At 38.8% G+C, this 288,358-nt stretch overlaps 1 protein-coding gene across 2 annotated transcripts; it reads left to right on the forward strand.

The window, feature by feature from the left end:
• The first annotated feature begins 30,551 nt into the window (after nucleotides 1–30,551).
• On the forward strand, nucleotides 30,552–218,610 carry Mctp2 (multiple C2 and transmembrane domain containing 2). 2 transcript variants are annotated; one of them, XM_035441380.1, is made up of 22 exons: nucleotides 30,552–31,016; nucleotides 53,427–53,489; nucleotides 54,977–55,085; nucleotides 70,657–70,799; nucleotides 71,578–71,654; nucleotides 72,012–72,123; nucleotides 75,977–76,012; nucleotides 89,084–89,248; nucleotides 91,397–91,527; nucleotides 100,678–100,864; nucleotides 103,170–103,263; nucleotides 115,623–115,725; nucleotides 117,323–117,425; nucleotides 140,361–140,462; nucleotides 141,702–141,776; nucleotides 143,606–143,725; nucleotides 176,083–176,205; nucleotides 178,834–178,875; nucleotides 196,781–196,890; nucleotides 209,632–209,741; nucleotides 216,276–216,373; nucleotides 218,542–218,610. In XM_035441380.1, the coding sequence occupies exons 1-22, from the start codon at nucleotides 30,552–30,554 to the stop codon at nucleotides 218,608–218,610; spliced, it is 2,637 nt and encodes an 878-aa protein (XP_035297271.1). The 2 variants fall into 2 exon arrangements, with proteins under 2 accessions (XP_035297271.1, XP_035297272.1); XM_035441381.1 differs by lacking the exons at nucleotides 176,083–176,205; nucleotides 178,834–178,875.
• Nucleotides 218,611–288,358: the final 69,748 nt, after the last annotated feature.

Raw genomic sequence — 288,358 nt, forward strand, 5'->3', positions numbered from 1 at the left:
TGGCCGGTTGATTCATTTTCATCATCATTATGTTCAATTTTGTCTGTTCTGCCACTAAGAAATAGTGGGTCCTATGGATCAATCCTAGTCTTGTATTGTTTTCACTCTACACCCCTGTTAAAGTAGGAGCAAGGGCTTCCATCACCTACAATTCTATCTAGACTTCCTTCTTAACTTGACTCTGAATATCCAGATATACTAGATATGTCTGTCTCAAGTTTAGAAATTTATGAGTTCTTTCAATGGAACTCATTAAGCATGACACTCATCTCGCTCATGTCCATTACCTTTGCACTTGTTTCTCTGTGTTTAACTGGTGGCTATGATGTATTCCCTGCTTTTGCCTCAGCCCTCCCTCCCTAACATACATCATCAAAAAATGACAGTCGTTTCCTTATATTCATGGAAGTTTAGCATCAAGATCATTAAGGCCAGAGATGCTCAAGTCCCTTGTATAAACTACCATAGTATTTACTCACTACCATAGTATTTACTCATAGCCTCATACCTTCCTTCGTGCCTTAAACCAGGTTACTCACAATCACTTAATATATTGTAAGTCTTTTTGCTTGTTTGTTGTTGATTTTTACTGTGGTGCTGATTGGACTCCAGGACCCCAGTGTCTATTTCAGTTTTTAAATTCCTCTTTCAGAACTGAACCTTATTTATTTATTAGACAGGTGGGGTGATTTCCTCCAGTTCATGATGGCTGTGTAGCCCCAGAGCTGTGGTGGGGAAAACTGGGGAAACCATGGCACTGGCACTTACCACCTGATAACTTGTTTAGTATTTCTAATCTATATTTCCTCCTACATGAAACCAGGGTGAATTTATTCAGCTCTGCTATGTTTATGAAGATTCAGAAAACACATAGATTAAAAACCAAATGTTCAGGGACAAGTGAGATGACACAGTGGGTAAAGGAACTGGCCATGCAAGCAAGCCTGTGGCTAGAGTTTGATTCCTGGAACTCATCTGAAGCTGGAAGGAGAGAAATAACTCTCCAGTGTTATCTTCTGACCTTCATACCAGTTCTGACAGTGATTGGTCGACATATTCCTCTAATGAATAAAAGAATCTAAACCATACACTAGTTCTATGAGAGAAATCATTTATTTGTCATTAATGGCAGCCTTAAATGATTGGTGAACATTTCTTTAGAAAGCAATCATTTTACCAGAGACAATTTTCAAGCTGTCATTTTGTTAATAATTTAAACAATGTCTCCGTATTATTGTATTATTTATTCTGAAACTTGGAGCTTTGAGGTACCTTCCACCTGGCACTTTTATAAAGGATGAATTATGTTTGGGAAAGCCAATAGTTTGATGCAAGGCTTAGTAATGATGGATTTCATAAAGACAGAATTGTTTAGAAGTCTCTTACTGGGAAACAGGATATTTTCTAAAGATAATAGTAAGTAAAAATATCAACTAGTAAATTAAAAACAGTTAACATTTTTATTATTTTTAATTAATTTTCCCTGTAAGAGCAGTCTATTAAAGATAGAAGTGATGTCAAATATATTATTGTCATGTGGTGGTCTGAATGAAAATGACCCTCATAGACTCATAGGGAGTGGCATTATTGGAGGTATGGCCTTGATGGAGTAGGTGTGGCCTTTTGGGGATAAGTGTGTTACTGGGGGTGGGCTTTGAGGTCTCAGATGCTCAGGCAAGGCCAGTGTCTCATTCTCTCTTGCTGCTACCTGTCAATCTGGATGTAGAACTCTCAACTACCTCTCCAGCACCATACTTAATGCTATGATGATAATGGATTAAACCTCTGAACTGTGAGCCAGCCTCAATTAAATGTTTTCCTTTTAAGAGATGCCATGGTCATGTCATCTATTCACAGCAATAGAAACTCTAATAAAGACATGAGGGAGTTTTCTAATTTTCAGAATCGGTCATCCAGGTATTTCAATGACTTATTGTAGAAAGAAGATCACAACATCTGATAACTGTCTGTAGAAGAAATCCATGTGGAGGTCTTTGGTGTTAACAGTAGGTATGAATGGCACCATACTTAACTGTTAATTTTTAATTTTTTCACAACACTTTATTATCATTTGAGGTAATACTAGATTTTTTTTTTTTGAGTGAGGAGCTTTATTAGAAAGGGGAAGAAGGGAGAAGGAAAGAGGTAAAGAGACACAGAGACAAGGAAAGAGGTAAAGAGACACAGAGACACAGAGGGAGGACAGAAGAGAAGAGGGAGACAGGAGCAGAAAGACAGGAGAGCAGGGAGAGAGAAGAGATGGAAAGAGCAGAAAGAGAGCAAGAGCTACTAGTTTTGTTTTAATAAGTTTTTTCTTTTTCTTTCTTTCTTTTTTTTTTGTTTTTTTTGTTTGTTTTTCAAAACAGGGTTTCTCTGGCTTTGGAGGCTGTCCTGGAACTAGCTCTTGTAGACCAGGCTGGTCTCAAATTCACAGAGAATCTGCCTGCCTTTGCTTCCCGATTAATCCGGATTGCTGGGATTAAAGGTGTGTGCCACCACCGCCTGGCGTAATTTTAATAATTTTATTGTCACTCATTTTCTGGGTAGTAATACATCCCAATTAAAGAACAACAACAAAAAGCAAAAAACCTTCTCCATAGACTTACAAAGGAAGTTTAGACAACATCTGGGATTATGGTGATAGTTGTATAAGAGTGCTTGCACTTAAGCTAGCTGGCTTTAAAGACAGAACAAGGGAAGCAAGGACCAGCTCTGTATTGGTTCTCTCAGAACAACAATATCCTGGTGGTCTTTGTTTAGGCCAAGAATAAAATCCTTTGCCATTGCAACATAATGGTCTTCAGATGTGTTAGGCTACATTCATTACTATCCTGGGATGCAAGTGGACAAGAAATCACAGGTTGGACACACCAGATAGTAAGAAGAAGAATGAAATGCAACAGTGAAATTGGTGTGAACAAAATAATTGCTTCAAACTGTTTTGAGGGAGAGTGCTTATCTCATTTCAACTGTGGAATGATGATGTGAAAAGGTTTTCCTTTGTCCTTGAGGTTTGTCTGTTTGTGTTATACATCTCAGGCATTTTTTTTTTTTAAATAGGAGAGTTGATCTTTGCCTTCTGAAATGCCCCATGAAGACTTTTGCTTTGTTTGCCTAGCACTCTTGCCATTTATGGTAGGAATGATTGTACCCACTCCCCATATCTTTTAATGAATAACTCAAATTCACGATATGTTTAACTTTGTACTATGGTATTCCCCTACATAGAACAGAGCTACTTTCAGACAGAAGTGAATATTGTAGTAAATCAGTAAATTTACATGGCATTGCTTAGATTGAAAGGCTTATTGCAGCGTCACCAGTGAAGGTCAACAAGGCAGATCTCCAGAGAGGTTGGTGTTTATGCTGGGAGAGACTCAGAGGAGTGGAGAAACTCACTGAAAAGAAGTGAAATGTCCCCACATCTTAAATCCTGAGCAGACATTGCAGGCAGCATACAATAAGGGATGCATGCTGTCTATGGTGTCTTATTCTCGGCAGGGTGCAATTTTGAATAACCTGAATGCTAAACTGTAAAAACCAACCACAATCCCAAATAACCACGAGTCTTGCCCCTCAGCTGATGACCTGCCTGACCATTCTCCATGGTAGACACCGGGACAACTTGGACTAAGTGGACCTGATGATGTAGCTTCATTATTTTTTAAAGCTATGAAGTTGAGAGGTGGATGTTTGTGGGGGAAATTCCCAGACAGCTGGAGGAGGAAGTGGTTGCTGGGTATCATACATGAAATTCTCAAAGAATCAAAATTTTAAAATTGCCATTAAAATATAAATCATACAATCTCCTCATAAGACTCAACCTCTCTGTTTAGCCATGTCTACCTAAGCTCACATAGATGACCACTGCAGTCTCTACCAACTCCTGCCCTCTCATTGCTATGGTTTCTTCCTAATGACAGGTGAACCAGATTGTCTCAGATAAGTTCCTGTCTTTTTGGTATTAGAAGCCAGAGGCACAGTTGTGGCTTTAGGGTCTGGGGTGGATTTTTCCTTCTGTCTAGAATCCCCTCTTCCTTAAGTTGGCAGTCACTCTCTGCCTTGTTCTGACTTGAATATATCTTTCCATTTCATGTATTGGAAATTTAATCCGAAAATGTGTGTGTGCTCATGATACATGGAGATAGGTCCTCTGGAGGTGATTATGATCTGATAAAGTCATGAGTTGGGGGTCCCCAAAATGACATTACTGCTTGCATAGAAACTAGACTTGAGGTAGCATGATAACTCTCACCAATTGACCTCTCTGCCATGTTATGATGCAGCAAGAGGGCCCTCACTAGATCCTGGCACAATGCTCCTAAACTTTAGCCTCTAGACCACATAAGCGTCTACTCTTCATAAATTACAGTCTCAGATACTTGGTTCCAACAAAAAATGGACTAAGATACACCTTCTCTTGACTCTAGTTTCTCTTCTGAAGATGGAAATCTTCACTGTGGAAGCTTGTGTGGGTAGGGCCCTGTGTGATTTTTCACTCAACTGATGTGTGTAAAAGAAGTCAAGCCAGGCTTGGAACCATGAACCTGGAAGTGCATTCACAGGAATAATTTTCAAAGTATAAAATAGATCAGGTGACACTGAACCTTCTCTCATACATTTTGAAATTTTAGCCATGTGTTCACTACAATAATCTGGCAGCACAAAATGTAAAAGGATTTTTGTTTGTTTTTGTATTTGTGGAAATTCCACTTTTTAAGAATATTTGTTTTCATTATCTTATATTGACCTTTCATTCCCCTCAAAGGTTAGGACCATCCTAATCGTTGCTTACAGTGTCATGGCTGAAGTAAGTTAACCGGATGTTTCTATCCACACATGATGGAGAATGCATTTATTTGATGGTGTGAGTCTGAATGATGACTGCCCCCTGTCTCAGTTGAGTTGCTTGGTTACTTGTTTGATGATTCTTTCCACTCATAACACCCGAGGCCACAGAAAGGCATCTGCATCTACTTTTGAAAATACAAATTATACAAATGGAATAGAGGAAGCAAAAGGAAGCAACATACAAGGTAGTTTGCAAATATCACAGTGTGTTTAAGAGAAATGAGCTCACTTATTGAAATTAATGTCCCCAAGGGAAACACCCTTTTGTAGAGGTGCCAGCAGTCTTGCCTGAAACCCTTATTTAAATCACACCTGCGTGCTTTTTTTTTAATTGAATATTTTCTCTAAGCCCATCCTGGCTGGCTGGCAAAATGCTCTCTGCCTGATCTAATTTTTTGAAAAGAGAGACACTGTTCCTAAAATAGCCTTTGCCTAAAGGGGAAACCAAATTCTTTTCTGGGTATTGCTGCTGCTGTTGTCTTTTAAATTTGCTTCATCACAGACTGAAGGATTTAACTCTTGCCTGCTCTAAAACACTCCAGATTTTCTCAATCGTGTCCCCTTAGCAGCAGACATAGCGTCTGTGAGTTTTCGTGTTTACTTATGGCTCTGTGCGTGTTCTAGAGCGTGATGCTGTATTATGAAACATACACAGAAAGGCAGATGGGGGGACACATAAAGTCCTTCTGAATGGAGGAAGTTCTAGTATTTTCTTCTACTATAGAACCTCACTCCAGGCATACTTGGTCTGTTCTGGGGAACCCTGGTACGCCTTCTAGTCCAGGACAGGTTTTCAGGTCTACTGAAAGGTGCTCACATCCTGAAGATAGAGGCAGGGAAGAGAAAAGTTTGCTAGGATCCCAAAGGAAACTCATTGAATGCTGTCTCCTCCCACTTCAGAGAGAGCACACAGGGTGTGGCCTGGTGTCTGGTGCCAGGTGGTGGTCAGGGACCGGAAGCTGGTCTTCTGCATCTGTTGCTGTGGCTGGTTTGTGACTGCAGCTGTTTCTGCTGGTTTCTACACCACTTATTCAAAAACTCAACAAAACTTGTGAAAATGGAGAGTGCTTTTGTTTCTCATGGGCATCCAAACTGCAGCCTGGCCTCCTAGCTAGCCGTTTATGAGCTATCTATACATGCTAAGTGGTTTGAATTTTCATATGGTTGGTGGAATGAGTACTCACATGTTAAGCCTTAAATTCTGATTTCTAAAAGCTTGGCTGAAGATTTTCATCGAAGGGATCTGTGTACTGTTGTGTTTGAAACTTGTCACTATTCTATGGAGAATCATTCTCTATGACCTTTTATGTAGGATTCTGTAGGATTCATAAAAGCTTGTGATGTAGTTTAGGTCCTGAATGTCCCCCAAAGACACATGTGTTGAAGGTTTGGTTCCCACTACATGGTGTATTGGGAGGTGGTATAAGTTAGAAGGTGAGGCATAGTGTGTGTGAAGGGGGCATGGTTGGGTCATGGTCCTTTGGAAGATGTTATTCCGTCACTGATACCTTCCTTCTAGCTCTCTTTGCCTCTAGGTTGGATTAATGTGAGCAGGATTTCTTTTCCTTGTATTTGTATGATAATGCACTGTATTCCCACAGACCCAAAGCAGCAGAGTCTAAATGACCATGAACTAAACTTCTAAGATCAGAAGCCCAAACAAACCTTTTTTAAGTGGTTCACCTTGCATGTTTTGTTAAAGCAGTGGAAAGCTGATTGACATAGCTTGCTTAGGTATCTATAGCTACAAAACAAAAACCTGTTCACAGGGATTACTTGCTCCTTGATTATGATGGGCAGGCATAGTAGACAGCTCTAGATTAAACTCCACCCCATTCCCTTCTACCTGTAGTGAATCGTTGTTTTCAAATTCTGTTAACTATTAGCAAAGAATATGCTGACCTCTGGCATCCCTAGTCTCAATTTTTCTAGAAGCCCATTCTTCAAGTTTGCTTACCATGGGGCCATTTGCTTTATCTTGGGATTGTGTTAATGACTCTGTTTCAGTGTTGTCCTTCTGAAAGGACACCTTCATTTACACCATGTGTACCTGAACCCCTAGAACCTTCCTGGGGATTCAAATCACTGTAATGTCTGCAGCTCTCTAGAGATAAGGAAATGAAAAAGTTCTTTGGTCATGGAGATCTACTAGGGCTTTTTTCAATATGGTAGTTCAGTCACAGAGGTCTCTACAGTCTCTGTCATTCTTTCTCCAGGCTCCAGTCACCTACTGTCACTTAGCCTACAGAATTCTTGCTCTTTGATTGTGTACCATTTCTTTATCATAAGGTGCATCTGTCACTGAGAGGTTGGCATGATCTCTAGATTGAGGTTCTGAACCAGCTCTCTTTCTGCCTTCTCTTTCATCTCTGGCCACAGATACAAAGACTAACAATACAGATATAAACCACCCACAAACAAATAAAAGTTTCAAATGCTGCCATTTAACCTTTCAAATACTCCACCAAGTCTTCTCAACTTTTACAGTGCTCATCTATAAGGACTGAGTGACTCTGATTCCCTCTACTATATGGGCCCTATGTTAGTCAGCTCCATGTTTTTTTTTTTTAATTCTTTGTTATTCTGGAGAATTTCACATGTATACATAATGAAATATGAATTCCAGCCCACATTTCACTCCTCAAATGTCCTCCTGAATATACATCCCACTGTCTAGTCTTATTGTATAATTCACCAAGTCTAGGTAGTGTTGCCCATGCATACACAGTGGCAGCTGCATATTTTTAAAGAAAGAAAGAACTCTGCCACCCCAAAATAGCTGTGCCAAGAGTAAGCTATTCATGTATTAGTTCTTTAATTTGTAAACTGGGGTTTTCTAATTTATTCAAAATGTCTATGGGATTTTGATGAATATTATGCAATTATCTTCGTGACGTGTGTTAGTATCTCTTTATTTTGTCAAAATATGCAAGATTAATGAAAAAAAGGTTTATTTTCGTCACAGTCTCAGAGGTTTCTATTAATGGTTGCTGTGGTTGCTTTGGGGCCTATGGTTGGATGGTATGTCACAGAGGCCTGCAAATGTGGCGCAAGAGGCCTGTTTACCACAGGGGCAAACAAAATGTTAAGGGACTTGGGTCCCAGTATTTCACTCAAAGTTACTCCTCTAATACAGAATTTCCCCTCAGAACTAAGTCTTCACCTCTTTTTCTACCACTTTCAGATAGTTCCATGGGCTGGATGTGGTACTTTCACCACCAGGTATAGTTGGAATCTAGACTATGTAAGATATAAGTGAGTATATGCCAGGAACACATCAGGTCCAGTATCCCAACCCCACAAGCTATTCCTGCCAAGATCTGAACTTGAAATCCAGGCTTATAAAGTTGAAGCTTCTGTATTACGGAGAGACTCTATTAATAGTCTCAAATTCTGTTGGTTAGGTCATGCTAATAAAGAGATATGGGTTATCAAATAAAACCCTGCTGAACTGGTACTTATATCTGTTGTAAATGGACTCGGGAATTCATGTGATACTTTAACTTGAACAGAAGATCTTACCGAAACCTATTTAAGTCTGCGATGTAGAATGACTTTAAGGTTTAGATAGGCAGCATGTCACCAAAGACTCATGGTTTGAAGCTTGATCCCCAGCTGGAGTATCCAATCATCAGGTGATTGGATCATAAGGACTTGGACTTCATCAGAGGCTCAATTCCTTCATGTCTGTATAATAATACAGCAATGTTGAGTGGTGGTAGAAAATTTGCAAAATAAGAGGTCTTCTTATAGAACGTAGGTCATTAGAAGGGGGCCCTGGAAAATGCACCTTTTCCCTGATTTCCCCTCCCTCTGCTTCCTGGCCTCCATGAGGTTAGTGATCTCCCCCACAACATTCTCCCACTCCTCACACGCTGTTCTACCTCACCAAGGCCCGAAGTAAAGACATAGAACCAAATGTGGCCTGAAATATCCAAAATGATGAGCCAAATACATTTTCCTCTAAAACCCTCTCACTGGTATTTGTCAAAGCTCGGGGAAGTCTGGGTGATACACTTGATTAGAAAGCCATATTTACCTCAAGGCTTTGGGGAATCATTGCCATTTTACTCATAAGTCAATCTAATTAGACACATATTTAAGAACTTTGGAAACTAAGTATTTTATTTCCTCCCCTTCAATTGTCTTCACACATTTAATCCCATCCCTGTAATCAATGCATCCTTTTATTTGAGATAATTTAATTGAGCTTAGGAGATTAAAAATAAATTATATTTAAAGGGCTTTTAGTTGAAGTCACACAAATACTTTAGTATTATTAAGAGAAACTTTATAATAGTCTTCTCATGCAATTATCATAAAATATGCTCTTTTATGGTGGTCTTTAATGTGCTGTGTTTGCCAAGTGAACTTCATTTGAAAATAATTGTTTTAAGATTGCAGTTTTAATTTGTGCATGTATTTCTCAGTCTGTTTTCTTTACTTACCAATTTATAATGTGTGCCATTTCTTTTGCGATGTGACTGAGGCATTATCAGACACAGATTGCCCTGGCTTTGTTCATCAAGGTCAAAAGCTCATTAGCTCACTCATAATTTCTTAACTTCAAATGTGAATGCACACCCAGTAGTGAATGAGTAGAAGCTGTGTGGTAATGTCTGTAATTGCATATGCATTTGGAATACCTCTTCTCAATGCATTTGAACATGTCTGTGTTCTGTTACTTTACTTGCAAAATGATATGTAGACTTTTTATATGTAATTCCCTATGAACAAAAAATGTGGATTCTTATAATAGATTCATGGCTTAATCATGTATGTTCACAAATCACTTAATTTATTAAAGGACCTTTGTGTGTGTCTAATAGTTGAATACTGACAATGAGTTGTATTTGGTCTCTAGGTTCACAGTCATTGTATACTACAGAGCTAACAGAAGAAGTGAGTTACTGAACACTGATCAACTGAACCATTGCTTGCAGGGGAACTACACATTTAGACTCTTAAAACTTTATATTATTTTTGTTTATATATGCATATATGTTTTGCCTACATGTATGCCTGTGCATCAGAGGCTGGAGGAAGTTGTCAGGTCCTTTGGAACTGGTGTTACTGAAGGTTATGATCCGACATGTGGGTACTGGGGATTGTACCTGGGTCATCTGCAAAAACTGGCAAGTGCTTTTATCCAGCAAAGCATCTCTCCCATAGTTATATTCTTGCATATAGTTAGGTTCTGAGTTTGGTTTTATAAAAATCAGTAACAACTTGTGTAGCTCAAGTTACAACATATTTGTTTCTTAGTACATGAACTTATTTTCTTTGTGGTACTGTTAAAAACACCTCATTTCATGTACACATGTTCAATGGGATTCCTTAACATTGAGTTTGTGGCCAAAGCACTATAATTCATGCATGAATGAAGGTTGTCTAGCATACATTTGGTTTTCCTATAAGGCATATTACAGCCTTCTCCCTCTTAAGAATACCAGATGGTGCATCAGACATGTGTTTGGAGATCAGTTAAAGATGGGAAATCACCAACGGAAGGCACAAAGAATATGCACTCAGTAGACTGTAGGATGGTAAGCCTTTTCCAACATCAGAAATGAAGATGTTAAAAAACGTAAGGTACTTTCTCCTGTCATTACTCATCACTTACCTTGTAAAAAAAGAACATTATAGAACATTACATGATCAACATGCTTAATAATGTAATCATCTGACCAGGAAGAGCTCATACTAGGAGCATAGTTTCCCCTTGGTTGATACTTTGGGTGTGCCCCATTGTATTACCTTCAGTCTGGATTCTTTGTGAGAATTTTTCCCAGTAAAATGGGTCAAAATCTTAAAAAAAATTGGTAACTGGGGTGCCAGGATGTGCATGTACCTACACACACACACACCCACTGCACCCACACATGTCACATAGACACACAGTCCACCCTTCCTGCAGCACACACACACACACACACACACACACACACACACACACACAGCTCCCAGGATGATCCTGAGCACGTGGGCCCTGTGATAATGTCTGGTATGGCAAAATTCCCCATCTTCCTCCACAACTGCTCCAGTGGCTTGTGACTCACTGACACCTAGGTTTGGTAAGAGGACCACATTCTGTTTCCTGTCCTGGCAGTTTGTTTCTTCATTTGTGTCACTCACTATGTGAATTACAGGAAATGCGTATTTTTGGCTTTCAAAAAGTGTTTTGTTGATATTTCTTATGTCTTGTCTTCTTCCGTGCAGACCTTCTGCATCCAGTGTTTACTGTCTTGTTCCCTATTTTGTTTTCAGCACAGTGACCAAGTTCTTGACTCAGCCATAGGCTGGCTGAATGCTGCCAAATGAAGAAATCAGTTTTCATATTAAAGTTTAAAACCAGAAGACGGTCCTCAATGTTAAAATGAAAATAAACATAAGCTGATGATCTGATGGATGGGTTGTTAATGCTTCCTGGAGGAGGCTGGGTACATTTCTGCTTTTAGTCCAAGTGAAGAAAATACAGTTGAGAGTTGTCAGCCTATCTGAAAACTTGTAAAGCTGAGATGTGGGAATGGAGAGGAGAAGACTGATGTGTTTAGTAGCTGGGAAGTTGAGTGGCTGCCAGTATCTTGAACAGACCTTAGCCTGCTGCTAGGCAGGCAGGGCAGGCACACCAGACACAGTGATGGTCAGAGGTCAGCCTTTTGGCAAAGAACTTACAGAGTATGTTTTGGTGAGTGGCCAGTTTCCTGGCGTTTGATCTGTGTGTGAGTCAGAGCAAATTTATGTGTCTTCCTCTTTAGAAGCGTTTGGTCAGAAAATGAAATATGTGAGTTCAGTCCTCATCCAGAACAGTGGAGTCATGTGGGAACACTGTGCAGAAGGCGCTCTAATGGCTTCTGAGGGATGTGTAAGATCCAGAAGGGTGGCTTTTTCACAGGACTTACATGGATTGTGTTGTCTGGTGAATTTCAGCATTTGTGTTTGTTTTGAAGAAATCTTTTATAATTGTTTGAGGTCTTGTTGATTTAAAGCTCAGGTTTGATATAAAACTCTTATGAAGTAAACTTACCATATACATACACATATATAGGAAGTTTGAAGTTTAACTAATTATACAAAAATCTGTATGGACATCTCTCTCCATCTCCCCTCAATAAGTAGTGGTAAATGTTGCTGTTGGGTCACACAACTGGTAGATATTTAATTGCTCAAGAAACTGTTGAAGTTTTCCAGTGTATCTGTGTTAGCTTCTGTTCCTGTTTACAGTGCATGAGAATTTTAGTTTGCTAGGCATCCAGGCAATCTTACCAGCACTGTGTATTGCTGGTTTAGTTTTGGCTTTGCTCATTTGTTTATAGCCATTCCAGAAATTAGTTTAGTTTTGAACATAGTGGTATGTATTAGAACACACACACACACACACACACACACACACACACACACACACACACACACACACACACTTTGATGTCATTTTGTTTTTCTGAGAATATAAATTCCTCCTATTACTGGCTCCTGTTGTGTATACTTGTGTTTGATGCCGCATGAAAGCTGTTGGAACTTGTTTGTGATGTACATTAAAGCCAATTTTGCTCCTCATTGAATTCTTACTGTTAGATTATAAATTGTATGTATACAAGACTTGTACTATTCTGATTAAAAAAAAACCCACCAACAGATACTCACTGATGAGAGGATAGCTAGCTCAAGTCAGCCTTGAGAGAATTACATTTGATTATAGATGTGAGTTTCATTTTTTGTCTTCTTATATGCAATATTAGAGAATAATTTCTTCCTCTTTAGACCGGGTCTTATTATGAAGCTCAGGTTGGCCTGAAGTCCACAATTCCCCTGCCTTAGTTTATCAAATATGGATATTACAGGTAGAGCTTTTACAACCAAATGAGTTTTTCTTCACTTTTTTCGTTTAGATAAGTATTTTTTTTTTAGATTGTCAGTTTTGAATCAAGAATAAATTGATGAACCCCTGTAGCAACATTTAAGCTATCAATATAAGGATCTCTTACTGATCTGACAGCTTCAGTGTGTCTTCTTCACATAATATCCAATACTTTTCTAAAGCATTCAAGAAACATCCTCTGTTGATAAGGGTGGACCCTGTAGATGGATTTTTCTTTGGGCTGCCAGCTCACAAAATTCGACACGGAGACTTATTATTAATGATGAATACTTGTCCTATAACTTAGGCTTGTTCCAATAGCTCTTATAACTTAAATTAACCCATTTCTATTCATCTATGTGCTGTCACATGGCTCATGGCTTCCACCGCTCCTCCTGTTTGTCTTGCTCCCTCTGTGTCTAGCTGGAATCTCTGCCTTTCTTCTTCCCAGAGCTCTCTGTGTCCAAAAGTCCCACCTATACCTCTTGCCTAGCTATTGGATACTTAGCTGTTTATTAAACCAATCACAGTGTCATATCTTTACACGGTGTAATCACATATCTGACAACAGGACCCTGTCATGCTGGTTTCAAATCCTGCCAGCTTTCAAGCTTTCTTCAAATTTGGCTCTAAGGGAAAAAATAATGATACAGACTAATAGCACCACAGATTTGTCCCAATAACTTGGGTGTCTGCAAACCTTCCTATTTAATAAGTGGCTTATTAAAAATGAGCATGATTTTAAATTCTGCTCTTTAGTTCTTTACAAATTCAATTGTGTATCCAACTGATGTGCATATACCAATATAGATATGTACTTAAAACTTAGTGTATCTTGAATCATGTTTTTGTTCATTGTCATAAAATATGTGAAGCAGAGAGCTAATAATTCATTTTTGTTGTTTTGTGCTCTGTCCCATAAGCATAGCAGCTTTGGTGGAGTTTATTAGATTCAGACATGCATGATTAGTTTTGGCTGCACAATTCTCTAGAATTCTGTGCTAGTTTTTCCCACTCCAAGCACATTTTAATATACCTACGGTTCTGAATAAAATGTCCTTGGTTTTGAATATTTTTTCCCTGGCCCATTTATTACATTTCCAATTCAATAGTAGGTGCTTAATCCTGCAAGGACTCTCTGGGATCAGCTGTCCTTCTAGTGCAGTGCTTCTCAGCCTTCCTAATGCAGTAACCTTTTAATACATCCTCATTTTGTGGCGACCCCCATCGATAAAATTATTTCATTGCTACTTCATACCTGTAACTTTGCTACTTTTATGAATCATCATATAAGTATCTGATTTGCAGGATGTCTGATATGTGAGCCTCAAAGGGGTCATGACCCCTGAGAAGTACTGTCCTAGCATTTACTATGCTCTTTGGTGAGGTGGACAATTGTGTTCAAATACTAATTTGAAAATAACATTGTCATATTGGAATTTGAGGTAAGGGATGCCTAATGTAAAACCCTAAATAAATGGAGAAAACAGGCCAACTTGGTCATCCACACATCTTTCTAGTGACTCCTGCCTCTCCCCTTCTCTCCTGCTGACAGAATAAAGTCACAAGAGGCAGAGCAAAGTGACAGTTTGGGTGGGAAGAGTTCTGGTGGTTCCAGCTAGTTGATGCAGTGATCTCATTGGAGATCACTTTTAAAGTTATGGCTGCTGTATTTGATTGCCACTATGACAGGGATGTTGTTGATGCCAAGGAAATGATGACTGGTGACAACTTCAATGTATAGGAGAGCTCCACATAGATGAGGACTGGTGATAATTTCAATGTGTAGGATAGTCCCACACAATAACCCCTACACCACCCCCAGTGCCGACGACAATACCCACTATTGAGCAATGGTGAGGTACATAGGTTCAGAGTCAACTTCTGCAGCTGTGAACCTGAGCAAATCAAAATTTCCTCATCTGGCTTAAAAGTACCTAAGCATACGATGATCTGGAAGAATTGTTAATGCATGGACAACAATGGATACAGGGACAGATACACAGGAGGGACTAGTAGAGAATCCCGGGTACATATCTCCTGGCCTTCTGCTTGGATTTGTCTGTGTATGGAAGGCTCTTGAATTTCAGATCTCTCTCTCTCTCCCTCCTTCATATATTTCTGTTTTATGCTCTGGTACTTTATGCAATGGATGCCTCCCCAGTGCATGGACCAGAAATAGCATTCAGGCAACCTGGCTAGTCACAGACATCTTAGCACCTTCACTGTTGCTTTTTTTCTTCCCTTCACCTGACATATTAAATATGCATTTACTTATTGTCTGTCTCTTCTAAGTAGGATACAAATTCTATGAAATAAAGAAGTCTGTTTTGTTTCCTGAGTTTTCCGTCAAGGCTGGAATATCCCCTGAATACTTATATACCAACAATGTTTATTGAATGAGTAGATTATTCAGTAGCAGGATGGAGTAGGTTGTGATTGAATGGTAGCACTTGGTGATGTACATTTGGGGCTGTATATTCCTGTGAGAGAACATTTTTTTTATAAAAAGGTTACCTTTCTTCTAGTTAAACATTTTTTTTGTGAAGATGGCCAAACTAACAATTTGCACATGCCTGTCCATCTAAACAAATTAGCCAAATATTTTAAGTTATAACAACATGCATAAAACCATCCAAATACTGGATTTTCTGTTCCTCAAACTTTGATTTCCCCATTTATTTTAAATGAGAAAGCATGCTGCTGTCATTACTTTGCAGACATAGTGATGTGACTGCCTGTGTGTGTGTGGTTTGAAACTGGCTGTCAATCTCTGGATGATATCACTAGAATTACCTATGTCATATTGGAATTATTGGGGTTCCCTTGCCTGCCTGGAGGAGGGTTAATTACTCTTAGGATTTGCAGACAGACATGGGTGAGGATTTCCTTTACAAAGACCAGTTATGAAGAAACTACTTGTTTGATTGGGAAGCAAGGAAAAGACAAAGTGAGATCTTTTTAAGTTTGAATCTTTCAACTCTTGATAGATGCAGTCATATACCTGAAATACTTTGTTTCCACTAAAAGCAACAATAATTTGGTGATTTAAAGATACAAATAGCCATATTCACATTAGAAATAGCTTAGGAACATATACCCAACACTTCTCTTGTCCTAAAACATTTGTTTCCAGCTAAGTACTTTGACTCGCACTTAGTATTCTAAAATAGTTCAAAACTCAGGTAGAACAAAGTTTTATAAAAATGGTTATTGTCTTCCTATACTATTCCTATGGCAGGAAACCCTACCAAAACCTTCAGTGTAAGCTTTTTTCTGAAGTCAATTCCCAGGTTCAGTGTCAGATGCTGTTTTCATTGCTGTGACCACTTAGGGCAGGAAGGATCTATTTTGGCACACAGTTTGGGAGCATCATCCAGCACTGTGGGGAAGGCATGGTGGTGACAGAACTGTGAGTGTATGGTCACATTGTATCCATCTTCATGAAGCAAAAAGACTTGAATATAAATATAGACACTCAGATTTTTTTTCTGCCGGGACACCCACTAAGGGAGGTTGCTACTCACATTCAGGGTGTGTCTTCCCTCTGCTAATTCTCTAGAACCATTCTCCTCTACATGCTGTAAGTGTGTCTTCTAAGTGATTCAAAATCTAGTCACATTAATAATTAAGATTGACTATCATATAAGGGAAACCTTTAGGTGCAACAGTTTCTGGGTTTTCTGAAGTTTAGCAATTGCTTTGTAATGTAGCAACTAAGTGATGAGTCTGTGTGATTTACATGAGGCCAATAATGCAATACCATGAAGAAGTGAATTGCTTCTCTTCTATTTGGTAAATACCATTAGGTGGATTATAGTGCTTGGCTGAAATAAAACTCAACTCAATAAGTTGAGACTAGGTAAGGGAGTCAAGAAAGCTTGTATGTGTTTATGTTGGAGTGGGGAGTTTCTTGAGTCAAGGAGGGATTGCTGAGTGAACACTGCATTGAACCTTGTATGTACCTTTAGTAGAAAGGCTTCTTTTTATCTATCTACTTGATCATAATCGTGCCTCCCCAAGTGACCTGCATTTCTCATCCTCCTCAGCCCAGTTTTTACGTGCCATATAATTATTGTCCCTCTTCCCATCATTTCCTGGCTCTTCTTGCCTTACTCCACTCAGATTATTTTCTGAATCACATCATGAAGACAATCCCTGCCATGACTACTTACCCCTTTCATTTTGTCAGATTGATACTTTCAAGATTATTGTTTCTTTGTCTGTGCGTAGTACGTGAGGCTACTGACCACTTCCTCTATAAAACACCCTTCCTTTGGCAGCTCTGTTTTAGGTTCCAGTTGTCATACATGATACCACACCTTTTTATTTTCCTGCCTATGTCATTGTAGTTTCCTTTGTGAGTTTATTCTGCCACAACTGGCCATTAAGTGCTAGAGTTCCTTCAGGCTCGTGCCATTTTTATTATATATTTTCATTTGTAGTCTTTCTAATAAAGGACTGAATGCTAATCTCTCCAACATTAATTTCTAGACGTGATCCATCTCTTTGTTCTGCAATTGTGTTTCTAGATGCCAGCTTGGCTTCTTCCATTGGAAACACAAAACACAAAGAAGCCAGGACTAAATATCTGTGATATTCTTGTAAAATCCAGACTTTTCAGTAGTGGCATTAGTACATCGGGAATCACTTGGTTTCAACCTGACTTCTTCTTCCTTTTTTGGGGGAGGGGTTTGGGGGTGTTTCGAGACAGGGTTTCTCTGTGTAGCTTTGGATCCTATCCTGGCATTCGCTCTGGAGACCAGGCTGGCCTCGAACTCATAGAGCTCTGCCTGCTTCTGCCTCCTGAGTGGTGGGATTAAAGGCATGAGCCACTAATGTCCGGCCTGACTTCCTCTTTATTCCTTCAACTGAGTGCCATCAATCTCTATCATTAATATTGCTCAGAGAAGAAAATGTCCAATAAGAATACAAATATGAACAATAGAGTCAACCACCTCCAAATAATTGGCTGACACAGAACATAACAACTGGAGAATGTTTAACATTTTTTTATTTTTCTATTAGAATATTATACTTTATGATAAATCTCAGTATATGTTTGTATGCACTTATATTTCATGTTAGCATTTCACATGTAACAATTGCAATTTCCAAATTGCTTATTAAATTGTATTATTATTTAATTCTGGATAACAATAGTATATTCTAACTGGAGATTTTTTTCATGTTTATAATGCTTTGTGAGTGTTTATGCTATGTATATGTGTTTCTGTGCATTTTTATTTGTTCTTTAAAATTTTTTTGAGATTATTATTTAATCACAACTTTTCTCCCCCACCCTTTTTCCTCTATACCTTCCTATCTACTACTCTGCTCTCTAAATTCATGGTCTCTCCTTTTATTATTATTGCATGGATAAATGTATGTTTATTTACATACATATTATATATTCCTAAATATAATCTGCTCAGTCCATATAATGTTACTTGATGGATATTTTCGTGACCATTTGGCACTGAACAACCAATTGCTGTGCTCATCCCTGGGGAATGCAGCCTCTATGCTTCCAGCCTTTTTTTTGTTATACTTCTTTGTATAGGGTTGAGACCCAATGGGCTTTCTCCAGTTCTCTGGGTGTAGTCTTTGTTCAGTTTGTGTTCAGAAAGATATGTTGTTAAGCAGTGCTCTCTCCAAGAGCCAAAGACCACCTAAAACAATCCTAAAAATCATATTTGCGAAGTCCTCTTTGAGTTGGTGGTCAGGGCTGTCCTAGGGCTTTGTAAAACATACTGCCTATTGTTACTTCCCTTGAATGCCCCAATATGAGGAAGGTAAGTCCCTATTGCTAAAAGAGACCATACACTTCAGACACAGGGCCCAGAGATCACTGAGCTGAAACTGACATAAATGCTTCCTTCCTGTGAACTAGCTTTCATGGTCCCTGATGGCACCATGCAAACTTCCAAAGGATGGAGGCAACCAACAGTCCTACCTAGCTGTGACACCTATGAACCACACCAGCAAACAGCATGGCACAGTAATCCTAAGGGTGCCTTAGTGGTGCCAACAGCTCTCTAATTAGTCTTAATAACCACCCAATGAGAGGGAAACAGTGCCTGGTGCTAGAAGCAAAACTGACTACTCAGTGCTAATGAAGTCAAGGTTATAGAAGGATAGAATAATAAATTATCTGGAGAATATTTAAGCATCCAATTTCCGAAGACTGAAAATACACAGATTTTTTCCTGAATCAATCTTCAACAACAGTTAGATATCAGTAACAAAAAGATAAATAAACAACTCCTGTGTAGAAATTAAGTAGTCTCCTCAAGCCTTATCATTCTTTATGAGAGATTTGATTAAACTAGATATAGGAGGAAATTTTCTTATTCTGTTTTTAGTTTTTAAAACCTTGTAATTTTTTATACTTAAGTAATTTAAGTTTAAAAGCTTTCTCTCTGTGACTGGCTCCAACAGAATGAAGTCCCCTGGCAGTACTGGCATTAATCAACATGTAAAACAAGTTATGAATCTGTGAAAAAGAAAGCTGTGGCTTGGTCACAGATGGCCAGAATGTGTGAATACAGATACTGAGAGCAGTTACTGAATACCTTGTTAGAAGATATGTTTGCATGCTGATAGATAGAGAGAATAAGGTTAAAATGCAAAAATATGGTAAAATTCTAATTGTCATTAATAAAGGAAACTAGGACATCATTGACAGTAGCATCAAAATCATGAGAGATACAAAAATTTACATTGAAAGTTTCAAAATGTATTTGAAGAAACTTTAAAAATCATATTTATTTTTCCTATAGTTTTATGATTCCCCACTATCTAGGTTTCTTTTCCCAGTTCCTTATGTAATTGTGCATCCCTGGGCCAATAAATCAGCATCTTTTTTATTGGAGATTTATGACAGTTTTGAGACATTAAAGATTCAACCTCCTTACTTTCTTTTCCTCTAGTGTACCCCACTTATTCTGGACACTTTATATTTCAGAATACTTATTGTATTTTATCACCTGCATATGTATATGTCTCTGCCTGCCATGGGTACTAGGAACCAAAATCAAGTCCTCTGTAAGGGTTTACACATGCTTATCTGCTGAGCCATTTCCCTAGTTCCCACCCCCTTATACTTAGGTGCTTAGTTTTACATCAATGTGTAAAAAAGATAAGAGTAGACATTGATGAAATTGGAAATAATAATAGAAGAAAAATTGTCACGATATGGCAAGTGGAATATATTTTCCTGTTTCATAAGAATTTTTTTTTAAAGAAACATCTTTGGGCTCTATCAATTCTCATTATGAAAAGGAAAATAATACTAAAATAACATGAGTGTATTCATAGAGATTGAATCTGTAATAACATGAATGTTTTATGCTGACACATTTTGAACACTAGATAAAAACTTATACTTTCCAATAAATATATTAACCATCAAGAAATACAAGACATATAAAAGCAAGCACCTAAAACCAATAAAGAAACTTCCAGCCAATAGTTAAATAACTTTTCCCCCAAACTTCATGCATACACAACTTTACAATTAGGTTCTTCAAGGCTTTTAAGGAATTCCACTACTGTGAGTTTTATGTGCATATATGTGCATGTTGGGGGGTAGGCATGCATGTGTGTGTGTTTTATATGTATATATGAGGGATGACAAGTGTGTGTATGGAGTGATCATGCATGTATATGTGTGTATGTTATATGTGTATATATGTGCATGTGGGGGTGGGAGTGCACACATGTGTATGTGTGTGTATATTTATTTACATGCCTGTTGGTAGCTATGTGCTCTGTGCTCTCTCTCTCTCTCCCTCTGTGTATGTGTGTGTGTGTGTGTGTGTGTGTGTGTGTGTGTGTGTGTGTGTATGTATTTATATGCCTGTGGGTAGCTATGTGCTCTGTGTGTTCTTCACTCTCTCTCTCCGTGTGTGTGTGTGTGTGTGTGTGTGTGTGTGTGTGTGTGTGTGCTGTGTGTGTGTGTTTGTATGTGTATGTATGCAGAAGACAACCTGAAGTGTCACTTTTATCTCAATGGAGCCATCTTCCACCAGCTCCAAGAAATTCTTGTCTTACTTTAATGTTTTCTTTGCTGAAGGTGAGATAATCATGAGTCTCAACCTGAAATACCAGGAGAGGATTAGAAGTCCATATTAAATATGAAGTTATATGAACAAATTCTAAGTGAACTGCTTTCAGTTTGAATTTAGCAGTGGTTGAAGTTGTTATACTAATAATAAGAGAATTTGAATTCACCTTGGAATGAAATAAAATGTTCCACACTGGGATATCATTGTGATTTACTGCATTAACATATGAAAGGAGAAAAAAAACAACAATCATCTAAACAGATGGAGGAAGACTGTTTTGACAATTCAATACTTGTTTAGTTTTTAGCTTGCTAAACTAAGGCTATCTCCTTACCTTGAGATACCTCAAGAGACATTCAAGTGATTCCTGGCAGAACTTCTGTTACAATTGGATTAGATGCTCTGCTCATATAAAAAGGGAGAAAAATAACCTGACTTGATAAAAAGCTAAACAAAACTATTGCCACTTGGAAATGATTTGGTCATGGTGGTTAGTGTTAACTGTCAACTGGACAGGACCTGAGATCTCCCGAGAGACATGTGTGTGGCATATATGGCCTCTGGGATTATGTTGCTTTGGTTAACTAGGTGGGAAGATTCTAGCTCCCTGGGAGTGTACCCCAGGCTGTGAAAAGAGGACAAAGTCATCTCAGCAATGGCATTCATATCTCTGCTTGCAGCCGTGAATACAATCTGGCCAGCTGCTTCATGCTCCTGGTGCCTTGACTTTCCCACCACAGGAGACTGTGCCCTTATCCATGAACTGAAATAGACTTTTTTTTTCTCTTGAGTTGCGTTGCTGGGAGACTTTTTCACAGCAAGAGCAAAAGAAACTAAGACAGATGTCTGTCTATCCTGGTAACTAGAGATGATTTTAGTTGCTAGGCTAAATATTAGTGTTAAAATGATTTCAGTAAGATGATTGGAATTAGAATCTACATCTAAAGGCAGTTTTCTATATTCTAGTCACTGCAGTGAAATAAAACCACAGCATGAGTAGCTGTAAACCTGTGTGATACTCAGGCTTTGCCAGCCAAAATATGAGTAAGACTGGCTACTATAGAAACATTTAAACTGTAACTGATGTTTGTTGAAGACTGTACAATGTTGCCTTGCATAGATATCAGATGATCCTGTGATCCCTTCCCCAAAGGAATCAAACTGAAATCCACATAAAAATTCACATATGTGTGTCTATAGCAGCTTTACTCATATTGGCAAATAATAGAAACAACTAAGATTGCCTTCAGTTCATGAACTGGCAAAGTCCAGTTCATGAACTCCAAACAGTGGCATATTATGGAGTGATAAAAATCAAATGCATCTACAAAAGAGTGGAGAGAGGGAACCTTAAATGGGCTTTGCTCCAGTGAAACAGGAGAGACTGGAAAACATGGGACTTGAGATTTGCCATTCTGGAAACACAAAGCTAGAGACCCTTTAAAACAATTGGTGTCCTGCAAATGCAGAGGCAGAGGAGAGGGAAGACTAGGGAGCATAGAGGATATTTAGGTCAAGGGAGCAATTTTGTGTAATTGTTACAATGCTTTGTAAATAAACATTTGTTCAAATCCACAGACAGGCATAATACAAAGAGTGATGTCTAGGGAGAGAGTGAAAGGGGAGGGACACACATGTGAGGAAGAAGAATGTGGAAAGTACAGTTAAACTGCACAATATCCTTGAAGGAAATTATGTCTATGGAACTCACTGCTATGTTCAATGAATAAATACAACACACACACAAAAGATAAACGATAGAGGAGAATGACTGCAGGAAAGCAGCCTGAGAACGAATGTAGGTTGTTTACCCTGTACTTCCTGCCTAATATGTCTACAAATATAAAACTACTCAAACCTATTATGAAAATGACATACAGAAAGAAACCACATCTGTGACTAGGTAGATAAGAATATCATTTATTTGTTTTTATTTGGGGATTGTACACCAAACACAGGGGTGCTAAATGGAACAGCACAGGACAGGAAAACCAATTGGAAGAACTATAATAGTGGTTGACTTACCTATCTTGTTTCTAAATTTTAAGCCAATAGCTAGAATCACTGTATGCATAAAGTGGGTATAGATAGTCATTATAGACTCTGTATGGAAACTTTAGCCTTACAATGACTATCACAGGTCACTGGAAAGTGGGCTGGACATTTGCAGTAAAAGATGCTTTGAAATTTGATCATTCATGGGAGTGAAAAATGAAATTTCATTCCTATCTCAAACCAAAGAAAGCATAAAAATAAGAACAACAGAAGTTCACCTAGCAACACATGACCTGACCACGTCTGGAAAGCTTCGAGTGTAGTTCAGAGGTCTAGGCTCTGAAAATCACCAGTCTGAAGAATATGACAAACAACAGCATTATCATAAGCAAAAGGATTCTCAGACTACCCAAAGCAGGCCGAGTTAGAAAAGACTGACTCACTCCTCCATTAAGATGGGTGTTGAGCCGGGCGTTGGTGGTGCATGCCTTTAATCCCAGCACTCGGGAGGCAGAGGCAGGCCTGTGAGTTCAAGGTCAGCCTGATCTCCAGAGCGAGTGCCAGTACAGGCTCCAAATCTACACAGAAAACCCTGTCTAGAAAACCCAAATATATATATATGAGATGGGTGATGAGTGAACAATGATGAAGCACATTCTCTCTGTTTATTTAATACTGGCAAAGCACTTTAAATAATAGTATCATGTTGGGTTCAAGCAAGCATTATTGGCCAAAAATAAATAAATAAATAAATAACAAATAAATGATAGAGAGATAGATACATAGAGAAGAGCAGTGAACTGGGAATGAACATCTGTGATACTTGACTTGGATATGAGTGACATTTTAGGTTTATAAATAGACTTAACTACTCCATATACAGCTAAAATACACTACAGGTAAGGATAAAAATATCCCAAATTTTATGATTAAGTAGGACTTTCCACTTTGATCAAAATAAGATGTGCTAGAATACGTTGCCTATTACTCGGCCACAAGAATTTACATTTATGTTATAAAAATAAACCTACAATTTATTCTACAGAGTGGTGGTTCTCAACCTTCCTGATGCTGCGACCTTTTAATACAGTTCCTCATGTTGAGATAACCCCCAACCATAAAAATATTTTCATTGATGCTTCATAACTGTAATGTTGCTACTGTTATGAATCATAATGTACATATCTGATATGAAGGATATCTGTTATGTGACCCCTGTGAATGGGTCAATCAATCACCAAAGGGGATGTGACCCACAGGTTGGGACACACTGCTACAAAGGAACTGTGACAAGTGCTTAGAGTCCTTGTTACTGGCCAGTTGTTAAACTCATACAGAAAAAAAAAATGCCATTGTCACGCTGAACTCCCCTTTCCTTCTCTGTGATTCTGATTCCACTACTGGTGTGACTCAGGCTCAGTCAGATACTTTGAGGGCAGATGTTGATGTTTTTCTGTTTCCATTTGGGCAGTTACTTAGCTGCCAACTGTGGAGAACATCTGAAACTATGCTATAGATGGGAGTGCCATTAGTCTCCTTGGCTTGGGCTATACCTGTGAAAATGGTGTCCTGCCATATGCCTTAGAGGGGTACAGTGTGTTTTGTTGCTCATTTAGTGAAAGCTGAGGTTTGGAGCTGGATAGCAGAAGCATTTTGTTTTGCAAAAATATTAAACTTTGGTTGTTACTTTGTAAAAACATGAGTACATTCTTGCAGAGTTTTAGTGTATCTTTTTCTTCTGTTAGTACACAGTAATTATGATATTGAATGGATATTTGCCATATTTTCATATGCAATGTAAAATGACCAGACTTACTCTTTTTTATATTGGATATATTTGAAATCCACTTTGCTCTCTATTTGTAAACACTCAATTAACTGCTGGCAGCCATATTACCCTGCTAGGAAGTTTGCATCTTTGACTTGCAGTTTGTTGGGTGCTTCTGACAAGAGTCTTTGAACTTAGAACTTGAGAGAAAATGAAACATTTGGGTTTGCTTCAAATATTCTTTGAGATAAGTAAAATTGGATTATATTTAATATTCAAATAGGTGGGTTTATCTAACTGGGCTTTTCTTCAAATGTAAGTCCTCCTTGGATTTCTTCTTTTAGTATTCCTTAATTCAGAAGTACAAACTGTATAGTATAGGAAGTGTGTTTCTAGTCATGAAAGAGACCAAACTTCAGTTAGCAGTACACCTTTAAGAACACATTAGCTTTGTTGTTGTTGGTTGGTTGGTTTGGCAAGACAAGCTTTCTCTGTAACAGCCCTGGCTATCCTAGAACTCTCTTTGCAGACCAGGCTGGCCTCAAACTCACAGAGTTCCACCTGCCTCTGTCTTCCAAATACTGGGATTAAAGGCATGTGCCACCACACCAACCTAAACACATTGGTCTTTTCTTCTTTCTCTTGACAAATATTTTGTTGTTTGCATGCTTGTGATTCAGTACATTTGGTTCTAGTTACGGATTTGAAATGATGGGCAGCATGATAATTTTTTTGTGAAAGTTATTACAAAGAGTCCTGTCTTCAGATCAGATGGAATGTGGTAGAAAGGGAAGAACACTGCCATTGAGATCCCTCTGAACTAGATGTGCGTTAGGTTCTTCTCAGAAACATGCCACTTCTGTGATTACACCAGGCAAGTGGAAAGATACAGATCTTTTCAAAACCAGAAATAAACATGAAACTTGGAAGTGCCATTTAGAATAACAGCTTCACCAGAGAGAAGAGCTATTTCCTGTAACCCATTGTTTTGTGTGATCTTCAGTTCGTCACTACCTGGATCTTTTGTGGTTGTATATGAATTTTAGAGTAAGTTTATTACCCACACAAAACCCTGCTGTATTTTTATTGTCATTGTATTAAGCAACAGTACTTGGATTTAATATGTCTAACAGTGATGTGTTTTATCAGAATAGCTAAGCAATTCTGGAAAAGAGTGAGTTTACAGAAGTTTACATGAGCAAGACTGGATGCTACCCTGGACATCAGAACAACATAGTAGTGGAAAGTGATGGGTTTGTGGGTCAATGGAACAGAACAGACAGTTCAGGATACCTTCCCTCACAAATAGGACATGTTTCATAGAGACAGGAGATAAGTAATTCATTAGAGGAGGATAGTGTCCCAACATTAAGATCGGAATAAATTGTCATCTATGTATAAAATGAATTTTGACCTAAACCTAGTCCTATATGCAGAAATTCTGTTAAAATATGTCATAACTTAAATGTAAAATTTCAAAACCCCTAGAAGGAAACACTGGAGATCTCCTTTGTGAGTTGTGGTTAGATGATGGATTCTTAGATATGAAACCAAGTCTGTTGCATAAGACCTACTAAATGTCATCTTATTTCTAAAGGCTAATCCTTGATAATTAAGAACCCTTGATATGCAAAAGATATTAATAACAACATGAAAAGACAAGCTACAAAATTGTGGTGAATATTTGCAAGTTATGTGTTCAACAAGGCTCTTAACATTAAAAATATATAATAAACTCTCATAAGCCAAGAGGAGAACAAAGAATCTTACACTAAAACAAATGGATAAACTCTTGAAAAGACAGTTCCCTCAAACTACATATGAGTTAGCAAATTAATGACCCAAACCATTTTCAATATCACACACCAATAGGAAAATGAAAATGTAAAACTATTCTAATTACAAAAAATTAAGACTATTTTAATTTCTCTAATTACAAGAACCTAAAATAAAAGTACTAGCAATGTCAAATGCTGCATAAGATGTGAAACCTCACAGTTGTTAGTGGGAAAAACAATTCTTACAACCACGCAGGAATTATTTCCTGTGAAGTAAGCATTCACTTGCCATGTGACCCAGCAAAAATATAACTGGTCATTTACCTCAGAGAATGGACAATACTTCTACACAAACTTATAGAAGCTTTAGTTGACAGAACTTAAGACTAGAAAGGCCCCACCTGCCCCTCAAGAAAAATAAATCAGTCTGTGATCTACACACACAATGGCATACTGCTCCTGGAAATCAAGATATAACCCACTGCTGACAGGGCCAACAACTTGGGCGAATCCTAGTGCAGACTGATGGAGTCAACCTTGGGAAGTTATATGCTAGGTGATTCCAACTGGGAGATTCCTGAAGACAGAGCTGTTGTAATGGAGAATAGATCCATGGTTACCAGAGGAAATGAGTTTCTCCGGACAGTGTTCTAATGATCCCTAATATGCTCTTCCATCAACCTTCCTTGACCCCACCCAAACTTCAAGGAAAGGGTTATTTGTTGGCACAGGGTAGTTCAGCTTCATTGATGATAACCTTGCTTTCCCACGTGCAACTAGTTCTTCAGGGGTATGTTTTTAAAGAGCCAACACCACTTTACTGCATGAGTTTAAAAAAATAGATAAAAAGATTTCAAACCTCTCCTTTACTTGAGCACTTAATTCCTCTCATAGTTTCTTCTCAAAACAAATAGACTTCCCCACCAGGGAGTGCAAATCTCTTTTAAAGACTTAGATTCTAAACAGCGATTGCCAGGAAATTCTGTTGCAAAGCAGATTCTTAGGAATCGGGTTCATCTGATATATTGGACTTAATTATCCAAGTATCATGCAAATTGTTAGGTTTTAGTGTAGAAATTTCCAACAAAATTTGTTTTATTGTCCTCCTCAATGAGTCCATTTCAGATGGAAGAGGGGTATCTTTGAGAATCCTGGGAGTTTGAGCCTTTAGCTCATCTCTGCTTGCCTACCTCTGTCTCCTCCACTTTTATTACATGTGGGAAATCAAAAATGCCTCCTCCATTCCTTGAGCAATTTGTTTTCTGCCCATCTCTTCCCTGTGCTGTTGCATTTCTCCAGATCTCTCCTGGCATTTATGTTGTCTCCAGAACCAAGGTCATTGTTTTTGTTCAGAAGTTACTGGCATCCTTCTCCATTTTCATAAATTTTCTTTAAAATTCTCTTAGTTTAATCAGATTCTTCCCTTTCCTCTAACCCCTTCCATAGTCTTCCCATTTCCATAGAACTTCCCATAGTTCCCATGCAACTTCATGTTATTTCTGTTTCTCTAAACCAGTGGTTCGAAACCTTCCTAAGGCTACAACCCTTTAATGCAGTTCCTCATGCTGTGGTAACATCCCACCATAAAATTTTTTTGTTGTTACTTTATAACTGTAATTTTGCTACTGGTATAAATTATAATGTAAACATCTGTGCTTTCCAATGGTCTTGGGTGACCCCTATGAAAGGGTCATTCTGGGTTGCCACCTACAGGTTGAGAACAACTGCTCTAAACAAACAAACACCCCCCCCAAAAAAACAAATAAACAAACCAAACCCAAAGAAAACACACACAAACCAAACCCAAACAAAACAGCATGGAATCTGTTTGGTGTTGGTAACTACTCCTGAATGTGAGGCCTGCCATGGAGTGTGCCTCATATGCTCAGTGTCACTTCATTTGAGAAAACTGTTTTACCCTCTCCCAGTACCTGTACATTGCAAATTACTTCTTAGATAGGGGATTGAACTTTGTGCCGACTTCCCATTCTTTGTGTAGGGACTTTGTGAATTTAATTGTGCAGATCTTGCAGAGTTTATCACAGTCTCTGTAAGTTCATATGTGCATCATCCCCGGGTGCCTGACTCAGGTAACACAGACTCAGAAAGACAAACATTGCATAGTTTCTCATATATTTGGATGTTAGCTTTTATGCTTTAGATATGTGTGGTTTATTTTGTGTATTTTACTTGCAGTGTGTCAAAACCCCTCTTATTGGAGACTGTTTCTTTACTCTGCCTTTTTGCTGTTGATCAGAATAACATTTTTTTTTAATGTTAAGAACTGTAGCTGGTTGTAATTACTATGAAATTTGGATATGCTATTCCTCTCAGATGTTTTGCTCGTGTTGTATTGTTTCTATTTTTATGATAAATTTCTGGAAGTTGTGATTTGTACCCTGGATCACTTATAGCATCTGTGATATCATGACTATCCTCCATACATTTATCAGAATCTTTTAATGTGATACCATTTCCTCTGAGTAATCTCATGCGCACTGGAGAATTAAGAAAATGGGGATATAATGAGGTGACAGGACCCTGAAACAACAGCAAGGCAGTATGCAACAAAGCAGAATTTGAACCCAAAGAGTCTGTCTCTAGATCCCATGGACTTAGTCTGTAGTACTGGAGACACTAAGTGCATACTGGGAGAATGTCTTGCCTGTGATGATGGACAGCAGGTGTGGGCTACAGAGATCCATATTCTAATTTCCAGCAGGCTAATAGCCATGTGGATCTCAATTTATGGGGAGTTTTGACAGTTATTTCCACTATTTAAATACCTTGTCTTGATATGAGATGGTAAGAGACAGAAAAGCACTGAGGATTTCACTAGGCTCTCAGCTTTGTTCCTTAGCCAGATGTGGTAACATCAATACATTATAGTTCACAGTGTCCTGATCACATCAAAAGGATATTAGGAAGCATTTGGCACATAAGATAGGGTCATTTATCTAAATTTGGTTTTTATTGGCTTTCACATTAATCCAACCTGTTACATCTCAAATCACCATGGCATTTCCAGTGTGACTATCTAGACATGTGTCTTTGTAACTGTCCTCGCCCACACTCCCAACTGCATATGAGACACTTGTCAGTTCACATCATCAGGATGGGTCTCTTCAGCTTGCTTTATGGAAGGTTCCATTATGGAAGCATTGTCAGTTCTTCTGGTTAGGTTCAGGACTCTCATTTTGACAAAGGTGTTTTCTTTACCCTCAAGTGAATATGAAAGCATAGCTATTAAATGGAATTTAAGTTCCAAAGAGTACAATTTGTCCTTCAAAACAGACATAGAGTGTGAGGTGGTGGCTCAGTTAGTAGAGTGCAGGCTGTACAAGCACCAGGAGCTGAGTTCAGATTCCCAGCACCTAAAAAGGTAGAACTTATCTGCTATCCCAGGACTGGGTGAGGCAGACAGGAAGATACTTGGAGCTCATTAGCAGGCTGATGCATAGGAGAGTTTCAGTGAGAGACCCTGTCTCAAAAAATAAGGCACAGAGTGGCTGAAAAACATTCAACATCAACCTCTGGCTTCAATACACATGTTCATACATAAACCACACACACACACACACACACACACACACACACACACACACACACACACACCTGACTTTGCACAGGATGAGGTACATTTGCAGTATGGATCGGCATGTACGTAAGGTTTCATTTCAACATAGCAATGCTCTTAGCTATAGGTACTCTTTTATCATCTTTGATGTCACAACAACTCATTTTTTAAGATAACTACATCAGACATCACTCAATCCACAATGTCTAAAATGCCTATTACCATTCCAAGTTCAGCAAATACTTGGTGTTCCTCTATTTACAGAAGTATACATAGCTTCTCCCTTGTTTATGGTGAAGAAATGCTACAGTAACTGCTTTAGATTTGATACCCTTGAAGACGAATAAGTAGTCTTCCTATGAAGCTCATGTTTAACCCAATAATCCCATTCATTACTTCTCTATTACTGCTGACTTAAATATTCTGTTTCTTAAAAATGCTTTTTGTGATGTCTGTGAAATTATGACCTTACTGTTTTGCTTCCCATTAAGGGATCAAGAGTAAATTTTCTGTATAAATTCCCTTTGGGTATGCCCTTACACAGTAAGAAGACTCATGTCCTCTCCTTGTGCTCTATCTTGTAGGAGTTACCAACTATTTTCCACTAGAGGCACACTCTTTTTGAGGAGTGGAATTCTTGATTCTTCATGCAGTCATGGATCTGGATAAACCATCTGTCTGGGGGTCATTAAAACAGCGGACCAGACCATTGTTAATCAACTTGAGCAAGAAGAAAGCTAAAAAGAACCCAAGTAAACCCTTGGATTTAAGGGTGCAGCATCACCTGGACCGGCGACTCAGCCTCTCTGTGCCTGACCTCCTAGAAGCAGAGACCTTGGCACCCGAGGGCCGGCCTTACTCTGGGCCCCAGTCATCCTATACCTCGGTACCCAACAGCCTGTCCACAGCAGGCATCGTCCCCAAGAGCAGCAGCAGCTCCCTGAAGCAGTCTGAGGAAGAACTGGACTGGAGCCAGGAGGAAGTAAGTCATGTTCACGCGCTGGACACCGACTCTGAGGAGATCTATGCCTCTTCTGCAGAAGAGCGGCCGGCATCCAGCCAAAGTGGCTTGGATCTGCAGAAACATCCCCTTGGAGGGGATACTCCTGAAGAGCCAGAGGTGAGGCCTGGGCACTTCCCAGCTTAAAAAAATTTAAGGTGCAGTCATTGTCCTTGGGTAATTTGGGTAGGAGTTATTTTGTGGTTATACTGGATGGAAAGAATGTCATTTACGAGAATTTAAATTAATGTAATATTGATTGCACTTGTGTTCCCATTTGTTTTAGGGATGACCTCTATGTATTTAAAAGCTAGCACAAAAGAATCTTCAAGGACCGTTTAAGGCTTCAAAAGCCCTAGTGGGTGAAGTTTCATTGTTTCTTCTTCTGGCAAAAAATTTGAGGACATAACTTAAACCTTTTGTATTTCCCCTTCTTCTCCTCTTCCTCCTCTTCCTCCATTCTTTCCTCTTCTCCTTCCTCTCCCTCCCTTCTTCCTCTTCCTCTTCCACCCTTAATCTCAGTAGGTTACAATTTCCACACTGAGGTGAGGAGTGGCAACAAATGAGAGCAATAGAGCCTCCCCTCTACTATTATATGCTCAATCAGACTTGTAGATAAAGCATGCACACTGTGTTTTTCCCAATCTAGACAAAGCATACAGACCATTTTTAGATGGTGCGTATGTTTATCTTTGACCACTAGATCCCAAAGGATGCCCTTTCCTCCTGTGGTATCAGGTCTGTGTAAACTTATGCACAAGGTTGAACACTTGGTTTTGAGAATTTCCCTTACCTCTCTGCACAAAAAGATAGTAAAAGTCAATGATCAAACTTTCATTGATTGGTGGTTTTAGCAAAGTTTCAACATTTCAGGGAGGCTAAGTGGCCAGTGTAATGCCTAAGTTCATGGATATGGAAGAAGAGTTTAAATTCAGTCGCAAATCCCTAAATCCTGATTTGGATGATCAATTTAATCAGTCAACTTGGATATTTTTGTTTGAATTCTTAATTAATGATACAGAAATACCTTCCAATGTTGATCAGGCTAATTTTTTATGTCTTCCAGATTAATCTTAGAGTTGTATAAAAATTGATTCATCAGATGAAGGTTCTGGTTTTACTTTCAGATGATAATCTGTCGATCTTACAGTGTGTCTCGATTTCCTTGGGGAATGGACTCTGGGAATGGAGGATGCTGGGACTATGTTCTTTTGGACATTGTTACTCATTAAAGGGCTCAGCAATTTTAATTTTGACTTTAACACTTAGAAGATATTGTTTGCAAAAAATTTTTGTATTTAATATTTGTAAATTTGAAATATGTTTCCATTTTACAAAATGTTAATAAGGTAGATCTAATAAGCTTTGTCAGTATGTGAAAGGAAATCTGTTGATTATATCTTGAAATCATCTTCAACATCTTTGCATTTGTCTGAATCTGAGTGGACTTCTTGGCTTTGATATAGGAGCAATTTCAAATTAGAAGATTTTTGAGCTTTAGCCCTTCAGTACTCTTTGTTGAATAAATAGAAATATTTAAATCCATGCAACCTAAACATTGCAAAGGATATTATTGGAAACTGATTTATGTTATGATCATGGGGGCCAGGACTGGGAGTGGTAAAGTGTGTGGTTTGCACGGTGCCTGAATCTTCCTGGTCCCTTTACTATAAGATGGGTCTGTCTACTCCCTAACATTCCAGTGTTTATTATGCAGAGAGAGGCTCCATGAGTTGTCTGTGAGTTTCAGAGTGTGCATGGCTAGGAGAGGAATGTCTAATTTTTTCTTTTCTGAAGGCCTTGCTCTGTGCCCATACAGAGCATATGTGAAAATATGCTTAATTAAGAAAAAAATCAGTGATGTCAATTGACCAAGGTTAATGGAGTTGTATTTTGTGGGTTTTCAAAATTGATTTGTTAATAGTGTTTATTAGTTAAATTGAAAATGGCCTTCATGGTGATTTTCTTTCTCTGTAAGTATATAGTGTGTTCTGATAATACTGCTTTTGTTTACAGTCATTCCTGCGCTCCTTGATTCTAATACTTTTCTCTACTCACCCACAATTCAGTTCGTAAACACGTTTTTTTAGATGCCACATTTGAGAGGAAGTGTGTGGTCCCTGATTTTCTGAGACTGGCTTATTTTGCTTAATATGATCTGTACTATTTTTACCCATTTTCTTGCAAATGGCATGGGTTTGTTCTTCTTTATGCTGAATAATATTGCACTGTATATAGAGAGCATATTTCCTTTATCTGTACACCTGTGCCTGGCCACTAGACTTGTTCTCTAACTTGGATATTACAAGAAATGAAGAATTATACAATGGATGCAGCTGTCTATTGCATGCTCACTTTGAGATTCCTTTGAATGGCTAGACTTTTTGTTGTTATTTAATACTTGTCTACTTTTGATTTTGATCTTTGTATTTTTTCTCTTTTCTTACTTGTTTTTAATGTTTATACTATACACAATAGTGGCTTTCATTATGACATTTTTATAAATTTACATAATGTATTTTGATCATGTTAATTCATATCTTGTCTCTTCCTATACCAGATAATCCCCTTCCTATGTCCCTTCCATTCCCCGCCATGTGTTTTCATGGATTTTTTGTTGTTGTTATTGTTTTTTCTTTCTGTTGACCCATTGGGGTTGCTTATAAGAGCATGAATGGGTAAGGTCTTGTGTACAGAAGGATGGGCACCTTACCAGTAGCTTTGACACTGGACAAAATAAAAGTTCTCCGTCTCTCTCAGCAGCTATTAGTGTTTTCATCATGAGTTTTTTGTTTGTTTGTTGATTTTTTTTTGGTTTATGAGTTAATGAAATCAATACATCTTTCTTGAAAAAGTACTCTAAGTACACTATTCTATAAGATGTTAGCTGCAAGTGTAGAGAGGTACATGAAGGTGGATTATGTTCCAGCCCAAATGTGGTAAGAACTTGAAATCTGGATTTGTGAATTTTGCTTCATTTTATGAGAATAGAAATCCTGATAAGTTTGTGTCATTGGAGTCTTGATATTAGCTTATCTGTCTCCTGGATCTGACTCATGTTTGCCTTCCTTATAAATAGTCCACAAACATCTATAACTTTTATGGGATGGGGGAGAACTAATATGGATGCCACTGTTTGTCATGTGACGAGCCTGGTGTACAACAGGGAAATTAGAGGTTTTCAAGCATCCTTGGTGCAAGGTATATGGCGTGTATCTTTCCTGAGGCGGGGAGATGGTAAACTCAGTGGCCTAAAGGACACACTATGTAGCTGTCCTCCCTTGTTGACATCATCCTGAGCCTGCAGTCTTGTCGGAAGACCTCAAGTATCAAGTCTGAATTCTCCAGACACTTCCCAGAACCATCAGTGTCAGCAAGTAACGGGAAATGTCAGCTTATAGTCAGAACACAGAACGAGAAGACAAGCCGTGTGGGGAGGGATAAAAGGGAAGGGTATGAGTGGGATGTGAGGTTGCACAAGACGTGTAGAGGCAGGAACATCCACAGCAGCCAACTGCAGAAAAGAGCCTTAGCAGAGGAGAATTGGGAGAGCCGGGCTCCACCAAACTGGTTTTCATCCGCAGAGTCACATGTGTTCATAGCTCTGGGAAATATGGCCTCAAGTCTGTGACCGGAAGTCGTTGTCTCCCTAAGGGCCCTCACACATACATTGCAGGCAGCACCACTGTTATCTCTCTACTAGCTCAGACCCCAAGTGTTAAGGTTACATTGTTCTTTCTCACTGTGGGAAGCCTTTTTCCATCTCTCATCTATTTCCTGTTCCTTTCCCCGGTATTCTCTTTTTCTGGAAACCCTTCATAACCATCAACACCAGGTGAAAATTCCCTCTGTTACAGTGTTTTTCCACCTCTGCACCCAATGTCTTATCCTGTCTGTATTTTCATTGCAGTGTGCTTCTATGTTATTGGGAAATATCATCTTTCTGTTTTGGCTAGGAATCTGTAGAGATAGGAAGGAATTATTATGGGAAGAGGAGGTAGATAAAAAAGGCAAATTAGAGCTTGGCATGGTTGTCTCTGTGTAAAAGTGTCATTGACTTGAGGTCAGGAAGCTGTAAGATTGCCATTAACTACCTGGTGGCCATGCAGCTCTCTAAAGGACTGACTTCTAATAAAACAGAGTCATAAAACTGAGTTACAAGTGGAGATAACAACTAATTTACAATGGGAATTAACAAGTAGATCTCCGCTAGCATTATTTTTGCAATAAAGGGTCCATTCTTCATTTCAGTCAAGATGCTTAAAAGTCCAATCAAAATCAACATGATTGCTAATTTGTTGGGAGAAATGTGTGTCTCAGAGTTGCCATAGTGAATGGTAATTTTCAGGTTCATTTTCATGGCAGAGTTAGTGTTTGAGAGAAATCACTCAATAATTGAAAGGTTGTTGTATCTGAGTCCCAGTGAGAAGTGCAGATGGCTTACATGAGTGATGTTTATGTCAGCACCCATCCCACAGTGAGGGAAGAACTGCAGATGAGAACTTGATCCATTTTTCCTGGACCAACATTGTTCATTTCTACCTGGGATCTGGCCTGTCCTGTCTGATAAAACTAGAATTCTTTATGCTTTGTGGCATAGGTTGTCCTCCCTCTGAGCTTACCTGTAGTTACCTAGCTTTTTTATATGACACATTCTTGCCTGTCAATATGTATTTAGGCTATATATCAGTTACATTTTTTGTTGTTGTTCCTGAGACACTGAGAAAAGCACCTGAAGCAAGGAGAGGGTTAATTTTGCCTCACAGTTCAAGACTATAGACACGTCAAGCAAGTCATGCTGGAAGGAACTTAGGTAGCACATCACATGGGTTCTGCAATCAGGAAGCAGAGCAAGATGAATGGTGAGGCTCAACTCCAATCATTCTTTAGTCTGGGACCCTGGTTCATGAATGATGCTTCTTATGTTTAGAGTCAGCCTTATCCTCTTAATTAACCTAACATAGAAACACACTGAGACATAGTCCCAGAGATTTGTTTTGGTGATTATTCTAAATCCTAGCAAGTTGATAATCATGATTAACCATTGCAGGAGCTAGTACTCTGATGCAGCAGCCCAGGAACTACATGTCTCCTATTGTCACGTTGGATGTCTAGGCTTTGCTGGGGGAAGAGTCCAATTGCTAAGGATTGAGGTGTGTTCACCTCCCTCTGTTCATATACTGAATTGCTAATCCCCTATATGATTGTATTGGAGACTGGGCATTTAAGAGATGAGTAAGCTTTAATGAGGTTATAAGCATGGAGCCACTCATGGAATGTGCTGACATTTAATAACAGAGGAAAGTCCTGGACTTTTTCCATGTTAAGGCATATGGAGAAGACAGCTATCTACAAGAAGTGAATGACCTCATTGAGAACCAAACTTTCCAGGGCCTTGGTCTTGGACTTTCAGAGTCCAGAACCATGATATCAACTGTGTCAAGTCTCCTAGTCAGTGACATGGTGCTGTAGAAGCCTCAGGTGACTAAGGTAGTGTCTATTGGTCTTTCTCAGGAGCTGACTTCGTTGTTCTTGACACTGAGACTTGGAACAAAGGAGTTGGTCAAAAAGCCTTAGAATACTGAAAAACACCAGCCCCTAACATATTTATGTATGTGATTAGTTGTGTAGAAGACTTCCTTTCTTGAAAAATTGCAACCTCCAAATGGTTAGCAATATAATTTTACTCCTCCAAGCATTTGTGCAAATCTGCAGATATGGATATATGTATACATACATACATAATAATACATACATACATACATACATATATACATACACACATATTATTCACAGAAATATATATGTGATAGTACATACATAGATGAATATGTTCATGAAGTCTTTATTTGCGTTTCAAACTAAGGCCACCAAGAGGTACTCTGGTCACCATTAAGAGTCTCTATTGGGTAGGGAATGTGTTGACACATAGTGTTCCTTGGGACATAGCGTGTGTTCCAAAGCCCAGATTCCTAACTGTGGCATCACTTAACTGAATGTGGGGGCAAAAATAATTTGACAGTAGTGAAAGTTTCCTGGCCATGTAAAGATTGAATGGGTAATAAATAAAAAATATTTATGGCAGAGCTGACCTATGTTACCTCAGGACTTGACTTAGTTCTGAACACGCATGTGCCATTTGCATTTCATGTGCCCTTAGACCAAACAACACCAGCAAATGCTTCCTAGAGTATCTTGGCTCAGACATGAGAATATTGTATATTATGAATTGTGGTGTTTCTCTGTATAATATAATAAACTTTTCTGCTCTTATAAACTTATAATGGTTTAATTAAGGAAAACACATTTGCATTTTACTACCATCATTCTTCAGCATGTGTCAAATTAGTAATCTTTGTATTTTATTATGTTATAATGTTATATTTTACTTTTATAATTACTCTTTATTTATTTACATGTATATGCATGCATGTGTAGAGATAAGAGGATAATTGTGGAACCACTTCTCTCCTTCTACTGTGTGTGTTCTTGGGATCAATCCCAAGTCTTCAGGCTTTTCTCACTTAGCCATCTCTCCAGCCCAGAATATTTATTTACTCTTAAGAATTACTGTGCTTGAGTTGATAATGTAAGTTTTGAAAAGAAATTGTTTGGCTTGGGAATAGGGAGGAATTTCCAACAACCATTTATATAACACAGTGTCCTCAGCATTGACAAATCAAAATCATGGAACTCTGAGGAGTATTGGAGATGCTGTTCTTGTTATAGTGTCAAAATTCAGCCAAGTTTTAATTTTTTATTTGAAAAGAAAGTATCTCCATTTCATCGGCATATAATTTGCTTTCATCTTCTATTAGTGGTAAAATATTTACCTTAAGGAAATGTTGTAAAATATATTTCTTCATGATTTATTTCAGCAAATATTAAATCTGTACACCTGTTTTGTAGACCTATACATATGATGTGGTGTGAAAGTTTCTTGAAGAATGTCATGAGCAGGAGTGTCACAATCCCTGTTCTTTAGGTATGACAGCTACCCTATGCCCATTAAATCTCAATAATATGGGTATGTGTATGGCCTGAACAGTGACAATACCAGTTGACATGTCAATGTGAATGAGGGAAATTTCACTAGACTCCACTCCTAGATGAAGAGCTACATATAATTAAAGGCTGCAAGAAGAGGGATGCTCAGTCTTGTACAGGGAAGGAACCCCTGGCAGATTTAGTTCCAAAAGGTAATCTCTAAACACAAGTACATACGAGCAACACTAAATGGACACAAGAATATATACATATATACACACATATCTTTGTTACTTTTCTTTTTATTTTAATTAGAAAAAAGATTATTTTATAAGTTACTCCCAGGTCCCTCTCCCTGTCCTCCTCCCCTGCCCAGCAAAACTTATACCCTACCTATCCCTTACTCTATCTGCTCCCCAGGAAGGTGAGGCCTTCTGTAGGGGGTCTTCAAAGTCTGTCATATCCTTTGGGATAGGGCCTAGGCCAACTCCCTTGTGTCTAGGTTCAGGGAGTATCCCTCCATGTGGGGTGGGCTTCCAGAGTTCATTCCTATGCTAGAGATAAGTACTGATCCTCTACAAGGGGCCCCATAATTTCCGAAGTCTCCTTACTGACACCCACATTCATGTGCTCTGGATCAGTTCCATGCTGGTTTCCCAGCTATCAGTCTAGGGACCTTGTTCAGGTCAGCTGTTTCTATGGGTTTTATCAGCCTGGTATGGACCCCTATGCTCATCCTTCCTCTTTCTCTGCAACTGGATTTCAGCTTAGTTCAAGGTTTAGCTGTGGGTGTCTGCTTCCACTTCCACCAGCTGCTGGATGAAGGCTATACTATGGCATAAGAATTAGTCATCAATCTCATTATCAGAAGAGGGCATTTAACATAGCCTCTCCTCTGTTGCTTAGACTGTTAGTTGGTGTCATCTTTGTAGCTCTCCAGACATTTCCCTAGTGCCTGATTTCTCTTTAATCCGATAATGTCTCCCTCTATTATATTATCTCTTATCTTGCTCTCTTCTGCTCTTCTACCAACTCAACCTCCCTGCGCCATCATGTCTTCCTCACCCCTCCTCTTCTCCTCTTCTCATTCTTCTAGTTCCTTCTTCCCTCCCCCCATGCTTCCAATTTGCTCAAGAGATCCTGTCCCTTTCCGTTTCTCCAGGGTACCATGTATGTCACTCTTAGGGTCCTCCTTGTTTACTAGCTTCTCTGGCAGTGTGGATTGTAGGCTGGCAATCTTTTACTCTATGTCCAAAATCCATATATGAGTAAGAGCATACCCTGTTTGTCTTTTGTGACTGTGTTACCTTGATCAGAATAGTTTCTTCTAGTTCCATCCATTTGCCTGTGAATTTCAACATTCCATTTTTTCCCCCTGAGTAGTACTCCATTGTGCAAATGTACCACATTTTCTCTATCCATTCTTCAATTGAGGGGCATCTAGGTTGCTTCCAGGTTCTGGCTATTACAAACAACACTGCAGTTTACATTGTTGAACAGATGTCCTTGTATGAATGTGATTCTTTTGGGTATATGCCTAAGAGTGGAATTGCTGGATCTTGTGGTAGACTGATTCCCATTTTCCTGAGGAATCGCCATACTGATTTCCAAAGTGGCTGTATGGGTTGGCACTCCCACCAGCAGTGGAGGAGTGTTCCCCTTTCTCCACATCCTCTCCAGCATAAATTGTCATTGGTGTTTTTGATTTTAGCCATTCTGGCAGGTGTAAGATGGTATCTCAGAGTTGTTTTGATTTTCATTTCCCTGATGGCTAAGGATGTTGAACACTTTCTTATGTGTCTTTCTATTGAGAAATGTCTATTTAGTTCTGTACTCCACTTTTTAATTGGGTTATTTGGTGTTTTGGAAACTAGCTTCTTGAGTTCTTTGTAAATTTTGGAGATCAGCCCTCTGTCATATGTGGGGTTGGTAGATATCTTTTCCCAAACCCTGGGCTGTCATTTGGCTTGTTGACTGTGTCCTTTGCCTTACAGCTTTCCAGTTTCAAGAGGTCCCATTTATTAATTGTTGATCTCAGTGTCTGTCCTACTGGTGTTATGTTCAGGAAGTTGTCTCCTGTAGCAATTCATTCAAGGTATTTCCTACTTTTTCTTCTAATAAGTTCAGTGTGGTTGGATTTATGTTGAGGTCTTTGATCCATTTGGACGTAAGTTTTGTGCATGGTGATAGACATGGATCTATCTGCAGTCTTCTACATGCCAGCATCCAGGTATACCAGTACCATTTGTTGAAGATGCTTTCTTTTTTCCACTGTATAGCTTTAGCTTATTTGTCAAAAATCAGGTGTTCGTAAGTGTGCGGGTTAATATCAGGGTTTTCAATTTGATTCCATTGGTCTACCTGTCTCTTTTTGTGACAATACCAAGCTGTTTTCAGGACTATAGCTCTATAGTAGAGCTTGAAATCAGGGATGGTGATGTCTCCAGAAGTTCTTTTATTGTACAGGGTTGTTTTGGCTATCGTGGGCCATTTGTTTTTCCATATAATGTTGAGCATCATATTTTCAGGGTCTGTGAAGAACTGTGCTGGGATTTTGATGGGAATTGCATTGAATCTATAGATTATTTTTGGCAAGATTGCCATTTTTACTATGTTGGTCCTACCTAACCAAGAACATGGGAAATCCTTCCATTTTCTGGTATCTTCTTCTCTTTTTTTTTCTTTTTCTTTAAATACTCAAAATTCTTATGATACAGGTCTTTCACTTTTTTGGTTAGCGTTACCCCAAGATATTTTATGTTGTTTGTGGCAATTGTAAAGGGCTATGTTTCTCTGATTTTTTTCTCTACCCATGTGTCATCGGTATATAGTAGGGCTACAGATTTTCTTTTTGAGTTAATCTTCTATCCTGCCACTTTGCTGAAGGTGTTTATCAGTTGTAGGAGTTCCCTGGTAGAGTTTTTCGGTTCAGTTATGTAGACTATCATATGATCTGCAAACAGTGAAAGCTTGACTTCTTCCTTTCCAATTTGTATCCCCTTGATCTCTTTTTGCTTTCTTATTGCTCTAGCTAGAGTTTCAAGGACAATATTGAAGAGATATGGAGAGAGTGGACAGCCTTCTCTTGTTCCTGATTTTAGAGGAATCGCTTTGAGTTTCTCTCCATTTAGTTTGGTGTTGGCTGTTGGCTTATTGTATATTGATTTTATTATGTTCAGGTATGTTCCTGTTATTCCTGATCTCTCCAGGACCTTTATCATGAAGGGGTGTTGGATTTTGTCAAAGGCTTTTTCAGCATCTAGTTAGATGATCATGTTATTTTTCTTCTTCAGTTGGTTTATGTGGTGGATTACACTGACAGATTTTCCAATGATGAACCAGCCCTGCATTCCTATGATGAAGCCTAATTGATGATGGTGGATGACTTTTTCTGATATGTTCTTGGATTTGGTTTGCCAGTATTTTATTGAGTATTTTTCTGTCTATGTTTATGAGGGATATTTGTCTGCAGTTCTCTTTCTTAGTTGTGTCTTTGTGTGGCTTGGGTACTAAGGTAATTGTATCCTTGTAAAAAGAGTTTGGCAATGAACCTTCTGCTTCTGTTGTGTTGAACAATTCAAGTATTGGTATTAGCTTGTCTTTGAATTTCTGGTAGAATTCTGTACTGAAGCCACCTGGCCCTGAGCTATTTTTGGTTGGGAGGCTTTTGATGACTGCTTCCATTTACTTAGAGTTTATAGATCTGTTTAAGTTTCTTATTTGTTCTTGATTCAATTTTGGCAAGTGGTATCTGTCTAGAAAATTGTCCATTTCCTTTACATTTTCTAATTTTGTAGAGTACACATTTTCAAAGCATGACCTGAAGATTCTCTGGATTTCCTCAGTGTCTGTTGTTATGCCCACTTTTCATTTCTGATTTTGTTAATTTGCATGTTCTCTCTCTGCCTTTTGGTTAGATTGGATAAAGATTTGTCTATCGTGTTGATTTTCTCGAAAAACCAACTCTGTGTTCCATTGATTCTTTGAATTGTTTTCTTTGTTTCAACTTTATTGATTTTTGCCCTCAGTTTAATTATTTCCTGGTGTCTTCTCCTCCAGGGTGAATTTGCTTCCATTTGTTCTAGAGCTTTCAGCTGTGATGTCAACTCTCTGGCATGACTATTCTCTAGTTTCTTCAGGTGAGCACTTAGAGCTCTGAACTTTCCTCTTAGTACTGCTTTCAAAGTTTCCCATAAGTTTGGGTATGTTGTGTCTTCATTTTCATTGATTTCTAGGAAGTCTTTAATTTCTTTATTTCTTCCTTGACCCGGGAATGGTGCAATTGCATGTTGTTCAATTTCCATGAGTTGGTAGGTTTTCTGCAAATTGTGTGTGTGTGTGTGCTTTTTTTTTTTTTTTTTTTTTTGAATTCTAACTTTAAAGCATGGTGGGCTGATAAGACAGAGTGTTATTCCAATTTTTTTTGTACTTGTTGAGGTTTGCTATGTTGCTGATTATGTGGTCAATTTTAGAGAAGGTTCCATGTGATGCTGAAAAGAAGGTATATTCTTTTGTGTTTGGATGGAATGTTCTATAGATGTCTGTTAATCCCAATTGGTTCATAACTTCTGTTAGTTCCTTTGTCTCTTTGTTAAGTTTCTATCTGGTGGTCCTATCCAGTGGTGAGAGTGGGATGTTGAAGTCTCCCGCTATAATTGTGTGAAGTCTTATTTGTGATTTGAGTCTTAATAATGTTCGTTTTTATAAATGTTGGTGCCTTTGTATTTGGGGCATAGATGTTTAGAATTGAGGCTTCTTCCTGATGTATTTTTCTTGTGATGAATATGAAATGACCTTCTTCATCTCTTTTGATTGGTTTTAGTTTGAAGTCTAATTTGTTAGATACTAGGATAACTACCCCAACCCGTTTCTTGGGTCCATTTGATTGGAATATCTTATGCCAACCCTTTACTCTGAGGTAATGTCTGCCTTTGAATTTGAGGTGTGTTTCTTGTATTCAGTAGAAGGATGGATTCTGTCTTCATATCCACTCTGTTAGTCTGTGTCTTTTTATATGCGAGTTAAGACCATATTGAGGGAAATTAAGGATCATTGGGTGCCTATTCTTGTTTGTTTTTGATTCATTGTTGGTAGTGGTATTGCATGTGGATTTACCCTGCTTTTTCTTTTGGGTTTTGGTAAAGTGGGATTATCTATTGCCTATGTGTTTGTGAGTGTAGTTAATTTCCTTAGGTTAGAGTTTTCCTTCCAGGATTTTCTGTAGGGCTGGATTAGTGGTTACATATTGTTTAAATCTGGTTTTGTTGTGGAATATCTTGTTTTCTCTATTGATAGTGATTGAAATTTCTGCCGGGATGGTAGTCTGGGCTGGCATCCGTCTTCTCTTGGAGTTGTTAGAATATCTATCCAGCTCCTTCTGGCTTTCAGAGTTTCCATTGGGAAGTCCGGTGTAATTCTGATAGTTTTGACTTTGTATGTTACTTGGTCTTTTTCCTTTGATGCTCTTCATATTCTTTCTTCATTCTGTATGTTTGGTGTTTTAATTATCATTTGACGAGGGGATGTTCTTTTGTGGTCCCCTGTATTTGGTGTTCTGTAGGCTTTGCGTACTTTCATTGGCATGCCTTTCTTTAGGTTGGGAACGTTTTCTTCTATGATTTTGTTGAATATGTTTTCTGCACCTTTGAGTTGGGTTTCTTCATCTTCTTCTATACCTATTATCCTTAAGTTTGGTCTTTACATGGTGTCCCATATTTCCTGGGTATTTTGTGTTAAAGGTTTGTTGGACTTAAGATTTTCTTTGCTTGATGAATCTACTTCCTCTAGTTTATCTTCAAGCGTCTGAGAGTCTGTCTTCCATCTCTTGTATTCTGTTGGTTATGCTGGCATCTGAGATTCCTGTTTGTTTACTCAGATTTTCCCCTTCCAGCATTCTCTCAGATTGTTTTTTCTTTATTGTCTCTATTTCAGTTTTTGGGTCTTGAACTGTTTCTTTCAGCTGTTTAATCATATTTCCTTGGCTTTCCTTGATTTCTTGCATCTTTTGGTTTGTATTTTCTTCCATTTCTCTGAATGATTTTCTCATTTCCTCTCTTAGTGTCTCTATCATCTGCATGAAGTTGTTTTTAAAGTTGCTCTCTCCTGTTTCATCTGTTTCGGGATGTTCAGGCCTTGCAGGTGTAGAGTCCCTAGACTCTGATGGTGTCATATTGGTTTTCCTGTTGTTGGTTGTGTTCTTATATTGTCATCTTCCCATCTCTTCTTCCAGTGGGTGCAGGTGGTGTCTCTTCCTTTCCTGGTGTGTATGGGTCCAAGGTTCTCTTTCGGTGGGTGCAATTGGCTCCAATATTCTGATGGGTCTCAAGGTGGGTGCAGGTGAGTTCTAGGCACTTGCTGTCCAGGTTGGTGAGAGCGGGACTAGTGCAGATATGTCAGCAGACTCTGGGTTGCTTGGTCCTCAGGGGCAGAGTCGATGTACCTGCAGATCCCAGGTCGGGAGTTCTCAGAGTAGGCAGGCAGAAGTTGGGCCCAAGGCAGGGGCCAAAGAAGCTCAACTCTGCCCTACCTGGGGTGGGAGTAGTCCAGTGATCTCTGCAGAGTCAGGGTTGCTTGGTCCTCAGGGGCTGAGTAGATCTGCCTGAAGACCCCAGGTCGGGAGTTCCCAGAGTGTCTTTATCACTTTTCTATTGCCATGAATAAACACCATCACCTGTGAAGTTTATGACTTCAAGTTATAAGCCCCCAAGACCCCAAGTTAATTTGGGGCTCACAGTGGCAGAGAGTTAGAGTATATAACCACCATAGCGCAGAGCCTGGCAGCAGGGAGGTACGAATGATGTTGGAACAATAGTTGAGATCTTACATTTTTGTATGGAAACAGGTGTGTGTATGTGTGTGTGTGTGTGTGTGTGTGTGTGTGTGAGAGAGAGAGAGAGAGAGAGAGAGAGAGAGAGAGAGAGAGAGAGAGAGAGAACATTAACTAGGCCAACTAGGACAGATGGCATAGACTTTTGAGACCTCTAAACCCTGCCCATGATGACACATGTCCTCTAAGAAGGCCACACCACCCAATCCTTCCTAAACTGTTCTGCCAACTGGGGAGCAAGTATTCAAATATATAAATCTATGGGAACTGTTCTCATTCAAACTATCGCAGCACTTATACACATATTATATACGTATGTAACAATAGTAGATAAGAGGTCATGAATTTGAAATGGAGTTCCGGACACATGATAGGAGTTGAGGAAAGGAGAGGGAGAGGTAGAAATGATGTCATATAGTACCCATGTATGATACATGGGCGAGGGCCTGGGCCCTGTTCCAAATGATGACAGACTTTGAAGATCCCCCATGGACAGCTTCACCCTCCCTGGCAAGCCGAAAGGAGATGAGATAGGGAGCTAGTGGGGAGCAGGGGAGAAGGGGAAGTAGAGTGAATGGGATTGACATGTAGAAGCTTGTTTCTAATTTAAATAAAAAAAGAAAAATTTAAAATTAATTTCAAAAAGTCCACCTGCTAAGTGTCATCCAGCTAGTTATAGAACCAGGCTTAATCCAGGCATATCTGAGTCTTAAGCCTATGTGCAGAATTATATGGTCTACACAAATTGGGAAGTGGTTTTGCAAGTAGACAGATCCAAAACAAGACAACTGCAAAGGGAAGACAGTCATTTTTTTTTCTGCCTCTGTGTACCTCATCAGACACAAGGATTAAGGCAATGGTTAAAAAATAAATGCTGATGAATAGAAGAGTTAGTTCTTGGCATTTGGAGATGTAAACACTAGCTTTGGTGATATCTCCTAAGGTAAGTCAATGACGTTTCCTGCTTGGATGTTTCCAGAAGACCTGACTTCTAACCATAGAGTTTCAAGCTCAGTGACCACAGAGAAGCAATGTGACAGCCACATAGCAGAGCAAACATCCTGTAGCTTGGCAAAGGAAGCAAGTGCCTCAAGCTCACTATACTTCAGCTCTGTGGTCGTTATTATTTTTGTTTCATTTCAACCTTAGTGAGGTTAGTATATATGACATGTTCTAGGGGTCTTCATGGGCACGATCTTTCTTCTTCATTTCCATCTTTGGAGAATGGAGTCACTGTCTGTGGGCTGATAATCTTGGCAGTAGGAAGATAGCAACTGACAGTGCAGTCAAACTTCCCTTCCTTAGGGAGTTCCTATGATAAATGTGTGGATAATTTAGAAAGTGGTTAAGTGCCATCAGAAGCATTAAGTGGAAAACATCCTTAAAAGTACCGCACAGAGATGCTACAAAGAGTGGTCAGGAATGACATCTTCTGAGTAACCAATCCTCTTTGTTTAGTATTCCTACTAATTTTTTTAGTGGGGGAGCATTGGGAGTTAAACAGTCAATATTCTGGGCAAAGGATCTAAAGCTGAGTTAGGCTGCTAGCTCTGAAAAGACAATCTTCACATGAAGAGGAGGCAAGATAGCAATCCGTGTGTGTATCTGGAGAAGACTTTTAGGGGATGAGAGCAGCAATTTCGAAGGCTGTAGAACAGTGAGCTACCAAGAAGTGTGTGATCATTTCACAAAAAAAAAAAAAAAATAAGCAAGCATTGTAGCTCAGGAGGACATGAAGAGGGAGCAATAGAGGCGACATCAGAGGAGTCATATAGGTTACAGGACTGTAAGGCTTTCCTACTCTATAGGATGACTACTAGACTTCGGTGATGGCCTGGTACCCTATGTGTGCCAGATAGATGCAAATGAGACTGAGGCTTAATACCATGCTATTCACAGACAGTGCAAAATGAGTCAGCAGTCAGCAGTGTGTTGGCCATGATTCCCACACCTGCTTCAGACAATGGGGCTAGGCTAAGTATGGCTGACTGACGTAGGACAAGAGTTCTGTGGAAACCTGCTGACCAATGAGTAGCAGAGAATGGCCCTTCCCTCCTAATACTTTTATCACGTGAACAGCATCAGCTGGTGAAAATTAACCGAAGGCTTTGCTGGCCACCTTCACTTTAAAAACAGAAATTTTGGGCTGAGGAGGTAGCTCATTTGGGTATGAAATACACTTTAGTAGGTGTGAGGACTTGAGTTTCAGTCCCCAGAATGTACTGAGAAGCCTCAAATACTCTGAACTCTGTAGTTGTACTGTTCTATGGGATATAGGAAACAAACGGGAAAACCCTGGAAATGTACAGGGCAGCTAGCCTGGTATAAACAGTGTAAACACAATAGAGGCCCTGTCAGAAATAAAGCAGAAGGTTAGCATCTCTACCCAAGGTTGTCCTCTGCTCTTCTCATTTTTGTCACGACACCCGCCCATCCATACTCATACCCATGAGTGCCCACTCACCTCAAACACATATACACACAGAGAAATAACTTAATTCTTATTGTTGTGTTTATTTATGAAGTATAATAAGGTGACTCCATGCACATATGACTTTTAATAGTCCAATCAGGGTAGAGTGTTTCCACCTTTCGTGAAGTTTTGCTCTATACCTCCCAAACATATCTTCACCACCACCAATAATAATAGAGCAATAATAATAATAATAATAATAATAATAATAATAATGATAATTATTATTATTGTTATAACAATAACAAATGTATTAGCACAGTGATACCACTTTATTATTAGTTCCCGCAAGGAATTGTGCTGAAGTCTACCTCAGCATTATCTCACTGGAATGCATCAATTTACAAAGAGCTTACCTGGTACAGTATCCACCCTAAAGAAGTCATTTATTAAGAACACTTAGAATTTTTTCCCCTAAAACCTACAAAGTAAGTAGCCTGCTCTTTTCCTTTGGAAAAATGTTTCCATGTCTAGAAATCTAAGCAAAAGATTCAGAGACACACAAAAATAGCAGAAGTGGGTATGAGTCTAGGTGTTCCCCACCCAGATCCTTGTTTATTAAGGGATTTAAGTCTAGGTAGGCTTGAGCTGGATCCTTGTTTATTACTGGATGTTTCTGTTCCCAGTACATCTGGTGTGGCAGCTGTTATAGGTGCTTTTGACACAGTTGTGGTCTCAAGTGAGGAGTGAAGTGCTTAATATTTCCCCAAAGGACAAACCCTTGCTTCTCATTAGTGACTGTTTAGCCTCCTGGATCTGGATTCTTCATTGTATATTGGCAACATGATGACAACCTTTGGACTTCTTAATAAATGAGAATGTGTGTTTCTGTGAATTATGAGGTGATAAGTAAACATAAAGGGATGGACTGTTCTGCTAACACATCTCTTGCAAATAAGATGGAAAGTCATTTGCAAATATTACTCCTGGTTCAAGAAGTTTCTGGGAACTGGTCAACCACTTATATCAGGAATTGGCCAGTTTTTTCTGCAAACGTCCAGATATTAACTGTGTTTGATTTTGTGGGTGAAAAGGTATTTGCCACAACTCACTTCTGATGTTACAGCATGGAGAACATAGAAATGAGTAGGCAGAGCTGGAATTCAAATGAAAGGGCCACTTTTAGATATTTAGCTTTTCATCCCAGTTTGTTTTTTTCTTGTTTAGATAGCACTTTTAAATTCTTGCATTTTAGTAAGAAAGCTACCTTTTTACTGGATGTTAGCTGTTTATTGACCTGATACTGTAAATGGTCTGTTTGGGTCAGTAAAATTAGGTAACTCAGTGTTAGAAACAAGAGAAAAAAATCTTTTTATTTACTTTAAAAAAAAACTATGATATTTCTCAAGTTAATGGCAGTGTATCTTGTGCCACTGTGTTTCCAAAGTGTGCCATTTCTTTTTCTGTGATTCAAATAAATAGAAAAATTGTTCTGAAAAAGTAAAGAGAACAGAATGAGAGCTGAATGTTGTAATGGGTTGTAGTTTGCTGAGGGCAATTTTAGATCCTTGCAGGCATGTCTATGTTATGCATATAACATCATATATAACATCATCATATAACACTTTATATGATGAATGTTAGGTTCCATAGTATTCTTCAGCTTTGTTTTTGGAACAGTCTTGGGGGTGAAAGAATACTAAAGATAGACCTTTGACAGTATGGTCCTGAATCTCCTGGTAGTTTGTGTAGGAAGACTAGGTGGATGTGTAGCTGACTGGCTTTTGAACACACCTTCTGACTTTGCCCCAGTAGTCAGATGCCCATCTCTTTAATCTGTCACTGTTGCCAGTGATGGCTTAATAGCATATGTTGCCAGTCTGGCTATCCCATTCCTGTTGCTTATGGTAGTACTCTCTCTGCCTTGCATAGATGCTTGCATGTGAAGCTCTATTCCTAAACATTCATGGTATTCAATGCCTGGATTGGGTTATAGAATTTAAATCATATGGCATTTAATTCTCAGATACCCACTCATATTCATTCAGGGATTAGTTTTAAAATGAAATAATTATCTCAGCCAATGTCCCTTATTGTCAGCTTGTCTGCCTGGGGTTTATTTCTTGTTCTACTGAAATCAGGCACCCAGGGATGATAAGCCTTGTATTAGTTCTTGAGTAAATTGCATAGCAAGGTTCTCTGACAGCCACGTGGAAGGTGGCATTCATACAAGATCACATTGAGTCTGTGGAAAGGAAAAATTCAGTTGTTCACACCAATGTTTTGCTTTCAAGATTCTTTCTGGCAATATGGTGTGTGTGTGTGTGTGTGTGTGTGTGTGTGTGTGTGTGTGTGTGTGTGTATGTTTGCACATGCAAGAGTGTATTTACATTCATGTATGTGTAATTGTATGTGTGAAAGCATACATTCATGTCTGTACATGTGTATAGCAGTCAGAGGTCAGCCTCAGGTGTTGTTTTTCAAGAGATGATCTCCTTGATTGCTGAGACAGGGTTCCCAGTGGCATGGAGCTAACCCAATAGACAAGGCTGCTTTCCAGCAAGCTTCAGACATTTATTAGTCTCTATTCCTCTGTCCAGATTCCAAGTGTGCACCAGGATGCCCACCTCTTTACATGGGATCTGTAACTCATGTCTTTCCACTTGCTCAGCAAGCACTTTAACCAACACAGCCATTTCTCTGGTCCTTTGATGCATACACACACACACACACACACACACACACACACACACACACACACACAGAGTATACTCACTGCACACACCACACATCTGTGTTCACACATACATACACACACACTTATGTGTCCATCTCAAACTTACCTACACCCTTCTAGGTTTTAGTGAATTTTCACTCCTTGAAGTTGGGGATATACACCTAAAGGATACCCAAATTGTAGATTAGCTTCCCATGTATGGCAGTACACTAAATTAGATTGCAACCCCATGTATCTCTAAAGCCAAATAAAAAAAAGACACCTGTTTCTTTGATTGAGAGATGGATACCCCCATATGTACATTAAATAGGAAATAATATGCCTTAATATATTTTGGTGAGATTTATTAGATTTTATGATGTTCAAATATGATGTTCAAAATTATCCGTCCTTTGCTGAGTATGTGCTTAAAAACAATTTGTTTAAAATTCTAAAACTGATGCTCAATAGTTCATCAATCTGTACACTCACCTGTAAAGCAGTTAAGAGAGATGATAATGATGAGAACTTGGATGTTTTCAAAGACATTATGCAAAGTAAAAGATGCCATAAGTTGACCTACTGTATGATTTCTTTGACAAGATAATTTATAATTGATAATATAGCCTGTTGGAAATAGATCACTAGTTGCCTTGGGTGAGGAAGAGGAGGAATATTTTAGCATAGTGGGATAGAATGAAGGAGTTTTCTGAGTGGCAGAATTGTTGTGTATTCCAACCATAGAGCAGCTGTTCAAATCTACACCTCTTTAAAGGCACAGCACTCACAGCAATATGGTAATGTTACCTTGAGTTAACTTGACTTGTGATCTATTTTAGCAAACCCAATATGCCTGATTATTCTTATTGAGAACATAAACACCAACATCTAAGGGCAGAGGACTATCAGCCAGTCCTTAGACTGTAAGTTTAACTGTGCCCCTTTTACTAAGAGACAGAGTCATAACTCATGGATCTAGTTATTAGGTTTACAGAAGAGAGTGTTGCAGATTCTGCTCTGTGGATATTTCCCTGGGTTCTGTGTAAGAGTGCATGAGAGTAGTCCAAGTTATGTGTCTCCCAGCTGCTGTATCTCATCCTTCTGTGCATATGGAGTGCTTTTCTGTTCTTATGGTAATCATTTTCCTTCCTTCCTGTGTATATATAGTATATGACAGTTACAGTGGCTGTGGGAACCATAACTTTAAGTTCTGTGACTTCTGTGAGTAAAACCAGCCATAATGTTGAATTAATGTCATTGCTCACATGGAATTTTCCTGTTGTTATAAGTGGGAAACTTACAGTGTATTTAAATAAAGGCTTGACATTCATTTTTCAATAGTATATAAATTATGGCACATATGTAGACTGATTTTATCATTTAAATAGCATTACTACTAAATAGAGTAAGACTAGCATCAGAGATTATACACAGAGTGCCATACTTTAGCGTAATGTGGTTTAGCTATCCATACAATTTAAATGGAAGATAACGACCTAAAGAGATGGCTCAACAGTAAAAAGCACTTACAGCTCTTGCAGAGGATCCAGGTACAGCATACTAACTTCCCTAACTCCAGTTCTAGGGCCTCCAACATTCTCGTCTAGCCTCCAAAGGAACCAGAAATGCAAATGGTACACGGCATACTTGTAATACACATACATGTGCACACACCTGCACACCCCCACCTTCTACTCTCCCACATACCCCAAGAATAAATATTTAGAAAAAGTGGAAGATAGCAGATTACCATGACTCTCAGCAAATAACAAACTAGAAATCTGCTCCCAGCCGTGGTAGCTTTGTAGGATTGTCTTCAAACATGATTGGTCAACTGGAACATTAACCATTTACTAAAATGAAATGATAATGGAGACTTTCCAGACTGCAGAGCATCAGAGAGTACTGGTTATTGTTGCTTCTGAGTGTTGAAACATCAGTATTGGCATAGTAAATCAGATAGAAATTGGGACTTGCTAGTATGCAGTATAAAAGACATGCAAGGAATCCTTTGACATCAAGAAAGTTGGGTAAGGATCTAATTGTTGATGGCCCCACCTGTCTTTCCTGGGTGTCATTTTAGAAACAGTCAATCAAGGTGAGATCAAGAACCTGAAGGAGAGGTTTTCTTGGCACTGGTCCTGTTGTTGCATTCCTGTCTGTCATTAGGCTGAGCCTCACATGGGGTGTTGGGACACTGACAGTACTTATAGGGGTAGTGATTGTAATAAATGAAGTATATCAGCCCTAGAGAAAACTCAAAATAAAGAAAATTCCCCTTCCTCCTTCCTAGATGAGTTCTTATGAATTGACCATGATGTCTTCATGCTCTGGGAACATTGGACCTAGGGTGAGTGAGGACAGAGAAAAGTTTGAGAATAGTAGAACCAAGAGCTCCAGGGCAGCTGTTATTCCTGGCTGAAAGCTTGCTGGTAGGCAGGCTATTTCTGTATGTTATGGTCTCCTGGCCGTTACTGAATGCAGAGGTTGTGGCTCAGGGAGCCTTTGCTTATTTGTAACTATTCACCCACCCTTGTGGAGGATGAAAAATGGCCCTCTTGTGCTGGAACTGTCTCAAGGTTTGGGAGTGTATGTCTTAGCAAGGAAGAGTGTTTAACATATCCCCAGTGGGTAGGAAGCCTCATGTCATCTGTTCCTCCAAGCATGTCCTGCATATCAAGAGTCTTAATTCTAAGCAATCTCTTTAGGCTTCCTTGGCTCCAAACTGGATGATAACTTTGGAGTCACCCAGCTTTCATTAGAGCAAGACATGTTATCTTTGTTCATTGAAGTAATTACCGAGGCTAATGGGCCAGGCAAATGGCAGCATACTAAGATTTTCAGGAAAGGGGTGCATGAACCCTGTCCTCTCCTTTCTGTGTTTCCCTGCGAGTGTCACCCTCTCACACTGCTCTCCAACTCTGCAAAATCCTCAGCCTTTCTAGATGTTCCCTCATGTGCACACACATCTAGACCAAGCAGCTGCTGAGTGTCATACTTCCTATTGACAGATGTCAATTCTGTCACCCCTCCCTTCCTGAGCACGGGAGCATATTCACACTAGGAAACACATGCTACCCTGTAAAGTCATTCCTTGGGAATTCCTGGTTCCCACTTTTGGGCTGGCGATCAGACTGTTGCAGGACCTAAACAGTCTAGTTGGAAAAGATTTCACAAAACGCATAGTAAAGGGCTTCCTAGTTTGTGGATGTGCTGAATTCTCTGCAGGATGGGCAGCACAATTTAGTTTGCTGGTTGCAGGTCAGGCAGTCCCACCCTGGAAAAGGGACTTGGTTATGTCCCCTCCTGGTCATCTTCACAGGGAGTAAAGCAATTTGTTTGCTGTATGTGTGCAGGTATTCATAATCTAGTATTGGAGCCATGCTGTAATAAATAACCTAGGTCTCAGAAGCCATGGCCCAATCGACACCTCTGAGTTCACCTCTTCTTGCCACACAGCTAGCAAAGCCTCCCCCATACCTGAAACCAGGCATGCAAATATCAGATTTCCAAAGGGTTGAGGCAGGACAATGCCACAAGTCAATATTCATTTGCTTTCCTAAAGCAGAATATTCTTTTCTTTTACAGAAGTCACGTGGCAATGACGATCTGAATGCTTCTATGACTTCTCATCATTTTGAAGAAGAATCTGTGAGTGTTGTTCAGTACAAACTGGCACTGATGTCAGCTTGTAAATACTTCTCCTCTCCCCCGATTGTTTGTATTGCTTTGCTTCTTTATCTTTGAGATATATGGAAAGGTGCCCGCCTATAGAAACGTGTCTTACAAGTCCTAGCTGGAAGAGATTAATTTGGGTTTATTGATTGGTTAGCCTGGAATAGATTACTCTAAAAATACACAGTAACTATGCAGCTGAGTTTGGAAGGAAGAGGACAAAGCCCTTTGAAGCCCTCTGAAACTTTGAAAAGAAACTTGTCAAGGGCAGCTGCAGCCACAAGATCAATTGATTGAGTGCCTAATGAATGAATAATAAATCATTCCATTTGTTCTTTGAAGAAAGGTAGAAATCTGACCTGGCTCAAACATTGCGTGGGATTCAGACAATTCACAGGTACTCACAAATAGATGGATTTGTTACTGGGGCCCATGACAGTTGATGAATTCCCAGAGATGGAAGTTACAGAGCTTAGGGAATGGGAGAGCATGAGGGTCAAGCAAGACACCAGGGGAAGATACTGAAGAGGGAAAGTGACGTTTGTGTCTAAGCTAGAGAGCAAAGAGTTGAGACTGAGGACTCAGGTGAAGAGCCTGTGCCTCGTGGCCTGGAAGACTGAGACTAATGTTGAGAGTTGAAATTATAGCCCATGTGGAGGAAGCCTACTCTAGTTGGTGAGTATTGGGGGGAATGTAGGCAAGAAGTGGGAGACAGTCTACATCTGACGTGGATATGTGAGCACCCCGTGGTGGGAGCCAACCCTGCTCTCCTCTCGTCATACTGTTTCTTCTCCAGTGTTTATTCCTCACCTTTTTTTTTTTTTGTGTGTGTGTGTGTGTGTAAGTATATATGTATGCATAGCTGTGTATGTGGGTGCACTTGCCTTTATGCATGTGGAGGCTGGAAAAGGACATCCCCTTTCATCACTCTCCACTTGTCCCTTGGAGACAGAATTTCTCCCTGAACCAAGACTCATAGAATGTCAGCTAGGCTAGAAACCAGCCTAACATAAACAGCCTCTTATCTCCACCTCCCTCAGAGATGGACTTGGAGATGTGCATAGAATGTTTGGTTTCTTATGTGGGTGCTGAGACTGGAGCCCCAGTCCTCGTAATTACACAGCAAGTGCCCAACTGCTGAGTCATCTCTGCAGTCCAAGTATACAGTTTTATAAGAACAAATCTCACAATGAATCAAGGAGTATAGAGGTTTCAGACATTGACATGCTATTCATGTAATTGTTGGGAAGTTATATTCATGATTCCATCTGAATTCAGATACAATCCACTGGGGGAAAATATAAAGTAATTGGCTGATAATATAGTTAATGACCATGATATCAAAGCATGTTACAGCTGGAGTTCTTACTTGACCACCATTTCTTTTGTCTTTCCAGATTAGTAAGTAGTGTCTCTGCTTAGGCCACATTTCAGTGACTTAGATGCCTTTTCCATCTGTGCAGACTCTTGGAGAAGCTGGTGATTGCTTGAGTCACCTCCCCAGCCCCTTCGCATACCTCCTCACCATACACCTGAAGGAAGGACGAAACCTTGTGGTCCGGGATCGCTGTGGTAAGGGTCTGTTGTGCGCTTGCTCAGTAGCCTTAAAGGCCCTCTCTGTGTCTTGGTATGAAGGCTTGAGTCAGCTGTTGCCCATCTCACACTAGAGAGGAGCTCATCTATCACACTGGAACCCCAACCTCAGTCTCTTCCATATACATTGACTGTGAGTTATTTAAAACTGATAAATGCTGGTATACTTGAAGAAAAATAGTAATAATGCATAAACATATTTTAGAATGAAATAGTTAAGATAATTTGTATTTGGCATGTAGAAAGTGGTTCGAAAAAATAGTCACTTGGTCTTAACCTTTATTGAAAAGAGTGAATGGTTTTCTTTTGTGTTTGTTTGTTTGTTTGTTTGTTGTTTTGTTTTTTGAGACAGGGTTTCTCTGTGGCTTTGGAGGCTGTCCCGGAACTACATCTTGTAGACCAGGCTGGTCTCGAACTCACAGAGATCCGCCTGTTTCTGCCTCCTGATTGCTGGGATTAAAGGCGTGCGCCACCACCAGGCAGTCAGGTTCACTGATTGATGCAAATGGCCTTTAAACTTCTTCCTTCCTGTCTTGAGACCCATAGGATACCTCTTATACTCATTATGTATTTGTCTTTTCTTTGTCTTTTATACAAGTCTCTTTACATTTCTATATATATTTAAATTAAATTGAGTCCGTGATACCCATCTTGTTGTACAATAAGCCGTGCTTTTTACTCTCCAATGCATCTTCAAAATAGACCATGGTTTTCTGTGCAAATATACTTTCTCTTTTAGGTTCACCATGTTACTGCATGTTCTTTGCATATGTGTCTCCAAAGAAGCTTGTTCATCCTTTCTGTGTCCTTGGGCCCCCACTTATGGATGCCATCTTTGTTCATGGTGGCCTGCCCTCAGTTAAGACATGCAGCTGGGCAGGGTAAACAAGTAGTTCTTGTTGTTGTTGTTGTTGTTTTTCTGTTCTACTTTGAGCAGCTCTTGCCATCTGCCATTTAAAGCCTTTCTTTCTGGCTTACTGCCCATTCTGTCTGTTCCTGTTTGACCATGCATGCTTTGCTAATCCTTGTGTAACATCAGTGGACAAGGGAGTGCCCATCCATCCTCTGCTATGTAAATACTGTATCCAGGCCCTTGTGCTCAATTGTACATATGTCACCTTCTACATCTTGTATCTGCCACCTCCAAGCCTGGAGCATGGCTAGCTCATCTGTCACACGCATTCTCCTCCTATTCACCCTACCTCCACCCCAGAATCCTTACTACTACCTCTCAATACTGCATGTATTTGTGCTGTCAATTCTTCCACAAATCTGCTCTCACCTATATGACTTCACACAGAACTGTGTGGAATATATCCTTTCTTTCTTTCTTTCCTTCCTTCCTTCCTCCTTCCTTCCTTCCTTCCTTCCTTCCTTCCTTCCTTCCTTCTTTCTTTCTTTCTTTCTTTCTTTCTTTCTTTCTTTCTTTCTTTCAAGATGGGGTTTCTTGTGTAGCTCTGACTGCCCTGGAACTCTTGCTCTATAGACAAGGCTGGCCTCAAACTCAACAGAGATCCTCCTGCCTCTACCTTCCAAGTGCTATGATTAAAGACATGCACCACTACCACCTGACATATCCTTTCTTCTTAATAAAAATTCTCTCTTCTCATATTAGTTTTCAAAACAGAGGATATTGCATTGTATTTGATCGAAGTCTATTATTTTTTATTCAACATCATAATTTCTTATCTGTCATTTGAAACATGTGTGTGTTTTATATCTGTCATAAATACATCCATATCTATAGATACTTTCCATTCCAACTTAATGAGAAGGGTCACCTAGATCTTCATAGCTGAGATGGCATCTAAGAGATGTGATCCTTTATCAATATGAGTGACCACTTACAGAGAACCTGACTCTGGACCTGCTAAGTGTCCCAGTGACTGCTATGTCAAAAGATACCACTATCAAGTCCATTTTGTGGCAACTTCCTCAGATGTTAAGACTGTTCCTGACAGAGTGTGTTTAACTTTAGAGGTTCACAGAATATATATATATATATATATATATATATATATATATATATATATATGTGTGTGTGTGTGTGTGTGTGTGTGTGTGTGTGTGTGTGTGTGTGTGTATTATACATATGCATATATATTTATATGTCTTTAAATTTGGACTTCAACAGCCCCCTTTTATGATATTTTGATTCTCTCTTATGTATGTAAGTTATGTAGCCAGCCCATTCTTGGTGCCTTGTTCTAATACAATCAAAGCACATCCCTATAAGATGGTCAGTGTAGCTGAGTGATGAGGAACCTATTGCCATGTCAGAAAGAGAATTAAGCACTGGGGTTCATATGTACTATTTTCATACTTTGCTGTTTTAATTTTTATTGACACATATTTATTTATAGGGTATTAGGTTTAGGTATGTAAAAATGTATGTAGTGATCATATGTGGGCAATTTGCTTAGACACCACCTTATACACCTCTCAGTTCATCATTGTAAGAACATTAACTATCTTCTCCATCTGAAACATGTTGTGTTATAGTCATTCCGTTAGGCAACATAACCCCAGAACTTCTTGCCCCACATAGCTGTAACATTGTGCCTGTGACTAACCTCTGTCCCCCTTTCTCTTCCCCATATTCTTCTTGTCCCGTGATTTACATCAGTCTACTCTCAACTTCTCTGAGATTCTATTCATAAATGGGAACATACAGCATTTGCTTTTCTGAGCCAGGCTTATTTCCCTTAACATACTGTTCTTCAGGCTCAATCCCCTCCTTTTATCATTGGCTACTGTACAGTCATTATTCACAAGAGATGTGTATTTGTTATTTCCTTTTCCTTAAATGGAATAATACATTCAATTTTTTAATTTAAAAATCCAAATGCATGTAATTGATCAGATGGTAACTTCTGATTATGATGGGGGTTTTCCAAAGTATCCAGATGTTTGAGTTACCCCTTTGGCTCACTGGAATAGCTAGAAGATTGGTAATTTCCATGCATAGTTTCCATTTTGGAGGTTTTTCTACTAGAAGTTATTTTTGATGAATCATTCTCTCTTACCAAAGACCTCAACATTTTCTTTGAATTGTTACAAAATCATTCCTGTTTATGAAGCTTTCTGTCTAGATATATGTTGGCCAACAGTTTATACACAAGGCCCAGTAATTGGTATTTTAGGCTTTATGACCCATGAGTGACATCTATTCAACTTGTGTTAATATAGTGGGAAAACACCCTTGTGCAAATGAACATGATTACGTTCTGCTATAACTGCATTAATATAAGCAAAATAACGAAAAAGTAGTCATTGGGCCGGAATGAACCCACGTACTAAATTTGCTGACTTCTGACTAGAATATTATGATCTGATTTTTGGATTCATCTTCTAAAAACATGCTTTTAATAGCATAGTGGCTGAAACTAGTGCTTGACTAAAGAAGGCGTGTTTATTAACCAATCATGATTTGAAGTTTGCACTTTTAATAGAGCTATCTAGGAAGCATCTTGGTAAAAAGGCAAAATGCTGAATTAATACCTGGAGATATTAGGCAGCCAATGGTAATGTTTTAGTATTTCTTCTGGCCTTGGGGTGAAAACTCAGTTTCAGGAGAAGACTGCTTAGACAGCATCAATAAAGTACAAAGCTATGCTGAAAGGAGTCTTGACCCACAGGAAGCTAGGGAGAGGAGCCTCCCTGGCACTTCAGTGCCTCTGTTTGCCAGGACTGGGAAAAGTACCCTGCTGATGTTGAATCCTATGCTTTTGTCTTTGAAGATGTTGAGACTTTCTGGGATTTTTTATTTTTTTGCAGTTTTTAATGCACAAGGTTGTCAGGTGGTTTTTGGAAAGATTTAGGAAGAAACCTGTGGTTCAGAATGCCTAACAGGAGCAGGGATCTGCAGCTGCAACCCAGAACCCCCCATGTTCTCTCTCTCTCTCTCTCTCTCTCTCTCTCTTCTCTCTCTCTCTCTCTCTCTCTCTCTCTTTCCCTCCCCTGCCCTCCCTTTGTCCCTAAGTCTCCCTCTCCATCCCTTGTAAACATGACTATACACATGTGAATAAATATGGATGTAAAAGCAATGTCATGTGAGGCCAAGAGCTTTAATTACACAGTATTACAAGTCTGGACACATATCAACTATTTCAGTGGCAGGACTCTTTCTAGTGTAGCATTATTTTCTTTGAGTTCCTGGCATGTCCCTTTGCCCACGCCACACTAGATCCAGCAATGGGCATTGTGGGCCTAACTAAGGGATTCCTTTCTCCTTTTTTTCTGTTTTGGCAGGCAGTTCTGCTTGCTGTAGTGTGAGCCTGAGATGCAGTGCATTGGGTGGGCCTGGCCTTGAGCTCATTCTTTTAGGAGAAACATCATGGCTATTTTCCTCTCAGTAATTGCCTGTTTGTCCTTGCCTGACCCTCCTCTCCTTTCCTCTCTTTGTTCTTGTATTCACCTCTTTACAACCTCAATTTCCTAACTTATAGCCCAAGTTTTTTCTACCATGGGGCTGTAAAATTACACCTGTTGTATTCTTTTGGAGCATACAAGACTTGGCTTTTTCTATGGTTTTGGTGTGGTCCTGATCCAGTGATTTTAAGTCTTTGAGATACAGCTGAAGTGATACAACATGAGCATCTCTTTTCAGCACAACTGCTTCATGATTTGGTTGATGCATAGAGGAAACTGGATCATGACTCAGTTTTACACAGAAAGGAATGTGACTGTCAACAGTGTACCCCTAGAACTCAGGCCAGCAGCCTTATCTTCTGCACACACAGGGTCCAGGGATTTCTAATATAGACAGAGTCTCTTGACCCTGGGGAAAGTCCCATTTCCTGCCTCTACATCATTATTCCTGGAAATGAACAGCACCCACATGAAAGCTGTTTTCCCCTTGATTTTAGGCTAGCCCAAGTCAACAGCAGTGGCTTTAAAAGAATACTTGGGTTGCTGGTGCCCTCTCCTGGCTCCTCTCCAGTATTGCAAAAGGAAAATGAAATTCACTGTACCATCCCTAGGGCCATAACCATCGCTCCCCCTGTGTTGAGGGCTAATGGTTTTCTTTGTGATGTGAGTTTTTTGAAAATTCATGAAGAGCTCCAATACAAAACATGTCTCGTTGTTCATATCTGGAACAGATAGGTATTTGACATTTGTTTAAGGAAAAGTGATGGGCTTCCTCCCTAGATGACAGGAAAAACTTCATCAGAGGTCAGTTTTGAAAGGGATGACTTTAAGACCAACCCAGCACCAAGACTGTCACATGAATTTAGAAAGTTAAAAGACTCCTACAAAAGCGTTCCAATGGTCAGCACCTCTAATTTAAATCTGCTCCACTTAGAATGCTAAGTGTCATGATGGTATATTCTCTTTGTAACGACAACATAATCATGTTGGAAGTGCAGACAAACATAGCCTCCTTGTGTGGCTGTAATGATGGACAGGCAGGTGTTTCTGGAACTGTGTTGCAAGAAGAGCGGCATCATTCAAAGGGCACTATTCGAATTGGTGGTAGTATTAAATCCTCCACTTTAACTTTGATTCAGGAAATGCTCCTCAATATATAGAGACCAACATGTGGGTTGTGGATGAGGGCACCACCAGGTCCTTACTAGAATTTTAAGATGAATCTCCTTTTGCTGATATAAGTTAGAAAATGGGTTTTCCTTTCTATAGTATAATAAACCCTAATTTTGGGGATGCTCTGTCACTTTTTTCCCCCATGTGTATTGTTCTCTATTACAAAATATTTAAGAAGAAAAATAAAACCTTAGAGACATCATGCTTTGTTGAATTAACGTTTCAAATTAGGTTATTAGCAATAATTTCAAATTAGCAATATTTTTATTGCTACTTATTATTATTATTATTATTTTGTGTGTGTGTGTGTGTACTCACATGTATGTGCACGCTCCCATGATGTGTGTGGACACATGTACACCATAGCACGTGTGTGGAGGTTAGAGGACAATATTGGGGTGGTCAATTCTCTCCCAGTGCTGGTTCTGGCTATTGAGCTCAGGTCACTAGGTCACCAGGCTTGTGTGGCAAATATCTTTACCTACTGAGCCATCTTGTTGCCCTGCCCCCAATTTTTATTATTACACACCATGCTTCCACAGATGAGCCTACGTCTTAAACTGTGTGTACAGCTTTGGTCATAACTTCTTTGAGAGTCAATTATTGATTTGCATCGATTTTTTTCATTCCTGCAAATATCTGACTTGTTCAGTGTTCTCATTACAAAATTGGACGTTTGCTCCTAAGAAAGGCTTACTCTCACCACAAGCAATGAAGTGACTCACTTTCTATTAACTACATTGACTATAGAATAACTTTGTTAATTGGGTGGAGGAAAAAGAAACACATTATCTGTTTTCTTGCTTAAATCTGTGTTTGCATCAATAATTTTGGACATTTAAGCATGTTTGTTCAGATTCATTTTTATCTTTGCAAGCCTTCTGCTTCCACAGATAACATCACGATTTGTCATTGCATCTTTGCTTTTATTTCTGCGACGTCTGCTGTGAAAATCTTGCTGGTTTTCACTTCCTATTCTGAATGGCACCCACCTCCATCTCCATGTCTACAGAGGCCCAAGACCTTGTATCACTCACATTAATCCATATGTCTCAGTCTGTTTGCTTTTTCATTTCTCATTTGAACTTTTTGTCTGTCTCCATTTTTTCCATATTAGAACCTGAATAGAAACTTTAGTTTTTCTTTTTCAAAATGACTTCCAGATAAAGGAGGACAAATCTTTGTTTCCCTGATGACTAGACTGCTGTTTTTCAACAACTATACATGCAAGTGCCATATATACCAGAGTTTGCTTCCTGGGCTTCTATTGGATTTCTGCTGCTGCGTTCTTTAGAGCAAGAGTCAAGTGCACCTCGCAGTCTTACATCATTCACACAACCCAATTAATTCTATATTTTGCAAGCTTCCAGCTTTGCTTCTCACTGTAGTACTTGCTCTGAACACCAGATGGCATGAGATCCTTGCTATGCACGTACAGCAGCAGTTAAAAACCTATGGGCCTCTGTGTCAGAAGGCAACCTGAAGGCAAGCTTGCTGGGATGCAAACCGCATCCAGTGGTGAGGGTATCAGTCTTCTCCCCCCCCCCCCCCCGCCCCGAGGTGTTTTACGTTAAGATGCTAAAACAGATGAACACAGCTGAGTTTGGAATTCTGTGGACCCCATTCCCACCCTGCCTAGATCATACAAGACAGGCTGATCCTAAAAAAGGCTTTGTGTATTCCTATTTCCGAGAGCTTCTCTCTGGGGACAGTTGTGGCTTGGTTTTACTTTGGGACTCCATACACTCCTGGGTTGACTGGGATGTTTGTTGTTTGCCCCTTTGTTGATCCAGCTTCCACTTAATCTTTCTCAATGCTAATGAAGGGTAAGGAAAGGGAGCCTGGAATGGCTCCTATGCTTGCTGCATCTACCTTGACCATCTGACCCTGCATGATTTTTATCCGCTTGTGAGAGGCTTGCCTATGTGGGTGGTTGAAGGTGTCTATTGTCAGTCACAGTGTGTTATGTGATGGCTTCCATGCTGTGCTCCAGGTGTCTTTTGAGCATCTTGTTCCATTGTCTGTTGTACATGTATGTTCTACCTGTGAAAATGTGAGTTTCTGTCTTCAAGCCTTCTCATTTTACTTGGACTTCTGCTTCTAGTGTTACAAAGATGGCCATGCAGGATATTCACAGAACATGTGTGCTTCTGGTTGCCTATAAAGAATAGGGATGCAGGCGTAGTGTCTGCATGGCCATTCCACCAAAGCCTAGCTAGTTTGGTAATTTGCTGAAATGACTGAATCTATATATATTGACAAGTCTTTCAGCTATCAAAAGAGTTATGATAGTTATATTCATATATATACGTCATATATTAAAAGTCTGTGATACAGACTTTTAAAATAGCTGTGAGATGTATCTGACTCATTAGCAATGGGTTATGAATTCAAAATCAAAGTAGCATCTTAAAGAATATTTTAATTTTTGTTTAATTTAAATGTATTTTTATTTTATGTTTATGAGCATATTGCCACTTGTATATATGGGCACCCTGTGCATGACTGGTACCCATGGAAGCAGAAGTTGGTGGACCCCAGAAGAGGGTGTTGGATGCACTTGGAAATGGAGGGATAGAAGGTTGTGAGCCTCCATGTAGATGCTCTAAATGGACCCCAGGTCATCTGCCAGAGCAAGTGCTCCTAGCCGCTGAGGCATCTCTCCAGATCTTTAAACTGTTATGCAAACAAAGTGACAGGGACAGGGTATGTTGTAGCATAGGCTATGGAGCCAGAAAGGGGAAGATTAGCGATAGAAAAAAAGACAAAGGAATCCAGGTGATGAGGGACACAGATTTTCAGAAGGTAGAGACAAAGGAAGTATAGGATGTGGCTGGAGGAAACTTATGGGAGGTCATATGTTTAGGAGAATCCAAATGCCCCAGGAAATGCTTACTTTACTGCAGCATTGCTCGACTCTTGTTGTATATTTCATGCAGGTTTTTATAAACTTTATAAACAACTAAAGGAGGTTTGTGGTAAAATTTCGACTTTCAGATCATTAATTCTGCCATAAGCTGATTCCTGGAAACTTGTTGAGTAAAAGTGGCTATTTGTGTTTTGTTCTGTTTTGTTTTTCAATCATGTATATTTGCATACATGACCGTTGTATCTCAAGGTCCATCAGGGCCAATCCTTGCTCAAGGGACCTCAGGAGGTTTTGTACATATGGTCCTCTTAGAGGAGAGAGGCTGCTCCTATTAGTTAGGGTGGGTATATTAGCAATGCATCTTTTAAAGACAATTGACCATTAAGGAAAACACAGCTCTTCTGACTTTGAAGATGGGGAAGTAGATCTCAGAAGCAGATAGCCTCGATGTACAGAAGTACCCTGAGCTGGGACCTAGTTGTGTTCCCTGCATTGATACAGGAGGACCCTTGGCTTGGGATTCTTCAGAACTCATATGCTACATAGGAAACCATTGCCAATTTTCATAGGACCAAGGAAACTGCTCCTTCTCTTTCTCAATTGCCCCTTCTGGTTTCTGAACGGGACTGTTAAGGATGCAGTGTGCAGACAGTTATTGTTGTATCTGCATGGCTTCACTGTGATTCTGTAGGCACAGGCTTCTATGCAAATGTCACAACTAAAATACCTCCCCCATTTTATGTTTTGTTCTGGAAACTGTCTTGTTCTTTTATTTAACCACCCTCAAAGACAGAGTTCATGGGCCCCATACTGCCAGGCTAGATTTTCAGAGTGTCCTGAAGTCCACAGTGAATGAGCTATGGATTTTTAGATGAAGAAGAAGCCCATGTTCCTGGGGATTTCAAAGTTTCAATTTTGTATACAGCTGTTTCCGTCCAGAACACCTAAGAACATTTCAGAGATGTTTTCCTGAGTGTATGGAATTTCTGAAAAAAATAATTTAAGCTCACAAGTTTTTTTTTCTTCCTATCTCCCTAAAAGGAGGTGTCAAAAAATTCCATACTGTCAGAGATAGCACTAAAGAAACTTTATAGGGAGGAAGGAATTAGTCATTTGAATTATCTTGGGCATTAAAATAAAGTAAATGGACATTAGGACTACCTAAATGGATATATGCTCTCCCTTTTGTAACTTAACTGAATCATGACGCAAAAAATAGCAGCCCTTACAAGGAGGCATTCTCCGTAAATTCTGGAGCTGGCTACCATTAAAGTAGATTGGTTTATTTGTTCTCAGAGGACTCCTTTGAGAATGGTGGTTTTTTCACATTACAAAGGAGAACAGGATAGTGTAAGGTAATTGAGTGAATTATTCAAGATTGCACAGTCACTCGAAGGATACAGGATGGTTCTGCACTAACTTGAGCATTCCTGGATGTGTTGGGTACCCCTAGGCATATGTCTTTCCTTTCAGGAACTCTAATGTAGATGAATTTAATATTATATCTGTAGATGGTTCCAACCATTGTTTTCCATACTCAAATGATTTTAAAAATGCCTTCCCTGAAAGTTTTAAGTTGTATTTATATTGTTGTGCTTTGTGTCCTGCATCTGTTAGTGAGATTTTTATTTTGTCTTTATTTGTGTGTGTGTGTGTGTGTGTGTGTGTGTGTGTGTGTGTGTGTGTGTGTGTCTATGCATGCTGAGGCATTTATATGCAGGTCAGTGGGCAACTTTTGGGAGCCACTTCTCTCCTTCTACCATGAGTTCCAGAGATCAATTTCTTAAGGCATTTACAGCAAGTCCTTTTATCCACTAAACTGCCCCACTGGCCCTGCTAATGGAACTTAATATTTTGCTGTACATTTTGAAAATTCTGGCTGAGAACACTGGGGAGCCATCTCCAATGGCTCTGGTGAGATATTCCTTCCAGTCCGCAGAACATCTCTCCTGATGATAAGGATATCTGGGTACATTGTTTTTTATTTTCCATTTGTAAAAGGCGTGTGTGTGTGTGTGTGTGTGTGTGTGTGTGTGTGTGTGTGTGTGTGTGTGTGTGCGCGCGCGCACGCGCGCGCGCATGCATGTGTATGAAGGCCCCAGTGACAGGAATCATCTTCTTTATTTCTTTCTCCCACTTATTCTTAGGCAAAGACTTTCAATCAGAACTAGAGCTCATACAGATGACTAGCTTCCTCTGGAGTTGCCTTGCCTCTGCCGCAAGTATGGAACTATAGATAGGATGCTATGCCCTATTCATACCCTGACCAAACCTGGGTTCTGGAGATCTGAACTTGAGTCCTCTCACTTGCTCAGCAAGCACTTTAACGACTGAGCCAGCTCCCTAGCCTCCTTCATGAGGTTTTTAGTGTCTGAGCTCAGCTTTGTCCTCTAACCTCAGCCTTCTGCTGCAGCTTTCGGCCCAGCTCCCAGGTGTCCTTGCTTTCTCCCCATTCTCCCTCATCTAAATTATAAGCTGCTGTCAGATTTATATGTGCAAAGCTTGGCTCTAATCACTTTACTCTCCTCCTGAGTGAACCTACATTTCCTTCCTCTTCATACTAAAATAACTCCAGATGGACCAAAAAAAAAAAAAAAAACCTATAATGTAGAAAAAGAAAATGTACAAAAATCAATGGGAAGAAACAAGACTGAATTAATTTAAAATCTTACAGTAAAAAAAAAAAAAGCTTCTATGCAGGATGTGAAAGTACAAAGGCAAAAAGTCAGACCTTGGCTAATTTGATGAAATAAAAAGGAATATAACTTATTGCCAGTAACAACTTGTTAAATTCTGACAAGACGCAGAGTCGGTGAGCCGTTTCCATTAGAAAGATCCCTTGCAGTTGTAGCCAGAAGACAAGCTAAGTCCACTGAAAGATAATCACATAATAACAAGAATCTGATTGACAAACACAAATAGAAGTCACAACAGCAGGAGAGTCCCTGAAAGTGTTACAGATAAGGGGACAGACAGAGGTATTTTTTTTTTATCCCCTCACCCACCCACATATTAAAATAAAGGTTTAAAATATTATGTGTTAGAGAAATACAGAAAGAGATAATAACATTGTATACTCTATGTCTGATAAGCATTTGAAGAAGATTTATTTTATATTTATGTGTAGGTGTGCGTGTGCCTGTATATACCATGTATGTGGGTGCCTGAAAGGCCAGAAGTGGTTGTTGGATTCCCCTATGAGCTGCCCAAAATGGATATTGAGAACTGGGGTCCCCTGAAGGAGCAGCAAGAAAGACAGCAAGCCCTCCAACCCAGAGGTCCACCCTTCCTACCCACGCCTAAATTTGATAAGCTTAGAAAACAAATTTATAAGGTCTGTTAGAACCAAAACGAGCCACTGTCACACTTGAGTGTTACAAACTTACTGTAGAAAAGGGATTCCAGGATAGCTACATCAGCCTGCTGCCTGAACTGCTGTCTACAGCTGGGAAAATATTAACTACTTGTCTACACCAATACAGCACAGTGAAGATGTGTTTAGTTGCAAAGACACCAGTAGGTGCATATTGCTGGTGTGGCCCCAGCACTATGGCATACTACTTGAGAAAATGCAGTCATTTAAAAATGATTCCTGCACATATTTTCTCCTGTAAAACACCCAAGAAACTGCTTATGGGTATCAAACCAGACAAATGAGTTCAGGGACCACTCAGAGGGTACAGACTTTGTTTCATTTCATGTGTTTCAAAGTTTGCGGGCATATATTACTTTTACTTAAGCAAAATTAAAAAGGCCAGGAACAGGAAATAAAACACCCGCATTTCTTGCAGAATAATAACTAACTCTTTATTGTGTATGTTTAAGGCACTTTGGTCTCTGACTCAAAACAGCCTGTTGTAATCTATTTCTTTCTCTTTTTTTTTCTACCTTAATTTCTGGGTTCACTGAAATGTTTGCTTGGTATTACAACATCAGTTATTTTTGGGGGGTCTCCTTCCCTGCTCCATTGACCCCAGTCTTTGTTCTTGTTTGGCCCCAGGTTTATTTCAACTCCTGTCTCCTTGGTTTAAGCCCTCACTGACATGTGAGCTAGGAACTACCTTTGCTACCTACTCCTGAGCAGAACTGCACACTGTGTTCACTTCTTTTGAACATTACCACCTGGGACCCCATGCTGTGTTGTGGGGTGCACATACCATTAGGTGCAGAAGAGCTGGGTCTTGTGTCTTAGCAACAGCTGGGGTATCTGGCATAGAAAAAGACTTGGAAAAGACCAGAGGTATTTGTGGTCTGGTAGCATGATTGACAGACAGGTAGCATGACTGACAGGTACAGGTCAAGGAAGAGTAACCATCTGTAGGTCAGTGGGCAGGAACAGGAACCACTGGGATTCCTGCGGTTCTTAGGAGGGGGATTTGGTGCCTCTGTGCTGCAAGGATTAAGACTACAGATGCATCCATTCCCTGGAATCTGCAGGGGGATATTTCCAGTGCCTCTGGTAATACCATAATCCATGAATGTGTAAGTCCTTTATATAGAATGCAGTATATAAACTGCCATGCTTGCATATATATAGTATTATATGTAAATGATCATAAAATCATATATAACTTATGTGCACCTCCCCTTATCTTTTACTTCATTTGTAGATGAACCACACAATGTCAATACCATATAAGTAAATTGTTATGTAATGTTTTGGATAATGACTAGGTCAGGAGTCTGTACTTAACTCAGTAAGGACACATTTTATATATTGAAAAATATGTTGTGTCCATGGTTGGTTGATTCTGTGCATGTAGAGGTTCTGTTTATGGAAGCTCCAGTCTGTGCAGTGTGGGAGAAGACGACCGGCCCTGGCTCCAAGTGTCAAGAGTTTCAGGGTCTGCCTGGACACAGCCTGGTTTCTAGGTCCCCTGATTCCTTCTCCACTCAAAGCACTGACTACCACAAGAGTCTCTTTGTATCCCAGGCTCCCAGTGAGGAAGGTTAAAGTCCACCCATTCAGGTGTCAGCTCACCATTTGTATAATCTGGGAGTCGCATTCCAGAGCTGCTGGCCCCTTTTCAGAACCTGCCTAGTTGAGATGCCACTTCCCTGACAGTCAGGCACTTAGGCTCCAAGAGAGAAAACCCCCTCCTCGCAAATTTTCTCGAACAATTAACACCGCACTAACTTGACACCCTCTTTCCTTATTTGGCTTTGTAAACCCTGGTCCTTTTTTTCTATTAATTCCAGACATTAATATTTTCTTTCACGCAACTGCCGCCATTCACCCGTGAAACAGTTTGAACATTATGTAGCTGTCAAGATGCTTGGGGATTACCCAGTATGCCTTGCCTGTGAGAAAGTGACACCACTGAGGCCGAGTTTTGAGATGTTTATTTTGAGAGTACGCTGACAAGCATGAAGGCCCTGATCCCAGAGTGGCAATTTCATTTAATTAAAGGCCTCTTTTTATTATAGTTTCTCCCCACTTTTTTTATATATATATATCACGATGATTGTTAAAGCCTGACCAGCCAGAGGTGTTCTCTCAAGCTGCTGAATGGGGGTGGGCAGATGCTCACTCACCAGTGAGAATTCCACCGAGTGCCTGTGAATGCATTTATTTTTTTTTACTAGCCCTGGAAAACTGCTCAGCTTGGGTACGTGTTTCAAATGAAGGCTGGGCTTCCATTCCTGCTCTGCCAGACTTAAGATGGTAGAATTGGACATGTCTGATATTTGTGGGTTATTTTGATTTCTTTGTTTAAAGTCAGTGCCCTTGTATTACTGGAATGCTAACTCGGAAAATTCCTGCTTTAGTAAGGCTATCTAATAATGTATGCTGCCTTGTTCCATAGTGATGACACCTTCCACTCAGATAGCTCAGGAGTGTATTGCCTTTACTTTCTGTGTTTTTGACTACTGGGGCCACATGGAACAGAAGGGGCTTATGTGACAAACTGTATAGAATATTAGTTCCCAGTGATGTGCTTGCAGCAAAGTACAATTTTGGGGGATTAATTTTTGATAGAATATTTGTAGATGGTATTGGCTTGAATCTCATATCAGAAATTCACTTCAGTGAATATTCATGGAACCTATCTGGGGCCCCAAATTAGACAGTGGGGCTTCTTTGCATACATCCTCATAGGGCTGTGTTTCAGGATGGACCACAATGCTATCACTCTGCAAGTCACAAGTTTTATCTTAAAGCAGGGCTTCCCTTATCTCTCTGCTAATTGTTCATTTGCTCACATTTCTGTACTCACCTGGTATGGATGAGCAAGTATGCCCTTGGCATGTTAGATGACATACACATTCATGTAACATATAGGCACAATGCACAGTTCATGCATTATGTTTGTGAGCTTTTTTTCTTTTCAATTGATCTAAGAAATGTGGAAGAGGATCTACCATCAGTTGTGTGTGTGTGTGTGTGTGTGTGTGTGTGTGTGTGTCAGGGAGATTGCAAGTTGAGGGATATTATTCATTCTCTTTGGCATCCATTTCAAAGCACCCCAGGAGGGGCCACTCAGGTCAGCTCTGAGGCCAGCTGAGGGCCTGGCTCATGTGCTGGTCCTGGGTGGGGACAATGTGTGCAGCTTTGGTGCAGGTGCGAGGAGGCAGCAAAGAATGGCCACTCTGTTGACTTAATCTCTATGCCCCTGGTTGCAGGCTGAGTCCCCTCACATCATCCTTTGAATGAGTGATTGCAGAGGCTAATTTATTTGTTATGATTATATTTTAAGGTATAAGATTGGATTGAATCGACCATCTGCTAAATATTTGGGAATGGCTGCTTTCCCTTTTCATGGACTTTATGCTGATCCTAGGAGGGGCAAGCTTCTCTCCCTGGGGTTCCTGACACTGACTTGATTTTTTTGAATTTTTGTGGGTTATTGAGGGGTGACATATCCACAATGAAACCACATAAAAAGCTCAAGGAGCCCATTCATATTCAACCATAGAAAACAAAACGGAATTAATCATTTACCCTTAAGTTGTCGCATTTCTCCCTCCCCAGGACACCTCTGGGGCTTCACATCCCTCCACAGAGAGACACAGATCTCAGTGTGTTCTCTGGCTTGCTGCAGGCCTGGGGACTGTGGGAAGAATCTTGACTTGGTAGAATTGTTAGATTTTGTGTGTGTGTTTGAAATTCTGTCATGTTCTCTTTTTCCTTTAAAGGCACGAGTGATCCGTATGTGAAATTTAAGCTGAACGGGAAGACTCTGTACAAAAGTAAAGTCATATATAAGAACTTGAACCCGATTTGGGATGAGATAGTTGTGTTGCCCATACACAGCCTTGATCAAAAGCTTCGTGTAAAGGTAATAATCAAGTCAGCTCCTTCCTTCAAAATATTTATTCTTCTGTAGTTCTCAGGCCGACTTAAAAGTGAACTTGCCTCAATTAATCCCTCCATTTTTACCCCGAGGCTGGAGTGAAATATATAATACTGTAGGAGGAATTGTTTTAGGCTCTTTATGAAACTGTGTTTCCCTCAAATCAGGGAGATACATATGCTACAAAGTCACCATGCACTGTGTAAATAATGTCCTTATTGGCTCTATTTAAACTTACTCAGTGTGGAAGAATTATTACTGGTCTTGTAGTGGTGACAAGTGTAGACACTGTTCTCATTAGAAAGAACTTTATATTTAATAGAGCTTCAAGCTACCAGGTGTAAGCATCAATTACCCCAACATCTGGGTTTAAACTGTAGGAGCTGAGTGCAGAATGAGATGGCTGTACAATAGTTAGCAAATTTCTATTTAATTGGCAGATCTGCTCACTATGGAAAATGCTAAGTTTTTAATGAGAGGCCAATTAAACTATAGGGAGGGTCCATTGTGTGTAATATTTGGTTGTATTTGACCACTGCCTTATAAGGCTTTTTTTTCCTATTGTTTTGAGCATGGCTAGTATAATAGGTAAGATTTTTCTTTGTATAGGCTTGATTATATTTTTATTCAACTTCACTGTGAAAATTATTGTAAGGACTAAAAGATGGATTTGCAAGGCCCCAGTCTGTTCTATATTTTAGTCATTTGACAAAGCCAGATGGTTTGGGTGGCCCCATATGCTAATATCCTCCTCCTTTTCTAGGTGTACGATCGAGACTTAACCACATCTGACTTCATGGGTTCTGCCTTTGTCATTCTCAGGGATCTGGAACTTAACAGGTATCCTACTTTTACCTAGAATCATTATCAGGGGAAATCCATATTCATATTAAATGGTACTTATTTAGGTTTTTAAAATATTGAGGTTCATAATTTAACTTAAAACATGTTTCTACACTTTATTTTGGTGGGTGGTAGAGCAGGGAAATCAGTTAACCAATGTTGAAATTGACAATGTCAGAAGGTTTTTAATTTTCCCCAGAAAATATTTTCATTAAATGTGGTTCTGTATTCTCCGCCCCAGCCCCCCACCATCTAAGCTTAGGTAGCAGGCTTTTTCCTTAAGCTTCGGATGTACTGTCAAGCCTGCAATATTGCCAATTAATGTTAAAATCACGTGTTGTGTTTTGCTTGCAGGACTACCGAACATATTTTAAAACTGGAAGATCCAAACAGTTTAGAAGATGACATGGGAGTGATTGTGTTAAATTTGAACCTAGTTGTAAAACAGGGTGATTTCAAGAGGCATGTAAGTGGGAACCTTTCTGTTTAACCTCTCCATTGGGTGAGTCTTTGATGACTGGCCAGAAGACAGGATGACCGTCAATTGTATATTAAGGGGAGAAGTCAAACAATTGCATCAAGTATCAGTATGTATTTATCTACATTCTTTCTCATGAACTGCTGGCCAAACAACGTAGGTAATAAATTACCTGGCTGGTGAAGGTATGGTTAGGATTGCTATTATGCTCACAGACTATATGTGTTTTGCCTGGATAAACCATTTGAAATATAGTTTCCTTAAACATTAGGGTTTCTATTTAGTAATTTTTAGATTCTGAGCAACATTCACATATTCTGTTATTTAGGCAGTTCCCAGAATTTAATGTTTACGTCATGAATTGTGAAGTGATCGAGTATCTTCTTGCAATATGTAGAGTCCTTCGCCTTCTTCACTGGCTGTTGCTTTTAGCTGCTACCTTTTCCATTGGGTGTGCTTTTATGAAAAATGCAAATTTTAATGTTCCCTATTCTATCACATGGAAATTTCTCATTAACACACTATATGTCTGCACTATCAGTGAAGCATTTGATTTTGTTACGATAAGATAGAAAGTCTGCTCTTACAAGTAAACATACTGATGGAAATCATAATCTCATTTTCATATTCACGGATTGTGCATCATAATTCCAATAATTAAAATAAGAGCACAATGTGTTTGATTGCAATTTTACTGAAAGATATTTTTTAAAGCAAACTAAAGCAGTTACTAAAGGAAGAATAGATGTGTTACATTTGAACCTGCATGGAACCCAATGTGAAAATCTGAAGCCTGTTTAGAAATTAGACTTCTAATATTATTTTCTAAATTGAGGTAAATATTCTTCATTTTAGCTGTTACTTAATCTTTCTGATGTAATGAATTTCATAATGAAGACAACAACTAGTTTACTAGTAAACTCCTGGAAGCTAGCTAGTAATAGGTATAGGAATACCAAAATTTTTATTACAAATTTTTCAATTGTGAGAGTGTCAAGTAAATATTTGCTTTTCAACATTTGAATTTCTTAGATTAATTTACTTAAAACACAACAGGCTAAAACTTTACTTATACTTAAGGTAACACTGTTCATTCACACTTGGGACCTCAGTGAAACTGTGACTATGATGAAGACAAGCATTGTCTTCTCTGTACTTCTCTGTCCTGGACTTTTCTTTACCTTCTTTTTTATCCTATTGCTGTTGCTTCTGAATCTATTCCCTCTGACTCGCTGTTCAAGTGTATAGTTGGTGGTGGGCAACTTGAGGTAGGTGCCAGTGTAAATTAATATCCAATATTAATAAGTATTTGAACCAGGTGCTCATGATGGATGGAACACTTGACAGTCAATGTGTTCTAAACATTTCTTTGGTGACTTTTGTATAGTTGATGTTTCCAAAGAAAATAGCCGCACCATTTGAATTTTTACACAGCTCACTAGACTATGCTCAACAATCAGATTGTACTTTGATGGCATTTAATATCGCCAGATTTGGAATTTTAAAGTAATAGCTCTCTGATTTCAATTTATCTCAAACTACAGAGCAAATAATGCAAGAGGCAGCTTGGAATTGCATTTGTGATACATCTCAAAGTGTGTCTTTTCAAGGTGTTGAGAGTATCCACTGTCTTCATCTCACTTGGCCTGACCACTCTTAGCACTTGAGTACCACCCACCACCTCCTTTGTTGAGATTGCCAGCGCCTCTGCTTCCTTGTGTGTTCTCTTATGCATTGCCCAGCAGAAGCCAAGTGTGCAATTTATTTTATATAATAAGAAAGCAATATCACATGAAAGACTGCCTATCTCATTTACTTTGCTTTGTAATTTCCCTATTCTATTTACTTACTTGATCTAAGCATAACCAAAGAGTCAGTAATGGAGGAATGACTTGTTGTAAGTCATTTACTTACAAGACTATCAGGGTCCCTTTGAGTATCTAGACAGAGGAAAACATTTGCTCTTTTTTTATTAAACTTAAGTGGATATTAAAAGGCATGTTTATTTGGGGGTTTTAAGTGGAAATAACAAGCCCTTGGACCTAGATGGCAGTAGATTTATGTGATTAGAATGCTTGGTTTATGCATTGCCACTTATGTGTAAACTGTGGAGAAGTTCCACTTTGAATTCTCAGTTTTGCAACCATTTTTCTTTTCCATCAGTGAGGCAAATTTTGTTGCTTTAGAACCAAACTGACAAAAAAAGAAAGAAAAAACCTTAAGATGTGCAGCTAATCTCTGTGGTGGTCATCTGTGCATTTCCCTGACTGAGCCAAGTGAATTGTACTTTCTTTGTCTTGAAGAGGAGTAGGAGCATAAGTAAAATTGTTGACTTCTCATCAAGTTGTCTGTGTTTGACTCCTAAATTGAGTAGATTTGACTCAGTCAAATCCACAGGGTTAGTTAACCTCCCTGAGGAGTTTCCCTCATGTGTGAGATAAGAATGAGGATACCTGTTTTATAGAATCATGGAGAGTGACATGATCAACCACAATGCCAGGCATGTTAGAAATACTCAGTATATGGTAGCTTGTAGCATTACAGTAAAGTAGGTGTCATGTCAGTATCCTAATCTGTTTCATCTTTTATGATGACTACCAAAAAAATCCAGTCTTTATACAAAAAAGGACTCAATAGCTTTGCGACACCATAAGGGTGTCATTAATTTCTGTGATTGGATTAAGTGGGAATACTTGGTATTTTTATTGAGAAAACCCCAGATAGTTTTATTTTAAACCTTAGCTGTAGCACCTGTAACTGTGTCAGGTGCTCAATGATGACCTTCCCATTTCCCCAGGACAAGTATTAATGAGAACCTTAAAGTTCTTTCTGTCCTGTCCTAAGGGCTGACTCATGGAACTTAATTGGACTTCTCTTGAATATTGTTCTTTGTTGGTTTTCTTATTGATTGAGGAGAAATAGTAGCAAAATAGACATGTCATTTACCTGCATTTTTCTGTGTCTTGAGCATTGTAGTAAATGTGGTCTGCTTGATTAGATTTCATAATTTAATTGCTGTATCCTGAACATAAGCACTTTTAACAAGCAGTTAGCTAGTGAGTCAGCCAGAGCAGGGCATTGCCCTACTGGATACTGATTTGGGAGAGGAGATGGACTTTGCTGAAAGAAAATTTCAACTCTAGATGAAATTGAGAAGCGTTTGCGTGACAAAAGAGGGATCAGAAAAGAGTGGGGTGAAATGTGTTGGCCTTCAAAACTTTTTTTTCTTTTTTCACACATGTGCTAGATCAGTTAAATTAATTTAATTGGACAAGGGTGATCCAAAAATTTTTAGTGTTTTTTGATTAGCTTACAAAATAGCAAATTTATATGGTATAAGTTCTGCATTCTTTTCTTTATTTTGACTATGAAGTTTTAACCTATGAAAGTAAATAGAATTCTGTTTTCTGTTACCAAAACCTATAGATGACCTGAACATGAACTCATATTAGTTAAGAATTTACAAACATTTTTACAATGCTGCTTAAACACTGTGCATAGGATAAACCTGATTCTCCTACTTGAAGATGAAATGATACTATTTTATTTAATTTAAAAAATGTTATTGAGATAGAATGACATCTGTGCCAGTGCTGATCTGCTATGAATACCCAAGAAAATGATGTGTACAGCCGCCTAGGCATGATATGCCTGACTATCTTTTTGTTTAAATGAGCTTTGTGTGGGGAGGGTTAGGTGATGGCAGAGGCTAGTTTTCAGATTCGGGAGTTGATAATCTAACTATAATCTGCATCTTATGTAGTGTAAAATAGTTTAATTATATTATTGATGATCCAATGTTTCTCTGTTTCATTTTTGACATCTTCACTGTACAATGAAGCGTTGGTCAAATCGGAAGCGGTTAAGTGCCAGCAAGGTAAATTTACTTGTTCTTATCATCTGAATAAAACTGTGTATTTTTCACAAATACATTATTAATGTATATACCTACATATGTAAAATTAGTATTGTTCCCACTTGATTTGTCTTGGCATTCTGTACCTCTTATTGTCTTAATGAATCAAAAGGGAAGGACCTTTCTTTAGAGATTCATTAAGTGAGGGCATGACCAGATGTTGGAACTTGCACTTGTTTGAGTGCTGACATTTTATATGTACCAGGCATGTTAGAATTTTACACTTTGCTTAGCTTGGAACACTTAGAATGTGGAATAGTTAGGTGCTGTCCCTTCAGGAGGTTATTTGCCATGAGAAGCTAATGTGAGTCCTCAGGGGTAATGACATGAAGACTTGAAGAATATGTGGCAGCCATTATCTGTCTCCCCATATCTCCTGAAACAAAACTATTTCTCAATGTATAATGATAATATTTTAAATATATCTTTATGGAGTACTGGTGGGTTGTACATCATTAGTAAGTCTGAGCAATTGTATGATATTTTCAACTTCATATAAGTGGGCATATCAGCGAAGGCATTCAGAATTTAATCATTTATTAAGGTAATAAATTAGAAAATTATAAATTAGGTGAAATTGTGAAGATTACTTTAGAAGTAAACCCCAAAGTATTTTTTAACTCGTCAGCAGTTTTATCAAGAGATGTAGAATTCTAGTTAAATGATATGGTACATTAGGTTCTTTGTCTAATTTGATTTCTGAATTTGGGGGCTAATCTGTGCCTGGGATAAAAAGAGGTTGTGCAGACAATCAATTGTACATGCATGAGTGTACACACACACACACACACACACACACACACACACACACACACACACTTTTAAATTTTAGCTGTACAATATCTCAGTTGACTACTTACTGTACAATGTAGGGTCTGCATCAAGAACAAGAATTCTCAATATTTCTGACAGAAAGAAAGATAGCAAGAGCATGCCCACAAGAGAGAGAGGGGGTGAGGTGGGGGTGGGGCTAAGACTGTCTTGCATCCAGAAATCCATAGGAGCCAATGTTCTGATGCTACACACCCACTATAGTGTATCCACACTGACTATAGCGTGTCTGCATTTTAAGCATGTCAACAGAACTATAAAAGGATCACTGGCCATTCTCCCAAGTCACTAGGTTCCTTGCACTCTGGTCCATCTTCAGAAACAGATGAGGCCATGATTAATAATAGCGAGCTGCCATATCAAACATTCTCCATCCTTGCCTTGTCCCTTTATAGTCACTAGAGGGTAGGAGAACATCATTTCTCACCACAGAAGGGAGTCCAGCTCTCCCTTTCTGTGTTAAGAGTTGCTGTAACCACCCAAAGCAGTAAAGTTTCCCAGAATGCCTTGGTGAAGCCTGACAAAGCAGTATTTTCTCCTTTATTGATTCGGCTGCTGCACTAAAACACTGGTACTGTACATCAATAACCATCTTTAGTTAGGGAGCCTCAGTCTGTGGAAGAGCACTGGCAGTTTGTGGGAGAACATAAAGTCGAGAAACAGAAATTGTGAGCCTGGGGAATATTGGAGCCTAGGGAGGACAGGAGAGGTTATGGAACAATGGCCAAAGGAACTAAGAGGGGTAGGAAAAACGTCGACGGCTCGGATAAAGATATCAAAGTTATGAAGGGGACAGAGGATCCAGAGAGCTGTATTTATATATAGACCCTACAGAGTTATGTGTTGAGGCTGAACTGTCGCTCTTATTTTTCTCTTTCTGGAATTTTCACTTCAGTGTGCTGGGCTCAGGAATGTAATAAATGTCCAAAGCCAGTACATACATTTAGTCAAATTCCAGACAAGTAAAGCTTGATGAGCACTAGAGATATTCGTATGTGAGACATGAAGATTATACATTGGTGAACACTTAATGATGCTGCTGCTTTCTTTGCATTGGAAGGTATGCAGTTTCAGGAGGAAAGTGAGATGGCTTGTAATTTGAATTACAAGAAAGAGTCACTGGGGAATTAGACACCCACTGCCACTGCCATTAACACTGTAAAACGTGGATAACTCTCTGATCATCTACCTTTTGATATTTTAAACCACAAATTTCTTTCATTTAAAAATAGTGTTTTGTTATTTTTTGTGTATCAATGTTTGCTGAATGTCTGTCTGTGCACTACATGCATGGCTGTTGCTGGAGGAGGCCAGGGGAGGCAGTTGCATCCTCTGAAACTAGAGTTCCAGATGGTTGAGAGCTGCCATGTAGAAGCTAGGTATTAAACTTGGATCCTCTAGAACAGTGGTTCTCAACCTGTGGATCAGGGTGTGACCCCTTTGGGATCAAATGACCTTCTCACAGGGATCACATATCAGATATCCTGCATGCATATCAGACATTTTCAATGAAATTCATAACAGTAGCAAAATTACATTTATGAAGCAGCAATGAAATAATTTTATGGTTGGGGATAGCCACAACCTGAGGAACTATATTGAAGGGTCACAGCATTAGGCAGGTTGAGAACCACTGCTCTAGATGAACAGCCAATGCTCTTAACTGCTGAACCATTTTTTCACCCTGTAAAAACTTCTCTTTTAAGATTTTTGTATTATTCTTAATGTTAGGAAATGTCTGATGTAAAGAATACTTAGCTATCAATATAGAAAATTATGCTTCTGTGATACTTATGGCATAACAGGGATTTTAACTGCAATCTGATTCATATAATGCCTTTATTTAGATAGATGCTTCTTTTCCTATAACTCTTATATTTCCATGTTACCTCAAATGTTCCTGAATAAGAAGTGTGTCTTTGACATTATGCATGCCCTAGATTTCAATGTGGTAGATATATGGGGATGGTATTTAAGATAGGCTTAGCTTTCTCCCAGAAAATCTTTTAAAATGAGCATCTAATGGAGAATTTAGGGTTTGATGTGATAGATCATGGACTGGCATCTGTGTCTTTTTGCACTGTTGCTGTGCAGTATTCAGTGTGGCCAGGGCTGCTCCAAGACTCATTTTAGTGTATTGTGTTGCCTGCTACAGCTCTACACAGGAACACTCATAGCAGTTACCACCATCAGCTTAATGCAAGGAGGGACAGAAAGGTGACTAGAAGTGGAGGTAATTGTATCTGTGACAGTACCTTGTAGCCTTGTAGCTCTATTATCCTCCCTGCCTCCCTTCCTCCCTATACACACAACACACACACACACACACACACACACATACACACACACACACACACACACACACACACACACACACACACACACACGCATGCACGCACTGATGCGGGCACGTGTGCACGCACACACAAAGAGTTGGAGGGGCTGTCCTCATTTGCTTTGTGAAGCTGTCTGAACACATGTTTCTTTAGCTATGCATTTCCTGTGCGTTTCATGCATTCTCATTGGGATGATGATCTACCCACCCTTCCAGGATTCTTCTTTTGACCTTCTGACTGACGCATTAATATGTTGGCTCTCTAAGATAAGAGAGGACCTACACTAGTGTAACATTTTTATTGTCTGTTACAAAATTACTTGACTAGTAGTGCCAGCTTTTGGCCCGTTTGGCTTTTTTATCCTTTTATTGCAGTTTCTGTCTGTTATTGTGGAGGCTGAGCCCTGCAGGATATACTTTCTAGGTCCCCTAATCATCTGTGCTCCAGCTGGCTTGGTACTGAAGAGAAATTGGCACCAAGCTTGTTTCATGTAGAACTTAGATTGAAGGAGGAGAGTGAAAGAATTTGAAGGGACCCTTGTCTGTCTGTCTGTCTGTCTGTCTGTCTGTCTGTCTGTCTGCCTGTCTGCCTGCCTGCCTGCCTATTGTCTGTCATTAATGAACTGTTCCCGGACCAAATCTCATCCAAGAAGATGAGTGAATTTAGTGATTGCTTTGTCTGTTCATAGTTAGGGTGTAGAAGGAACTTCCTACCATTTCTACACAAATGGGTGTCTTGTCATGGACTGTCTGGATCAACACTTCTCAGAATACACATTTCGTGAACTCCACATGCCTTATTTGTGTGTGAGCCTGGGAGTAGTCAAGGGAACCCCTGCTGCAAGAAGAAGCATTCTCTGCCAAGTACTGGTGTCAGCTCTCCCATGGTGGAGGGGCACCAGCTTTCTTGCTATAGTGACTAGTGAGTTGCAGGGCCAGCTTATCTCAGGGACAGTGAGAGACAGGGCTTGATCAGCATGGCCAGCTCTTGGATTTCAGCATTCATAGTTCCTATAACTCCCTGTGGCAACATGAGCTTTGGACTTCAGCCTACCCCTGGCTGCTGTTGGGCCATGGACCCAGCCAATATGCACAGCAGCAGTCTGGATCCAGCCCCATGTGGGCTTCACAAGCCACTGAGATTGGTAAGTCTTTCATGATAGTGAAGCCTTTGGACACCAACATGGCCACAGGTGGTCACCCAAACTCCTGGCATTGGCATTGCCTTTGATGGCATCAGGAACCACAGACATCAGCATAGACCTTAGCTGCTGTAGACCATGGACCAAGACATGGCACTTGGAAGTAGCCCTGGCTCAGATGACACCATGGCCTCAGTGGCAACATGGTCCTTGGACACCAACAAGGCCATTAGATGCAACCTAGACCCCAGGTATCTGTTTGGCCTTTGGTGGCACCATGGGTCACAGACATCACAGACCCTGACTGTGGTAGGACCATCGATCCAGACATAGAGCCATGGAGCAGCACAGGCTCAGATGTTACCATGGCTGCAGGGGGTAGCACAGCCCACCCAGATCAGCATGGCCTCTGTGTCAGAGAGGCCCTCAGACACCTACATGGACCCAGATGACAGCCCAGACTCCTGACATCAGCTTGGTCTTCAATAGTATCAAGAGCCACAGACATCCACTCAGACCCACCTGGCTGTGCCACCCTGCCCCACAGACACGGGAGAGCTGACCACAATGGCATGGACCTAGGAAAGTTAGCTGTGTCTTACCTGACAGGGTGGTCCCAATGACCCAGAGTGACCAGCTAAACTACCACCCAGAACCACATCCTGGGCCTTGAGTTGGCCTGCCCTAACAGCTGGCCCATCTTTGACCTGCTGGAGGGCATGAAGGGACTGGACTGCAGAACAGTAACCGCAGAATCCCCATGACTTTGGGTTACAACTGAATATCTGAAAGGAGTTTGATGAGGGCCCAGCCCAGTGATGTTGGTATACCAGAAACCAGAGGCCTTGAACCAGAACAAGGGCTCATTGCAATGAACATTTTGTGGATGAGGCTAATTGGACAAAAGAATGCACTGAGTGGCACACCACAGCTTCTAATGCCACCAGAATGAATGAAGAGGTGTTGGAAAGATGAAGGAGTGAGGTGGGGTGGGTTTTTTTGGTTGTTTTGTTTTTCATTAGTTTGGGGGGCATACTGTAGGGGTGAGGGGCAGATACGAAAGGACTGGGAGGTGAGCAGGATTGGGGTGAACGATGTGAAATTTTCAGAGTCAACAAAGAATTGTGTATGAAGAAGCAGCAGCAGCAGCAGCAGCAGCAGCAGAAGCAGCAGCAGCAGCAGAAGCAGAAGCAGAAGCAGAAGCAGAAGCAGAAGCAGAAGCAGAAGAAGAAGAAGAAGAAGAAGAAGAAGAAGAAGAAGAAGAAGAAGAAGAAGAAGAAGAAGAAGAAGCATTCATGGAGCCGCAGATAGAACATGTTTCTTGGACCACTCTAGCGAACAGAGTGCTTCTTGCTTATTGCCTTGCTCATTTTCATTTGTACATGTTCTTCAACGTAATACAGTTGCACCATCTCCTCTTTTGGTTAAATTCAAAGCCATGGAATTATACATTCAGACCACCATGCATATCTTATTAGTCCATGGAGATCTGTCTCTGCATGTCTGGATATTTATTTATTTATTTATTTATTTATTTATTATGTATACAACATTCTGCTTCCATGTATATCTGCACACCAGAAGAGGGCACCAGATCTCATAACGGATGGTTGGGAGCCACCATGTGGTTGCTGGGAATTGAACTCAGGACCTCTGGAAGAGCAGTCAGTGCTCTTAACCCCTGAGCCATCTCTCCATCCCTGGATATTTATTTTTTAATCTAATCCAATGGATCTATACACCTTTATCTAATTTCTCCAAGTAGGTATTATCTGTCATCTGTCACTTTTCTCCTTTCAACTTTTTTTTAACTCTTGGTGCTAGGAATAGAACCCCAGGTCTTAGGCTAAACACACACTTTATCACTGAGCTCTACCCTTGCCCTGTATTTGTCTATTCTCTGTCTGCTGTCTGTGCATCTAGACCCCATGCTAAGTGTCTCTACTCTGACTTCCTGCTGTCTTAAGGAACATGATGTCAGCATGAGTTTCTAAATACAGTGACTTCTGGGGCTTTCTGGAGGCTACAGCTGTGCTCAGATCGGGTGGTCAATCTGCTACAGCTCTGTAAGCTTATATGAGCAGAGAGTCAGAGTCCTAGCCATTTCATCACGTCTGTCTTCTCAGTAGCATTAGAGTCAGTCTTAAACTAAAATTCATCACAGGACATAGTCTTACAGAGGAAATGCTGTCCTGGAATGTAAACACGTTGAATTACAGAATTTGAATGTGTGGTGTGAATATTCAGGTCCATACAGCAATACCCTCTCTCAGTCATACAGGTGGGTGGGGAGAGCCCAAGGCTCTGCGTGGGGAATTTCAAGAATACTGGAGAGACTGTGAGGAAATGAGACATGGAAGCATGGAGATGTGGCCATTCAAAATAATAGAGTGCTGGCCAAGAGCCAGAGACTATATGGCTTCAAACAACCTGTGCTTCTAAATGTAACCCATGGACCAGTCACAGCTGGGATATGTTACAATTACTTTAAATGTCTATTTTAAAAACTTAATTTTTGTTTGTAAGGTTTTTTAATTATAAAAATGATAAAAATGTATTTTTTAATTTTACATACCAATTCCAGTTCCCCCTCCCATCCCGTCTCCCACTCTCCCCCTTCCTCCCATTCTTCCCACCATGATCCACTCCTCAGAGGGGGTAAGACCTTCCTTGGGGAGTCAACAAAGTCTGACATATCAAGTTGAGGCAGGACCAAGCCTCTCCCTCCAGCATCAAGGTTAAGCAACATATCCTACCATAGGGAATGGGCTCCAAAATGCCAGTTCATGCCCCTAGGATAGGGTCCCCTCCCTGCAAGAAATCAAGTCACTTTCAGAGGGTCTATCCGTCCCATGCAGGTTCCCCTCAGCTTTTGAGACAAGTTTTCTTTCTTTCTTTCTTTCTTTCTTTCTTTCTTTCTTTCTTTCTTTCTTTCTTTCTTTCTTTCTTTCTTTCCTTTCTTCCTTCCTTCCTTCCTTCCTTTCTTCCTTTCATTCTTTCTTCTTTCTTTCTTCCTTCCTTCCTTCCTTTCTTTCTTTTTTTTTTTTTGGTTTCTCTGTGTAGCTTTGGAGCCTATCCTGGCACTCTCTCTGGAGACCAGGCTGGCCTCGAACTCACACAGATCCTCCTGCCTCTGCCTCCCGAGTGCTGGTATTAAAGGCATGCACCACCAACATCCTGCCAAGTTTTTACTTACATAGTGTAGCTGTGACCAACCTAAAACCCATTACATAGATGAAATTGGCCTCACAATAATACTGCTCCTTTACATCAGTTTCTCCCTGCCTCCCCACAAGGACTAAGATTATGGGGATGCACTGCTATGCCCACTTTAAATGCAACTCTTCTGCTCCCATGTCCTTTTACTTCTTGAATCAAACTCTCTGATAACTGGTACCAACCCTCTTAACTGGCCCTCCAGGTAGCTCCAAAGCATACTCCAGTCTGAGAGCTATTGATATGAGGCAGAAAATGGTGCAGCCTCCTGGAGATAGTGGAAGTTGAAAGTAGAGATGTCAGGAAGGGTGAATGGCGTGGTCAGTAGCTCTACCTGCTAACTCTTGGAGGATAGGAGCAGGGATGGGGTTAAGATGCTGCAAGGAGGTGCTCAGGAGCAAAACAAGAAGATGCTTGGGATCTGGTGCTGGCCCTGCACCTTCAATCACCTAAGAGTGAGACCAGGGCCACATACTTCGTTTTAGGTCCAGAATATGGGCACATTTGCTATATTTTAAACTAAGGCAAGAGGTAGAAAAACACAACAGACTAAAAGTCTAAGGCGGTTGGCATAAAAATAAAATATGAGATTATAAATAGTGTTGCACAATGTTTGAGTTCCCTATAGGTTGGGTTAAAGAAATAACCTTTTGGATCATGTGATCTTTGTCGTTTTACCCTGTTAATAATAGAAAACATATATTCCATGTCCCAAATTTAGAGTCCTTGAGCACTTACATTCCTTGTCTATTTATTACATCTTTTATTAATTTAGTTTTTATTTTCTAGTAGAAAACACAAGTGATAATATTTCCTTGTAACTAAGAACGTGAAATGAATACAGCACTTCCGTAATTTATACACACAGTGTTGTATAAATATATCCTTGGAACTTTTGATTAAAGTGCATCTACAAATACAGACCTCATTTTCCATGTGCATGCATGTGTGGGAAATGTAGAAAATTTTCTTTGTGTCCTTATATGAGGACCCAGGACCCTCTTCAGATGATGTAAGCATCTGCGGAGGAGGATCTGTTCTGGAAGCTGGCTCCCTACATGCATGGATTTGCTCTCTCATACTGTAAAGCTGTTGACAGGAAGCAGTAGTTTTACATGTTGAAAACACTTGAAAGGAATATTTCAGTGAAGTCTTTTATAGACCGAGTGCTTTCCCTCAGCGTCTCAAAGAAGCAGTCACCAGAGTTGGAGCCCTACTTTGCTAATCATTTTTCTTACAGTGGTGGTTGTTATTTTTTTTTTCATGCATTTGCTTCTGTTAGCCACCTGTGTTGTCACAGAGACTTTAGGAGTTTAATGGATATGTCAAAAACAGGATGTATTTGCAAAACACAATTTTTATACTAGCATCACTGAAAAAATTTAAAAATTAATTAGAAAATCAAAAACTATATTTGCCACTGCTTTGTCTTGTTACTCTATTTATTCATTGTGTACGTGTGGTGTTTATAAGCATGTGGCCTATTAGCCTATGTGCATGTGTGCCTGTGTGGAAGTCTGTGGAAACCTTTGGTTGTCATGCTTTATCACTCTTTGAGGTATTCCCTTGAGACAGGGTGTCTTACTGAGCCTGAAGTTAAATCTTTTGACCAGAACTAGATGGTATTTGGCCCCAGCCATTTTCCTGTCCCCGCCATCTATACTGCTATCATTTGGAATACTCATGGCCCTGCCCATCTTTTTATGTGAGTGCTGTGCTGGGGGATTGGAACTCATGTCTGTATGCTGGTGAAACAAGTGCTCTTAACCACTGAACTATCTCCCCAGCTCCTTGTTTTCCTTTATCTCTCCTTCCTTTCCTTGTTTCTTCTCTTTCATTCTCTGCTATCCACCAGCACATTCCATTCTGGAACTTTCAGGAACAGTTGAATGTAGCCTTGCTGTTGATGGCCACAGACTGTCCTCCTAGCTCCTAACTCCATGGTCTATCTTGAGCTGGTGTTTCACCCATCAGTTAATGCCATCACATTGCAAACCCCTGCATAAACCCCAAATAAACACATTCACTCTGACACTCTATTCCTGGATGAGAACATTTTGAGATTCTGAAGTGTCTCTTGGAGCCTGCTTGAAGTGAGCCCAAGTTTCGTAACATACAGACTCCTTTTCTTGCCTCTGAGCTCTTCTTGTGTGGTTATCATGACTTAAAATGTAAGGAAATCTTTGGAGGCTTGCTCCATTTGCATGCAATCCAGCACAGTTAATAAGATGAGTACCACACCTTGTTTTTATTTTCCTATTCATAATTGATATATGCACTTTCAAAGGACATCATTTTTTTCTTCCTAAGAAGAATGAATGTGGATCACATGCAGTGGGGGCCCAGACACAGAGAGATGAATGGATCACATCGAAATACTAAAAGGTTCTGATCCTTGGGGAGGAAGGAGGGAAATAGCACAACCCCGATGCGCTATATTTTATCCATCCTGTCTGTGGAGGAATTAGGGTCAGGCCCCAGAAACTTTGCTCTATCAGCTGGTGTTTGTTTCAGCTCAGGTGGGGTGGGCTTCCCCTTTGATGGGTCATTTCCTCCTCTCCTATCATATTCCAGGCTGCATTAAGATGACAAATTCTCCTTAAAGACAGGGACATAGACATGAAAACTGGAGCTGTTTGGCAAACTGAGTGAGTGCAGATGAGCCAATTTATTGTGGGGAGAAAGGGGATGTTTGAAGAACAAAATAGATTTTGCTAACCTGGCGGTGCTGTAGAGCACACCCAGGATGCCTGCTTCTGCCCTGCTCTGTCTCCTCTCTTTGGGTAGGAATGCCAAAGAAAGTATCAAGAGTGTGGCGTGTGCAAGCCGAATGCTTTTTAAGGTCAAATAAGTACAATAAAAGTCTTACTTTCTTTCCTATCTGTGAACTCTGCAATAAATAATTCTCTTTAGAAGGGAGGGGTTAAAAAAAAAAGAAGAAAACTTGGCCAGTGAATGAGAAAGTCTATCAGATCAAACATGGCTGTGTTAAATACTAAAATGTTCAAAGTCCGACTGAGATAGATAAAGGCTTTGATGGAAAGAGGATATTTCCCAGGGATATTACAAGCCATAATCCAGATGTTATGGTGTAATGCAACGAGTGTCCATGGATAGATCAGGAGCTTCAGCCAAGCCGCTCCTGGTGCAGGCCTCAGCCTTGCCCTCTCATGCTGTTCTGCCATATGGAACCCATCTCCAGTCCCCTTAATAACCAGCTTTGGATTCCATTTTCACAGAGCTCATAGAGCTAAGTGGGACTGCTTTATGGACAAGTTACATAGAGGTCTTTCCAAGATAAACATCCAATTTGAAATTAGGACATACTGCACTGCAAAATTATTTTAGGGCATATTTCATGGACATGCTGCCATTTTTCTTAGGCAATTGCCAGGCTGTAGGATGCCCTTTGATCCTTTGTGGACATTACTCCCTGTTTTATAAAAGGGATTTTGAAATAGTTGCAGTGTTGAGGGAGGAATATATCTGTCGGAACTTTGAAGCATGGCCATGGGACAGGTCATGCTTTAGCTTGTTGGTTAGAAGTCAAACTTTTAAAAAGGAAAAGGCAGCAAAAGAGGGAATTACAGCAGAACTTATGAATCAAAATCTCATTTTTCCTTTAAAGGCAGACATGTCAGCTTGTGCACTCAATAAACTATAAAATGTGTAAGTGTATATTCTGTGTTTGTATGCACACGTGTAGATGTGGACAGACACAGATGTATGTGCTGTGTTATGTGCTGCTTTTGTGATGACTTTAACAAAGTCACTTAACTTATGCTGTTTTGTATCTTTTATTATTGAATATATCGTATAGAAGACCAAGTGACAATTAAGAATTAAGAAATAATCTTTGTTTGCTAGGAGAATAGTTTCTCTATTTAATTGTTTTCCATTTTCATTTTTAGTCTCTCTCTGTCTCTCTGTCTCTCTGTCTCTCTGTCTCTGTCTCTCTCTCTCTCTCTCTCTCTCTCTCTCTCTCTCTCGTGTGTGTGTGTGTGTGTGTGTGTGTGTGTGTGTGTGTGTGTGCATGTGTGTGTGCCTGTGAGTGTGAGTAAAAAATTCTCATGGTCATCATGGATAAAAGTTGGGAGTACACCTTTCCTTAAAAATTATTTTGTTTATGGTTATCATACAGTGTTCAGCAAAATACTCAGAGTAGCATGGAAACATTTCTTGAGAGTGGTGCAGTGACACAGTTGGATCAAGTAGGCTGATAGAATATTAATATGGACCTAACATACTACTTGTTAAGATAAATTGTGACTGGTGTTTGAGCAAATTGGCATCTAAATGACTACAAAGACGTAGTAAGAAGATGATGGGAATGCCTGCACGGAGTTAGCAGTGTGCTGCTTTGTTCTGATGCTAGGTTCCATTGACAGCCTTCACTCTGGTGATTTGTCCTCTAAAGAAACCATTTGTACTTGTTTCAGTTCTCTTATCAAGCAAACATTGGAAATGAGATCTGCCATCTAGACACAGCCTGTAGATCAGGAGGGAATCCCAATCCAACCAACTAAGTAGAGAGAAGCCACTCAGAGAGCAGGACAATGAAAGCCTCAGGGGGTGCTGATCATAATTGTGGCATTTTGGTTTTATAAAAACAAATGTGGATTTTCTTTTCCTAAAATGTTTTAGCGAGACAAACTGATGAAGGGAGAGATGAAATTAGATGGGTGGGATGTTGAATGTGGTGAGTAAGTGTATGAAGATTAGTTCCACCACTTTTTCTTTTTACTTTAGGGAAAGCTTAAAAATTATATAATGGGGCTTATAAATAATGCAGCCACCATCTCTATTGTTTAAGAATAGATATCTGTCTTCTTTCTATATGGTGTTTAAGGTATATATAAATAAAACCTTTTAGAAAAGGAAAAAGATAAGCTAAGAGTTACTGAGCCCACCTGGGCTTCAGGGACTCGGAGATGCTTCATTCGCCCCTTCTCACCTCACCGTGTCATATCTCCCCATCTGGACACACACAGCTTGTTTGGCCAGGTAGGTTATCATAAGCTACACTTGGAGTTGTGGCTCCTCTCACAGTGGCATGGGGATTTTTAAACACTAGCCTGAAGAATGAGGGAGAGGAAGGATACATTTTTTAATATGATAGATAAAATCACAATCATTATCGGTAAATATCCAGAAGTGTTTTGTCCCCCAGAGCTCTGCTTCTAAGGGTGCCTTCTGCCCTTCCAACAAGTCAAACAGCCAAGGCCAAGTTCAAGGATGTCTATGAAAGGGCTCATCTGAGTGGGAGTGCAAACCAGAGCCACATCCACGTGTTGTTTGCACCTATCTTTTGCTAGATTGGAAGCAAGTCACGGAACTGGGAGCATGCATTTGCAAAACCAAGCAATATTAAGGCTTTTCCCCAAGCCAGAAACAACTTCAGGCTGAAACAGGGAGGTGGGCTGGAATTCCCGTGACTGCCAGACTCACTTTCAAGAGCAATCAATCTGTTTACATGATTTATTTATTTATTTATTTATTTATTTATAGTCCTCTTTGATCCGCAACCTACGTCTCTCAGAGTCCCTGAGAAAGAACCAACTCTGGAATGGGATTATAAGTATAACTCTGTTGGAAGGGAAGAATGTCTCAGGAGGGAACATGTCAGAGATGTTTGTCCAGTTAAAACTGGGAGATCAGAGATACAAGAGCAAGGTAAGTTCTGTTAATTAGTCAAGGATGACATTATCTTTCCAAGCGATAAAAATGAAAAATTTTCCTGCTTTATATTTCTCAAGAGGGAGCCAGCTTATTTTTAGCCTTTCCCCAGCCATGTTAAGTAGCATCCCAGAAAACAAAGTAACTGTATAGATCAATTAAACTGATATAAGTATTGCTTAGTGCCATTTGTTTTTAGAGTATTTCAGAGGTAAAGAATTTATATTCATGCATTTCAGATGTAAAGAATCTTATTAAATTATAGTTCTGGATGTATGTTCTGTTTTCAGTTAGAGAAGAAGCAATGTGGTCTTCAAAGAACTATAGGTAAAGGGTAGTTGAGTGTTCTTCATTACTCTAAAATAAAGCAACACACTATTTGATAACAATCAAATGTTGGAGATAAGTTAAAATAGTTTTCAAAACTGTATGTCTGTTCCCCTGTTAGTCTTAGCACCAAAACTAGATGTCTGTTATTTCTGCGTTTTGCTTTTTTGTTTGTTTTGTTTTGTTTTTTGTTGTTATTGGTTCCCCCCCATAACAAATCACATAAAGTACTAAAAGATAACCATGCTTTTAACTGTTTTTTTTTTTAAATAAATTGTCTGATCCTGTCAACCCAAATGCCATATAGTTCTTAATCTTAGGAATTTGGTGTGGATTGAATTAAGAAACAATCATTTTTAAACCATGGAAATTAATTAGTTTTCATCTTTATACAACTGTTTAATAACTTCTAGATAGGAATATCTTGCAAGTTTTATGAATTAAAGGGTCTAGAGTGGTTGAAAATTTTGCCACTTTCCAAAGCCCCCCACCCCCAGAATCCTAGGTCTTGAAAGAGCACCCGAGGATATTTGCACTGGGCTTCTTGGCATCCAGGAAGCAGCCAAGTTGTAGACAACTTGGGAAAGGAGACAGGAAGGCAAGAGGTTGGGTGCTGCCTAAATTTCAGTGCAAAAATCCAACATTTGACATCCTTTACTCCATAGTAAAGGAGTGGGAAGACAGGCACACATCAAACAAGTATGTACAAAAAAAGGAAAATCAGTGTGAGTCAGATCTGAAATATACAGATAATCACTTCTAACAGATCATTTCAGGCAGAGCCAGTCACTGAATATACTGGAATGATCACTTCTCTCCATTGAGAAGTCTTCAGCCACTGGTGGTCAGGCTTAGCATTTCTGGACAGCTTATTCATCTCTATGACAATTAGCTAATCAGTAGGAGGTGAAGTGTAGAGTTAACCAATGTCCAGCACATTCCCTATGGGAAACACTACATTGTATTTTTATTTCGAAGACATGTTTTCTTCTTAGAACCTAAAGTCTGTGACCTGATATGATAAAAATGGTATAAACCCAGCTCAAAAGTGTTTACGTGACATGACAACAGCTGAGGTGTGAGCTGCCCATGCTTTCTCATGCATGGAAGTAGTTGGTGCTGACTTAAGAGTTGATCCGTGGGCTTAGAGCCCAGACTCAGTCACCAATGCTTAAAATACTTATTCACAAATTAAATCTCTATGAAAGAAAGAAAAATGAAGAGTCTTTCAGCAAAGCCATGCCATGGGCAATTTGTTCACGCTTAGAGAACACGGGAACATGTATGCGATTTTCTATAACTTGACTAATTTTCCAGTATTATAGAGTGGAATTGTCTAGTTTTCCCTTTGCCAAAGCATTGCAATTCAGTATCTTTGGACTGAAAAGAAGTCAGCTCTGTGCTACTATATGTTGTAGCGTTCTCATTCAATGTGTCCACCAAGTGTTAGTTTATCTGATGCTTAAGCCGGGTCTGAAATATGCACCAACACAGACATTGCTTGCATTTGTCTAAACAGTTAAAAATGCTATCTTCTGTAGGAATGGGCCATTGCAGATTATTTATATGTATCCACTGTATGTTTGTGTGCTTTTCTACAGTTTCTTATGTTAGTCTTTTTAACTTGATGGAGAACTTGCTGCATTTGGGATCAGTTAAAAGAATAGTCATATTTTGCTAAATCCCAAAGTTAAGTGTACTTTTGCTAGGAGACCCATCCCATCATGGTGACTTCCTGCCCTATAGACATGACATGTTGCTGCTGTAGCCAAGAGCGACCTTCTGAGAAAGTAAACCCTGTAACTGCATGTTTTCTAGACACTGTGTAAGAGTGCAAACCCGCAATGGCAGGAACAGTTTGACTTTCACTACTTCTCTGACAGGATGGGCATTTTGGACATTGAAGTGTGGGGAAAGGACAGCAAAAAGCACGAGGAGCGACTGGGCACGTGAGTCACTCTGCTACTAATGGGGTGGGAGCTCCTGTCTATAAAGTGCTAGCTCTGAAAGAATGTCTTATCTGTTCAGGGTGGGAGTGGACACCCATCCCCTACCTCAGGGAGCAAGCAGGAAGCTGGGTAGCCACTTAATGTTGGAGGGGTATTAGTCAGTTTTCTCGTTGATGAATGCAATTCAGTATTCTAGTCAGGTTTTAAAAATAAGAAAATAGAATTGTTCCTCCTCATCTATGGGGAGCTCATTCCAGGAACTCATGATTGTAATAGCATATTCAAAGGTCAGAGTGCATGGGGCATGTGCCCTATTTGCACCAGGTACCACAGATGCTTGTTCATCTTACATGATTTTATCTCTGGGTTACAAGTGATACCTAATATAATGTAAAAGCTATGTAAGTAGCTGTTAGATCCCAGGGTGACTTCATGCGGTTACTATGGACATATTGTTTAAGGCAAATATTTTATTCAAGGTTGGTTGAATCCATGCATGTGGACACTGTGTACTCAAAGGGCCCACTGCAGTCTGTCCATCATGAAGTCTCCAGAGGAAGTTATGTGCCGTCTCAGACCATTGGGACAAGTCCAGAAATATTTGCATGATTTCATTTGAGTTTTACAACATATTGTGTGATTTAGCGGAGGAAGACAGTGAGTTGTTCCCCAGGATAGAAAAGTTTCAACGTCCCTGATGTGTTTGGTGATAAACTATCATAGAATCTGAAGCAGCTAAAGGTACTACTCTATTATTTGTTTACTTTAGAGGTGGTCTAAAATAAGCAACTCAATTGAGGTGGTCACTCATAGGTAAAAGATTATAAACATGATAATTATAGTTTCTTCATAGGATTGTAGTGAGTAATGAAATAAAATCTCAAGCACCGTGCCTGGCCTGTAGTGGGCACGGGGGAAACACTGGCAGACGTTCACCTTATGTCTGATCTCAGACAGCAGAACCCTACAAGCTAGGGAGAGCAAGTTGTCCGGTGATGTGGCCTTGGGCTTGTCAACCATGAATTTCCCCGGCCAGGATTTGGGATTTTTAAGGATCCCATTCTTTATATCAAATCATTCCCTTTAGTTTTGCCCCATAGATGTATAATTTGTGAACATACCTTAAATGATAAACACAAATGTTTAAAGGGATGCCAGAAGCTACTGGTTGTCGGCTTCCAGCCTGGAACCTCAGCTCAAGGCTATGTGCCGAGCCACTGCTAAGGGAGGAGAGAGAAGCTTTCTCCTCTCCTACATAGCCAGTATACCTCGATATTTGGGATGCCAGCCAAAGACAGGAATTTATTACTCAAAACTAAAAATAAAATAACTTATATACTTTAATCCATGCATTTTACAATGAGGGAATGCTAAACAGGACAGTAAGGAGTTCTGAGGGATACTTGTCATTGGGCCTGCTAAGCAATTCTTCAGACAGTCTTCTTTTTCTATGCAGCTCTTGGTGCAGGGTGTGTGACCCTGCAATGCAGTGTTATCCCTTCTTTCTGTCTCTATATCATCATTTCTGAGGCAGTTGCAAGAGGAATTCAGCATCCACAGAATTCCTCCCTTGTTTCTCAACACAGCTTTCCTTTACATGTTGTTCCCTGACATGTAACAAGATAGTGGTAGCAGACTGCTGGCTGTCAACCACCTGACACCAGTGACTTCCCATAGTTACCCAGAAACAGGAATATGGCTGTGCACACGATGTCTGCATTCTATTATGCATGACCAGGTACCCACTAAGGGAATAGCCAGCCAGAAGCATGGCAGTTTCATTTCTACCTTTCACCCCGTACTTGCCCAACACCATTGGCTTTGCCTTGCAGATCTTCTCACGTATACTCTGCTGCCTGTCTGCTAGGCAGCACTCATGACTTTTCTAGGTCCACTGTGCTAACTGGGTGCAAAAGCATAGCAACCTGGACCATGCCACATATCACAGATCCAGCAGTAGTGGGCTGGTGTTTGACAGTCACTTCATGTCCAGTCACTAATCTGATCTTGCTTCTTTCCCAGTATCTCCAACATCCTCAGCTCTCTGACATGCCAGAGCCCTTTCAGTATCACGGGCAGTAGGATCAGAAAGTTGGGATAAGGCTAAGTTAGGAAACTCAGGGAACTCTCTGTCCCAAAGTATTATCTGCACAGAGGGTATATTGGGCCTCCTGTGATGAATGGCCCAGAGTTATTTTAGTAGGCGCAAATAATAATGCCTTGCTTGTCTCATGTCATTGCATTGTCATGTTTCCGTCACATAATAGGAAATGCTTTTTCAAATGAGTGTTATGTGGCTTTGCAGAGACAAAAAAATAACTGAAGACGTCCTGTGTGGCCTATGTTTTGTCATTTGGTTATTCATTTATTATTTTAGCCATTTCCTGTTTGTAACTGAGATGTATACCTGTCTTCGCATAATTCTGTACTTCCTCTTTGCTGATTGGAAAGGGTTTTATTTCTTTTTTGGGCATCCTTTTCCTTTTTCCAATCTTGCAATTCAAAAGATAACAAAAGAGCCTTTTGGGAGAACTGACTCTGGACAGCATAGTATTGCTGTGAATATAGGTGGACAGAAGTCTTTGCTCACATAGAATACCCCTTCTCAGGTTTAATGAAGACATAAGGGCAGGACAAGGTGCCCTGGCTTTTCTAATTCTACTACTCAAGAGGCTAAGCAGAGAGGATCATGAGTTTGAGGCCAGTCTGGGCTGCACAGAAAACCCTGTCTCATAGATAAGCAAAAACACAAACCATTGTACCAGCATGCAGTTATTTCAGGCAAGTTACTTATAGACCATCCTTATGACTTTATTTTTTAGTTTCAACTTTAAAAAATTGCACAGCAGTGTCTGTATGTGCAGGTTTGTATATGCCAAGATGTTCAGGTGGAGCTCAGAAGGCAACTTCCGGGAGCTGAATCTCTCCTTCACCATGGGCTCACAGGTTCAAACTCAGATCAGAAGGCTTGGACAATAAGCACCTTGAAAGTGTCTTTACCTACTGAGCAATCCCACCAGCCCAAATTTTCAACATTTTTGTTCCCCACAGTTTATTTTCCTTTGTATTATTCACTGTAAGACTTAGCTATTCTTGCTTCAACTATTCAAAATCTAAGAGTCTATAATAGTGTAAACAGATACTCACTGTATCCTGATACCCATTTTCCATTTTTTTTGAGAGAACAGTTGTGTTAATACTTTCAAACCTCTCTAAGGAAGTTCTCCTTTGTGACGATTCCCATTGTAGATAATTTGATATGGGAAAGAAACATCATTACTTACGTGATTTTGGTAAAGAACTCACTGTGTGTCTATTTTTCTGTGTAATGGAATTCATGGCCAACATTCAGGCCAAAAACAGTAGCAATCTCTGCAGTTTCATTTCAAATATTTTAGTTATTAAACACTGAAATAAATCCAGCCTTCATCTACAGAAAAACAAAATCTGAACCATTGTATAGTTAGAAAACTTGAAAGAAATGTAAACTTTAATCTTCTTGATTTTCTAGGTTTTTTTTAGGTGTAATTACTTAAATTAAAAGAGATAATTTAATTATGTCTATATAATCATCAATAGCATATTTGAATGACTTTTAAAAAGTATATGATACCATAAAAAAGAAACAGTAGCAATATTCATTGATGTAGTGTACAGTGAGCGTTATATTAGTGTTAACAATTTTGGAAATTTGCTATAAAGCAATTATAGATCTATATAAAATTTAAAGCTAAAACTATTTAGTTCAAGTAAATTAAATGTAACCAGTAAAATTCAGTATGTTTTTTAAAATGTAGACTGTGTGTGTGTGTGTGTGTGTGTGTATGTGTATGTGTGTGTGTGTGTGTACAGAGGGCATGTTCAAAGATATTTACTGACTGGAGGATGAACAGCACCATTCAAGATTCAGGGGTAGGGTAGCCTTTGCTTATAGGAGCTGGGCTCAAAACACAATGGTTGTTTTTAGATTGCTTCTTCCCTTCGTCTATGTTTGGAGGTATCTAGAGCCAGACTTCCTCTCTGCTATTGCATACCCACCCACAGGTTATACTTGACCTTTAGTAACTCTCAAGAGGGGTGGAAGACTATGTTTTCAGGGATCATTTCTATAGTTCGTCAAGATGGGGTGGATGGAGCCCCAAAGATGAACTTGCGTTCAGCAAGAGCCAATCTCCCTTGAGAACGCACTATCTAACTCACTATTTTATTTATTGTTTTACTGGCAAAGCAACTATAAAAAGAAATCATCAGATCTGAGGCAGGGTGCGTGAACTTTCATAGAAAGGAATACATAAGCCCAAGAGAAGCCAGTGCCAGCTATGTGTGCATGTGTTACAATATAACTAACAATACAAGCAAATAACAAGCCCTAAGAATCCTCCTACTACCACCGGCCCCCAGCACAGAGTTAGTTGTGAACACTATGCCCCCTTTTATGTTTGTGCTGAAGGTCTGGAATCCTGCTTCAATGGCAATAGCTTTACCTGCTCAGCCATCCTCCAGCCTCTGTTATTAATGAAACGAAACTGTACAAAAAAAACCCAGAATATCAATTATTCCATTTCTGTGCTGTTTCAAAGAAATCATTTTCTTAATGGATACGTTCCATTTCACGGTGATTGTAGAGATTCTGTTTCGTAGAATAACTCTGAACTAAGTTCGCCGAGGTTTAGACTGAGAATGCACACTCCTGTTTTGATCTGCCTCCCAGTCATTCCTCGGTCCCAGATGGCGTCTTAAAGTGGCTCTGACATCCTACCAGTTTATTAGTGGCTTTGAAGCAGTGAACAATCCAGGCTGGAATATTTCTCTGGACAAATTGCAGCCCATGTCGTTGATCTGCTTTTACAGCCAGGCTTGACACATTCCCCGTTCTCTTCCTGTTCGCCCACATCCTCGGTGCCTGAGATTTACAGCTTTTCAAACTGTAGCACTTTCCTGCCCCTTGCATTTAAGCTAAAAGCCGACCAGTCTGTAATATAAAACATGGAATTATGTTAATGAAGAAGAGGTTAAAAGCTACCAAGGCAAGTCAAAGTTGGGCTGGTTTGGCTGACTGATATGGTAAAATTATGTGTTGAATTAAAACATTAAAATGTTGTGGGATTAATGGAGAAAGACAAGAATGGGAGGTCAGAAACAATGCTAAATCAGCACTTTAACAGCCTGTAGAGAAAGAGGGAGGCTCTACTAAATGTCTGTTGTAGGAAAAAAAATAGTAAGAGTAATTCAGTCTCCGTTTCCTTCAGGTAAGGAGACGTGGAATTCTCAACCTCAAACCCAGAAAATCCATTTACTTCAGCTTTTTCTTTTCTATTCTGGGGAGGAATGATGGCTGTGAAATAATTAACCAAAGGGATAGGTTTCTATCATTTGAAATTGGGGGAGTAGTTTTTCTTACCCCACTGGCAATTGTTCGTTTGAGCATTAGTTTTTTTCATCAGTACAGAGCCCTCTTGTGTTCTGCACAGGCTTCAAAGCAGTGAGGATTCATTATGAAGTAATGAGCGCAAATCTCCTGCCCTTATGTACTAAATTTTTGGTGGCTGCAAGGAGCCAACAGTGTCTCTAACATTGGTGTGAAAGTTGTGGATCCCAGAATCATGCAAATGACCTTGGGATTCTGGCTAACTGTGGACAGCATTCCGAAACAGGGTGATATAAACAGAGATTTGTAAATTGAGTTAGCTGAGATGAGGGGAGTGAAGGCTGGAGGGATGGTGCCATGGACCAAATGGCTTGCCATGTAAGCATGGAGAGTTCAAATCACAATAAGCAGTGTAAAAGCCAGATGTACAGTGTGAACAGCTGGAATCCCAGTACTGCTATAGGGAGGCGGAGATGGAGATGGGGGAGTCCCAGGGAGCTTGCCATCCAGTCATCCAACTGTATTCCACAGAAAAAGAACAAAGAGATCCTGTCTGAAACAAGGTAGGACCAGTTGCTGAAGTTGCCTTCTGACCTCCACATGTTCCCCGTGGTAGACCCACCTAGGAAGTCAGTACAAATACAGGCAGGTGCCTTCAGAGGAGACGAGCTCCTTTGTTCAGTAGAATCCAGAGAGGTGGGAAAAGGCTGATAGTGTCTCTGGATGAAGTTGAAGAATAAGGCAGGGCATGTAGCCATGGAATCCTATGTCATATTGATGAATGCAGCAACTTCTCTCTAGGTGTGCATAAATCAGTGACCATTCTGCCTTTATTTCCACAAGGTGAATCTTTGAATTGTACCCATATTCCTGTCAACTCCTTTTGCTAAGATCTGAAGATAGAATGTGTGTTTTCTGCTTCCCCACAGGTCCTGTGGGTTGAATATCCTGTTTGTCTAGAGAGGGTCACTAAACTTGCACAAGAAGTAAAGCATGACACTCTGGTGACAGCTATACTTCCTTAATGGTCATTAATCAGATTTCTTATCAGGGAATTCTGAGTGGTTGAGTTTCTTACAGAGCAACTTTAAAATAGTGTTTCTCTATCTCTTTCTATTAGCAAACAGATCATTGGGTATTTTTGGCTCAGCTTCGTAGGGTATAGTGGGATAATATTTTTTTGATTTCTTAGGTTAATGTCTCCCATGCCTTTGTTGTTCTGACTTTATTCCCTTCAAGCAACCTTGCAATTAAAAGTACTTCCACTGGTGTAGTTCACCACAGCCCAAATGACAGTACTCCTGTGCATCAAGACTGACAAATAGAATCCAGGAGTCAAAGCCTGCTTTTGAGTCAATGAAGCTTTATTAGAAAACAACCTCATTCGTTTACATTGTTGTACTGTAACTTTTGTGTTATAAGAAGAGAGTAGAGTAGTTCCAGTCCAGATGATGGTCCACAAACTACAGCGAATGATTTCTGCGTCATCACAGAAAAGAGTTCACTCCATGTGAGAATATCCTGAATGCTGCCCATAACAGGCCAACAGGCTAATTCCATGACTTGCTCATAAGAGGTAGAGAGGATGATTTTTTTAATCATCCTTGTATCTGGTACAGGCTAATCCTGTAGCTACGTACAACAGTTAGTGGGGGAAAAGAAAACACAGGAGCAGCTACAAGCAAGCAAGCAAGCAAACAAACAAAAACTGAACTAAAATTATTTTGTATATTCTCTGAGACAAATGCATTGCAGTAATGGGGATGAAAATGTTCCAAATGTAATGTGTGAAATTCTCAAAGAATCAATAAAACTATTTAAATACACAAAAAGAGGATCTTGGATTTTAAGTAGTGAAGACATCTTTAATTGATTTTTAAACATATAACTTACATCTTGAGGAGTTTAGATTTGCTTTGTTAATAAAGAACACAAGCATACCCTCTCACAATGAGCCAAAAAGGTATTTCCTCCAAATCTTCAGATTTACATCTTAGCAGATAACTAGGAATTGGTAACTGAGCATCACATGGAGCAATGGCAGTTTTAACACTCATGAATAAGCAGACAAAACATTTCCAGTTTGATTAATTTAGGGAAAGTGTGTCTGCCTTCCAAACCAAAGTTTCCTAACAATGGAAAATAATACTCATAGGTATATATACTCCTGTAATATTAATAATGTGGGAGTTTTTAGTTTTTAAAAGATGGCATATAATACTTGTTATTTTTCTATTAAGCATATTTGGTTTCTCCACTTAAACAATTGCTTATAAAATAAAACTATTAAGTAACCCCTGTTTTCAAGGGCAGAGGTATACTTTATTTTACAAAGGCTTCTTATTGCTATAGAAAATATTACTTTCATTAAAAGCATGGAAAATTAAATATATTTATATTATAAATTTTCTCTAATAGAAACATTTGAGACTTTACTATATACTATATATAATATAAACTAATATAACATAAATCATGTATACCACATATAAAACATCATATATTATAAATATATAATAAAATAAATATAAATTATATATATAAAATAATCAGTACCCCTTCCTATAATTGGGTTACTTTACATAAATACCAACCAAAAACCTATGCATGCTTAATGTTAGAGTCCCTGGTTAGCATGTGAATTTTGATCTTGTAATGAAAATGGAAATAGATTGGTAACTTATTTTCCCCCTTTTTGATTGTGAGGGAAACCGCAATTGTCCCAGTTAATTGCTTTCTTTACTGTAAGCTTACCTACTCCTGCTTTTCTGCTAACACACAAAGTCCCTTAAAAAGTTAGAATAAAATCTGTGTTAGCTCATTGTGAGAGGCAGTGCTTCTGTTCTTTCCAAAAGTCTTGAATATTCATCATATTCATAATTGTACAGAGTCTCTGAGAATTGTATAAAATAATTAAATCTCAGTGCTTCTATCGCCTGCCTCCACCTGCCCCCCAGTGCTTTCTCGGCTTCTTCATCCACCTGCATCCTTAAACTTAGAAGGTGTGGTTCAGGCAAAGCAGGAGCTTTCAGTGTGGAAGCCAGCAAACAGCTCAGCACCTAAGTGTCCCCCTTTGGAGAGTTTGCTTCCATGTTTAAATACGCTTGAGGTTGGCTCTTAAGAGGAAAAAGCTCTGCAATTTATAGCAGATGAGTACAATGCTGTCAATGCTGCAGAGACAGATCAATCAACAACCCTTCTTGCTTCATTTGCCCATGAGAAACTCACCTGGGGAAGCCTGCCTATTAGGAAACCACCTCAACATATTTCTATAACTAGAAATTTGCCAGTTGACTTTAATAAGTTGGGAAGAAAATGATTTCTGCATCCACTCTGCCTCCCCATGTGGTAATCCTGACTTTTCTGTTTCCTTGTGCAAACTCCTGAGCTTTATTTAGGGTAGGGAAGTCACAGGGAAAACTTACTCCCATGCTCAGTCACACTCCACAATACTCCTCGCCCTCATTCTTGATCGTACTGTCATCCTTTTGTGGCCCTTATTTGGCAAAGACCTGGCATCTTTTTTTTTCCTTTGCCATACTCTATTATTGCTTTTTTTCATTTTTTCATTGTCTTTAGTGAAAGTGAATCTTTAATTTAGAACACATTTGGTCAAGAGACTACCCTGAGCCAAAGGAGCTCTGGCAATCTTCCCCGATCAATAACCTGTATCCAGACGGTGAAGTTTGGTTGTGAGGAAATATGTGTGAGACGGGGTCTCTGGAGGTTCGCTATGGCATTGGATTAATCCCTGCTTTCCCTATCTCCTAAAATGTTTCTAGGTGTAAAGTGGATATTTCAGCACTCCCGCTGAAGCAAGACAACTGCTTGGAGCTACCTCTGGAGAGCTGCCTAGGGGCTCTCATCATGTTGATCACCCTGACTCCCTGCTCTGGAGTTTCTATCTCCGACCTCTGTGTCTGCCCCTTAGAGGATCCCAGCGAAAGGAAGCAGATATCCCAGCGATATGTGAGTGCATTGCCTGGTCATATTGCCCCTTCCTCCCTCGATTCTCCCACCAACTTGCACTTTGAAGTTGAAACCAAGTCAGGCATTTAAGAAACTACCAACAGAGATCTTGGGGGCAACTTCAATTCTATGTCTCATAAAATAAGACAACACATGTTGGTGCATTAGAAAGGAGTGAAGGGAGGCTTGGAGTTGACCTTGCTGTTGCAAAACAACAAAAAGCTGTTTGCAAGTTGCTGCAGGATACTCTAGGAATACTAGTTTAGCCTGTCTGTGGATGTGAGTGGATATTTGAACAGAAAGAACTTCATTAGAGGAAACTTTCTAAGCAACTATAAATGTTCAGCATGTTTTATAGAGAGAGTTTTTTGTTGTTTGTTTGTTTTTTAGGATGGGGGGCTGTGCCTGGTTAAAGCATGAGGTTGATGCAAAGGACTTTATTCTATACCACCTTGATGGTGACATCAGTGTATGACCGTTTCTAAGTACTGTCATGTGCATTTATCTGTCGATTTCTTTCTTGAACGATAGCCTTCTAGGTGTCTTTATTTCCATCATTTTTTTTCTTATTTTCTCTCCCCCTCTTGGTAAACAAACACATGTTATGTATTTTTTTCCTTGGAAGAAAGCAGAGGCCTGGAAGGCAGAACCAAGATGAATCTTTATTCAATGGCCACATTGTTCTCAGGATAGAGTTTAGTACCTCCAGAAGTCTTCGTTGTGCAGGTGTTTTGAATTGAATAATTAATTTAATTAATTAATTAATTCAATCTTCCTGAGGGAAAATTCTAGACCTGCATGTCATGTCAGCATGGAGTCTGTGTGTCCGTTTGTTATATTCTGAAGATGTCTGGGCAGAATTCACTATTGATGTCCCCTCTGAGGACTTTATTTAAGTCAATGGAAGGTGAAAATGAATATGTTCCTCAAGTGGACAGTGGATTGTGAAATTTATGTGGATTGAAATTCAAGGGCATTGTGAAATTGATGAAGCATGCTTTATATTTATAAAAGAATGTTTGTGGCATCATAATGACTGCTTCAAATAATGTCTTAGAATTCGAGGTTACTAAGAAAGTAGACATCCTGAGTTTCTTCAGTGAGCCAGCATGTTTGAGAGAGAAAGAATCCACTATCACATGGTCTTTACATATAGCTCAGGCTGTCCTAGAACCAACTGTGTAGCCCAGACTTGTCTCAGAACACAATCCTCCTACCTCAGTCTTAACATTGGGATTACAGGTACACATGGCCACCATCCTGGCAGAGTAGTGTAGAAAACATTTCTGTCTTTACATTATGGAAATACCCATTCCCAAAGCTTCCGTATAGCTCAAAAACTAACTGGTTGGTTTGTCTAGAGAACAAATACAGGGAGACCATAGTTTTCAAAAGTTCTTAGAGCTGCCTCATGTTAGATTAGGCTAAAAGTACTTATTATTAAACTTTTGATGTTTTCCCCTCACAAGCCCAAATAGCAAGGGTTTTACTATTGTCTCTTAAGTTTTCAGAGCCTGCTTGTCCCACCCTTTTGGCTATTTAATAATGATGGCAACAGTGTTGAAGGCTTTGAAGCTACATTTTTGTTTTCAATAGACGACTTTTGTAAGCATGGGAATAGGTACCCGCTTATCTCTGATACATGTGTTTTCAAGGATGCTGTGTAAGTACAACTAAATTCTTCGGTATCAGCTTCAGAATCATAAGTAAATGTGGACCATGTTAAATAAAGATTAAAGAGAATGTGACTACAGGGTGGTACTAGAAGCCCAATTGTTCATTTAATGAATGGAAATGGTTGAATCATAGATCAGGAAACTGAGTCTAGTTCTGTCCCGGATTTCTTTCCCTTAGTAGTAAGCATTTATGAGGAGATGAAGGTTAGTCCTGTGGTATCCATAAAGTTAATAAAAACAAGACCAGCTTGAATTTGCCTTTAAAGGTGATTGAAAAGTTGCATTAATGAGAAAAGGCAGGGGAGAAAGAATGTAATTCCACCCACCCATTTTCCCAGTGGGTTATCTCTGCTAGCACCAGGGGGCGATGTTAAAAGCAGATTGTGAGTGCTTCTAATTTGTTTATTTTGAGGCTGCTGTTAATTAATTCTCAGTCAATTTTCTTCTAATCTGGCTGTGATACATGCCTAACGGGCCTGGTGCCTGACATAAGACAGCTTTGCAGCTCTTCTAAGAATTTCATAAGGAAGGGGGAGATAAATCGGGAACATACTTCTGGGGGAACTTCAAGATAGGAGCGCAAAGAGTAAGCCATTCTCACTTGTTTGTGACCTCCTTTGTCTCTGCAGGCCTTACAGAACTCACTGAAGGATGTGAAGGATGTTGGCATTCTACAGGTGAAGGTTCTGAAGGCGGCAGACCTCTTGGCAGCTGATTTCTCAGGTACAGAACACAAGACCTTTCATTCACTTTTTTATATCATCATTCCTCTGGCTTCAAAGTGGGCTTTAGGCAAAACAAGATGCTTAATAAATTTTGAATAAAGCAATGGGAGGCAAAGCACACACGGGAGCAATTGTTTCCTCACAATGCACATTTTCCACAAAATAATTTCTTTTCAAATAATGTTACTCAGATGCATTCATGTAGTGGTTCATTTGGGATTCCAAAATGCTAATGGATTGATTGCCTCATAGTCTCAGCTTTTGTACTAAACTATGGTTTGGGCCCTGCTTTGCTGTAATCCACTCTTCAGCAGGCAATGCTAGTTCCTTGTTGGTTTCAGCATCACCCAGTTAGTGACCAAGGTTAAGTCCCTGGGATGGTTTTCCACTTCTTGTTGAACTTTAGGAACACTGACACTTTTAGAACTTGGCTCGAATGGATCTTCTTTGTGCCACAGTGGACTCTGTAGCAGGTACAGGCTTCCAGACATGGCAAAGTCTGATTGGTCACTTCCCACTCAACCCTACATTACACCAAATCCAAGTGAAGGGTTAGCAGTGTCTAATCTGGATTTATAGGCAGTGTGAACTTCCTGATGTGGGTGCTAGAACTCTAACCTGGGTCCTCTAGGAGAGCAGAAAGTGTTCTTAGCTTGTGAACCATCTCTCTGGCTCTACATTAAGTTTTACTATGTTGAAAATTCATGTGACCAAGTTTTAAGAAGCTTAAGCTTGACAAGAATTTTAATGTTTAATCACATCCTTTGTCAAGAATTATTGAAAATAGGAACTTAATTTTAAGAAGTTCACCATGCCACAGGTGGTAAGGAAGGACTGCTATGTACTTTATGAAATGATTTATCTCCAACCCAAGGAATGTCACAGTGAATAGATAAAAGATGTGTTTTATGACCTACTAAAAGATAGCAATTTAAGTCTTATAGATGAAACACTCAACATGTTTTTTTTACACATGTACTTGTGTATAGTATGTGTTTGCATATATGTGGGTAGGTCTATGCATAGGTACATGTGCATGCCCCCCTTCTTTTGTGTGTGTGTGTGTGTGTGTGTGTGTGTGTGTTCAGTTCCGAGTTTGACATGTGATAATCATTCTTAATTGCTGTCCACCATAGATTCTGAGGCAGGGTCCCTTGTTGACCTCCAAGCTCACCATTTCCGCTAGTCTGTCTACTCAGCTTCCTCTAGGGATTCCCTGCCTCTGCTGCCCTCATGCTAGGATTGCATCCCAGTTTTTACTTGGGTTTTGCAGATCTAAGCTCTGGTTCTCACAAGTGTACAGCAACACTCTATTGATTGAGCTACCTTCTCAACCCTCAAAGGAATACTTGTAGTATTCACTAATGTAGCTGTATATGTGAATGGATTCATTAAAGAAGACATTCTCCTTTGTTTTCATGTATGGACTGAGAAAACATTCACTGTTACATTTGTGCCTTTATGGGGTGCTACTTTTATTCATGACTTATTTAAGATTAGTCTGCAGAATGATGGGTTTTATTACAGCATGTCATTAGACTCACGTGTGCCTTGATGATATTTAACATGTGCCTTTGATTTTCATGGTTTGCCATCACTAAAACATACTCTGTGTTATCAATTTATTTTCCAAAATGGATTATTTTTACTGTATTTAGATACAACTCTTCTTTAGCCCATACTTATTATTTTCTTAGGAAATATCTTAAGCAAGAATGCATTTATGTATTAGAGCAGATTGTTTTTAAAACCTCTTTTTGCAGTTGTAGAATTTTGATTCCCCAGCAACTAAGGATAGTGCATCCATGACTTTGCTGTTTCTAAGGCCTTGCTTACAATTATGTCAGCTTTGAAAATAGTGTATGTGACCTGCTTCATTTTTACCCATCCTGTCTTCTGATGCCCATGAGGCCCCTGAAATTACCATGGATGATAGCTCTTTCAGGCCACTGAGCATTAGCCAAAGAGCACTTTGACTAGTTAAACAAATGAGGATGTAACTCCAATGCCAGTCTTTGCAAATGCCAGAATGTAAGGTGAAACCCTTTTTATTGAATATTAACTAGTAAGGAGATTTCTAACTAATTTTCTTTTTAAAAACCATTCAAAGTATTCAGTTGATCATTTTGGAATGCTGATGGTGTCACAGCACAGCACAGTGGTGAAGAGAGCAGTTTTGACTAAACACTCTTGTGTTTTCTCCTGTATATTATTAATGAGCAAATTATAAGTATCAAAATTAAATCAAAGTGACTTGCCATTAGCTAAACATGCCTTTAGACTATAGGAATTTTGGCTTTCAGAATTAAATTTAATAGTCTATTTTGCAGCAGCTCTTAGGCTCCCGGGTTTTCCCACATGGGTGCCTGTTTTTAGGGGACAAAGGAGACCTAACCCACAATTGTAATGTAACTTTGTGTTGATTGTGAACAACAAAAGCTGGTAGCATCACCTAAGGACATTGAGGCTGTGACATATAGTTACATATTGATTACTACATTCTTGAAGCAATTTTAAATTTTATTCATTATCTGTGTGTGTGGGTCGATGCTATGTGAGTTCACACTTGCTCATGAGAGAGGAAGAGCATCCACACATGCTTGCCACATAGTGCTCAGAGCACAGTTTTTAATAGCCATTTCTTTCCTTTCACCTTGTGGATTCTGGGGATCAAACTCAAGTCATCAGGTTGGAGCAGCAACCTCTTCCACCCAGTAAGCCATCTTGCTAGGCTTATTAATGCATTTTAAAATAAACTACTAATGTAGAGAGTGATTAATATTATTCATAATGAACTCATTTAAATTTCCATGTATCTTGTATTTTTTTTTATTTTTTTAAGGTTGCTGAAATTGTTTTGTATATAAGTGAAGCCTGCTTGGGATGTAGCTATAAATGGACTTTCCTTTCTACCGCCAGCTCCAAATAATGACACTGAGACTACTTATTAATTATGAAGGCTTGACCTTTGGCTTAGGTTTGTCTCAACTAGCTCTTACAACTTAAATTAACCCATTTATAATAATCTACATTCTGTCACATAGCACTGTCTTTATTTTATGTTGCACCTCCTGTTTTCCCTCTGTCTCACTGGTGACTTCACATTCCTTCTTCTTCCCTGTGTCCTCAAAGTTATACCTAATCTCTTTCTACCTATTTGTTGTTTTGTTTTCATGTCTGTAACCAAGATTTTCAGGTCTCACCCAATAAAATCTGATCTTGATTAATTTTTAAGAGAACCATAACTGAATAAATGAATAACTTCTCCCCCAATGCAACATATTTTCTGATTTATAGTTTGAAGTCAAGATATTCTTGAAGTATATAGATTGGTTTAATTTAGCAGTTTCCAAAATCCAGTGTCTCTCAGTAGCTATTTTTTTTTACGTTGAATTAAAAAAAAAATCAAAGTCAACAAAGCACCACATAGGATCCAGACACCCTGTGTATTCCCCATCTTTATTTGGCTTATTCTTTTTATATTGCTTTGTTCTTTCTTTAAAGACTTGACTTTATAGTTTTTAAAGTATTTTTCCATGACTATCTATACCCATTTTCTTTTCTTTCTTTAGCATCTAAATGCATTTTAAAAATACTATGTCTTTTTAGAGGTTCCTGTGTCTGGACCTGGCTGCACAAAGTACTTGCAGTATTTTCTGACCACTTAAGTGACAAATCTTAAACTGCCATGTCAGTTATCCTATGCCTCGGCTTAGTACATGGTGCCTGAACATGGTGCAGGCTGGCTCAAACCCACAGGCAGTGAGTGGCTAGTAGCTGAACCTCTGTACTCTAAACACCAGCCCACCTGAGAGATTGCAGGACTGGGAACCCATGTTTGGCTCCTTGTCAGAACTTTTCTTAGCTTTCTCCAGCTCTATGTTTGGATATTTGAGGCCCTACATTGGGCTCCTTATGGAGATGGACTTCCTTTTCTGCCACCAGCCTTAAATAATGAAATGGAGACTTTGTATTAATTACGAAAGCATGACTTTTAACTTAGGCTTTTCTCAACTAGCTCTTATAACTTAAATTAACCCATTTATGTTAATCTACATTCTGTCATGTGGCATTACCTCTCTTTCATCCTACACCTCTGTTTCCTCTCCATCTGGCTGGTGACTCCATCCTCCTCCTCCTTCCCAGAGTCCTCTCTGTCCCCAGAAGTCCCACCTAACACTTTCTAGCAATTGGCCATTCAGTTTTTTTTTTTTTAAATACCAATCACAGCAATATATTTTCACACAGTATACAAATATCCCACAATATTTAGCTCAAGTCCTGAAGTGCTTGTGTAACTTGCATGAAGCTCTGGGATCAGTCTGTAGCACTGTATATCCTAGCTGTGGCAGTGCAAGCTAGTAATCCCAGCACTGGACAGGAGAAGGTAGCAGAATAAGAAGCTTCATGCCACCCTTCCTTAGATAGACAGTTCAAAGCAAGCATGGATTACAGGAGACCCTCTATCAAAGAGAAAAGACTTAAATACATATAGATCTGAAAGCCAGGCCTGATGGAATACAGCTAAAAATGTCCATCACCAGGAGAATGGGAAGATGAGAAAAGAAAGTCACACCTTTGAAGCCAGACTTGCTTACACTGTGAGACCACGTGTTAAAAACAGCAAGACAGTTTGTCCTAGTTTCCATATTTTAAAAAATTGCTGAGAGATTTTTTTTTGTCCTGAGGTCAATGCTAACATTAGCTCTGGATAACCAAGTTATTCTATTGAGGAGCCTGTAGGATATATTTATAAGCTTGTATCGCAAACTCTCTGAGCCTAGGTTAACCTAGTACTTTAAAGAAATGGGCTATGCAGTATGATGTCTTCACTTCCTTAGTAACTGGGCCACAGCCTTGATCCATGAAACAAATGATGGACTGTGATTTTTGATTCAAGGTGAACAGACCTGTGTGTAGTACTTGAAAAGACAAATATAGTTCACTCATCTTTTTAGAGAAAATAAATAACTTTTAAGCTAATGACTTGAAAGAGTGGCAGAAAGCCTCTTTTCTTTTTCTTCCCCCCTCCTGGACAAGGCTGAATAAATGGTAAGATCAACTGGTTCCCTAGCGACAATGGAGGCCTCAGCAGAGTTCAGTACTGCATGTTCTCATCTGTCCAGGGGCTTATCAAATTCATGGATAAAGTTCAATAATAATGCAAATGTGTCTCATAGACTATACAAAGATAATAAAGTGTACAGTGCATTCATGGAAAGGTATTTGAGAACTGAAGCGTTTTTCAGCCAGAATTGTCCATTAAGAGCACTTCCCTTACACTTGAGAGAGCTCAGTGATGAAAAGTAGGGAGCACTCTTGCATGCTCAACTCACAGTGCTCAAGAGAGTCTCAGTATAATTGTGAGATGGTGTAACACAAGAGGTCAATTTCATATATCTATGTAAGAAACCACTAATGGTGCTTGCTTTGGCAGCACATATACTAAAATTGGAAGAAACCAGTAATGGATAGCCTCTGTATAACACACGGACAGAGATTCAACACCTATTCCCGAGTCCTCTCTCATACACATCTACTTTTCTGTTAATTAAGCTTTCCTTTCACCAACTTAATTACTCCCCTTGTTTGAAAAAATCAAGTAGATGAGATGTGTGTATCTCCCTATGCCTTATCCTAGTATGCCAACCCAGTGATTGGCACTAGGTTGGCCCATGAATCGTATTCTAAAACAGAAGACGTAGGAACTTAGGGGCATTTTCTTTGCCAGAGTGATCATTCTATGCCTAGATCAGTCCAGGACAATAATAAGTAGTTGAATGATGAAGTATGGACATTACTGTGGTGTGCTTGCCCTCTTTCTGTAGTACAGTCCTATGTTTGTGCTGAGCTGTATGTTTGGAGGAGAATCTGGGACTTCTCCTGAGGAGGCAGACCTGGAATTATAATCTTCACCCAGTTTTGGCATCTACTTGTCCTTCAACATTCTCACCAAGAATTTTACTTCATTCTTGAGAGTTTTGAGCATATTTTGTCATAAACACAAGCCACAGGGCCATAAAAGGTCCCCAACTTTGTGTCATATTGAATCATCTCCAAGTGTACCTGTCAGAGGAATTTCAAAGACAACATGGTTTTGAGCAAGAAATGAAAGTTGTTATCCATCTTGCCTTATTTGATGAATAGGTGAGTCAGGGCCAGTGTCATGACCTGATGCAGATCTAGTATCCTGAAGTGCATTTAATTCCATCCCACTGCTGCTTTCCAGGGAGTACACTCTGCCTTCCCCACGGATTATTGAAGTTCTCCTCAACCTTAGCAAAGTTGGCATCATAGCAGTGTGGTGACTTTTGACACTTACCATTCAATGTCACCACTATGTGGACAGAACCCTAGTAACATAGGATCTGCAGGTGCAAACTGTGTCTTTCTTTTGTGCCTTCTTCCTCTTCCTCCACTGCAGAATTCCAGATGTAGGGGGTAGTGTGTGCCATCTGTGTCAGAGAGGACCTTGCTGGATCAGGGATGGACACTTTGTCTGCTGGTTCCTTGGCTGTGCCATTAGGAGGAGCTCTTAGCACATCTAACATGTGGACATGAACACCCATTACTTTGCTGTCACCCTCTGTTCACTCATTAGGCAGTGATGCACTCTTCCCACATGCTAAATCACATGCCTGAATAAACCTATGCAGTTCAATGATGTATTTATTGATGATGACAATCAATGCATGCATTTTTTCCCCTTGATTTTTACGGTTATTGTTTCCATTTAAACATTTTTATTATGGATATATATATATATATATATATATATATATATATATATATATATAGAGAGAGAGAGAGAGAGAGAGAGAGAGAGAGGTGATAGTTGGTTCTCCCACAGTGGCCACGGGCCCACTGTGAATCTTCCCATTCTCATGATCATTTTTTAGAGTTAAATTAAAACCTAAATGACCATACCTGGTGTATATTTTATATTCAATAGATGATTTTTTCAATTCTTTATTACATTTACTTTATTAGTGTGTAGCTGACTTATGAAAAATGTCAAACTCTGTCTTCTTAACCTATTGTTTATAACCTGCCTTAATTTTAGATAATCCTGGAATTATTAAGCATTCCAATCACCTTTGGCTTTTCAGTCACTTTTAAAAATCTACAGTGATCACTTTAGGATGCTTTATTCTTGTTATTTCTGTTCCTGTTATCTGCTTAAAAAATGGGGGAAAAAGTTTCACAGCAAGGAAGTTCTTATGCTAAGCTGTCCGACATCTGCATTTTACATTTTGATAATCTGGATAATAATTTTATCTATATAAAACACATTTGTGAGCTCATCAAATTTTTTTATATATAAAAACACACCGGCACACACACACACACACACACACACACACACACCTGTTGACTAAAAGCATCACATTGAAACCTCACAGAATACACTAGAAATCTTTCAGTCGTATGTTGTAATACTGATTTTTGAAGCATTTCTGTAATTTTACTTTGTTGCGTTTAGGGTTTTTTCTTTCTTTCTTTTTTAAATCCACTTCTATCAAAAGAGCAGGCCTGTACTTATTGTTCACTGGGAATTTTAACCCACATGGCCATTTTATGGTTTATTTTCACTGTCTGTCTCTGGGAGCTGTATCCATAGCAATACTTCTCCTCCTAAGGATGCCCTATTTTCAGGGGGATGACTATAATTGGAATTTCTAGAAGCTTCGTTGTAGTGATTGAATGCTTTTAATTTTCATGAGATCCTCCTGGACAGCTGAGCCCAAATCCAGGACTTTTGAAAAACACATTACAAACTATATAAATCTGCCTTTGGCAGCCTGTCCATTTCAACTGTCTGCCAAAGAATGTGGACTCAAGTGGAAGTAAAGTTCGGGAGGATATAGAAGATTTGCCAATTGTAACTTAATGGTGCCATAAGTGCCAGTGAATCCTGCCCTTGCATGCCATCCAATGATTTAGCATTAAGTCCCTTTGGTTTTAGAGACAGAGTTCACAGCACATCCTAATTTATTTCAGTAGGTTCTTCTTCTGAGTGAGCCTGTATGGTGTCCTGATAACATAGTGGGGGTAGGAATTGGTTCCAATCCTCAGCAACGGATGTTTGTAGTATTATTTTACTGGTAAGGTTAGTGTAAGACTCACTGAAGAACACCCAACACTGTCCTAGAGAGGTGATGTGTTAAGTGAGATGCAGCGGCTGAGAAGGACCTGGCATGGCAGAAAAGAGTGCCTAGAATTTCCTAACTCCAAGCCTGCAGAGCTCTGTCCAGCCTGGGAAAGATCAAGAGAGACTAGAAATGAGATCCTGTAGGAGAATTTTGTGGGAGAATGAGGCTAGTGTCTGTGGTGGAACCAGATCAACTGAAAGTCAGACAAAGAAAATTGGAAAACTAAGGAGAGAGAAGTGGTGTGATTCCATATAGACTAACAAAGATGTATTCTGGATTCTGTGAGGAGAGTGACTTCTGCTGAGGGGCAAGGTGAGTTTAGAGGATACTGGTATGTTTTGAAAGTTGGGTGAAACATGGGAGTGAAATTAAAAGGAAAAATGACTTCTGCCATAGTCATAGGATCTAAGGATGCAATACCTCTTTGTATATAATGTGTAGACTTTATAAATCTATGCACACATATTCTCCCACACACATTAACTAACCTCTATCTTGTTAATGGCTGCTATAATGGGGATTGTGTGTAAATGGTGGCAGAGTTGTCTCTATTCAAACAGATGAAGCTACACAGGCATAAATACATATATTATTAATACTCATTGGACCCATTAGTTAGGGTACACCAACTGTATGTGTATGTTCACAAACACCTTCCTGATGAATCTGTCCACAACTCCTCAGGAAAGACCCACTTGTTTCTACTGCAAAGTCCCTTTCTCCAAAGAGACTCCTTGCAGGTGGAAGTTTGGTTAGCTTTGTGTATGCATGTCCTGGCCAGTGCTAGGAATTAAGGAGATGTTCAGGAAATAGCTTTCAAATGATTTATACTGTACTGAGCGGTTGTGTGTGTCAACTTGACACAAGCTAGACTCATCAGAGGAAGGAACCTCAGTTGAGGAAATGCCTTGATGAGATCCTGCTGTAAGGAATTTTCTTAGTTAGTCTTTGATGTAGGCGGGCCCAGCTCATGACGGGTGGTGCTATCCCTGGGCTTGTGGTCCAGGGTTCTATAAGAAGGTGGGCTGATCAAGCCATGATGAGCAAGCCAGTAAGTAATACCCCTCCATGACCTCTGCATCAGCTCCTGTTTCTGGGATCCTGTCTTCTTTGAGTTCCTGTCCTGACTTCCTTTGGTGATGAACAGCAATGCTGAAATGTAAGCCAAATAAACTGCTTCCTCTCCAACTTGCTTTTTGCTCATGATATTTCATTGGAACAACAGAAACCCTAACTAAGACAGATGCTATTCCCAAAATATCAATATCTTATTTTCTATAGTATCCAAATAAAGGTAAGCTAGTGAAATACAAAGTTCCTACATACTATTTAAGAAATAGAAACAAATTTTAAATCAGTACCCTCAAAGAATTATTGAGTGATACTTCATCATGAAAATGAGCCACTAACATCATGACTATGCCATAGTCATGTAAATCTGCTTATACTGGAGGTAGGTTAGAAGCTTGACAGCAAAATAGGGTATGGTAAAATGTTCTTGAGGCTGTCTGAATTTCAGTTGGCCTGCCATTATTCTCTTAGTATCATTGGGAAAGCTTTGAATGGCCCATTTTTATGAGAGACCATTGTCGTTGGTAAAAATATTCATCATTAAAATCTTAGAGAACCCTCCCCTCTGAAACCTTGTAAGAGAAAGAAACTAATGTACAAAGTGTCCACAAATTACTCTATAATCACAGTCTTGTCTTTGTTTCCTCTTCTCGCTGCCTGTTTATACTGTAATATTAATAAATGCAGCATTTTAATGAGCTTTGACTGAATTATCTTCAGAGAGTTGGTGCAGTAGGCTCCTTGGAGACACATAACTGAAGTTCCTGAGTTCTGGAGAGGAGCGTGCTCCTCATTAGCTAAGACAGCTAGGCACAAGGCTGCTCAGGAGAGCTGGGCACAGCTCAAGCCCACCTGTGCCTCTGCAGGACTGTAGTGCCTCTGCCCTGCTGTGTACCAACCCCAGGGCTTTCATTAAAAGTGTCAGGTGCTTTCCCCAGAGCCAGTGCTGATGGCATGTCATGCTGCTGTCCCTAGAGGAGCAGTGCTGACACCTACTAATAGTCTGACAAACGGTTAAGTAGCTGTTCCAGCTCAGGTTGAGGAGGGGGTGTGCTGCTGCACCTGAGCCTGTCAAGCAGGGACGGTGTCTTCCTCACCATCAGTGATGAAGCCTGTCTTCCCACCCCAGTAGGCTCCTCTTACACTTTTATAGAAGACTTGATGAGGGGAACCCGACCACAAGTCAGCAAAATTGAATGTTAGTGGATTTCTGTGTTAGTAGTGGCATTTTGCTTGCCCCTTCTGTGTTTGGTCTGACTTGCGCGACATTCTTAGAGAACAGGTCAAAGCCACTTTCATTCATAAAAGCCTAAAGGCCAGAGTTGATAGCAGAAGTAGGCACAGTCAGGGTTTAGGGGCAAGAATAGCTACTGGGTTCAGAATCCTGGTGAAGCAAAGGCCAATCTGAGCTTTGCTCAGGGAGAAGGGTGTCTATTTGCATGAGTACTTTTGGTTGATAATATATATATATATATTGGTTGATAATAATATATATATACATTACTTTAACAGGTTTATGATAACAACATCGTAGAGTGTGGTTTTATAGTATGTGTGCCCATTGTGTCATAATTAAATCTAGCATATGTCTATAATTTCATACATCCAGCATATCTTTGGATATTAAGATCCAAAATCCTTTTCCTCTATCTCCTTTTAAACATCCAATACACTATTATTAACCGTGGTCACCATACTATATAAGAGAACACCAACATTAGTCCCTCAGTCTAACCTTAACCTTGTGTTTGTGTACAAATATTTCCCTATCACCCCTCCCTTCTCCTTCTCTAGCACCTTGTAACCACTCTTTCACTATGCTTCTTCCTTATTTTTTGAGATCTCTTTTTATTTTTATGTGTATTTGTGTTTTCCTGCACGCATGTCTTTGCACCATTTGCTTGCCTGGTACCTGTGGAGGCCAGGAGATGGTATCACTTCTGAAACCAGAGAGGTTGCAAGCTGCCATTTGGGTGCTGGAAATTGATCCAGAGGTTTTCACAAGAGTGAAATGATCTTAACTGATAAACCAGCTCTCCAGCCCCAACTCTACTTCATGATTCTATCTATACTGTATATAAATAAGATCTTGCAGGATTTATTTTTCTGATATTGAATTACATAATATATTGCCCTACAGGTTCATTTGTGTTGCTGCAAATGACATGATTTAATCCTCTAAATGGTTTAATTGTCCTTATGGCTGGATATTATTCTGTTGTCTATATGTACCACATATTTTCTTTTCTTCCTATGCTTGCCCGCTGGTAAACACCTATGTTGTCTGCATTTTGGCTATTGTGAGGAATGTTGCAATGGACACAATACTACAGAGGCTGAAACCATTTCCATTGGATGGATCTATCTATCTATCTATCTATCTATCTATCTGTCTGTCTGTGTGTGTGTGTGTGTGTGTGTGTGTGTGTGTGTAGCTTTGAAAGGAACCCTGTTCTTCCATAATGTCTTACTGATTGTTCCACTAACATATAAGACTTCCTTTCTTTCAGATATTTCTGGTATTTGTCATTTTTGTCTTTGTTTCGGTTTTCTTGAGGTACTAAGAATCATGAGCAGGGTCTTGTATGTGCTAAATGCTTTCTCACTCAATACATTCAGCCCTATTTTTACCTGTTTGATGACAGAATTCTACCTGTGGTGAGATGATATATTATTGTGGCTTTGATTAGAATTTTCCTGAATATGGGTAATATTGAATATTTCTTCACATTTGTTGCTTGTATGCTTTTAGAGATCTTTTGCCTAGTTTTAGTTGAGTTATTTTATCTTATTTTGCTAGTGAGTTTCTTTTAAAGACATGCAGGGAATTGAGGACCCTTCCACATGGAGATCTGGTGCACCCTCCTGTGAGGTCTGTGGTCATTGACTTTCAGACTGAAAATTCCAGTGCTCATCAATCTGGATTCCTTGATAAGTTAGACTGAACACTCATGGGCTTTCCCCACTTCCTGAATTCTCAAATGTGGATCTGGAAAGCTTAGCAAGAGAGCCCTCCCCTCTTTTTGTCTCCCTTCTCATGGATTTATTGTGAAAGCACACAGCTTTGGTTCAATTTGCAGTGTCCCTTTTGAGAGTCATTGGTCTTTGATGCCTGTCTGTGTTCCCTTTCCAGGGAAGAGTGATCCTTTCTGCCTTTTGGAGTTGGGCAACGACCGACTTCAGACACACACCATTTACAAAAGCCTCAACCCTGAGTGGAACAAAGTTTTTACATTGTAAGTGTGTCATGCTCTGGGACCGAAGGAGCAGCTTTAACTTAGAGAGCAATTATCCCTGATGTGTGTGGGACAGGCTGGGGGCTCTTGAGGGGAACTTTTCCACACAGTTTTATGTGCAAAGAGCGAATTTTATTGTTCTTTTTTCCCAAACCCTTTTATCCTTTCATTTTATAGTATGGCTTAATAATAGAAGAGACCATTTGGAACTGTAAGGGACTGCTTGGAGACATTTATAAAGTAGATCTTTTAGTGACTAAATTAATCTGTGGGTAGATGGATGTTTCTAGATGTCCAGACTAATTTATTTCTGGGTTAAGGAAAGTTACAAATGGAGTCCTGTCTTAAATTCTGAGCACTTGCCTGTTATGATACTATGTTACCTGATGAAGATTTGTATTCTGTTAGAAACTTCTGGAAAATGCAGATTATCTGTGAATCCTTAAAGACTCCCAATGGCTCCCGATATTCCCTTCTGTCAGAGTGGCCAGCTTCTTTGGAATGCCCTGTGTGTTTCATCAAACTTGGGCATTTAGGAAGCTGCATATATTTAGTTTCCTAGTTTGCCTTCGATTTAACTCTTAAGCGGAGACCCCTGTTGGACTTGGGTGAGTTGATGATGCCTTACCCCTTCAAAACTGACTGCTTAGTCTGCACTTACAAGTAGAAAGAGTCAGATTTGCCTCCATTGCAACTGATGGTATTCACAGAAAGTCCCTCTAAGGTCTAGCAGAAGTGAGTCAGCTGAAGACACATCAGACAACTGCCAGATAGACATAAGGGTTTTTGACAATAGCCATGACTCTATTTACTATTGTCAGTGGTGCCTGGTTTCTGTTCAATATAAAGAAAAGGTGTTTCTAAAGCTGAACTTGGGGTGTTTTGTGCTGTATGTTTCAATTAGAAAAAGCTGTCTGGGTACCTCATCAAACAATGAATTTATCACATTTTCTTTTTAAGAAATATGTTTAAATTATTTATTTGCTAATTTTATGTTCATATGTAAGCATTTGTGTAAGAATGTATGTCTGTGTGAGCTTATATTCACCACATGTGCATTCAGAAGACCACAGAGGCAAGAAAAGGGTGTTGGATCCCTTGGAACTGTGGTTACAGGTAGGAGTGAGCTACAGCGTGCGTGCTGAGAACTGAACCTGGTCCTCTGCAAGAGCAGTAAGTGCTTTTAAACACAAGCCAGATCTTCAGTCCCTCCCATTTTTCTTCATTAATTTCAAAGGTAACTTTTGCTTTTCCCATTGCAGAATGACTTTGCCATCCCTTTCCTTTCTCCTGTGATTTCTCTTTTTTTTTTCTTCTGTTATCCTGTTTCTTTAACAGTATCACTCTTGAGTGCACACGTGTGTAGAAAATGCCACAGGAACAAAGTTGACTCCTTTCATCATGAGCATATCTGAATCTTCCATGATGGAAGGTTTGGGAATACAGTCAGTTTGATTTAATTTTTGGAGTTTAATTAAATGGTAGTTTTATACTCCGAGGACACACAGACTTAATTAGTGCAAGTGTTTTCAGATCTTCATGGAGCGGACGTCACCCGTGTGTTTTTGTGTATAATACCTGATATTTCCTCTTTCAGCCCTATTAAAGATATCCATGATGTTCTGGAAGTGACAGTGTTTGATGAGGATGGAGATAAAGCCCCGGATTTTCTTGGAAAAGTTGCCATCCCCTTGCTGTCTGTAAGTCCTCTCCATTAATCAACATTTGTAAGTCAGAGTTTCTGTGGTCTAGAGTAATTTTCATCTTTGTCAACTTTGGAGCAACAGTGGAAAGTAGTATTTATTATTTATATTCTAGATACAAGGGAACATAGCCCTTTCTGTGTCAGTCTAATATTTCTTTAATCAAACCGACACTTGGGCCAATCTTTCAATACACTCTCAGATGTCATTCTACCTCAAGATGGCACTTTCTGTCTGGTTTCAAGGAATCCTGCTCTCTGGTCAGATTTTCCACTGATGAGTGAGGAAAACCCATTGATTTCTTTTTACTTCCTCCCTGTCTGTCTTGTTAAAGATTAATTTGTAGTGACTGCATTTTTTCTTGGTTCTCTTAAAGACCCTTTCCCCAAAGTTCTGTCCATTATATCAGCTTTCAGACTTAAAATATTTTGTGGAAGAGAATAAGGATTTTTCTTAGAAAATCAAGAGTGGTTCAATAATCTAGTGAAGGTCAGTGAAGAAGAAAAGTAGAACAGAAAAAAAAGACAATGAAAAAATATACTTATAAAATACAATAGAGAAAGCATATTAGAATCCCTTCACAAGAGTTAAGAGGGAAAAGGTGGCCAATCAGTTGCCCTTTTATTTATTTATTATACAATATCTACCTTTTCCCTTTTGACGGAGTATTAATATGTGTCAAATGAACTTGTTAGAGGCATGCATTTCAATTTTCCTTCCAGCCATTCACAGAATTGTTTGTGCAGTCATTATGGGTTCACCAAAACATGAGAGTTGATTTCTTCCCTCACACTTCTCTGTTTTTCCAAAGCTATTTGTACAGTGTCATGAGTTGTGCACTCTAATCTAAACGACAAGCTTCCTCTTGCTCCCATAATGTTTGCAGGGAGGGGAACACTGTACCTCTTAATATCTTTTCATCTGCTTTTGATCGCTTGGTTAATTTCTCCCCAAGTTCTCATATCCCTGATGCTCCTCCAAGAGAATGCAGGCAGCAGCTGCTGGCTGCTGCAGCAGGGCCCCCGCCAAATGCTCTGAGCCCTCCATGGCAGGCGGCAGTGCTCATAGAGAGGAGATGGCAATTTGGGATTTCCTCCCACTTTTTTTTTTATTGCAGCTTTTGTCAGATATTCCTGGAAGAATACATGTAGCAGGAATATGGGACACACTTTAAAAGAAGTCTAAAGAGAGATGGTAGAAAGCCAAAAATTCCATCCTTTACAATTCAGTGTGTATGTATGTGAGCAGAGTGGTCTCCTCCCTGTCCCTCTCTCCGTCTCTCCCCTGTCTCCTTCCGTCTTCCTCTTCTTCCCTCCCTTTCCTTTTATATTTTTTAATGGATTAATTTTCAGTGTATTTTACCTATTGACATGAGAATACACTTGGATAATTTAGAAACTTTTGTTCTTTTTTCTTTGTTGATAAAACTTTTGTATATTTGTTTATATAACCCCCTGCCGCCATGCTATGACCTACTGGCTTTGCTTACTGACTTCAGTCCCCCAATCCTTCTTTTCTTTGTCCCTTCTTCCCTCCTGCCTCAGCAGATCTAGCCCACGACGTCCAGCTGCATCAGGACTACCCAGTCCTAAGGCTGTTGACATTTGGAATCAGAACACTTGTATGTTAGATGAAGGTTTCCCCTGTATTTTGAGGTGCCCAGCATATTCCTGGCTTTTCTCGGTGACAGTAGCACAAAATATAGGGTGTTTCCCCTGCTGTTGTAAAAACTAAAGATGTCCCTAGACGGTGACAAAGATACTGAAAGGGGCTGAACTTCCTTATGGAGACAACAACTAACTAAACTAATGGATTCTTTTTCAAAAGTATCCCTCCCCATCTAGAAAATTACGTGAAAGACATACCTTACTTAACTCCTACTTTAAACACAAGCCAAACTCCACAGTTGAGTTTTGCAATATGGGAACAAGCTGTCCTAGTATGTATTGTTCATTCGTTTGTTTAAAAAACACTGATGCAATTTCACTCTATGGTGGGCAATTTTAGCTAACTGTGCTCTAATGCTGACTCTAGGAAGCTTCCACTTCCCTTGTAGCTTATATCATGTTTTGTATGAGACAAGGACACAGAAAGATAAAACAATATCCAATATTATGTGATTAAAAACCCACCACTGGGACACCAAGAATATAGGGTGTGTGTTCTCCAGGGTTACATGGTGAAGGGTGCACAAGAAAGGGGACATTCAAGTAGGAGCTCAAGGAGGTGACAGAGCAAGCAATGCAAGCATTGGGGAAATGTTTAGGTAGGGAATAATTTATGGTCAAATGTTTGCTCGGAGGAAGGACTTTGCCTGTCAGCATCCAGAGATGGCTGGGTGGCCAGTGTAGATGTAATACAGGGGACATAGCATAGTGGCCTATAAAACAAAAAAGGACACAAGGGAAGGGTAGTGGCAAGGCTTGGTGTGCCCTGAAAGCCAAGCAGGCCTGTGGAAGATTTGAATTTTTCCTAAGTGAAGGATGGGGAACTGCAGGTTTACATCCATCGTGTATTAGTTTCTATTGCTGTTATAAAACACCATGGCCAAAAGAAACTTTGGGGGTAGGGATGGATTTGGTGTTTATTTCAGCTTACAGTTATGCATTTTCATCCATTGCTAAGGAAAATGGGGACAGAACCTCAAGGCAGGAATCTGGAGGTGGAAATGGAGCAGAAGCCACCAGAGGAGTGCTGCTTACTGTCTTCCTCCTCGTGGCTTACTCAGCCTGCTTTCTTAAAACATCCAGGACCACCAGCCTTGGGGTGGCATTGTCTCCAGTGAGCTGGCTCCTCCCACATCAATCATCAATCAAGAATCTGGTTGGAGCATTTTCCCAAATGAAGTTCCTCTTCACAAATTATTCTAGCTTGTATCAAGTTGACATAAAGCTAGCAGGAACATTATTTATTTGCTTTAAATACAAATAGTATGTGGTACAATCAGGAGAAAGTCCCAGTTTAGCAGTCCCTTCCTAGCATAGCAGCCAGTCCAAGACTGTAATCCTCTTAGTTGCCTTGGGGACGCTTGTGTGGCACTGAGTGGCAGGCTCTGCTGCTGCTGTTCATGCAACTGATTTGATTGAGATTAATTTTAATTCTCTGACTGATAGATTGGGAAAATGACCAAATCCTAGAGTATATCTGTGTCTTCTTGACATCAGGTGGTCCACCTGCAACAAATTGACCTTTTCAAATTAATTTATTTTCTAATAGAATGTAGATTATAAATGTGATTTCTAAATGTCATGACTCTCATTATGACTGAAAATTATAATCCAATAATTATTTAATTTATTGTTCTATTATCAAATAATACTGAGCCCTACATGGGAGGGTTTGTTTAAAGATATGATTATTTAGGTGTATGTTTTTTTTCTTTTGTTTATATCTCTGAAGGGATGCATACCTGACAAGTTCAGTGTGGTTAATGTGCTAAATCATTAATTTTCTGGCAACTTAGTCTTTCACATTTATTCTTGGCCATTTACGACTTAGGAAACAGGAACAGAAGTGACCCTGTACTGCAGCTGGTTAGTAAGTGAGTTTTTAACAAAGACAGCAAGACAGCCTCATGTTGGAGTCTTAACTCCCCAGAGGTTCCTAGACAACCATAGTGAGCACTGAGCATCAAACCATAAGGAAGAGTAGGGATGCGTTTGTACATCTGTGATATGTACAGTTAGGGCTGGCAAGAGAGACATGGTAGGAGAAGTATAGGAATTCTGGAGAGATATCTGTTCAGTCATCACAGAAAACGAAAACTCACAAATGCCACAGGAAAGGAACTAGGTGCTGTAGGAGAGACAGATTAAAGTTTGAGAAGGCATGGGGAAACAGGGGTTCAAAATGACTCAGGAAGGAGTAGTGTGTTGATTGTGACTGGTGTATGAACATGGAAGTCCTCTAAAGTAAAACAGGTGCAGGAGAATGGTCACCTTGTGCAAACAAGGAGGGCCTGGGTGCCTTGGTCTCAGGATGAGAGTAGGGAGGGGAGAGAGTATTGGATTTGTCTGTTATCTGAGGCACAGGAATCACAAGTTAAGGCCTGACTGGGATGCATAATGAGTCATTGCCAGTCTGGGCAATATAGGGAGGTCCTGACTTAACATTAAAGGAGAAATGGGGATAGAACTCAGTGGTGGAACACTTGCCTATCATGGAAGAGGTCCTAGGTCCAATGCTAGGACTATATGACAAAGATATCAAAATGTATTTTATATTTAAAAACAGTTGATAATGAACCACATATTCATAATTGTATTGCGATAATTTTGTGCAATTGTCTTCTCTTTACCTAAGTCATGAACTAGAATTCCACTCATCATTTGGTGGCATCTTACTTAAGGATCCAAATGTATGTGGATAAAATACCATAGGCAAATAAACTCGGGGAGAAAAGGGTTTATTTCAGTTTACAGCTGCAAATCACAGTCCGTCGCTGAGGGCAGTCAAGGGAGGAACTCAAACAGGGCATGTAGCTGGAGTTAGGAACTGGAGAAGTATGTCTTACTGGCTTGCTCCTCATGGCTTTTTCAGCCTGTTTTCTTATAGCACCTGTGACTACCATCCCAGGGATGGCACCGCCCACCCTTGGTGGGGAGGGGCATTTCATCAACTAAGATTCCCCTTTTCCAAATGATTCTTCCTGTGTCAAGTTGACATAAAACTACTCAACACAGTGAATTAAAGCACAGTGTACTTAAAATACCCAAGTCCAAGGTAGAGAATGTACTTTACTTTTCATTTTGCTCAGTATTAATGTGCCTAAGTCTGCTGTCAAGGTGCATTTAAAATGATTGAATAAAAAGCTATTGCTAAACTCAACTATACATTTTTTAAACTTTGCTTTTGTGTTTTCTTTTTGTAATTAAAATACGATTTCAATGTAATCATTCTACTTCCTCCTTCCTACCCTCCCTTGATTATTATAGCTTTTTCAAGTGGGTCACTTAAAAATTTAAACATTGGGACTGGAGATATGGCTCAATGGTTCAGAGAGTACTGTCTTCTCCCAGAGACCCAGTTCAATCCCTAGCACCCACAGAGTTGTTCACAAACACCTGTAGCTCCAGTCCCAGGGGATCTGATACACTTTTCTGGCTTCTGTAAGGATCAAGTTTACATGTGATGCATAGACATAATACAGGCAAATTACCCATATACATAAAGTCAAACAAAATAAAAAATAATACATTAAAATTACAATATTCATTGGTGCTAGAGAACTGTTATATATATATATATATATATATATATATATATCCTTTATACATATATACATATATTCATATATATGAATAAAAGATTCAAGGTCAGCAAGTCATCTTGTATAAGCTTAATTTCTCTTCAATTAAAAACAAAACAAAAATCACAGAGCCTCCTTTCTAGGCCTCCTCCATTATTTTGTGTGAGCTGCTGATCCTCAGAAATACTTCTCACCAGGGACACATACCTATACTCTGGGAACTCTGTCTGTTGGTGAGGACCTTGTGCTTTCCTGCAGTCCCTCTCTGCCTTTCCTACTAGCCCATTTGCATTCCTTTGTATCACCTGCTGATGTGCAAAAGCTCCTTGTTAGTGGTCTAGGATCCAGAGTAGGTAATAGTGACCAAAGAATGGCACACATACCCAACAAAGACAAGACCAGATAGATACACCAAGGTTATCTCAAACATCAAAATCCCAGATAGCCAGATACCTGTGCAAAAACACAAGCATGAACACCCAAGACAATGTACCTCCTCTAGAAACCGAGAACTCTACTGGAATAGGCCCCAAGAAATGCAATTTAGCTGAAGCATGAGTCAGGAACTTGAAAACAGGAATCATGAATGTATTGAAGAATCTTAAACAGGATATGAGTAAATGCCTTAATAAATACTATGGAAATAGAAGTAGTTCAATTAAATAATAAAAACCATTGAAACCATGAAACTAAAATTAGAATCACTAAAGAAAACCAAGCCCAAACTGAAGTAAAACTGGAAGTGAAAAGCTTGGATGTCAGACAAAAACCTTATAGGTAAAGGTAACTAGCAGATCACAAGACACAGAGGAGAGAATTTCAGGTGGATATCCCAGTTGAAAAAAAAATAACATTAATTCCCCCAAAATCTAGACACAAAACATCCAAAAGATCAAACCTATGAATAATAGGCTAGAGGAAGAAGCAGCAATCCAGGTCAAAGGCACAAATGATATTTTTAACAAATCATAGAAGAAAATTTCCCAAAATAAAGGAGATGCCTATGAAGGTACAAAGAGCATGCAGAACACCAAGTATACAGAACCAGAAGAGAAGTTACTCATGATACTTAATAATCAAGGGAATAAAAATGCAGAACATAGAAAGGATAATAAATAATACAGGGTAATATGTAAAGGTGACTCAGTAGAATATTGAAACCCTGGAATCCAGAAGGTCCTGGACAGACATTCTACAAACTGAGAGATCACACATGCCAGTCCATACTATATTACCCAGAAAAACTATCAATTACATTCAGATGGAGAAGGGGGAAGCCAAAACAAAAACATTTCATGATAAAACTGAATTTAAGCAATTTTATCTACCAATCCAGCTCCACAGAAGGCCCTACCAGGAAAACTTGAATCTGAATAGGCTAAGCATACCCAGGAAGACACAAGGGATAATAATTCCATAACAGTAAGAGTGTGAAAAAACCCACAACGTAACAATGAAATAACTGGAATCAATAAAAACAGTTCATTGACAAAATTAATGATCTCAATTCCCTCAATAAAAGATAAAGACTAACAAGGATCCATTCTTCTGATACACCCAAAAAATACTCCTCACCATCAAGGATAGATATCACTTCAGGGTTAAAAGGTTGGAAAACATACTCCAAGCAAATGGACCCAGGAAGAAAGCAGGCATAGCCATCCTAATATATGATAAAATAGACTTTTGGGTAAAACTAATCAAAAGAACTAGGGAAGAACACTGAATACTCATCAAAGGAAAAAATACAACAAGATTGTATTATAATTTTAAACATTTATGCAACAAATATAGGCTACCCAAATTCATAAAAGAAGTACTCTTACTGCTAAAATTTCATGACCTTCACACAGTGATAGATAGTGATAGTGTGAGGGTCATGAAGTTAATTAATACCCTACTCTTATTGATAGACAGGTTATCCAGAGAAATGCTAGAGTTAAATAATTTCAGTAAGCAAATGGACATATCAAACAGCAACAGAACATTCCACCCAAGCATTACATAACATTCTTTCTTTTGGGAAGCTCATGGAACCACATACTAGAACACAAATCAAGTCTCAATGGATATACATCTCAAAAATCTGAAGGTAACTCTGACCAAGCAAAGGAGAGACTTCTATAATAAAAACCTTAAGACATTGGAAAATGAAAATGACACAAGAAGATGGATGCTCCCATGCTCACGGATTGGTAGTAGTAATAGTGTGAAACAGCCCTCCTACCAAAAGAAATCTACAGATTCAATAGCACAATTCTTCACAGAAGTGGAAAAACCAGTTTTCAACTTCATATAGAAACACACACACTCAACCAAACAATCCTCAATAATAAAAAGACTGGTGGAAATATTGCTAACCTGTATTTCAAGATAAACAATAGAGTTATAGTAATAAAAACAGCATGGTATTGGCATAACAACAGACATATTGACAAACAGAATTAACCTGAAGATATAGATATGAGTCTATATATTAAAGATACCTGATTTTTTTATACAGAAGCCCCAAAAATCACACTTGAGAAAAGACAGCATCTCAAACAAATGGTTCTATTCAAACTGAATGGCTGCATGTAGAACTTCCATCTATTGCTGGTGGGAGTGCAAATGTGTACAGCCACTATGAAAATCACCATGGCAGTTCCTCAGGAAGCTTGAAATAGTTCTACTTCAGATCCAACTATACCACTCTTGGGCATATACACAAAGATCTCTACATTATGCTTTAGAGACATTTGCTAAACAATGTTCATTGCTATTCTATTATTAATAATAGCCAGAAATTGGAAAAAGCCTAGATGACCAACAGATGAATGGATAATGAAAATGTGGAATGTTTAGACAAAGGGATATTTTATGCAGCTGTTAAGAATGAATGAAATTCACAGGCAAATGGATGGAAGTAGAAAAAAATCATTGTGAGTGATTTAACCCAGACCTTGTTATGTATGTATTCACATACATATATATGTTGGCTTTTAAGCCCTCAACATGTGTGCTACAATCTGAATAACCATAGAGAGTAGGTACTTAGTAAGGGACTTGGGGGAGAAAAGAATCTCCCACAGATGGATAAATATAATATATTGCTATGGGCAGACAGAGGAAAAACTTGAAAAGGATGGTTGAATAGAGAGGAGGTTTGGAGAGAAGGGTAAAAGAGGAGATATAGGGAGGGACAACTGATACCAAATGCCATTTGAAATACCATGTGGAAACCCATTATAGAAGCTTCCTAAAATATAAACTAATATGAAATGAATCTAAAGGAACTCACCAAATAATAGGGAGAAAATGGCCCCAACTAGACATCTTTTGCCACTGAGTAAAACCTCCACTGTCAAGAATGGGTTTCATCTTTCTCAGTTGGTCAGTGGAACCCTACGGAAACCTCCAAACAACCCAGGCTATTGATTACTCACCACAACCTGATGGTAATGCCCTATTGATACGGACACTTATTTTTATCATTGAAAATGGAGACATCAAGCTGGTGCCTAACTAGAAGCTTCACCCCTAATGACTAGTGTTCACAGTACTGGAAGATTTTCTGAAAGACTCTGCAGGAGAAAGTTAAGCATCAATATCAGCCAGATACAAGCCCTGTGACCTACAGTAGTTACCTGCCTGGAAGATATACTGATGCAATAGTGGCACACATGTTACAGGAATAACAAACCACTTTCTGATTAGATTTCAAGTCTACTCCATGAAATGGAACCCAAAACTAACACTGCTAATGTAGCCAAGAACCCAAGCCAAAATAGGTCTTAGGGGCCTTATGGGCCCAGGGGAAATCTACTATTACTCTTCTAAAGGTTCATTGCAATAAATGACTACTAATGAGATATTGCTACACCTATAGATCAGTGCCTCACTCAACTCACAACGGAGAGTCTTTTTGCATCAGATGAGAATTAACACAAACACCCACAATTGGAAAATCTGCAAAGAGTGGGATATTTTCATCAAACCCCTTTCCAAAAGGTCCAGGGAGCTATGCAAAGAAGGAGGCAGAAAGGCTGTAAGAGCCAGAGGTGACAAGTAACTCCAAGGAAACAGTGTCTTCAAGACACAATGTGACTAATGCACATATGCACTCACAGCAACTGTGGCAGCGGGCAGAAGCTCTGCACAAGTTCCCAGTGCTGAGGAGAAGTGAGCAGAGGATCTCACCCCTAACCAAGAAGCTATTTGCAAGCTATTCTGTTGGCCAAAAGAAGATGGGGTTTCTCCAATGGAGGGTTACTAGGTAGTCACCATACTTCAGGGCAGACCCTATTCCCAGGAGCAGTTATTCAACACAAGACAACTCAATGGGATTTTTGTACTTTTATTTCTTTTTGCATTTTTTGGCCTTGTTTGTCTTGATCTTTTGTTTATTTTGGTTTTTGTTTTTATGTGTGTGTTTATGTAGCTTTTTGTGATTTTTATTGTGTGGGGGCATTTGTTTTTTGAAAGAAAGAAATAGGATGCAGTTAAGTGGGTAAGAAGGTGGAAATGATCTAAGAGGTATGGGAGAGACAGTATCAAAAACATGGGTTTTAAAAGTATTTTCCATAAAAGGCATAATAGTTAATAACATTGACACATAGATATGCAAAATCCTTAAACCAAATACAGCTGAGATCACTTCAAATTTTTGCTAGAATGCACCATAATTTGACACCTACTACTATGTCATTTTCGTTTTACTCTCTTATCCTCTAAACAGTTCGATGGCAATGCAATGGATGACAGAAAGCACTTTTCAGTTTTGAAATATCCCAATAATTAGGTTTGTTTACTATTTATAGTCTTCAATTTAAGCATGTTCAGTGCTCTCAAAAGCAGGCAGGTTCTTCTCTAGCTTAGACTTTCCGCTTCAAAATGTAGTTGTTCTCCAAAATCATCTACTGGACCAATTTGAGAAGAATACAAATTGCTTTAGTTGCTCAGTCTGTGCAGAAGCATGCAGGTGCAGCCATCTTAGTATCTGACAAAATAGACTTCAAGAAAAACTAATCAGAAGAGCTGCAGAAAGACACTACACATTCATCAAAGAAAATCCCCACCAAGAGGCTCTTACAACTCTAAACATACATGGAACACAAGAGTGCTCAAGTTCATAAATTGCATATTGACTCTTGTATTATTTTCTAATATTAAAAGGTACACTTTTTATTATTTTCTAATAAACCCAAATAAAAACAACTCCATTATCTCAACTCACTGAAATGCATTTTGGAACAAAATCATCTTATACAAGTGCAACCCATAAGGCAAAGCAACCTATGACCAGAAATATGGCCTCTTATGCTGTCTTGTGAAGCTACAGTGTTTTGGTGGAACATGCGTCTATGCCCTGAGGAGCTGCATCCCTAACAGTTTCACTTTAAAAGCTTGATGGGACAAATTTTCTGTAATTACTTGTACCAAATAAATGCCATACAAATCTCCATTTGCATTTTCAATTAAGGATTCTTTGTGCAAGCCCCTGTAATGGGGCTGAATGAGGGAAGAGGCATGGGCAATCATAGTTGTTTTTTGCTGTAGGATTAAGATGGAATCACAAACAATGGTGCAAATTAAGATTGTATTAACAAGTTTATGATCCATATACAAATTAGAAGTGGCATGTTGCTGGGATTTGTCTTTGGAGTGTAGATTTGGTCCATGAACCAACACATTCAGTCTTGGGGTGAAGGGTAGAGAAGGATGCATCACTTAGAGTATTATAAACAAGACTTAAGTCCCAATGTGTGGCAATAGAGGTTATTTCCATATGTATGTGTGTATGTGGGGGCAAAGTATGTGCACAAAAGTACCCAGGTACCAAAGGGGTAGGATCTCCCTGGAGATAGAGCTAAAAATAATTGTGGACTACCTGTCTTGGATTTTGGTAACCAAACTTGGGTCTTCTGGAAGAACAATATGTGGTCTTAACCACTAAACCATCTCTCTAGTTCCCCAGATAGTCATCTTTTAGTACAAACATTCAATTCTTGTTACACACTTTACAAGCATACATGTTAATTGAAATAAAAAGTCAATTAGCTCCCTTCTGCCCTAGGACTAGGGCGCTTTGAACATTCTGGGGCTTTCATGAACCATATATAGCATGTTGTATGATTGGTACTGTGTCAAGTCAGTCAGGCTGAGAGAGAATGCATGATGGGGATTTCCCAATACCCTAAAATAAGAAGATGGTGAGTACAAGGCTGGGCACATCACATAGAATGGTAGATATTGAATACATTGAACTTTTCTATTAAATGGCAATTCTCTTATACAATTAAGGCAAAGTAAAAACTTACTTTCTCCTGCTTTGAGACATCTAAAACACAGTGATACGAAGCAGGAAAGTACAATGTTCTAATGTAAATAAGATGCATATCAACTAGATGATACATAATAGAATGCTGTAAGAGTTCAAAACATAATGAATTATCACTAAGATTATAAGAAACATGACCCTGCATGTGGAAGATTTCACATTTTATTTTGGAGAGAAAATATTTTTCAATTGCACAATTAAGAATAAAAATGTATATCATCTTTCCAACTTTAAATAAAATATATCATGGATTAGGGCTACAGCTTAGTGGGAATTTGATGTTTTGTTATCGCCATCACTGAACAATAAAGCAGAATAAACATGGAAGCTTCAAATACAAACAGAATAAAAGCAATGTGTTACGATAAATCTTTCTGCCAAAAGCTGCCGCACCCCACCACCACGTGTGCGCTCTGCACCAGCCGCCTGCCCGAGTTAGGCCCAAATAAATACACAGAAACTTGTATTAGGTTTAAAGCTGCTTGGCCAAGGACTAGGATTCCTCATCTGTTAGGTCAGTCTTAGCCATCATAAATCCATTATCTTATCGGACACCTTATTGGCATCCCTCTTTGTCGGTGGATCACATCCTGCCACTGGAGGAGGAAGGGGAAAAAGGGACCCTTCCTGTTTCTCCTTCGCTTAAATATGAGTCTCCTTGCTATGTCACTTCCTGCCTGGATCAGTACTTTTCTACTACATTTCCCAGAATCCTCTTTGACTCCTAGTTCCATCTAACTTGCTGTCTCATTGGCCAAACAGTAATTTATTTAACAATCAATAAGATAAACATACACAGTAGTACATTCCCTATCAGCAATGCTACATGGCTTCGTGAAGTTTCAGTTCTGTAAGTTTGTCCATAGTGGGCAACCCCATATACTGATTTAGAGCAAGAACATCTGGAATCTTCTTTTCATCTATCAGCTGAAAGTTACCAGATAACTTTTGGACACATAAAAGGTATAATTTTCAAACTTTAGACAATAAAAAAAATCCATGTGATATTTGCCTATGTGTGCATAAAACTGGAAAACACTGTGTTTCAATAGCTACTGAACATGTTCAAATACTGTTTGTTGCCTTGTTTCAGAACACCACAATGGAGTTCAAAAATGCAGAAACTGCACTATGGTCACAGTACTGAGTATTCATTTTTATATGTTAACAAAGGAGAAAGAAAAAAATATCAAACTACCTGGCTCCAAAAAAATAAAAAATATCTGAAATAGTCAATGCACATTCCAAGACTGCAGTTGGAGGGTATAATTGTAACTTGGTTGGTTTAGTAGCTAAGCATAAAGATTGGAAATCAATTAAACAATTCAACAAACCTAAACAAGACTAAGAACATTAGAAAGGGATTGATAAAGAAAAACAACACCCTCAAGGTCAGTTGAGCAGGGTAGCACTGTGACAGAGCACTTGGCAAGCATGTGCAAAGCTGTGAGTTATCTTCCAGCACTGAGGCAGAGGGAATAAAGCACAAAATGAGTAAGAGTATATTCAAACAGTGGTGCAATGGCTATGATAAATCCAAGTGCTAGTACACACCCTTCCCCCAATACAAGTGAAGTTGACAAGCATTAACAGTGACAAGGAAAAGGATTGTAGTGAGAATGTGAAACACTAAACAAGATGCAATTGTGAATACCAGCACCAATTCTTGGTGAGGAACCAAGACAGTGGGGGGAGAATAGGAGTGGTTCTAGAAGCAGATGACTTGAGTGCTGTAAAGATGCTTACTCTCTCCAAAGATACTATAAGAAAGTTCCACACTTGGAATAATGAATGTGTTAAAAGAGCAAAGAAGTGATCTTTAAAAGTATAGAGGAATTTGGATATCAGATAGTGAATATGCCACTTAGTGTAAATTATTACTTATGAAAAGTTTTTTAAAAGGTTTTCAAATGATTCTAACCTTTTCTCTATGCATTTTCTTCCCTTGTCATGAATAAAATAACAGTGTTTGCTGAAGTTTTTCCTAAATCCTAAGGAGTTGGGAAATGCTGATACTATTTAAATATATTAAGAATATTGTAACCAGAGTAAGTCATAGCAAGAAAAAAATTAAGAAAAGGAAAATTATGTGCTCCTTGTGTATCAGAAAGGCTCAACACATTAGGAAGCATACTGTATAACTGATAACAATAATGTATTAAAGGTGGAATGTTTCACAGCAGTGTCATTAAATATGGAAGGGGTACTTGAAAAAAGTCTACTCTCATTCCTGACTATGGACAAATCATTTAAAAATCATGTATACTTTTTGTTACTATGACCTAAATATATGACATAGACAAAGAAAGGAAGAAATATTTATTTTGGCTATTAGTTCAGAAGTTTCAGTCCATGGTCTCTTGGCCCCATGCACTTTTTTTCTATTTTTTTATTTAAATTAGAAACAAGCTTGTTTTACATGTCAATCCCAGTTCCCTTTCCCCCTCCTCCTTCCCTGCCCCCCACTAGAACCCCTATTCTATCCCCTTTCTGCTCCCCAGGGAGGGCAAGGCCTTCTAAGTGGGATCTTTAAAGTCTGTCATCATTTGGAGGAGGGCCTAAATCCTCCCCAATGTATCTAGTCTGAGAGAGTATCCCTCTATGTGGAATGGGCTCCCAAAGTTCATTTGTATGCTAGGGATAAATACTGATCTACTACCAGAGGTTCATAGATTGCTGAGGCCCCATGCATTCTTAAATGAAACAGTATGGTGGTAGGAGTGTATGGAGGCAGAGTGTCTTATCATGTCTCACTGTGGAATGGAAAGGGAGGAAGGGATGAAGGGACAAATGGGAAGGAAAAGTTGGAAGAAGCAGCAGCCAGAAAAAAAAGATGTACCTTATTATCTACTTCTGCCAGTTAGATTGTGAAATTCAGAATCTCGAAATATAGCTCAATCAGCTGGGAAACAAGTGATTTATGTCATGAGCCTTTTGTAGGAACATTCCGTATCTAGACATAACAGTAAATGAAGGATACTTCCTTACCATGAGTGTCTGCCCAAAGCCTCAGAACCATGACTATAATATAACAATATTCCTTCTATACTTTCACCTTTAAAATGAAAGTAGTAGTAATGCCTCCTAGGTAGCATTGTTTAGAGAATTAAACAGGCTTAAGTTTATGAATTAACAAGTGAAATCATAAAGCTTTTATATCGGATACAGCCAATCCAAAATTATATGCAAAAAAAACATTGGGTACATCTCAACTAAAAAATCACATATTTAATATGATCACAAAATTTTAGATATCTGCATACATAGTTACTAAGTAACAGAATATAAAAGATCAGTAAGATACATATTAAGAAAGCATTATCAATAGCTGTATTAATAGAAAATTTAAAGCACTGAAAACTAACATAAACAAAATATTATGTCTAAGATCTATGTGAAGATATCCTAGAGCTTTAATGAAGGACTCGACAGAGCTCTAATTAGAGGTCATTTAACATTAAATAAGTCTGAAGCATGAAGTGACTGTGTAAAGGATGGAACACTTGGTAAGTGCTTCTGGGAAAATCGGCTGCTTGGGGAGTCAGGTTAAAACATTCCACTAAGCACAATAATAATTTCAAGAGAATTAAACACTAAACACTTAGAAGAATTCAAGCTCTTTTTATTTCATCTTTGTTACCATCAGAACTTGTTGGTAAGACCTTATTGCTGAAGATCACATATAATTTACCTGCAAGATGTGTCAAGTAGGAACTGAACTGCAAGCTGTCTCTGTGCTCCCAAGCCTTCATGTTCTAGAAAGCACTATGCAGTCTCCTAAGGACTACTGGTGTTACACAGCTGTGAACACTATGAACTATAATATCAATCTATCAAGCAAGATGTGCCCATTGTTGCAGGAGTAGAGTGACTGTTATGGTGGTAACCAACTGTGTTCTCATTGAACTTAAGGCCCATTTCATAATTCACAATCTCATAGATGGGGGTGGATTTACTACTGCTTCTCAGAAATGACATGGTATCAAGATGCCTTCTAAATATATTTATACCCACAAGAAAAGGCTACTTCTGATCTTAATAAGAGAAGCTTCTTTTTGCAATGAAATATGTTAAATGCAAAGATGCTGTTTGCTCAGGGTTCAGAGAGTAAGTGATGGCTTGGTATACAGACTTAAATAGGTCTTTTGTGCCAACTCCATTAAAGCTGAGTAAACAAACATGGTAGAAGAGGGAGCAGAAAGAATGCAAGACCCAGAGGATGGGAAGAAGGTCAGTGAAACACTGTCTTCTAGATGTGACATGTAGTCATAATCTCACAGCAGCTGCAGTGGTCTGCGCCCAGTCTGCACAAGACTACTAGATCTGTCAACAGTCAATTAGGCATCTGGGAGGGGCCCATGTATTTGTACCCCTCCATGATTTACAATTGGATCCCAATGGATTCTGAGAAGGGCTATGATTGAGTTCAGTTATGTGCCCACTGACAAGCCTAACATGCTTCAATGGATATTTCCAAACCTATGGTCAAACATGTGATGCTTATTAAACTCATTGAGTCTCAAAACCAAAATCAAACCACATTCATAAGTGGGTGAAGGAAAAGGATTAGGTTAAAGTAAAACAGGACAAGGGTAGAATAATCAGAATGCAGTCTATACACTTATCAAATCTACAAATTCAATGAAGTTATTAAAAAACTGATAATATTAATGGGAAATCCTAAATATGTAAATGGTAAAGGAACAGTAAGAGGAAAAAAAATACCTGAGATCCTCAGATGTCAATCTATATAGCCTAAGCACTAATTACCATGGTGGATTGAAAGACAAAAGATGGAATGTTTCAAAAAACAAAACAACAACAGTGAAAACAGAATGATAGTTTATAAACAAATGTTTGTGGCCAGCATGTATTTGTTTTTCAATTATTGACTCTAAGGCAATACACCCTGGCAGAAAACAGAAACCCTGAGAGCACAGAAATGGTCCATCTAGTTATGTTCTCAGTAGTTCAGCATGTAGAACATGTTGGCAAATCAGGGATTGATCTTCTCATGTAATCTGGCTGAGGTTTTGCACGTTACTTGACTTCTCCATCCTTGATTCCTTATTGCTGCTATGAAGCAATTAGAGCTTACACACTGTGAATTGTCATATTCCTTCACCTGATTTTAGCAATTTAAATGATCTAGTTACTTTAAGAAAGAGGGTTAACAAATCCACTTAAGAGTTTTCATTATCAAATGGGAAAAGGGGATGCCTTAAAATACTGTTGGAAAGAGTGACTTGGATAAAAATGGTTTAGAATGTCATACACACGCAGCTTGTACACTTATACTCTAGGTATCTATTTTAAAGAGGCAGCTGGGGCTCACACAGATGAAGTAGTTATGTATAGACACACAGACACAGAACATCAGAAATGGGAACTGAGTATATCTGTCTGATTTCACAAAGTAGTCTTATTTGCTTACAAAAGTGCCTATTTCTCAAAGGTAAAATGTTTGGGACTGGAGAAATTGAGAAAGACAATCTTCTACACTGAGAATGTAAATCACTTGAGGGTTTCAAGAACCCAACCTGCCAAGGCTTGATTAAACACTAAAATTAGAGATCTCCCATGACTCAGCAATTATACGAAGGGGCTGTAGCTTGAGAAATGAATGGATGATACACACAGCTATCTATCAATACTCATCACAGACTACAACTGCTGGAGGCTGGTAAATTTAAAGAACTATAACACATAACACATCAGATCTAATTAAAAAATACTTTAAACCTGGGTTGGTGGTACAGGCATGTAATCTTAGCTAGTCTGGGGTGGGAGAGCTGAGGCAGGAGAATGGCACAATTTAAGCCCGTCTTGGACTACAGGATGAGCTCAATGCCAAGCTAAGCAACTTAGGAAGGTCCTGTTTCAAATATCCAAGAAAAAAAGAGCTGCGTCGGGGGATAAAGCACAGTGGGAGAGCACAAGTCCAGACTATAAGAGACCCTGCTATTACCAATATATTAGCACATATCTATGCATATGTATATATGCATAATTTCTATGCATATAAATTAAGTTCACAGAGAGATATGATACTAAACATATGCTATCTATTTAACAATTCCTATGTACTCCCCACTGTGACCGACTGTTGTTAATGTATTTCATATCAGGGATAAGTAGCATTATTATTTACATCTTAAGAATTAAGAAACAAGAACAGAGGAGCTAGGTAATGTATCTGAAGTTATCCAGCCAGCCTTAAGCAAAGTCAGAATTATGAATTCAGTTTATTTTCCCCTAGAGTCTCCCTCAGGCATTACCTATCCTCTTTTAATTCTTTAATTAAAAGATTATTATAAGGAAGTCATAAATAAGAAAGATAGCACACCAAAATTATCCAGACCCAGGGTCCATAAAAATATATTTGATAGTAGAGTGTAAAATCCAAGGTAAAGCTCAAAATGGGTATTCTGTTTAGAAACTCCTTGAGATGTATGAAGCATCTTTTTTTTTTTTTTTTTTTTTTTTTGAGACAGGGTTTCTCTGTGTAGCTTTGAAGGCTGCCCTGGAACTCACTCTGTAGACTAAGCTGGCCTTAAGCTGGCCTTGAACTCATAAAGGTTAGCCTACCTATGCCTCCCTAGTGCTGGTATTAAAGGCCTGTACCACCACTGCCCGACTGTCCAAAATTCTTTATGCTGTATTTTTCTTGCAATTTGTTTGTGTGTAAAATTTCTCATAACTTTTAGAATCCTCTGTAAAGTTCCTGAGGAAATAACTCATATTTTAGGAACAGTGGCTGTGAGAAGACCTAAGTGTACCAGGCTTCCTGTCATTTCTCAAGTTCAGTTCTTGGCTTGCTTCTGCTACAAGACTTGACTGCCTTGGAGAGGAGAAGTAAGATGTGGTGGCAAGAGCTAAGGAGGGGTTCTGGGCTCCTTCAGTCCCTGGTAGCTAGTCTCTATGCAGGGCCCAGCATAGCCTCCTGGAAATCTCAACCTTTCCTGTTGTTTGTAACTCATAACATTGGACCCTCGCCTGATTCTAAGCTGCATGAAGAATGAGAAATGCTATCAGATAGTGTATTAATTGTCCTCTTGCCAAGTCATATGTCTCTCCTTGTTACATTTTATTGGCGAATTTTTAGCTTGTGCCTTAGCTGGGCTCAGCTGCTGTACAATGCTGTAGCTACACTTTTTTTTTTTTTTTTTTTTGGTCATGTGGAGTGGAGAATCGTATTTGCTACAGGAAGCTAGTATATATCCAAATGTTCTGCCTTTTCTAGTTTGAAGGTCAAACAGTGATGGGATCAATATGACTTTTTACTTGGGATTTTTGATCTTAAATGCATGGCTTCCCTAGTTAAGCTCTCCCGTGGTTTTATTCCCTCATATTGATCCTGATTCACTTTGGTAACATATTACATCAAAGAGTTTTATGTTGCATCACAATAGGATAATTCTTGTTTGGGAAAAAGTGCAAATGGGGATTTTTTTTTTCTGTGTGTCCTCATGTGCTACAGTATGTTACATTCAGTTTATGTTTTTAAAAATAATGAATAGAGTATTCCTCTGACTCGAAGGTTTTATTAACCAGCTTTTAAAAAGCTTTTCATATTTATGGTGTTTAAGAATAAGCAGAGGTAATGCTCTTTTATATAGAAAATGTTAGTTTAAGGATTATTATGTTTTATATTAGAATTTTGATTTTCTTGACATTATAATTTTAAAGTTTAATTTGCAGTTTTACACACACACACTCACACACACACGCACACATGCTTTATATATGCTTTTTTACACAAATATAAAGTCTCCCTGCCATCTTCCTAAGATTCCTTCCTTCCTCTACACAAATCTATCTCTCATATTCATTTCTGCTCCTTTTGGTTGTGGCCCACCAAGATTAACTAGCCTCATCTGGGTGACTATGGCATTGGAACTATGGCTTGAACCTTGTGGGCACATCAGAGGGTAGACAACTAAAGGCAGTAACTTCTCCTCTCCCAGTCTGTGTATGGCCACAATTCAGAGGGGAAGGAATGCCCTGGATGTCTTCCACTCCTTCACTGCAGTTTCAGGCTGGTCTCATAGTATTTTTTTCTTTGATCCCAAATCTCAAATTATTATTTAGTAACAGACTTCCTGGTACTTTAAAAAATATTTGGAAAATTACCAAAGAGTTACCTTTTACTACACTCCAGACAGATGATTTCTATCTCATACCAAACTGAAAAATAATCTAACATAGATAGAAATGGCCATTTTTAAATCACGGAAGTTACTGTTGCTGATTATGGAAGTCCCTCCTTGTATATGAAAGATACTGTTCTTAATTATGAAAGGAATTTTTCTAGTTTTGGTAAGTACTGCTTTCAGCTAATAATTATTATGAAAGATGCTATTAATGGTAATGGAGGCACTATTCCCAATTATGCAGTGTATATTACATAGTGTTATACTGCCCCGAGAAGATACCTTAAATTATGGTCTAATATTGTCCTTGTTGCATATGATGTTGAGCACAAAAAATATGTAATAAATCCATTTCAAGATGTTATCATACAGAATTGAAGTTCAATATATTATCTGGTACTTTCATCTAAGAACCTTAGTTTGATGGGAACTCAGTCCTCCCAAAGGTTAGCATGGAAGACTCTTTAAATCTGCATGGGACCCACTTCCTTTTGTCATGAATTAGAAACTGTTGCTTCTTTCTGACTGGGTTGACAGGGCCTCTAACTTAGGGTTCAGCCATCTCACAATTAGAGACAAAAATCCACACAGATTCTCACTTCTAAATGTTCTTTTAACTGTATTTGAATTTTGTAATTGAATAGAATTGTTAAAATTTTAATACTAGAAATTATTCTCTGAATTTTCCCTATAAAAACACTATAAATCATGAGTATGGCCTTAAATATATAATGGACATGTGTGGCATTAATATAACACAATCAAAGTATAGGAGTTGGGCAGCTGCAAATAGCATTTCAAACTTACTGTTTATCCTGTGTCCAAGTGCTGACAGTTCACTTAAATAATAGAACTGGAAAATATTTTCCAGAATGTTCTCTTCTGTTTAGTGTCAGTATTTACTGTGATACCACATGTTCAAATCATTGTAGTTGATTTTCATTTTGAATATTACATAGCAGTAAAGAAGAGACATATGTAAAATAATATCACCAAATTATATTGGTAGCTATAAAATAAAGTTATAGGTTTCATGTAGTCTTAACAATAAAAAATTGAATACTTCATTTAAAGCTTTTTTGTGAATATAAAGTTTCAATGAAAAAAAATTAAGAGAAATGTGTGCCAAATTCCTACTTAATTTCTGATCTAGGAAAGGAATTGTGATATTTATGTATCTTTGAAAAGGGTTAGAGTTTTTACTTTAGTAATCTTCAAACCTTTAAAATTTGTGTATTCTAACTTAATTTGCTATTAAAGTAGTAAACTACATTTCATTGTGTCTCTGGCTTTGATGATACTTTTGGCGTTCCTATGTGGATTCTGAGTTTTGCTGACACAATGCTAAGGACATTGAGTAACAGGAAATGATCATTTACGGAATTAAAAAAAAAAGAAAACCTCCCTCTTCTATGAAATATTTTTATATGGATACTACTTGTTCTCCTACTGACCTTCCCTCACCCTTAAGAAATCATGGAAATTTTAGGATACCATTACAAGAACTGAGGACTGAAACAAAACGAAGTTGGAAGCGCTTCAGCTTGGCAAATTGACATGCTGTTTTTGTATTTATGTCTTTCAACTTTAACACCGACAATTTATTAAGTGAGACTCTATGCCAGAGCGGAAGCTGCAGATCCTGTTTGGACACCGTTGAGGAAGGAAGCCGGGACTTTATGGGGCACCCCCTTCCTCTCGGCCAGTGACCAGGAAAACCATCTTTCTGTATGAAAGCTATTCAATCTGAGAGGTGGGGTGCTTTGGGAAGGAAGATGACCTCTCCCTTGTAAAGTGGAATTGCTGTTTCCCCACTGTGACTTAGTCAACTCATTTCCACCAGTGTTTATAAGAACACTTGTGTGAATGACTGTAGTGACAGCAATAGTCATTTAAAATATGGCTCAGATTCCCGGCCTTCCAGTTTTTCAAGATATTTGAATTATCAAGCATTACAGTCACAAATTGAATGCTTAATAAACCCAGGTTGTGCTGAGGCACTGCAGAGTAGAGTATGTTTCCTAAATGCCAGAGGTTTCCAACATCTACTTTGGAAAAGCATGGATGCTCTCAATCTGAAGACAGAACAAAGAATTCTATAGCTAGTGTGATTTTAAGGGAGCCAAAGACTTTCAGAAATGCCTTGGGAGGCCGTGTTTGTTGAGATGTTTTGTTTTCTGGGAACTAGAGGCAGGTAGCATAGAGTGGGGGAAATGGTGTGACATGCTGGATGAAAGTCAGAGGGACTTGCTACTGTCAAAGATATGGCTGTATAGGCACGTTGTATATCTTGAATGATTTGGGATCTTGACTGCAAATTCAGCTAGGTTTTTATTTAATTGATATGAATTTTGAGGGGACCAGTGAACCACTGAGAGCTTCATAATAAAAATTAGTTCCTTTATTCATTTCCTTACGATTCTTTAATATTTGGGGGGAATGGTTTTATAATTAAACTAAAACAGCTAAGGAAAGTGGACTTATTTCTTTCAATGTTAGCTTCTTATGTAATGATGTTGCATCTGCCAGCACTAAAACATTACCAATAATAGTATGTTATGAATAAGTAAATTTGGGTCTTCAATTAGATTTTTTCTGTTTTTATTTTTTCATTAATATAGGTTTTTTTTTTTTCTCCCAGGGTCCAGTTCATTACATTACATACTTTTACCTATCATATAACCCTAGTATTTTCTGATTCATAACAGTTTCCTACTCTGTCATTTTTTCTCCATGATCCTGACATTTTTTAAAGAATATTAGCCAGAAATTTTGGAGAGTGTTCATCATATTTGAGTATGAGGAAAATGTAGTCTTCAGAATTTGGGAACAATAAACTTCCTGTCACCATGTCATAATCTGCACAACTAGGTTTATGTCAACACACCACTTTGAGCCAATGGTTGTTACTTTATCTTCCTAACAATTACAATGCCACTCTAGAATTAAAAGTTGACTTATCTTTCATTTAGTACCTGCCTAATATTTGTTTCATATGTAATCATATAGTGGTAAAAATGTGATCAATGTAAAAACTGTAAGTAAATTACCCAAGCATGCTAGTAGATAAAAAATGAGTTGTAAAATACTTTTTACAGAGGCCAAAAAACTAAATATGTTTTCAACTTAGTCAAAGTTAGTTTTTGTTTTTTTCCATTTAAAACACACAAAACATTGGCACCAATATGTACTTTGTCTTTTATTCCTAACAGATTAGAGATGGTCAACCAAATTGTTATGTATTGAAGAATAAAGATTTGGAGCAAGCTTTTAAAGGACTTATTTACTTAGAGATGGACCTCATATATAATCCGGTAAGTACCCCAGGGTATGCCTCCCACCCTCTCAGTACCCAAAACACATGGCGTTCAGCCTGTGTGGTCTCAGATTAATGTCAAATATTTCAGAATTGAAGCTGGAGAATAAATGGTGTTGTGTTTACACCTCAGTCATAAAATCCATGTTGAATGTTCCAGGTTTCAAATAGTTGAGCCAGCAGGATTGATGAGGTTTAAATTCTCAGTAATCTAAATGTCAAGGAAAAAAATTAAAAATGAAGGAAAAGGTAGTCTTTGTATACATACATATATACTTTTCATATCTATATGTCATCTACTGATTACACAGATATATGATGTATTATACGTATAGATATTCCATTCTATAAACACAAATTTTATGTTATATATAAGCTACATATATAGCATATCTGTTTAATCTGTGACATGCAAGCTGGGTGGTCTCTAAAACAATGAGTATCATAGATTATATATCTCTATAGTCTCAAATCCTCAGTAATGCTGAAATCAGGAGATGGTCATCAAAATGAGTGTATTCTCCCTACTCCCTTCCTTTTCCACTCAAACACACCATCTGTCTGGTTTGCCGGAGAGGTGACCCAATCTGCTGCTTTCTTCTGGGAAGCACTTTTGTATGGATTATGTGGAGATTATGTTATTCATCCAAGACATGGGTGCAGTCGCAGGTGGAAATGTGTTGGTTGAGAGATACAGTGGAGGTAGATTTGCGTTTCAGGTTTTGAAGTTTTCCCTCACTGTGCTGGTTTGAACAAGTCAGTAAATTCCTCTGGGGCTCAGTTTTCCGTCTGTAAACGAGCTCACATGGACCATTTACTTGCTTTTTCAGGTCACTAGTGGTAATGAGATTGTCTGTGGAAATGTTGTTTTTATGGACTGAGAACTGTCATTCCTGTTTTAGGTACAATTGCCAAAAGTTTAGTTCAAAATGAGAGGAGAAATTTTTGTTATTTATATTAGCATGAAAATTTATGAAGCTCGGTGTCTGTTCTGGTTTGAAATACTTCTGTGGGTTTATCCAGCTGATGACAAAACTGTCCTAGGTTCAGCCTGACTTACCCAGAGACTTTATGACTCTGAGACCCTGGAAAGTGGCCAGGCGTGACTGGACCCACCACTTTCTGGTTCTACCCATGGCCTTTGTGTTAAAAGGTCTCATTTTCTGTGATCTCTGCCACTTGGGAAGAGAATGAAATCCCTGTGAATGCTGTCCCTTTAACAGCTGTGTTTTCACAGGTCAAAGCAAGCATCAGAACCTTCACTCCAAAAGAGAAACGCTTTGTGGAGGACAGCCGTAAGCTGTCCAAAAAGGTAGGGACGCCCAACAACTGGCCTTTGAGTGCATGCAGCACCCAGGATCCAAGTGTTGGTGGTTATGGCTGGGTTCTCTTCCACTTCTCTCCTCTCTTACTCCCTTTTCATCTGGCCTCCTCATCTTTTTACTCCTTCTCTTGTCTTCTCTCTCAATAATGGGGCTTCAGCCAGGTCAATGAGGAGAGACGTAAAGCATATCCATGTCAGTCAAGAGGGAGTGTGCACCCTGTAGTGTGCCAAACAGATCTCTAAAAGTGAGCGTGGAGCACAGACAACCTAAATTTCTTTGTCCACCCTCTTCGCTTGCTTCATTTTGGTTTCTTCTCTGACAGTTGAACACAAGGGCTCTCTGTTCAGTGGATGAAGGAATTTCCCAAGGGACTGAGGAAGCTTCTAGCCTCGGATTCACCTATTTGCAACCTGTGTCTAAATTTAGGGTGTGTAGGCATTTTACCCCACATTGAATTAGCTGTCTTACTGTTTGCCCATCACCCTGAATTCTTATCAGTTCAACAAAAGGTAAAGATCTAGGATGAGTGGGGAGGAACTTCATATTCCAAAAGAAAAACCATGACCTTTGCATTTCTTTCTTCTGTGTCCCTCCCTGTCCTCTTTAGATAGTCCAGGATTTCAGTCAGGACCCATTGTTCCTCTTCAGTTGTGTAACAAAGAACAAAGTGTCCCCCCTTTAAAAGTGTTTATTACTTCCACAGCTTCCTCTGGGGTGAGCAGCTGTGCATGACACAAAGCAGTTAAATATAAAGCAATCTTATCTTCCTTTTGTTTCCCATGAACTTCTGGGCCCCTGCACTGGGGAAAGGATTTAGCAGTCTTCTGGAGGGAAGTAACTGAGTGTTTTGTTTTGGTGCCATAGCATTAAGTGCAATAGTCATTGTGTGTAATCCAAGTAAAAGTCTTCATTTTTATTATTATTTTGTTTTGTTTTGTTTTTGCTCTGTTTACTTGAAAGTTAAAACCGAAGTGGAGGTAGGCAGGGCGACAGCTTTGCAAGCAAATCAAAATACTGTGCCTCCCGCTGGGAGAAAAGAGATTTCCTTTACAAAACAACTTGGCCTCTGGGGTGGCTTTGGCTTGAGAGTATCTGGGGCGAAATTCCCTGGGTGGGTCAGGACCCTCCTCAAGTGCTGCACACCACTGGGTTACCCTAGATGGTCATAAATTGAAGTTTTTACTTATGAAACAAAACCTTAAAACCAAGTCATGAATTCTTCCCTACCATCTGTAAGGTTAAAAACAATGCCAATCCTTTCAGGCAATAAGGCTTGAGAAACCTGTTGATCACTGTACAGCTGGGAAACAGGGAGCTGGATTTCCTTTCTACGAGTACACCTTTTGGTCTAACTAAGCTGTAATCAATCGTACGGCTTTCCTAATAGCATTCTCTCCAGTTGTGACCATACTAAATAACATCTTGATACTCATTCCCATTCTGTCTCAGTATTGTTCTTTCTTGCTCTGTCTCTATACTTCCGTCTCTCCTTACCACACCATGCACACATGTGCTCTCCCATACCATGTACATGCATGCACACAGCACTCGTGTACACCTCTCTCTTGTCAGCTCAGTTTGGAACTGAACACTATTAAAACAAGCTGTTTTTCAGACAATGAGCCATAGTACAGGTTGGGAATTCTTGTTCCCTATGGATGACAATATTTTGAAATAATTTTAGAAGTAAAACTTTGTACTTTTTAATTGGCACTGGACATAATACAATTTAAACAGCCAGGGCAGCTGATCTATGGGAACATCCAGGGAATATAAATCTCATCTACCTCTCTGTTTCCCATCTTTGAAAACACAGATCTTATCAAGAGATGCAGACAGGGTGAAAAGACTCACTATGGCAGTATGGAATACGATACAGTTCTTCAAAAGCTGCTTCCAATGGGAATCCACCTTGAGAAGTTCAATAGCATTTGTGGTAAGATTCTTTTTTCTTTGTAATGTTCGCATCATTTGCTGTTTATTTGTATCCACTCACCTCTCAAAACTATATTATAACATAGGGGATTAGCCTTTATACGACTGTACCTGGGTAAAAGTTACCCATAAAAATTCTTTAAATTATTCAAATACTATTCATATATCATTTCTCACTCAGCTTAAAAGAGCCATGTTTCTGTGATGTTTCTGTGATGTTACTGCAGTCTATTTATATAGTCTTTACATGGTCTATAAAAAGTGGCAGCTGGCAAGTAGTATGACTAAATTATAACTAACTGGTTCTACTTTAGTTTTTCAGAAAATCATTCACAAAATTCAGTATTGAAAATGTATCCACATCAAGCTTTGGATACAATTGATTGCTGCAACTTAAAACAGGGCTCAATACCATAATTTGGAAACGCTTACATATATGAGATACACACATTTTTCTCAGAACCTTGGCCCATTCTCATGAGTATAATATCATAGAGTTAGAGAGCTTTAAGAAATTGTCATGTTTCCTGAGTCTGTTACTGAGGGTCCATGGATCTTTGAAGAACATCACATTTGGCACTACAGCCTCGTCTGGCTTCTCCGGGCATTCTCTCTCATTTGTAAAGGAACTGGTTTTTAAACATATTGACAGTGTCAGCTATGGAGGAGATACCTGGATTCCTACTGTCTTATACGTCTTTTATACCAGGTATTAGTGGTGAATTTCTATACAGTTTCTGTATAGTTAAGAGATTACAATAGCTAGACTATATATATGTGGTGATCAAGGCAAGTTGGGCTCTGTTTTCTGTTGCCAGTATATCCTCCATGTTTTCTCTGCCTCGAAGTCTCAGCCTTAATTTAGATGATGTATATATCATATAAATATAGTCATGAGATCAAACTGATATAGAAATAAAATATAAACAAAGCTGTTACATATGTGTGTATGTATATTTATACATGAACATAAGATATTAGTGCTTCATTAAGACCTCAAAGTTATTTCCACATTTTTTTTTTAGTGAACCAATTATGTCAGTTCCATAAGAGACATTTTCTTTGCCACTGGGTAGCATTTTGATTGGTTTATTTTTATTTTTGCATCATTTCAGGGCATCTATGTCTCTGTTGTTGTCCTGGCATTTATTTAGCCACCTCCATTTCTTACACCCTCCTCAGCTGGTGGCTTCATATCTTAGGCTCCTCTTGGACCTCCCCAGCTCCACTTCCTATCCAGATTCCCTTTCAAAACTTTCCATGGGCTGTTGTGTACAATTATGGGCCTCAGAGGAAAGTGAACACAATTGGTGGCTGCTTCCAGCCAGCGTTCTGGTCAGCCGCATGAGAGGTAGAGGATTTCCCCCTCCCTTTTTTTCAGTTGATTTCTGGCTCTGAGACTTTAGAAAAACAGATCTGTTGCCCTGGATTCTGTAGGGGATGACAGAAATGATTAATGGGCTGCCGGCCTGATCAGAAGAAAGATTAAAACAAATGAATGGAAACAGGTTGTCCAGTAAAGAGTACTTCTGGACAGGAAGAGAGCCTTGCCAGGGGCCTCTTCTCCACTGGCTCTGTGTGGGTGAGTCCTCTCTGCTGGGCACACCTCAGAGAAGAGCCATTACCAGGGAGTTAGAGACTGCAACAATGTTCCTTGGTACTACACAGGTTGCCAGACAGATGGACACCAGTACTGTCCTCTCCTCCCTAATTTATTGAAGCCCTATGCCCAAGGATACATGGACTATGAGATTGTGGCAAGCTCTACTGTTTACATGTATGGCATATTTCCTTTAACACATCACTGAAAAAAGATCAGATTTAGTCACACACACTGTAGAGTCGACTTGCTGTGCCCATGCACTCCAATCTCACAGACCCAACCAGCTACAACTAAAAAAACCCTTCAAAATGACATCTGTACTAAACAAGTACAGACATTTCTCTTGTCTTACTCATACAAAATAGTATCACAGCTATCTGTACTTCATTTGCATTTCATTTCAGGTTATAAGCAATCTAGAGATTTTTTTATAAGATATGTGTATGTTACAGTGCAGATGATGACATTGAAAGTAAGGTACTTGAGCATCTCTGGGATTTGGATGTCTGAGGGGAGGAAATCTTAGAACCAGAACCCCAAGTATAATGAGGGCCTACTATATACATAAACTGTATCACTTATCCTGAGTGTTGAAATGCACTCATGTGCAAAAGTTTATAACATATGAATTGTGATTAACCATGATGAATCTCAGAGACCAAGACCCTGAAAGGCAGATAGTTCCTGCCCCAAAGCTAATAAAATGGGATTTTATTAAACCCTTTCTGTTACTATGTACCACCGTTATAATTATCCCTGTACAATTTAAAGAGTTTCTGCTCTTTAAAATAAGAACTAGATTGAAATGCACTTAAAAGACAGAATTAAAGGGGTGTGTGTGTGTGTGAGTGTGTGTGTGTGTGTGTGTGTGTGTGTGTGTGTGTGTGTGTGTGTGTGTGCGCGCCCGCGCGCATCCAACCTCCCTCTTCAGTTGTTTAAATTACATCATGAGTAGTCAAGCTCTTTGGGGAAGGCATGTTTTGTTCATAGAGTATTCTGTGGGCCTGTGGGAATTCTGTCAGAGACTGTCTATCAGCAGAAAGGTAGCTCCTCAACTAAACTGAGCCAGAAAGATGCAATGTGCTTGAGAGAAGCAAGCTCAGCATCCTCTTGGTTTGGCTTTATTTGCAAGGATGATGTGTACATCACCACTGGTACCCACTAATGGTTCTGCTGTGGTCTAGTTAGGGCAATGTGCTGCTTCCTTTTCTTCATCAACCTAGCACTTCCTTTATATTCCACCTGCTGGCTTGGGTGTTACAGGGGAGGACAGCTTTGTGGGTGTCTGAAACCCACAAAGTTTAAGCTGAGAATTTATTCAACATCCAGATTGTATTTGAAGATGAGAGATAGTGTTAGGCCTGAAAAGATCAATTTTGGTCAAACTATCCATGATAGGACTTTCCCTGTCCCTGCCAGTACAACAATTAATGCTAGTACACTACATACTCAGCAGAGGAGGGAAAATATTTCTTTCTTTAGTTTGCTCCAAAAACAGTCTACTAACTTCATATTCTTTCCTGTTCTTCTGATGAGACAAAACATGTGCATTGTGGGATTATATGTATATGCTGGCTATTAATGTTAAGTCTTCAGGGAAGCAGGCCATACATTTCCCTGGGATCTCTATGAGTATGTGTTGCTTAGATCCTTCCTTGTCGAAAATTTCAGTTTAAAATTAAATCAGTGTTTTAATGTCTAAGTCCAGGGAGTGTAATCAGACATGGAAGAATTTATCATGTTAGATTATCTGAGCATAAACCCGATTCACTGTAGCACTTATCTTCTTGATGCTGTGTGGGTGGTTGCATCCCCAATGCCAGGGAAAGAATGCTATCTTGAATACTTCCTCATACCTGCTATGTTAAAAGTTACTGTGTGTTGTTTAATTTGTTGTTGCAAAAATTCAAATCAAAGAAGAGGCCACTGATTTGATGGGGCAACATGCAAAGAGTAGTTGAAAGGAGGGGACATCAGAGAGGCTTAAGGGAAGAAAGGGAAGGAGTAATCACTATATTTTAATTTAAAATATATTTAATATAAGTATTTAGTTAAAGTACAATCTCCAAAATAAATCACATGTAATACAATAAAACATACTTTATAGATGCTAAGTTTGCATTATATGGGGAATGGCCAAAACACCTCAATGCATTTCATTAGGCAGAATATTTCAAAGAAAACTCTCATTCTGTCTTTAGCAATTGTGTTTTCTTCATGAACATTTGCTAAATATTTTGGTCCATTGTTTTCTCTGAATTTTAAGTTAGTTATACATGCTAAATTAACTATATATTTTCCCTCTTCAAAAAGTCATGTTCTTGACTTTCCCAATTGAAAGCCAATATAAGTGTTAAGTTCTTGACAGAGAACAAATGCAACAAACATATTGTACATGGGAGTAAGTACATCTGTCTGCATCCTGCTCTGTGAATTTATTTGTAAGTATGGTATTTATCCATATGCACATTGTTATACCCACACAGACCTTGAACTCTGGGCATACTGAGAGCTTAAATGACAACTTTCCTGACTGGGTGTATCCATCCCAACCAATGCTCAGATGCTAATTCAGTGAGTTCCCATAAGAACTGCAGATGTAGATCCAAAGCTGGGCCCACTTTTTCACAGGAGAAAATGTGCACCCATGCAGTAGAAATGTTTCTTTTGTGTGTGTGTTTGGAGGCATGTGAGGATTGAAACATAGATCATCTAGCTTTACAATGGCCCTGCTTTATTCTATGGCTAGATATTACTTACCACTAATGCTCACAATTCAATGCTAACCTTGTCTTTGGATTTATATTCTGATTCTTGGAGCAAACTTAGTGATTATTTGAGAATTGCCATGTCAATTGGGAAGAGACACCTCTTCCCAAGAACTGAGAGAAAGGCACCTACCTGTGTGGGACTCCATGGGTCGCTTTGTTCTGAGTGATGGACTAAAATTAAATAAACAGTTCCAGCCTCAGGAATTATGTGACCTGTATCCACTTTGGAACTCGAAAATGTGATCTAGGAAGCACTAGCTCTATGTTAATCCCCAGTTGGAATGTTGGTTTCCCCTCTGTTGGAAGGATAATCTTAGATGATTCCAAAGAATTTTCAGAGGAAGCATAAACAACAGCTGAGTAAATGGGTCATGAAAGGATTTTCTACTTTTCAAGTCTTCTTTAAGATTTCAAGTTGTTAAAAAGAAAATACAATGAGCTGGACAGTGGTGGCACACACCTTTAATCCCAGCACTCAGGAAGCAAAAGCAGATGCATCTCTGTGACTTCGAGACCAGCTTGGTCTACAAGAGCTAGGTATGGGACAGCCTCCAAAGCCACAGGGAAACCCTGTCTCAAAACAAACAAACAAACAAACAAACAAAAAAGTAGATAGAATAGGGAGTCATTGTGGACAGTAACAAATGCCTTCAGGGTACCTTACACAACCAGTAAATAAGCAGGCATTTCTGGTGAGGTTTAATCCCCATAGTATGTCTATGGCAGCACATCATTTGATAGTGGATTGATTCACACACAAAAAAATACTTTTGCATTGTGATATTATGTAGTATACTGTAGAATCAATTGTAAACATGTGATTTTGCTTTTCTGTTTTTTCTGTATAGATTTATGCATTATCTCAAGGCTGTTAAAAGACATGAAGTTATTATATAAATACATTTTCCATGTGATTAAAAATAACATTTACTAAGAGATGGACTCATCACAAGGTTACTTTTAATAGCACAGCTCCCATGGTGCTTTTAAAGTACAGTTGCCTTTATGGCATTGTGTCTTTCCACCAATCTTTCAGATAGACAACTCCTATACTGAGAGAGGCTAGTGTGCAGGGCATTGATGGATTCCTTGTTTTATTAAATTTTTCCTTAGACATTTGCTATTAAAAAGTAATCTAAATCTACCATATATCAATGGACATCTTCTTCATAAAGCTATGACTTTAACATCTGTGACTTTTTCCCTAAACTTTTTGAGTGTAAAAAAATGAAGAATTTTTCTTGAGTTGACAGGACTTGTAATATGATATATAATTTAAGGTATCCATCAACCACTCAAATAAGGTTCAACATACAATTCTCTATTTCTTAGTCATAAGCAGTATTTACCATTTACAGACTCCTTTACAGTTTGAGATCCCTAAACAGTAATAATGGAGCCAGCTATTCCAACACACAACAGACATATGTGTAAAACACACACACACACAGACACGGGGGGGGGGGCACTTACGAAGTGAATTGTTGGCTCTGTTGAGCAGTTCTCCAGAGCAGTTTAGCAAAACCTTGAGGTGACTGTTGTTTTATTTAATGCTATAACAAAACACCCTGACAGTAAAGGAGTAGAGGTTCATATCAGCTTAGAATAAGAGGGTACTACTTTCCATCAAATGAGGCAAGTCATGAGGCTGAGATCTTACAGAAGCAGCTGGTCACCTGGACTCCATGTCACCTGGTCACCTGGACTCCAAGAAACAGGAAGGGATGGATGCTGGAACTCAGCTCACTTGTGTTTTGTTCAAACAAGGACTAGAGCCCACCAATTGTCAAGTGATATCACCAGTAATTAAGTAGTGCCACAATAGTCAAGGTGGGTCTTGTCACCTCAGTGAACTCAGGCTGCAACTCTCCCTCACAGAAATGCCCAGTAATGTGTCCCCATGGTGATCCTAGAGCCTGTGGAGTTTACAATCATTATTAACCATCACAGTGACTATGATCCTCTGAGACATTCAGCTTTATCTCCTTTTATTATGGATGAAAAAGACAGTCTGAAATTTGCTTCTGGGCTCCTTAGATGGTGCCATTCAAGTGGCTTTTTGATGACTTGGATATTGGTTTACAGCATCTAAAATATTTAGTTTTTTTCCCAAGCTCAGTCACGAGTTTATTCATAACCAGCTGTACTTACATTTTATTACTCTTTTGGTGGCTATCTTCATACCTATTGACAACCACCACTGTTCGTATCATATGGTCAGTGCCTGTGAAGTTGGAGTTTAAAGTTGAACGATATTTTTATAAGAGGAAATGAAAATAAACACAAGGTTTGAACCATTTTGTGTGAAGGGGGAATTTCTTAAGACATCTTAACAGTATGTACATGCACACACACAATATGCATGCAAAATTTGCAGTTCTTGGTATATCATTTGTTTTAATCCTGATACAATGATCCCTCACATCTTTAACATGGAAGACTATGTAACATGCTTCCAAATACATTGTAAAGATTTTTTTTCTCTCTGACACTTTTTAAAAGAAGAACAATTCATCATTGTACATTGTGATTACAATTTTTACAGCATAATTGTACCTTATATTGACAACTTCTCAGGCATTAACTAATTATGCCATTTAATAAAATTATAGTAATTGCATTTAAAAAATTATCCAAAGAAGATGTTAAAGGACACTATTAGCTATTTTAGCATATTTTCATGTTTATGTTTTCAAACTTCAAAGTGAATTGTGCTGCCAGACAGAATCATAGGACACGCAGACTGAGTCATTTAGTATTTTAGAAGATGCAGATTTTGACTCATAAACACCAGGCCTTTATTATCCTAATCCTAGAGCTGTGCACACTGTCACCCTCACGTAGCCATGCTAGAGAGCAAAAGAATGACAAGCTCAGTCTCTATGATTTTTATCCTAGTCTCCACATCAGAACTCTGTCATTACTGTTACCTATTCCCAGTTGTCAGTAGGTATGTTTTCTTGGGCTGAACTTTGAGCACCCATTTCTACTTTTACTTGAAAACAACATCAGATGTGTGTGGGCAGCGTGTGCATGCACACACACACACACACACACACACACACACACACACACACACACACACACACACCATTCTCTGAGCTTTCTCATAGAAGCCTTGCATTTTTCAGATTCCAATGAGCTCAATATACTTCAGCCTAATCTCCAGGCATACCCTATTGTGAGCTTCAATGTAGTTCTCACATTGGAATCTCAAATCTTAGATAAAGATAGGATTGTAACACCCATGTGGCTCTTTTATGTAGCTAATGGTTGGCTGCTTTCTTTACTGCCAGCCCTCTTTCTATTACACTTCTTTCCCATTATTGCTGCTGGTCCAGCATGTTTACCAAAGTTACATATGGAGAGGCAAAAATGAACTTCTCCTGCTATGTAACCATTGGTCCACCAAATTTCCTCACCTGTTTTTCTTTTTCTTCCTGCAGACTCACCCCATGTACTCTTTCCACTTTACCTTCCTGCTCCTTACTCCTCACTATTTCTTTGCTGCTTACTTTCTATTCCTACTGATATGATAGAAGACTCTTTGACATAAGCAGCAGATGGAAGAAAGGATTCATACTAACTCATAGTTCCAGGGTACAGATCATCCTGGTATGGCAGTCAAGGCATCAGGCGCTTAAAACCATTGGTCACATCAGATCCACAATCAAGAAACAGTCAGCAATGAATTCCTGTGCTCAGTTCACTTTCTCATTTTTATATAGCATCCCACCAAGAGAATGGTGCTAGCCACAGTGGGTGGCTCAACCCACCTCAGTTAATGCAATGAAAATAATCCTCCCAAGACCTGTCTAGATACCCATCACCCAGGTGACTCTAGATTCAAGATGACAACCCTAAACATCACACTTTGCCTCTCTGCTTGTATTCTTTCACTTTCCTTCCTCCTCGTATTTGAAACTAAAAGATAATGTTTTCAATATGAAAATGTTTGATGAGAAAAATCTCCTTGAAAACCAACTTTGATAATAAACAAGGAACAGTTTTTTTTATTTTTTTTTAAATGGAATAAGCTACAAGTAATGGTAGGAGTTGTTGAAAATCCTGATGGGGATTGATGTTCTAGTTATAAACAGTATTTCATTGTGAAGTGTATGTTGTGAGGTAAAAAAATGCCAGCATCTGTGTTCTGTGATGTAGTGGATGTTCAAGAGTCAATTACTTCCAGAGACTTATTAATATGCCTGTAACCACCAAATCTCAAAGCATGAACCACCACCCTCAAGGTTTTGATAGTTGTCTTCACACTTGCCTCACTCAGGTGCTTCACATCAAAAGCAGGACACACACACACACACACACACACACACACACACACACACACACACACACACACTGTGTTTGTTTGCTACACTAAGGAATCATGCAGAATGATTATATGTATTTTTATGGTATGGTATGGTATGGTATGGTATGGTATGGTATGGTATGGTATGGTATGGTAGGCCATGCTTCAAATGGCAAAGGTCTAGTCTTAAATTCTTAATGCTGATGATAGTGTTGGGTACACAGTAGGCATCTAAATCTTGCTTCCTGGAAGGATGCTAGGATCACTGGAATCCATCTGTTCCTTTTATTCTAATTCCTCCCCTGATACACTAACCTGTGACTTCTCTGGTGCAGAAAATCTGACAACTCTATTGTCATCTTCTCTGATAGGCATTTTTGTGACCCTGTCTGTCCAGGGTAGTGCTAATTAGTAGCAAACTGGCCAAAAGGCAGCCAGCAACAGGAGGCCTGGATGAGATCTCTAACTGGAAAACACAGTCATTGAATCTTGGAGCATGTATTTTATTTTATTTTATTTTTTTAAGAGCAGAGTGTTTTTTCTCCTCTCCATCTGTTTCTTTAACATGACACCTGGATGTGAAAACATTTTCAGTGATGCAAAAATGGAAAGAATATCTAGAAATAGAGAGAGGGAAGGGCACGTGTGAAAACAGCCACAACCATTCCCTGCATAGATTTTGACCTGTTGAAGAACCGTGCTCGGTGCTTATATCTCCAGCTAATTTGATATTGCCTTTTTGTTGCAGTCTGAGCTTTGTTATTTGTTTCTAAGCTATCATTTTATTAGTCTCTCTGGCTGATCTTTTGGGGCTCCGCATCAGGTGGCGTGTGCTCTCATTGTCTGGCTGGGCTCGGCAAACGAAAGGCCTTTTATTGCTGTGTGATGTGGGCGTGCTTGCCTGGGTAGCCTGTAATTAGACCCACCACAGGTGACAGTTACAAGAGAGCCCAGTAATCATTCTAGCTGCCTGATCTGATGTTTATGGAGAGCAACCTGCTTTGTGGTCTGGTTAGGGTTTACTGCTGGATTGCACTTCTGCCATTTGATTTATGCTTTTCAAAGGCAGGTTTTGTTACCTCTCCCTGGATCTTGGGGTTATGTCATTAGCTCTTTAAAATAACAGATTGGTGTGTGTGTGTGTGTGTGTGTGTGTGTGTGTGTGTGTGTGTGTGTGTGTGTGTGTGGTTTATTTGTTTCTATTTGTATGTGTTGTTTACTGTCCTAATAGTCCATATCTCACTTATGCCAAAAAACATAAAGATATGAGAAAAGCCATAATCAAATTCAATGCACAGCCCTCTTGTTTTGTTCTTGAGCAGGGCTTGTGAACTATTTTTATTTCCCTGGGATCTTCAAACTACCACAACCCACACTTTTGTTTTCCCTGTGGCCCTTTGAAATGAGTTTTCTATTTCTACCAAATCTCTTTAAAGTTTCTTTCAATTGTCATGGAGATGGCCTTTTTGTCAAAAAAAACAGGGGAAAACAAGAAAAGGAAGACATGGTATACACCTTTTGGCAAAACCAATACTGAATGAGGCAGCCAGGACTGCTGTTTACATCTGGAAAAGATGGAGCCACAGAAGTTTAAAGTTGGAGGAATGTTTGCGTTCCTTCAGAGGGGTAGAAACAAGGCCTTCCTTAGACTTCCCAGTGACAGAATAACTGGCTGCCTCCCAACCCCCCAAACTGCAGCCCTAGACCATTTTTACAAGGTGTGACTTTTATTGGCATTCACTTTGATATTATAGTTTTAGTTCCTGGGTATGAATTGCATCTTACATGGCAGCCACAGGTTTTGTTGTTTTTTTAAACAGCATGTTTTCCCCTCAAGTCCTCCTATTGAAAACTAGTTTGTAAGTCAGTGGTCTTGCTGCTTGCAAAGGTAATCCTCACAGGGGCATAAATTTGAATCATGGCTCATATGCATTTGGCTGACCCTTCTTTTAAGGCAAATGGCTCTCCACCATCAGCATGCTGTGAGCATAGAGCTGGTGATGATGTAGATGATGGCAATGACTATAGTAGCCTGGGATCCATGTGGTTTCAAAGTGCTGTGTTTTGACTTCTGCCGTAAAAACCTGTTCTTCATTCATTGGTCTACAATCATAATTTTTGTAAAATGTTTTAAAATATGCCTTCTATTTTCAAAGCAGCAGAATACTGAGTATGTGTTTGCTAATAGCAATATTGCCTCTACTCTGGATAGATCTAGGTACAATGCTCAGAAATAGTTTGTGAATTGTTCCCAAACATGATCTGTTTTCTTGGGAATCGAATACAGTCCTTTTTGGAAGGAAACTTCTATATGTGGTCCACAACCGCCTATTCCACTTTGGAAGATAGGAGAATAAAGCATGTGTTGAAAATAAGCTGCTGGAGCCCTCCTTAAATGAATCTTTTCTAGTATGTTTAATTTTGCCTTTTAGTGTGGTTTTTAATTTTTCAAAAATGTAACTGCTACCAAAGAACACTATTTATTTATGGCCAGCAAACCCCCACCCCCTCCACACAAAGACAAGTTGGAGGAAACAGGAAAAAAAAAAAAGAAGAAAAGGAGGAAAGGAAATTTTTAAAAAGAGCAAGTAGCTTGATGCTTGTCTGCTTTATTTAGAATCCTGCAGGTGGCGACAGAAACCCACAAATGAGATCAATCCCAAGGTACTTTTCTGTTGACTACGTGGGGATTTTAATTCCAGCAATTTATTTTTAATTGATACAATAATCTGTAAACAGAAATTATTACATCCATTTAAAAAATTTAATTTCCATGTTGTGTAATTTTCTGCTCCGTTTTTGTAATCATTTTCTCTCATATCATGTAGCCTGTTTATCTCCATGCAGAAGGGATAAAATATAGATTATTGTCAGGTTAGTGCAGATTTTCTGTGTCAATTAGATACCTTGCACATTTGTATTGCATTTTATTTTTACATAACTTTTAGGTAAAGTTGCACATTACTGGTTGTTTTGAAAATCTGGTCTCCGTGTGTGTGTGTGTGTGTGTGTGTGTGTGTGTGTGTGTGTGTGTGTGTGTGTGTAAAAAGACATACATTTAAGCTATAATATTAAACCCAGTTGCTTTAAGGGGCATTTTTTTACTTGAATACTTAAGGTTACTTTCAATGTACTTAGAATCACAGATTTCTAAAAGATGTTATCCAATGATAAAAATCACAGCACAAACAATTGTCCTCAATTAGAAAGTGCATAGAAATACAATAACATTTCCATCTCTCTCATTCTTTCATTGTGGACATTAGGAACTGTAAAGGCAAAGTTAATGACTTAAAGACTCTAGATTTCTTTCTCTGAATCAGGTTAAGGTTCAAAAGTTCTTAAATCACTATTTTTGCAAAAACATATATTCATTTGCAATTTTTTAGGTTTCAACTTCAAGACACTGACTCTAGAATGATTTGCTTAAGCATAAAGCTAATTTCAGCTTTCCTATTTTCTTGTAGCCTCATTTAAAAAAAAAACCTTGCAGTGCACATTTTCTGAGGGAACTGACACAATTCTAAGGAAATGTAATTATTTTGGTTTAAATGCTTTAGGCTTTAGAAGTTGAGTGTCATCAGCGAGTGACTGTGATGGTCCGGGGGAAATTAACTGAATTTCTGTCATTGTCTTTCTTTGGAACTGTCTGCTAAGTCTTATGATAAAGTTCAAAACCCAATAAGGTCTTGTCTACTGGTCCCTTGGATCCAGACCGTCTTCTAATAGAAGGGGGGGGGGTGGTAAGAGAGAGACAGAGAAAGACAGAAAAGAAACCAGATTTCTTATATTCTCTTTCAATTGCTCTTTCAATTACTCATGAGGCAGACTAGGGGAAGGCAAGTCCGACCCCCTGAAAACCTATTTTGCAGCCTCCATATGAAGAATATTCAGTTCTCTGCTCTGTTAGCAGCTGACCAGAATCTAATCCATTAAAAATATGTCGTGGTAAGCAATTCTCGAAAATGTTTATAATAAATGGTGAAAGCCAAGCTTCCGCTGTGAGATTAGCAGTCATAGAGGACGTGTTCATCGGGAAATAGGTTACTGCTTGACCAGTTGTCCTGCCGAGAAGCCCGCAGGATAGGAGATTTAAAAGCTAGCAGTGTGAGGACTGTATTTGATCCCCCTACCCCCACCCTATTGCTGTCTTTTGCGTATGACTAAATTGTTTATCGCTCACATGAGGTTTTCTTCAAGGGGTCTATTATGAAGCTAATTTTCAGAGCAAAAGCATGGTGTGTTTTGGGGGGATAGCCCCATCCCTGTCTTGTGACCATCAAATGACCTATGCATATTCATGTATCTCATTTACTTTTCCAGAACTGGCTTTGTAGCTTGGAAGAAATGGGGGGGGGGGTGTCTTGCTGATTGTAGTGACAATCCGGCTTTCGGCTTGACTAAGTCCAGTGTCCATAGTGGACACTATTGCCTGAGAATAATGCTTGGGAGGTGGATGATACCTTTGGTATCGGGGCCCTGAGTGACTAAGAGATCAAATATACTGGCTAAAAAGCCTTAGGGAAGCATTATGTGTCTGAGGTCTGATCTATTGTCTGGGAGGTCGGGGAGTGTTAATGCACTCTGCAAAGATTACACTCCCTCTCTAATTGCTCACACACATCCTTAAAGGGTTTAAGCAACCAGGAGAGGTGATGCTCCTTGGCAGGTTTTTGTCTTCTGCTGCAGTTGAAGTGTATCTGTCTTTTCACCTAGACCACTAGATCCCTGCTAGACTGGAAGGCCCACATCCCTAATGAGGGATGAAAGTAACCAGGGGGGATGATGACAGCATGGTTCCTACCTGCTCCTTAAATACCCTAGAGTTTACCTTGTGAGAAGGACAGTACCACTGTGTCCCCTGGGGCTGCACACAGGTCCAAAGCGCTGCATGGATTTTTGGCCCAATATATTTTCATCATGTCTTCTCAGTGCTAGAATGCTGCTTGGCATTTGCATTGGGGTTAGATAAGTAGATCAGTTAAAAGAGGGGAAGTGTGAGCCTTAATATCTGTGGGCTTCATCCTTTACCGAAACACAGACATGTGTGCCCTCACATGTGCATGCGAACACACACACAATACACACACATACACAAATACACATGTATATAAACATGTGTCCTCATAACGTGTATACTCTGAAACACACACTCACATGCATAGGCATGCATGCACACACAAGGACACACACAGCCACACATGGTCTAAAATGTTCATAAGACACATCCACATTAATGACCTGATAGCTTTGTCTAGACTTTCACTGTAAACTTCACATAGCATACAAGGACATTTCTACAAACACCCCTCCCCACTTTGGAGTGTATTTACTAAATCTTGTACACCCAGGAGCCCACGAAACAATGTGATCATTCCTAAATGACCCGAACAAACGTAAATGAAGGCTTGACTAATTCTTTCACATGGCAGTTTAGGGAACACTGGTGTCTGTGTGTTTGGAAGAACACAGTGTGTTACATTTGTAATCTGTGTGCTGTAGGAGTGGGGAGGGCAGGTCTATATACCACTCTGGATGTTCTCTCCTCACTAGGTACCATTGCATAACCAAGAGGAACGGATCCCTCTTAGATCAGCCGCAACTATGAATCCAGATTGTGTATATGGCCTGGAGCCCACAGTATAATGTTTATGTAGCATGCGAAAGAGACCTAGGAGGATTCCCTGTGATTCACAATTGTACTGAGTGATGGGTGTGGAAGGATTTTTTTTTTTTAAAGAAATCCTTGTTTGTCCCTTGGGATTTTTCACACTTCTTAGTCGACAACACAGTATTTTACTCATCCTGTATAAAGCTGTCAGTGTGGGCATTATATGTGTGTCTTGAAGACTCTAAGCAGATGACAGGAACAATTGCTGGAGGGAGAAAAACACATTTGGATCAAAATCTTCAGAGGAGCGCTTCTCTAGGATCTCCGGCCCCTGCTTCTACTTGGTGGACTCCTTCTCACACATTTTTCTTTCTGTGTGTTATCTCACACTGCTGGTAGATTGCACTGAATGTTTCATCTGTATATAAAAATTAAAAATTCAAACAAAAATCTGGCCCACATGAAGAACAGGCCCTTTGGGCATATGGTTCATTATGCATATTCGTTTAATTACTAAAACACTTGTGATGGCTTTTCTGCCCTTGCTTTCAACTTCCAAAGTTGGATCTCGTCTATTGCTCAGAAAATGCAGCAGAGAATTCTGTTTTGAAGGTGGGGGAAGAAAAGAGAAGGGGAGGCAGAAAGAACCTTTGAAAAAACGATGTGGCTCAACTCAGAAGAGGAAGGTTTCTTGATAGGAAGCTGATCGGAGCCAGCATTCCTCCCCTGTCTTTGCTCCCGCGCCCTCACCTTGCTCCCTCCCTCCTGGTCCCAGGATGCAGCTCCACCCCCACCTCCCAGGGCTACTCTGACTGCAGTGCCTTCATACAGATGTGAACAGGGAGGTGAGGTGAGACTAAGGATGTAGGTTTCCAGCATGTTCTCTCAGAGTAACTCAAGGAATGGGGATGATGGAGCTGTCTGCGTTTTATTGGTTAAAATGTGGCCGCTATGAAAATGGGACTTAACTGATTTTTCAGGGCAAGCAGGTGGTGATGGTTTAGACATTCCCTGGTCTCAGTGCCACTCTTAATTTAAGGCTGTACATAGAATAGCTTTATTAAAATAAACAATCTCTTGGCTTTGGTGCTACCTTGGCATCTGCCTCTCGGCTTTTAAAGGTACCCTGGAAATATTTTCATTTTGTGATCCTTTCCAATGGTTCTGTTTCTAATCTAGTTGAAAAAAAGGAATTTATTTTCTATTCTTGCCATTAAATGGAATATTAAAAAAGAAATCTGGGTGTGGAAGCTGTAGCGTGGCCCAGTGAGTCACACAGTGTACCCTTTAGTCCATACATCTTTACTTGTAAGTATTCATTGCAGAGTCATGGGTCTGGTTTTAGGCCTCTGACTTCTGCTATATCTATGATTCTGGGTCCTCACTTGGACTCTTCTTGAATATCCTTTTGTTGCCTTGTGTCCTGGAGATCCTATAGCTTCCGGTTTACAGGTTCAGCCCCTTTATATACTCAAGCAGTTTGTAGATGAGGTGGGTGTTGGAGTGTTTTTATTGTTTTTGCTTGTTTGCTTATTTTTTGTATTGTTGTATTTTTGGTTTTACTTTAAATTTTGTTTTCAGGGGAGGTCCCAAGGGCAGAGGATGAAAGCAAGGGGTTGGGGGAAATCAGTGGAATTGGGATGCATGATGTAGAATCCACAAAGAATCAATAAAAAGTTTTTTTTTTTAAGTAGTGCTTTTGTCCTTTAGTGTAATACATTAGATAGAATTCAGAAAATGTATAAATAGGATCATTGTTGTCTTTCTTCATCTAAGTAAATGCACTTTTTTTCTTTTTTACATAATGCAACATATTTTCAGCCTGCTAGGTTACAGTTGAATGTGTGCTTATTCTGTTTTGACTAGACTTGAACTTTCTTGTTAGTGAGAAAAAGACTTCTGGGTTGAGTATACACAGGAGTATGGGAGCTGTGCTGTGAGAACTTTTGGATTTTTTCTGATTTATAAGAGTGTCTCTACTTTAAGAGGAGGTTTTCCTGGGATCCTGATGATGAGAATAATTGAAAACTCCTAAATGTGTCTATCCTTGAAAGGCAATTCCAAATCAGGGCAACTTATTTGTCTTCAATGGCAGATATGAGTGGCTCAGATGCAAGCACAATTTTGCTTTCCAATTAAGCAAATTAGTAGTACTCTAAGAGAGGTACTCCAAGACATTCTTGGTGGGATTGCTAAAGGAATTCTACTTTGCTATGCATAGCATCCCTCACTACTCAGTCTGAAGAGGTCCTTGGAATTAAGGCACCTGAGTTTGCTTTCAGCTGAGGCAATATATATTGAGAAGGCTTGGTATGAACACCCTACAGTCCTGAAGCTTTCAGTCCCAGAAACAAAACTTCAAATGGGGTAACTCAGCAGACAGGACCTCTTTGCTTAATGATAGTCTTCTGTTAATCATCTTTTCTTATTTAATAGCAGACCTGTCCACACCTTGTTTTTATTCTCATCATTCTATAAACACAAAGAACCAATGACTGTTCAACTATAGCCATAGTTACAGTGTGCTGCTCTCCGACTTTGGACAGAGAGCCCTTTCACAGCAAGCCTTGTCCAGCTGGAGTATGATTAGAGTGTGCCTCTTTCATTCTCTTCTATGGAGGATACCAAACAGCCCAAAATAATGCTTCCAAAAGGGGCAAGACCCTCACAGTCCACACAATGGAACTATTGTTTTTGACCCCTTCAGGTACCCAGGTATATAAAAGAATACATAGAGATGTAAGGGTTTTCTGCCCCTTTCTTTAATGAGAATAGAAAACTCTGTAATAAATGTATTGTCTGATTGTAGACTGGAAATTATGATTATTACAGGGGAAAAGCCAATAGTTACAGCACATTAGATGCATATCTTTTCTTTCGTTCAGTTTAGCACTTTGTGCTTTATAAATTTGTTGTCTGTCCTTTATGTGTGATGTGGAGATTGTTTTGGGCCATGAGTGAAATGTAAAGTATCAAGAACTGGAGAGCACATACAGACCATAAACGTCATACAGACATCTAAGTGATGTTATTTTCAGAGAAAGAACATGGGAAGACTCTTTAATTAGAAATGAGCATATGCTGTGGCATATTCCTGTAATCTAGGACTTGGGAAGTGCAGTGATTGTATGTATGAGCGATTAACTCTGAGTCACCAATAACACACTGGTGTTGTGTTAAGGAATGAAATCAAAGCACTTCCCCTTGGCTTCATTTAACCAAGAGTGAATTCAGATTTGAATTCTCTGCTTACATTTCCTGTGTCTTCTGTCCTGTGTCTGTTGAATGAGTCTAGATCTGTACCTGCATCTGTGTCTTTGTCTATCCCTATATGGTCTATCAGGAGAAAGAATGGGATACTTTACTGAAGTATTTAACAGTTTTATAAGGGCTTAAGTCATTGACTCTAACTGGTCCCAGCCGACCAACATAACAATCATCAATGTTTATCAACCAATATCAAAACTTGCTGCTTTCAACTTACCTGGTACATTTTAGGAAGTTGCTTTCAGCCTCTGTATTTGAAACTTTCAGGAAATGATACATATGCATTTTCTGGTTTAGGGCTCTGGGAGACCCCTAATTTAAGATTGCAGTTACACATTGCCTTAGGTTATCAATGTTGATCACATGGATATCCAAAGCGAGTAAGGCTGAATGTTACAGTGTTCTCTTAAAGGCATGTTAAACAAACAGGCTAAGTAAATAGTTGAATAGCAGTCTTAAGTTTAAGTAACTCCAAGGTATATTATTAACTTTGACTGTGAGATCCAGCTCAAATTCCAGTCTTTTAGAATGTAAAAGATGTTGTCAGAATATTGCATCTCCACGGGGAGGAAGAGACAGAAAGATCACTGCAAATTCCAGGATAACTGGTTTACACAGTGAGTTCCAGGCCAGGTAGGACTACAGAATCCAGCTTAGTATGGAAACTAGCTGTATAAAGAAGGCTGTTCCATGTTTTGTGTGTGTGTGTGTGTGTATAGAGCAGAAAGAGAAAGAAGGATACTGAACATGTCCAGCAGCAGACTGGACCTGGCCATAAGAGAAGCAGGATCAGGGGTGGGGGTAAGGGGCAGAGAGAGATAGTGTGTGCTGAAAATAGCAGGGTTATAGGGAGAATAAGTAGCTGTGGGGAGGAGGCCTAGTGAGCTGGAGAGTTTAGGGTAGGGGAGGAAATCATAAGGGCTAGGATGCTAGTAGCACGGACTGTGAAATGTGTAACAAGTACTTGTGATACTGAAGGAACCTGGAGGCCAGCATGCACTTTGGAATGCTAATAAACTCCAGCACAGGTAGCCATTCCATCCCTTTTCCAGTGATAAGGGAAAATGACTTCTTCTGGCAGAGGGGAACTAGTTTCACAAATTCCTGAAGAATGCTGTCTTTGATCTGACCTCCATAAATCCTCCCTCCTATAGTTCAGGTTGAACTCATTCCTGGGGACTCTACTGCCTTTTGGTAGTTGGAGAAATGGAGTTTCCTTTGGACCTAGCCATTCTCATATTCCCACTTTCCAAAGCACAAACACATCCCTCTGTGAGTCATGTTGGGGTAGCATTTGGAAGCCATGCTTCCTAGATATTTTCAAGCTCCACTTCTTGAGTTCATAGTATTCAAAGCCATGGTTGCTTATGGTGTGGATTTCTTCCAGACCACTGTGTTCTGTCCACATTCTTGTACCATGACCCAATTGCAGTTGGGTAATTACAAGTAAAGCTTATCTAGATGTTTATTGAAATGTTTACATTTGGTGGTCCTGATAAATACAGCAAATGGTTGTGTATCTATTAACCATAATTCTATCTTATGTTTCCTATGATATACACAGAAAAATCCAAAGAATGGATTATAATTCTGAAATTAAAAATACATATGTACAAAAATAACTGTGATACTGTGCAAAGCATGTGAGCCTCTCATCTTGAAGAAAAGCAAGTTAAAAAAGTTCAAAGAAGAACTGGTGGAAAAGAAAAATGAATGCTCCTAGGGACAATAAAATATAAATATAAATAAATACTGAGAAAAAAACAGAGGAGGCAAATTTTAAGTTGCATAAATATATAGCATGGGATTTAGGAACTAGAGTAGGACACAGAGAGAGGATAAGTGTTGAAAAATATAAATTTAAGTCATTAGTTGATTTGATGGACCTTGAATAGTAAACTAAGGATTCTACATACTTAGTCTAAAACTCTAAAGAGTGAGAAGATGTAAAAGGCTGTTAGAAGGAGTACAGCACGCTGAGAACTAAGACTTGGTTGATGGTGAAAGAGTACCAGGGAGAAGTCTTATGAATAATTTAGGAAATAGAAACATATTAAATAATCTGGGTACAGACTCAGAAGATGGAAAATTGTTTGGGCTACGTTTGGTCCACAGTGGTTTGAGTGTATGTCTATGTAGGGAAACCAATTGACTATTATAAAATGATTGAATCAATTATTTATATTTAAATATATGAGTTTGTATCATGGACATTTAAAATTCAAACTTCTCACTGCGAAATATATTTAAGTCTCACAAAAACAATAAACAAAGGTGTTTTGTAAAGAGTTTCAATGACCCCTGCTTTTGTTAGTGATATCATCTATAATCACAAATGTACCTTGTCTGAAGTGGGATTCTCAGTATGAGCCTGATTCCTGTTTCTCCAGATCTGGCATGTGCTGGGTAGTTTCGGTGAGCTCTTCATACAGTAGGTATGTAAAGAATGTCACATTCAAGATGCTGATCTATCTCAGTGTCACAAAGAGCCTCTCTCATGTTACCCATTTACACCCAGTCTAACCATGGCAACCACTCACTACTTTCCATCACTGTACTTATGACTTATAGATGGCTAGAAAAATCATAAAGTATGGTGCCCATTAAGATGAACTTGTTTTGTACCAATTAGTGACCTGAAGATACCTTCAAGTTCTGTTCATCATAAAGTCATTCATCTCACCATCTCTTCAATGTTTAGAGGGATAGACTTAAATTTTCACTTAAATTTACACGAATAATTAGATGTTAGAATGGGCCTCAAGAGAGGAGTAGTGCTCTGATTTCTCCATGGTCTCCACCACTCTCTGGGTCCCTCACCTAGGATTCCCACACATTTATCCATTTTACCTGTCTGATCCATGTGGACATTCTGGTCTATAACCTTGCCATTTTTAGTTCTGAAGGGGATGTAAAATGGCCAGGGCTTCATGGGTTAATGTATGTGCTATAGGAAACAAGAAGGCTCCCATGTTTCAGGCAAATTTGGGAAATAATGTGAGAGTGTAATTTAATGTAAATAATGTGATGGAATCTTTATTCCTCCTCCATTCCTAGAAGTGTTCTCAACATTGAGTGGTATTCCTTCAGGTTGGCTGAGGTTTCGCCACTAATGGCTATGAGTATCTACCATATTCAACATTGCCTAATTTTGGAAGGCTTGATAGAGGAAATCATATGAAATTTTGATGTCTTCTTCTGTGACTTGAAAAGCAATTCAACCAGCATTACTTTTGATGATCATATTGTTTTGTAATTTTGTGAGTTATTTTATTTGTCTATTCTATTCTAGTTAGACTTTGGATTGATCCTAGATTGTAGGATTTGTTTTATTTTGCTTTTGGATATTGCTAAGATTTTAAAATAAATATTGGCATGCCTGTCATCTGGTAGACATGTGGAAAATTGAGGCTTATGGTCCCAGTGTAGAGATTGTAAAGCAGCATTCAGGAGCTTTGTAATTTCTCAATATTTCTCATCAAACCTGTGGAGTCAGGAACTCTGGGAGTTGGACTCTTGTCTTGTTTACATAAATTTCCAGGTGTTCATGTTTTTTAAAGTTTATACTGACTTCTTTAGGGTATAGGATTTCTGGACTATCATATATATATATCATATATATATATCATATATATACTCAACAATATATTATTGTTTGGTTAGCTAATGCCAACCATGTTCCAAATTATAGATCATCTGACTTCTTAATTTTATCAACTGGGGTGTAGGAATAATGATTCAAATTTGGTTAAAATTGTATTTTTAAACTTTGGTCAAAAATTATATTTTTTCTCATAATGAAAACACTTGTTTCTCATTAATAATTTTGTATGTTTGGAGAACTTTTGAGCTCCTCATACATTGTTATTCTGTTATGTATTTTTCCCTCATTCTACCATTTTAATTGATTTGTAGCACTGTATATACTATATAATTTAGATAGGAGCTCTTTGCAATACAAATATCTTCTTAAAGGTTCTGTTTACCTTTTGTACATATATTGTACATGTCATACTTTGATAAGCAACACCTACCATGTCAAACTTCTTCCCCACTCTTTTTTCTTTTGTACATGTTTAAGGAATCCATAGATCTTGGTTTCTTTAAAATTTTTATTGTACTGACTTTTATATTAATGTTGGCCAACTGATAGTTTGATTCCATTTTAGCTTTTTTCCCCATTTAACTGTTGGAGAATTTCATAAATGCATATAATGTGTTTTAATTAAATGCATCTCACATTCACTGCCCTCCAGTTTCTCCTCTATCTTTCCCAAACTATTGGATTCCAATTTTATGTATTATATTTTTTAACTCACTGAGTCCACTTTGTGCTTCCAGTCATCATTGGCATTCTCCCAAATTGTATCCTTAAAAAGGATTTGACTATCCTATCAGCATCCAGCAGCCTTAATTAGTGTGGGACCTAATGCCCACCTCCCCTTCCAATAGGAATTTGGGTTTGATCTTTTGTAGGTTTTCTGCATGTTGTCATAACTCCTGTAAGTTCGTATGTATAACTAAACGGTTGTGTTCAGAAAACAGTTTTCCAGTAGGTCTGACTTTTAAAATCTTTCTGCCCTTTCTTCCTCAATAATTCTCCAAGCCTTGGTAGGAAAAGTTATGATATAGATGTCCCACCTTTGTCTGAGGACTCAACTGTCTCTTATTATTTGCATATTGACCAATAGTGGGTCTCTATGTTAATAGCTATCTACTGGAAAAAGGAAGCTTCTCTGATCAGAGTTGAGAGTTGCCCTATTCTATGGAAGTAAAAATAAAGCATTAGGATTTGGTTCATTAAGAAAATAATATGAGCAGGTTCTTTCTTCCCCCACCCACTAGACACAAATTCTTGAACACTTTAATTGTACTATACATGAGTTCCATCTTTGGACTTGTCCTTAAATATAATTTTTAGAAAGTGGTTAGTTACTCTTATAACATTGGTGTCACTATTGCACTAGCAAGCATATTTTTCTAAGTGGATCATTATTGTAGCTTATAGAGTTTGAAGTTCAGTAAGACAGATAATGACATTTCTCCCTCAGTATAATGAATAACCATTTCCCACAATGTGATAGGTAGTCAGTATGATATTAAGCTTCCAACCTAGTGCAAGCTCACTTGCTCCATCTTCTGTGAATCAATTATATGGTATCTTCAACAATAGGGTCTTAACATCAAGTTCTAGAGGGTAACCAAAACTAATGGCAATAGCTTGTCATGTTTGGTTGTGGGTTTGAATGATCCCACTAACCAAAAACTACAAGAGACATAATCACATATCACTAAACCTTTTATTTGACACCCTATGTTATCTGGGAGAGGCATTGTTTTCTCACTATATGGTAACTCCAACAAAGTGTGTGTGTGTGTGAACAGTAGTAGTTTTTCATGTGTATTTTTCAAAAGTAGTTAGTGTTGTCTATCCTTCCCCATACTCCCTCCTTGGCCCTCCTATTTCCCAAACACACCTAATCCTTCTTGCTCTGTTGATCGCCAATTCCCCTTCATGTCACTTGCATTTTATCTCCTTTCCATTGAAAATGACCCATGACTCATTTCTCATTTCCTGACTCTTATGGTCATGCCATTTTAAATACCCACATTCAAAAATTAAAGCTAACATCCACATAGGAGTGTGAGATAGGTATTTATCTATCTGGACCTGGATTACCTCACTCTAAATGATTATTTTCAGGTCATCTATATATGGGTGGATTTTATAATTTCACTTTTCTTAATAGGTGACACAGTATGATGCATCAATGTATAAATGCATCACATTTTGGTATCCTTTGTATTCATTGACTCATACCATTTATTGAGTAGTTTAACAAATTTAGAGGTGTCAGTTTATTCTGACTTGTTCCATTTGCTTTGGAGCTACAGTGGGAATGTCTGGAAAAGACCTATTCCAGACCTATTATGGTTTCTAAGAAGCATAAAGAGGCATAGGAAGTAGCTGTGATTCCAATATCCCCACTATAGAATTAGCCCATATGGTCCAGATTATTTTGATACATAAATTTATTTTTATGTAAGTTGTTGCCATATGTGTTTATCTTTCCTGTCTTTTCAAACTCTACCTTTGGACCTTTTCAGGCCTCACATCTAGGCCACTTTCCCATATATTTGTTTTCATGTAATGTTATTCCATCTGATGCTGTTGGGTGCTATCTGAGGACTGATAATACACACTATAATGTCTATAGCCCTAGGTTTTATATTGAATTCTAAACCACATACCAGTGTCTACTTCAATCCCATACCTGTGATTCTGATTGATCAACCAAAAGATACATATATTATTCAATTATTCAAGCTCCATTCCATGTCACCGCAGCAGGCATTCCTGTTTTTTATGTTTGCCTTGGGCCATGTTCTCTAAATAGTTTGAATATAATTGTTTTTACGATTAGTACCATTACCAAATTCCTAATCTACAATCCACTCTAGCCTCGGTCATGGTAACAGCCTTGTGAACTAAATCTACTCTCTGCATGGAGAGCAGATTTAGTCTCTCTCATTATGCCATCACATTAATCTTTCTTGAGTAGAAGGCAGTCTATGCTGTTCTCCTGCTCATAGCCATTTGGATATCAGCCTGGGTGCTTCCTCAGAGTAAAATTCAAATCCTGATGCCCACTGACAAAGCCATAAGGAAGAGCTCCTTTGTCTCCTTTTTGTGATCATTTACATTCTCCTTCAGATACACTTGGATATACTAGATGGTAGACTTTTTTTCAATTTTGGAATTTGTGAGCACCCATGCTTTCTTCAGAGACTTGGCTATCATTTAATGAATTACTCTGTAAAACTTTCTCTGACTATCCACTTAAAACAAGCCAGCCTTGATGATGGATGTTCCCTTCCTTTTATTCATGTTTCTGTTTTGATTTTTGGTGGATCTTTGTCTTCATCATCACCATCATCTATATACATAATATTATATATAATATATAATGTTTTACTGTTTATGCTCTATGTTAATGATATATGTTGTGTATTTGTGTATGTTAAATATAATAGATTGTATATCAAAGATCTAAGTAAGCTACAACAAGGATTGGTTAATTTTGATTCAAGAATTTTTATTTTGTTGCTACTTTGTGTGTATATGATGTGAAGGTGAGAGGACAATTTTATGAAGTTGGCTCTCCTTCAATCTCTGTGTGTGTTCCATAGATGAAACTTGGAACATCTGGCTTCATAAGTGGTGCTTGCTGATACATCTTTCTGGCCCAAGGATGGCTTTTGTGTTTGTATCAATATTTCTTTCCTTTTATATCTGTTTTTGTCCAAGTCAATGTTATCCCTTCCAGGTGCTTGACTAATAAGAACAGAAAGAATAATGGACAATGAATTTATACAGCAAATACACTTGTAAAGACAGACTGGAGTTAGTATATATCACTCAGAATGGGGCAAGGGGGCACCCCAGAAACAAAGAGATGCACCAACCTCTGAGGTACTTCCCTTCAAAAATCAGAGGAGAGAATGTCGATAAGCAAAGCCCTAACTGGCAGCATTTCAGATCTTCTATCTCATTGTTGTGCAGCCTGGTGAGGCGCCTGGAACATGTACAGGGAATTAGCTAATAAAATACATTCAAGTGTAAGCTAGCTCACCCTGCTGCATTAAGCTATAAGGTCTGCATATCATTTGTAGGCCAAGGAACAAGAGAGCTTTTTCATCAGGGAGAGGGTCATCATAAAACCTGCTGGTGTTTAATTGTTGCTGTTGTATAAAGCACTTTAAAAATTGTATTATTATTTTAAGTTTTGTTTTATGTGTATGGGTTTTTGTTTGCATGTATATCTGTGTATCATGTGTATTGTGTATTCCTGGTGCCCACAGAGGCCAGAAGAGGGTGTCAGAATCCCTATAACTGGAGTTACAGATGGATGCAAACCATGATGGGAATTTAACCTAGGTCCTCTGCAAGAACATCCAACACTCTTAACTGCTGAGCCATCTCTGCAGATTTATTAGGAATGTTTTATCTTAGGAATGACTTTTGGGCCTGGAGAGATGGTGTAGATATACATGATGGCAAAACATCCAAACACATAAAAATAAGCAGGTATATACTAAAATGAATTTAATTATTAACATTAAATTAGAAGCCAATTGTTTTATTGCTTTCTTTTTTATTTAGCTCTGGAAGTTTTTAACCCTCACTCAGCAACTTTTATTTATTCTACAATAAACATGTGTATGCGAGCCCCTGACTTTGTTCAGTTTTACACACTGATTTTCCCTGTAGATTATATGGCACAGATACCATTTTCAAATATGTAGATTTTTATCTTCATTGCTAAAAACAAATTGATTTGCTCAGTGTTCTGCCAGCCCATGTACACTGCTGTTTGGTGTGTATGTATCCATTGCAGTCTTCAATTTTCCTACTGGTAAGGGCTACTCTAGTGGACTTGCACAGCAGTGTGAACCCTTCACCAATAGGTTACAGATCAGAACATATTCTACCCCCATGGAGTATTGATTGGAAGGCAATAAGCTTTGAAAGAGCCCATTGTTAAGCAAAGGAGATAACCAGAGTATCCTGTGTTCCGAACAATGATGCTCTTGGTTCATCTTCAACCCAGCAGCCTAGAAGGGTTGGAGTTTGAGTTGGTGTCAAGGAATGTGTATGGTAGGTCTTTCTCTTCTCCTTATTAAAACAGATGTGGAAATGATTTAGCATTGTACATCAATAAATGTAATCTAACTCTCTGGGATGAAACCTGCTTGATCATGGATAATCATTTTTGATGTATTCATAGATTCTATTTGCAAGTATTTCATTGGCACTTTTTACATCTGTGTTGATAAGAGAAATTGGTCTGTCATTCTCTTCCTTTGTTGAGTCTTTATGTGGTTTAGGTGTCAGGGTAACTGTGGCCTCATAAGAAGAATTAGGAAATGATCCTTTCATTTCCTTCTTATGGAATAACTCTAGAAGTATTGGCATCAATTCTTCTTTGAAGGTCTGGTTGAATTCTGAATTCTGAGCTGAATTCATCTGGCCCTAGGCTTTTTTTTTTATAATTTACTCCTCTGTATATGGACCAGAGAAACACGGATGCACAGTAAGGTAAGGAGAAAAAGAGGGAGAATGAGAGCGAGAGAGAGAGGGAGACGGAGAGAGAATACATGTTATACGTGCTATATATCAATTTGTATTTGTGAGCATGTTGTTGTCCCTTAACTTTTGGGAAACAGCTTAGAATCAGTATTACACACTGATTTAATCCATAAAAACACTGCTTCTTGCCTCAGTTGATCTGCCTACCATGCTTTATATTTGAGTTTTCATGTTTCTATGTAAATGCATTATAAACTCCATGATAGATAATGTTTTATACCTTGCTTTGAAGAGGCGTAAGTATTTTAAAATGTTGTTTTGCATTTAACTTTGTCTATGCCATTTTTGAAGTGTAATTACTGGTGCCACCACTGTGAGTGAAGTGGTTCTTGGGCCAAAGATGAGCAAATACTCAAAGGACCCAGATCACACTCAGTTCTGAAAGATAAAAAGTCATTATTAGAGTTTATGTGATTTTAAAAATATGTATCAGCTCTCCAAATAAAACTCTGGAATGGAAAATGAGATAAATGAATATGAAAGAAGCTTCCTTTGATCTGGATGAAGTCATGCCCCACAGAGATGTAAAAACACACATTTATAGTCACATGTCTTAAAATACTGTTTTGAGGAATAATTTTCTTACAACTGTTTCCTGCTGAAGCGGCTGATAAAATTTCATCAGCAGGTTCGAGATGGAAGTAAAAATGTAGATCCCAAAGAAAGTTGTAGATTGGTATATAAATTTACTTCCTAAAAGTGTCTATATGGACAAAATTAAATTTGATGCTTATTTCTACTATAAAAAATTGAAAAAGAATAAAGATCATATACAAGCAATTATCATTTAAAAGAAAATAGATTTATCATTTCAGGGTGAATAACATTCCTGTAGTAGAATATTGAATGTTGGTGGTACAAAAATTGAGGTTATGTTTGACCATATAAGGAAAGAAAAAGCCATAGTTTCAATCGAAGTTTGCATAGATAAGATTCTGAAATACATATAGTAAGAACAGTCATTTGAATGGGAAACTATATCAAGTAAAGTGAATGGACTTGTTTTATGCATAGACAAGCAAGAAAATGTTGGACATTCTACTGAATAAAATATTGTCATATTGCACAGGTTTTTAGGCATATAACTGGATATGCATCTTTATACATATCAATAATATCTGTGTAGGTTCTAATGAGTACACAAAGGGTCCTCAGTTGAGAAAGACTTGCCATTTTTAAGAAAAAATTTCTTTGGGTATGAGAAGAATACAGCAGAGGGGTGTTGACAGAGGGAACAGCTATCTGAAGTGTCTCGTATTTGAAAAAGAGAAATAACAAGGGACAGAAAAATGACAGAAGAAATCTTAACACTCAAAGGGATATATGTATTATTTGTCATCTTAAAATATTTAGTTTAATAAACTTTAGCATAAATTGTCATAAATTGTTGAAGAATGCTTATGTGATGTCACAATACCATAATTCTAAAATTTGAAAATGACACAAAACTCTCAAACATTATGTCATTGGAATTAATGTAAAGCTGCTTTTTGGTCTTTATGAATTCAATACAACAATAGACCTCAGTGAAGGAGTTTCCCCAAGAAATAGAAGATTATTTCAATCTTCTGTTTAGGTTAAATATATCCTATTAATGTATTAAAACAATAAAGATAAAATCCTTCTCCAGAAGATGCCAAAAAATGAAAAACAACTAAACTAAAAACAATTAGTAGGCCATCACTCTTTACTGATTTAATAAATAACACTCCTAAAATAAACCCAATTGGAATGGATAGAAATCTTATTGTTTAATTTGAAGCAGATGCAAAGTAATGCTTTTAAAACATTTGAAGGATATTCACAATAATAAAGTGAATACCTCTATGAATTTTCTCATATTAAAACTAAATAGATTTGTGTATTTTCTTAATATGATATGATTTATACGGTGGAAACTAAAAGCAAACATCATGCTTAATGGTAGGAAAATGAAAAACCCTTGACAATTTTCATTGATGTTTGGAACATGGCAATAATGTCTCTCCTAATATTTTTATGTAGAAGCAATGAAATTAAACAAGAAAAACAAGTTATACTCACAAGGAAGGAAGAAACAGAACAAATTTCTTAATCATAGTTTATGTGAATATGTTTAAGAAACCCCCCAACAATTATATGAAGTACTATTTTTACCAACAAGAAAAATCTTAGCAAGGTTGCTGATTTTAAAAATGAATATATTCAAATTAGAGGTTTTGCGTGAATTCATAACCAGGTTTTGAAAAAAAATGTTTAGGATACAGAGTAACCAAAAATAAAAGAATTAAGTGATATATAATAGTTACAAAGTTTTCAAATTTTAGGTAAAAAGTATCTTCAGCAGTAAAACAATATTGTTGTGGGCCAGGAAGTTTTTATATTTATGATGAAATAGTCTACCTTGAATTTTTCTACACACTAGAAGCTGATACTTACAAATCATGTAACTCGTCTTCTAGAATATGTGTGAAAGTATGGCTTGTCCAAGAATGAGATTGGTCCAGGAATATGCATATCTTGTATTACATCAGAAGTAACACCTAATTATTTCCCTAAAATTTCTTTTTTTTTTCTTATAAAGAAAAACATTTAATTGTGGTGGCTTACAGTTGCAGAGGTTTAGTCATTATCATCATGGCAGGACATAGTGCATGCAGGCAGATATGGTGCTGGAGAAGGAGCTGAGAGTTCTGCAACTTAATCCCCAGGGAACGAGAAATGAACTGAGTCTACACTGAGCATAGCTTGAGCATTAGTAACATACTTCCTCCATCAAGGTCATACAACTCCAACAAAGCCACACCTCCTAATCATGCCACACCCTTGGAGGCCAATTACTAACACACGGGTCTTGTAGTTTTATAGTCAGTCCCCACTTCTGTCCACTCTCCACTTTCTGACTGCAGACACAATGTGACCAGCTAGCTCAAACTACTGTTGCTATGCTTTCCTGTCTATGTGGACAATGTCCCTTCTTAAGCCAAGAGCCAGAACAAAATTTTCCTCAGTTATCTGTTTCTGTCGTAAACATGGCGATGTGGTTCTTCAGCCTTTAGACCTAGTTTGCATGAGGTATGTGGAAGAGTTTGAGATTTCGGGCCAGTGAAGCTCTAGGATGTGATTGGTAGAGCTCAATATATCATGTTTGTGATGGTCAGAAGCCCAGGATGCTGAAAGAAAAGTCGACAGTGGAGACCTAACTCGTGAAGTTTCAGGGGGGAATACAGACTCTCCTGGGAACTGAGCTGGAAATAATTTGTGTGACATTCAGTCAAAGGAACCGGGCCCTAAAATTTCACAACTTCCTCATTTCAGGGTTCTTAAAGGGATTTTAGAAACATATATGTATGTTAAATACCTGCAGGTTGAAACATTGGCAACCATTCTCCCTAGTTCAAATCATCTTTACTGACGGCAGTATTTGGCCTATGTTTTGGGCCATTGTGACCTTAGCCTCCTCTAGCCTGCTGTCTAATTTCTGACACCTAAAACTCCAGAAGCAACAATATTAAATAGGGCTGACAGGAAAATGGTGTCTTGAAATATGACAATAATCTCACTGCCGATTCTGTCTATATTCTTTTCATTCTGTTACAGTTTCTAAGAGTGAGTTCATTGTGTCTGTGCATGTGCACACATCTATACCTTTTGGGAGATGTTTATAAATTTAATCCCTTTTAAAGTTATATTTTTAGTTCTTTGAGAATTCCATACATTTATTTTGGTACCCACCCTAACTCCTCCCAGATCTACTCCTCCCTCCTAACTTTGTGTACTTAAAACAAACAAACAAAAAACCAACTGAATTCATGCCACTCACAATTGTGGGTCCATGCACTGGGATGTTATCAACCTACCAGGGACCAGAGGCCACACTTGTAAAGAAAACTGAGTCTCCTTCTCCCAGAAGCCATCGATTAGCTTTAGCTAGGACCTTTTGGAGTTATCAGTGTAGCAATCCTGCCATGTTCAGAAGACACTGTTTCACTCTAGTCCTTCTCAACCTCTGGCTCTTACAGTCAGTCTTTTCACCTCTTCTTCTGCCATGGTTCCTGAGCTTTGGAGAAAGGTTGTGATATAGATGATCATTTTGTGGCTTAATACTCCATCTGCCCTTATTCTCTGAACTTTGACAAGTTGTTAGTTTCTGCATTTACCAATGTCACCTGAACAAAGAAGTGTCTCTGATGAGGTCTGAGAGCTACACTAATTTATGGCTGAAGAGTGAATTTAGAATGGACAGTTTAAGAATTGTCCATTTACAAGAATAATAGTAGTAGGCTTATCCCTCAAGCCTACATCTCTTCAACAATGTGTTCTTGTCTAGATTTATATTTCTAAACAAATGTTTCTTCCGGTAGAGAGGTTCTTTAAATCAGAATATAGTTGGTTGTTCCTACAATATTTGTGCCACTATTGTATGATAAGAATGTCTTGCCAGCCCAGTTACTTTAGTAGCACAAAGGATTAATAGCTTGGTACAAGTGTTGATGGCTGTTTTTCCCCAAGCAGCCAGCATAACACATTCCAGTATGATGAAATCTAGCCATCAGGCATTACACTTCCTGCTCAATACTAACTTTATTTCTCCATGTCCTGTTCATAAAGTGGTGTCTTCAGCAATAGGATCTTACCATGAAGTTCTGATTAGCAACCAAGAGCAGCGACAACACACTGTATTGTTTTGATTGTCTATGACATACCTGGCCAACAGCTTGGGAGAAGTATCCCACACTGGGCACAGGGCTTTATGTTTTTTTGACAATCTATGGCTTCTGGAAGGAACACTATCCCTTATATAAGATAATTCCACTTTTCTTTCTTTCTATGTAGGTATGTATGCATGTATGTATATATGTATTACATATGTATGTATGTATGTATCACTTATATATCTGTCTTCTATAGAGTATCAAAATTAGGTATATTTTTCAGTTATCTTCAGTGTTGGTTATCTTCAGTGTTATCTTCCTTTCCCTCACCCTGATTCTCTACCCTTCCCTCCCATTGCTCTCCCCACTTAAACTTCCCTCTCTATTGTGCCCCTTCTCCCCTTAATATCACTTGTGTCCCGATAGTCACTCGTCCCTAATATGTCCTCCAAACCCTCAACATGTGGTCCCTTTTCAGTTCCCTGGTACTCCAAGTTGAACACAAAAATCTAAAAAAAATTGACAGGAGAATATGTAACATATGACTTTCTGGGACTGGCTATGTCACTTAGTGTATTTTCCGGTTCCATTTATTCATCTGCACATTTCTTAACTTCATTCATCTTGACAGCTGAATAAAATTCCCTTGTGTATAGACAGCACATTTACATTATCTATTCACCAGGTAGATGACATCTAGATTACTTTCATGTCTCATCTATTGTGAGTAGAGCAGCCATGAACATGGTTGAGCATATGTCTCTACAGTAGGAAATACATCCTTTGCATGTATGTCCATGATGGTATAGCTTGGTCATACAGTTGATCTATTTTTAGGCATGTTAGAAACTGCTGCATTGATTTCTATGGTGGCTGCACCCATTTGCACTATCACCATTTTTGAGCAATTCTTAAATTTAATTTCGCTATATCAATGAATCAGCAATGTAAAATTCCTGTCCTCTGTTTTTATCTAAGAGTCATGGGATCTCATTTGTTTTCCTGGCAGGTGTTTTTGGTCACTGTCTGGAATTTTGAACTCTACATGATCCCTCTGGCTTTGTTGCTTATCTTTCTGTACAACTTCCTCAGACCCACGAAAGGGAAGGCTAGCAGCACCCAGGACAGCCAGGTAAGCAAAGATTCCCAGAGTTCCTCCAACTTCCTATGAGGACTAGGATAGTAGCAGGGTGTTAGTTCCATGACTAAAGCATGCTCTAGTCCATTGTTTGAGGCACGAAGAAAGAGATACAAGAACAATATCCAAAACAGGTATTTTATCATATCTATTCTGCAATCTTCCTTTTATAGTGACTCTTAGACCCACATCTCAGCTGATGTTATCAATATGGTAGGAACCCTCTAGATTTTGACTTTTGTTTCCTCCCTAGAAATCTGTGCATCTATCTAGTTTTTGATAGAGTTCCTGGGAATTACCTTCTAACCACTAGAGGAAAATCTTTGAGGGTTCCTTGGGCCTCTCTAGCATGCTATAGCGCTCTGGAAAGCTGGCTTAGGCCATTAGTCCTCTTGAGGTTTAACCAAGGTGCTCAGTAAATGGGTGGGAATAAACCCTACCCTATACTCCTAAATGCTGTGATTTCTACCATTATCCCCCTAAGTCCCTTTGTGTGAAAAGACACATAGTCACTTCTGAAAGAAATCTCTTGGTGCCTGCTCCTTCTCTGGCCCTCCTGACCCTCATCATTCATGCCAGCCCAGAGGTTATTTTCCTGTTCTAAGTGAGCAGGAATTTGTATTTGGTAACAAGCTTTAGGAACAAACCTTGACATTTCTAATTCAAGAAACAGGTTTTAAAATCAAAACTCTAAAATTTCAGTGTCTGACAAATTTCTTTCTATAACCATTGTCTACACATGAGTTTTTCCATGATTCCAATGCAAACATTGCCATAGGGTTTTTATATTCTCATGTTAAAAGTTCATCTTTGAAAGAATAGATAATGAAGGACATTTCTGGTTTCATTTAGGATGGAGAAAAGGTACAAAAATTAACACATTGAAGAGGCAAAACCTCAAGAAATTTCAAAGATCTCTTGTATTGTTTTATTATCTAGTAGTAGTCATGAACTTGTTTCAGTAGAATAGAGGAACCAACTAGCAAGAAATGGATTTAAAGTTTATGTGTATTTATGGACTAGATATTATATGAATATAAGTTAGAGGAACATCTCTAAAAGGGAACATCTGTAATAGAAAATGCTGTTAACTCACATTGGTGCAATATTAGCCAGATTTTATTTTGCCACCCAGTGTATGAGAGCTTCTTTATCCTATGTGCAGAAGTGCATATATTTGCTGTGAATACATATGTGTGTACAGATGTGCATAAATATCCTTTTATGGGTAGGAATATAAATTTGCATTGTTAAGAACTTTTTGATTTCAAAAACATATTCAAATTTACTGCTTAGTTTAGTCTTAGTAAGACAACTGTGAATGAGACAAGACCTTTCGTTTTTCATTTCATCATGCCCAGTGAGAACAGCAGAGTGATGGGTCCAAAGTCACAGGGACAAACTGCACAAGTCATGTCTCAAAGTGATGACATCTAACTTTTCCAACTGTAATGCGTTTACCCCCTCTAAACTTTCTTTGCTGCCTTCCTATGTATCTATTGGCTTTTATGAGGCATGAATGATGCCAATGGTGAATAAGCTAATCCCCTATGCAGTTAGTGAGACTGACAGCTGAAGCTCCTGAGGATTAACAGAGGTAAGGAAGCACCAGCCTGAGAGATGTTACACTGATGACTGCTCAGAGATATGGAGGAATAGAGTAGCACACTCTGGTCACTCCACAGTCACTTCTCTTAGCAGTTATAGTGCAGAAAATTGCTTTAAGCTGGAGGAACGGTATTAAATAGGAAGTCTGACCTTCGAGTGGTTAAGCAGAAAGGTAAGTCTCCAAGCTGAAAAGGTCCCTAGTTCTCTAATACCGAGTGTTCTTCCCCTGTTCCTGAACGCATCTGATTATAGCAACTGATAGTAATTTTTCTCTTCTCTTCTTTTTTTGAGGTTAGGTCTCACTATAAAGTCTTGAACACTGAATACGTAGAACCCAGCCTCAATCTCAAAGAAAGCCCTCTGCCTCTGTCTCCAGAGTGCTCAGAGTAAGGCATGTGCCATCGTATCTTAATGACGATGTAAAATGTTCCTATTAAACAGACAGAACTTCTCAATGGCTCTGAACGAACCCAGTAGCAACACAGGGTCACTCCAGCACCTGCTCTAAAGCCATGCACCTGTTAGTATCAGAGCCTTCAGTTTTCTTCCCTTCTCTCTTCCTGCAACCCCAAGGGGGACAATGTAGCACTCTGAATTATGACTCTATTCAGACTAGTGCATTTTCTATTGTAGAATGTTTCCCTGATGGCAGCAAAGAGAAAGGTGTGGCTCTTATCATGGTGAGTTTAGTAATGAGCCTTAACACAGCTTTGGTTTATCTGCCACACAAGAACAAAATTGTTTGCAGAAAGGATAAACTGGATGCTGTCAAAGGGCACTTGCACAATAGCTTTATTCATACCCTATGTTCCAAGCAGACAATGCATATTGTTTATAACCTTTCCACAGTGTCTCTGAACTTTAAAAGTGTGATTTTTACAAAAGGATATAATGAGTTTTAAAACATGCTAATGTTTCAGCTCCATAGGAAAATTTAAAAATGTGTGTTGCATTTGCATTGGGCAATCCCAGTTGATGACTACCTCATTAACAAGCTGTGGGGTTTCCTTTTAGGACGGCACAGACGTAGATGAGGAAGAGGCGGAGGAAGAGAAGGTGAGTGGTGTGCTGACTACAGACTCTTAGGAAGAACTACTGCCACCCATACTGTTTCCCCAAGTTGTGCCTGTTTTGACTTTTTGGAATCATTCAATATTATCGAAGTACTATGGTTAAAAAAAAAAAAAACCCTATGCCTTATTTAGAATGGAATGTCTACAATATCTGTTGTTTCTCTAATATGCATTATAGTAGTAACAACTACCTTTCATTTGTCATGATGATTATTTTTAATGATAATATGTGTTTGTTGTTTTGATGGATAGTGTGGTACTCAGTTTTTTCCAAGATTTTTAAAAATGAGATAGAAAGAGGGTAAAACATGAGCAAGTAAGTGACCTTTTCTAGGATGCAAGCCTTTATCTCTGTGGATAAAAGGGAGCCTGATAAGCCAAGAGCAAATCAAGGGAAATGCTTGCTCCTTTAGGTTCACGTCTGTGCTATGGGGTGGTCACCCACTTCTGAGCCTGTCACTTTCCCAGCTGTTGCTGGCAGCGTTCTCTGCTATATGTCTGTGTACAGCTGTCCTTTTCCTTCTCCTGGGAGAATCTCTCAAATCTGCTGCTTTTGTTGTCATTACACTTTCAGACAAACCTTCTGGAACAAAATGGGGAAAAAAAGTGAAGTACCAAATGAGAAGCTTTGAGCTTAATGAACTTCCAGTCCCTTAAAGCCTGGTCATGTGTGGGGACATGGTGGTGACATGGAGGAGGCTTGTGGGAGACAAAAGAGTAGAAAAGAGAACCCGGAGAGCAAATGTGTAATATAAATGCCTGATGAACAGACATTAATTCAAAGACTGGTTCTTGACACCAGAGCCTTACAGTTAATTGAGGGGACCAGATGGTTTTGCCTATTTGAAACAAATGACATATTACAGAGTGAATCTTATGTGTTATCTGAAGGTGATCATTATTAAAGACATGATGGAATAAAACAAGGTATATTTTTAAAAAAAATCTATTTCTTTTCAGAATAGAGACAATAGCAATGTAAATTTCTTCTTGGATAATTATTAATCAGCTGATTTGAGTGGTTTCTGAATGAGCAAACATTGAAAATTAGTTGAAGACCCATCTCAGTGCATAGAAGGATGTTTTAGTGATTTTATTATTTTTTATTTTTATTTTAGTTATTTTAAACTTATTTGAGGCCACTTGCAAGGCCGTCTTGTACTTCTGATGGCCAGCTGTAAGTTGGAGATTCACAGAACCCACTTCAGAGATTTAATAAGTTTCTAGAATTGCTCACAAAAATTTTGGAAAATACCTCCCTTTACTGGTTTATTATAAATAATTCAACTGGTGAACAACCAAACAGAAGAGATGCACAGGGTAAGCCTGGGGCAGTGTGGAGCTTCTACACTCACCCTAGGTTCAGGGATTCCTTATGTTAATCTTCACAGAATCCTCCTGACACTGTTTTGTGTTTCTATTATTATGTGCATGGAGGTTTCTCTATCAAGACAAGATGGATTAAGTAACTTAGTGACCATTGGTGATAGAGTAGTCTATCACTTCATCTTGAAAGTCAGGAGCTTATGGCAGGGGTGCAGGAGTTACACCTGTAAATTTCAGTCCTCTCATCAGATGCCTAGTTCCTATGGCAGGAAGCTTCCCCTGTTTTTTTTTTGAGGACATCATGCCCACTTGAACTCAACTGTGACATTAAAGCTCGCCTGAGGATTCAGGAAGCAAAGTAAGCCACAAGCTATAGAAGCCAGGCAGCGGTTGTACACACCTTTAATCTCACCATTTGGGAGGTAGAGGTATATGGATCTCTGTTAGTTCAAGGCCACACTGAGGTACACAAACTATATCCAGTCCTAAAGAGAAACATCTCACATAAAGATGATGTCAGCACTTGGGATCAGACAACTTTAATCCCAGGACTCATAAGAGGTATTTAAGACAGGAACAGTGTCTCAGAGCTGACATTCATTCTCCAGTCACGTTGACGATATGAAGGCATATATTCTCTAGCCACACTGAGGAGAGCATAGCAGTCAGTCTAAGGGAAGCTGAGGAGCAGTGAAGTCTGGAGCAGTTTGAGGATGATTCCTTTGGCCTAAGATGAGAAAGAAGGTAAAAGCTAGTGGTTGGCTATTTTGCTTTTCTGGTCTCCAGCTTGAAGCTTAAACCCTAATATCTTTCTCTGGGTCCTTTATTTTCCATGGTATACAGGTGTGTCTAAAGGGGGCTTGTTCTGCACAGCAAAAGATTCCCCTTCACCTATCTAGAACTTGACCTGATTTGGGAACAAAAGACAAAACCACATACAGGAACACACTCCTGCTGCTCCTATCACTTAGCGAAGCATGAGGGCTTTAAGAGTTCTGGCCAACAGCCAGGAACCAAGGCAAAATATGTATTTCTTATTATATCACAATATCACACTTAGGCAAAATTTAAATCTTCTAGAAACCAAGTTTAAAAGTGAGGCAGATTTCGTTTCATCCGAATCTGTTTAAATGTGCCACCCTTGAAAGAGGACTGCATTTACCCCCTGGGGACAGTTGGGATAGAGTATCTTTGACATATCACATAAAGGAAAGCTTCCAGCAGGAGGAAATGGATCCGTTCATCATGGCTCATGAGTGTACTCCCAGTGCTTGTAAGGCTGAGGCAGGAGGATTGCTGCGAGTTTGAGAACAGCCTGAGGTACAGAGTGAGATACTGTGTCAAACAATTGTTACCAAAACACACAAAACACTGAATTAAAAACCATTGTGTAAACTCTTCCACCAGATAGATATAAAAATGGCTTCTTACCTGTGGTAGGACACCATAGAAAAGCCAAGGCACACTTTAGGCATGATCAAACCTGTGACCCCAATGGGTTATGGAGCTTAGTATAGTACAAGTGTGGGTGACCCCAAAGCATATGCACTTCTGAAAAGTCTCACCCAAGCATAAATGACAACTTCCCCAGACCTGCATGGGTGAAGTCCCCTGTGGCTAACCTTCCACAGTCTAGGTACTCTGAGATCTCCAGAGACCACAGGGCTTTGAGGAAGTATAGGAGAATCTCATACAACTGACTGGGAGGTTTTTGTATGGGGGAGTGACTAGAACCCTGAGTGAGGGTTCCCTCATCCTCTCCAGTACTTCCTTCTAAAAGTGAATATTAGCCGTTAACAGACCAGGTCTTAAGGATCTCCTGTAAGAAGCCACAGCTACACTGATGAAGACAATCACTTGTGTGCATTCTCCAACAATCTTTCAGGCAACACAGTCCAATCTAGATTCTATCCCAGAATGTTATCTCTTCCCAGAGATGCCTGGGGTGCTGGAGATGGAGCAATATGTGCTGTTTCAAATCTTTCTGGGCAAAGATGACTACAGAACATACCATCCACAGAAATGGGCCAGGACCTAGTCTGAACCTACATACAATAGTCCTATCAACCTGTACTGTGTGGAATGTTGGCGGTGGGGCTGTCCTCACTCACTTCAGGGTGTATTCACTTCTGAGATGTTTCTATTAGGCATTCCAGTTATTTCTTTTCATAATTTTGTCATAACTGTGGTATTATGTTTCCATAGTTTTATATTTTTTATAAAACTTCCTAAAGAAAAAACCTAAAATGAAAAAAAAAGTTATCTATGATCTTTCTGATAAACACAACTTTCTGTTGCTAGGGAGCCTGGCACATTTTAAGTCTACACCCATGTCATGTCACTCACTTCTTGTTTTAGGGTTTCTATGGCTATATTAAAACATCATGACCAAAAGCAACTTGGGGAGGGGAGGGTTTATTTCAGCTTACTCTTTCACAGCACAGTCTACCACTGGGAAAAATTAGGGCATGAACTCGACAGAGCAGGAGCCTAGAGGCAGGAATTGATGCAGAGGTCATGGAGGAGTGCTGCATACTAGCTTGTTCTCCCATAGCTTATTTAGCTTGTTTTCTTATAGCACCTAGAACCAGCCCAGAGGTGGTACCCTACTCAGTGAGATAAACTCTCCTGTATCTGTTGTCAATCAAGAAAATGTCCTAGAGACTTATCCACTGGCCAGACTGCTGGGGGCATTTTCTTAGTTGAAGTTCCCTTTCACCAAATGCCTCTTGCTTGTGTCAAGTTGACATAAAACTCACCAGCACACTTCTCATTGGGATTTGCTAAACTAGATTTGTTGAGCTTCAAGTTCAACATTTTGAGGGCACATCCCAAGTGGGTCCCCATGCATCATTTCCTCTCTGTGGACAGGATCCCAGTACCATAATATGCTTGTCCTAGACTTGGCCAGACAATGACAGAGTCACTCCCCACTACAGGGTCTCTTCACAGAGCCCCATGGCTTCTGTTGTATGTTAGACATGACAGAACATGCTTCTGGGATCTGTTACACATCCAATCCAAGAGGAATCATTTACAAATTCTAAACACACAGTCATTCCCTGCAAAAGCAGAAGGGAGGGAAGCTACTCACTACTCCACCAATCTATCTTGAGAGTGACACATCTTTATCTCTAGTTTCCCCTTCCAGGAAAACACCATTAGAGATAACAGATGAAAGGCGGCCAGGGCCCCTCCGTCCTGCTTCTTCAGGGGATGAATGTACTCCCATCTTTTGCCTCTCTCTGACTCATAGACAAGGGCATGCATAGTCTGGGGTCTGTCATACTTTTATTGTCTGGGATAGAGATGGTCATAAAATGACATCACTGTAGCCTCTGGCTCCTTATCATTGTTAACAGCACACTGTAGTCATCTGTGTTAGAAACCAGAATGGATGCCACAATTCTGCCTTCTATTCTTTTGTGATGGTACATACATCTTCCAGGTAACTAGATTTGGGGCTTTTAAGAAATGAAGCATACAGACTAAACTATGAAGAAAGAAAAAACCTTCTTTCTTATACCAGATGGTCCATGTAAGAAATTGCTTGTTGCAAGTCTAGTTTTCTAGGGACCCCAGAACAAACAGATAATGGCTGAGTTCAGCCAACAACAATCCGTTAGCATTTTCTATTTTATTAGATTTCCTATGTGGGATCCTTCATGTGGACCTTATTTGTACGGATGGACTACAATGAAAATTGCATTAATTTTCTACACAGTAAAGGTCAGTAATTGAAGCATGAACCAAGGAACGATTGTGTAAAATGCTGTACCCCATACTTATGAAAGGTCATGTAAGACAATAATATCTTGTTTTCATTGCTGAAGGTATAAATACTTTCCAGAGACTTTCTTTCTTGTGCCAGACCAACAGTCACTTACATAGACTACTCCAGCATTTGCTATTAACATCAGGAAGAAGGAAGCAAAATAGAATGTAATAAAAATAATAAAAAGCAACTTGCTTCTTGCTATTACAAGAAAGCCTCCTCTGATGTCCATGGCATAGGTTAGTTTCTGTATAACTAGACTGTCCATGGATTTGAATGGCTTCTTTCAGGGTCATTGATGAATCACAGATACCAATCAGTGTTTGTGAGAATAGAAATCCACCCTTTATAACAGTTATGGATTTTTTTTAAAAAGATGATGGACATGTTTCTTTAAACAAGAAATATCTAAGTCTTCATTCAGGGGAATTCTATAATGACAAAGAATGAATGAGCATTGCTTGTATTATTCCACTTAGAAAACTTAGTATGCTGAGATAAAAGAGGTGACCCAGTGGTAAAGAACATTGACTGCTCATGTAGGGGCCCTGGGTTTAGTTTTCATCACCCACATCAGGTGGCACACAACCACATGTTAGTCCAGGTCCAGATGATCCACTATCCTCTTATAGTCTCTGTTGGTACCTACATGCATGTGATATGAACACATACACTCAGACACATATATACACATTAGAAAATACCTCTTTAAAGATGTAGAATGCCTCCATTGTCTTAAGCTGTCACTGTCTGAGTTTAAGATGCCTTTCATTCTTCCAGTCTGATCAGCACACCTGGCATGCATTTGGGAGTTTCTTTCAGAGTTCGCCTGCAGAGTACTTTGTTGGGGTGCCCACAGCCACCAAGGTTAATTCCTAAAGAGGTGAATATCCTCTTCCCTTAACCTAAGAATACTTGTTGGCTGCAGAGTGTTTAACTGTCTCACAGTCTACCAGCAGGAGGAGTTTTGCTTATTTTCTTTTGTGTTTTCTTAAGAAAATAAAGGGCAATAATAGTAGCTCACATGTGCAAGTATACACACACACACACACACACACACACACACACACACACACACACACAAACACCCCATGTAGGTCAATCAATGATTTTGGTTAATTATAGGAGACACATTGTTGGTTATTAATGTCAGAGTATGGTATTGTTAAGTAAAGAAAAACTCCACCAAGCTTCTTCAAACATTAGCTTTAGTTATGCAATCACGAGTGCATATATGTGTACACAGTTTCAGAACAAGCACAACCTATATGAAGGATGTGGTACAGAGAACTTGACTGTGGCAATTTCCAGGGCAGTAATGTAAATGGGCATTCTGATTTAAGCTCTAATAATTGGATTTAATGTGTTTTTTATTGATGTGGTGATTTTACTGCTAGAGTTTCTACAATGCTATGTTGCTTTCAAGGTTTTAGTAGGCGAATGTGTTGCAGCCAATTCTTAATGACCAGTGTATGTATGTTTTGGATCACAACAGGGAAAATTCCTGAATTCCTAGACTCCCCTAACATACTATCTCATGTACATTTCCTTTTTTGAAAATCCAATCTCCATTCTTCAATGGTTGGAACTTCATTTCCTTCAAAAATAAAACAAAAATATTCTTTTTATTTTATTTTATTAGTTCAAATTAGGAACAAGCTTGCTTCAGATGTCAATCCCTTCTCCCTCTCCACCCCTCCCCCCCAACATCCCACCTGCCCCTAGCCATCCCCCCTCCACTCTCCAGGCAGGGTAAGACCCTCAAATGGGGCTCCCCAAAGTCTACCACATCATCCTGGGCCAGGCCTAGGCCCTACCCCATGTGTTCAGGTCAAGAGAGCATCCCTTCACAAGGGATGGGCTCTCAAAATCCCTTCTTTTTTTTTAAGACATTACATATTTAATACAGTGCGCTACCTCTGTACAAATGGAAAAAAATTAAGCTCACCATTTCTAGACCAATATGACTGTTAATTTTTGTACAATGCCAACTCAACATGGTAAACTAGGATACTTTTTTTCCAAAGTTGACAGCACAACTAAAGTTTCCAAAAATTCAAATATATATATATATATATATATATATATATATATAAAAACCAATAATGGCAGTATGTTATGCATCAATAGCAGCAACAGCTTCTCCAGGTTCTGTAGTCATTTGAACAAAATTGTAGAGACATCCAGCACTCTCCATTAAAAAAAAAAAAGTAAAAAACAAAATCCCGGAAAAACAGCACAGCTCTTAACCTGGTCCTTGGAACATTATTCGGGTATCTTGCTTGTTGTGACACTGAGCAGTGTCCTTGGTACTTGGAGAGGTTTTAAAGCATCCATTGTAATTGTTGCTCTTGGTGTGTGCTTTCAAACAATATGAAGCAAGACACACCAGGCTATAAATTCCACAAGTCTTCTACACTGCTATTAAGGAACATTACTATTTAAAAGCATAGAATCCAAGGATCTGCTTCTTCGGGAGTTGGTGTTACATCAAGCTGTTTACTCTCCTAATGTCTAAAATCATTCCATGAAGCCAAGGTAGAATAAACTGGACATTGTATCCTGGTTATCCACTGGTCATTTTTCTTATTAATAAATTAGTTCTTTCTCAGTTTCACACACGTAAACTATGTTCTGGTACCCTTCTATCCTCCTCTCCTATTTCTATCCTGCCTCTGCCATTCCTGCCTCCACTCCTTAGAAATATTTCTCTGTTTATTAGTCGTGGTTTTGTTTCTTATTCTTAACAGTTATTAAGCTGGCTGTGCTGCCTGGAATGTGAAACTAACCAGCAGAACTTGGAGGGATCAACATCTACTACTCATTTAGGGGGGAAAGGGGTAGCAATTGTCTTTCCCAGTCAAACTTGCTCTTTCATTGTGGCCTACCCTCACCCTGTATCCCAGCTATTCACACAGTTTACAGGATACCTTTGAGATAATTTATAAGTTAATAGACAATATATAAAACAATTGATGGAAAATAGAGCTGTCACATTCCCTACTGGAACAGTAAGCAATGCATGAAGAGACGACTACAACAGTGTTAATTTAAAACAAGTTGGTAAGACATTTAAATATTCAGACTGATGGAAATATTAGTAATGCTATAACGTTCAGGCATTGTGAGCTTTTGTGTCCTTTAACATTTGACACTCAGAATACTCCACTGGCTAGTCATTTCCCCATGCATTAATTACCACCCTCATTTAAGAGAAATTAAGGCATCTGAGATTTCTTTGTCAGATACACTGTGGGATTCATATCCAGATCCTCTGGCCTAAATCTTATTTGTAAAGTGAGTTACAACTGTTTAGAAACAGGCATCCATCCATCCATCCATCCATCCATCCATCCATCCATCCATCCATCCATCTATCCATTCCTCTCTGAAGCAACAGCAGCAGCATTTGATGACTTTTATTTCTCTGTAGCAGTACCCTGTGAATATAGAGGTCCTGGTCACATGTAAAGGTGCTCCAACGAAAACCAGTGTTGGCTGAGTCACCTTGCACGAAGCAGTTAGGAAGCAGTTGAGGCAGTTGGGAGGCGATGTTGAGGGATTCAGACCTGCTTATAGGAGCTGATATATTCAGCTTTCATGTTTTCATGTAGAAGAATTGCCTTTAGCTTTGTAAACTTTTGTGTATGTGTATACTGTGGGTATAAGCACACGTGGGTGAGTGAGTGGGCCAGAGGTCAAAGTCAGACATCCTTTCTACTCACTCTTCATCTTTTATTTTCTGTCTGAGACAAAGTATCTTACTAAACCCTAAGCTCATCAATTCATCTAGGTGATTCAGCCAATGAGCCTCAGGAATCTGTCTGCCTGTCTCACCCTGCTAACTCCTTTCTGGATGAGTGCTGTCATACCTGGCCTTTTAGGTTTATTCTGGGCACCCAAACCAACCTTCTCATACTAGGATGACAGATACTTTACACACAGTGTCATATTCTCCTTCCTACATTTTACTCTTCTTAATAATACAAATATCTTACCTAGTAGTCTCCTCCCTCTCCTAACTAAGAGGAAGGTAAATGATCCATGCAACAAAGCCAGAAACTGTCCCTTATTGTGTATCTGTCTGCAGTAGGTCCAGCTACAGAAGCCACGAGTCCTCTTTACCTTGTGGCAGCATCTATTTGTCAGCTGGCCCAGGGAGGCATTAATGGAATCAGTCCATGCAGCCTTTGAGTCCCAAAGATTAAGGACTGCTTAATGTTTTCAGTTGTGTTTCAAGTATCTTTCTCAGGGTGTTTCGGGTTGTGCCCATTCCCTTTTCTCCTCCTTTCACTGACACCAGACCAGACTCCTTTTTTCAAGGCGAAAGCACATGTTGATAAACACCGGGGCAGAGCTCTTTGTCAAGATCAGATGCTTAAAGCAGAATAGAGCTGCTAAGAATCAGTATTGATTCAAACTCAAACAGTTTTGTCTTCATTTCTCAAAGAGAAAAATTATACTCGAGACAGAATACTTTCCAAAAAGAGCATACATTGCTTTCTCCTCCTATTAAACATCATCTTTGGGGCTGGAAAGAGCACCAGTTATTCTTCCAGAGGACCCAGGAGGATCCATCCCAGCTTCCACACGGCAGTTTGCAATGCCTGGAACTCTGTTTCAGGGGATTCTGATGTGGTGCACAGACACAAATGTGGGTAAAAACACCATAAATATAAAATAAATAAGTCTAGCACTGTCTTTGTGCATGTGTGTATATGAATATGATTCTGGGTGTATTACCACAATACACTTGTAAACATTAGAGAACAAGCTAGAGAATTGGTCTTTGCCTTCTACTTGGTTTGAAACAGGGTCTTTTTGGTTTTCACAGCTGTGTACTCCAGGAAAGTTTGCCTATGGACTTCTAGCCCCCGTCCACAACCATCCAGATTTAATAATGTACCCCTGTACGTGAACATGCCTCATGGGGTTAAATCATGAAGTTTGTTCCTAGTTTCTGAAGCTAGGGTTCCCAGGGGACAATTTCTCTCTTGTAGCAGAAATACTGCTTCCTAGTCCTCGTTAGCACAGATATTAAGTTCTTTTTTTTAATGTGAAATGCCACTCAATCAATTTCTAATGTTGATCATTCAAACTTTCAAATTATACGCTTCTAATAGTCAATGAATTAAAACAGACAACGCATTTCCTTTGTCTAAAGTCCCAGTTTTGCATCTTTCATCTGGGTGGCTGACATTACTGGGCAGATCATGGAGAAAAGATTTTGACTTGATCCTTGGGAGACTTGTAAGCATTCTTTGACAAACACCATTTAATTTTTAAGCATGTCAAAAGTATTTTGTCTGACAGGGTCAGTTTTCAGGAATATCTCTCTAATTTTGCCTAGATAATTAATAGAGAAATGAGTGGTTTTCTAAATCAGAACAAACAGGGAAGATTTAAAGTAACATTAAATTAAAGGGATTATATAATTAATTCTCAGTTGTAAATTCATTTTGATGGTGTTAATTCTCTCCCAGAGGCTCAAAGCTTCTTTGTTGCACCTACAGAGTTGTGTTCACTGGAGACACGGGGTAGGCAGCAAGGCCTTAAGGAAGGAAAGCTAGCCTGATATGCTCCGTATGATTTGTTTGCTTTGAAAGAGGGAGCAACCACAGGCACATTATTGATCCTAATTCAACTCTCTTTAAAACTCAGCCAAAGGCCTAAACCTTCTGGTGCTCTATAAACAAATGCACAATTAAAGATGATGATTTTGTATTCCTCTTTACATGATAAGCACCTTTAAGTTAGAGCTGGAACTTGCCTAGTTTTTGTCTTACTGTCAATGTCTCTCATTCTTAACAGTGCATTAAACAAATGCAAGCAGGAAATGGTATGCCAGAGCAGTGGGTAACAGTGGCTACAGTGACTAGTTACGCAAGCATGAGGATCTGAGTTCATACCCCAAGCACCCACATAAACATCAAAAGAGTATAGCAGCCCACTTGTAATACTAGCACATGGGAGGTAGAAACTGAATCCCAAGAACAAGCTGGCCACTAGCAAAGCAGCAAGCCCAGGGCTCAATTAAGTTATCCTGCCTAATATATAAGGTAGAGAATGATAAAAACAAGGACATCAGCCTCTGGCCTCTGCTTCCATATGTCCCCGACACATCAACACATGTGCCAACATGCACACAAACACACATACCATGTGCACACATATAACAGAAAGAAACCTTGTAAAATCGGATTGTGAATTTGAAATCTTCATTTTTTTTTTCTGTTCTGCTATTGATGACAGCTGTTTGCACATCAAGTAGTCCCTCAGTCATGAGGATTTCACTTAGGCCTCTATCCTTTTATGGGTTTATAATCATAAAGAAGACCTGCTGTGGCTATGCGGTCAGTTGCAATCATCTTGTTCATTTGTGCAGTCACACCAGCGGTCATCACTATTTCTCTAAACACAGTTCTCGGTATGAATCGGGAGCCTCTGTGGCGAGAGGACTAGAGGCGTGCAGCCGCTGTCTGTCTTTCTGAATGAATCACTCTTCCTCTTCCCAGGCAGTGTGGTGTCAGCAGCAGAGGCAATGTTGTGTCTGCTAAACTGTTATCACCACATTCCCTGGTTCAATCTGAGATGTGTAAATAAAGCCAGCGGGATGCACACCCAGCTGCTAGACGAGCTCTCAGAGCATTGGGGCAACATGAGCAGACTTGTTCCAGAACAGCCTTTCTTAAGAAACCTAAATCCACCCCAGTATTCTTTAAGCTAGACGAAAGGCTGTTCATCTTTTGTCTTTTTGTCTACTTGAAGGGAAGGGGTTCATATTAACTACTATACCAGGTCATTTATGTATATGATAAAGTTTCTTTCCTAGTTGGCTTTTGTCAACATTATACAAATGAGATAGCTGGGAAGAGAGGACCCTCTTAATTGAGAGGATATACCTGTAAGACTGGCCTGTAGGGAAAGCTGTGTAGCCTGTTCTGATGAATGGTTGATATGGGAGAGACCAGCCCACTATAGACGGTGCCATTCTTGGGCTTTTAGTCTTCTGATGTATAAGAAAGCAGGATAACCAAGCCAGGAAACAGCATCCTTCCATGGTGTCTGCTTCAGTTTATGCCTTTACTTCCTGCTGTGACTTTCCAATATGAAGGACTATAAGCTGTAAGACATATACCCTTTCTACCTGAAGTTGCCCATGGTTGTGGTATTTCATCACAGCAATAGAAAGCAACTAAGATTTCTCATCCCTTCCTTCCACTGCAGTCAGGGCCAAGCTTATGTGAGTTTCAGTTTTCACAACTGCATCTAAGACTCACATGCTAAACACCATTGTGTTCACTGCTGTGGAGACTCCCTGAATCCTGGGGATTCGGGTTCAGTCCCTCATGAGCTTGTGCAGAAGCAATGGTAATGAGCTGTAATGATGAGGACGGGATTCGTGTTGGTTTGGCAGAATGGAGAGTTTGCTCCTGAATGGGATTGCTATCAAGTGAGAGCATCCTGAATGCTTGGCCCCTTTGCAAATGTCCATTCAATTTCTGTTTCCCTGTAATGTTGTAATACTACCAGAGGAAGCTCACCAAGATGCTGGTACCATATCATTTGAATCTGCCAGCCATGGGAATTGTGAGTCAAATAACCTCTTTACTTTGTCAACCACTGGCCTCATGTGTTTACTCATAACAATCTAAGTCAGTTAATGTACACACAAAGCTCTTCCATGACAGTACCAGAACAGCACCTACTTCTCCCCAACTCCATAGACAGTTGTTCAGAGATACACCTTTGTTTTCCTAAGGATACAAATGATACTGAAGGTTTTGTGAGCATTGTTATATAGGTAGATATTACTTTTGAAAGTGTAAAATTGATATATCTTATTTGACATAATTTTGCAGTGTGTCAAGTGAACACAATGTTGGCTACTATAAGATTAGTGTTTTCAGGATGTGCAGGTCTATGGAATTCACCTCTTGGGAGTTTTACAGTTTATCTAAATTTTCATCTATTGATATAAAATCACTAATTACCTATCTGTTTCTTAGATGAAAATGGAGTGAAATTTTCCCCAAATTTGTTTTCAAAAGGCATCAAATACTACATATTCTTATGAAAGCTGCACAAGAAAATCCCAGGGGAAATGTGAGGGAGGAACACTTAGCAGGACCCAGTTTCTCAAAATGATGCATTGTATGGAAAATAGAGAGAACAGAAACCCATAGACACACAGAGAGCCAATGGCAGAAAGCAAATGTTGGGTGAATGGTACTTTTAAAAAGGCCACCTGCATATGTGTTACAGCTGTGTATCTTAGTCCTCTTGTGGGACTCCTAACAGTGGGAACAGGGGCTATTTCTGACTATTTTATTGGCTTTTGAGACCCTACTCATTCTGAGTTGCCTTGCAAAATCTTAATACATGGGGAGGTGCTTATTCTTACTTCAATTTGATATGGCATGCTTAGTTGATACTTATGGGAGACCTGCTCTTTCCAAAACAGAAGATGAGGAGCAATGGATCGGTGGGTGGGGACAGAGGGGGTCAAGGGAGTGACTGGGAGGAAAGGAGAGAGGGAAAACTGGGTCTGGTGTAAACTAAATAAACAAATAAATTTACTTCAAAAAAAGGCTACCCAAAACATGTGACACTTCTATGCAGTAACGCTTTCTTAGCAGTTGCCAGCCCTTGTTTAAGTTCATTGACGCATATTTGTAAACACAGACAAATTCCTACTGTCTCTACATACTAGGTTCTTGAAAATAGAAGGGCATATACCTGTATAACATGCCCACTGACAGATTGGTGAGTTAAAAGATAACTTCTGACATGCAGAAAACGAGTAAATGTGTTACTAGATAACTAAGGAGTTGAAATATAGCATAATGTAAAAGAATAGATAGCAGTCAGGGTGGGTGGGTATCCCAGGAGGCTTCTCTCATCCAATGGAACTTAAATTTGAATTTTCATTTTCATGAATTTAGGATACTTAGAACCTTGCTTGATGTCTATGCACTTGCCGGTTTCCCAGGTCATTGTCAATAGTACTTTAAACATTATTGCACACCTGAGGCCCTGCTCCTTCCCTATATCCATCCATTTCTCCATCAAGAAAGCACCTTAACCCTGAGGCCTCAGGTGGATCCTGAGAATATAGTCAGATAGAACCAGCTGGTCTTATCTGATGGTCTAATAAGTTCCCTAGTGAACAGCACAAGGGGATGGCATGGAAGATGCTAATCACATATACCACTGTGACAATACCAATACCACCTTCCTATAGTGTAGAGGCTACTATGCCTTGATAAACACAGAGAAACACTGTCAAAAGGCCACCAGAGCCAAAGAAAAGAAGGTATCTTTGACCCTAAACATGAGGATACATCCTTCAGTTGGGCATTTCCCTTGTCATATATGAACATCAAACGCCTTGTGCAGGGATTCTGTAGAGGGTATGGGGATGCATGAAGAAATGCACCCCATCTGAATGAATACTCTAGAAAGAATTGATCCCTGTCTGTTCTAATAAACTTCAGAGGAAAACAATATATCACACATCCCTGTTCCCCCCAAAAGCTTGCATTCATCAGTACTCTCCATTTTAGAGCTAAAAATTGTATTTAATATTTACATTAAAACAATCTGGAGCAAGTTGCTTAGGTTTCCAGATTTTTTTCAATGGCCATTACTAGTATCCTCCGGAATGCATGTGTGGGTAATAAACTTCTCAAAGGCAAACAGTAGGTTAAACCTAGCATACAAACAGAAATTATCCATCCCTGACTCCTTCCAGGGACTGGAACTAACTTTCCCTAGAGGTAAGGCTATTGATGAACACTGGTAGAATAAAATGCCAGCCTGTTCTTGTCTTGGGGACTGGTGGAAAACCACCCATTCCTCAGCCTCATCATCCACCTGTTATACCAGCCTTTTGTGCCATGACAGTCACCAGGTCTCTAAAGTGCACAAAATCCCCAACTGCCAATACAGAATGGTTACTGGGAAGATTAAGAAGTTATAGAGTAAATATATATTGAATATATTCATAATTTAATCCATGCCATTGACAGAATGGTGGAAAATAACTTGAATATAGGAATAGAAGATTTTATTTCACCTATTATATTGAATAATTCTGCACATTTAAAAACTTGGATAATGCAATTCATTTTTTAAATGAGAATAATGTAGAGATATATAGTTAATAAATAACCAAGGACTGATAATGTAGTCCAAAATGTAGTCATTGCATGCTGTCTATATTTTAGATTGCTTGATGTTGCTGTAACAAAATACCCAGGACTAGCATAGGGTCTTTGTAGAAAGGCCTATGTAGCTCATGATCCAGACATCAGGAAAGACTGGTGCCTTGGTGGGGTCTTCTACCTATATCACATCATGGAAGAGAGAATGGCCAAGCACACGGTAACCATGCTTTAGTTCAAATTATGATAAAAATATTTGAATATAAAATATATCTAGAAATTGGAGAAAATAGTAAACCCATTGGTCATTCAGAACAAACTTTATAAAATAATCAAATAAGCGAATATCTCATGGAAAGCAGTATCTTCAAAAATTCTTAACAAAAATTTCATAGCAATGGGTATAATAGATACCCTGTGTGCATAAATTTGATATTGCAGTACAGAATTGAGACTATCTTCCATCTGTCATGCTTGTGAGTTTTCAGGGTACCTAAGCTCTTGTTGAGAAACCTCTCTTAATTTTATCTACATAGGTGTCAATTAAGCTGCCAATTTAGTGAGGCATTGGTGGTGCACACCTTTAACACCAGCACTCAGGAGGCAGAGGCAGAGGCCCTGGGTCTCTGTGAGTTTGAGTCAGCCTGGTCTACAGAGTGAGTTCCAGGACAAGCTTCAAAACAATACAGAGAAACCCTTTCTGGCAAAAAAACAAACAAACAAACAAAAAAAAGAAGATGCTAATTTAATGGCCATAAAGTTCAACTCTGAAGATGGTTAGGAACACCTTTATGAATATTAGAAATCAGAAGATGAAAGTCCTTAACATGTACATTCTGTGACATAATGATAAAAGATAAATGTAGAGCCACAAATAAAGTGTATTTATTGATGCATTTGAGTTTTTGGACCATGGATGACCATTCTTGATATGTTACTTTGAAATAGCCACATAATCAATAGGAAGACTTTTTTTTCATTTTAATGTATACATACTGTATATTTTGTTTTGAACAAATATGTTATGAAAATAAAATGAAGTCATTTTATAATTTGGCTAATATAATCTAAATGAGTTAGTTGCTACATAATTAAAAAACACAGGATTTTGATTACTCTGACTCAAAAAAATATGCAAGTTTGAGTGTTATCTGTGGATACCAAATACTCACAGCAAAATGTCAAATTCACTTAAAAACTGGAAGGATGCTGTCACAATCCTTCATTAGTTTGGTGTACTAATTAACACTTTCTTCCTAATCAGAACCTTAAGTTTTGGTTGTTTTGTAGGGGGAAAAAATCAAGCAATAAAAATGGGAAGTTTCTTAGGAAATGGAGCCACATGGAAATCTGAGTCATTTTCCAAGAAATTGTTTTGACCTAAAGTCAATGCTGCTGCAAGGGGGAAGCTCCTTTGCCCTTTGGGTCAAGCTCTCCAGTGCCTTGAAACACTCCTTTGTAAACATGAGGCTTATGTAGCAGACAGAGATGGGTTTTGATCATTGTGCCTATTCATAGGCAATGTGGGTTGCTGAGTATGAATGAGGTCGCCTTAAGCAGCATGTCTAATTTTTAGCACAAATGACATAAAGAATGATAGTAAGTGAAAAATAAATCAAAATTAAGGTAGGGAGTGAAACTCTTTCACAGTTACCTTTGCAAGAAGAAGCAGCAACCTCCATGTTTCCTTCTGCACCAAATGATGGGGTAGGAGCTACTTTCATGAGTGAATGGATTACACATACCTGCCCTATTAGTGTATTTACCTGCAACTGCCACAGGGGCGCCTGCTTCTTCATTCTATTCATGGCTCTATTTAAATGTAGCCAAAATAGAAGGTGGAAATGAGTTTATCTGTTTTTCCTTCTTTTGTAGCATAAAGAATATCCTAGGAGTATTCTCCTACTGATTGCCTACATAGTGATTTACTAAATTTAAACCAAGTAACATTCTCAATAAGAAAGTCTTATGAAGCCCCTTGCTGTATATAGCAAGTGTAATAGACTAAATTGATACAATAGTAGGGAAGAGCACAAGCTAAGAAATAGTGTAAAAATACAAGTGCAGGAGTTTCCAATTCCTTTGGAATTTGAGCAATCATTAAATTGTATCTACAGTGTTATAGCTACTTAACATGGTAAAGTATATTGAAGACAGTTGCCCAAGGATAACAGAAGTTTTCTGGATGTCTGCAGTGTATTGGAAACATGATTAAAATGCAACAGTTTGTGTAAGAAGTCACGGTACTCAGAAATGTATTGTGTATACCTCCAAGCGGACCTGCTTTTACTGTGGGGCACGTCTGCAGCACTGTCATAGAAGAGGGCTTTGGTGTACTTTAGATAACCTAAGGATGGAAGGGAAAGCAGCTGGCCATGCTGAAGTGATTGCAGAATTCTCTGCAGGGATCTGAAGCCTCTGGTCCCAAGAACCCCTTCTTATCATCTCTGGACCCTAATACAGTGACTGGGGCTCAAAGTGTGAGTAGGAGTAACCAGAAGAGTGAGCTGGCCATTATGTCTTGTAACCAATAAACATTTTTGGAAAATGTGGCTGTTCTCTTGAAATAAGTGTTTCATTTTTAAGTAGTTAATATAAATCTTGCTTTTTATGTTTCCCAGGAATCTGAGAAAAAGGGATTAATTGAGAGAATCTACATGGTACAGGATATTGTTTCCACCGTCCAGAACATCTTGGAGGAAGTCGCTTCTTTTGGAGAAAGGATTAAGAAGTAAGTTCTCTCCACATGTAGTTGTGTATAATCTAGACCTGGCACCCACAGATGGTGGGGGAAGGACGACATGGAGTCCTGTAAGTGATGAGGAAAGCAATGGTATTACATAAACTGGGCGTGACTTTGGATGCTTTGTCCTTTGGGCTTGGCAGCTCCTCAGATGCAGGGTACTTCAGAACTGGGGTGAAGATATGGCTCAGTTTGCACTGGTTGTCTGAGCACAACTATTTTTCCCTTTTACTGAAAGTCGATTCTTTTCTCACATAGTGTATCCCAATTACAGTTTTCCCTCCTTCTACCTCTCCTACTTCCTCCCCTCCTCCCCTCCCACCTGGAATCACTCCCTTTCTGTCTTTCATTAGAAAAGAACAGGCCTCCTTCTGAGTGATAACAACCAAACATGACAAACTAAAATATAAATAGCTAAAACAAAAACTATCCCACTGAAATTGAACAGGATAAATCAACAAAATGAAAAGAGCCCAAGAGAAGACACCAGAATCAGAGACCCCCTCATTCTCACACTCAGGAATCCAAGAAAACATTACACTGAAAGCCATAAGACATATGCAGAGAGGACCTGGTGTCAACCCCTTCGCTCCCTGTGCTTGCTGCCTGTCTCTGTGAACATGACTATTAATAATGCCCCCTTTCACTATCAGAAATATGCTGGTCTGGGCAAAAAGTCGTAGGGTACTTTATTGAGAAATCAGAGGGGAACAAATATGCTCTGAAGGATATTTTAATCTGAATCCCAGAATCCAGCAAATGACTAGAATACATTTCCTCACTTTTCCAAAAATGGTAGCCAACTAGTAGTATCCTAGGTTGATTGACATGAAATGACTTCATTGCTTCCAAGGGTATCCCAGGGTCAGATTGAAGTCTTTCATTAACATGCTAGAGAGAATGTCTTTCACCCTAGTAGGACAAGTGTACTAATAGATGCAGTTACTCTGCTCTTTACTGTTGTTATACAAAAATGGGTATTATATGTGCCCAATAAAACTTTCTTAACAAAGGCAAGCAAAAACAAGCAAAAGCAAAAATAAGCCAGGGAAAAAGGAAGAAAGAAGGAAAGAAAGGAAAGGTAGGAATCACTTTCCTCAAATGCATCCTCAGGATTCACTTCCTGAAATCCAGCCCTAATGTGCTACCCTCTACTTTTTAGTTAGAGAGCTTTGCTCTTTTAATGGAGGCTCAGTTAAAGTTAGCATCCATGTTTTTGGTTATATTTTATGTAGCATTAATGTGCATAAGGTATCTTTATCTGGTATGACATGTGAGTTTTAACTGTTTTCTTTAGGTGTATAAATAGCTTTGTTCCTTCTCTGATCCAGAATTGTAGCATCTTCGCTCTATAAATCAATGCTTATCTTATGGCCGTGTCTGTTGAGTTCATTCTAATAACCTAAAGAAGTCACTAGTTTTGAAATTGTAGAAGTAAAGAAATTTCAACTAGTGTTAAATACCCAGTGAAATTTCTAAATAAGAAAGCAGGTAAATCCCAAGTGATGGTTAACATCAGGGAGTACATGTGATGTAAATCTGAATGTTTTATGAACACTGTTTGTTTTCAGTTAGTAGTCCAAGTCATTGCCAGTAAGTAACATTTTATTATCAACCTAGTAGTTTTGTTGTTCTTGTTGCTATCATCTCTTTGCAGCTCTGACTAAATTAAAACTTACTCTGTAACTCAGGCTAGCCAGACATGACTGTATAGTCCAACATGGCAGCTCTCCTGCCTCAACCTATTGAATGCTGCTATTACAAACATAAGCCATGTACCTAGCTGAATGCATGTTTGGTTAAAAATAAGTAAAAAAAAAAAAACAGTGTTCAGGAGCTAAAGAGAGGGCTCAATGGTTTAGAGCACTTTTGGCTCTTCCAGAGGAGCCAGGTTCAATTCCTAGAACCCACATTAGGTAGCTAACAACTGCCTTTAATTCCAGCTCTAGGGGATCTGACACTGCTGGCCTCAGGGGACCACACACCTGCACTCCCTTGTACATACCTACAGACAGAGACATACAAACACACACATGCATTTAATTAGGAATAGTAAAATTTGAAAAAGAAACACTTTCAAGCACATCGGTTTTTATTAAATTTACAGTGTATTTTTCATTCCTAATACCTTAAGAGAAGGGAATTAGAGTGTGAAGATTTGTGCTGACATACATTGACACCTTATCTGATGTATTTTCCTAGGTTTCACATGATGAACAAATCATGCCTTAGATTAGCTTTGCAAATGTTTAACAGAAGCATATGGTATAGTAGCATTTAATGAGGAGAGGGGATAATTCTTTATTAGCTCATTTCGCTGATGATGACAGTGTGTTCATAGTAGCTGTGCAGATAGCTGCAGCATCAGCTGGCAGCATGCTGCCCAACCACTGTGCACTGCCATTTATACAGTGAATATTTTGTAGAGTCACCCAGTGTTGAATGGAGTAGTTCCCAGGAGAACATGGTAAGGATTGCTAGTATGACCTAGGATCCTAAAGAGTGTGATTAAATATGTAGTCCATCATCACGGTCCATAAGCATCACGGTCGAGCTTGGATTTGAACCTGCTTCTGTTACAGTTCTACAGTAATATTATCACTCTCCAAGAATCTACTCTTTTCAGTAAGCGAGAAAAATATTAACAGCCAAACAGATTTTTATAGCTTTAGTAGATAAAAGTCAGTAGAATACTAGGAGAAGCTTGATGAGAAGGTGACTCAAAAGAGGGAGCTAGAAGGCAAGACTGAAGAAGCAACTAAGAAATCACAGGAACTTGGGAAAGATAGTTTAGCCAATGGTAGATGGGGGGCGGCAGCAGATGGACACCCTATGCTTAGAAATCTAAACACTGGAATGGTAATTCTCAACCTTCCTAATCTTGCAACCCTTTAATACAGTTCCTCATATTGGGGTGACACCCATCCTTAAAATCATTTTCATCACTACTTCACAACTGTAATTTTGCTACTGTTATGAACTGTTATGTAAATAACTGTGTTTTCCAATGATCTTTTGGGGGGGTCACAACCCCCCAAAAGGTTGAGAACCACTGTTGTAGAAGATACAGGGAGAGGTAGAGGAAGCAATAAGTGTGTAGGATAGGGAGAAAAGTGGTGATGCTTGAGGGCTAGTTACATCACAAATGGCCTTAAGTAAACCTGCGGGGGAGGGGGGAGTCATGAAAAAAAGAAAAAAGAGTGAAGAATGTACTGGAAGCCAGGAGGAAAAGAGGATGTGGAGTGGGGGCAAGGTTGAGGAAGGAAGATGGTGTTTGGTGCAACCATCTCCATTCTTAAACATCTCTAGAACACAAATGTAGCTGTTGTGTAGCTGATAATGTAAAAGGAAATATGTCTGATGGGAGAAGAGGGTGGAGTGACTTAAGCAGGCTCCCGTCTCTACAGAGCTTTTGAGGGGCAGCTGTGCCTCGCACAGCTGTGGTGGCCATGCCCAGAACGTGTTTACAGGCAATGAACAGAGCACTGTTGTGCCCAGCTGCAACACAGGAAGGCTCAATAGGCTCAACTCCTATTAATTCTTTGCCTATTCATTATTACAGTGACCTTAAAGTCCCTGCTGGGCATTTAAGTGGGATGTCATGTGTCAGACTCTTGGAATTCTATTGTAATTCTGTGCTTATGAAGCAGGAAAACTTTTACCAAGCTTTTGGCAACAAGGAACATTTTACATGAAACTCTTAGAGCAAGGCTTCCATGCTACTGTCCGGAAGATTGTCACCAGTGCTGTATATACATGGTAGAAGCAGTATTTTATCCTTCCTGCTTTATCTTCTCTGGCTACTCTTTCTAATATATGCAAATTTCAAATATATACACACAGCATCTTGAAAGTCTTGGTCAGTAGTACACTCTCCTAGAGAACAGATCAGATGGTCTAAAGAGCTGAGTATATTGAATGTCCGATCCTTTGTGGAATGATGGTTCCAACAGCATGTTCTTGAGCATCTAAGCAAAGCTCCAAAGAAGAGTTGGCAAGATTGAGGGAGCCTAGAAAGATAGACATTCATTCCTGCAGAGGGTTCTCAACTTGCCTAATGCTGCACTACTTTAATACATTTTCTCAGGTTGTGTGACACCCCAACCATAAAATTATTTTCATCGCTACTTCATAACTAAAATTTAGTTACTATTAGAAATTGTAATGTAATTATTTGTGTTGTCTGATGGTCTTAGGTGACCCCTATGAAGGGGTCATTCAACCCCTAAAGAGGACAAAACCCACAGGTAGAGAACTACTGATCTAGCGTGTAAATGACACATATACATATAAAGTAGGACTGTCCTCACTAGGAAATAGTGTTGAGAGAGCAAGTTAAGTTCAGTTAAACTCACAGGGAATTCAGCAGAATGTCAGTTGCACAGTTTGTGTTTACCCTGAGAAAAACATGATTAAGGGGACAAAGAATAAAAGACAAATGCCTAGAAGAGCATTAGCAAGCTAGCATGAGTATGCTAAGAAAAGCCATCTTGTTGAGTATGCCATAAAAGAAAAATCTACAGGAACATGTGGCCAGTAGTTTTTGTTCCTAAGAGAGGAGGTATTTGAGGGCTTCATAGAAAGCCTTTGAATTTGTCCTGAATTCACCCCAAAGCAGTATGGGGTAGGGGCACAGGAGAGACCTGCACCTACCTTACTGGGTAGCATCCTAATCATTTTTGCTAAGTGCCTTGAAATTTACCAAATAGCTCATGTTAAGAATGTTAGCTTTTTTTTTGTCCCCCATGACAAGAATTTAGAGGGCCCCCAACTCACGAAAACTACTCATGTCTATGAAAATGTTTCATTAATTATATGATTTCAAGATACAAAAGCTGTGCTGACCAAGATTATTCAACCTTGGGTGTGCTATAGAAGGCTCCCACCAGAACTCTGACCTTTGGCATGCATACACTTGCATATCTTTCACTGGCACACACAAATGTTAGGGTCACATGAATTGGTGGCTTCTTCCATCTTTCCCAACCATCTTACTTTCCATCTTAGAATTTTGACACTTAAGTGTGTGAGAGATTGATTCCCAAGTTCTTGATTTTTTGTTATAATTTTATTACATTTTTAAAAAAGAGATTTTATTTTCTACCTGTCCCTTTCTGGTGTTTAGAAGTAAAATACATTTTTCTTCACTGCCTTCATTCCTAATGACCTTGTTATGTTTTGTTACTGCAGTTCTTGTATGAAAATGATTTTGGATTTTCTATAAGATCTGCCTATCATATAAGAAACCTTTTCATCCTCACATGAAAGTCCCTGTGCGTTTTAGTTTGGTATGGAGCGTTGCTCCTGGCTACAAGACAACACTGATCAGAACGTGTTTGGTGGGGATGGCTTCCTCCATCTTAGAGTGAAAGCTTCCAACAGAGGACCCTAGGGAGGACTTCTGCTGTAAGTTTTTGTAAAGATAAGAAGCATTCCGTTGGTGCCTCCTTGTCTCTCAGTTTCATTGCCCACATGAATTGAGTTTGTCAAACATTTCTTTCTGCATATTCATGCGGATGATTCATGTGCTCCCTCCTTTCTTTTTGCTAATGTATTGAAGTATTGTGGTTGATTTTTAGATGGGACACCAAGCTCACCACCCTGGAATAAACCCCCCATGATTTGTTATCCAGTGCCCTCATATGTTACTGTTTGCCTCTTTATTGCTGGATTTTATGATATACACACATACCTCGGATTTTACAGCTGTAATTAATACTGTGGCCAGTTAGTTTTCTGCTCTTCAAAATTCCATATGAAGAGAAGGTTCTGGTTGGGTTTAGCATCCTCTAATCTCTGAAAGTTTTTGATGGAGGTGGAGAATTATCATTTACCTCCATATCTGAGAGAATTTGTTATCTAGGCATCTGGGATACAGATTTTTTTCTTAAGGTTTTTGATTAAATATTCACCTCTTGTTCTCATATATGTGCATGTGTGTGTGTGTTTTCTATAATTTATGTTTCTGCAAGCTGTAATTTCTCTATAACTTCTGTTTCTATAATTTGTAACAATTAGAGGTTAGTTTATTTAATATGAATATTCTACTGTTTTCTATTTTTTGTGTGTGTTCACAAATGTGTGTCCTATATGCATATGTGTAGGGGGATGGTCACATGCAGAGGACACAACAGAATATCTGATGTCTTACTCTATGGTTCACCTCCTCATTTCCTTGAACAAGGTCTCCCACTGAACTGGAAGCTTGCTATTTCTGCTGGCCTGGTTGGCTAGCAAACTCTGGGAATTTGCCTATCTTCACTCAATTCTGGGGTTACAGACACATGCATCCATGCCTGGCTTTTTACATGGGTACAGGGGATTTGAACTCAGGTCCCTATGTGGTCCAGAAAGCACTTTTACTTATTGTTCTACTTTTTTTTTTTTTTACATATTAGTTAGATCTGCCCCAGCATCTTCCACTATATTTGATGGTTGTTTTTCCTTCCTTGACAAAGATTTATCTTTTATATTAGTCTTTAGAAGGAACACTTGTTTGCCTTCATGAATCTCTTTCCTGTTTCTCTTTCCTTGCCTACGTTTCATCATCATTTTTTGTGATCTTTATTTATTGTTATTTTTATGTCACTTGGCAATTATATCACTTACTATCTATCAGTCTTTCTTGTTAATGTAAAGATTGAATCTTCTACATTTTCCTGTAATCACAGCTTTAATTCCCTGACAGACATTTTGAATTGTAACAATAATCACTTGCATTTAGCTAATGCCATTTTCTGATTTTTAACTTGATTTCACCTTGGCCAAGAAGTGTGTTGCTTAATTGAGGTTACTGTGGAAATTTTCTGTACATCTTTTTGTTTCTAGATTGTCGTTTCATTTCTTTGTGTTCAGAAGATATTGGTCCAAAAGCTTACTTCCATAATTTTTTCATGGAAGCTTAGTAAGTAGATTGGGTGTGTTATACCAATATATTCCTAAGTTCAAACTACTATGGTCATATCTTGTATGTACTCTTTGGTTTTTGATAGACTTGTTCTAATAGTTACTTAGAGATCTGTCAAAGCAATCCACTTTGATTAGGAACTATCTCTTTTTGAATTTTGCTGCTTTGGGCTTTCTATATCCTTGATAATCTATTCTTTGTTTTTTTACACATTGAAATTGTTATCTTATGAATTACTTTATTAATAATTAAGAAATAACCTGTTTATTAATAATGAAATCTTACCGATTTGCTGACTTACATGTTTATAGCTATGCCAGCTTTCCTTGGTTAGTTTCATGACCTATGTTTGCTTTTTTTTTTCAACATACCTGGCGTTGTTTCTGATCTCTCTCTTGCATCTAACATTTGATATGTTCCCATTATAGCATGTTCTCTATTTAATTTCATATGGTTCCTAAGAGGTTTAGATTCAAATCTCCAATTTTTAACTACCCTATTCATTCCTGATTTTAATGACTTCATTTTTTAATAGCTTGTTATTTTTAAATGACTTTTCCATATTAAACATGGCTTTGTAACATGTCAAGTTGGTCTCAACACCTGAAATTGGCTATCTCAGGATTTGTTTTCTGCTGATCCCATTGGCTCTTATTTATGGAGCAAGGTGCCCTTTGGTGTGAGCTGTGAACTTCCATCCCTTGGATTGTTGTGGTGGGGTGCTCAGATGCCTAAATTGGTTGCACTCACTGTTGCAGGAGATTTTTGCCATAGGTCCCCTTGGGCAAATACCAACTTGAGAATCTCTTTTTTTCTCTCAAATCTTCTCAACCTGTACAGGTAACCTAACCTCAGATGACAGTCCTGTCTTCCTGGACTCCATGTCCTGACAATATCTATCTAATCCTTCCTTTCCATTTACATGGATTTTCTTTCTGTTCTTCCTCCTTTCATCCATTCTGTTTCTCACTTATCCTTACTGTAAATACATGTGCTTCTTGCCATGATTTCTGATTAAATTCTTGATTTAGGGAGGTCCTAGGCTTTTTATTTTCTGTCTCTCACTCAGATAACAGAAACAAGCCAACCCCTCCCCAGTATTTAATTTTTTTTAAAAAAAATGGTAGAATAATGACTTTTGAATTGAGTTAAATCCTAGAATTCTTATATTTATTTTTACTTTTTTTGCCATTATAGTATTTTTTAAGTTCATGTCAGCTGAATAGTGGCCTAGTTTCTTTCCAAAAATTTTTTAGGATCATGTCTACCATTTTACTCTTTTATTTATTTTTTATTTACTTTTTTATCATTTTTTATTTGAATTAGAAACAAGATTGATTTACATGACAATCCCAGTTCCCTTCTCCCTCCCATCTCCCCTACCACTTCCCCAACTAAGACCCTACCTATCACATATCCTTTCTTCTATTCTTCACCTGACTCAAAATTTCTGCTCCCTCATGACCTCTGCATCCTTCCTCTTCTTCCCTTCTCATTCTCGTAGCCATTTTACTCTTTTAAAAATACTATTGCTAGAAAGGGAACCATGATTTTTATCTCTTCCTAAAAAAGGGATTTCATGTATTTTAAATGTTTAATTATCTTCAGATTGCTAGCTGATATAATTAGATTTCTTCTGATATTTACGTTATGTTTTCATGATAGTACAACAATGCCGTAGCTAAAATGTATTAAATAAATACTGTACCACATCGTGTTTTAAGTGCTTTGTAGACATCAAATCATTGGATAATCTGAATAGCACTGTAAGGTCAATGAAGTTTGTTGGTTTTGCATCTATAAAATGGGACTGAAGCAGACAGAAGTTGGGTACATTACTTACAGTTTTACTTTCAGATAAAGAGTATTAGAACAGAAAAAAGTTTTTTAACTGCACAGTACTAACACATAATCTGCAAAGGTTCAAAGGTCATATGTTCATCTGTTATTGTGGATGTCTGTGTAAGTGGTCTGCTCATTTTGTTTCCACTATTAAAAAGTTTTCAAAATTTGATATTCAATTTTCCTTAGTTTAATTTTATTATACAATGTAGCCATTAAAAAAAAATCAAACATAGCCAATGAAACAGTCTCTGTTGTATTCTGTGCCTCTCTTCTAAACTCTATCACATTTAGCAATCATTAACTGTTTGGAATAGATCCTGTTGGTGTCTATTGCAGTAGAGACATCTATTAGAGATAGTGCCTGCACATGGGTAAACCCAGTAATAATTTTATGGATTTACACTATTTACAGACTATGTTTTGATGTTTTTACTAGCTTTGAATCTCCATGCTTGGGGATGGAGTCTGTGGTCTTTGCGTGATGTCATTATTTTCTAAATATATATAATTTGCAGGGGCTAAATATAATTAAAATTTCCCTTTTGCTTTTTATTTGTTTGTTTTTGGGTTTGGAGACAGAGTATTTTGTGTAGTCTTGCCTGTCTTAGAACTTGCACTGCAAACCCAGCTGGCCTTGAACTCACAGAGATCTGCCTGCCTCTGCTTACTGAGTGCTGGGATTAAAGACGTGCAGGCCACCATGCACCAACACCACTGACTTTTGTTGTTCTTGTTCTTGTTGTTTGTTTTTGAGACAGGGTTTGTCTACGTAGCCCTGGCTGTCATGGAGCTTATTTTGTAGACCAGGCTCATCTCAAACTCAGATATACACTTTTCTTAAATTATACATTTTATTGAAAGATTTTTTGTTGTTAATGGAGAGGTGATTTTCTAAAAAAAATAAGTGCTGGGAACTGCTTTGGTAAACATTCATGTAGTGACTCTGTATCCTTAGGTAAGACTGATCTTTAATTTCTTTCCACTCTGAGCTGCATCACATATGGAACAGTCCCAACAGTGGCAAGAATAAGACTGAGTTCCAGTCTAGTATGAGACTGTGTCTCAAAAATTAAAAAAAAAAAACAGATAAAAGTAGGATGCTTTACAAAATTTATAAACTGACAAGGGAAAAAAGGAACAAATTTAGTAATGAAAATGTGTATTTTTATTTAAAATTTATACATAGGCTTAAATTTAAGATGCCAAGTAAGTAACTAGCTACTAAAACATACATTCTTTTTTCTAAACTGAGTACAGTCAAGAAAAAAAAAAAAACCTTCATTGGTAATGTCAAACATGATAGTCAACATTCAAACTAAAAGCTATAAAAATGTGGCTTTTTGGTCTTTTTACTCAGCTCGGTGGCCCATTTCCATTTGTAGTAGTGTGTCTTCATTTTTAATTACTGTTTTATGTTTTGAAATTATAACTTTATCATTTTCCCCTACCTTTTCTTTCCTCTAAACCATCCCATATTCACCTTTCTCTCTTTTCAATTCATGGACTCCTTTTTTGTTATTTGTTGCATCCATGAATATATGTATAAATGTATACAGGTATGTTCCTAAACGCAACCTGCTCAATTTGTGTAATGTCACTTGTTTTTCTATGTTTTCAGGGTGGAAAATTTGGTATTGAATAGCCAGTTGGTGTGCTCTTCCCTGGGGAAGACTGTTTCTCTCTCCCTCCCTCAGTGTTGTGTAGTTCCCTAGAGTTCTTTGTGTATGTTGAGACCTGTGAGCTGTTCCTTGTCTGCTTTAGCATGTCTATCGTTCCTGGCCTTGGTGATCTCATGTTTAGGCAGTCATGATGGTGAGACGTTATGAGTGTAGCTTTTGACATTACTAGGAGACCCTGTCTCAACAGCAAAGCTCCTGTTCCTCTGGCTCTTAAAATCTTTCTGCTCTCTCATTCTCAGTGTTTCCTGAACTTATGTATGGGAGTGTTTTCTAGATGTGCCTATTGGAACTGGACTCCACAATTCTGGATTTTTAATGGTTGTGACTTTCTGTAATTGTCTCTATCTGCTATAAAGAGAAGTTTCTTGACGAGGCTTGAGGACTACACAGATATATGAAGATTCAGAGCTAGGAGCCTCTGATCCAAGAGACTATCTAATGGCTGTCTTATTTAGCTGATACCATTTGAATTCCATGCTGAACTTAGAAGAGTGAATTTTCTTCCATCTCTCCTCCTAGTGGTTGCCTGGCTCTCCTCCTAACCTATATTATGTTTTTCTCTTAAACTCTAATAAAGTTGCCCTTTAGATTTTTCCAAAAGGCACACAAATTTGCTTAATATGAAGGAACTTCAAATTGTATGTAATAAATACTATGCCTCTCAGCGGATAAAGATTTAAGAAATATTGATAATCATCTGAAAGAGAGGATGAGCTGCTTGCAAATTCATCCTTATTGGTGGGATCAAGATTATTTTATTGATGGTGTGAGTATATGGTATGAAAACACGTGTGCACAGTGTAATGTGGGTGCATGTGCTCACATGGAAACATGAATTGCATGGACAGGAAGATGACAGGTGCTCTGCTCTCTGGTTTTCTACCTTATTCCCTTGATACAGTCTCTCACTGAATCTGGAGCTTACTATTTCAGCTGGTCTGGTCATCCAGTAAGCTCCTGGGAACCAACCCTTAGTCATTCCCCAATGGTATTGTAAGGCATGGAGCTGTAGCTGTGCCTTCTTGGGTTCTTCTTCTTCTTCTTCTTCTTCTTCTTCTTCTTCTTCTTCTTCTTCTTCTTCTTCTTCTTCTTCTTCTTCTTCTTCTTCTTCTTCTTCTTCTTCTTCTTCTTCTTCTTCTTCTTCTTCTTCTTCTTCTTCTTCTTCTTCTTCTTCTTCTTCTTCTTCTTCTTCTTCTTCTTCTTCTTTTTCATTTGTTTGTTTGTTGTTGTTGTGTTTCTAATACTGGTACTGGAGATCTGAACTGAGGACCTCATGCTTGCATGGCATGCAGGTTTACCCACTCAGTCACATCCCCAATCATGAATACTGATTATTTACACAAGTCAGTCTCAATCTGCTCATCTGTAATATGTGGCTAGTACCTAAATGGCAGAATTGCTAAGAGTGCCACAGTCCAAACCCATGGACCTAATATATGACACTTAATGGCCTGAGGGCTAGCTTACTTGCTTCCTCTGAAATGATCCAGTATTTCTCCTCATTTCCTCCTAACAAGGACAACTGAAAAAGTTCTATGTACTCCTAGTACAGGAGGTACAACAACAAATCCTTTATACATGAAAGTAAAGCAAGTGTCAGGAAAGTCTAGGCACAGCTGGGCACTCAGGAGGCAAGCAGGTTTGACGGACTGCTCAGCACTGCTCACACTGTATTCACTTCTATAGCCCAGGTTCTGATGCCCCATTTGCACACAAGAGCATGAAACTCCAGAAATAATAATCTCCCTTTTGACATATTACCTAGCCTCTGTCTGTTCCCCCAGAGAGAAGCATCAGCTCAGAAATGACTTAACTAATGATTAGTTTTGGAGAGATTATGGCAGGTCATTATGGCAGGAGTGCCACTTCTTACTCATGGTGCAGTGTGGAAAGAGTTTTTGGTTGGAGACTGACGATTTGAGGAAGCCAGTGTTACTGATTTTCTGGCAAGTTCAGTGCCAACTGGTCTTCTGATAGTCTCCTCATTGAGACTGCTCATGTGCCTTGTCAGGTGTGCACAGTTTAACAGAATTTTATATTCAAGCTGTATCTATTAGAGGTACACACACACACACACACACACACACACACACACACACACACCCATACACACATATGTATACATATATATGTGTGTGCATATGTATGTATGTTGTATGTATGTATATACCATGTTTTAAAGGAACTTTTCAAATTGACCTTATTTTATAGCTATAGGAGAAATACCCATGATATGAGGACTCTGTGGCAGTTTTTTTCAGCATCAGATGAACTGACACTTATGTGGTTTGTCCACAGCATGTTTAACTGGACGGTCCCTTTCCTTTCGCTGCTGGCCTGTTTGATTCTGGCCATAGCCACTGTGGCTTTGTATTTCATCCCTCTCCGGTATATTGTTCTACTCTGGGGTAAGTCTGACCTGATCGTTTTGCTAGCAGGCAGTTCCAGGTAAGAACAAATGATTCATTTTAAAGTACAGCCATAAACTTTAATTGTGCTCTTGTTACCAATTAAACATGAGATTAAGGAAAACATTCAGGGAATGAAAACTTCCAGGACCTTTCTGCAAAGGCCAGTTACATAAGGGCTCAACATGGATATTTATAAGCCCTGTGCAGAATCACAATCAAATGAACCTGTGATCAGGCTTCCTATTTCCCTTTAGGCTTTCCTGGACATAAATTGCTTTGAATAATATATGGCTGTGGCCTAGTAACTTTCCAGAAACACTGTGGTTCAAATGGCCGGCAAACACCTGCATCTTGCCCTTTAAAGACAGTAAAAATACGCCTGGCCACTGCCTCACTGCTTCTGACACTTCATCTGGATAGCAGGAAAGAAACAAGCTAACCTCATAGTCAAATCCAGAAGCAGTGGGGTGCAGGATGGACATCTGTGTCTACCTAAACAGTGGGTGAAAGAGGAGGAAGCTATTGTTTGCAGGAGCTTTGGCCCACCTGCCTAAAGTTTAGCCCTTTAAGAAAGCAACAAGGAAAATGGTCAAGTTGACACCTACTTCATGACTAGATTTTACATTTAAGCAAGCAGCTGAACAAAATGGATGTCTCTTGGTGAACGCCCATGTCTTTGCTGGAATAACAAAGAGAATGTACTAGGTGCATACTCAGGTCATTGATGGAGAAGCCAGCGGCCTTTACTTCAGGCCTGTTGCTGAATCCCCCATCTTTATGGTTTGGTGGGATCTTGTGCATCATGTTATTCAGAGAAGTCCTGAATATGAGAGACTGCCAGGATGCATTTCCCTGTAAGAAGCAGCAGAGAGCCGGGAAATGAAGAAGCCGGCACCTTTTTCTAGAGCCCTCAAGAAATTCTACCAAGATGGTGACAGTGGAGGGAGCCTGCTGATGAGAAAAGCCCAAGTGGACATTGGGAAATGAGAGAAGTTATTGGAGAAAAGAAATAACTCATGAGCAGAGAACAGCATGAGTGGGGCAGGGTAACTTGGTTATACTCTACGTTATTAGGAGGTGAAATCTCTCATTTTTAATTTGTTTATTACTCTCTCATGCCATATAATTTGACCACAGCTTCTCCTCCCTCCACTACTGCCAGCACCATCCCCCTCACTTTCTCCACCAGAACCACTCCCTGTCCCAGTCTTCCACAAGAAAAGAGCAAGCCTCCAAATGATATCAACTAAACTTGGCATAACATGATACAATAAGAACAGGCACAAACCCTCACATCAAGGCTGGGTGAGGCAACCCAGTAGGAGGAAAAATGTCCCAAAAGCAGGCAAAAGAGTCAGAGACAGCCCTATTCCCACTGTCAGGAGTTCCCTGAAAACACCAAGCCAACAACCATAACAGGTATGCAGAGATCCTATAGCAGACCAATGCAGGCTCCAAGATTTCTGCTTCAGTTTCTGTGAGTCCCCATGAGCCCTGCTTAGTTGATTCTGGGGGATGTATTCTCCTTATGTCCTAGGAAGGAGATGAAATCTTAAAGAAGGCTCTCTCCACTGTAGCCAAAGAACGCATTCTAATTCCCTCTTCATGGAGTTTTGACTTAAAAATATTAGGAATGAATAAGAATCAAGCATAAAGTTTGAAGCATAGATACACTGTATAGCAAAAATAATTTTATTCATCCTTCATTTTTTTCCAAATCCAATTTTCGTTCACCTCTAGAACTTAGGTCTTATCTTCCAAATAGATGTGATTGATAATGATAAGCCTTTTGCTACTATCTGCTTCATGTTGAGTTGAATGCCATGGTGAGCTGTTAAATATTATGCATAGGTGATTATTCTTCTGAGTATGCTTCCTTCAGTGAAAAAGGCTGATACAGAAAGAGATTGTTTCCATGAATCCTGTGAATACCTGCATCTCTAGATGTTTAAGTCCCATTATATACTGTCATAGCATTTGATTCTAACCTGTGTATACTCTCCTCTGTACTTTAAAACATTAGTAATCCCGTGGATTACTAATATATAAAGCATATAAAACTATGATAAATAATTGCCATGCTCTATTTTTAGGGACAGGCCAGAGGAAAGTCAACCTAGGTTCTACACAGACATTTCTTGTGTTAATATTTTTGATTCCTGACTGTCTAATACAGAGATGTGGAGTTCAGATATGGAGACTACACTACATGGTTGGTTCCTCTTCTGGCTGTCAATTCTGCAAACCAGTGTCTCTTTCTATTTCCCCAAATCACTCTGACTTCTGTTTTATCTTCCTGCACCTTAGCAACTTTCTAACATCTCTTTATATAAACTTAATAAACCATTTCTCTATTTGTTTTTCAGTTTGTGGCTGATATTGTTACACAGCATGGAGTTCATTCTGCTCTCATTGGCCTAAACAAACCTTCTGAGTCCTTCACTCTGGTTGCGTAGTTCTACACTGTAAAGAACAGTTTATAGCCTATTGATGAGTTTACTAATTAGTAATGGTCCAAGCCTTGACCATCAACGCAGGGTTACTTGCTTCCTCTCCTCATGCAAAACAGATATTACATTTTGGAATATATTCTGCAATTCTATTATGACCTCTCCTTTCCCACAGTGAATTAGTTATTAGCATAATTTCAGAGCATAAGCTTGCATATCCTTTAAATTTTTATAACCCCTGTAGAATCACACCTTGTCACCTAGAAAAAATCACATATATATGCCTAAAACTTTCTTTGCTCCTTGTAATTGTGTTAAGGTTTAGATGGCTTATTCTACAAGTTACCTGTTAATTTTTGTTGATTGCCAAACCAGATGAATTAGTATAAAAAAAATGGATGGATTCAGGCTTTGGAAAAATTAACCAAATTTTATACACTAGATCTCATATTTTATACAGTGAACACTTTCATAGATACATGTCAAGCCCAGACATTATTTCACATAAACCTATGAAAGCAGCTTAACTTAAGAACTCTCATGGGAAATACTGCTGGACTCAAAAATTCACCATGACGTTTTGACAGGTGACACGCTATCTTTGCTCTTTGGCTCTGTAACGTGTAGTGTAGACATCTGGGTATAAACAGTATGAAAGAAATAGTTGGAAATAGGAGCAATTGTCTCTGAACACTCACAGTTGTGTTCCATAAAGGTGACCTGCTGTGGTTCCCACCACTTCTTTATTTTGGGAAAGTGACTTTGGGAATTCCCACAATGGATCTGTTTTAAAGAAATTCTGAAATTTTCCTTAGGGAGCTTTTTTTGCCGGACTTTGCTAACTTATATGACACACACATTTCTAGAAGTCTCAATGGGACTTTGCTGATCTGTGTGATCTTTAAACTTCTGGAAGGCCACACAACGTCCACCATTCAGTCCAATATGTGCTTTTTTTCCATTTGAGATGTTTCCCTTAATTCCTTTTATTCTTTTCTTTGTCATAGATGTTCTCATCATTATCTATTAGTACTGATCTCAGACACATCTATTGTTACACATTCTAATCATTATCTATGACTTCTGGTCTCAGACACTTCCATTGTTGCCTGTTCTCGTCATTATCTATCAGTTCTGGTTTCAGACACTTCCACTGAGATGTTTCCCTTGATTCCTTTGATTCTGTTCTTTATCATGAATGTTCTCATCATTATCTATCAGTTCTGGTCTCAGACACTTTCATTGTTGCAAGGTAGATAAAAACTCCTCATGCCACATTTTGACCTTTTTGTAAGAAGGAACCATGACCCCTTCACCTTGTATTTCCATGTGAGCACATGGTGTCTTCATAAGAAAGGAACTCAGGATTTGACAGAACAAGCATGGCTTCTCTGTCTTACACTCAACCAAAATGATGCACTTAGAACTGTGCACAATGTACTCAAGTACTTGATGGACAATGACAGTCTATGCTGTGTGGTTGTTTTTGCGTTACAGAAATGCAAATACAAAACAGACACACAATTTCTCCAAGTGATTTTTTTTCCTGCTATCAGAGGCCTCAGCAGTTCCATTAACTGATCTGTATGTTGTGTGGTCTGGGACCACTCACCAATAATTTCATTACTAAGTGTTCTACACCACAATTTGCATCTCATTTGACCCTCTTTTTTGTGTCTTGGCTAGCAATATTAACAACAGATAACTATCTGTATCATTTCAGTTTTTAAAAAGTCTAAAATTAAGACTAGTATTCACTGGATCAGATTCAACTTCCATGTTTGGTTATGTGCTCTCAAAATTGTGTGTGTGAGATGCTTAATAGCACAAAGACCTCTTTCATCACTATGCCCTTATAATACTACCTAAATGGCATCTAGGGTGCTGACTCCAGTTACCCTCTATTGTTGGGTAATTGCAGATTATAAAATCCTTGCCTATATTACTCAACATGATTCTATCATCAACCCTGGAAACTACGAAGGGAAAGTTTTTATTAAAAAGATTATATTTTCAGAAATCTTGGGCCCGGGAGGATTAAGTGATGTACCTGAAATCACCGTTTATATGTTATGAAGCTAGAATGGAAGTCCAGGTATGCCTGGACCTTTCTATTGCCCTATTACCCCTTAAAGTTGACCAAGGAGTCTGTGATGTCCTCTTCATACTTCATCTCACAAAATAGACAATTTAGCAGAATACCTGAAACTGTCAAGCCCAAGATGCCTTAGAAATAAGCGATGCCTCTGAAGCATGCAAGCTGAATACCTTGTGATTTTTATTCCAAGTTTTTCAAACATAGTCAGTCTCACTGCATTGTGGACTACTTCTGCCTTTATGGGTGAGTCTGAGCCGCTGTGCAGGTTTGTAATCTTCTCAGTGACTAAGAATGCAGTGTTTTGATCGGCTGTGATATTATCCCTGCCTTGCCATTCGTTGTAAAGGCTCCAGATGCGCACACTATATATAATTAACAATAGAAGATACATCTTTTCTCAATACGTCTTTGTCTCCCTTCATCACTTTGCCTTGTCTGTTTTTCTTTTGCCAAAAAGCCCATGCTACAATTAAATGTCTTTAGAATAACACAGTGAGAGTATTTTAGTTTAAAGGAACTCTGGGGGGGAATTTTAGTTCCAAACACGAAGCTTGCTGTGGGGGTAGAGGGAAGAAAGGCAGAGTGCAGCTTTGACTTGAAGGAAAGGGGAGCATTACTGAGATCCTTCCCCAGCCAACCACCAAGCCACCATTTACTCATGAACAATGGCCTGCTCCCATTTGCAAAGCAGATGTAAATCTGACCCCCCAAAGAAAGGACTGGAGGTTGTCATTGTGTCAGGTACAATGCCATGCAGGAAGTCGAGTCCTTAGATGAAAGCAAAGTCATATTTAATGAACAAAGGGAAACATCAAACCTTTTATGTGATGGGGACTGTTGAACTTGGCTTCTGAGTAGGAGCCATTCAGAGCACAACTAAGCTGAACATTCATTCAGCGTCATTGGGACAGGCGGGCCTTCAGATATGATCCTTGTTAAACAAGCACCCTGTGGCAAAACTTCAGAAGGCCACCTAGTCTTTCTGCTTCTAAAACTCAACATGAAAAAAAAAAGAGGGGGGGTTGACATTTGGTGAAAAGACTATCGCTTATGAGATCTGGATAAGGCAAAGGCGCCCCAAGGAGCCGAGTAGAAGACAAAAGAAGGTTGGGAGGAATCTCTCTCTGCAGAGGAATCCATGTTCTGGGCATGCCCAGGAACTCCACATGCATAGCCATAGACTGACAGATGTTGTATGGTCACCTGGCAACTTGAACATTGAACCCCATTCTAACTACTACTGTCCCTATTCTAAGTGAGTGCAGACTCTTGCTTGGACAAACACGTGTGCCAGTGTTGCAGTCCGTAAATGAAGTTAGTCACCACAGTCCGATAATTTTCCAATAATAACTTTTCACAGTTTCTGCCAGCAACGTGCAATCAACATGTCAAGTTCTGTTCTGCAGTGAGAGCAGAGGATCCTGTGAAAATGAGTAGAGGGAGCTCAATTGCTACAGTTCTTTCTGCCCACTAAAACTCCCACCCTCCTCTCTCTGCAGCTATGTTTTGTCTAGAGTGTCCACGCAGGGACTTGTTTGAACTAGCAAAGGCCTTTGCCCATCTGAGACATTTGTTTCCATAGCAGAGAAAGATCTTAGTCAGTGACTACCAAAAGAGCCAATCGGTCCCCCTTTTGTAGTCCATGTTTCTGCAGTCCTGCAGCTGGGGCTGTAATGAGAATTTCTCAGCTGAAGAAGGCAGAGTCCGCTTTCCACAGCATGACCTTCTTCATTTCAGGAAAAGGTTCTCGTGAATGATGCTGTATGACAGCAATGTGTACACGACTGGAAGTGCAGTAATTGTTTTCACACTAATTTTTAGTTGTGAATATCACTCCTTCTCCCACTCAGGCATGTTTTCAAAGATAGATGGTAGACACATAGATAGAGAATAGGTAGATGATAGATAGACAGACAGATAGATATGGGTAGATAGATGATAGATAGACATGAACAATAAACACATTGTATTATTGTTTTGCAGGCATAAATAAATTTACTAAGAAGCTTCGAAATCCTTATTCCATCGACAATAACGAGCTCCTCGACTTTCTCTCCAGGGTGCCCTCGGACGTTCAGAAGGTAGGTGATGATTGGTCACCACCCACAGAGACACCAGCACTGAGCTCTTGGCAGCCCTAGAGATTTGGAAGGGCACATGGCTTTGCTTGTGTGAGTAATTGAGATAAGGAATCAGAAAATCCCTGAACAGTTCTTTCTGGGAGGTGGTGGGGAGAAGATCCAGCCCTTGGTTCAAAGTATATAATGACTGGGGGAAATTATCCTGCAAAAGAGCTACTTAGGAATGAAGCTGGAACTCATACTGAGCAGCTACAGGGCTGCAGCATTGGTCCCCTTTTGATTGCTTGCCTCCCTGAAGAGAGTGAGACGAGCTAGGAGGAGTTTCATGAGATCCAGTGCTGAGGGGCATTGCTTATTTTCTTCATTCTCCAGATGGCAGGCATTTTAGGGGAAGGAGGAGACAAGAGGATTATTCTTTCTATTCCTTTCTTGCTCCAATTATCTCTTCAGCCTGCCCTCTCTCCTCTGTCCTCTGAGGACTTAGGAATGCCGAGGGCAAAGCCCCTACTTACCCTGATACACACAGAAGAAGTGGTGGGAAATCAAATTTGCGATCAATCGCAAGTATTATTCACAGGTAATGCTCACTTAGTCCAGCAGTGTCTCAATTTTGTGGATGCACAGAGATTAACAAAGGCAACAATAGTGAAAAGTCCCAAAGAATGGCCCCATCCAGGGCCCTGCAGACTTGCCTGCACCAAAGCCAGAGGAAGGCAGGCAGGCAGTGATTTCCGCTAATGGAGAAGAGTGACCACTGAATAGGTAAAGCGGGATATCATGGCATGAAGCATCATCAAGAAGATCAAAGGCAGTCTTTTATTGTCTGAGAGAACCTCAAATCAAGCATCGATTCTCATGGTCGGGACAATGTAGCATAATTGGTTTCCAGGCATCTTCAGGTGGATTATAGACACATGGGGCTAAAGGTCTCAAGGGTCCCTTTCCCCTGCACTCCACATTCTAGAGATTAAAATGGACTCTGCAGTGCTTAGAAACAACAACAACAACAATAAAACCCTTTTACGTCACGACATAACCCAATAAAATCAATTCTATAAAGATATATTTACTCTCTAATATTAACATGACATAACTGAAAAATAGTAACCTAGCCATTGTTTATTCTGGATTTAAGATCAACAGTTATCCTGGGGGACACAAGATGGGAAGGATAGACTTTTGTTTTTGTTTATCTAGTTTTGGCAAAGTGTAGTCTAATGTAGGATGAGGTATAACATTCTTGGGAATTTGCAGAAACGCTAAAATTAGGGCGCATGTGTGGCCAATAACACACATGCATTCTACCCCCAGCCTACCAGAGGTACACATGAAAACATTATGCTTACAGTGTACCATCACTTGGGTTACAGTGTGAGTTCATACAGTATCTGTGAATAGAAATGTCCCATCAATCCCATCTCTCCTAGGTCCTGGCAACAGCCCTTGGAGTGTTCACCCAGGTATACTTGGTGTATTCACAGAGAGGTACATATGACAAAACATTTGAAAGAGGATGCTCCATGCATTAGCTTGAGTCGCCCCGTCCCACTTGGGGTGCTTTTTAATGATAATGACAGGTTGCCTCTGGGGACTCCCCTAGTGCTCATGTTTATCACAAATGTTCTAGCCATTACCCTATAAGTGGAATTAATTTCAGATGACTTCTACAAAAGTTTGGGGCTTAGTATCAATTTCAATGTTTTGCCCCCTCTTAGGTAAAATTAATGACTGCAAAAGCCCAAATTTCCCCCCATCATTGTAGGTACTTTGAAATGAATAATACTCAGTAAGCTGTTGTGTCATAACATAAGATCAGCAATCCCAAGAGGCAGTTATTTAGTTTATTTACGGTTGAAAGCTGGTATAAGCAAGATCAAAATCGGGCAACAGTGGTGAGTTAACTAGAAGCCCATAGAAGCCCATGCATCTTGTTAGAAAAATCTGCTTTTAATACTTCGGTTTCAAGAAATGATGCATGACTTCTGAAACCCTTCCTGCAATTAACCGCCCCCCCCCCACCCCCCCGCCCACCGTCCTGTGTTTAGAAAATGATTCATTACCTTTGAACCTTCCTTCCTTTGCCTCATGGTCCTTGGGGAGCCATTAACACACTCTGTGGTGAGCTAGGGTTACCTAACTGCCAGCATCGTATCTGTTTGTTTTCACAGGTGCAGTATGCAGAGCTGAAGCTCTGCGGCAGCCACAGCCCACTTCGGAAGAAGCGTTATACTGTCTAGGGCTCACGCTCACTGAGGACTGCAGCATCCTATGTGTAGCCGATCAGACCTCTGTCCTGGCTGCTCCAGTGGTACTGAGGTGTCCTGAAATGGGCGTTCTGTGCAGTTCTCTCATCATTCTCCACTCTCTTCACACATACAGATGCACACACACCTGCACACATGTTCCCATGCATGGGTATCCCAGATGCCTAGACAGTCAACCCAATCAAAGGCATCAAGTCTGAGACTGTGACGGTCTCTTATCCATTTGTCAGTAGGACAATAAAACCAAGTGTCCACATATCTGAACACTGTCCTTGAGAACAGCCAGGAAACCACTTGATTCCAGGATCATGCTAAATTTATTTTGTATCCATCAGCAGATTTTCACTAAGATCCAGTAATTTCCATCTGGAGCGGGTGGCCCACATTTGTAATCCCAGCAAGGAAGAGGCCAAGGCAGGACAGTTTCCAGCTCAATGCCATCCCAGGAGCTGTGTCATGCCAGCCTCTGTTCCATTACATAGCTCTGTCATAAAATGCAGCCGTCAACAGAGGTGCAGTTATTTCCAGGCTCAATCCCGCTGCTCGCTGCAGAGTATTTTGCCACCATCTATCCTTTCAGATAATGTACATTAGAAAAATGAATATTTAGTGACTTCCAGAATTAACATAAATAGTTTGGAATCAGCTGTGATTACTCAAGACATGTTTGTTTTTGGTGACCTTAGTATTGGATGCCAGCCTGTATTGCATCTCAGCTGTTGTTGGCAAGGGGTCTCCCTGAAGGTTCCAAGGAGTCATCATTTGAAGAGTAGAGATTTCATGATAGTATTTCATTGCTGTAAAATATCATTTCTTCCAACTTCACTTTTTGTTGATCACCAAAAGGAGATGTCAATATACATCCTCAGAGAAATGTTGGGATGTGGGAGGAGACAAGTTAGTAAATTCAGAAGTAAGTCTGAAGGGCTTTACTTTGAGATTCTTGGTGAAATATAATTGTTCCAGTTACTTGATGTTGTGAGTAGACAGTTTTAAAATGGCTTTGGCTGTCTAAATTTGTCTTTTGTTTTTCTGAGAATCAAAATAAGATATAAATAATAAAAGCTTATTTTGAAACCCTGTTCATACAAAACAACCACCAAAAAGTCCTCCGCACATAGGGTCTGAGTCTTGAGCTCCCAAAGGCTCCACAGCACACCCTGCCAATTTCAAAACAGTTAATTTTGTGCATGTAGAAAGTGTGTACAGATATCTTTGTGTTAAAATTATATTTAAGCTTTAAAATCTATATTTCATCCATATATGCCTGCAATGTGCAGGTTTGTATGTATATTGTAAAGAAAAGCTGAGGTAAAAAGCCAGAATTTACTTGTGTTTACTTCTTTCTTTGTTTGTTTCTGCATTGTCATTTAATAATCTTCTAACAAAATGTTTTATGAAAAATGCCAAAGATTCTAAATCTTATCATCTCATGTCTGTGTTTCTTCATATTCTTCTTCCTGGTTTCTTTGTGGCAGAGCCCGATTTCTGCATGATTTGATTTACTCCAAGTTAATGAAGCTGGCTGGGAAAGAGCCTTGAAGAGATTCTAAAAGCCCCAGTAAATCTGTTAGTTGTACATACAATAGATACCCAAAAACTTCTTTGTCTAACCAGTTACTCAATCTTCTGTGTAAACAATACTGTATTGTCTTGTTCTTGTCATCCAGTTTATCACAGTCTGTCATTTAGTAATGACCCAAGGCAGACATCTTTAAGCCGATGTGTGAGATCTGATCAGTGATTGGAATGAAAACTTTTGGGAGCAAAATAACCCCTTATTTATTTAAATGTGGATTGCATCCTTCATGGCTGTTCTTTTGCTTTAGAATTTCTAAATGAAATAATTCTCCTGACAAGAAGGTATCATTAGGGAAACTTCTTCCCTCTGTAGCCCAAATAGAACTCACAGCATTACATTCAGGACACAAATGCCAGCTGGTATTTGAGAGCAGGACAGGGCCAACTTTTCCTACACTCTCTATTGAAGACAATTGCTGTTGATTAAATTGACAATGCATGTGAGGAAATGAATGTTTGTTGGAAGTGAAATGTTAAGATTTATATAATTATTATAGTTGTACAGGTCTAATCTTTACAGACTCTGTCTTAGTCCAGGATCTCAGAGAAAGACAAACACTATAATTTAATACTTTATTCTATCTTGAAGAAGCACTTGTCACATACTGTGGGAGGACTATTGTCTTTGGATGTGTGACACCAAAACTAGCATGAATTTCCTTTTCCTTCTTCCACTATTTAATATACAAAAGAAAGATTTGTTCTAATCCGAGATCTTAGCAACTTCTTCAAGATTTTTTCTTCTTCTTCCAGAGCATTTTTACAATTTACACTTCTAGAAAGCAGTCCTTTAGCATGTCCAGATTTTCAAGCATGACAATTTGTATGCTTTGAGACCAGTATTGAATAAAATGCATGTTGCTAAAATGGAATCAATGCAGTACCATAGCAGTAAATTTGATAGCTGATCACTACTCTAAAGACAGAAAAGCCAAATGAAAGCCAAATTCCTACACCTCAACAGTCCAAACCTATCTCTCTAGTGACCTCAAATGCCTTACACAGACATCTGGAGCCTAACCCCTAAACACTCAGTGTTTTACACAAAAGGTCCACGTTGTGGGATTATTTATACACTATGTGAAAAATGTATTGCTATGATTGGTGCGATAAAAACTGAAATAGCTAAGCAGGAGTTATAGGTGGGATCTCTGGGGACAGAGAGGACTCTGGGAAGAAAAAGGCCAGACAAGGAGAGGAAATGAAAGGCACAAGACGCAAGAAAGGTAATGCTATGTGACAGAACATAGATTTAAAAATATGAGCTAATTTAAGTTGTAAGAGCTAGTTAGGAACAAGCCTAAGCTATAGGCCAAGCGATCGTAATTAATAAGGAGTCACCAGGACATTATTTGAGAGCTGGCTGGTGGGACAGAGAAAGACTGGTTTCCTTACCAGCCAGTCTTTAGAACATGAGTATTGTTATAAAACTTACTTACAGGTGGTACCAAGAGCTTCACCTATCCCCTCAGGTATGAACCAACACAAGAGACCAATGATGGAAAGACTAAGTAACTTTTCTTTTACTTGAAATAACATAACTTCCATCTGCTTCTCTGAGTGGCATCATTGTGTCTCTCTCTAGAAACTCACTCACTGCTTTATTGGAGCTTATTTCAATAAATTATATATTTGTGTCTTGGTAAATTATTTTATTAGTACATTACTGTCTTTCCTATGTTGGTTTGCATGGTAACTACTATGTGAGTAACAGATAGGTAGCATACTCAGTGTGGATACTCTGAACGAAGGTAAAACCACATCCAGGGAAAGATGGAATATACAGTGCAAGATACAGCCACATTAGTCAGAATGTGTGAAATTCAGTTAATGATTTTGTAGAAATTTGGAGGTTACATAGTCATACTCTTGGACTTAAAGATAATTAAGTGAGAATGTTAAAGTTGTGTGAAGTATACATGGTTCACGTCTTAACCCCATACTGACATTTATAGCACTGCCAAAATATCTTAAAGGCTTGTCTCCTGGATTGGGGCCAAGGGTCCTCTCAGATATATTTGTTTTTATTCTTTGTGCTTCTGTCTCATATCCAAACCCATAAAATCTAGTCAGTCGAAGGTCGATGTGGTATTGTTCCATCCTGATAGCCAAGGCCAGCCTGGAAGTCAACAGTTCACAGTATCCACATATCATAGAAATGGTGGCAATGCTGTCAATCACACTGATCCTGTCTGGCTTCATTCATATTATGCCTTTTTCACTTGTGATACCTTCCCTTAAATTTTCTAAGCAGTTCTCCTGTTCTGATGATGTTATCTTTGTCTTGGTGCTATATGAATATCCACTTCCTACTGCAGCATAACCTAGTGAGGGCATCAGATGATTGAGTATATGTAAGTGTCAAAAGATGGAATGTACTTCTAATAAAAAATACAGAAATTGATTAGCTGATTCTAAGACTATATGGAAATGCAGGATTTCAAGAATAGATAAGCCGATATTATAAAAGTGAATGCTAACGATAAGTCCACTGTTACTAAGATAACATGTCATGGTCACAAGAATTGAAAAATAGAAAAGTCAAAACCTGGATGCAGTTGATACCCACATAGATGGTAAACACTTTGTCTTAGGCTATATCTTTTCAGTGCATAGAAAAAAATCTTTGTGTAAAATGGTACTGGGTTATCTTAGTATTAATATGGATAAAATATTGACCCATTTCCTTGTCTCACAGAGAAATATCAATTTATCATATATGAAGGCAGAAGGCAAAATAAAAATTCCCAAAAGACACATAAGAAAATATCTTTATACTATGTAATATAAGTAAAAATGTCTTAAGCTATAAACAAAATGTTAATTCAAAGGGAATACAACATTTCTTTGGAGAAGACCTAATTAAACTTTTCTTCAAAAATATCTAAGAGTGAAAAGACTTATACATACAAGAGTGGGTATCTTTATCTATGTTCTATTATTTACATATTATTATATGCCATATGCTATTACCTATATTATATTTATATGTGGCCTAATAAATGATTTGTATAGACAATATGAAAAGTCAAATATCTCAGAAGTATAATATGAGCAAGTGTTTTCTGGGAAGTGCCTACCCAAATGGCTAACAAGCATAAAAATTGGCTGACACCTTTAGTTATCAGATAAATAAATTTTAAATAGCCAAACATAAATATACACAAATAGCTACCTGGGAATTTAATTGATGCTACTTCTTTGGAAATCTATTCCTCAATTTCTATTAAAAGATCACACATGCTTTTTGCCCATTCCCACAAGATCACATAACTACAAAGTTATGTATCTGCTCAGCCAGTCACGGTGTCACTACTTGCCTTTTTCATAAATGAAGAATCCTCTTTCCTTTATTATGTTGAGGAGTAGATTGCAACTATAAAATGGAATAGGCAGAAATTAACTGAATTGTTGTTACATGTAGCAATATGAATCCACTTCTCAAGAGCGAGCCAAGGAGACTCAAAGATAAAGAGATACAAAGTATGGTTTCGGCTAAGTAAAGTTAAGATACAGGCAAAGCACACCCCAGAGTACAGAAGTAGGAAAGCAGAGTTGGGAGGCCAGGAATGTAATGACTCAGTCTGTGCCTAGGCTCTGGGATATTAACTGTTCTATTATTTTGTTTTTTGTTCTTATTGCATAAACTTATTTGCTTTATAAAATTTGTTGATTTTGCACACTTAGGACATAATATCTGCACTTCTAGTTTTAGTACAAGAAAAGTTATAGGACAGTGTTATCTCCATTTCACAGTAAAGCTGGGGCCAATCATAAGTATTTAGAACATGAAAAGAGAGCCAGTTACAGATCTTCTATTTTGAATGCATTTTCAAGTGATTGATGTAAATAACATTTAAATACATTTTAATTTTCTGTGAGGGTTGTGGGACTTAGTCTTGCATATGTAGTTCCACTACTAACACAATTTATTTTTCATTTTAAGATATTCACTATCAAGATTTTTAAAGTGACTTCCCCTAACTGGATACCCACTACACACTGTAAAATTGCTTGATGGGGGGGTAGGGTAGGGTGGAGTGGGGATGGGGGTTCCGGTATTCAGATGTAGCTAAATGACACAGCATTTACCTAGCAGGCTCAAGGCCCTGGGTTGCATGCCCTGCACTGAAAGAAAAAAATCCTTTCTTGGTTTGGGGATAGAGTTCACTTAACATGTGCAAACTGGTTTAAAAAATTTAAGGATCCGTTGTGTTCCAGAAACTTTCAGTTTTATAGGTTGTAGGTATGATCACATGGCATGGCATCCTGGTTACTCTATCTCTCTCATGTGTGACTCATTTTATCCCCTTCTTCACCTTTTCACCCACTGAAGTGTGTCCAACAACAAGGCTATAAAGCTTGTTGCGTGTTTGAGGAAGGCTATTTTTTTTGTTTGTTTTTCTTCCTGTAGGGATAAATAGGTTACACAGGACAAATAGGTAGACACACATACAAATAAACATACACAAGACACACCTATTTGTTTCTACACATATATTCATCATTTTTATGATTTTGCACATTTCCAAAAAATGAATTCAAGACTGCAAGTAGAAATACCAAGAATCTAAGTTTTCTAAAGAAATAACTCAATTTACCTTTTGTTGCCTTCCAAGTCTTACCCGCAGCTCAACTTCACTAGGCATTCAATGCCAGAAGGCAACGCGTCATTATTCCAGCCAGCTTCTCTCTCTCGAGGATGACTTTACTATATGATACTCGTTATGCCTGACAAATCTCTAGATTTCAGCTTTTTATTCATTTAATTCATTGGGATACAATCTTGTCTCTTTCTCATGTTCATATTATTACATCAAAACAACTGGTTCAAAAAATAAAAAAATACACAACATTTGCTTACCTGCATACTAGAAAAAGCATGCCACCACCTCATGATATCAGTTATTTGCTAAATACTGCTAAATACTGGTTTTACTTTGTTCATTTAACATCTTCCTCCCAAAGACTGCATTACTGAGAGCAAGTGGAATAGTCTTTGCATTGTTGAGTGAGCTCATAGGTTGCTGAGATCCATTCATTATATTCATGTTGTATACTGGGCCCAGGCCAGGTCCAGGCAGGAGGCCTCTGCAGTGGGAGGCCTCTGCAGTATACCAAGCAGAAGACAGTGTCTGTGGATGTTTGACAGAGCCTGAGTTCTCTGGGTGGGCAGAGCACCTCAGGGCCAGTGTTGTCTCAGACTCCACAGCCCTTGGATGTGCTTATTGTCACCCTCAAGTACAGCAACTATTGTGACTACACAAAAAGTCTCAGAAAAGAATCTTTCTCCCATCAATTTCCCATTCTCTCTCTGTGTGTTTTTGTCTCTGTGCGTGTGTGTGTTTGTGTGTCTCTGTCTCTGTCTCTCTTCCATGTACACCAGGCTAATTGACCTGTGACCTTCTAAGGATTCTTCTGACTCTCTACCATCTCATCATAGACTGTAACACAGATATGTTATATCTGTATATCTATATGCATATAAAACATTTGTGTTTTATGCTCTATTTTTACCATCATTGATGACGATGTTGGATAAGGTTAGCCCATCACATCAGTAGACTTCTCTTTGACCAGATTCACTATTATTTATCCTTAGTGTTACGTTACAGATATGAATAGTTTTCAGCCCATCACTTTCTCTTTTAATTTCAGTAAAGAGTTTTAAAGTGATGCAACATTACTAAATCTTCTTTATTTGAAATAACACACAGATATACTTGTTTCAGTAACTGCTTCCTCACCCTACTGCCCCACTCAGTGACTTCAGGCTTCATAATTTGTTCATATATATGGTATGCGAGTGTATGTATATGTGGCCATAGCCAGAGCGTTTCTGTCCACTTGCCAGTCCAGCAGCCACTTATAAAATAATCACTCAGAGGGTTAATATTAATAATAATTATTTGGCCAATGGCCCCAGATTAATACTAACTAGTTCCTACACATAATTTCTATTAACCTGTGAATTGCCATGTGGTCTGTGACTTACTGGTAATGCTCTGGCATCTTACTCCTCCAGTGGCTGCTAGTGTCTTACACACTCTGCCCTTTTTCTCTTGTATCTCTGCTTGGATTTCCTGTCCCATCCTATCTTGCCTTGTCATAGGCCAAAGAAGCTTTATTCATCAACCAAGAAAAGAAACACGTATTTGCAGGGTACAGAAGGGCATCCCACATGTGATCATATATGGAAGTATGTGGGGGTGCCAAGGTGAAAGTGTGGATGACTTAGAGTATTGTGAACTCCCAAGGATTTTCCTGTTTGTCTCCCATCTTACCATATATGTAATGAGGTCACAGATTTGTTTTGTTTTACCCTGTTTTATGTGTATTCTCTGGATTCAAACCGAGGTTCCTACTCCTGAGCAGCAAACAACATACAGACTGAGCAATTTACCCAGCTCCACTTCATAATTCACTTTTTTGAGCGAGGGTCCTGTTATAGTTGCCTGGATGATTGTCATTCAGTGATGGTTATTTACACTGGGGATTTTGAATCATAGTTGTAATCAATTATAAAGTATTTTAAATAATCAACATTGAGTTTGCTTTTATGGGCATCGTAGGAGTAGAACAACACTCTCAAATTTGGATGGCTTTAGAATGAATGACATTTTAAGCATGACTTTTTCTGATAGTCTTTTTCCTTGCTTCTCATCAATGGCTTCTTACAAACTTGTTGAGATATCTACTTCTATATGGTATTTTTATTGACGTTTTCTGAAAGATTTCCAAAATAAATAGTGTCTCATTCTTGGTAATAACGAATGCCTGTTCTCCAAACCCTTAGTTTTCATGAGAGATTTTGGTAATTCATAGTCCAGTGGGTGTATTATGGAGGTAATTTGCACATGTTCTTAAAACTTTCCATTATATTTTAAACTTTGTAATTTCATATATCTTCCCAAATACCCCAATGATCTATAAAATTTCACCATTACTTCACCTCTTTCATTTATTTTGTCCCCACTGTCTTCTTTGGAGTCAGACCATAGATCTTTTGCATGTCATAAAGGAGGAAATTTAATGGAGAGAATGTCAGAGCTATGGTCAACACTAAATTAGGCTTATTGGGGAATGGAAATGACTTTTCTTATCTCCAGTTGGCTGTTACTCCTAGGAGTTTGGCTGACCACAAAGACCAGGAGGCAGAAATGTAAAGGTCCCACTGCAGGTTTTAATATCATGACATTTAATTATGATTGAACAACAGAGTTAACTTCCGAGAGGCCCAGTTTCTTCACTTCTAGTGTGGAACTTATAGCACTAGATGATAAGTGCCATGAAGACTCTGTTCCTTCTTTGGAACTGTAAGATGCATAAATATTTATAAACATGTATATACATTCCTTTACACATCATATTGAATTTTTAAAAATTCATTCTCAAGGAATTAGTGTGACTAGGTCATGAAATAGTGTTCTTATAACTAAGATTATTAAATATAATAAAAATTTCCCTTGTCTTTTCTATCATGCAAAGTTGGAATGAAAAGAGGGCTGCCACTGAAGAGGAGAACTCTCACCAAACACTGTATTCTCAGGTGCCTTAATCATAGTGTCTATGGCCTGAAGAACTGTGGAAAATAAGTGTTCATTGCACATAAATCATTCAGTCTTATGATAGTTTAAGCTGCCTAAATAGATGGAGACATTTTTTAAATAGATAAATTTTTGTTGTGAACAAATAAAAGACAGCAGTGTAGTGGGATCCCTGATCACTACTGATTAGAAGCAAGTGATACTTACTCTACTAAATTATGACCCCAACCTTCAAATTCACCCCCAGATACTGCCACGTGTTCTAAGCAATAGAGTTATGTGAGTGGTTGTTGGGAAGTTCTGTAATGATAACTCTTTCCACAAGCTGCCTGAGTTCTGCCACCACTTTAGAGCCCCCAAATAACACACAGAGTCTTATATTAGTTACAATGCTGTTGGCCAATGACTAGGATTTCTTATTTGCTAGCTCAGTCTTAATTATCAACCATAACTGCTAATATATATATATATATAATTTATATATAATATACATAAATCTATATTTTAACAGCAATACTTATCAAAATCTTACATATATGTGTGACTACGTATGCCTGAATACATGTACCTGTGTATATGAATCTGCACATGTGCTTGCACACATGATTGTACTTGTAGAGGCCAGAGGACAACCTTGAGTTGTTTCTCAGGTGACAATAACCTTTACTTCTCCTTATGGCAATTCCTCAAGAAAATGGCAATCAGTCTACCACAAGATCCAGAAGTGCCACTCTTAAGCATATACCCAAAAGAAGAACATTCATACAACAAGGACATATGTTCAACGATGTTCATAGCAGCATTATTTGTAATAGCCAGAACCTGGAAACAATGTAGATGCCCCTTAACTGAAGAATGGATACATAAAATGTGGTACATTTACACAATGGAGCACTACTCAGTGGGAAAAAATGGAATCTTGAAATTCGCAGGCAAATGGATGGAACTAGAAGAAACAATTCTGAGCAAAGTAACCCAGTCACAAAAAGACAAACATGGTATGCACTCACTCAGATATGGATTTTACACATAGAGCAAAGGATTACCAGCCTACAATCCACACCACTAGAGAAGTTAGGCAACAAGGAGGACTCTAAGAGAGACATACATGGTCCCCCAGAGAAGAGGAAAGGGACAAGATCTCCTGAGCAAATTGGGAGCATGGGGGAAAGGGGAAAGGGAGATTGGAGAATGACAAGGGGAGAAGAGGAGGGGTGAGGAGGGCATAAGGGCACAGGAAGGTTGTGTAGGTGGAAGAATAGAGGAGAGTGAAATAAGAGGTAACATCTGAAAGGGAGCCAATATAGGTTTAAAGAGAAATCAGGCACTAGGGAAATATCCAGAGATCTACAAGGATGACACCAACTACCCATCTAAGCAACAGTGGAGAGACTACTTCAAATGCCCTCCCCTGATAATGAGATTTATGATTAACTTATAATCTATATCTTTGTGTATGGACGTATCTTACTGACGATGCCGGCCTTATTCGTCCTCAATTCCTGGGATCACATGGTGATTCCCCTTTTCCTACATTTCCCAGAATCCTCCTTCTTTCCTTGTCCCACCTAACTTGCTTCCCTATTGGCAAACAGTGCTTTATTTATCAACCAATAAGACAAACATGTACACAGAAGGACCTCTTTCATCAAAGCCCCACTAGTCAGAGGCTGCAGTCCTACCATTGCTTAGCAGCTCTCCCAGGCTCAGCACAATATGGAGGACTCCTTCGTCTGCCCCAGCAGGGCCTTTCTCATCTTTACCTAACCTCATCTGGAGGCTTTCTCTAGGCCCAGATGCTTGACTTATATCAAGGATTCACAGTTCCCTGAAAATGCTGTTCCTCTGCTGCACAATGGTAATTAAGCAACATGCTCTAGTTATTTTCATAGAAGCAAGTCACCTAATGCAAATTAGGGTTTGCCCCAGCTACCCACCCCAATCTTTTCTTTTTTAAAATTTAACTTCTTTATTAACTCATTGGGAGTTTCACATTCTGCACCCCAATTCTGTTCACTTCCCATATCCTCCCCTCACCCCTACAGTGTCTCCCCCAACACACAAAAACAAAGCATGCAAGCAACAAACAAAAAATAAGAACAAAACAAAACAAAAAACAAAAACTGTTTGCTTCTCCTTCTTTTCTGCCTCTCCAAGACCTCTTCATTTGTCCTGGTGGCATCGGGGGCCTTAGTGTGTCATATAGTTTATTTACCCTTTTGTCCTACCAGCTTTACTCTTCATTATAATGAATCAATGATCTAGTTGAAGAACTCTTGTTTTTGGTACACCATCATCACTGTATTCTCATGGGAACTCCTCTGGGATATCCTGTGGCTGCCCTGAGTCTTAGAGATCATGCAGGTATTAGTTCACAGGACCAATCCCTTCAGGGGCTCCCTCAGGTCCTAGATAGGGTAGATGTTAGGGTGGGCCAACCTGAAGGACCAAGTAGTTCTCTTGAATTTATGACTCTGTATATGCTTCCATGATTGGATGTTAAAGGTATTCCCACTTCCCTTTTCTTGGAAATGTTCCTCTATACACTACAAACACCAGGAGCTGAGGATAAATTTGTCATTTGCTTTGTTCTCATCTCTGGGCTACCTTTGGTGCTCTCCATGCTAAGGTTCCTCTGACTTCCTTGACAATTTTCAGAGTTCTTCAGAATTCTTGAACTGGGCTCCTGGAGATAGTTGTGTACGGTTGCCCTGACTGTTCTTTGTGGCATATGTAAAGTAGTGCTCTTAAGTGCAGATGTTGCTGGTGAGACACAAATGTGGAAACAGAGAGGATTGGCAGATTAAACAGAAGATTTCACTTGGACTTCAAAATCCTCAACAGGGGCAATTTTCCTTACCACCTTGGGGTCACCTTTTCCCTTGAAGTCTGTTGGCCACCAGTCCACAAGGATGAAGGGGCAGAAGCAATGACAGAGAGCCTTTGATGGCCTGTGAACACTGCAGAAATAGCTTTCCCTGCTATGACTTCTGTGAGACAGCTCAACTTTATTCCAAAAGACAGGGCATATATAAGATTGCTAGATGCTATTTTGCTTTGGCTATTGGCAGCCAGAAGCCTTGGTCCAATGTGTCTCACCAAGAGGAGACAAACCCACAAGTGTCCCAAGTCACTAGCTTTGCTTCCATACCTGCTTGTTTGGCAAGAATTAAAGAATGTCTCATTTGCAGTAGACAGTTTGGGGACTTTAGACACTTTCCATGTATCATTAGAAGCTGGGGAGAGTCCTAGTCTAGCAACTAAAGAATGTGCCTAGCATTGTCCCTATGATACCTGTTACCTACCATCTGCATTCACTTACTGGGAAAAGACTCCTATGTAGCCCACGGGTAGAATTAAAGCAGCTGGTACATAACACTGTAATATCAGCAGCTAAACTTGGCTACAGGAGTTAGGGAAATATCCCACACAGAAACTGCAATTCCAGGGCTGTGGGTACTAGACACCAGAGATTTTCCTGCATGCCTTGGGGGACATTTCCATTCATTCTTCAGCTCTAGAACCATAGTTTCCAAAGGCACAAGATTCTGTTTCACTGATGCTTAACCCAAAGGGCTTGAGTAAGTCATACTCCACATTGTGTGTCCCAAGAAAGTTGTGTACCAGCACCACCATCCTGAATACCTGTATCTGCTACGGGGGATTAGTTAAGTTCCTCCTCAGCTTTTCAACATAGGACCATAGCTTCTAGTAACCCAAACACTCATACTGCTTGCTTTGATTCATTAGGGCACTGAGAATTTATCATTGGAATCTCACATCCCCCAAAGAGTGTGCAATATTGTAACTGGCTCCCCAAACCAAGCATAGTTATCCCAGAGGAAGTAAGCTCTCTTTTGTATCCTAGAACCTAAAGTTCATGGTTACCCAGTTACACAGATCCAAGCACCTCCTTTGCAGATCCCTTAGGATTCAGAGAAGGTCTTATTCTATCTCCTGTCTCCACAATAGTGGTTTCTGATGCTAAGGACTCCAGGATCTCTTAGATCCCACTTGACAGTCCTGTCAAAGTCTTATTCACATTTTGTAGCTCAGAGAGCATGGCTTCTGATGGCACATGTGTGGAATTCCTTATATGTGCCCCAAGGGAGAGATCCCCTCTAAATCCCCCACCACAGAGTCTATGGTGGCTGTCATCCCAGGACCCAATGTCATCAGTGTTCACCTCTGTAGCATCTATTGACACGTGATGGAACGGTGACACAAGTACCTTCACGAACCGCTGATGCAAACATGGGTAATATTGACATCAATCAAAGATAAAAGAAATGAAAGACTATGATTTTTCAGTTGTCTTAAATTATACTCATACTGACTTATATGCATATAAATGAAAAAATCTACAGAAGCTATTTCATAAATGTGGAAGAGAAAAATAATAAACTAGATGAACAGGAATAAGTTTTTAGGACAAAAGACATTAGAAGCTCACAAAAGAGAGTCACTGTACAGAATTGCATCCCAATTTTAAAGAAACAAATGAAGTAACTGAAAACCAATGGAAAATACTAATCCAAAAGAAAGTCAGTGAGATACAAGAAAATACAAATAATAGAAAGAAATGGAAAAAATTAGGGGATACGTATTCACCAGATACAGAAATCTTTAAAATGGACCAATAAGATATCTTATAAAGACAAACATCTATTAATAAAACAAATTCCATAAAAGACCAGGTTAATCAAAAGAATTTCTGAACAGGAAGATATGTAAAATATGATGATGGAGGGGTAGGAAGGAGGGAGGGGAGAAAAAAGCCTAAAAGATTTGGAACTCAGCTGAGTGGAAACATGTTCACACAACAAAAACTTCAGATGTTTAAGAAAACAGAAAAGCTAGGTGATGGTGATATATGCCTTTAATCCCAGAACTTGGGAGACAGAGTCAGGCAGATCTCTGTAAGTTTGAGGACTGCCTGATCTATAGAGTAAGTTCCAGGACAGCCAGGGCTTTACACAAAGAAACCCTGTGTCAAAAAAAAAAAAAAAAAAAAAAAAACAGAAAAAAGGAAAATACCTTTGAAGACAACTTTTTAAAAAAAATTATAACCAATAACTGGCTGGTGAATTATACCCAATTTTGAAGGTACAAGACAATTTGAAAGTCCTAAAAGCTAGTCATATAAAAATAAATGTTCATTAGACTTAGAGCAGATTTTTCAACCAAATTCAAGCAAGTCAAAAAGAATGGGATGAAATAATTAAAATGATATGAAAGAAATCCAAAAATACTAGACTGCATTGCCTAGGGGAAAATGCCATTAAAAACTGAAGGATATAGTAAAATATTTCACTGACAAGCAGAAACTAAATAAACTCCTCGTTTCCTAATCATCTCTATGAGGACTATGAGAGTCTCAAATAAGGGCTTTCCACCACCTTCAATATATGTGAATATACAAAATTCACTAGAATAGGCATACAAAGGAGAAAGAGAAACAAACCCCAGGAAGACAGAAAACAAACAAAAAATCACAAAATATATAAAATAAGAAGAAAAATTTGCAAAATGACAAGAAGATTTCCTGCTATCAGCAACAAAGTAAAAAGGAAATTATTAAATTCACAAATCACATAGAGAATGAATGAATGAATAAATAGAGACACAGACCAAGCTACATGCTGCATTTAAGAAACTCACTAATGTGGGAAATTACCAATAGGGAGCCAGGTAATAACACAAGGGATTTTAATAGGGAAAAAGCCTTACTTACAGAGTGACCTAGCCAGCTGGCGCGGCAACAGTCTGTACAGCAAGCCGAAAGTAAAACCGAAAGTGACCAGCCACCTGACTGCCTCTCACTCTACACCACCCTGACCATGCCCTCACAGGCATGATCAGGCACACCTTTAGCTAGCCCCTAAGTAGGTGTGGCTACAGCTTCCCCTACAACTCACTTCCCTAGTGAAGGTACATAGAAACTGAGTGAGCATCATCCATCCAAAGCTAAATGGAAGCAGATGTGGATATATACTCAGATAAAGAATATTTCAAGAGAAAAACTATAAAAAAGAATCAAAGACTATCATTACACATATGTTTAAGGATGGATTCAGCAATAAGGTGAAAATATGCATAGTTGTATTGCATACATTCACACATTTGAACAGGTGCACACATATGCATACATATATACATATATGCATACATACATGAACACCCACACATACACATATCCCTAAACACATAAATACAACCTTCTCAGTCATTCAGTATTATTTGTGCTTATATCATTTCAGGGTCAAAACTGATCTCTTTTTTTATGTGTCAAAAATTATCTTAATATTCAACCCAAAGAAAAGGGATAGGATCATATAATGAATACAGATGCAAAATTTCTTCATATTGTACAAACCAAATTGTACATCACCTAAGAAATATAACATGATCATGTGGGATTGACTTCAAGGTTATGTGGCTATCCCACCATATGTGAGTTGATCAACATGATATAACACATCCCTAGAATGAAGAATAAAACACATGGTCATTTTAATAGATGTAAAAAACAATGTGATAACATCCTTTTATTGTAAAATCTTTTAGAAAATTAAGTGTAGAATGGATGTAACTTAAAATAAGAAAAGATGTGACCAACACCCCACAGCCAACATCTCAACCTTCCCACACCCTACCTTGAGATACACTGGGTTTCCTCTCTGTTCCTTTTTCTTTTCTTTTTTGACTCTACATATAAGTGAGGCACTACTAGTTTGTGCATGCTTGTGCAGGCACGCATGTGCATGCACGTGTGTGTGTGTGTGTGTGTGTGTGTGTGTGTGTGTGTGTGTGTGTGTGTGTGTGTTGGATATCACAAGTAAAGGTTGAATAATATATCATTACAATGTTTTCTTTTTTATTCATTCAGCCACTTCAGTGATTTCCATGTCCTAGGCTATCATTAACTCTGCAACGAGCACAAGGATGTAGCTATCTTTCTGAGGTAGTAAGCTCAGTTTTGCCTCAGTGTAGACAAAAGAGGAACTGCTGGAGCCTCTGGTAGTTTTATTTCCAGTTGTATTGGAAATACTCATACACTGATTTCCATAGTTCCTGAACCACACTCCCAGGATCCACATAAAAGTGATTTAAACACTTTAATGCTTCAGATCACGGCCACTGTTTCCTCACACACAGACTGCCTCTTCATTAGATTAGGCAGCCTCTTCTCTTCCTAAAGTCTGCTAGGGAGACACCAGGCTTGCACATTTGGAGGGCATACATGCTTTTCAGCAAATAGACATCAAGCCAGTCTAATAGAAGTACTTTCCTGAGCAACAAATGACCTTTCCTAGGTTTGCTACTGTCATGCAGAACAACATTGTTAGTCATTATTTACCTTAAACCTGAATCCCGACAATGAACATCAGTTTTGTGTTTTAATCTTTGATGGATTATGGTCCGGTGCTTTTGAGACATTCACCTTCTAATGCATAAATTCAGCCAGACTCAAGTTTGTAAAGAATTCTTAAATGCAATAAAAAGTCTTAATGTCTTTCCTTGAAATCTTGAGTCAATTAATCTCACCCGGCTTTGCTCTTCTGAGCGGTGAAGCAGGTGCAATTTTCGTATGTAAAATCTAACATTTTAATGCAAATTAAAAGTAGAGGAGGACAATAAATTTTAGTTTTTTGGGCACATTGAGGCAGGGTATTTTGACATCCTCAACTATCACTTTTATTTAATGAGAAAACAAGCAAATGTTTGCCAACTAGAATAAACTACATTGCTAAACATATACATATCTACACGATGAAGTCATTCCAGGCCAGATAAGAATTTTTTCCCTTTTGTTTCAAGTCATATGCCTTTCTTGCTCACATCATTAACTTTAATCATGGTTCAGCACTTAGGTATATATCTAAGATCAGAATATTATTGCCCTATTCATTTCTGATATTCTCCCCACCTCACACTGCTTTGTAATACCCAGGACAGCCCATATTTACCCTCCTACTTCATATCTGAGTTGAGGAGTCATCTGGCTCCGTCTTTCTTAATTTTTCTAATTATGCTGAAGCATACCTAAATGTCTTTTCAAGAACTGGTCTACAAGAGCTAGTTCCAACACAGCCTCAAAAGCCACAGAGAAACCCTGTCTTGAACCACTTCCCGCCAAAAAAAGAGAACAAATCCATAGAAAATAAGGATATGAGACTATCTCCAAAGCTACTTAGTACTCACCTCAGAAATTGCATTTAAGCATTTAGTTCTTGTGAGTTCCTCACTACTTCCCCTTGAAGCTAGGAGTGTAGAAAGTCTGGTGGCTGATGAGAAGTTGATCAACAGGCTAAATTTCCTGGTATATTTTTAGGCCTGGGAAAAGTTGCCTGTAAAATGCACAGGATCTTTTTTATGTTTTCTTTCTTCTCTTAATTAGATGACTGTAAACAGAAATCAGGCATCCTTAAATAATTGTGTTTTTAAATCTAGTTTTTGTCTTTTTCTCTCATATTTTCTTCTTACTCTAAGAAATTTTGTATTTCTTTTTCACTCTTCCTATTAATTATTTAATGTGATCAAATGGAATTCAAGTCTCCCAGCCAATTGCATCACAGCTCTTCCTTTAGACTACCATCTAATCTGAAAATAAAGATAACTTTTATGTTCAGCTGTCTTCCTTTCTATCTATTTCTTTCCATGTCAGCTCCTTTACAGTGTATATTTTCCTCAAAATTGTGTAGATCTATTTTCTTTTTTTCTTTTTTTTAAGACTTTATTTATTATGTATACAACATTCTGCTTCCATGTACATCTGCACACCAGAAGAGGGCACCAGAACTTATAACAGATGGTTGTGAGCCACCATGTGGTTGCTGGGAATTGAACTCAGGACCTCTGGAAGGGCAGTTGATGCTCTTAACCGCTGAGCCATCTCTCCAGCCCCCGTGTAGATCTATTTTCAAGTTTTAGTGTTTTGGAATGAAGAATGGATTGATTGTTCTAGACAAGAACTGTGAGCTTTCTCTGTGAATATATAGCTATTGTCTGGATGAGCAGTTGTTAAAGAAGAAAAATGTATCCCAGCAGTGTGCACACTTGATGGGATAGATAAAGCCAGTTTCTGACTGTGTATCCTTCCTAATATTAGAATAGAAAAGATTTTATGTTTCCAGTACCACATTGAGCAAGTTACTCATAACAAATAACTATAATAATAAATAAAAATAAATTAATTAGTTCTTGAGTATATCAGAAAACTGGTTGATAAGATTCCAACCTTTATCTTATATAAAAATTGCAAGTTAACCATGAACAAAAAGTTTCAAACAGAATCCAAGATCTCATTTTAAAGGACATCTCAGTTCCCATAGCTGAGTCCTCCTACATGTGTCTGTGCCCTGGTTCTGAGGCTATATCAAGTCCACTATGTTTCAGAGGCCACTATCACATCTGGCTCTCTACCCAACCCAATGTCAAGAGAGATAATTTTAGCTGTGAATCTGCAGATGAAAGAAAGTTTGTTATAAGTCATCCCCACATTTCACTCCATAGGTCCCCAATGCTGTACACACAAAAACTTTGATTGAAGACTTCTATAGACTTTGCCAGTGCTGATCTCAACTGCCAGACATGCATGGAAATGTTGCTGCTGTACCATTGCCCAATATGAGACTTCTGTATTTTATCGTGATTGGACCTTAGGAGGGGTAAGTCCATCTGTGTATGCTTGGCCGCTGAACAAAAATATGACAATAACACGAATCAATATAGCACCAAAGGGATACAGTAACTGACTATAAAGAAATAAGGACAGGTTGTCCTATGTAGAATTAAATAATCATTTTTTAAATAAAGACAAGACAGCTATGTGAATATGAACAGGCAATAATGAAATTAGGATAAAAATACATGAACAAATCTAGAAATTCAGGAGAGAAATAGGACCAGAAAACAAAAACTGAACCTCAAGAGCTAAAGAATAAAATAGATTGAAAGAATGTGTCATTGACAGCATCAATCAAATGACAGACATTGACAGTCAAATTAAAAAGAGAAGAGTTTGTGAATATGAGGACAGGTCTTTGGAATATAACACTTTAGAAAGGAAATAAAGAGAAATGAATAAAAGGGAATGACTAAATCATATAGAACTTATGAGATACAATTCAGAGAATGAATATTACAGAAAGTTTGGGAGTGAATAGAGAAGTTAGAGAGAGAGAGGAAGGGGAAGATGAAAAAAGGAAGAGAGAGAGACTTTAAGAAAAAAGTAGCTGAAAAAATTTCTCATAGTAGGGACAGATAGGTACATCTAGATATAGAAGTCTAAAAGATCTCTAATCAGTTTCAATATAAGGAAGTTTCCAGCATGATACATTATTACTAAATTATCAAAAGTCAAATGCCAGGAAAAATTAAAAGCAGCAAAAAAGAGAGATTTCTTACATGCAAATGAGCTCAGCAAGGGATTCTTCAGGAAGGCCGATAAAATTCTACTCAACTTCATACTCAAAAGTCCTAGCCAAAAAAAAAAAAAAAATAGGCATGAAAAAGAAATAATCATACAAACCAAACAAGAAGGAAGTTAAATTGTCTCTGTTTAGACTCCTACATATATAAAATTCCAAAGTCATCTCTAAAATAATGATAATCAATTGATCAAAGCTACCAATTAAAAAAAGAGTATCAAAAATCATTTGGCAATTATTAACTGCTTCTAACTAGATTTAAGTGCTGCTTAACAAGGATAATGCCTGGCACTGGAAACCTAGCCCACTATCCAGGATGAGTAAAGTCATGGATTTTGGAGGATAACCAAAAATGTCACTTTATCAAACCAATAAAATTCATAGCTACAGTCTAAATATTTGTCCTTATATCCACAGTTAATGCAGTCATCATCTCTCATCAAGGAAGCATCAAACAGACACCATAACAAAAGCCACAACCAGTCACAGTGCAGAGTTGTGGAGTTCAGTCCCAATTGATACATCTGTAAAACCCCTGCAACTAAAGCTCAGGGACAATTTCAAAAGAGTTGGTGGAAAGACTTTGAGTGCCTGAGGAATCAGGGTGTTTTCTGAAAGACTGAGTCTCATTGGAATATCAGAAACTGCAACAACCATAAAGACTCACCAAAATACACCCCAAATGTGACTTGAACAAGGACAGTAAAATATGTGCTAATATGAATGGCAGAAAGCCCAGGTGGTCTCAGTCCCCCCCACACACACCAGCAACAATAACAACAACAACAACAACAACAACAACAACAACAACAACAACAACAAAACCTGCAGGAAACTAAGCAATGCCGATAGTGGGAGAGTATTCCCCAGAGGAGAGCACACCAATTGGTGTCTAATATCCAATGTTCAGCTTTGAAGACATACATACTGGTTGCATGAGTAGGTTGTACTTAATGTATTTAGGAATATGCATGTATATACATATATGTATGTAACATAAATTAATGAAGAAAGACCATTAATTTTAAAGAAAGCAGTGAGTATATGGGAGAGTTCAGAGGGAGGAGAGGAAAGGGGGACATGGAATGCTTATAAAATGAATGCCAAATATAAAAGAAATGCTTTTTTAAAAGGATTGGTTGCACAGTAGAGCTAGTCCTGATGTTCCAGGTGTGGGAGAGCCAACCCTGAGAATGTGAAAGCAGGAGAAATGGCCCTGCCCCTTGTACATCGCTGCAAGGGGTAAGCTAGCTAGGGTAGTGCTGGAGAGCTCACCCTGGTGATGAGGATGGGGGATAGCTGGTGGGCTGATCGATCTTCCAACTACCCAGGCCCAGAACTAGGGTTATGAATTAGCCCATCTCAACATCCACCCCATCTTTTATCTGCTGGAGCACTTGAAGGGGCTGGTTCTGCAGACCCAAAGCTACAGGATCTCCATGACACGGGACAACAACAAGATATTCAAAAGGAGTACCAGAGAGTGACCAGCTTCCTTGGTGTAGCAGAAACTAGAGGCCTTGAACCAAACTGATGAACAACTGCAAGTAAAGATATATGGACAAAGGGGTTTACAGCATGACTCACTGTGTCACAGCACAGCATCCATGATGATACTGTTCCTTTTTTCATTTTCTTTTTCCTTTTTTTCTCTTAAATTTTATTCCATTGGGAGGGGGCTGTTTGCAAGGGCAAACGGCAGAGACAAAGGGATGAGAAATGAATGGGATCCAGATGCATGATATGAAAGATACAAAGGATGAAGAAGGAAAGTAAAAGAAAAAAACAGCTACAAACAAACAAACAAACAAAAGAATCAGTTGCCAGAAAAGTCATATGTTAACAATTATCTGAAAAGGAAATTAGGAGAATATCATTTACAGACATATTAAAAGAAAATAATCATGAATTAATTTAACTAAGAAAGTAAAATACAGAACAATTCTTAAAACCTGGGAAGAATTATTGAGGAAGAAAGCATGTGCTCACGAATTGGAAATCTATTTGTTTTTTATTAAAACATTCATAAACCCAAACCAGTCTAGAGATTCCATGCATTCACTATTAACATTGCAATGGCTTTTTCACAGAAACAAAAATAAACACAAAATTTTAGTGAATCATGAAAGTCCCCAAATGACTAGAGGGGTGTGAATAAGACCAAAGCCATGGATTTCTGAATTTTACAGTATGTTATGGAGTTATATTAGAAGACAGTATGATATTAGTAAACAAATACATGGAGCCATGGGATGATAGGAAACCTAGACATAAAGCCAACACATACCCATCAATAAAGTTTTGAGAAAACCTCTAAGGTTATTCAAAGGAATGGGGATTCTATCCAACAAATGGTGCCAGGAAATTTGTAGATCACATAAAAAAGAAAAATGACATTTTTTTGGCCCAAACATAAACTAAAATGTATTAGGTGTTGGAATTCAAGACTTGAAGAAAGACTTAGAAGGAAGGAGGAGTTCCCGAGAAAGAATTCTATGCACTGATCATGGGAATGGGATTGGTTTATGGCATGGAAACAAACAAACTACCCAGTAACATAAGTAAAACTAAACAAATTATGGTAAATGAAGCAATTAAGAATCATTTTAGCAATAAAGAAGATAGATAATACCAAGCTAAAAATTTTAAGCACTGGAAACAATCAATATTAAAATGCAACCCAGGAAAAGAAATGGGAGATTTTGTAAATCATATATGTTCCCCAAGGTGTTAATTTTTCATGGTGTGAGGAATTTGTGTTTAGTCTTCAAAGGTGACTAGGATAGAGTTAGGATCAGCTAGGAGAGACATGTTGGCATGCCTATGAGGGAGTTTCTGGAGCGATATAACTGAGGGACACTGCTCTGTGGGTAATATCATAATCCCATGGGCTGGGATCCTGGACCTAGTAAGAGGAAAAAAGGAGGAAGAGAGGCAAGAGAACACAATGTGACCAGCTGCTCACAGGGATGCTTCCATGCCTCCCCTTTGTGATTGATTGTGTCCCCTAAACCATTAGTCAGAATGTACCCTTCCTTTTATAACTTGATTTTGCCACAGCAATAAGAAACAAAAACTAATACAATCACTCAGACAAATGAAAGACTAAAAGGGCCCATTTAAAAATTGTCAAAAGAGACATGAAGAGACATATTCTCAATGAGCATATACAATTTTTCATCTGGTGAATGAACTATTACCCAGAATCAATAATAATCAAGGAAATGCAAGCCAATACCCATATGAGGTATCCGTTGGCACTTACAGAAAGGTACTATGAAAAAGCCAAAGATACCAAGTATTGAGTTCAAGCAGAGGGAAGGGAACTCTTGCCCATCACTGTGGGTATGAAAATGAGCAGTCATTTGGAAAATGGCATGTGGACTTGTCAACAAAGGAAAAGTAGTACCATCATAGGATCCAGCAATCCAGTTTCTGGATATATGTCCAGACACTGTGTGAAATGAGAGCTATCACTTCCCATGTCCATTACAGCTTCATCAGTCATAGCCAAGTGCAGAGAGACTGTAGGTTTATTGCACGGGTAAAGGATGCTTAGCACATATATACATGGCCTTGGATGCAGGTGTGCACACATACAAAATGAAAGAAAAGAAAAATGCTATCAACCTCAGTGTCATTTGCTGTTTGCAGATGAACAGATAAAGACATAGACTATTATTTGGCCACAAAGATAGAAATCTGCCATTTGTGACAACACAAATAAATTGGGAGAACATTAAGCTAAGTGAACTATGCCAAACAGAGAAAAAATTATGGCACAATCACTTTAATACTTTTATATGTAGAATTTGTAAAATATAAGTTCAGAGTATGAAATGGTGGTTGTCAGAGATATGGGGGAGGACTGAGGTTTGGGGAAATAAGAAATGTCAATAAAGAGCTTAGAAACTTTAGTTATAACATGAATGAGTTATGGAGAGCCTAATGCATAACAGTGTACCTATATTTCACAATAATGCAGTGAATATTTGAAATTTGTTGATGAAGTAGATACTCAGCACCATCATCTCGTTATGTACACACAGAGGTGTGAGTTCATTTATATGTTACATATATAAACTGTTACAATGATCTTATGGAGTATTTATAGCTGAAAACATACTGATATGTACTTTGGAATATATACATATTATATAAGTATAAATTATATATATATAATATATCACTTTTGCTTGTCAGTTATATCTTAATGAAACTGAAAAATAATTATTTAACCCAAATACAGCTATGTCAAAACCCCTCCCACTTTATAAGCACAGAAACTAAAACAAAATGGTTAATCCAGTTATTCAAGGTCTTGCAGGATTGAGCAGCAGAGCTGGGCTGTGAAACTAAGCAGGCTACCCTTGTGCACCTGACCTTCCAATTCTGCAGCAACTCTTTGAAAAAATGCTATTGACATTTTCAAAAGAAGTGACCTGTGGTTTTACAAATCAGGGTCTCATTAGCTATGTGCCTCCATGTGAACTGTTGGTGAATCTTCCTGGTCTTAGCCATTGCCTTCTCTTCCACCACGGAGGTCAGGCCTAACACTTTCATGGGTCATCAAAGGCAAAGCAACTTGCTGCTCCTCTCCAGCCTACACTTCTTTGGGTGTACTCCTTCCATCCTTGCCCTTCTCTGGAGCTCTTGTTTGTGTATGCTGTCATTTATACCCTTTACTTGTATGTGTATATTCCCTTTCACATAATTCTGCCATTTATTGGTTTCTCATGACAAAACAGAGAACTACCATGCTCAGTTGACTAGATTTTAAGAAATCCAAACTAAGTACAATTTGCAGCCTATATTCCCATACTTTTTACTCCAGTGTTTTAAATCAAGCTACAATGATTAACAATTAACAATTAACAATGTGTCATATCCTTTTAAACTAGAGCCCCTTTTCAATTGCTCCTACTTATCTTAGTGGTAAAGATTGCAACTATTTTATCACTTTCCATATACATAGAATTAAATTTGTGTTTCTGCACATATAAAAATGAGCTATATAAATCATATGTAAACTAGCTTTAAATTTTGTTCTGGAAGGGTCTTACTGTGAAATGTGGTTACCCTTCCTGATTGTATTCCACAATTATCTCATATTGACCATGGCATGAACACCGAAGGGATTCGGGGTACCCAAGACAAGTTCTCTCACAACTTTGTGGGGAGCATTAACAATAATATATTTCTCAGGTTTCAGAAAAGAATGTTTTTTAATATATTTGAATTTTGAACATTTCTTATCAACACCCAAATACAAGGCAATGAAGTGAGTGCTCAGATGTTCAGGACCCTGGATAGGGTTTCCGATGCAAGAAGTGTCAGGAGTGTTAGCCAGGAGGTTTCCTGATAGTCAATGCCACTCCTGTGCATTTATCAATGCCATTCTTGCTATGCATATGTTTCTGGTATTTGCCATGCATTGTTAGCAGTGATTGTCATGTAATTAAATCACTGCTCATCATGAGAGCTTCTTTTTATGCTGAGATAAGCATGGAGAGCCTGCTGTAGGACCCCAGGATCAATAAAGATGTTCCCAGTAGGATTACAAAGAAGCTAGGGTTGAGTAGGGCACCAGAATTAATTAGGAATGATTTCTTTCTCTTTCTACTTTCAATATATTTTTAATTGTTTTTCCATTTTCACTGGGCTCTACCACTACTTTCTTTTAAGTTCTGCTGATATTCAGACACTCTTGTCCAGAAGCTGGGCTCACAACCCCTCCCACTTCTCTAGTCATGTCCTATAATTCTAATTCCATTTGGTACCAGTGATCTCAGAGCCTCCAAGTTTTCAAGGGAACATTGGCAACAAAGTTGGCCATCCAATTTCAGAAAGTTACTTAAACATTCACACACTGGATTTCAACTACATGGAGGATTTTTGCTTTAGTTGGCTTGTCCTGATAAAACAGAGGTAGTTTCTAGAGGTAACTGCATATTCTAAAATAAAATCTGAATCACAACAAGTGTCAGAAAAAAGCTCTTCTTTTTATTTGTTCAACTGTTGTTCCATGACTGAGGAAGTGACACGTGAATGGAACATTGTAAGTGCTCCATGTTCATAATGCAAACCTGATATTCTAAGCAAGAGGTGTGTCCTTTTGCTAGAGGAAAGGTGTGCTCTAGGAACAGACAGAGATATTCCTGGTATGGTGTTTTAGTACTCCCAACTAAAGGACATAAAGAGGCTCCAAAAGCAAGGTTAATATGTCCCTCCTATATTCTCGACTGATATAACTTGGCTGTAAGCACTAGGCCTCCTCTCTATTCAAACCAGCCATCAGAATTAGTATTCTAACTCTACCCTACATATATACACCATGTCTTTTTATGTTGAAGCTGACCCTAAAGAAGTTCTTCTTGCCTTTTCCTATAGACTTTATGACCTATCAACAAGACCCTACCCCTTAACTCAGAGACAAGAAATGTCCCAACAGAAAAAGCAGGAAGAAAGTGACCACTGAAGTCCCAGCAGATGTTCTTACTCAGTATAATATCAAATTTCTTTTTTGCCAGCCATATTCTGTAGGGAGCCGTTTCCTGCATTCTCCATTACAATGATGGTGCCTGAAGACACCAAAATGTAAATTACTTCACAGGCGCTGGGTAATCTCCATTCCTTTGATCTCTGCCTATCCCGTGGCTCATTTGGCCTGAGGAGCTGAAGCCATTCATAGGGTAACACGTCCCAGGCGGCTTGCCAGCCTTTATTAAGGAATGGGATTCTTGGTTCAGGGTCTCCGCTCTGGTAAGCTTATGCTCTCCCAACTCTCAAGATGCATTAAAGCTTGTCTGCAGAAGGATCCGAGTGTCCTGCGTGTATTTCTTGCCGGCGAGAAAATACAGCGCGCGGGACAATATTCACATATGGTTGTCTCTGCTTCAAATAATTTAGCATAAAATAGATATTGTCTTGCAGCTTTCATCTTCATTTAAAAGGTTCCCATGTGTGGTGATTTGAATAAAAATGGCCCCCATAGACACTCCTATTTGAAAGATTAGTCATCAGGGAGTGGAACTCTTTGAAAATATTAAAAGGAAGAGGAGGGGTGGCTTGGTTGGAAGAGACTGTGCCTTTAGGGATGGCTTTGAGGTTTCAAAAGCCCATGCCTTAACCTCTCTCTCTCTCTCTCTCTCTCTCTCTCTCTCTCTCTCTCTCTCTCATTTTCCTTGTGGATCAAGATGTAGCTCTCAATTACTTATCTAGCACCATACCTGCCACCAAGTTACCCACCATGATGGTAATGGACTCATTTCTGAAACTGTATGCAAGCCCTAATTAAATGCTTTCCTTTATAAGAGTTGCCTTGGTTATGGTGTTTGTTCACAGCAAAAGAACAGTGAATAAGGTACCATGTCATATAAAATTATGATTAAACAAATGTGTCAAAATTTTCTTTGGTTATCTTGCCCTTTCTTTCAGACAGTTTAACTGTGGTCTTCATGATAGGGAGGAAGATGACCACTCCATTTCTACCCACATATTTGACATTAAGAATACTTATCATCTTCATTGGATGGATCATTAAAAATCTTAATTAAAATTGGGGGCAGGGTGAATGAGGCTGATACTGCAAGGGGGTAGTGGGTGAGGCTGACTGTTGGTATTTAAAGAGTAAAAGGTGACAGAAAAATCTCCAGGAATTGAAAATTATATTTTATAAAGAGCAATAGCATCACTAACGGTTGAGGTTGGCAAATAGCCACCTAAACTAAGCTACCCTCATTCGTCAAATTCTCAGCGACTACGTTTGGGTCAGCATAAGCAAGTGATGCAAAGGGGAATAGGACCTTTCAGGAGTTTCAAATACAGACTTCAGAAAGGGCTGTCTGGTTTGTATTCAACTTGGAAGGCTGGAAGAAGCTGATCACAGCTATCTTGTCTGCCAAGGGAACAGAATCAGCAGTAGGATGCAAACCAACAGAGATGGGGACTGAGATGGGAGTTCTTGGTGCTTCCTGGCACTGGAGTAAGAATCCTTCCAAGATATCCCGGTGAACTGATCCAGTAAACTCCCCTTCTGCATAATTTACACTGTGTTGACTTCCCTTCCCCACAGCAGAATTCTAATTAACACATTTGCTCATGCAAAACTGCCTACTTCTACTAATTTATTGGCCTTTGGTTGTATAAAAGACTGAAGACATATTTATGTTTGTTGGATATGACTATTCTTCTCTTTCAAATTTTTTCTTTGTGGTATTTGCTCATATTTGACAATTTTCTTTTTGTTTTATAGTAATTTTTTATATATTTAGAATACTAGCCTTTTTAAATGCCATATATATAACAAATATTTTTTTCCCACACTGTCATCCATCCTTTGGCTGTGACAGGTTTTCTTAGCAAACAAATGTTTTCCTTGTGCATCCTGCTTTTTGGCATTCTGCTTAAAAGTGCACTTCCTAATCCAGAAGTGTTTAAAATTCAGCTTTCAAAATAAAACTCAAAAATCAAAAGCATCTGTCTATACTGAGAATAATAATTCAAATGGAGAAATAAAAATATTTTATGTAGTCGGAGTTTCTGTCCTGCCTGATCCTACAGCTATTTAGCCCCAAATAAAAGCACAGAGAATTATATTAATTATAAACTGTTTGGCCAATGGCTTAGGCTTGTTCCTGGCTCTCTCTCTCTCTCTTAATTATTAACCCATTACTATTAATCTATATGTTTCTACATGGCCTTATCTTATCAGAGAATGCTGGCATCCTATCTTCCCGGTAGCTACATGGCATCTCTTTTTCATCCTCTCTCTGTCTCCTCTCTCCAGAATTCTCTTCATCTCACATAGCCGTGCCTATATTTCCTACATGGATAATAGCCAATCTGTGTTTTATTCATCAACCAGTAAGAGAAAGATATATACAGAAGCACATTCCCCATCAATTTTCAAAATAGAAAAAAAAACTCTACAAATATGACTTCCAGCCTAACATTGAATGTACTTGCATTTTGGGAAAAAGAAAGGGCAAAAAAAAAAAAAGTCCGAGTAAATTAATAGATACTTCTTTGATGGATGAACAACTAAATCATGAGCTTTCTTTTTTAACTCATATAAGATCTCTTTATCAAGTTCTCATCCCATGATTTCCATTTATAATCCATTTTCAAATACTTAGCATGTATTTTAAAAAGTGTGGTAGGAAACAGGTGTGAAGAGTATTTCTTAGCCTTATATTCTTCTCTTGTTAAAAGAGAATATATATTACAAATATTCTGATATGTATATGTAATACTAATGTGAGGAAAATAAGAGAGGGTGGTGGGAGAGAATAATCTGTAAATCATGAACTTTATATTGACTAGTATTCATTGGATGTCTATCATGAACTTTATATTGACTAGTATTCATTGGATGTCTATAGAATGCCTGGCACTCTGAAAAGCTTCTCATGTGTTTTACTTTGTTTTTGTTTGCTGTCACAATATACTCAAGGTTGGGTAGTATATTTTAAGCAGAGGTTTATTTAGCTTACATTGTTTTAGAATCTTAAATTACACAATTAGGCAGCCCAGAGGATTGCTGTGTGCCTTCTGGCTGTGCTGAATAACCTTGCAGAATTCATGGCTGAAGACCTTGGAACTGGGAATCACACCAAATTTCAGAAAGCTAGGTATCTGGGGTCTGAGCTTGCTCTTTTCACGGCATAATAACTCATTCAGTCGTTGGAGAACTATGCTCTCTTCTGACTATGATGCCTCTAATGGCCTAATTACTTTCTACCAGGGTCCAAGTCTCAAGAGTTTTTCTGTCTCTCACCATCACCCCACTGGAACTAGGATTTCAGTATCCAAATCTCTGGACCCAAATAAAAAATAGTACCATGTAGTAACATTTAAATCTCTCATTAATCCTAAACAGTATTATAATCACAAACATCACAGCTGGTAATTAATGGGATTGGAGGCTATAATAAGAGAGAGGTAGAAGTAAATGAACAGGGAGACAAACAAAAAATGTGATAAGATAGCATATTCTACCAATTAAGAAAGCCAGGAATGCAGAGTATTTTATATTGTAAGTTCAATATAAATGGCATCCAAAAGGGACAAAAAGTGAAAGAAAATAAAATTATATATTTACACAGTCTGCTTTCACTTATTTATTTGGATTTGTTATAGGTTGTGATAAAATTAGTCAATTACCTAAATATATTTCATGAAACATATTAAAATTACAAAATGCTATTTTATTTCAAGATTCTATATATTCCTGGTGTTCTTTTTCTATCCTAGTGATAGAAGTATCTGTTTTTATACCAAGAAGGGAACTATGTCAGCCTTTTAGATCTTTTGTTTCCCACTCTGCCCCTAATTCTGGTCAGTTCTAGTTTCAAAATGCCCTTCAAGACCCTCTGTTTTCTATCTCCAGTGCCTATAGTCCGGATAGTCATACTCCTGAAATCACATCAGACTCACTCTTAATTCTGCTTGTGTCCACACTTAAATCTCTGTCAGACACAGTAGGGAAGAAAATCCCGTACCACCTGTTACTGTTATCAAATTTTGTCCTGATACTTCCCTGTTGGAATGCCTTAAAGAGAACTGTATTGTAGTTAGGGAAGGCCTGTCTAACTTGGCATTTCTGGGGCTCCCAGTGTCCCTGCCCTTCACTCTCATCACACATCTTCCTGTGGAGTTCCATGTTAACACAGGGTTCCTTTTTGTTCACAAACTGGCAAGATCTTCCCATTATAGGACCCCTCAGGCCACTATCTGCTGAGAACTCTCTTATCCTTCCATCACTGCCCTCACCTTAAAACTCACTCCTCATAAAGAGAACACTTACCTGACTGTCAATGTGGATGATCTCCTTTAATTTGGACAAAGAATAATTTGCCATGCCAGACATTGTTTTTCTATAACCCACATGTTTCTTTGATAATGTTGCCATCTGTAATTAGATACTTCTGATGCAGGTATCGTAATGTATTCTCCTTCTCTCTCTCTCTTATACTAGATTGTAACTTCCTTATATGTAGGGACCATGTCTATCCATACCAATACCTCCCATGAGCATGATGCACATAGTAGGTCCTCAAGTATTTCCTGACTAAATATTTGACATTTTATTGCTATTTGAATAAGGGTATGACTTCTATCATTCTTCATATTCAAATTCCCCAATGGAATCTACATTAACTTATTCTTTTGTGTGTGCTTTGTGTCATGTATGTGGAACATGTGCCTATCTGTGGAAGCCAGAACAGGATAGCATTATGGAGAGCCTGTTCATCCCCTTCACTTGCTCCAATAGTTCACAGATGGGATGGATGTTGGTGTGGGCCATCTCATAGTCCTGATTCTGGGCCATCTCATAGCTTGGATGGTCAGCTACCATCTATCCCTCATCACCTCTACCCCTGTGAGCTCTCCAGCACTGTCCAGATGGATCTCTAGAGCATCCCTGTCTCTTAGTGAATGAAAAGTTCACCACTTTGCTAGGCTGCGTAGCCAGAGAGCTCTGGAAATCCATCTGCCTCTGCCTCACAACCCTGGAGAACATGTGCAGCCATGCTTGACTTTCTATGGGAATGCTGGTGATTCACACTCAAGATCTCACACCTGCTGCACAAGTCCTATTGCCCACCGTGACATCCCTCTAGCTTCTATGCAAGTATTCTGAACAAGAACTTTGGGAAGATTTTTTTCCTCACATAATATAGGAAGGAAGTTTTTTTTAAAGCTACCCTAAAAGAACCCAGCTGGAATGTAATTACATTCATGAAGTATTTTTTTGTATAATCTACTACCTTCATAATTCAGAGTATTAAGTCTCTCAACATGTGATATAATATTGTATAGTGCTACCCATGTATGTTCACATGTTTCTGGTGGTGACTATTTCCACTTACATGTTTTGGGTGTAGAGTATTTAACCTCTTTAGTTCATTGCTGCACGATTTTTATGCATATATGTGTATATACATACACATTGAAGGAATAAATGAAAGCTAAGATTCATCTCAGAAGAGGGTAGTACCTACTGTCCATTGGTGCCTAAATGGAGGCGTGAAGCTTATGTACCCAACTTTGTCATTATCTAGAGTTGGAGAGATGCAACCCGCTCTCCTCCACACTCCCTGAGAACCTGGCAGTGTTCTCCCCTGCATGCTTGGATGTCTGTCATCCCAGCAGCCAGCACGCAAAAATCATTCCTCACTTTCACAAAACTGGTTTCTGTTTATGGAGCAGCTGGCAGGAGCATTCCAAGGCCAGGCGCTCCCTGAGAAGCAAGCCTGCTTCTTTCAGCTGTCAGGGGCTTTTAGAAATAACACCCTCCTCTGAGGAAGTCAGAATAGCAACAGGAAAATAAGTAAAACCTATTATAAAACAGTTGTCCAAGAACTTGGGCACGGCGCGGGGGAGAGATCGATACGCCGTGAAGGTTAAATCTATTTTCACACTGTGTTCTATTTCACAGTTTAATGGTGTTTTAATGTGTCTGTCACTGAGCTCCTTCATGTTACACAGGTAGAGCCTTTAGAAAGGAGAAAGAGCCTGGCTTTTCAAGCTTCGCTGTAACATCTTATTTACCAGCTGCGACCTGACACTTTCTTTTCCCTTCCAGAGAGACAGCAGGGCTGGCTCTTCCCGCCACCCCTCTGGCTTTCCTTTCTCTCCTCTTTCTTACTCCTAATTTTACAGGAGGCAACATCAGGACCCTCTGAGTGACTCTTAGATATCATTCTGAAAAGCTCCCCAGGACACATACCTGAGTCAAAAAAAGGAAGCTTACTAAAGCGTAGCCGACCCTTCTGCCCCGAGCCCTGGATTGGCGTGCTCTGTTTTGTTGGCGTCTCCAGCTGGCTCTGTTCAATATCACTGCTATCCTCCCCGTTCTCTGGGCTCCTTGCTCAGTCCCCAGCTTTGTCTCTCTCTTTTCATACTTCAGGTCATTGAGCACATGCCAGGCAGGGGCCTTATCCTGGTCTCCAACCCTTTTGGGAAATATCTCGATTGCTTATTAATTTGTACCCAAGTAATGATTTTGGCTTATTTATTTGCAGACTTTAAGCCATAGGGTAATATTCAACAATATTCATTTATTAGGCACTCTACAATTAGTGGATGCATACTAGATAGAATAAAACAACAAAAATAAGTTTCCTCAAAAATCATAGAGGAAGTTGTCCAAAATCATGATGTCCTCAAGTTCAGGTCCTCTGCTCTCCCTCCCTCTCTCTATGCCCCCCCTTTCTCTTTGTCATAGAAAACTGGCTATATGTATTCTCTTAGCTTTGACATGCCTGAGCTTAAGCATATCACCCCAATGTCTACTTCTATACACACATAATTTTGTAGCCCACTATGATGAGCTGATATTATGTACAATGACCCCATTTAAAACTGTGGTCACAGTCTAAAGTTCTGACAAAGAGATGGACAGTGACATAAATGCCACCTCAAATTGATTAAGACACAGATGGGTGGTCAAGTATTCTCCAGTATACTTCTGTGAGGATGCTTTTGGATGAAATTTCCATTTACATTAGTGGACTTGGAAACACTGGCCTCATTACCCAGCGGGGGTGGGGGGGTAACTAACCTGATCAGTTGAAGACCTTCACAGAACATACTTCCTGCCTTGGAACCAGGTGGAATTGTGTAAGCAGAAGGCTGTGGAACTTGGATTGCATCAACTTTTCCTGGACTTTTACTCTGAGTCCACCCAGCAAAGATTACATTTGACAATGTTCAAAACTGTGTGAGCCAATGATTTTAGAATAGATCTTTAGTTTTCTTTTGTTCATAGGCACAGAGATGCACACAAACCCTTTATCTTCTGGAGAACCCTGGCTAATACACACTCTGCTATGATTTTGACAAGGTGTGAGTGTGGGCTTCTAGTGTAGATATTTAACCCCCACATTGTATTTAGAGGTTGGGCCTTTGAGAGAAAAGAGGACTAGGTGAAGTCATAGGGCAGAAACCTATGATTGAATCCAGGGATATGTATAATTGGACAGAGAGAAAGAGAGAGAGAGAGAGAGAGAGAGAGAGAGAGAGAGAGAGAGAGAGAGAGAGAGACACACACACACACACACACACACACACACACACACACACACACGAACTTGTCCTATCTCTTCTTTCTGATGCTTTAGGGTCTGGCCAGCATGAAATGTGCAAGCCACATGAGTCAATAAAGCTCTCTTTTTTTAGTAACCTTTATGCTATTACAAAGGACAAATACATCCAATGCAATACAGAGTTATAGAGGAAACATATCAAATGTAACCTATAGAGAATATAATATTTATTTATGGTCAACAGTTAGCATAGCATACAGACTTTATACACTTATATTTCTATATATGAGCACACTGGAGTAAGCCTCACATGTTCCTTCTTGCTCCTGTTTATGAGTGGCTAGGTTTTCCATGGAATTCAAAGTAAAGTGGGAGTAGAGATGTCTATTGAGGCATATCTTATACCAGAGGTTCTTAAATACTAGAATTTGGGCATCTTGAAGGCACCGAAATGTTCTAAAAATCTATAAAATCAAAATTATCTCCATAGAAATCTAAGATATTTCTTGATTTTTTTCCTTTTGTTGACATTTGAATTAATCTCACAACACAATGGCAGGTAAAACTTTTATACACATCAATTAAATACTATCAAACATTATTTTTATTACCTCCTTATAAATGTAAGCAGATAAATAAAATAACAGAAGGCAATTTAACTTAAAATAGGTTTAAGAAAAATAAAATATTATTCTTATTAGTTAAGATCTTCTGACACTATAATGGGAAGTTCACATACATCACTTCTGTTCCATATGAAAATGTAATGGTAAGAAAAGTACTTGTTGTTTAAGTTACTAGCTAAAGTGGCCATTAAAGGAAATACCATTTTTACTCTCAATAACAGTAAATCTGAAAAGACAATGGAATTCTAGAAAATATGTATCTTCAATAATGAATTATTGAATATCTTTATGATGAGATTTACACTGTTAGCACAACATGACATTTTAGTTTGTATATGAAACATCAAGATTTGAAATGTTTCTCTAATATATTGGATTAACATTTTTTAAAAGACACAGTAAAATATTGCAGAGTCAAGAATATGTAAATATTTAGTAAAATCTAAAAAGAAATGGATTTTAGAGTTCATTAATGCAGTGGCAGGTTCCACATTGCAACTCACTTTTACAAAGCTACCATTTGTCAAATTTTATCAGAAATATTAAAGAGGCTTGTATAACCTTCTTCCCTTTCTGAAGGTTTACCTGGTAAACCTTCTTTATGTACTTCATCCAAAGCAATACATTACAATCTAACAGCAACAACAATAGCAAAAACCCAAACTACATCCCTGCTATCTTCTATTACTCTAGGTATTAAGAATATAAACGGAAACTGTGATCTTATTTTCTTCACTAATTATTTAAAATATAATAATGAGCATCAATAATTTATTTTTCATGCATTATTTTTAATATCTGCTTCTTAAAGTGCTTGTCTTTAATATTTGATATCGAAACATTGATAGATATATCTCATGTAAAAAGCATTTTACGATCTCAGGCTTACTTGCTATTGTTCAATTGGTTTCTCAGATGTAGAGAGTATAAGTAAATATATACATATTGATTCTCAGGGGGAAATGGGTTAAAACAATTTGAGTTTGGAGATAACCAAAAACATAGCAAGAAAATATTTATGAATCTGAAATTGAAAACTGACTCAGTTCATACTAAATCACTGCCTGAGCTACTGAGGCTGTGAGTGATTCATTCACTGCATGTTGTAGAGGTGGTACCAGTATGCCTTGTAGAGGAGTAATTGGTGTTTGATCTGAGAAACCATCAGAAGACTTACATTGAGAAATCTGCCAGAAATTAGAGTTCAGAGGGTTGACATTCAGGAGAGGCAGCGATTCACCAACAGCTAAAGTTGCTCTTACAAGCAGAATTCCCTTGAAGGAAGCTTGGTGTCTGTTTTGAACCTTGCATCCGACTGAAAAAGAATCACCAAGTCTTATAGCCACTAAAGGAAAGATCATCTGGGGAGTCTCTACTATTTCATGTCTTTTGATTAGGGAGTTGAAGCAGTTCACCAAATGCCATTAAAACAAACAAGATTAGTGTTGACTGAATAACTGTAAACTGTCTCACAGTCAAATGAACATATTAAAAAGATCATAATAGTCCAAGCCTTGTCAACATGGTACCCAAAAACATCTAGCTCATATTTATTCTCTGTCAAGAATTAGAAGTTATTCTTTCACATAATATTTACTACCCTCCTATAAGTACCACTCACATAAAAGACAATAATAAATGCTGGCTGTGGTAATAGATCAATTGTGAGGATGGAGATATGGTTAAAAGCATCCCTAGCCTCCTCTCAGGTGATGAAATTTCCCAGGGAATGGATGTTCTTTTTATTTGCTAATCTCTGATTAACATTAAAATATAAAGTTAACAATTGTTAACAGGTCTTATGATAAATGGTAAATAAATATTTTCAGAGTAGTAGTAGGCAGGCTTCATTGGATTTTAACTATAAGATATGTTACATCATGGCAGAGGGCAAGTGATTATCTCATGGACATCAGAGATGTGGGGGTGGTAATAGAGGTAGAAAGAGATCCAGGATATTATATACCTTCAAACTCATCTCCCTCTACCATGATCCACTTTCAGTTAGTGCTGGTCTCCTAGCAGCCCATTCACTATGTTCTCATCACAGTGTTGACCTACTGATAAAGTTATCATTACCATCATGGGACCAAGACTTTTGTACTCAAGCATTTCAGGTAGACATCTTTTTTTATACCCAAATCATAACAACTAACTTCTTCTGCTATGCTTTTATATTCCCATTGTTGTTGAAGTGTCTCAAAAGATTATAATTGGATGAACCAGATCTGTATTCCCAAATGATGATTCCCCCCACAACCCTCTACAAATTTTCCCCGATATATTTATTTTTTATATGAATTTATTTATTTATTATTTATTTATTTTTACAGCCCTGCCATATTTTCCCCTGTCTCCTCTCCTCCAAGTCCCTCCCCCCACCCACAGTCTGTTCCCATCCCCTAATCCACTCCTCTGTCTCCATCTAGGAAAGGGCAGATCTTCCATGAATATCAACAAAACATGGCATATCAAGTTGCAAATACCTCCTCATGTATTAATACTAAGCAAGGTGACCCAGTATGGGGAGTAGGGTCCCAACAGCCAGCAAAAAAGTTGGAGACAGCTGCTGCTCCTACTGTTACGAGTCTCACAAGAGGACCAAGCTACAAAACTGTAACATATATGCAGAGTGCCTTGGTCAGTCCCATGCAGGCTCCCTGGTTGTCAGTTCAGTCTCTCTGAGCCCCTATGAGCCAAGGTAGTTGATTATGTTAGTTTTCTTGACATCTCTGGCTTCTACAATCCTTTTTCCTCCTCTTTTGCAGGATTTCCAAACTCAACCTACTGTTTGACTGTGAGTCTGCATTTGTTTCCATCAGTTGCTGAATGAAGCTTCTCTGATGACAATTGAGCTGGTCACAGGAGATGGCCAGTTTAGGCTATGTATCCACTGTTGCTAGGGGTCTTAGCTTGGATCATCCTTGTAGATTCCTGGGAGATTCTCTGGAACCAAATTTCATGATGATTCTTAAATATTAGTAATTTTCCCTAATTTGGGTTGCTGTAGGTTTTCATTATTGTTATCATAGAACATAATAGTTCAAGAGATGCTTAAGGGACCTGCTGTGTTGCAGAAATATTCTTCTTATATCCATTGGGTAACAGCAGCCCAATTTCACCTTATAGTCATTCTAGACAGTGCAGTGACATGTTTCTGCTGGTTAATGTAGAAGTATGAAGAGCCTTCTATGACTTTCTGACAGGTTGGTTATATTGATGGTCCTAGTATAGGAGATATTGCTCTTTGCTCTTGCTAGATTAGGTACTTAAATGGATGGGTTAGTTGTCTCTGCATGCAATGCTTTTAGAAAAGCAGTTCTCTTTAGACTCTCAGATATTCACTGACTTATTGGTCTTATTCCTGAGATTGTTCCTCCAGGAGTGGCTACTTCCTGACTTGATGAACACTAAGAAAAAAGCTTCTAGTCAATTGTATAAATGAGTGTGGTGTTATGGGAACAGTTTAGGGAAGTAGGTGAAACCTGGGAAATATGGATATGTAGAAAGTGTTTGAGTCATAGTGAAAGAAAGAAGACAGAAGAAAACAGACAAACTACCAGCACAGAAAAGGAGTGAAAACAAAAGCAACAAGCAAGGCAAACTAACTACTCAACATTGTAGGGGCATAATAAAAATGTTGGTGGTCCATATGCATAATAATTCCACAGTAGAAGTGCATGATAATGGGTCTTAACATAGCACCTTTCATTATTTTTCACAAATAGAATCACTGCTTCTGATGACTTGCTCCACAATCAAATGTGACAAACAGTAAGAACCTTACATTCCAAGTCTGACATGTATGGAGATCTACCTCAAATAACAGAGGGCAAGGTGACCACAGAGAACTCAGGTACCCATTTACTAAGGAAAGATAATTAAAAATATATGGAAGTGACATTAATTTTGGCAGTGAGAATATAAAATTTAATGCAATTTCTTTTGCAAACTGAAGTAATTAAGGAATACTTTTATTAAAGAAGAATAAGAAAGCATAGTAGTTAAAATTAGCATTTGAATTTGATAGGGCCACAGAAAACAGAAATACCAGACAATGTCAGGTTTGATTTGTGTTATTGGGCCATCCAATGATGCTCAGATGCTCAGTGAACATGAATTTGGGAAAATTAGCCAAAAAAAAAAAAAAAAAAAGAACAGCGCAGTGAACTCTTGAGACATTGTGAGGCATTATCATTTCTCCCAGAATTAAGACACTTTTTAATCTCCATTTAGTACTTTCCCAGTGAGGTTATGAACCAGCTGCCTATAGAGCAGAAATATTACTATCCAATTAATATTTTGGAAGCACTGACAGATTACTCTAACCTCTTGGCTCAGCAGTCTGTTCTGAGTGTCTGATCATACAGGAAGTGGGATAAACTCAGGTCAGGTCAGGTCACTGGGTCCTTACCGCCCAGAGTAGAGGACACTCACTGAAGTCTGTGAATCACAGAAGGCTGTAGCAGGGGAATTTGCATTTGAGTTATGAATATTTAAACGGCCTTATTAAAACTGGCTCCACAGAGAGCAAAAATGCATTTGCTTTTAAAACAATTAAAACTATAAGGAGCAGGGTGGGTCTAAATGTATAAGCTCTGGAGCCAGAAATCTCAGGCTAACTCCCTAGTTCTGGTACATCCCAGTGAAGCAGCCATGTGAAAATCAATTCCAACTCTCTTTTTTCTTAGTCAGCCAATAATATGAAAACTGTGTGTCTGGAACCAAAGCCTCAAGATCTAAATTCTGGCTCTTCCTCTTATTACCAGATAATTTAGCCTCTATGCATCTAGGTGTTGCCTGTTGGAAATGGAGACACTAATAAGAGCTATGGTTGGTCTTTCTGTGAGAAGCAGAGAGACATGTTGAGTGTCTCCTCTTAATATGATTAACTATATGTTACTAACACGGAACAGAGACTGCTGGGTGAGGAGATGTAACAACTAGGCAGACAGACTTTACCCATCAGTAGGTAATAAAATGCTGTATTACATTTAATAAGGAAAAGTTAATGTTGAAGAAGCTCCTTTGTCAGTGCTGATGGGTCAAAGAAAGTTTCCAAAATGGAGTAAACTGTGAGAAATGGCAGGAAGAGAGAAATTAGAAAGGTCAGAAAACAAATAGTAGTACTTGGCAAAAAGAAGGCAAGGTATGGATATGAGGGAATGAGAAGAGGGAAGGACAGATGTGAGAGAAAGAAAAAGAAATCAAATGTTTTTCGCCAATATATTCTCCATATGATGCTCTAAAAGCCAGTTAGTGATTGGCTTGGGAATAATATCAGAGAGTCTGGACTCTGCCTTCTAAGCACTGGAAAGTCCAGAATTGGGTGAGGAACCATACTACAGACATGATAGGCAATATGAAAAAATCAGAGACTGAGATAAGTTGGAGGATGGTTAGCTAGGAGGGCCCTCAGGTACAGCCCCTGTATGATGGGCCTAGGAAAAAGGTATTGTGGGGGAAAAAGAAATATTATAGTAGAAAGGTGAGAAGAAAGCAAGGCATACTCTAGGTCAGGGTTGAGAGGTACAGGATTAAGGGACCTCAAGAGTGGACAATTGACGCAAGCCACCTGCCTGCCGGACCCAGTTTGGTGGCGGCGGTGGGTTCCGAACACCAAGCACCCAGAGACAGCCCTGCCTCAATCCACCAGCCGAGATAGGCCAGGGGCTGTTTCCAGCTCCTGTTCGTTGTCACTGCTCAGAGTCATCTGACACAAGAGACCATACGGAGTTCAGCAGCCGGATCCGACACCCCGAGGCCCGGTGACAGCTCTACCTCCAACTGCCCGACACCCGGGTAACAGTGACAACTCCATCCATGAGAAGAGGACCGACATCAGAGTATTGGATCTGTTTGCATCTACCAGAAGGGAACCTTAGTCTCACACCTACCAGGAGAACAAGAAACACTTGCTACACCCACCAGAAGAAAGGATGAGAAGAGGACAAGGTAAAAGCACATCCAACAACAGAAAACCCAACATGACACCACCAGTGACTAGGAACCATACACCGGTAAGACCTCAACATCATGATGCAGATGAACCAGAAGAGAATGACCTTAAAAACATCTTCAGGAAAATGATAGAGGACCTCAATGAGGACATGAGAAAATCCCTTAAAGAAATTGAAGACAAAACAAACCAAAAAATACAAGAAACAGTTCAAGAACTAAAAACCAAAATAGGGACAATAAAGAAAGCACACTCTGAGGCAATGCTGGAAATAGAAAAGCTGGGTAAACGATGAGGAACTACAGATGTAAGCATAACCAACAGAATACAAGAGATGGAAGAGAGAATCTCAGGAGCTGAAGACACACTAGTGGAAATAGATTCATCAACCAAAGAAAATCTTAAGTCCAAAAAATCCCTAACACAAAATATCCAGGAAATATGGGATACTGTGAAAAGACCAAACCTAAGACTAATAGGTATAGAAGAAGGTGAAGAAATCCAACTCAAAGTCGCAGAAAATATATTCAACAAAATCACAGAAGAAAATTTTCCCAACCCTAAAGAAAGACATTCCAATGAAAATACAAGAACTCTACAGAACACCAAATAGACTGGACCAAAAAAAAAGGTCACCTTGCCACATAATAATCAAAACACCAAGCATACACAACAAAGAGAAAATATTAAGAGCAGCAAAGGAAAAAGGTCAAGTAACCTATAAAGGCAAACCTATCAGAATCACCCCTGACTTTTCCTTGGAAATTCTGAAAGCCAGAAGGTCCTGGATAAATATTCTACCTACATTAAGAGACCAGGGATGCCAGCCCAGACTACTATACCCAGCAAAACTTTAAATCATTATAGATGGAGAAAACAAGATATTCCATGATAAAACCAGATTCAAACAATACATATCCACCAATCCAGCCCTACAGAAAGTACTGGAAGTTAAACTGCAACCCAGGGAAGTTAACTACAAACAGAAAAACATAGGCAATAGATAATCCCAACTTAACAACAGTTAAAAGAAAAAAGGGATAGAATCCCACACATAATCTTGCCACCATCACCAAATCAAAAACAAACAAGAATGAACAATAATCAATGGTCATTAATATCCATCAACATTAATGGTCTTAACTCCCCTATAAAAAGACACAGATTAGCAGAATGGATAAGAAGACAGAATCCTTCCTTCTGCTGCTTACAAGAAACTCACCTCAACCTCAAAGACAGACGGTACCTAAGAATTAAAGGTTGGGGAAAGATCTTCCAATCAAATGGACCCAAGAAACAAGCGGGGGTAGCAATCCTAATATCCAACAAATTGGACTTTAAACTAAAATCAGTCAAAAAAGATGAAGAAGGTCATTTCCTACTCATCACAGGAGAAATCCATCAGGATGAAGTCTCAATTCTGAATATTTATGCCCCAAATACAAAGGCATCCACGTTTGTAAAAAGAAACTTTACTAAAACTCAAATCACACATAAAACTGCACACACTTATAGTGGGAGACTTCAACACCCCACTCTCACCACTGAACAGAAACACCAGACAGAAACTTAACAAAGAAACAAAAGAACTAATAGAAGTTATGGAGCAATTGGACTTAACAGGTATCTACAGAACATTCCACCCAAATACAAAACAATTTACCTTCTTCTAAAATCGACCACATACTTGGCAACATAGCAAACCTCAACAAGTACAAAAAAAAATTGAAATAACCCCCTGGGTCTTATCAGACCACCATGCTTTATAATTAGTATTCAACAACAACAAGAACTACAGAAAACCTACAAACTCATGGAAATTAAGTAACATCCAATTGCACAATTCATGGGTCCAGGAAGAAATAAAAAAAGAAATTAAAGATTTCCTAGAATTCAATGAGAATGAGGACACAACTTATCCAAACCTATGGGATACTCTGAAAGCAGTGCTAAGAGGAAAGTTCATAGCACTAAATGCCCACATGAAGAAACAGGAGAATAATCACACTAGAGAATTAACAGCACAACTGAAAGCATTAGAAAACAAAGAAGCCAATACACCCTGGAAGAGCAGATGCCAGGAAATAATCAAATTGAGGGTTGAAATCAATAAAATGGAAACTAGGAGAACAATACAAAGAATCAATGTAACAAAAAGTTGGATCTTTGAGAAAATCAACAAGACAGACAAACCTTTATCCAAACTTACCAAACAACAAAGAGTGAACATGCAAATTTATAAAATCAGGAATGAAAAGGGGGTCATAACAACAGACACAGAGGAAATCCAGAGAATCATCAGGTCATACTTTGAAAACCTATACTCCACAATAAAGGAACTTCTGGAGACATCACCATCCCTGACTTCAAGCTGTATTACAGAGCTATAGTCCCCCAAACAGCTTGGTATTGACAGAAAAATAGACTGGTAGACTAAATGAAATAGAATTGAAGACCCTGATATTACCCCCACACACCTATGAACACCTGAGTTTTGACAAACAATGCAAATATATACACTGGAACAAAGAGAACATCTTCAACAAATGGTGCTGCCATAACTGGTTGCAGACATGTAGAAGACTGCAGTTAGACCCAAGACTATAGCCTTGCACAAAACTTAAGTCAAAATGGATCAAATATCTCAACATAAATCCAGCTACACTGAACCTATTAGAAGACAAAGTGGGAAATACCCTTGAATTAATCGGTACAGGAGACTGCTTCCTGAACATTACACCAGTAGCACAGACACTGAGGTCAACAATTGATAAATGGGACCTCCTGAAACTGAGAAGCTTCTGTAAGGCAAAGGAGACAGTCAGCAAGACAAAACAGCAGCCCACAGACTGGGAAAAGATATTCACCAACCCCACATCTGACAGAGGGCTGACCTCCAAAATATACAAAGAACTCAAGAAGCTAGTCCCCCAAACACCAAACAACCCAGTTAAACAGTGGGGTATAGAACTAAATAGACAATTCTCAATAGAGGAATCTAAAATGGCTGAAAGACACATGAGAAAGTGTTCAACATCCTTAGTCATCAGGGAAATGCAAATCTAAACAACTCTGAGATACCATTTTACTCCTGTCAGAATGGCTAAAATCAAAAATACCAATGACAGTTTATGCTGGAGAGGATGCGGAGAAAGAGGAACACTCCTCCACTGCTGGTGGGAGTGGCAACTTGTACAGCCACTGTGGAAATCAGTATGGCAACTCCTCAAGAAAATGGGAATGAGTCTACCACAAGATCCAGCAATTCCACTCCTAGGCATATACCCAAAAGAAGCACATTCATATAACAAGGACATATGTTCAACCATGTTCATAGCAGCATTATTTGTAATAGCCAGAAACTGGAAGCAGCCTAGATGCCCCTCAACTAAGAATGGATAGAGAAATTGTGGTACATTTACACAATGGAGTACTACTCAGCAGAGAAAAACAATGGAATCTTGAAATTTCAGGAAAATGGATGGAACTCGAAGAAACCATTCTGAACGAGGTAACCCAATCACAAAAAGACAAAGTTGAAATGTACTCACTCATATGTGGACCTGCTTTATGATACATAGTAGTGACCATGCTTTATCAGAGCTGTTTTTAATGATGTTGCTCAGAATGGTTTCCTCCCAGATGATGACTGAGAAGCTAATTTTAAAAAAATGGTGCCAAGTACCACAAGAGTAACAGAACTGTGCTGTTTTCTGAGATTTTGTTTTTTACTTTTTTGTTGTTGTAGTTGTTGTTGTTTGTTTTTGTTTGCTTTTTGTTTTTTGAAAAATGGAGTGTGGTAGATGTCTCTACAATTTTGTTCAAATGACTGCAGAACCTGGAAAAGCTGTTGCTGCTATTGATGCATAACATATTGCCATTATTGCTCTCTCTCTCTCTCTCTCTCTCTATATATATATATATATATATATATATATATATATATATATATATATGCTAATTGAAACTCAAATATGTGATGAATCCAAGGTGTTTCAGTGAGTGCTCACCTGTGCATGCAAATTTGATTTCATCTTTAGTAAGTAGTAAAGTTATATGCTTGCCAAAAAAAAATAAGTGACACACTGGAAGACAAATGTCACACAATTTCAATTTTATGTGTAACCTAGAAATGATGAACTTACGGGAACAGAGAGCAGAATTGTGGCTATTAGGCTTCAATGTGTGTCATTTAACAATGGGGAAACGATTGGTTTAAGGATATAAAACTGAAGTTGGTCAAGAGGCATGGACTCTCTGAAGTCTTGAGGTCTGCTGAGAGCATGATAAATATGGTTGATAACAATATGCTATATTTTAAAAGTTGTGAGATAGTATACTTTAAGTGTTCTCAAAACAAAAATGATGAATATTTGTGATATAACATGTTAATTGGTTTAATTTAGCCATGCCATTGTGAACATACTGTATTCTGTATCATAATTGTGAATGACTTTATTTATGAGCTAAATAAATGAATGGAAAAAATCCATTCTTTTTAAAAGATGGTCTCATGTAGCCCAGACTGGCCTCCAACTCTCTATGTAACCAAGGATGACTTTGAACTTCTGCCTCCACATCTACAGTGCTGGTATTACATACAAGCCTGGCTTATGTGGTGCTGAGATGAAACCTAAGGCTTGATTATGTTAAGCAGACACTTGACCAGTTAAAGCACACCATGGACTTATACAGCACTCATTCTTATTTTTTTCAGGTGTAAGAATTCACAACTTAGACTTACTTCCCCATTACAATTAGATCTTTGGGAGCCTACTTAGTCATTTAGAACAGGCACAGCAGACACAGGTACTTATTTCCAAACCTGGCAACCTAGGCTGGACCCCTAGGACACACGGAATAGAAGGAGAGAACCAAATCATGTGTGCTGGGGCACAAATGTGCACACAATAAATAAATAAATAAATAAATAAATAAATAAATAAATAGTGGACAATTCTGTTAGGAAACAAACATGGCAAGGACTGTTTTAACCTGAAACTCACTGAACAGCAAATGCAGGTGGTTTGTATTTATCTTACTGGAGTGATGGTGGTGGAAGCTGGCAAGTTGAAAGATGGGAATGCAAATGGAGAATCTTTGATGAGAGCTTCTGAAATGGAAAGCTCGGGGAAAAGGGAACCTGTTGGAGGAGTGAGGTCAGGGAGAATGATTTAAAGCCACATGGCTTTCAGGAAAGAGAGTGAAGCTGGAAGTTTCCACAAGAGAAGAATGTGACAGAATATAGTCCATGTCAAACGATGACTCTTCCACACACCAGTAGATGGTGATGCTTTAAACAAAATGTACTAATTCTTAGAATGACTCATTTAAGTCTGTCTTCATTCACAATAATTGTACATGTGTATGAGATACAGTATAAAGTTTTCTGTGTACATTGGGAGGTGACAAGATCAAATCAAGTATTTGCCACAACTAGCTGTTTGTAAGTTGATCATGGTTAAATACAGCCCAATCCTCTTTCTGTTTGAGATAGGTAACACAATTCTTATTAATGCTCAACAGTTATCTTCATGCTTTTGGATAGAATATGGGGATGTAACTTATCTAACTCTAACACTGTAGATTTACAGCAGTCTCTTCCCATCCCTTTATCTCCTACTCTGGTAGCCACTATTTTACTTTTAACCTTTATTTGCTCATGGTTTTTAGAATCAACATTATGAACATTAGGTTCATTATCAGTGCATAGTCTGACAACTCTGGGATTAAATCCAATGTACCTTACGTTTTTTCTTTCAAATATAAATGTTTCTGAATGCTGACATCAATTTCTACATGCAACACTATTATAAAACATGCACACTTATTGGACTCACATCAATATGGAAAAAATAGTCTGAGTAGCATATTCTTGTACATTCTTATTTCCTTATACATGTCATTGTGCATTATAAGCAAGGCATGAAACTCTTCATTATGCTTGAACAAACATCCAGCAAAGATGTAGTTCTTTTTCTACTTACTCTACAGTCTGCCTAGAAAAGTCCTTATTCCCAAAGCTTAATGTGGTGGGCTGTCTCTAATCATTTGGCTCTTCACTTAAATACCCTCTCTTCATTGAAGTTTTTTCTAACAGATTAATGTAAGTTACTTATATCCCTAGTTATTTTCTGTATTATCATAAATTATTTTCCCCTAGTACTTACTGCTGAACATGGTCTAGTTAATCCACTTAGGTATACTGTATTTTTTATTACTATTAATAAAAATACAGCATGAAAGTCAAAACTTGTGTTTGCCATAACAGTCTAGTGCCTCAAATGGTGCAATATGCCACTAACACTACACAAATAATGGTTGGTGTATAAAATACTAAACTATAATGCATGCTACACAGAAGTCTAGAATAGACAATGGAAGGCAACAAAGACAAAAAGTCAAAAGTAAGAAGGATAAACCAGGTGGTGGTGGCACATGCCTTTAATCCCAGCACTTGGGAGGCAGAGGCTGGCAGATCTCCAGGAGTTCAAGGCCATCCTGACATTAAGAATGAGTGCCAGGAGAGGCTCCAAAGCTACACAGAGGGGGGCCCTGTTCTACTCAAAGAACTTGCTTTTTCAAGAGTCAGTAATTACTATAAAAGAATCAGGAAGCTCCCTGATAAGTTCCTTGGTCTGGATTCACTGTCTTGTGCTTGGTTTGCCTACAAGGCAAGGATTAGGTGTTTTGCCAAGAGCACAAGTAGGTAAAGACAGAATAGACATAAAAGACCAGCCAAATAAACACATTTAAGAACAAGGTATTGTGGGAACTAGAATTCCATCTTGCTATGCAACTTGAGAAATGAACGAGACAGCCAGAGCTTTTATATTCTAATTTCGATCTCTTTTTGGATGGAAGCTACTTGCAGGGAGCATTAGATTACAAAAGTGGATGGTATCTCTTGAGTGTTGTCACAGATCTTGTGGGAGGATTCTTGGATGTCAGTACTTGTAGTGGGGCAGCACTGGAGTGCTCTAATGGCAAGAACTGGAGGCTATGAGCAGGACAGAGACCAGGTCTGCTGTCAGTGATGGAGTGAGATGGAAACCCTCTCAATTGCACACACCACTGAAGGCACTTAACAGCAAATTATCTATATTTCCGGAAGGAGGGTAATTTCTGTCATGCTAGAAATCAGTATTTCTTTTTAAACTCTTGTTATATGTCTGCTTCCTAGGAATTAAACTTGTCCCTCCAGCTGAGGGCCTTGAGATTTAGAAAGCTAAAGGAACTTACAAAGGTTAGAAAGTTAATGTAAGTTATTAAGTTCACAATATCCTTACCTAAAATATATATTCACCAGGAGATTTCTGGAGTGAGGAGAGTCTCTCTGGTGCAGCTACCTGCAAGTTAGAAGGGAGCTTGAGAACTGGAACTTGATGATCCATGAAACCTGCACCAGAGTGGATTTTATGGTGGTGCAACCTTACTTTGAGTCACCAATATTTTTGTTATAACCCTCAATAAACTATTTGGTTCTCTGATCTAGACTTGGGAGGAAATGTCCCTTGTTCTGTTAAGGGAGAATTTCCTGGGGTGAATAAATATTACTTTACAATACCCTATGAAATATTATAAAACATATAGCCATACATTTTGTGTTCTCTCTCTTGTCACCCTCCCTCTATCACGTATCTCCCTGGAATTTTAAAGGAGAGGATTTTTGGTTATACTCACATTGAATTCATAGGATTCTGGGATGCATACAGAGCCAGATAGAATTTCAATTCTGTATGCTTAGAAATTTAAAAAGGACTCCAAATTGGTTATAAAGCAAATCCATTTTCTTATGTAAGAAGCAAGCAACCAGGATTATTTTTAGCATCCTCCCTCTTTAATTTTTTAAACACACTTGATTTTGTTTTACATATTCTGCCCCATGTTCCTTTCAAGACTGGTTATGGATGAGGAGAAATTATTGATGTTTATCATCAGTGTTTAAATGAACATCATCATGTGGGTTGAAGGACAGAACTAAAATTTTCTTTGTAAGAAGTTAAAAACATTAAAATTGAAGAGGGTAAAAATGAATATTGTGGAGGTTGTTTTTAAAGTCCTGGGACAATTGGATACAATGAGATATTGATATGTTATGGTATGATGTTTGTTTCATCTTATTAGCAAAACATTAACATACATTTCAAAATATTTTCTAGAGACACTATTTTATGGTTCTTGGGGCACCATGTTTTTCTATCTTAGGGTCCTCCTTGTTTCCTAGTTTCTCTGGCAGTGTGGATTGTAGGCTGGTATTCCTTTGCTCTATATCTAATATCCATATGTGAGTGAGTACATACTATGCTTGTCTTTCTTTGACTGGGTTACCTCACTCATTTGCCTGCGAATTTCAGAAATCCACAACTAACCATTGGGCCAAACTCCTGGAGTATAATCAAGGTGAGGCAGGAATGATAATATGAGCAAAGGAGTCAAGACCATAGTGGGGAAACCTACAAAATCAGCTGACCTGAGTTAGTGAGAGATTGCTGACTCTGGTCTGACAAATGGGGAACCTGCATAAGACCAAACTAGACACCCTTAATAGAGGTGACAATGGTTCAGATGGGCAATATATGAGACCAGTGGCTGTGGGTCCAACATCTAACTCTAATGCACAAATTGATTTAGTGGAGTCCATTCTATATGGAGAGATACCTTGCTCAGCCTAGACATATCACATGGGTGTCATGGGAGGTGACTTGGTCTGCATCAATGAGATGACTTCCTAGGGGAGGTCTTACCCTCTCCAAGGAGCAGGTGGGAGGTGGGGGGGTGGGGGGAGCTGGAATTGGTATGTGAAATATAAATTTAAAAAAGGAAAAAATCCCTTATATTAAAAAATGAAGCATCTATAGTTAACATTAAATTAAGCATATAACAATGAAAAGATTGAGGTAGAGAGAACTTTTCCTCATTTGTATTTTAGAGCATTTGTCAGTGTCATTCCTAATTCATCATAAGCACATATTGGCCTGAATAACAGCTTGTCTTTGTGTATCTTTTCATGGAAGGACATGAAAAGCCACAGTGATCTATAGCCACCAGAATCATAGCCTTCTGTGAGTTCCTAGTGTGGGACAGGCAGCCAATCTAAGAAGCAGGTATAAGATGGAATCTCAGAATCATTCTGAATAAAGAAAATGTGGTACATTTACACAATTGAGTATTACTCATCTGTTAAAACAATGACATTATGAAATTTTCTGGCAAATGGATGGAAATAGAAAAGAGTGAGGTAGCCCAAACCCAGAAGGACAAACATGATTTGTATTTACTTATAAGTGGATATTAGCTGTGAAGAAAAACCACACCACCATCCACAGGCCCAAAGAAGTGAAGTAACAAGAAAGGTTCAATGTGGGTACACATGAATCTCACTGAGAAGAGGAAGCCAAAAAGACATCATACATGGACAAGAAGATAGTTCTGGGAAGGGGGGTGAGCATGGGAACAGGAGAGATCAGGTGAGGGGAGGGAGGAGGGAGAGAGTAAAGGGAAAGACAACTGTAACCATCTTCTGTAACCAGGAAAGACTTCCAGTAGAGGGATTGGGACCCCAAGCCATTCATATAACCTCTGACATACAATTTGCCCTACCTACAAAATATCCTGGGACAAAGGTAGTGCAGAAATGGGGAGTAATGAGGTTTACAAAGTGGAGTCAGAAATAGATTGAAAACAGGTAATTTATTAAAAAATAGTACTCACCCAAGGGAGCCAGTGACCAGGCTTGCACCAGAGCAGGAGGGACCCCCAAGATGCTTCCTAGTAAGCTCAGCCAGTTGAAAGAGAGAAAAGGGCCCTGCATTGAGCCTTCCTCATATTTAAACTCTTGTTACTTCACCCTGACCATGCCCAAGCAGGTGTGGTTAGTGGTACCTGTGACCAGCCCCAAGCTGGCATGGTCAGCAGTACCTCTAAACGGGATTTCTCCCTACAATTCCCCTTTTAGTCTAAAGAGGATTTAAACTTAGTATAAATTATCTATAATTAGCAATCATAAAGGTGAATTACAAGAAGATACAATAAATCTACTTATATCACATGCTAACTGTATGTATTCCAACTAAACCCTACAGTCATCTGAAAGAGATGTCCAAGCCTGAATACCTCCCTCCAAACACAACCCTAAACAATAGGAAACTAGCCCTAAATGGGTGTACATTATCTTTAGTGACAACAGTGGGGAAAAGGGATGTTGTATTCTCCAAGCTACTTCCTGATGAAATGGGATGACCATAACCTCCGGAGGTCCTGTAGGAAGAAAATGTTAGAGTAGCAAAAGTCTTGAGTGGATTATATCCAGTCTGTTTTTGGTGGGAGATGCTTGATTGAAGGTCTAGGTTGAAGTCCTTGTTGTAGGGGATACTGTAAGCCACACCTGCTAGAAGCAGGTGATATCAGGGTGATGTGGGATAGGGTTAAAAGGGACAGACAGGGCACATGGGGCCTCTCTCTGGCCTCCCCTGACTTGCTGCCCCAGGCATGCTCTGGCTTGTGTTTGGCTGGCATTTATCTAATAAAAAATATCTTAACACCACAGATTATGTATCTTCTCTTAATACCTTGTATTGATTGAAGTCAGTACCTGAATCTCTGGCCAGAGTGTCAGTTCAAACAACTCAAGTTAGATCCAGTGGACTCGATGAGGTGTGGCACATTTTCTTTCCAGAGAGTTCAAGGATTGCTGTTAGGAAGTTCTTCATTGGCTGTGGGGAACTTAGACATTAATGTTAGCAGAGAAATGTTAACTTTTGTGTGTATGCATACCAGGAAAAGCAACAATAAGAAAAATGAAAATTATGAAGGAATTTATACTTTCAGAGAAAGAGCTGAGAATAAACAAATGAGAGTCCCCAATTTTTCTCTTATTCTGTATTACATCAGTTGGCTTCTTGATGTAGTACAGAAACTCTGAATTTTGTTTTAACAGCATGCTTGGATTTAGAGGAGGAAAGCCAAATCCAACTCTAAATCCAGCATTGGTTTAATTGAATAGGGACTAGGAAATAAAGAGAAATAGATTTAGAGACATTTTTAGAGTTTACCATATGACAAATTTCTTTTGTTCGATGGTTTTTCTTGGATAGCTACCTTCTCTTCTTTAAGTATCCACACATGCAGTGTCTTTTTGCTTTCTGGAGATGAGTTTCCCTGTGAAGAAAACACTTCCCTTTCCTTTTTGAGGTTTCTATACAGTTTATGAGAGATACCTTGGTGGATGACCTGTCATTTCTCCTCATCGAGAGGTTTTTCTTTTTCGACTTGCATCTTGATCCACTTTGATAGTATCCAAAGCTTTTCCTCTTCTGTGGAAACAAAGGCAAAAACCCTTTCCCAATGTAACACATGTTCTGGTTTCCATACAGAGGTCAATACTCTTTGAAGTATACCGGCTGATTTAGTTCAGGAGTTGTTTCTGTGGTTTAGTGTCTTTCTGCAGCTGTTTGTCCTTTCTCATTAGTATTAAGAAAGTTTGGTATTAATAAAGCATTATGTAACCTATGTTTAGGGGTTTGTGTTCCTCCTGCCTGTTTATGGAGCATTTCTTTCAGTGTTCGATTAGATCTCTCTACCAATGCTTGTCCTGTGGGATTGTGTGGTACACCGGTTATGTGCTTTATGTTATAATATTTGAAAAACTGTTCCAATTTGGTGGAGACATATGCTGGAGCATTGTTAGTTTTTATTTGTGAAGGTATACCCAGAATGGCCATTACCTCTAACATGTGTGTTATAGCAGAATCAGCCTTTTCTGAGCTAAGAACAGTAGCCCATTGAAACCCCAAAAATGCATCTATAGTATGATGCACATATTTTAAATTTCCAAATTCTGAAAAATTGGAAAGTGAAAAACATCCATCTGCCAAACCTAATTTCTCTGAATGCCCTTAGGATTACAGCCTGATGGCAATGGAACTTGATTATAGAAGGAACAGGTAGGACAGTTTCTCACTATATCCTTGGTTTGTTGCCAAGTGATGGGGAATCCTTTTTTAAACTTTTGCTATTGCATTGTGTTTCTTATGAAATTCTGAGGCTTCTAGCACACTTATTAATAAACGATTAATCTCATCATTGCATTGTGCTAGTGGGCCTGGCAGATCTGACATGTATTATATATGTCAGATGGGTTCTGTTCCTGATTGTTTATTACAATTGTATAAATAGTGAAGTTAATTCTGTATTGTTAGGAATGAACTCTGTATTCTTGATTTGTAAAACGACTCTCTCTGCATATTGAGAATCAGTAATTATATTGAGAGGCTCTGTAAAATCCATAAGAATTGCATATAATTCTGCCTTCTGTACAGACTTTGAATTACTTTGCTTATCTTTCCTGACTTATATCCTTCTTTATCTGATATGTTCACATCAGTGTAGAAGGTAAGGACTCCAGAAATAGGATTTTTTCTTACAATACGTGGAAGGATCCAGATTGTCTTTTTTATGGATTTAATTCTGTCAGTTTTGGGATAATTTTTGCTAATTGTTCCCCAAAGGTCAGTAAAAGCTTTCTGCCAGTATTCATTGTCCTTCCATAAGGAGGAAATTTCCTCATTAGTTAAAGGTACTATAATTTCTTCTGGGTCTTTTCCAGTCAGTTGATGGAGTCTTAATTTGCCTTTAAGAATCAAGTCAGAAATCTTTTCTATGTACATCTTTAGCTTTTTATTCTGTTTATGTGGCAGAAATATTCATTCTAATATAATATCTTCCCTCTACATCAGAATCCCTGAAGGTTATTCTGTGGATGGTAAAATAACAAGAATACAGTCCATATTAGAGTCTACACAGTCTACATGTGCTTCCAGTATTCTGTTTTCCACCCATTATAATTCTTTTTCCACTTCAGCGGATAATATTCATGTACTATTTAAGTCCTTGTCTCCTTTAACTGCCATTTTTAAATGCTTTAAGTCATGTCCTTCTACTCCAATTATTGTCTGTACTTGAGAAATTTCCCCTAGCAATCTCTGCAGGTCATTAAGAATTTGATAACAATCTCTTCTAATTTGTAATTTTTTGGCCTGATTTTTTGTAAGTGTATTTTATAACCTAAATAACTAATATAATCTCCTCTTTGTAAGTTTTCTAGAGTAATCTGGATTCCCCAATGAGGTAGAACTTCCTTCACTGTCTCAAACATCCATTCTAATGTTTCCTTCTCAAAATCCGCCAATAATATGTCATCCATATAATGATGAATTATGGATTGTGGAAATTTCTTACGACTTATCTCCAAAGATTTTTGTATGAAGTGCTGGCACAAATTAGGGCTATTTAACATTCTCTGTGGCAAAACCTTCCACTGAAATCTCTTAACTGGCTGTGAATTATTAAGTGTGGGTACAGTGATTCAAATTTTCCCTATCATTTTCTTGTAACAGGATAGTGAAGAAGCAATCTTTTAGAACAATGACTATTATAAGCCATCCTTTAGGAATCAAAAAAGGCAAACACATTCCATCCTGTAGAGAGCTCATAGGCTGAATTACTTTATTGTTGGCTCTCAGATCTGTCAGCATCCTCCATTTACCAGACTTCTTTTTGATAAAAAAAAAAAAAAAAAAAAAAAAAAAAGAACAATTCCAATGGCTGGTAGATTCTTCTATATGTCCAGCATCTAGCTTTTCCTACACTAGCTTTTCTAAAGCCTCTAGCTTCTCAGAGGTCATAGGCCATTGTCCTATCCAGACAGATTCATATGTAAGCCATTTTAAGGGTAGAACTATTGGATCCTCCATAGGTTCATCATTTGTACTTTATTTATATAAAGCTTGGATGGTTGGTATCTGTTTTCCATAGTGTCTTACTATATTTTGTCTACCATCTAGTGGTTGTATATGATTTTCATCTGATACTGGAGGAGTGTTACTCTGAGCATGCCATTGCTGTAAAAGAAAACGCCCCCAAAGATTTATTGTGATATGTGCTACATGGCTTTAATCTTTCTCTCTGTCCTTCCAGTCCAATGCAGACAACCAACCTAACACTCCAGTGTACTCTAGATAGAGTTCCAATCCCTAAAAATTTAACATATGCCTCTTTTATGGGCCATCTCTGAGGCCAGGACTTCTGGGGTATAAAAGTCTTATCTGCTCCAGTGTCCACCAAACAGGTAAATACTTCATTATTTATTCTTACTTTCAACTGAGGCCATTGATCCTGTATAGAAGTTTGCCAAAGTATGTTTTTTCCAGTCATGTTTGATTCCTCCTCACTAGCCAAACTACCATCTGGAGTGGTACCATTCTTTACAATAGGCAATGTATTATCTATTTGTCCTGTGAGAGATTGTCCTCCACAGTGATTGGGAATGAATGCACCTTTCTCAATTAGGGAGCCTTCCAGAGGCTCCTCAAGGAGTTTTCTGATTGTAACAGGTTTTCTTGTATGTCTTTGGATGATCTACAATCATCATTCCAGTGTCTGTCCTTACCACATCTCCTACATAATCCAGGAGGTGGAGATCTTCTATATGAGGCATTGTTGGAATTTCCTTGTCTACCATTTCTCCTAATATGTCCTGTTCTGCCACAGTTAAAATATGTAGGATCCTGATGCCTTCTGGACCCTCTGGGGATTGGTCTTCTTACCCATGTTCCTGTTTCATTACAGTGAGATCATCTGGCCTCTTGGTGTCTTTTGAGACCTTTGGAATTTGTTTCTCCTCCCCAAGTCTCTATGTCATAACTTTTAGAACATTTAGCATATTGGTGTCTTTTTAAATGTTTTGAGATTGCCTCTCCTACCCAAGCTTCTGTATCTTGGACACTATAGTCAAGATCAGCTGTATGCAAGACCAACTCTTCCAGTGGTGTTGATCTGATCTTTAAAGGCAAAAGTATTCTTTTGTATAGTGGATTTTCATTTTCATAAGCTAGATTGTATATGAGTATTTTTCTAGAGTCTGGATATGCTATCTGTAACTACTGCTCTGGATAGTCTTTGTAAAAAGTCAGTGAATTATTCTGTTGGTCCCTGTGCTATCTTAGTGTAGGTTTCTACTCTTTCTCCTTGTTCACAAACCTTGTCCCAGGCATTTAAGGCTGCTGTCCTGCATAAGGACAATATGTGCTCATCATATCCATCCAGAACCTGTGGGTCAGCATAAAGACCCTCACCAAGAATCTTATCTTGGGGAACTTCATAACTTTTCTTTAAGCTTTGAATCTCGAGGGCTTTTGCTACCTCCCTCCATAGAGCTCTCCACTGTATTTGAGATGAATTTTCAAGCACAGCTGATATTAGTCATTCCCAATCTATGGGCATTACCCTATTGAAAGTTGCCCATGAATTTAATAATTCTTTGACATAAGGGCTATGGATAGCATATGAAACAACTGACTCCTTGATTCCTTTCAGGTCTTTTAGTTATATTGGTTCCCACTGATACGCATCATGACCATTAAGGTATTTTTTTTGGATGGCATTTTTTTCTGTCATATTCGCTGGAAAGACCAGTGGTGTGCACATAGCAACCTTAGGAAGGTTTTCCTGATGTTTGATTGGAGTAGGTGCATTAGATTGGGAGGAATCCAATTCTGAGTCATCCAAGGTTTGGAGCCTAGCAACCACAATCTCATGGAGCAATTGAATCTCATGAATCATATAAGATTCTAAGAATTTCATAGAATCTTAAGTTTCCTTGTTTCTTCATTTACATGTTCTTCTAGACCTTTAATATTATCATTCTTAGATAGTATCTGAATGGCATGTAAATTACCTTCTGGATATCTAATCCTAGACTCCATCTTTTGGCCTGTGGCAGTAGAGTCATCAGACATGGAGGAAATTGTATTGCCAGTTTGCTAATCCTGTCCTGGTTCTTAGCTATCTTTCCATTTAAGGCATGGAACATGGAACAAATTTTGGGTTCTATTTGGCCATGAGTTTGTTCTATCTGTGTTAGTAAATGTAGCATGGCCAGACTTAGAATCTTCAACTTCTTTATGTAAACATTTCATGTCTTACATTTCAGAGATCAAATTTTCCTGTCTGGCTTTTATATCTTGCATTCAACTTTTAAGCTGTCCATAGTCCGTACAGGTTCTTTTTCCTTTTTCTTGTGTCTCAGCCCTCTGGTTAGAGATATCACATGAACTATGAAGCTGACTGCTAACATATTATATAAGTACGTTACTAGCAAGTCATAAGCCTCCTCTAACATTGAATTCACGTTAAGAAGCAAGAATATATAAGAAGCAATTGTCCGCATTGTCAAATGTTCTGACATAATGTGCTTACCTGTCCAGGCGCAGTAACTGTTTGATCAGCAGGTGGCGGAAGTGGACAGTTGTGATGACGCAGTGTTCCCCTGCCCATGGGTGAAGTTGGTCTCAAGACTATCTGAAAAATATCTGAATACCTTCCGGGCCCAGTTATAATGGATGGAAGGGATGGGCTGTTGTTAGAAGGAAAAGCTTTGAAAACCCGAAATGCTGTAGCCCCTTCCGGCACCAAGTGTTAGCTGGTTCCGCACACCTAGTGGTAGCTGGTTCCGGGCACCGATTGGTATCTAGCACTACTCGGCTGCTTGCTGGGCAGTGCCGACAGTGGCCGCCTTGGCTAAAATGGAAGGGGAGTAACCTTGGGCTGGGAAACCCAAGGAAGGCACAGCAGAAACTGCTTTTGGGCTGGGAAACAGTCCTGGGAGGAATGAAGCCTCCAGGCGATGGTGACTAATCTAAAGTGGCAGCTTCTTAGTTGCAGTGCGAGCAGACGGTGCTGTAAAGACGCGGTAGTGATGCATGCTCAGGGAGTTTCTCAAAGTGGGATAGGAGGGAGTGGGGAAATGTAACCCAAACACCAAATCGAAAGGTGGATGAACCCCACAGGAGGTCACAACCCACCCATGTGTCAAATTCAGCCCCCAAACTCCTGACACCAGCTAATGAGGTTTAAAGTGGAGTCAGAAATAGATTGATAATAGATAGTTTATTAAGGAATAATATTCACCCAAGGGAGCCAGTGACCAGGCTTGCACCAGAGCAGGAGGGACCCCCAAGATGCTTCCTACTCAGCTCAGCCAAGCAAAAGAGAGAAAAGGGTCCTGCATTCGGCCTCCCTCTTATTAAGGTGTTACTTCACCCTGACCACGCCCAAGTGGAAGTGGTTAGCGGTACCTGTGACCAGCCCCAAGCTGGCATGGTCAGCAGTACCTCTAAACAGTATTTCTTCCTACAGGATAGTGGCCAACAAATCACTGATCTAGTTTGAAACCCATACTGTGAGAGGAAGCCCACAACTAACAATGCCTGGAAGGCCAGAATCCAGAGGTTGTACGCCCAGAGACCTAGCATAGAACCAAACATGACTGGAAAATTAAAAAGAAAAAGTCAATCAAATGAATCCTAATAATATTCTGCTATAGTCATAGATCATTGCCTGGCCCAATAGACATCGTAGAGACTTCACCCAACAACTGATAGAAACAGGTGCAGAGACCCACAGCCAAACATTAGGTAGAGGTTGGAAAATTCTGTGGAAGACAGGGAAGGAAGGATTATGGGAGACAGAGGGACCAAGGATACCATGGGAAAACACACAGGAATCAACTGATCTTTATCCTTTCGATATGAAGTAGGAGAAATTATTGAAAGACTTCAGAGAAATCTTTATTTGGCTAGTAAAGACATAACAACTGCCTGGTACTTTTTGAGGCTGGCTATTGAAATGGGCTGTCTGTCCTCATAGAGAGGCTTGCTGTCCAGTGGGTTTTGACACAGCATAATCCTCAGTTCTAATTCAAATGCTCTGTAAGACATGAACACACAGCCAACAATAAGGTGATGAGCCACTATCACTCTGAAATTAAACCCTTGTCTTAAAGCATAGTCTTTGCTCTTTCCCCATGGAAACTCCACTTCCTAGCACACAAAGGAAGCCTTCACAATCCTATGCCTGCCTCCAGCAGATGTTGCCATGGCAGTGGCTCAAATTGCTTCCTCTTCCCAGTATATTCTCTTCAGAACCCCTCCGAGGAGGAACCCATTCAGTCATTGTATTGACACTGTGCATTAACTCAGATTGACAGATGCATCATTTATTTATTTGAAAGTTATTTAGCAGTAGATTGACAGTTGTCAACTTGACAATAAATTGTCAAATAACTCCATATTTTATGCTGCTGCTTTCAAGTATTCTAACTTTCCTGTCAGGGTTTTTCAGAACTGTGGCTGATAACTCAGAAGGTAAAAAGGTAAAGCGTTTTCTTGCAAACATGAGGACTTGAGTTTAGATCACTGGCATCCACATAAAAAGTGATGAAGATGGTAACATGTATCTGTTCTCAACTTTGTGAGCCAGAGTAAGGTGGATTTGCTGGAACTTGCTGGCCAACAGAGTTGCTGAATCAGTGAGCTCCCAGTTCAGTGAGAATCCTTATCTAAAAATAAAAAAAAAAAACCAGATGGAGAGTAGTATGAAAAAAAAAAAACCTACCTGATATTGACCTCCGACCTCCGTATGCATGCACATAAATCTGCAGAATACACCTATACACTACACACACACACACACACACACACGTATATATACATCTACAGAGTACAACTATACATTATGCACTTGCTCACACATGTATATATACATGCATGCACACACACATGAACAGACATATACATATTCATCCATAAACACATACATATAGACACTGGTAGTAATAATGTCTTTGGGTTGAGTATACTTATGTAGTATTCTCTCACTTTAAAAATGACAGAGAATTTCAGGAATATAGCCTTAGTATGAATAACTGAAAAGCATGTGTTTTCAGTGAAAGAACCTTGAGGCTCACACCGTTGTTTTTTCTTTTTCCTTTTTCTTTCTTCTTTTTTAAAATTTAAATTAGAAACAATCTTGTTTTACATGTCGATCCCAGTTCCCTCTCCCTCCCCTCCTCCACTGCCCCTCACCAACCCCTTATCCCATCCTCTTTCTGCTCTCCAAGGAGGGTGAGGTCTTCCATAGGGGATCTCCAATGTCTGTCAAATCATTTGGAGCAGGGCCTAGACCCTCCCCCATGTGTCTAGGCTGAGAGAGTATCCCTCTCCATGGGATGGGCTCCCAAAGTCCATTCATATACTAGGGATAAATACTGATCCACTACCAAAGGCCCCATAGATTGCACAGGCCTCGTAAATGAGGGGGGGTCTAGATCAGTCCTATGCTTGTTTCCCAACTATCAGTGTGGGGGTCCATGAGCTCCCTCTTCTTCAGGTCAGCTGTTTCTGTGGTTTTCTCCAGCCTGATCTTGACCCCTTTGCTCATCAACTGGATTCCTGGAGTTCAGCTCAGTGTTTAGCTGTGGGTGTCTGCTTCCTTTTCCATCAGCCACTGGATGAAGGCTCATGCTTGTCTTTTTGTGACTGGAGGTTCACATATTTTTACAACACCTTTCTTGAGGAAAATTTTAAGAAAATTAAAGATGAAGTGACTTGCCCAAAGCCACAGAGCTGATTTAGAGCAATGGTTCTTAATCTTCCTAATGCTGTGACCTTTTAATACAGTTCCTACTGTTGTGATGACCCCCAACCATAAAATTATTCTTTTGCTACTTCCTAACTGTGACTTTGCTACTGTTATGAATCGTGTAAATATCTGATATGCAGGGCGTCTGATATGTGACTGCTGTGGTAGTTGTGACCCACAGGTTGAGAACTGCTGATGTAGAGACTTATTTGAGATAAGAAACTTAACGCATGCCCTTTTGTCTATGCAACCCACTGTCTTTTGCTTTTCTTCTCTTAATTAGTGTCAAGGACCACGTCAAATACTAGTCCATGCTAGACATGAGCTCTACTTCTGAGTTACATCACTCAGCTTTGCATTGGCTTCCAAGTGTGCCACCATGTAAAACTGAAAATAAACATTTGACAAATATTAATTAACGATTTCATCTTGATAAACAATGAAATGGAGTAAGCATCAAATAATAGTTAAGAATTTCGGGAGTTTTAGGAATAAAAGTAGAAAATTACATGAATCTTAAATACTCAGGAGTATTAGACTCCAAACCAAAATGCATGGGTTTTAAACACTTGTGGAAAGGGGGTACACTAGGTAGGGAGCATTGGTCAAGTTCTACTTTTGAATATGAGTGCTGATTACAAGAGTGTATTCTCTGTGAGACAACAAACAAACAAACAAACAAAAAAACCAAAAAAAAAACCAAACAAACAAACCATTGCTGGGCGTTGGTGGCACATGCCTTTAATCCCAGCACTCGGGAGGCAGAGGTAGGCCTCTGTGAGTTCGAGGCCAGCCTGGTCTCCAGAGCGAGTGCCAGGATAGGCTCCAAAGCTACACAGAGAAACCCTGTCTCGAAAAACTAAAAAAAAATAAAACCCAAAAAACAAAAACATTGAATTTCCTCATCACTTGTACTTTTCTCTATGTTTCAACTTGATGGTAATGTTTAGTCATTTTCTGTTATGAGACAAGCTGTACCTGAGTTCTAAAAGTAGTTAGTGTTAATTTGTGCTTGTCAAACTTTATGACTATGGGGAAAAGTAGTCTTGGAAAAATATTAGAAAACCAGATTAACTATCTTGATTTAAGCAATGATGTAGTTTTTATCGCAAACCACTTGACTCTCTGCATAGTATTTATCTGTTAACCCTTCACTGTCTAGGGACCTAATTATAAGTTTTGTTGAGGTGTTTCCCGTGAACATGGAGAGGGGTTCACAGTGAATAAATATTACCAGTTTTTAACAAACAGAATCCCATGAACCTTTGCTTTTATGTGGAACCAATGAGAGCTGACCTTTGCTACAATTCTCAGGCAGGTCTCTATACTCCAGAAGTCATTCTACTTGTTTCTTAGCAAGTATAAACATCTTCGACCATTAAATTCCACACAACCTTTAATTAAATTATTCAAATATTTGGACCTGGGTGGATGGCTTACCCAGTAAATGCTTTTAGGCATGCATGGAGAACTGAATTCAGTCCCCAGAATTCAGATAAAAGGTTACACATGCTGGCAATATGTATATGTAATCGCAATGCTGAGCAGCAAGATATAAAGAATATCCTTGGTGCTGACTGACTGAATAGCCAAATTGGTGAGCTCCGGGTACAATGAGAGACTTGGTCTCAAAAGCAAGATAAAGATCAGTTGAAGAAGACAACATCAAACTCTGGCTTCAGCTGGGCGTTTGTGTGCATGCCTTTAATCCCAGCACTTGGGAGGCAGAAGCAGGTGGATCTCTGTGAGTTTGAGGCCAGCCTGGTCTACAGAGCAAGTGCCAGGATAGGCTCCAAAGCGACACAGAGAAATCCTGTCTCGAAAAAGAAAAACAAACAAACAAACAAACAAACAAAACCTCTGGCCTCCACTCTTACATGCACTTATACAAATCATTCAGAAATTAACCATTATTTGTATTTATTGAGCAATGTTGGTCAAAGCTTTATATAAATGATGAGGAAATGGATTTTGGTGCAATCCTATCTACTGAATATGAGTAGATTTATTATCTCTAGCTAATAGACCACTGTGTGAGCTCAGAGCCTGAGTCATTTGGTGAGGCAGATTTTAATTGTTGGTTGGAAGATTGTACCTGAAAAATCCCTGTATGAAGACTAGCTGAGACCACTGTGTTGAGATAAACCCACCTTAAAAACAGTGTGAAACAACCCCAGAGAACCTAGGTAACAAACAGGACCCTATGAGAGACACACATGGATCTGCCTAGGAAGGGGGAAAAGACAAGATCTCCTGAGTAAATTGGGAGTGTGGGGGCAAGGGGAAGGTGGGAAGGAAGAGGGGAGGAGGGAAGGGGTGTGTGGAGAAATGTATAGCTCAATAAAAAATTAATTAGTAAAAAAAAACAGTATGGAAGCCCAGTGAGAAACAAAGGGGACTCTAATCCATTCTGTTTTCATTAAAATGTTGGTCATAAAGCCATGCCTTGGCTAAATTAAGTAGCTATTTTGATGTAGTATGGTTTTGGAGTGGCTTGTTATGTAACAGTGATATGGAGGAGGGGCTTAAAGAAGTCTAAAAGTTTGATCAATGCTAATTAATGCCATTCTGTCAAAGACATTGAACTCTCTATGCATATACAGAAACTATGTAAAGCCACGTGGGATAGACTATATAGAAGGCACAGCTCTCTTGTAGTAGGTAGGCATGGGTCCTAAAGTCACAAGGGATGGCTGGTTATCAGCCTTATTTGGTAAGTTTTTCAGAGAAACATTATGAAAGTTTCCCTGGTTAGTCCAAGAATCTTTAAGAAAGTATGTTCATGAAAGCATTTAGAAATATGTGTATTCCTCTGTGAGGATTATTTCATGGTAATCTTGTTGATAATTTTCTTCTAGCAGAGTGAATAGTGTGAGAAACCACCAGGACGTACACAATGGCCATAATGCTGAGAAAGGGCATCATAATGCTCTGGGAATGTGAGACTGTGCTCATGGTTTATTCCGAATCTGCTTTTATGATAGTATTTTAGCTGTGAGGTGAGCATGGGTTCTTACTTAGCACAAAGCAAACAGAGTATCAGAAGAAAAGAGGCACCTGGTTTGCAGCTCAGACACCTCTTAGCAGCTTCATTTTTGCTCCAGGCAGAATGAGATCTATAGCTTACTTGATGGAGAACTTCCTGATTGTTTCCTAATTGGCATCGTCTGTCACCCACATGTTACACAGAGAAACTTGAGCTCACTAAGCTGAATGAAGAACTCCTCTTACACAGGACAACACATAGCATTGCCCAAGCTTCTCTAACCACAGGAGACTTCATCTTCAAGTACAGGATGAAGTAAGCACAATATACTTAGCTAGCATGCCTTCCTCAGTCAGCTCTGTCATTTAAAACGGGATAACATTCCTCACTAGGGAAACTTCACTACAGTAAACTTTGGGGTTCACAAAACAGAGGAGCCTAGGTGAACTAACTCTGGTACAGTCCGGGGCACTAAGCTCACTCAAGTGTAATGACACTAACTCTGAATATGGGGTCTAACATGCTTCTCTACTTTGCTATTTTTCCTTCCACTTGACAGCTTATTTTCATACATAGTGTGGAAGTCTCCTCCCCGTGTGAATGCTGGTTTCCACTCCCCCACCCTGACTCTTCTAACTAGCTCTCTGGTGCCGCAGGAATTAATTCTTCCTGTCGTTTTAAATAATGTGACATTGAAATACAATTTTTAATGTGCTGGCATTTAACATGTCACAATATTTCAGTTATTCTGCATTCATTTGGGTGCTCTCATGTTGTTACAGCTGCTATGAAATTCTGACAAAGAGGTGCACTTCCGTCTTCTGTTCCACCATAATTGCTCTTTGCTGCATCTCTGAACCGTAACCATGGCGATCTGCAACATTCATCAGAGGACCTCTTGTTATTTCCCCTGTGTGAATGAAAAACAAAGTGATATAAATATGAGAAGTTTTAAAAAGGCAGCTTTTTTTCTTCCTCCATTTTTATTCCCTTCTGTATTTTTGGCCCCCATCCCCAATGTGGAGGATCTATTGAAAGGAAATTATGTTTCATAGCTGAGAGTGTTAATTGATTTTTTAAAGGAGAAATTTTTCTATAGAGGATCATTCTGTGGCAGATATACAGAGAGAAATCTCAGGCCATTGACTTCAGGGAGAAGGCAGCACTGTCATCAATGAGGAAGGGAGATAAATGGGTCAGTCTTTTCTAAGTTTGACTTGGGACAAACAGGAACTCATTTGAGTTTCTTAATATGGGCTTTCATTGTATCATGGAAGCATTTGGGTGATGTTTGGGTGTACTCTTCATATCAGTAAGAACATTGTATGGACCATGGCTTTGATGTACTTTAAACTGTTGGAAAGACTTCAGATAGGGAGGATGTTAGAAGGCCAACTCATTGTCATTCATCTGTATGTTCTTCAACTCTTCTTTAGTATGTCTTTTTATTCTTAAAATTTTAGATAAAGAAACTAAAAATTTCTGTCATAAATATAGGTCAACAGAGAGGGGCTTGTTATGTTGCTACACCATGACCAGCAATGGACTAATGAATCCATCTAAAACACTGATTGATTCCCAATGGTGATTCAAGTTCAGTTCACTTATTTAAAGGTAAAGTAGTGTTGAGTCTTGACTGGAATATTATTTATAGATTTCCTGGGCCCGGCTCCAAAACTCTTACCTTGCTTTGTGCATCCTGATTTATCTGGCATTTCCTTTTGCACATCTACAATTATGGTTGTTTTCAATTTATCCATGGTATGTCAGGAAAGAATCCGTATTGATGTTGATGAGATCGAGGAGCACACCACCAACTTTCTCCACGGAGGAGAAGTGAGGCAACAAGTACAGAACAGCAATTTGAGGTCAGTGACCATCATTGAACACTGTAAAACAGAAAGAGTCATGCTGGAGCCTCATAAATTTACAGACTTGGGACAACAGCACAGAAAACACACTCTTACTTGCCACTAGGCTCAGACCATGGAAGGGGAGTTCTCCCTTTCACAGGGTAAGAAGGAAAAGAAGATTCCCCTGGCAAACTCATAATTACAAATGAATGTCTTGGATCCTGGAAAGCCTTTAAATCCTTATAGGTCATCAGTTTGCTATAGAGTACTGAAGCCAGGAGTCTCCTTGAGTAGTGAACTATTGTCATTACTTAAACTGCTCTAAGGCTTAGAAACCAATACATAATTTCTACCCCTTAGAGCTTAAAGATATTTCACTATACTAGCATGAGAAATAGCTGCCTTATGTATCTGTCTAGGACTTGTAGAGTGGCTATTTGTTACCCTAATCTGATATTCAGCACCAGTGGGGACAAAGGTAACAACATAGAGGGAAACTGACAGAAGAACCATTCAGAATAAGGAGATCTGAGTATGTGGTTTCTGAGACCAAGAGCATGGCCTTGTGAAAGGTTGTACTCATGCCAATGGCAAGACAAAAGCAGTACCCATGTTGCTGCTACTTTTCCTTTCATCTGGACCATATCTAAGCTCTTATTACAAACACATCAGGAATGCATCATGATCACTGCTGTTTGCACTGTCCATAGGGAAATACTGAAAGCATGGCCAGCTTCATAGTTCTAGTACTTGTCCTCTTTGGGCACATTTTATGTAGCTAAAGGAGTTTAAAGGGAAGAAAAGCACCAACTAAAATGATCTTACAATCTCCAAATGCATAAGTATAAAAAATCTGAACATAATTATGCTTGCTGTCAGCTATTTCTTAGCATGCATTACCAATTGCAGAAAAGAATGTCAATTCTTGCTACCATTCACTTCTGTGGTTCTACTGTGCCATCCCTAAATGTTTCCTTACTTGTCAAGATGGGATGAAAATTCCTAAAGCAGAGTTGCCAATCATTGCCTCTCCCCATGCAGCATCTGGGCACGTACTGTTGACTGGCAAGAATGCAAATTCTTCTAGCCTTTCATCATTCTTGGTCTGCCAATGTCAGATGACCTTGCCAACAGAGTTAGCATCATCAAAAGTGCTTGAAAAATCCTGTATCTTTCAATAGAGGCCACCAGCCCCACAGTGGGAACAATAGCAAATGGAGTAACTCACACACCCTATTGTCTGCACTACACTTTCCCTCCCTACTAGAGCGTATGAACTCTTACATTGACTGCAGAGATAACAGATAATTTATGTTGCAGGGCAACTCCATTTTGAGTTTGTCATTTTAAAGATTTCTCTTTTGGCTCTTTTATATCTTTCTCTTTGCTGGACTTTTGTATCCCACATTGTTTTACTACTTTAACCATGTATCTGTATTATCTTGATTATCACTAGGCTTTTCTTACAATTCTTTGAGCTTTTTACTGGTCTTTATCTGCCATTGTGTTCATATCCATATCTTTGGAATTTGTTGCTACAGACACATTTTGTGTTCTGTGTGTACAGTCATTAATCATAGTCAAAACATGGTAGGAAGACTATAGTATAGTGCTCTACTTGAGATAAAGTTGTCCTAAGATATTTGGCACAAGGGTACTTACTAAAAAACAGTAGAAACCTGATCCATAAAATATACCAATCTTAATATAGGAACATGAATAATAGACAAAATTTAAGTTGCTGGGTGAGGATCCTGTAATCACACTGAGTTTAAGACATGTAAACAAAACTGTTGTTAATGATCACTTAAAAGCAAAGAAGGTTTGTATGCCAAAAATAGAGAAGATAATATAATGCCTCTAAGAGAATATAACTCTCTAGCAATGAATTTCAAACTTATTGATATAGATAAAATGCCAGAGAAAGAACTTTTAAAAACTCAAAGAATTATAAGGATAAATTGTAAGTATTATGAGATGCAAGACAGTATAGATAAATGATGAAAATAGAAAAAAGAAAGTTCAACAAAGAGAAAGTTATAAAAAGAACCATACTGGAATCACTGAAATGAAACTCAAAATGAAGTTGAGTGCTTGATCAGGTAAAGAAAGAACATGTGAAATTGAAGATGGGCCTTTTGTGATATCTTAGTCATAACAGAATGGAAGAGTGAAGAAGGCATTTAAAAGTTTTGAAATCCCATTAAATGAATAAATAAGTTTTCTGAATATTGAATAAGAAGAGAAAATTTAGTAAAACTAGAAAATACATTCAACAAACTTACATTAGAAAACTTTTCTAATTTTGAGAAAGACATTGGCATCTGTATCCACAATATTTCTGTTGCTATCATAAAATAACAAAAGCAACTTAAGCAGGTGTGTTTTGGTTCAGAATCAAGGTTGCTGGTGACATTGTGCCCACATTCAATGAGCAAATAAAGATCACTTTCTCCTTTGTATAGAGTTTAGGATCCCAGCCCAGGGAAGGGAGCTATGCATAGTGGATAGGTCTTCCCCTCCAATGTAACCAAACCAAGATTATTCCTCCCTCACAGATCCACCCAGAGAATAGTTTAGTGGAGATAACCTTTCACAGATGTTACCTGAGTTCAGATCCCAGTACACCACAAAGCCTGGATGTGACACCATGAGACTATAACCACATCACTGATCAGGAGACACAGATTCGGCTGAGGGAAACTATCTAGTATCCATGAAACGGCAAATTACAGATTCAATCTCCAAGAACAAAATAGGGTGGGGAGTGATGGAGGAGGACACCAAATATCCACCTTTGGACTTCACATACCTGTGGACCATTCATCTAATACAAATACAAAGTAACTTGAATAGGCCAGTAATAGGCAATAAAATTAAACCTAGGCCAAGATGGCTTACTGCTAAATTTACCTGGGATTAAAGAATACCAGGTTCTTTCAAACTCTTTCAGAGAATTGAAAGGAAAGGACTGTTTCCATGTTCACATGAAGCACGTTAAGTAAGGAAGGGTCTGTCTGGCTCCTGGCTGAAGAGGGATACAGTCCTTCATAGCAGGAAGGGCTTGGAAGAAGGACTATGTAGGGTCTAATGATGTGCTAAGTTGAGTCAGGGAGCAGAAAGTGGGGCCTCCCTATCAACTCTTGTCTCCCTCAAAGACTCAATTCTTCCAGGGAGCTCTACCTCCTAAAAGTTTTGCACCCTTGAGAAATTAGTAGCTGGGGACCAAGTATTCAAGAACATGAGCCCGTATCAGGAATTTCACATTCAAACTAGAGCAATGAATAAATCAAAAAGGCAGAAATGATTGAGGATTTGGCAATAAGGATTTGATTCACTTTTCATAATTCCAAGTAGTTACCATGCCTCACCATTTGATTCATTATTTTTCAGACAGGTTATCATATAGGCCAACCTGTCTTGAGCTTGCTCTTTAGTCAAGGATGACCTTGAACTTCAGATGCTCTGGCTTCTACCATGAAAGTGCTGGATCACAGGCACATGCCTCTACTCTCATCTGTTTCACAGTACAATACTGTTGACCATTGAATTCTCCTGTCTCTCTGTTCTCATCTCTCTGGCAAGTCCCCAATTTTAAGTGATACTGTCTCCACTATTTAGTTGGTTTCATGCCAGTCATGATAAAAGATGTTTGGGACACCAGTCTTCTTTATGTTTTTATTCTTTTGCCTTCATTGATCCCACATTGGCTCCTCAGTATGGTCAGGATGCTTTTGTATGACATCTAAACCTACTCACTCTCATTATCATGTCTCCCAGCATGGCTGCTTTTTCAGTCATAGTCTCAATCTAACCATCTCTCCTGATTCTACCACAAACATCAAATAATCAGTGACATTTGTTACCTGTTAGTTATGAACACATGCTTATGATTTTAGTCTAATGTCACCTTTCTCAGTGTTATTTGGCAGGGAAATACAAGTTCCATACACAGAGATAACATGTCTTCCTTTAAAATTTATCTATATGGCCAAATATGGTCAGGCAAAAGTTTTTCTATATGGTTCTAATTATGGGTCAGAGTAAGTAGTCAATATAAATTTGTAGATTATTAATGATTAACTGAAGTTGTATCACTAAAATTATCATGTCACTATATGACCAAGACTAAAGTGTTTTGAGAAACATGGAACTATTCTAATAAGATCTTTTATACATACATATATATATATATATATATGATCACATGATACAGTTTTGAAGTTTTGTATGCAAATATAAATGTTTGAAATTAGTATTCTCTAATATACCAATAGATTTTTCTAGACCATGGAATTATGTGTGAGTTTAGTGTGTTTGAATTGTGTACCTTGAAATTTCTCATATGGAAACCATTAGGTTCTTGTAAATCATGGTGGTTTGAATGAGCATACCTATCTTTGACTGGAGCATTTGATCACTTGTTTCACAGTTGGTGGTGCCATTGTGTGTGTGGGGGGCAGTTAGGAGGTGCACCTTTCTGGAAGAAGTATATCACTACAGGCAGGATTTCAAAATTTCGAAAAGCCTGGCACCATTTGCAGGTGGTTCACTGCTTTGCAATTGCAGTTTGAAGATGTGAGCTCTCAGCTTTCTGTTTCTGCCCCCCCCCCCCCCCCGGGCATGCGCTGCTTAGTGCTCTGCCTCCCTGCCATGAAGGATTCTTATTCTTCTCAAGTCACAAGGCAAGATAAACCCTTTATTACATAAGTTGCCTTGGTCATGATATCTCAACAGAAAAATAACTGATGCATTATGAATTTGCATTTGAATTGAGAAGTCTATCGTTAACACACCTTAGGAAAGTTCTCACAGCAGTTATTGGCTACCTGCTCAGTATCATCTTTGTTGTATTGGGGAATCTCAGCAAATGAATTTCTGTTTTTGACTTATGTCAGTTCCAGAGAGACCCCAAGGTCTATCCTCTTGACTGGTGGAAAGGAAGTCAGTATGCAGCTTCCCATGATGACAGCAACTTAGCATTGAAATGTTCAAGTAAGTCTGATCTTCAGTAGAAGCATTGGTCCTCCTTTTAAAACCTCCCATCTTTAGCCATGAAAGTAATACAAGCCAATTCTACCTTGCAACATGAGCTAGTATTTTCAGAACATTTATACTACATAATCTAGTGGCAAATTCTTAGCATTAAGAACACAAACACAAATAAATTATATAACATAGATATGCATGCATGATATATACAAAT

This window comes from Cricetulus griseus, chromosome 3 (genome assembly GCF_003668045.3).
Source record: "Cricetulus griseus strain 17A/GY chromosome 3, alternate assembly CriGri-PICRH-1.0, whole genome shotgun sequence".
NCBI classification, from domain to species: Eukaryota; Metazoa; Chordata; class Mammalia; order Rodentia; family Cricetidae; genus Cricetulus; species Cricetulus griseus.

What these genes read in the sequence shown, in the direction of transcription:
- Mctp2 (XM_035441380.1), top strand. Translation starts at nt 30,552, where the DNA reads ATGGATCTGGATAAACCATCTGTCTGGGGGTCATTAAAACAGCGGACC. An exon ending in AGGGTGATTTCAAGAGGCAT is followed by an intron (nt 72,124 to 75,976) that starts GTAAGTGGGAAC and finishes TGTACAATGAAG; the next exon opens with CGTTGGTCAAATCGGAAGCG. An exon ending in CACGAGGAGCGACTGGGCAC is followed by an intron (nt 91,528 to 100,677) that starts GTGAGTCACTCT and finishes AAATGTTTCTAG; the next exon opens with GTGTAAAGTGGATATTTCAG.